Source organism: Phoxinus phoxinus (assembly GCF_949152265.1).
Source record: "Phoxinus phoxinus genome assembly, chromosome: 1".
NCBI classification, from domain to species: Eukaryota; Metazoa; Chordata; class Actinopteri; order Cypriniformes; family Leuciscidae; genus Phoxinus; species Phoxinus phoxinus.
This window is the reverse complement of record NC_136876.1, coordinates 22,116,319-22,378,688: the sequence shown is the minus strand read 5'-3', so window position 1 is coordinate 22,378,688 and position 262,370 is coordinate 22,116,319. Positions and strand designations below refer to the sequence as shown.

The window sequence follows — 262,370 nt, the reverse complement described above, 5'->3', positions numbered from 1 at the left end:
AAAGCCTGGGCCTATGTATTGGTACACTATTATTACAAAAAGGTAATACCCTTATACGTATGCTCTCGCTAAATTGCTCCCAAATGTAAGATTGTTGTATCATAATAGTAGAATAAAAAGCCCTTAGTTCTAAAATTTACAGAATAAATAATTTGGGTAACACTTTGTTTTACAGTGTTCTTGATACACGTTACATGTAGTAACTGTAGTAATAACTATAAATTATACATAATTACACGCAACTAACCTAAAACCAGATCCTAATCGTAACCTAGTAAGTACATGTAGTTAATTATTAATACTCAGTACTCAAATACATGATTGCACTGTAACAGACACTTTAAAATAAAGTGTGACCATAATTTGTAAATTTTCCTGGTTGTTACCCCTTTATTCACAAACTTTACATATTATTTCCTTATACTTATACATACTTTATAGGTACACTATAAATACCGAAAGTTCTCAAACCCCCAATGCTTTGTATCCTGACTTCTAGGGTTTTTCATATGAATATGAATCACATACACTCTGACCAAAATGGACACGCAACAGACTGACCGCTTGTTTGATGTGAGCAGTAAAATCCCACTTGGTCAAGACCACACAAATACACTCAAACACACAATCCATTAACATGCATCCATTTGTGGCCCCAGGTCTTTTCCTCGTGCCTGTGTTCCCATCGTTCCTTTCTCCCTAACAGATGTACTGATTCATAGCATAGCATCACCAGAAGTACCCCCCACCTCTCCCATGTCTTTCCCTCCACACTGAACACCAGCACTGGGCTGAGACTACAGCTACACATCATCAATTAATCTCCACAGAGGACGTGTCCAAGACCAGATGGTCCTGTCTTGCTTATGTGCGAGTGTGTGCGGGTGTACGCGTACATGTTTTATTGCATTATTAACAGCTTTCCTATGACCTTGCTGCACTTTGCTATTTTTTCCCCCACCCCGTCTTCTCTATCTGATAGACTCGTGTATGTCTGTAAATCCTCTTGTGGGTGAGCTCCGTGTTCGCTTCTTGATGCTTGTGTTGAGTGACCTGAAATCACCAGGGTCAAAAAGCATCCTCCTTCGTTTTCTCTCTATTTCTTGCTCTTGCTCATTCGCTCTCTTGATTTCTGAACCACGCAATGTTTGGAACGGAATAATGTAGAGCTAAAGTTTAAAAAATAGGAGAATGTGCTATTCACGAATCACTCCGATTTGGGCACTGTGCTACAGCAAGAAATAAAAAGAACAAGAATCTAGGGATAGTTCACTCAAAAACAATATTTTTCATCATTTATATACCCTCATGTTGTTCCAAACGTGTATGACTTTCTTTCGCTTTCTGTGTAATACAAAATAAGATATTTTGTAAAGTGTCTACGTGTTTTTTGTCCATACAGTAAAAGTCAAGGGGGTCCAATGTTGTGTGGACCTCATTGACTTTCATTAAATGGACAAAAACAGATGAAACATACTTCAAAATATCTTATTTTGTGTTCTGCATAAGAAAAAAGGCACATGGGTTTGGAACGACATGGGGGTGAGTAAATTAGAATAAATCCTTTATGCTAGTCAAATAAAGACATGAACATAACAGAAAGAGACTTGGTGCTCTGGTGTAAAGGATAACAGGTTACAGGAGAAGGTGATTTCAGAAAGCCCACTCTTTCTCTCTCCCCGTTTCCTTTTCTGACACATGGCACGGAGTGCCACAATTCCTAAAATCAATGACCCAATATGTTCAGGCACAGATAACAGATGATCAGAAGATAGGCATAATGGTCCCCACGCAATCGGTGAATGTCCATCACCAGCGTGAATATTAGATGTGAATCAGATGGGGAAGGTGAGCAGGCTGAGAAGGAATCTCGTGGGAATGTCAATTGCCGTTAAAGTAACGACAATGTGGAAGACAAATGAAGGCAATATCTGGAAATGGAATTAAACTTGTATAAAATGTGGATATGGGAGAATTTGAACATTTGTCACTACTATTGCGCCAGATGCGCCAAAGTTCTTATTGGAGAACACGAGGATAAAACTCCTAAAAACGGCACGCCTTGGATTAATTTTAGGGATAACTTCCTGATCGGAGGGCAAACCCATTCAACACCTTTTTTATTATAAGGTGCAATATTCCTTGAAATCTATGGGGCTACAAAAGAACTTAAATAATAATTTTAAAAAATATTAATATATAGTACACAAGATAGAGCAAAAAAGAAGAGAAAGACACATATCCCAGAAACACACACAAACACACACACACACACAGTCATCAAAGAGCTCAGGGAACTGTATGATTTTAAAATAAGATCCTAAATCTTGTTTTCCGCTGATGTTTAAATGGAATCTCGCCTTGTTCGCCCCTGCGCTTGAGATGAATGATGAGGGATTCCTTCTAGCCACTAGAAAAGCTTGAAATAGCTTAGAACGGCTATTGATATTCAGACCACAACGTTTCACTACAAACCCTGAGTGGAAAGTCAGAGGTTCTGTGGTAATCGCCTCGGTTACTGGGCCAGGGCCATTTCCAGGCTCTGATTGTGAGTTTAGTTCCTGTTCTCACAGGTATCTCCTATCCCATTACAAGCTGTCGAGGTGGAAAATGAACATTTTTCCCCCAACGATACTTTTTCCCACCTGCGACACTTTCTAAACCTATCTTTCAGCACAAAAAATCCTTTACCTCAAATAATACAACAGCCTAAACCATTTACGTCTTCATTCCATTTCTGTGTTTTACACATTTGGGAAGAAATCCATCTACCTGACCACATTTTCAAATGGCTACGAAACATGACTGGCATCATTAAACAATGTGGTAAGTGTAATGTTCACTTCTATTGAAAGTTTGATCTTGTCTCTAATCTTTTTAAAGATTAAGACCACATTAATGTGTCTGGTCCGTCACTATCTTTATAAGTGATTTGCAAGGGATCTCTCATAAATCCATCATTAACATTATTTTATTGCTTTAACATAAGTAGCACATGCTTTTTTTGCATTGCGGAGACAAGCAAGCAAAAGGCAAACCCTCAAACTCTGTATTCCCCTGGCGCCCACCCAGCATGCACCTGGACTCAGATGTCTTGGAAAATGTTATGTATAAACACAGTGAGCCTGTTATTCCATTTCGAAAGCGTGGGTAATTGCCAAGACTATCTAATATTTATCTTAACACGTATCCTCACCTCGGTGACAGAAAAACAGGAAAGAGAGAATTGCTATGTTTTAATATGACACGATCGGGGGAGCTTTTAAAATGCTTGTTATTACCGCCTCAAAACTTGGGCCTAATGACTTGTCTGCTCCAATGCTAAGGTTTCACGTAATTGTCTCTTATACACAAATATGAACAGTGTCGTCTCATTATATCCGGCTGGTGTTCTTAAGTTTCAGGCCTGAATGAATTATTCCTCGCCTCTCATCGTGACCGTCTTTCTGCACACCCCACACCGATAAGAAATGAGTACAAGCTACATTTCTTGTTTTTTGTTTTCTTAATGGAACAATATTTTTATTTGTTAAAAACGCTGAAGATCAGGGATAGTAAGTAAAAAATGCACAATAAAATGTATAACAATAAACGATATAGTTACTAAATTAAAATAGACAATTTCAAAATAGCTTTACAAATGGAATATTACCCTCTGAAAATTAGTTATACACTACACACCCGGATTGTTGTCATAAAATATGCCTTAATATATAAACAATGTATATGTTCAGTAATAAAAGTTGCTGCCTTATTTTTTTAAGTACAATCAACTTGGATGTTTAAGTCATTTAAACTTAAATTTTAAATAAACTGACAAAAATGTATTTAATCTTGTATAATCTTTTTTTTTGTATTGCTGATTTGCATAAAAACATGTCATAACTTATTGATCATAATTTTTTTTACTTTTGTTTGAACTACAGTCTCAATTGTCAAGTTCTTGGAATCATCCTTTCAATGCAACCCTGTTTAAAATGAGGAGAGACACTTGAAGATTTAAGATTATCTGCAATACCCTTATCTAGAAACATGGTTTTGCCTTGACCGCCATACAGACCATATTTCTACATGGAAATGAAGCAGTCAAGCCTCTGATGACTGTTTGCAACACAGAAGCAAGATTGTAATGGATAATTGGCAACACAAAGACTAATCAAGCACGGGTGATTGCCTGTTTTTTAAAATTCTCGTCCAGTCCTTGTATCAATTTACAACTAAATGGAAAAGGCCTGTTCATTGGAATCAGTAATGTGGGCTTTCTCTCCTTCTGCCTCTCTCTATCCCTCTCTCTCTCTCTTTCTGTCTTTCTCTATGGGTCAGTGCAATCGCAGGTCCAGGGCTGGTTCCAGCGTGGAGACTGAGGGGGTGGTAGTGTATAAAAATATAAAAGGCCTTGTGCTTTGATTCCTGCGAGGACCAGTCAAGAATAACAATGCATTACACCCCACAACCTCGCAAAAGACGCTGGAAGTAGCCGCATGTCTCAATGTCCCATTGGAGGCCTTGAAGACTCCCTGCTCAGTGTAACAGCGCCCTCTATGGGTTTTAATGTTAAATACAATCAAATGGGAAACAAACAATCCCATGGACTCTGACACCACAAAAACAGTGGAACAGGTGATGGCGGCGATATCCACACTCATTAAACAGACCTGAAGGACTGATGGAGTTGCAGAAAGAGATAAAGAAAGTTTGTCCACAGCATCAGCACAGGTGTTTGGTGTCACGGCAGCTGGTGGGGTGGGTCCACCTGTCTTCCACCCGTCCCGCAAACCCCCACCCTCTCCGCTGTCTCCATGGTGACAGATGGAGTCCCGAGGTTCTGATGTATTCTCACCGCTCCTCCCCGCGGTCTGTCCCTGCGGGCCATTCTGGCCTGCTCATTTGGACCCTTCACAGTAGCACAGGTTAACTGCTTACAGAGAGGGTCAAGACCGAATGAATGACAACAGAGATCCTCCCGTGAGCAATTAAGAAGTGTAAAATTGATTTGTAGTCACAAAGAGCACAAGGAAGCGAAATCCTAAAAATTGAAAGGTCTTAAAATGGAAAAGACGAACCCCAGAGGCAGCCAATAAAAATCATGGATAAAGGGATTATTTTAAGGAATAGTTCACATGACTTTCTTTCTGGTGTGGAACACAAAAGGAGATGAGAAAGTAAATGATGTCTGAGGCTTTCATCTCCTTTTGTGTTACATGGCAGAATAGTAAGTTGTTCAGGTTTGAAAAACATGATGGCAAAAGTTTCAACTATCCATTTAATATTTAAATGGCTCTTTCTAGATATTAAATGGAGAGTAAATGCTTCTCCTGAGGAAAATGCACATTTGTCTCCTTCACAATGTCTTAAACTGGGCTCAGATTTCTCAAGATACCAAAGTCAATCAAAAGTCAGATTTTAATATAAACTCAAATATTTCTCATCAAATTTTAGGTCACCCAAATTGTTAACTGAGAACTTTTTTCATTTTTTTTCATTGTTTTTTATACATTCAAAAGTTTGTTAAGCAAGATTATCTAATGCTCATCAAGCCTGTATTTATTTGAATGATAATATAATAAAGACAGTAATATTGTGAAAAATTATCTATTTAAGATATATTTCTATTTAAATATATTTTCAAATGTAATTTATTCCTGTGATGTCAAACCTGTATTTTCAGCATCATTTCTCCAGTCTTCATTGTCACATGATCCTTCAGAAATCATTCTAATATGATGATTTGATGCTCAAGAAACATTTCTTATTATCAATGTTGAAAACAGTATTGCTGCTTAAAATATTTGTGGAAACCATGATAAAAAAAACTGGATTTTTTTGATGAATAGAAAGTTCAAAATAACATGTATTTAAAAACGTGAGATCATTTGTTAACATTACAAATGTCTTTACTGACACTTTTGAACAATTTAATGCATCCTCTCTTATAAAAAGTATTAATTTCTTTAAAAAAAAATCTTTATATAAAACTTTTTATAAAAGATTTACATTCACATAGCCTACATTACCTATGTTTTTACAAATTCTTGGTATTCTGGTATGTGAAACTCTAGCTGGGTTTCAATCTAAACGTGAAGCGAATCTTTTAAAAATTTGCAAAAAAAAGGAAAATAGGTGCTTTTCTATCAAGTTGTTCGAGCGTATTACGGTGGTATTGGCAACCTTGAAACCAACAGTAAATAAAACACCATCAGCGGAAACAGCCAATTAGTCACACGGGTTTAATGTTCGCTATATGTCAGAATTTATTCAGCAAATGCGTTTCCCATTATCTCCCAGAATCGCCCATTATTGGCAGTGGGCTCAACTCTTTTTCGTTTTTCTTTTTCATTCTTTTTTTTTTTGCCTTTTTCCATCACTTGTTTCTGCGATACTTCAAAATGCGCATAAAAACAGGGTGATGGAAACAGCTAATGAGTAAGACAATTAAAAAAGAACAACCAATGAGCAATATTCAAATTGGACAAGCAAGAAAACAAATGTAAATTTCTCTGTGTTAGTATATTTTAAAAAAGCAGCCCAGACAGCAACATTATGGCGCTTTTCCACTACACAGTACCAGCTCGCCTCGGCTCACTGTGTAAAAGTTGTACCGGTACCTGCTTCCAGGTACGTTTTTTCGTATCACCTTCAGCGAGGTTCTAAGCGAGCTGAGGCGATACGAAAATATGACGTGAAACACGGCAGACTGCTGATTGGTCAGAGAGAATCGTCACTATTCACTGCGTCATCATTGCACGCGCCAGACGGAGTATTCTGAATAACCCCGACATTTTTAAATAGTTTTGCCAGAGATTCCGTGATATACCCATTACTAATATTATGTAAAACAGCATACACTGGATTTCCTCCATTGTCCTGTGTGTGTGGGTAGTGGGGGTGTGTCGCGTCGCTATGACGACCAGGTACTATTGTGGAGGTACTATCTGCAATGGAAAACGGAAGCCGAGCCGAGCTGGTACTGGTAATGGAAAAGCGCCAATAGTGTCGGCCCAGATCCGGCCCACATCTGGTAATCGTGGAATCCACGTGTACCAGATTTGGGCCGGATCTAGGGCGATCTATGTTGCTGTCTGGGAGCCATCATACTGCTCAATGTATCTAAGCTCACTGTTTGTGTTTTGCACTGCAGTACTTTCTACAACAACCACTACACTACACAAGTTAATTAGATAGTTCCTGTATTGCTCATCATGTGGGTGACTGGTCCAATTCCAGTAAATGACTCTAATCCATAAGAATGGATCTGTCCTAGAGGACCTAATGATGTTAATTTGTTGAACTTACTGCACACCAAACCGCATGTTGATTTTCACCGGTCGCGTTCATGTCGACTAATACCGCACATGTGAGGAAAGGCGTTCAACAGCAGCCAAATGAACATCAATGACTGCTGCCTCTATGGGGACAAAACAAGCACCCACACAGGAGGCAATATAAAGCCCTTAATAAACACGAAAATAAATAAATAAATAACTAGGCAGCTCTAAAGGGTCCATGAGACCTACATCTGTCTCATTTCCTGTCAGGGAGTCTCTCAGTTCAGAACTGTTCCAGTTTTGTTTTATCACACGTGTTCGTAAGCACGCGCTCGTTACCAGTATGTCTGAGTTATGACTAAAGGTCGATCTTCTGCAACAGCCACGAAACTGCATCGTTTCGCCTCACGTCCGTCAACATGGCTCCCGCCGGATCCACAATGGCACATTAAGCAATCCTCACCCGTCCCATAAAATAGACAGACTGCAGTTCTGGCTGCAACAGTAGACACTTTCTTTATAAGCGCTGTGGGTTTGCAGCCAAGAGCAGAATACCCTCAACCCCTTTATGACGATAAAACCAGATAGTCAGCCATTTTGGATAAAATGGACTCACGATTCTCGAGCATGGACTGATTCAGCCAGCTCGAAGTCTCCCGCTGCGTGGAATGACAGCCTGCGAGACTCAGATTGACCACTGGCTTCGGCAGTAGGGCCATATCACCATGACAACAGTCAAAAGAATTGCAAGGCATGATGGGAGGTCAGCACCAGACTTCTTCCCAGGGGTCCAGAGAAACAGTTGGAGACCAGGCTTTCACGTACCACAGTGCAAAATTAATCCTGTAAAAATCTTGATTTAAAACTGCATTTTCAGGGGGTTCTTTTGTTTTCAATTCCCTACGTAATATATTGATTTGAACAATGTAATGAACACTTACACCATAAGGCCAAAAGTATAGACACATGAACATCCATTTGTGCTCGCTGAACATTTAATGTCAAAATCTTTTTCTTTTTTTATTATTATAATGTTAGTATTGTTATGGTTTTTATAATGAATAATTTTATGCATATTTTAGTTATTTATTTTGGTTTAAAGGATTAATGTGGAGGAGAAATGTATTAGGCTTTTTGTCATGCTTTGGAAAATAGCGTTTTCATTTATTTTTTAAAATCAAAATCGTGACGTTTCTCACCAACCCTTAAATGCCATTCTCCTCATTTACCTTCAAATGTCAAACAGATCAGTCATCCTATTGACACACCGTTCCCACAAAAAATACCACACCAACCTATCTGATTTAGAAAGAGAAAATGATGCCATAATTACAAAGCATGCAAAGACATCTCTCTTTTTTCCTTCTTTCCTCTCTGTGGAATGAGTCGGGGGACTCTCCATCATCAGTGAGTGTGTAATGAATCCATAGAGACACGTTTGGGCAAATAATTGAACCGTTATCATTCACGACTTAATTACACGCTCAGGGAGTAACTATGAAGTGAGCGTGAACGCCAGCCAGCACGGAGAGTAGAGGGACGCAGAAAGAACAGGAAAAGCAATATAGGCTCTTCAAGTTAAGGGATAAGTTCAGCCAATAAATTTAAATTCAGTCATCATTTACTCACACTCACATTCTAAACCTGTATGACTTTTTTTCTGTAAAACACAAAAAGTGCATTTTTTTTAGAATATTCTGGTCGCTGTTTTCTAAGTAAATAAGGGGTAAATGTGGTCCAAAAGAGTCCCATAAGAGGCCATTCATGCTTCGTAGAACAACACAGGAAAAGCAACGAAAAATTAAATGGAAGAACGACGTTGAACCACTCTTAAATGTATCATAAAATGCCTCGTATACTACATTCCAGGACTAGTAGCTTTGTGTCATTTTGTGCTCAGTTTAGCTTTAGTTTGCTTGTCTTCAGTTACCTGTTTCCTTTCTTTTAGTTTCCCGCCACTAATCAGTTGTCATGGACATTCATTTAACGAGCCCACCTGTCTATATTCAGTTCATTATCTCTGTATATTTAAGATCCTCTTTAGTTCACATTCATAGGCTGCATCCGAAAACTAAAAAATGCTGCCTTCAGACTCAGAAGACACATTCCAAGATCGGAAGGCATCAAGGCACGTCCAAATCCAATGTTAGCTTCACTTCCTGTCTCCTGAGATACCTTCATTGATATAATTTTGAAGGCAGCATAGATGTATCCTTCGCTTCCTTGGATATCCCACAATTCTTTGCGTTCCATTCGGTGACAGTTAAGCTAGATAAAGAAAGATTGAAAGTTGTGGTTTCTGGTCAGTTTATGTGTAAATGTACGTTTTGAACCAACATTTTCCACTTCTGATGTAATTTCTAGCGAGAAATTACTACTGTAGTAATTAAATATTTGTTTCTCACCAAAGCTCGTTCTATTTTGCTGTAGATCATTAAACTGTTACGCTGCCTCATAAGTCTGTCTGAAATCAGTTTTTATGAGGTTTCTTCGTGCAAAAAACGCTGCCTGCAGAGCCATTGCCTATTGCAGAGAGGCAACAGGTCAGCTGCCTAAGTTTTCGGATGCAGCCATTGTCCGGTATTGTTCATGTGTTTGTGCTTGCACGCGGTCTTGCATCATTGTGGATTATCTGAGTTGATTTGATATCAACAAAGTAATTAACTTGGTCTATTCGAATCTTCTTCATCATCTTTGGACTGTAAATGTAACACTTTGAACAAAGAGGAGCAGAAAATTACGAATTTATGTAGTAGGCTACCAAATATCTTGATATATGTAAAGAAAGACAGAGACGAATGATTCGTACAAGAATCAAATTGATTAATTTCCCAAATCAATGACTCAATGATAGTAAGCTAGAGTGAGACAATGGTCATGGTCAATAAATATAGCGTATGACACATGTTCACCATGTTAACATCACAAATATTCTGCAATATCTATCTGAGATGAGCTGTGAGTTTGTTAGCATGCACCGAGTTCAGGTGAGCAGTGGTGGTGTGGGCCTGCTATAGCATGACGCTAATCAGCTGCTGGCAGCACTGGCCAAACGGGTGGTCCGGGTCTGGCACGGCGATACCACGGCTCGGTTTGAAGTTTAATGATGCCAGCTGCCGGCTCTGCCAGCCTGGAGGCACTAACGATCTGGCGCTGCCAGCACAGAGGCACCTGGACGCTCGGCACGCCGCAGCACGGACGGGGAGGTGGGGCTGCCACGAGCCCATGGTGGGGCCGTGTGCCGCGGAGGGGCTCGAGCTCTCTTTGAAGAGTAACCCCCCCATTTCCATATTTCATTACACACAGCTGAGCGACAGAGCCCCAGCCAGATGTTCTATTTTGAGCTATTTAAATTTTGACCTGCTTTTTCCTGCTTCTGTCTGTGAAGACGGAGAAAAAGATGGAGGGGTTTCAATCAACAAAAACAGCACAGATGCCAACTTAGTTGGAAGGATGCTGGTGTGGATTATTGTACCCTTTGTCCACACAGTTAGTTGATTTTAATCTGGGAACAGACTGACAAAATGCAGAGAAATTTAACCCTGTTTAACTTGTCAGTCTGTCCAGATGTCTGTGGAGAGGTGTTTCCACACGCATACAAGCATCTTATTCCACAGAGCTATTCACAGAAATTGTTTGATAAATGTGTTTGTTCACTCATGCCCTATTATTTTAATTAGTTTATTGTGTTTTGTTTATTCATATTCAATTTTAAACCTGTTTAGTTTGTTGCTTGCCCACACCTTCATGGATCATTGAACAGCATATTTCTTCAGTAATTAACATTATTTGCCCAGTAGTATTGCTCAGGGTTTGCTCTTTCATAACTCCAGAGACTTAATAGAGCTCTAAATTAGGCATCAATTGTGTCTCAAATGTTTCTACTAAAATCCCTTAGGAGAAATAAGAATAAATATACAGTTGTTGACAAATAAAGTAAGAGGTAGGAGTTATAAAATGAATGCGGATAGGGTAGCTCAGATCATTTGGAGAGTTTAATGAGAAATGTAATGTTTGAGGTCATATTGAAATCTAACATTTGCAGAATCTTGATGAATCTTAGCAAAGTGTGAGACATCTCTTCTGAAGCTCTAGACAAAGACACATGAGAGGTCACTGCCTGGGCTCTGATGCAACATGCTGTCAAGGAGAAATAATTGTAATATAATAAATATATCTAATTTGTGACCTTCAGTGGAACACAGGTATTAATTATCAAATTAAACATTTTAGTGTTAAACATTAAAGGGATACTTCAGGATTTAGCATTAAGCTTTGTATCAGTATGAAACCTGTAGTATTTTAAAATTACTGTGCTTCTCTCCCTCATATCCCCCTGAGACAAGAGATTTATGCATTTTTTGTCTGTAAAAAATTTTGGCCAGAGGCAAAAAACTACAGCCAGTAGAAGGCGCTAGATCCGAATGTTTTCATAGAGGGTGGGATCTCACTCACAGAATCTACAAATAGTGTCAGTCATCTTTTATTTGGAAGCTAAGCTAACAGGTTCTTTTTCTGTGGAGAAAGCTGAGTAGTAGGGGTTACCATCCTCTTTTTCCCGGACATGTCCGGCCATCGAAAATGTCCGGGATTCGGCTTTTGCTTTCTGCAGTCGCCATTCATTGTTTACATGCACACCTTTTGTTTCAATCTAACTGAATTCCTTCCGATTGGTGAATCTGAATGTAGTGTTTACATGAACGCTAAACAAGTGATGGGTTAATGTGCGTTTTAAGATTGCTAAGAAAATTCCCGCTCCTCCATGAGAGATACGAGACAAGACCGGTGCGTCTCTCTGGTGCCGCTCATCAGTAATCACGCCACCGGCCTCGCGTCTTTCTCCCGCGGCCGTCAGTCTCGTCCTGCTCGCCACAGTAAACATAATGAATGGTGACTGTAGAACGTAAAAGCCGAATCCCGGACAACAATGACAACGGTATATATATTAGGGCTGACTTCTAATAGTCGAGGATTCGACGATTCGATTCGGAGGTCTGATTCGACTATGAACCTCATGGTCGAATAGTAGGGAAGTGTTATCAGAGCCGCCATTTTGGTGCCCTAAGCATAATTGCATAATTTATTTATGATGCCCCCTACCCCGAGAAACTTCGTCTTCATGACGCGCGCGGACTTGCTCTCTCTCTCCCTCTCTGCCGAGCACGCGCTACGCGGTTTGGAGCACGGTCTCAGTCTCGCGGGCGCGCTCTCTCTAGATTCCGGAGATTTCAACTAATTCGCGGGCATCAGTGAGCCGCTATCAATATGCGGGAGACTCCCGGAACTTCCTTTGAGATGTCTGTATTTCTATACTGAAATAATATCAGCATTATAATTATTGATTTTTCATTAGGCTATTTTTTTGGTGCCCCCTCACCTCAGCTCTTGGTGCGCACAGCGCGTGATGCGCGTGGTGGGAGCGGCGGCGCTGAGTGTTATGTAACCAATGAGCAGCAGCACACTACATGCCTAACGTCCGGACCGCATTTGTTAGCATTTACGGATTTATTGGCTCACAATGGCTTCTAAAAAATCATCAAAAGTGTGGGAGTATTTCGAGAAGGTTAAAGATAACCCAAATAAAGTTAAGTGCAAACTGAAGGCTGCGCGCGAAGCGTCTCAGCAACGAAGACATCCTTTCCTTTTTCTTTTTTTGCTAAATGTGCACTTTCTGAAGCCCATTCGATTATGACTTATATTAGGCCTATGTTTATTTTCGTTGTTGTGTAATCGTTTTTATTTATTCAGGCAGGCTTATTGTATTTTGAAAAATGTTTATGACATTTTGGACTAGTGCCGGCTGTTGCGCTAAGTTTAATTTTATTTATTTATTTTATCCCGATTCCCGAGTGTGAACTGTGAATTAAAAGCCAAGAAATAGGTTCCTAAGTAAGAGATAAAGGCATGTTTTGGCACGTTGTTGTTTTTGAAGCCAATGTGTTCCTATTGTATGTGAACTTTTCTGATGTTTGATGTGTGATATGTTTTGTTCATCTGGCTTTAAATGAACAAAAGGTATTTGTTACACACCATGTTTTTCTTTTAGTTTTTTTTAAGCTCTTTTGTTTGAAATGGAAAAAATCTAGCTGCTATCTAAAAAAAAAAAAAAGTTTGACTATCAGTCGACTACGGCAAAATCTAACGAATCAGATTCGACTATGAAAATCCTTAGTCGAAAACAGCCCTAATATATATATATATATATATATATATATATACTGTATAGTTTTAACCGATAAACTGCATGCACAGAACCATCTCCTCACTCTCGACTGCGTCCTATCCCAGCCAGGGATACAGGGGAAAACTATATGTCAGTGCTTTTGGGGCTGAAAGCAAAGTTCTTGGGGAAATCCAATACTTTTGTGTGAGAGCATAGTATTGTGATCAAATGCAAAGTTTCTCAAAAAAATTTAGAAGTTTGGGAGCGAATGCAAAATCATCAAAATATAATTTCTCCTTCAATTTCATGTTTTCGCCCCACACTACTTAATCAGTTATTGGTTCTTAAATATCAGGTCAACCGATAAACTCCTGGTGGGTCTCTAAAAAATACCAATCTGGGGCGTGTTTACCAAAAGCATTGTTTGCCAACTATGGTCGCAAGTTACATCGTTACCAGCATAGTTCAATGATTCAGTGTTTCCCGAAACCATAGTTCCAACAATCTGAAAACTACAATGAACTACAGCTCTTGATGTGTGGTTAGAAGCATATTTTCTTGTTAGCATGACGTGGACAAGACTTGACTTGAGAAAAACAAGCAAGCAACATGCAGTACATTGGCTCGCCCCGGTCGGCTTGACGGGGACGCTACAGCGGTGAAAAGTATGAAATCGCTCATAAATCCTAAACCGTTAGGCGTAGGCTCAAGTGAAAAAAAAACATGAAAATGACTTTAACCACCCAACTGTTAGTCCGACTGACTTGAAAATTGGCATGCAATGTCTTTGTCCAAGGTGCCATGATTGTATATTAGGACACTGACGTATCTAAAAAAACATGGCTGCCATCGGCCAATGAAGTTTGAGCACCTATTAGACAAGGTTAATGGATGCCAATTGGTACGAAACTCGGTGGGCATGTTCGACTCATGGCCCTAGAGGTCTGTAAGAAGTTTAAAAGAAATCAGCCACTAGGTGGTGCTAATAAGTTTTACTCCTCTGTAATAATCACGTGGTGTTCCACATATCCACACAATATAAATATAATTTGATAGATCTTCTCATACTGAACAACTTTGCCGCAATAACCACTGCTATCAATCAAATCGTTCATTAAATATTTGCGGTTATCTAAAAACCTACTTTTGCAAACTAGTCCTAGGTTTTTTCGCTCAACCTCGATAAAACCACTGCAGTGCAATTCTCTGGACTCTCTAGGTCAATTATTAATTTAAAAAACAATGTTGAACTTTACCCTTTGGGTAGCTATAACAGGGTCGTTTAGAAAATGGGCGTTGCCAAATGCATACAAAAGCCTACAACTCCTAAACAAAAACTCGGAACTTCACGAAAATAGGTGAGCACAATCGACATATGATTCTAACCCGATAATTGCTGTTCGCGGCTATATTTTAATCTGTTTTTCCCTGTTTTTCATTACATTTATTAATGCTTGAGATGTTACAGAAATGCTTGACATGTGGCATTAAATAAACAATAATGATTATTATTAAATGTGTATTATAATGTTTTTCATTATAGTTCAATCATTATTTAGTTATCATTGAGTCAGAAAAACTCAGTTATTAGACTCATTAAACAAATCTGTTAACAAAAATAATATTGTTCAATCTCTAGTTACAAAAACTCAGAATCTGTTTTGCGGTGGCCTTTTTAAGTTCAGCTCACTCACAGTGCCTTTACACACACACACACGCACACACACACATACACACACACACACACACACACACACACAGCTCTGATGTCATTCTCAGGCTAATGTCTGCAGGCTAATGTACTGCACCACCTCACAGCTATTAATATGGATTTGATCCTGAGATCACGCAGCACCCAATACATCTCTAAACTGCAGGGACACGGATGACCTTTGTAGGAGTGTATGTGAAAAATGGAGGGAGGGGGACAAAGAGAATCTCATTTCCATGAAATACTGTTGTCCACGATCATCAAAGAAGTACTGTCCTTCAAAATATCACATCAGACATGCCATCTCCTCATTTCCTCATATGTCTGCCATCTGACGTTCTTTTCTACATGGTATCTAGACATGCACATAGGCAGAATACTATGTGCCTGAAACAGAGATAGGTGCTGTCAACATTTTGAGGCCATCCATCACTGTAACACAATCAACTTTAAGTGCTCGCTTTAATCCAATAAGTCACAAGCACACTCGGCTCATAATCCAATCAGAACAGGACCATTCCCAGATGACAATCTACTCCACCTGTCAGCACCACTGAGCATGTGTCAGGCAGGCAAGGTATCCGATTGGCCTTAGTAGTATAAGGCTATTGGACAGCAGGTTAGGTCATGAAAGGTCATGTCAAAAGCAATGGCATAAAATTTAATTCAGACTCACAGTGACAAACTACAACAAGGGGAAAAGCATACACATTATTTTAACCAGCATGTGGCTAACTATTATGTAAAAATACTGGCAATATTCTTTGGTATCTATACAAATCCTGTATTTGAATGTATGTCTGGAGAAATAGATCTTTAAAGAAATATTTCAGGATTCCCATACCTATTGACCTACAAATTTCCATGACTTGTCATTTGTGATTACTGGAGAAGAAGAAAAAATGTGCACAAAAAGGAAGTTCTTCTAACTTACCGTAGTAATATTTTTAATATTTTTAACCTTATTAAATATTTTGAATTTAAATTACTTATTTTTTTCAAAACTATTCTTACTTTTATTGATTTCTATAAAGGCCTTAAAATCCTTCTTTTTTTTTTTAATCCCCTGATATTTCCATGTCTTCCATGATGAAAGGTAGCCTGGCTAACGCCAGACCCAATTCTCGTTGAGACTTGGGTCTGGGAACCACATGTGCATTTTCTCGTATTTGAGGCGTGGTTTACGAATGCGCCGGCGCCGTTTATTGGGTGCTAAGAATGTCTATCAAATGCGCCTGTACGTAGCTCATAGCCAATCGTTTCCATTATACCAGATGACGTATGTAGAGAAATGGTTTAACACCAAACGCTGCTCTTTTTTCTAAATAAAATTGCGATCTAAACTACTTAGAACAATATCTAAGGCTGCATCAAAAGGTAGCTTCGCGTCTGCTGCCATGTTGACTCCATAGATATAAACAAACTGCTTAGTTGTGTCGCAAAGATGTCGTCATCGTCTTGCTGCTCCCTCCCCGTTCTGTGATTGGTTCCCTAAACGAGGCGAAAATCAGGTCCATGGTTTCCAGACTGCCTTTCAGCGAGAATAAAATCGTGCTGCGCAAAGGCAGTCTGGGGAAACCCAGGCTAGATGAAAGGCTGATATTTTGCAAATGGTTCATGCGATAGTTTTTCTCTTGAAACACTGATGTGATGAGTGTATAAATAAATCAGTTTTGTTCTTGCTAATTATAAAATATACTGCCAATCATCAGAACGTTGGAGAGGAACTTGCCCCAAGACTCTTTCGTGATAAAATGACAAAACCCAATAAAATGTCTCTTTCAGGAACAGATGTTTTAACATCCTTTAACTAAAGGGAAATTGTGTTGATTATAACTTGGGTTTGGTTTTGTCACATAAACAATTTTTTCAAATATTTTTAACGCTGTGAGGAATAAATAGTTGAATGTTGGACTCATCCAGCACAAGTATGCCTTAATTAAATGCACATCGCGAATGGATAAGAGATAATATCATCATTTCACAACTAATTATGGGTAGTAAACATAGTTGATGCTGATGTTTGTTTAATGAACTGCGCCTTGCAAGCTTGAGACCATTTGGTGGATACAAAGACTATTAAACTTGTCATTTGATCAATCAGATCTAAAAAAAATATTAATAGCAACTTGCTACACTTATAGCTGATATTTGTTCTAAGATGACGATAATAAAAGTTATCTTGTGAGCTGAGAAAGCGAAACCAATTACACCACGTTCTCTGAGACACAATATTTACCCATCAATCCTCTCTTCTCTCATCAAGACAATCAGAATCAACTCACCCTAAGCTCAATAAATATACAAGTACAGACTAAAATAAAAAGTTAAGGAAGACAATGGCATAATACTTCCAGGGAAAATGGTAAGCAAACATTTAATGAGACTGATGTGTTCCTTCTAAAAATGACACAGTGTGCACAGTGTGCAGCTGATCACTGAATTTAATTGCTGTGGGCTTATTATGAGAGTACCATTCGAAATGACTCAATATAAAAGGCACCACTTTCTTAAATGCTAATGTTGACATTTATAGATTATTAAAATGTGATTTAAATTCTAAAGGTAAAGTCTTCAACTTTTACATAGGTAAATACTCTACCATATTCATCAATGACTAACATTTTATGATATCACTGGTCAAAACTGTCTGTCTAAGCAATAAATAATAATTTGATTTTTACACTCTCTGAAGAAAATGTGAAGAATGCTTACCTGTGCAAAATGTGACGCATTAATACTAGGGTGGTTGCCAGGGCGATGGTTTCCAGTTGCTAGGGTATTGTGTAAGGTTGTTAGGTAGCCAGGTCAAAAGAGCTATATTATATGTGATATGTAATATTCTGGATTGTAGGTTCCTTCCTCAGAGCAAGTGATGTTTCCCCCCCCCCCCCCCCCCACCTGATTCATCATCTGCAAAACAAAAATGATAAGCCTGATTGCTTAGAATCATATACCAGACTTCACAAAGTATTTTGCAATGGTAAAAAATAAAATAGATATTAGCTTATATATATATATAACAGTTTGTTTTTTGTTTTTTTGCTAACTAAATGGATTGTCTCCCATTTAAGTTAAAGTATGGAAGTATACTGTGAAACACCTTGGTTCCTCTAAATGTCTTCCATTTTCAGATATTGCAAATTGCAGACAGCACTTCTGTTGATAGAGGCCAGTGTGTGTGGCACCATGAAAGTCATTTAAGAGAAGTTTTGACAGAGAGCTAATATTTCTCTCTCATTGTGTGTGACTGTTTCTGTTGCAGACCACGCTGATCCCTCGTCTGACCTGCAGTAGATCTTCTTCAGCACTCGGACACTTTCTCCCCTCACACACTCATTATATTCTACCTGCAGTTCGATCTGACACAAAGGCCCACATCCACGGGGAGGTCAGAGGTCAGGAAGATGGATGGCTGATTTGTGAGACTGACCCCTGGGGTGACGGACAGCCTGATCCACCAAACATCAGTCTGTTTTATAGTCATCGCTCCTGAATACAGCACTGCTGTCACTCAAACGTGACCAATCATGTCTCTGCAGGAAACACAGGAATAGTAGCCTATGGAGAGAAGCTTCAATGATTTAAAATACTTTTGCAGACTGACATCTTTTTCTCAAAATAGAGTTTAAATCACTGTTAATTCTGTTACATTCAAGAGGGGTCACAATTAAATTAAATAAAAATTTACAAGTTAGGCTACTCTAATGAACGTCTGATTTGCCGAAACTTCTAATGTTGCATCTCAACTAATCATTAAAACAATTCACAATACTGGACAAAATGTGTCAAACCTTTTGCACGATTGGGTCCGGTGGATGTTAGAAAAACAGCTGGACTGGCTTGGTGAATGTAATTTTACCAAGTATCACCAAGATCAACATCTTTGTTGCTCCTGGAACAACATTCCAATCAGATCTGAGGACGTACAAGTTTACAGTTTATTTAGGGCTTCAGTGTTATACCTTCCTTCTGATTTAAGGCATAAGTTCAAGTTGTGGGCAGGGTTAGGTTTAGAGATAGGGTTAAGACTACATTTTTAGACAAGTATAGGCTTATGTTGTTCCAGGAACAACAAAATATGTTGATCCGGGAACATGTCTCTTACTTGGCAAAATCACGGTGACCGAAATGGTTTCAGCTCTTTTAACTTTTCTGATTTTCAGCTCGTCTTTGAAATCACTAGGTGGGAACACTCTCACATCTCAACAGCCATCGTAACAATTCTTTCATTATCAGCGAAAATGTGAAATAACCTTTGCAAAGGCGGGTGAAGTTTTAAAGCCGCTGGCACGCGAAGGTCTCCTTGACATTTTGCCGCTCATCTTCTCCAACGCTTCCTCCTGTCTGAGGGAAGAGATGTGCGCGCGCCCCAGTGACATTTACCAAAGTCATCAAGCACGAAAAAATCATATTAGCGAGAAAGAAACAGCTAAAAGCAGCGTGTTCCGTTCCGTTCAGGGTGCCGGTGTCGTGCCAATGTACTTACCCCTGAAAGAAAGTGTATCCCCGGTCGCGGGAGCGCGCACGCATTCAGCAGTGAAGGTGGGCCGTTTGTTTGACCAAGGTAAATTAAACTATAACACGTAAATTATTTAAGTTATCGTTTTACTATTGTTGTTTTTTCAATGAGGTTTAGCAAAGACAGCTATCACGTGGCACATCTATCAAAATAATTGCTTTTATTCTATAGGCTAACGATCGGACTAAATTTGCAATGAATTGACAATGTCTGTGAATACACAAAGCGAGTGTAGCTAACGTTACAGATGATGGCCTATCATCAAGTGTTTTATTTTGTGAATAATTCACATAATGTCTAATAACAGCAGTGAATATGGACAAGTTTATTGTTTCCTGACAAAAGTTATAACGTTAGTGGGATACAGATTTTTTCAGACCGTATTTTCGACCTGACAAAATATGTATCCCCCCCCAAAAAAAATCTACAGATGATGGCCTATCATCAAGTGTTTTATTTTGTGAATAATTCACATAATGTCTAATAACAGCAGTGAATATGGACAAGTTTATTGTTTCCTGACAAAAGTTATAGTGGGATACAGTTCTCTTACGAGAGGTTCTCTCGTACTGCGTACTGAAAGTACGCACCGGGTAAAGTCTCTTTGCTCGAGATATTGAAGCCAAAATTTATCCTTAAATTTCCATATCTTGTAAACGCAGTGCAGCAGCAGTCAGACCTAGAGCGGGCAATCTAGCGCGCTCATTGGCTGCTCCGCGGCAACTGCTGCAGCCTACCACTGAGCCCCTGGCGTGACGTCACGCCCAATGAGGACGCTTCGCGCCCTCACGCGGCCAAGCCCGCCAAAATGGGAGTGGCTTAGCGTATATAAGGGGCAGTTCAGGCTGCTAACACTCGATTTTAATCTCTTCAGCGACGCTCTACGCTTCGCTGACCTCCGAGAGAAGCCGCCGCCGTTGAATCCAGCGACCAGCCAGCTTAGGACAGCGCCTGAGGAAGCCGGCCGTCTTCGCCACCTTCAGCCGTCCGTGCCAGCTACGCTATCCGGCGACAAAGTATCCTTTTTCCAAAACCTCTCCGTGAGCTCGCCGCCGCGACTCACGTCCTAAAAGAGCAAAGGCGTTTGTACAAAAATGCCTCGTCTTTCCTGCGGTTCGTGCCGAACCGCGCTCAGCGACGGAGACCGCCACGTGATCTGCGCTCTCTGCCTGGGCCGAGACCACGCAGCCATCGCTCTCTCGACGGGTGGCTGCATCGAGTGCGACGAGATGGCGATTTCGACCCTGCGGGCTCGACTCGCCCTCTTCAACGTCGAAGCTGTCGCTCCGCCTCTCTCCAGTGGCCCGCGGAAGAAGAAGCGCCGTGCCCAGAGACTCCCGGAGCCCGTCGCTCGCGAACGCTCGCCGGAACCTTCCCCTCGAGCTTCGCGTTCCCCTTCACCGCCCCCCCTTCCCGACGCGCAGATGACGGCTTCGGCCCTCACTGCCGTCGACACAGGGGACGAGGCGGGGGACGACGCCATCGACAGCTGTTCTCTCCTGGCGTCGGACAGTGAAGAGTGGTCTGGATCTACACACTCCACCTCCTCTTCGACGCAGGAACCTGGCAAGGCCCGGTCTAATGTGGACGCCGAACTCATCCGCCTCCTCACCATGGCCGTCGACCAACTGGGCCTGGACTGGTCTCCACCGGAGGCGCCCGCGCCCAACAGGCTCGATGGGTGCTTTTTACCTAGCCGCCGCCTAGCGCCTGCCTCTAGGTCAGCACCCTTCCTGCCGGAGCTCCACAGCGAGCTCTCTAAATCGTGGAATGCTCCATTCTCCGCGAGACTCCGCTCCCCTGCTTCCTCGACTCTCTCCCAAGTGGACGGAGCCGTCGAAAAAGGCTACAGCCGGATTCCCCCAGTGGAAGAGGCGGTCGCAGTGCATCTTTGCCCGCCATCACCAAAATGGCGCTCAAAGTCTGCCCTCCCGTCGAAAGCCTGCAGGACCACTTCAGCCCTTGTCGGCCGCGCTTTCGCCGCCGCCGGACAAGCCGCTTCCGCCCTGCATTCTATGGCTGTCCTCCAGATCCTCCAGGCTGAACTCCTCCGCCGTTTGGACGAGAAACGCCCGGTTCAGGACATCGTGACGGATCTGCGCAGCGCGACGGATCTTTCCCTCCGCGCCACGAAATCCGCAGCACAGGCGATGGGACGATGCATGGCTTCACTCACGGTAACGGAGAGGCACCTTTGGCTGACGCTCGCCGAGATGAGTGAGTCTGAGCGCGCCGTGTTCCTCAACGCCCCGCTCTCCCCCGCCGGCCTCTTCGGCCCCGCGGTGACCGGGATCGTGGAAAGGTTTTCTGAGGTACAGAAAACGTCTCAAGCCATGAAGCTGTTCCTCCCACGACGCGTTAGCTCCGCTGCAGGCCGCTCCCAGCAGCCTCCTGCACGAAGCTCATCGCAACAACGCCCATCGCAGCCTCCATCAGCTTCGCAGCAGCGACAGGGCGGCCGCCCTCGATCGCGCTCAAACAGCCGTCACAGACCGCCTCCCCCCCGGGGACCGCGACAGAAGATCGTGCTGAAGCCTGAAGCCGCGAAATCCTCCTAGCCACCGCGAAGAGGAAAAGATGCGCGAGTCCCGCCGCCGCCGCCGGACCGCCATCAAAGTTAGCCGCTCTGTCAGTCCCCTTAAACAAGGCTACTGCAGTTGTGTATTTAGCAGCCAACGAGCCACTCACAGTACACGCTCGCCTGCACACAAACGCCGTTTTCACGGCGACCCAGATAAATCACAAAAAGAGTGTAATGTCTGTATATACGGCTCACGCCGATTGTGTTCTATGTGTAGAAAATGTGCCCACTCCAATGTGTTCACCCCTACACACAAGCACGCCCCCCAGGTTTGTCACAGAGCCCACTCATATAAAGCGGGCACGCGCCGCTCGAGTGTTAAATGTAGGATTTGTGCCCACGTCCCAGTGCCCACACCTACAAAATGTCCGCTCTGCTGTACAGTTATCACGGGGGGCGAAACTAATAAAGCCAATAGGCCGTGTTTCAGATATAAGCGCCGCACGTGCTCACGAGCACGCGCGCTCACTGACGAACACTGTTCCCCCCATATCGCTCACAAGCACCGCTGTTCGCGCCACAGACTATTCTCCGTCCCTAGCGACCGAGTTACTGAATGCGAAACGGCAGGCTGCTGTAACCAGCGAGCAGCATTACTCAGCAAACGAGGGCGCGCGCGCCGCGCTGATACCTCCGTTTCAGTTCCTCGAGCCCGCGCAGTGCGGCGCTCAGGACGCGGAGACCATTCTGCCCCTAGCTATGCGTGCGAAAGCATGGGAAGCTATCCCGGGCGTGTCAGAATGGGTGCTGAAGGTTGTAAGACAAGGCTATACACTGCAGTTCGCTCGCCGTCCCCCGCGCTTCCGAGCCCGTACAGTGACGAGCGTGAACCCAGAAGTAGCACACCTACTTCGCGCAGAAATAGCAAAACTGTTATGCAAGGGGGCGATAGAGCCGGTACGTCCTTCTATGAGCGAGTCAGGCTTTTACAGCCGTTATTTTCTCGTGCCCAAGAAGGACGGAGCGCTCAGACCTATATTAGATCTGAGACATTTGAACAAAGCTCTTATGAAAAGACCGTTCAAAATGATCACGACCAGACAAATCCTCGCGCAAATTCGCCCGAGGGACTGGTTCATTTCTCTCGATCTGAAAGACGCGTACTTTCAGATTCAGATCATACCCCGTCACAGGCCATTCTTGAGATTCGCCTTCGACGGTCAGGTATATCAGTACACCGTCCTGCCGTTCGGCCTGTCTTTAGCACCCCGTACATTTACGAAGTGCATGGACGCGGCGCTCGCTCCCCTGAGGCGTCAGGGGATGCGAATATTGAACTATCTGGACGATTGGCTGATTTTAGCACAATCAGAGGCGGAACTTGTGTCTCACAGAGCTGTGCTACTCAGTCATCTGGAAAACCTGGGTCTCACGGTCAATTGGACCAAGAGCTCACTGCTGCCCCGTCAGTCAGCTTCCTTTCTGGGAATACAGCTCGACTCAGTGGCAATGACGGCTCGCTTGTCAACACAGCGCGCGCGCCGTGTTCAGCGTTTGGCCGCATCTTTCCAGAAAGACAAAGTGTTTCCCCTGAAAACGTTTCAGAGATTGCTGGGCTTTATGGCCTCAGCCGCAGCAGTGCTCCGGCTAGGTCTATTGCGTATGCGCCCCCTGCAACGATGGCTCAACGCTCGTGTACACCACCGAGCGTGGGCTTCCGGCGGTTACCGAATCAGAGTGACTCAGAGCTGTGTTTCAGCTCTGCAGCCCTGGCTTGTGACCGACTGGTATCAGCAGGGAGTTATGATGGGAACTGTCTCGTACCGAAAAGTTATCTCGACGGACGCTTCCAACCTCGGTTGGGGCGGGATATTCGAGGGCAGACCGGTCTTTGGCCTATGGTCAGACACGGAGAAGCTCCTCCATATAAACTGTCTGGAGATGATAGCGGTCGAGTACACTGTGAAACACTTCCTCCCTTTTCTGCGGGGCCACCACGTACTGGTTCGAACGGACAACATGTCTGTGGTATCGTACGTGAACCGCCAGGGCGGTGTCAGATCCAGGGCACTCTGCGATCTGGCGGAACGCCTCCTCGTCTGGGCTCAGCACCACGTGCGCTCGCTCAGAGCCACGCATGTGCCAGGACGCCTGAACGACGGACCGGACAGACTGTCCAGGAACAACGTTCCCCTCGGGGAATGGTCCCTGCACCCTCAGTCAGTCCAGTTATTGTGGCACCGCTTCGGCAAGGCGGAAGTCGACCTATTCGCGTCGACAGACAACGCCCATTGCCTAAGGTTCTTTTCGAAGAACGAGGACGCTCTGGCCCAGACTTGGCCCAGATGCCCGTTATACGCGTTCCCTCCGGTCTCATTGTTACCACAAGTAATCAAGAGAATCAGGGAAATGCGTCACTCGGTGCTCCTCATAGCCCCCCGATGGGAGAACCAGATATGGTTCTCGGAGTTGGTGCGGCTGTCAGACTCAGCCCCATGGCCGATCCCGGTGAGGAAAGACCTCCTTTCCCAAGCCGGCGGATCGATTTGGCATCCTCATCCAGAGCTATGGTCTCTGCATGCATGGATAATCAATGGGTACCCGTTGTTTTGCCAGAAGGGGTCGTGAACACGATCACGCAATCTAGAGCTCCCTCTACCAGGCGGCTTTATGCGTCTAAATGGTCGGTGTTTACTAAATGGTGCACGGACAAGGGCTTACAGCCTCAAACGTGCGGAGTCTCGTGGGTGCTTTGCTTCCTTCAAGAGATGTTGGAAAGGGGCAGGTCCCCTTCCACGCTCAAAGTATATGTCGCGGCCATCGCAGCGTTCGCCGAGTCGACGCTCGGCCAGGCGATAGGAAGGAATGAGCTCATCATCCGCTTCCTTAGAGGAGCCAGGAGGATGAATCCCCCACGGCCCCCCTCGGTTCCTTTCTGGGATCTTTCCCTGGTCCTAGAGGCCCTGAAAGCACATCCCTTCGAACCGCTTCACTCTGTGGATTTGAAGTACCTCGCGCTCAAAACCGTGTTTCTGATCGCTCTTGCATCAGTTAAACGTGTGGGTGACTTGCACGCGCTCTCTGTGAGTGCTACGTGCCTCGAGTTTGGACCTAATGACTCTAAAGTCATCCTTAAACCGAGACATGGTTATGTCCCCAAAGCGATCGGTACCCCGTTCAGAGCACAGATCATTTCGCTCTCAGCTTTGCCGGCATCAGACAACGAGGTCGATACGAACCTCCTTTGTCCTGTCAGAGCACTGAGAATTTACGTCACGCGCTCCGCCGCCTTCAGGCGCTCGGAGCAGCTTTTTGTTTCGTTCGGTGGGCGCACCAAAGGTCTCGCCGCCTCGAAACACAGCCTATCCAGATGGATAGTGGACGCTATTGCTGCGGCTTACGCGTCAAAAGACCTGCAATGCCCCTTGGGCGTTAGGGCTCATTCCACCAGAGGCATGGCCTCGTCGTGGGCTTGGTCCAGCGGGATTTCTATTCATGACATTTGTACGGCGGCAGGCTGGGCCTCCCCGTCTACATTTGTTAGGTTCTACAACCTAGAAGTCCCCGCCTTGCAGGCTAGACTCCTTTCAGTCTGAAAAAAAAAAAAAAAAAAAGAGTCCTAGCGACTCACTTGTGAACTGCGCTACAAGGGTAGATGTGTTCAAATATAAGACCGGCAGTGCCGCTCTGTATGTATATCCCCTCATATAGTGCTTATGTACAGGTGCGAGCCCACTCTGTTGGCCACCTAATTTCACTTATCCATGTCCCCCGGGGCGTTCCCCCCTGGGATTCATATAGTGACTGCTTAAGCGCACACGGCGTTTACAAGGGGTTCCCGGTGCGTACTTTCAGTACGCAGTACGAGAGAACCTCTCGTAAGAGAACGTACTCGGTTACTTACGTAACCTCGGTTCTCTCTAGAAGAGGGAACGAGTACTGCGTTCCCTGCCGTGTCGCGCTTCGAGCTCATTTCGCTTCAGCGATCAAAATCGAGTGTTAGCAGCCTGAACTGCCCCTTATATACGCTAAGCCACTCCCATTTTGGCGGGCTTGGCCGCGTGAGGGCGCGAAGCGTCCTCATTGGGCGTGACGTCACGCCAGGGGCTCAGTGGTAGGCTGCAGCAGTTGCCGCGGAGCAGCCAATGAGCGCGCTAGATTGCCCGCTCTAGGTCTGACTGCTGCTGCACTGCGTTTACAAGATATGGAAATTTAAGGATAAATTTTGGCTTCAATATCTCGAGCAAAGAGACTTTACCCGGTGCGTACTTTCAGTACGCAGTACTCGTTCCCTCTTCTAGAGAGAACCGAGGTTACGTAAGTAACCGAGTACGATTTTTTCAGACCGTATTTTCGACCTGACAAAATATGTATCCCCCCCAAAAAAATCTACAGATGATGGCCTATCATCAAGTGTTTTATTTTGTGAATAATTCACATAATGTCTAATAACAGCAGTGAATATGGACAAGTTTATTGTTTCCTGACAAAAGTTATAGTGGGATACAGATTTTTTCAGACCGTATTTTCGACCTGACAAAATATGTATCCCCCCCCAAAAAAAATCTACAGATGATGGCCTATCATCAAGTGTTTTATTTTGTGAATAATTCACATAATGTCTAATAACAGCAGTGAATATGGACAAGTTTATTGTTTCCTGACAAAAGTTATAGTGGGATACAGATTTTTTCAGACCGTATTTTCGACCTGACAAAATATGTATCCCCCCCAAAAAAATCTACAGATGATGGCCTATCCTCAAGTGTTTAATTTTGTGAATAATTCACATCATGATTAATAACAGCAGTGAATATGGACACGTTTATTGTTTCCTGACAAAAGTTATAGTGGGATACAGATTTTTTCAGACCGTATTTTCGACCTGACAAAATATGTATCCCCCCCAAAAAAATCTACAGATGATGGCCTATCATCAAGTGTTTTATTTTGTGAATAATTCACATAATGTCTAATAACAGCAGTGAATATGGACAAGTTTATTGTTTCCTGACAAAAGTTATAGTGGGATACAGATTTTTTCAGACCGTATTTTCGACCTGACAAAATATGTATCCCCCCCAAAAAAATCTACAGATGATGGCCTATCCTCAAGTGTTTAATTTTGTGAATAATTCACATCATGATTAATAACAGCAGTGAATATGGACACGTTTATTGTTTCCTGACAAAAGTTATAGTGGGATACAGATTTTTTCAGACCGTATTTTCGACCTGACAAAATATGTATCTCCCCCCAAAAAAATCTACAGATGATGGCCTATCATCAAGTGTTTTATTTTGTGAATAATTCACATAATGTCTAATAACAGCAGTGAATATGGACAAGTTTATTGTTTCCTGACAAAAGTTATAGTGGGATACAGATTTTTTCAGACCGTATTTTCGACCTGACAAAATATGTATCCCCCCCAAAAAAATCTACAGATGATGGCCTATCATCAAGTGTTTTATTTTGTGAATAATTCACATACTGTCTAATAACAGCAGTGAATATGGACACGTTTATTGTTTCCTGACAAAAGTTATAGTGGGATACAGATTTTTTCAGACTGTTTTTAAACATGTTATAAAAAGTATCTCCTCTCCATAATGCACAGATGATGGCCTATCAACGTCTCGACTTCCTGTGGCGCCTGAAGAAAGCAAGGAAAGTACCCCCCCACCCCACCACACCACATAGAGAGTGTTTCATTCAGCTGCATCACTTTCTGGCGTTGGAATTGTCGGGCCTTCAGTCCACAGCGGATAGTGAAGACAGCTAGTAAGATCATAGGAACTGCACTCCCACCAATTTATGACATTTACAATGCTCAGTGTATTTGGAGGACCATCCGCATCATGAAGGACTCCACACACCCACTTCACCCTTCTACCCAGAGCATCCGCGCTGCCACCACCAGACTACGAAACAGTTTCAGTTTTTCCTCACCACTCTAAACACCAAAGCTCCTGCAAAATGAACATCAAACACTTCCACACACCAGAACACTTATACCCCCCTTTTGCATCTAGGAATTCTTAAAGCTTAGGCCCTAACTTGAAGTGAGTCTCCAGTACACTTTCAGTTTTAATATATAATAGGATACAGTAGATCCTGTATCCACTTTCTTCATCGCTTGAATGTACAAAATATACAGTAAGACAATAACTTTGGAAACTGTTTTTGACATGTTGTTTACATAAAAAAGTATTAGTTTATTAATCAATCAAAAGAAAGTTAGGGCCAATCCCAATTCTACCCCTTACCCCTTCACTTTCCCCTTCCCCTCTGTTTTGCGCGTGCACGTGGAGGGGTAGGGCTGTCTCGATTCTCTTTTGGTTGGAGGGGGAGGGCTAGGGGGAAGGGCCAGATAGCCCTTCAAACAAAGATTTTTCAGGACCACACTTCAAACGAAGGGGTATGAGAAGTGTCACTGCATACACCGGCTACAGACGCAAAATGGCTGCCCAAGCAAAAAATTAGACCATAAATGTAAGAATTGTTGGCTTTAATAAGTATTTTAACGACAAATAATGATTTGCTTTGTTACATTCAATCTTGTGTTCATATTTACGGTCAGTTCCTTCAAAGAAACGTTTGTAAAAAAAATCTCCTCTCCCCCGAACAAAGCACACAAGCTATTGGTGCGTTCAAGTCATCTCGTAAAGATCGTATTTATGAGTTGAACGCACATGAACGCCACACAATGTCGTATTTCACACAGTTTCACACAGTAAATAAATAAATAGGACAAACATAGGTCTGTACCTCCAACGTGTTAATACAACACCACAGAAAACAAGTCCTGTGTACAAGTCCTGTGCATCTTGGAAGTTTGTGATAAACATCGGCGCATCTCCTGTGACGTAGGCGACGACGTATAATGACGTGTAACGGTGTAGTAGTGGTGTCCCATTTCCTAGGGGAATATTTTCATCCCTACGCCTTCCCACTCTGTTTCAAGGGTCAAGGGGAAGGCGAAGGGTTAGGGGTAGACGAAGGGGAAAGGGGTAGAATTGGGATTGGGTTAAGGCAATTGTGCAATTAATTTATTAATCAATATATTGTAAGCCATTTTTCAAGCAAAATAAAGAATTTTATTTAAGATAAGAAGACACAAACCTGGAAGGTGTAATGTAATACTATGTGTATTGTACTGGTCCTCCAGAACAACAATGTACAGAAAACTAAGGAGTACAAGCAGTACACAGGAAGGCCTCCTCTGTTGGTGGGCCTTGAACGTACATATGGTGGAACTACCGTAAACAAATGTCACACTGAATCTGGAAAACAAATTATTTGGATTTCTGGGTAAGAGGCTGCAAATTTTCATTCTTGACTTCTTGTTGTGGCAAAAACAATATTTTACAAATCACAGCATTCCCAGGCAAAAGAGACGTCAAGATCCAAATTGTATTTAAAAGAAAAAGATATATTTATTCTTGCAAGAATAGTTCCCATTCTAGCCACACAGGCCAGCTGCGGGCTGGGGTGAAACCCCAGCCTTCACAGGTAAGGTATAACTTCCAAGGCACGGAAACAAACGGGAGGGTAACACGGAAACACGTAACATGAATAACGAACCAGCACAGGGCAGCAAACACAGGAAGACTAAATAGGGAGGCAAACAAGGAGGGTAACGAGCAGGACAGGTGGGACAACTAAACCAATAATCAGATAACAAGGGGGAGGGACGGGAGGGACAGACCAGGGCGGGACGGGAGGGACAGACCAGGGCGGGACGGGAGGGACGGGAGGGACAGACCAGGGCGGGACGGGAGGGACAGGCGAAGCGGACAGTTCATCAGGCGGCCAGGGCGAAGCGGACAGTTCATCAGGCGGCCAGGGCGGTGAAGACCCCTCGGGCGGCCAGGGCGGTGAAGACCCCTCGGGCGGCCAGGGCGGTGAAGACCCCTCGGGCGGCCAGGGCGGTGAAGACCCCTCGGGCGGCCAGGGCGGAGACGACAGTCCATCTGGCGGCCAGGGCGGAGACGACAGTCCATCTGGCGGCCAGGGCGGAGACGACAGTCCATCTGGCGGCCAGGGCGGAGACGACAGTCCATCTGGCGGCCAGGGCGGAGACGACAGTCCATCTGGCGGCCAGGGCGGAGACGACAGTCCATCGGGCGGCCAGGGCGGAGACGACCCCTCGGGCGGCCAGGGGGGAGACGACCCCTCGGGCGGCCAGGGCGGAGACGACCCCTCGGGCGGCCAGGGCGGAGACGACCCCACCGGCTCAGGAACTGGAACAGACACCACCGGCTCAGGAACTGGAACAGACACCACCGGCTCAGGCACTGGAACAGACACCACCGGCTCAGGAACAACAACAGCAACCGGGGCGGCAGGGATGGCAGTTACCTCCGGGCTGGTCTCTGGGTTAGAAACCACCAGACGACCCGATGAAGAGGCTCTTCTCCTTCTCCTCCTCCGTCTCCGGACCACCGAAATCGGAACCACCAGACCCGACTCAGGAACAGCAGACACGGGCTCCGACTCAGGAACAGCAGACACGGGCTCCGACTCAGGAACAGCAGACACGGGCTCCGACTCAGGAACAGCAGACACGGGCTCCGACTCAGGAACAGCAGACACGGGCTCCGACTCAGGAACAGCAGACACGGGCTCCGACTCAGGAACAGCAGACACGGGCTCCGACTCAGGAACAGCAGACACGGGCTCCGACTCAGGAACAGCAGACACGGGCTCCGACTCAGGAACAGCAGACACGGGCTCCGACTCAGGAACAGCAGACACGGGCTCCGACTCAGGAACAGCAGACACGGGCTCCGACTCAGGAACAGCAGACACGGGCTCCGACTCAGGAACAGCAGACACGGGCTCCGACTCAGGAACAGCAGACACGGGCTCCGACTCAGGAACAGCAGACACTGGCATGTCTAGGATTCCGAGCCAGACGCTCCAAATAGTCCATCATTGCCTGGGCGGCCCCACAAATGGTCATCTCTAAATCTGTCTCACACTGGGCAGACGGGACGTGCACGGTCTCTGACTGGGCAGACGGGACACGAACGGTCTCTGACTGGGCAGACGGGACGTGCACGGTCTCTGACTGGGCAGACGGGACACGAACGGTCTCTGACTGGGCAGACGGAACGTGCACGGTCTCTGACTGGGCAGACGGGACGTGAACGGTCTCTGGCTGGGCAGGCGGAACGCGAACTGTCTCTGACTGGGCAGACTGGACGCACACGGTCTCTGACTGGGCAGACGGAACACGAACGGTCTCTGACTGGGCAGACGGGACGTGCACGGTCTCTGACTGGGCAGACGGGACACGAACGGTCTCTGACTGGGCAGACGGAACGTGCACGGTCTCTGACTGGGCAGACGGGACGTGAACGGTCTCTGGCTGGGCAGGCGGAACGCGAACTGTCTCTGACTGGGCAGACGGGACGCACACGGTCTCTGACTGGGCAGACGGAACACGAACGGTCTCTGACTGGGCAGACGGGACGTGCACGGTCTCTGACTGGGCAGACGGGACACGAACGGTCTCTGACTGGGCAGACGGAACGTGCACGGCCTCTGACTGGGCAGACGGGACACGAACGGTCTCTGACTGGGCAGACGGGACGCGAGTGGTCTCTGACTGGTCAGACGGGACGCGCACGCTCTCTGACTGGGCAGATGGAACGTGCCCGGTCTCTGATTGGGCAGACGGGACACGAACGGTCTCTGACTGGGCAGACGGAACGTGCACGGTCTCTGACTGGGCCGACGGGACGCGAGTGGTCTCTGACTGGTCAGACGGGACGTGCACGGTCTCTGACTGGGCCGGCGCAGATCTCCTCCTCCTCCTCCGTCCTCCCCGACGGACGCCTGAAAACTCGAGGCTGGCCGAAACCACCGATGACATCCCAACGCTGGACGGATCCATTGACGAGGAATTACTCTCCAAATTCCTTTGGGCACACATAGATAAATATCTGAATAGGGTCAGTCAGGTCATCTTCGAAACAAAACAAAAAATGCAGAGCATGCATCTATAATTCTTCATTTTTCACACTAATACTTTTTAGGTAAGTATGGAATAATTCTGATAGCTGCATAAGATGTTTTACAGCAATTATAAGGACAATTATTTGGATTGCCAAAACATCCCCTAAATTACTTTACCAGTCTCTAGGAGAAGAGTGACAGCGATTTGCAGCCTGTGTTTTATGATAGCCTCTTTCGTAGCAGGAAAATCTACAGTATCGTTTTTCAAAACTTCTTCTGAAAACTGAAAAAGACATTTTATGATTACATTAAAAAAAACATGTTACAGAGACATAAATCTGCTGTCAGTGAATAACTTCATAATTTAAGGGTAATAGTCTTAACTGAACAATTCATATTAGGTTGAGCACTATCCGCTGTGATCGGAGGCCCGACAATTCCCACGCCAGAAAGTGATGCAGCTGAATGAAACACTCTCTATGTGGTGTGGTGGGGTGGGGGGGTACTTTCCTTGCTTTCTTCAGGCGCCACAGGAAGTCGAGACGTTGATAGGCCATCATCTGTGCATTATGGAGAGGAGATACTTTTTATAACATGTTTAAAAACAGTCTGAAAAAATCTGTATCCCACTATAACTTTTGTCAGGAAACAATAACCGTGTCCATATTCACTGCTGTTATTAGACAGTATGTGAATTATTCACAAAATAAAACACTTGATGATAGGCCATCATCTGTAGATTTTTTTGGGGGGAATACATATTTTGTCAGGTCGAAAATACGGTCTGAAAAAATCTGTATCCCACTATAACTTTTGTCAGGAAACAATAAACTTGTCCATATTCACTGCTGTTATTAGACATTATGTGAATTATTCACAAAATAAAACACTTGATGATAGGCCATCATCTGTAGATTTTTTTTGGGGGGATACATATTTTGTCAGGTCGAAAATACGGTCTGAAAAAATCTGTATCCCACTATAACTTTTGTCAGGAAACAATAAACTTGTCCATATTCACTGCTGTTATTAGACATTATGTGAATTATTCACAAAATAAAACACTTGATGATAGGCCATCATCTGTAGATTTTTTTTGGGGGGGGGGGGTACATATTTTGTCAGGTCGAAAATACGGTCTGAAAAAATCTGTATCCCACTATAACTTTTGTCAGGAAACAATAAACGTGTCCATATTCACTGCTGTTATTAATCATGATGTGAATTATTCACAAAATTAAACACTTGATGATAGGCCATCATCTGTAGATTTTTTTTGGGGGGGATACATATTTTGTCAGGTCGAAAATACGGTCTGAAAAAATCTGTATCCCACTATAACTTTTGTCAGGAAACAATAAACTTGTCCATATTCACTGCTGTTATTAGACATTATGTGAATTATTCACAAAATAAAACACTTGATGATAGGCCATCATCTGTAGATTTTTTTGGGGGGGATACATATTTTGTCAGGTCGAAAATACGGTCTGAAAAAATCTGTATCCCACTATAACTTTTGTCAGGAAACAATAAACTTGTCCATATTCACTGCTGTTATTAGACATTATGTGAATTATTCACAAAATAAAACACTTGATGATAGGCCATCATCTGTAGATTTTTTTTGGGGGGGGATACATATTTTGTCAGGTCGAAAATACGGTCTGAAAAAATCTGTATCCCACTAACGTTATAACTTTTGTCAGGAAACAATAAACTTGTCCATATTCACTGCTGTTATTAGACATTATGTGAATTATTCACAAAATAAAACACTTGATGATAGGCCATCATCTGTAACGTTAGCTACACTCGCTTTGTGTATTCACAGACATTGTCAATTCATTGCAAATTTAGTCCGATCGTTAGCCTATAGAATAAAAGCAATTATTTTGATAGATGTGCCACGTGATAGCTGTCTTTGCTAAACCTCATTGAAAAAACAACAATAGTAAAACGATAACTTAAATAATTTACGTGTTATAGTTTAATTTACCTTGGTCAAACAAACGGCCCACCTTCACTGCTGAATGCGTGCGCGCTCCCGCGACCGGGGATACACTTTCTTTCAGGGGTAAGTACATTGGCACGACACCGGATTCATAAGAACAAACTGTACGCAACTGAACAGCAAAGCTTGCATTTGAAACTAAAGGCTACATCGGATGAGGTACAGGCTATGTGATGGAAAGAATACTCTCTCTCATCATAGGCAATATAGCTATAGAGTGAAATTAAAATATACCCCAAAAGGACACAACTCCACTGGTTTCTTTATAAAACGAAAGAGTTTGTAAATATAGCCTTCTAAGACACATTTCCTGACATGAACGAATATGACGATCTCAAAACTATAGGCCTAGCCTACATAGGCTATGTTAAAATAACAATGTGAATTTAAAATGTAGGCTATAGTATTGTTAAACATGTTTTCCAGATATTCAGCAAATAAATGCAAGAGGGGAAATCAGATAATTTAGGGCTAACCTACAGAATTTTAAATTAGGCCACATTTGTTATGAATTTGCATCTTTCGCTTGTCGGGTCAGTCCATAAACATTAGGTTGAAGGTAGTGGCCCTGTATGCAGCTGTATAGGCTGCACAATCCACCTATATTGAGGTTTTCCCACTCGCATAACTTCCTCCTCGCATGGAGGAAAACATGGGTAGCAAAATCATAGATCTCATCAGAGACTTTCTCTTACATGTCCTCCACCTCTGACGGGAAAATCCTTTTCAATCCTAAGACATTTAGCAGTTGTCGTCTTCCTTTAATCTGCTAGAGGGCGCTACCGTGCAGCTGCGATGTTTTGCCATCAGCCAGGAAACCAGAGGAGTGTTGTTGTTGATTACTCACCATCGTTCAAGCGTAGTGAGGAGAGAAGCAAGTCTTGATTTTCACTTTACTCTCTCAATTAGCTGTTGCAGAATCACACAGGACCTCCGAGTTTAATTCTGGATGAGTTTAATGGCATTCTGTTCTGGAAATTTGATTGTGGAATCACACTTTTATGTTTTATGTGGAAGAGTCTCAGAAACAGTGATAGCCTACAAACACCAACATAATAATGATGACACAAAGCAGTTAATTCATGCAGGAAATCAGTAGTGAGACGACTACTTTTTAAAGACATCATGAAATCAAAATAGACTATTCTTATTTTTGTATGGAATATTGCATTTCAGTGTTTATTAGGCTATAAATAATTTATGATATAGGCCTACCCTCATCTTTAATCAAAATAATTTTCATTTCATGCCTACATTAAAAAAAAAAGACTTTCCAGTCTTGCTTTAAGGGGGCTTAAACAACTGTCACCAATATAAACCATATAGCATACAACTGAAATTATTAGGTGAAGCACACTGTAATGACACTGATCAAACAGGCAGCAAAAATATCTGGCTCAAATCAGTTTCATCATCTTAGCACTGATGTATGCGCCTCATGAGGTTATAGTAACACGACCTGATAACACGATGGACAAGGACAAAGGCAACATTTCTTCATGTTAACATCTCACTACTCTCAGTTGTTGAAGAAAACATCTTGTGCGCTACTAGAGCAAACATATAGTAGTGGCTCCCTTGAAAGGTTGCTGAGGTGCCTTAGTGGGCCCCGGACCCCTGGATGAGAACCACTGTGCTACATTGCTCTAAGAAGTGTTGATTTTATTTACATTTATAGAATTATTGTTAATATATGACCCTGGACCACAAAACCAGTCATAAGGGTCAATTTATATATATGTAGTTTATATATAATCTGAAAGCTGAATACATAAGATTTCCATTGATGTATGGTTTGTTAGGATATGACAATATTTGGCCGAGATACAAGATTTGAATATCTGGAATCTGAGGGTGCAAAAATCACCTTTAAGTTGTCCGGTAGGAAATTTACAAAATATTTTCATGGAACATGATTTTTTGCTTAAAAGAAAAATCTATCGTTTTGACCCATACACTGTATTGTTGGCTATTCCCACTAATGTACCCGTATGACTTATGACTAGTTTTGTAGTCCAGGGTCACATATGGAAATAATCCAACTTGATTCAAATGCTTTAAAAAAAAAAAAAAATTGTCCCCTCAATAATTATTACATATATTGAACAGCACAGTACTGAAACCTTCTGGAATCACAAAATCAATCATGGTTACAGTTTGCATGAAATGAAAATTCACCTAATTTCTTGCATTCATCTGCCACTAATTTTAAGTGCAACGGCCCACCTCAAAATCCAATCACCATCTGATGTATAGAACCAAGTCCCCGCCCTACATTTGATATTTTTCAGTGATCCGTTACACTCACAAAAATGTAAGAAAAAGCTGTTGCTATAATCTGATATAGTGGATATTGACTACACTGACTGAACAAACAGACCATATCTCTTGCAAAATAGAAATATGGACAGCGAATCAAAGATCATATGCGAAAGTTAAATCAGTTTTGTGTGCAGTGTGAACATAACCTTCTGGTGTGGTCACATTAGTGAAATTTCATGTGCAAAAGAAGGTCCATTACCCATTATCAACAGCGTAGAAATGTATGGAGCACAGCTCGAACAGTATTGACTTCAAACCAACCAGCTTTCTGTTGGTCAGCACGGAAAAGCTTGTTCTAAATTACATACAAACACCAACATAATCATGACTCATCAACTGGTTTTTCAATGTATGTGGGAGAAAGCCCTTTATTAATCATTTCTTTCTACAAAGAACGGGAAGAAAATACAAGAGACATCATAGACGTTAAAAATGGAACCAGATAAGGAAAAACAACATTTGTGCAATTTAGTCTCTGTATAAATTAATTTAGGATCAAGGGCCGTTGAGGAAAAGAGTGCAGACGACTTCTTGTTCTTTCATTTGATTTTAAGCCTTTGGTCCAGCACTTGACATGTTTAGAAGTCAGGACGGTCCTTCTTCAGCTTGCTGTAGTCCATGTTCACCGTGTAGAACTTGAAATGGGAAAACAGAAAAGTGAGAATACAAAATAGGCAGGTTAACATTATGCACTCCGCAAAATCCATTAACTCAGCAGCCTGTGTATGTATTGAACTTGAACTCTACTCCACATCAAATACACATTAAGACACAAGCTTGATTAGATTTGTACTAACTAACAGCACACATAAAATGAGCTTATGAAGCGCTTAATGAATTAAACTCATTAAGATCTTAGATTAGGTCCTGATACGGTCCTTCAGTCACATCTTTTAATAGGATCCCCTTAGGCGCTCCAACAACAATGGCGTGTTTAAGTGTTTTACTAATACCACATATGCTGGTCAGTTAGATTTCAAACTCAAAATTACGGTCGCTTACTGGATGCTAAACATCTCGAAAAGTGCTTTATCATCACATTAAATAGAATGTTCTGAATCAAAACAAGAAGCTTTACCAATTACCACAGATTACAACTTAAGACTCGTCCCCTCAGCTCATTAAAACCAAGCCAAAATCGTGTTCAAGGTAATGCGGTTACAATGCAAGTCTATTCCAGAAGCTCTAAATGTAGAAATGCACAGTTCAATGTTTTTAAAACAATTATAATAATTCTTCAGTACAAAAATGTGCTGTAAAGCTCCAAAACATATTTAGAAGGTTCACCCTTTAGCAGGTAAACTTGTGTCATGTTAACATGGTTGAGTTTCTAATGTTTATCCTAATATAATGCAGGGCTCTACAGTGTGACAAAATTACATGTACGACTGTGAAAACAATATTTAGATGCAACGATGTGACCTGATCGAAGCTCATGAATAGTTGTATACAGGCTCCAAAATAAACACTTGGTAAGAACCAAATCCAAATAAAAATAGCAAAGGCTGCAATTTGATGTAATGTACTTTATAATGTATATTTATTTTTTATATTATTATTGCATAGTCATATTGAATGGATTTTCCTAAAAACAGTCGTGGCTCGCACTAGGTTCCTGAATTGTCTTTATTGATTTCAGTTTTCTCATGCCTAGTTGTGAATGTTATATTGTGGCATATAAACATTACGGCCACTTTAAAAAAATGTATAAGTTGAGCCCTGCAGTGGCTCATTTCATAGGCTTCCATTTAAAGTGCTTTACTGTGAATGCAAATCATTTTCTTATTTTCTGTGGTATTCAAGAGAACTCCACATATGCTGTCGAAAGAAACACATGGGGAGTGTGGACGACAGAGCATCCTGACAATTGAGGTTAAATGATCATGGCGCATGCATCTCACCTTGTACTGATCAGTGGGCGCCATTTTATTCCAGGGCTCTGGGTTGTTCTTTCTGTCCCAGCTGTGGATATGAAGCAAATGAGTGCACAAATAAACAAGGCATGCATGATAAAACTAAACAGAAGAGTTGACATGAACATCTGAACAGCACTGTTCTCTCACAATTGATTTGGGTCAATGTATGAAAAATCACAAGTTACTGTCGCATTGCGCAGCATCAGCTTAAGGCTGTCTTCACTTGATGCGACAAAGCAACTGTTGCAAATCCATTTGCTCTTTGTGTCAGAAGTAGCGCGAGGGCTTGAGGTACGTCAGAGATAGATTGGGGCATCTGCTTATTGTCGAGAATCTGTCGTGACGCATCGAGTGTAGACGGAATCACTGATTATAATGGGTTCTATTTATGGCTGGGCGATATGTCCTAAAAAAAAAAAAATCTCTGATTTTTTCACAAATTCGATTTACGATTTAAATCGATTTATCGCCCAGCCTTAATTATACGCTATACTGAAGAGGGGGAGAAAAAAAATCTAAAAAAAATAGAAAATATGAATCGATTTGACCTACCAACTCGATTTTTAAATCAAATCGATTTTTTCCCCAGCCCTAGTTCTATTTGCTTTTGTTGTGTTGCGCCACTCACGTCTGGTGTAGACATGGTGTTAGATCTTAAAAGCAATTGTTCTATAATTAAAAAAAGGAATGAGGCCTTTCAGTTATGTTTTTGTATCCGTTGTGAGAGACAGGTGATTAAGGGACTTGTATCTTCTGTAGAACAACAGATGCTTACCAGACATCTGGGTTACGCAAGGCCAGGCGAGCCAGATATGACAGAGACATGGTGCATCCTCCGCCAATGAAAATAAACAGTGGGATCAGCTATGGTGAGAGATGAACAAAAAACAAAACAAAAAATATATAAAGCAACTGTGACTTTAAGTCAAATGACTTGAAAGTGATGCATTAAACTTTGAAATTATGGATGATGACCATCTAATGTCTGGTGGTTCGCAACTGGGTTTGGCTTCAGGATGCCAATTTTACATCATATATCAGTTAACAACCCTACAATTCACTTATTGTACAAAACTAAAATGTACAAAGCCATATTATAGACCTCCAGGTGAGAACCACAGATCTAGATTAGGCTATACAGTAATGACTGACATTACTGTAAAATTGTTCACAAATGTTGCTTCATGGCAACACAAAAGCCTAAATAACAATGTATTGTTAAATATTATATTTATATTCAGAGTTTCTCTGCTTCAAAACTTTACAAGAAAATGTCTTCATTCTTCAGAAACTGTAAGAGTGGTTAGGATATTGTTCCTGGTAAAAAAAAAAAAAAGCCAAGTATACTTGTAGCCAGACTAATTATCAGTATACTTCAAGTGTGTTAATGATTAGGTAACTTGAAGTGTGCCATTTTGAACTAAGTATTTTTTACTAAATTTTAGTTATTCAATTGTAGTAAAGCATAGCTTTAAGTGTATTTTTGTGTACTAAATTGGAACAACTTTAAGTATATTTAGTATATATATTTAATAAGTGCAATTATTTTAAAGTGTGTTAAAAGTTGTATTGTGAAAATAGGTTAAAGCATGATGCTAATATACTTTTAATATATTTAAAGATGGTAACATTTTTGTTAGTATGTTTGCAATCAACTATTAAAAAAGGGAATATATTTCAAATACAATAAAGTATAGATTACTTACAGCCAAGATTTAAAAACATCAGTCATTAAAATATAGGGTCGACTGACAAAAAATAATACTAAGTAAATGGCTCTAATAGTTTAAAAGTGAAAGTATTTTTAGGCCCCACTTGTCAGTCTGTCCTCAGTTTAACACGCTCGTCCTTGAGCTCCGGATAGCAAGTGCGGTCATGTGACACGCAGGCCTCCCGTGACACATACAACTAAACTCGCTTCAATGGCATTTAATTTCAAGCTAGTTTAAGGTTCATCTAATTATTCACATAAAGATTCGCAATAAACATGCGTCTAGTCCATTACAATGGGAAAATGTGTTGTTTACTTGTGACGGTCTTGACTTAGTTTGTTTTACACGTTAGTTGTTGGAACTCAACATGAACATTTTGTGAGCATTTTACAATATATTTATTTGATGTATATTTTATACCCGATTAAAAACTTATTCTGGACTTAATGTTATTAATTTAATATACACTCCAATATTTGAAATAGTACGAAAGTACATGTATAAGTTAATATTAATTAAATAAAATATAACCTCATTGACCTTTTTTATTACCACAATTCCTGACAGTCGTTTTCATTAATTTATTTTATTTAGACTGCACCTAAAAACGAAAGACGTTATATCCGATCAAATATTTTATAACTGACATTTCCCTGAATTTTTATTGTTCTAATAATTTCCATTCCTTTTCCAGACCTGGGGACCACAATTTTAAAATTCCTGGTATTTCCAGGATTTGCCGTGTATTATAAAAACACATTTAAGGATTAATTTGTGTTTATTCAGCGGTGTAAATATCTAAACTAGTGGCAAGTCTAGCATTCCGTAGCAGGGACGCTAACAGGCTAGCGACAACATATCCACAACTCGCTCTTGCCATCGTCTATTACAGAATAACTCGTCCTGAAATTATAATTCACTTACGGCAGGGTGGCTTCTGAGTTGCCGGCTGACCGTGCTCAGCATTATGATTGATGAGATGATTTCACTTCTCCCAAATGTACACAAATAAAGGAATTGAACGTGGCCCGTTCGAAAGCTCTGGCAGGATCGCTTCAGCACTGAGATAGGATACGGTCCGCGGGGGTCTTATTGAGTTTGCCTGATTTGTTATTTTATTTTTAGATAAACGTTGCCATCTCATTTAATTTAGTAAATACGTATTACAGTGTAATCATTAAAATGTTAACCAAATAATGATAATAAAAATGATAAATAAATGATAATATGATTATATGCTGAGGAATTTTGTAAAGGCGATGCTGTGGATACCCATTCGAAGGCGCGGTACTGGGTTCTTACTGGTCGCTGAATCTGATCTGATCTGGGGTCAGTTTGCGAGTTCGCACGAACACTGTTGATTTTAGATATCTGATCCCACGTCAGAAAGAACATTTAAGGACTTGAGACTAGAAGGTCGTTCTAGGTCGTAATTGTGTTTTATATTATTACTAATGAGAAATATAATTTTAAATGGGCAAATATCACGCATACATTTTTCTCTTTGTCATACAATAGATATTATCAGAACAGTTTTAATATCTATAGTTTTTAAACTTGTTCTCTCCCCTACTGCACTTTTAACCGAGTTGCTAATTTAAGACAATAAATTAGTTGTGTTGTTATGTCAAATTTTACCTCAAAGTTGAAAGATAATTTAAAAAAATGAAGGTTAGGCTACTGATGAAACGAGGTTAAATAAAATGTTTTGTTTTTTTTAAATAAAGCTTTATAGCCTATTTGCGTTGTGGAATTATTATTTTCATGACAATTAAGCACATTTCCCTATTTAAATATACACAGACAACAGACTGTAGCCTACTGATTGCAAATGATAGGCATTTACGAAATTGATTTGAACAGAAATATAGATTTGTAAACATTAATCCTCATCAATATATGAAAAAAATGTATGCTAAGTTATGGTAAGTTTTTAATTTGAAATCATTTTACGTTTATGTATTGCATAAACCGAAATAGGTTTGTGTATTGCAATATAATACAATCTTTCATTGCATAAAGCTATTTTAATTGCAATTCTAAAGTCAACGATAGATGTTGACCTTCCAAAATACTCCATAATATAATTAGGCCTACATGATGATACGTTTATATCACATCCATGGACTGACTGGTAATAGACACTTTTCCTGAAAAGGCAGCACTGTCACATATTTCTGTACCTTCCTCTGAACTGGCACAACTTTCAGAACCATCATCCAGATTTCGCTTCTTTATATTCACGGCATGCGTTAACAAAACCACCTTTAAAATTCCCATTTAACATAGCCTAAAAGTGCTCATCTAAAACGAGCATGATATTAAAATAACAGAGAGAAAGAGAAAAAGGAGAAAAGCACTTCATCATCGTTTTAGCCAGGACAGCCTCAGGGCAGCTTGTTCAAACGGTGAGTGTGGAAATGTAGTTTTGCTGCGCTGCCAGTTCTCTTCTGTGGGCTCTTTTAATCAGATTGCCTTCCTGACATCCGGCCGTGTTTGTTTCCCTCCAATTTCATTTTCTGCTTTGAATTGCACATTAACCTTTCCTCGGAGTTCCTGCTAAGCAAACGGCGACTGTTCTCCATTGCGATCACGATTATGAGAGGTTCTCGTCAGGTGCATTTCATCCAGTTTAACTGCATCTTCAGCGCCATTCAAGTCAATGCGTTCTCGACGCCACTGATGTGTTTTGTAACTATCAACCGCAACAAGACGTGCACTTTAAAAGGTGCGATTGAAAACACAAACCCCTTCATGTCCAGGGTGTGTGTTTAATGTCATTTGGTTGTTTTTCTCTCCCCAAACAGAGCAAGAACATGATGCTGGCAGACACGAGCAGCGTTTTTGGCAGACGTTCCCCGATGACAGCTGGTCAACAGCATCTTCTTTGCAACCTGATTGAGTTTCCCTTTTATTTAAACACCCGTTATTATTACAAACAGATCCCTTGGCACTAGAGATGCTGAGTAGAATGAATCTATAAAATTCCATTTTTATTCGGACACACGGATGCATTATAATGCAGATGATTCTTTTGTAAAAAAAAAAGTCAACTTTCTAAACATTTGCTTTGCTGACTTCAAAACAAGACATGAGACGCATTAATATAAATATGACATCTGGTATGAAAAAGCCATGTTTTGACAAATAATTCATCTATACAGCTGTTTGTGCAGAACATACACAACTTAAACACCACGCACACACACACACACACACACACACGCACGCACGCACGCACGCACGCACATCCTGGGGAATGCAATGACAATAATCAGTCGTTTAACAGAATTCAGCACCTAAATTAAGGCAGAACCCACATTTCTGAAATGACTTGGAGATATATATATATATATAAATGTGTCAAAAGTAGGAATTCTAGTAAGAAGTAAGAAAAGATTCTGTGGTTGCCCCGCTGGAGGGAGTCTTCCAGGAAGTAGGCTACAATCAGCGTGTGCATTTTTTTAGACTACAGTTTTAAATATGATCTTTCCCTTTATCCAACCTTTCTCTTTTTGATTTCGCCTTATGAGCGTGACATATAATGATTAGGTACAGATATTTGCACTGTCCCTCTGTTACCATTGATTCCATTTTGAGAAGATGATGGGTTAAATATATCCAATTATTTAATGTTCAGAACATCAACAATATTTTGAGGGCTAAAAACATCATCTCTGAAGTACACCAATGATGGAATTAGTGTTGTAAAGTGTTTAGAGAATAAATGTCTATGTCTCAAGTGTTCAAATGCAGGCATACATGTACGCACGCACACACACTCACTCACTCTCACACACTCTCTCACACACACAGGGTTTCAGTCTTCAGTGTGTCGTCTTCTTAGGAGACTTTCCAAATTTGGCATCCAGTCCAAGGCCTGAAAGACAGAGCAGAGTCATGGTTGAGCTTATTATATATCTGCTCATTGTGGCCATCCAGCTCTGGACTGATTATTAGTACCGGTACTGTTAAACACAGAACTCAACTTTAACAAGCTTAGATCTACCTGACCAGTAAAAAAATCTAGGCGATGGTGTTTGATCAAAAACGTTATGCTTAATTTTTTCAAATTCATTTTGTAAACAAATATAAAAATGTACCCATGTTTGAACTTAATTTTATAAAAAAAACATTTTTTAAATCAACTAAAATACATATTTAATATTTATTAATTATATACACTACCGTTCAAAAGTTTGAGGTCAGTAAGATTAAAAATAAATAAATACTTTTGTTCAGCAAGGAAGCATTAAACTGATCAAACTTTTGATAAAAGACTGTTACGTTGTTACAAAAGATTTCGGTTTAAAACAAACGCTGTTCTTTAGAACTTTCTATTCATCAAAAAATCCTGAAATTTTTTATCTCTGTTTCCACAAAAATATTAAGCAGCCCAACTGATTCCAACATTGATAATAAAAATGTTTCTTAAAGCTGCAGTCCGTCGTTTTTCCTCTTTGTCGCCATCTCTGTTAGAAATCTGCAATTGCAGTTATTCGCGGAATTATTAACTGTGCGTGGGTAGTAAATCGGCATGAAACAGCGCGGATGAACACAATGTATTGAGGCTGCCGCGTCGCTGTGGATACTGTAACGTTACTGTCATCAGCAATCTCGGAGTATACTTTTTGAAAGTGTCAACATTACAATTTTCATCGAAAAATGTCATCTGAACAAGTAAGTAACATTCACTTTTGTTCTGACCAAATTCGGGGGGTGGGGGGAAGCATTGCAGTACGTTAGCTATATCATTCTGATTAATTCTAACGATTGCTTATATCACATCAAAACGTGAAAAATATATTTTTTCTGTAGCCAATCTGAAGTCCGAAGTCTTTGGGTTTTACAACTGGTGAATCTCCAGTTGTCACTGGTGATTGTCGCTTTAAACTTTCGGGATCCGCCATACCAAGTGCTAAGCTAAATCTCCACCTCCATCATCCACACACACGCTAGCCGGGGACTCCTTCTCTATGTGTACAGAAGTGACGTAATGACGCAAAGACATGCTCGAAATTCCCGCGGAAATCCACCAGTACCACTGGAATTAAAATCATTATTACATGCTTACCGTTTTGAATCGAGGTAAGGCAAGCAGATCGTTTTGAACACTGGCTGGTTAAGTTTTTTTTTTTAAATGTCTTTTTTGATATTTTTAAACCCAAAAAAGTGCCGGACTGCAGCTTTTCTTAAGCATCAAATCAGAATGATTTCTGAAGGGTCATGTGACACTGAAGACTGGAGCAATGATGCTGGAGTAAAAATGCAGCTTTACCATCACATGAATAAATTACATTTTAAAATGTATTACAATATTTAAAAAATTCACAATATTACTGTTTTTACTTTATTTTTGATCAAATAAATGCAGTTAGAGCCGCACAATTCTGGATAAACTGAGAATCACCATTTATTTGTTTTCAAATAGAGATTGATTGTGATTCTAAACAAATTAACATGTAGGATAATTTACTAGAGGTTGAAAAAAATGTTAATTGCTGCAGTCTATTTAAAAATGATTAATTGATCTTTTAACAATTAATCCCAGCCAGTGAGCATTAGAGACTTCTTTCAAAAACAAACTTTTAAACGGTAGTGTATTATTAATCATTTTATATAGTTTTATGGAAATAATCAATATAAGACAAATAAGAGTTTCACTCACCAAGGAAGACGAGGATGGTGCCAAACCACTGCAAAGTGCTGATGACGTTCCCAAAGAGCAGCACTGATCCCAGGATGGTGAAGAACTTCCGTGTCGTAGTGATGATGGAACATGTGAGCGGCCCAAAGTACACCACAGTCATGAAGATGAATGTCTAGGGTAAGAAAGAGGAGAACAAATGTTTAAACCCTGGATTATCAACTATTATTTACTATTTCTATTTTGGTGTGTGAATGAATAAATGATGGTGCTGTTCTTTTGTATGTAAACCCACCTGTCCAAGAGCGCTAGTGATACCGAACAGGAGGATATTATAGATGATGGCAGGATGGCGGTCAGTAAATGTCAAAAACTCCCACACCTCCCCGCTCCACAGCACAGCTATGCAGAAAGAAAGAGTGAGCATGAGATGTATTTTTAGTAGATTGTATGCATATATGTATGAGTGTATATATATATATAAGATATAGCCATAATGAGGTTGGCAAATAACTTTACTCTCCAAAGCCCATTTTTACTTGCATTTGGACTTGATGAGTGTTAATTCTGGACTCTGTATCATTTTGCATTTGCCTAGTTAAAAGAGAAACTTGACAAAAACTATTCATTATTTCTGATAACTTCAGAGAGCACCACAGGACAGCTCTGGTTTCATAATGAGTGGTTTGTTAGGAAGGAAGTTTGCTGCATGTGTGATGAGATTAAAGATTAAAAGTGAGGAACAGATGCCTTTCAGAGCTGAGGCAGACCGACTGAACAGCTGCTGGAGATCAGCAGGGTTGCTTCTGTCAACCCTGAAATAATGACAACACTAGGACTAATAGAGCCAGAGCTCCCCCTGCTGGAGGAAGATGTACTGACAATGAGCTCTGGTCTGATGGAAATACTAGTGTATGATTTATAAACCATGAAGACATCCACTTAATACAAAAAACTAGGAAGGGTATTAAAATCATTTGCTCTGAAAGGGTTTAAAAAGGTGTATGAGGCAACAAAATTTCAACCAAACTATCATTGTTGCCAACTTATTCGATTCTAAATGTTTAAGCCAAGACATAAAATAAAGTGAAAAAAAAGAACACACACCGAAAAACAATGATATTTAATCTGTCTAATTTATAAGAACCAACATGACAAAATGTTTTTTGTTGTTGTCTTTTTTAGTCACCAAAGCTGCATTTGTTTGATCAGAAATGCAGTAATATTGCATATAGTAATAAAAGAGTAATATTGTTATTACAATTTAAAGTAACTATTTTCAATTCATATATTTTAAAATGTCATTTATTCCTGTGATGTCAAATTATTACTCCAGTCTTCAGTGTCACATGATCCTCCAGAATCATTCAAATGTGTTGATTTGCTGCTCAAGGAACTTTTCTTATTATTTATGTTGAAAATGGTTGTGCTGCTTAGTATTTTCCCCAAGATTATTTGATAACAAACAGGTCAAAAGAACATAATTTATTAGAAAAGATTTTGTAACATTATAAATGTCTTTATTGTCATTTTGACCAATTGAATGCAATTAATACAACTATTAGTTTCATATGAAATTCTTACTGATCCCAAACTTCCATAAACAATTTTGAGCGTTGACACAAATTAATAAATAAAATCCATTCTTTTTTTATTGATTCATTTGAATCATGAAATCTAATTTAGATGTTTAAACCTCATTATCAAAAATGACTTACAGTATGTCTTAATCTGACACAAACAAATTATGTAACAAGGATAAATTCATCTGACACAGTAAACCTAATGGCCAAAAACGATTTTACTCTCATTAAAATCAGAGTAATATTCGTCTTTTATTGCCCAGATATATCACCCAGACCGAGGGGTCAGTATTAATAACATGTTCCTATAAATCCAAGTAACAAATATTTCTTCTATTGTCTTTTATCTTTAATAACTAGTACCTTCACAAGCAAAGTACCAATGTTCCTATAATTGATCAGGACCCTCTTTTTAACAACTCACCTACTCCCAGGACCAGTGTGGACCACATGTTAACATTCAGCATCATGTGATTGGCTCCCGTCTGGAAGCGCGCCCTCATGTGGTCCTGAGATACACCTGTCAGCCCATCCAGAGTCAGAGAGAGCAGCTACGACCAAAGAAACACACATCAGATCATCTTCACACAGAGGACTAGAATGCTATACAGAGCCGATTAAAACAGAGCCCAACCAGCAGCATCTCTCCAAAGCCAAATGTGTGATCATCTGATGCGCTGGAGCCTTTGTTGGGTTTGTAGAGGAAGAGGGCGACCCCAGCGACGATTAGAAACACACACAGATACTTCGCCATGGGATATTTCTTCCTCAGGATTGTGACACCCAGAATCATCACTGTGGAACCAGAAGGATACACGCACAATGAGTGACCAATGCCATCAATCTGCAGAGGTTTCTATTGTGTGGCTAAGAAAAATGTGCATGAAACAAAGAGAATATAAGCCAAAAAATATGGCCATATGGGAATATACGCGCTTTCTTTTAACATTTTAAATTGTGCACTCTAAAAAAAAAAATACATCCAGATGAGATGAAAATGACAGCTACCTTAGCCCAAAAAGTTTTTGGACACTGAAGTCTCTTACCTGGAATTGGTTTACAGGATTTTCCCAACACCTAGAAGGAAGAAAGACTCATGAGCATGATGTTGTGAGGGAGAGAAAGAGCGATATGAGAGTAAAGAGCTGCTACCTGTGTGGGGTAGTTGACATACTGCAGGGCAGAGTTACTGGACACCATGGCGCCCAGGTAAGACAGAGAACACAAGCCATAGAGCCAGCTTCTCGTGTGGTCCTGCTTTGAGCGTTCAAAAACCTGAATTACTACAAACATAACAGAGAGAATGCAGAATTACTTCCAAGTGTAATTCAAACCCATGCAGCAACACATACAGGCAAAAAGTGGTGCCATAATGTGACAACCTATTTATTACGTAAAGCACCGTCACAACATATGATCTCCAAAACATTCTATCAGAACATGCAAACAAAGGTTTGACTCACAGAGTCTGGCGAAAGCAGCGTTGATGATGCACTGGATGAAGACTAGAGTGGTGGCGTAACGAAACTTCTCCTTCTTCCCCGCGTGAGTGTAGTCCCCTCGCGTGCTGGACGAAAAAGAAGACAGAGGTATTGTGGGATTGAAGGGAACAGCTGTTTGGAATACTTAAAGATCACTGGCGGTATAAATAACCAACAGTGGCTGGGGAAGAAACTGTTGTTTACCTCAGTGACTAATTTTAGCGCTTGATAAAACTTTTTTTTTTTTTAAGTCTTCATGACATTGAGAGGTCAACTCATCTGAGAGGTTTTGAAATGTACTGTGTAGATGTAAAATGGTTAAAAGCATAGCAAAATAATTTGAAAAGAAATCCACCACTTATTTACATAATTACTTATTTACATATTTTACATTATTGACAAACTAGATCACCCCAGGAATCAAAAGGAAAAGTTCTCACCCCCGGTTTCACAGACAAGGTTTAAGTCTAGTCCCAGACTAAAATGCATGTTTGAGCTGTTTTAACTGGAAGCAACTTGCACTGACAGATCTTAATATGTCAGTGTCATTGTTGTGTTTCAAGATTCACACCAGTGATGTTTTGATTTCTAAGGCATGTTTATAAAAGCTACGGATTTGAGGAGTTTTGTGGTTTCAATTTTTTTTAAAAAAGTAACAAATCCTTCCCTCACAGGTCAATTTGACCCCACACATAGAAACAAAAACAAAAAATGCCCAAATTCAAACTAAAAATGCTATAACTTTACCAAATAAATATTTTATAATGTCTACATGTGTATCTGAATGCATACTGAACCTAACTGACTTTAGGACCCAGCAGAACAGCTCATTTGCTCCATATAGAGCTATAAGCATATATAGTATAAAAGATGGACACAGTGACCCCATAGACTTCAACGGAGAAAAGTGAAGTCAATTAGAAGCACTCCCTTCCTGATGGCTGGGCGTAGTGCGCAGGCTCAAACTGAGCTTGACGACGTAGATGTGATGTGAGCAACCTGTCTTTAAGTAGCTGTGCCGAGAGAAATCTGAATCATTCCCTTCCGAATCTCGCAGAGACGGAAAGCGTGAGTATTAGCTGTCCATGAGCTAGCAGCAGATCAACTTTATCACTCTCTATGGGCTTCTCCCTTGACTTTATGCCTCCACGTCCACCTGAGCTTCTCCGCCTGTCTATACGGTAATTTCTCGACTGTGCGACAGAGTTGAGTGGTTATGATGCAATCGTTAGGCCATTTTTACTAAAACGGCTTCTACGGGGCCATAACGTAAGATACAAGGTAATGGAGCCTTTTATACATTGTCGTGTTTCTTTAGAAATAAATAATGGACAAATGGAGTCTTTAAACGCCTCAGATGTAAAGTTATTCGCTGTCAAAGTGACGCAAAAATGAATGGGAGTCAATGGAATGCTAACAGCAGATGATGTTCTGCTACAATGGCGGCGCCGGGGGAGGCTTCAGTTTCCGGCGGATGGATTACCCCCTTGCTATAAGGCCATCTAGTGGCAAGAGTCATAACATCTCATGTTATATTATTTTTTCCACAAGAGGTCGGCAAAGACACCCAATGTAAGATATTTTGAGCTGAATTAAAAGGGTTATGCATGAAATTGTGAATTGAATTTAAGTTGAAAGAATGTGAGGAATGTGCTTAAATTTAGGGATAGACTGATACCAGTATCCATATCTGGCCTGATACTGAGCTCATGTACTCGTACTCATAAAAATACTCCGATACCAACAACCGATACCAGGCAGCGTGTGTACAGTGATTGTGTCCAGACAAAGAAACACTTACAACAGAGAGTATAATTATGGGGATAAAAAAATAAGGCTGTTGAACTGTTACCTGATTTATGTATAACGAGTGGTTACAGGATGTTTGCAGGCCAAGAAGATTCATGAACGCAAACATCCAAAGCGCACGCCCTGAAAACCAGCGTCTCAGACAGCGCGCGAATACTGAATTGAATTGCCTTTACACGTCTTGCGCGGACGAATTCACACAAAATTATGTAAAAACGCGTGTCTTGGCGAGTATCCTAGTAAACAAAGTCGGTTATATCTCAAGTGAACGTAGACAGTACCGGTATATTCAAATGGGATCTGTGCGTTCAGTCTTAAAGGGACAGCAGTTTAATAAATCTGCTGCTGTGTTTTAATGTTAATCAAACAAAGGACTGCTCTCTTGACTAAATAGTAGCCTTTTGTAACTTTACAAAAAGATCCATCTATATTTAATTTATACAGTAATGAACATGCAGTGTTTTTTCACATTTGATTACTTTATTCAAATTTCTGTACCTGTTAGATCTACCTGAAAAACTGTAAAAACACAGTTTATTTAATTTGTAGTCTTTCTTTTTTCTATTGTATTTATTTGTGCTTTTTGTAATTCGATTATTTGTTCTTATAATAGTACTGACTGCTTACTTGTCTTTAATAATGTTTTAAATTCACATTAATTAGCCTGTTAGGTTTTTGTTGTAGTACGTAGATATAATATATCAATGTTATTATATATTCCTATCAAAATTAGAATAAAGAATAGGCCCTATGCACAGCTGCACTACTTCCTGAACTTAAGCAGGGTTCTTTGTTTCCTGTCTGCCAGGATTGGCCAAACTGATTAATCCAGGTGTGTCTGATTATTGTTGTTGGTCAGACACACCTGGTTTAATCAGTTTGGCCAATCCTGGCAGACAGAAAAAACAAAGAACCCTGCTTAAGTTCAGGAAGTAGTGCAGCTGTGCATAGGGCCTATTGATATTTCACTGGTGTCTAAACATTTGCACCACTGACCGAATCCTCAGCACTGGGCCCTGCTGGAGTGTGCTGTACTACTAAATGAAAGATTAAATATGATAGCAATAAAATGACAGTGAAAGTAACAGAATCTCTTACAATGCATTTTAGCAGGCTTAATTAAGCATGAAAATAACTGAAGGAAATATATAGCCTATTTCTCTACAACTTTAAAACTAATGTGATTAAAAAAAAATTTGGTTTCTCTACCAATACATTTAAAAATGACAAATGCAGTGAAAATATAGGTATCGGCGAGTACCAAAAATGAAAGTACCGGTATCAAACTCGTTCTGGAAAAAGGTGGTATCGGTGCATCCCTACTTAAATTACTATTATTCATTATTATTGATAAAATCTAGTAATTTAAAGGTAAAAAAAAAAAAAAAAAAAATCTCCACAAAAAAAAGAGTTTATTTGCTTTAATTACAACAGATGGGCCAGAAGCACATCAGCTTAGATTAGAAGAGCCTTCATATATTGTCTTGGACAAAGGTGAGCCTTGGAGTCAAAAAGGTTGAGAGCCACTGGTTTAAAAAAAATCCATTTTAAAAGAGCTTGCCACATATATATAGTGACCAATAAAACAACTGTCTGCGATAAATCATAGCTCTTTCTCTGAAAGAGGCTGACAAGAGAGCTGTCACCAGGCTTTACCATAGTATACTATTCTGTCATATACTGTAAGAATACAGAGAGGGACAACAAGCAAGGTGAAATAGCTAAAGGGTCATTTCCACTCTCTACCTGTACTTGCAACCACATGGTCAAAGACTAGGCCTACTTGCAGTGCAATAATAGCGACTAATGATTAAACGGTGTATCCTATTTGATAGTAGGCTCTTCAAATGCAATGCTGTTTCTTACTCACATTGTCTCCTGCAGTATTCCATAGTAAAAGTAGCACACGAACACCCCGCAGAAGCAGACGATGAACCGGATCCGTTCGTTCTGCCAGAGAGACGGTTTGCTCGTTGCCTTCCCGGCGGCCATGCTATCGTCCAGGAGTCTCGGTATGGACACGGACACAGCTCCGCTCCCCGTACCCCGTGCCCCTGCGTCCCGATCCACTCTACCGTCAATCGGTAGCCCGACTCTAGATCCCCCTCTTCTCTTTACTGATGATGAGGCTTTCCTTCCTCTGATATTGCATCTAACGTTACAGTCTTAAAGCCTCTTACAATAACAACGATATAACACTACCAGTCGTGATGCTAGGTTTCAGTTTATTTACAGATCAGTAACTAACGTTAACTGTTAATGTCTGTAGCGCGCTAGCTGTGACCAAACAACCGCATCCTGAAAATGAGTGAGTGAATGCGGTTAAAAATGCGGTTTTTGTTTCTAGATATTGCCCCAAAAGCTTAACTAATGTTGTATTTGAGGCGTTAAGTTATTGGTCTGTTATTGACATGTAGTGATAATTATTGCTGGGGCAGTCTCTAATAAATGTTTTCATTTGACGCGTCAAATGACTCTGCAGGAGAAGGACCCGAGGAAATTCGTGGAATCTGCTGATTCGCCTGTAATTATAAAGATTTAAAATAGCGTTTTAAGCCAAGTACATGACGTTATTTACTCAACCGCGGTGACTTCCCTCCCATCATGGGGCTTTCCGCTCAATCTTTGTTTTTGTTCATAATTGTACAAAAAGTTGACTGCTACTTTAATTTAGGCATTATAGACAACTCCCTATAAAAAAAAATCTGTGGGGCCTTTCTTGAAAATAAGCAGTTAGGATTTTACGTAGTGGGATGTGTATTACTTCAATTGGTCCAAATAAGCAAAAGCTGACGACATGCAGCGAATCACAGTGCTGGAATCTTTAAGAGGGCGGGGCACAGATATCGTCTACAAGCATTACGTGTACGTCTCATTCATGAAAATATTAGATTAACTACACATTTTATTCTATAATCAACTGGTATTACATTTTAATGCAAACACATAAATGTATATTAAAATTTAATAATTGTAAAAATGTATGCTCAAGAATGCATAAAGTTTTTATACAAAACAGTACACACTTATTTCTTTGAGTTCGTTTCTCATTTATGGCAGCCAAAACTGAGTAACATAAATGTACAATATATGCGACAAAAAGATTTGTGGTACTGTACTCAACAAAATAACAATAACAGTAACAATCTGAGAACAATATTATTAAAACAGCACCCTTAAAGAACAAGGTAACGAGCGATAACTTAAACTGAATGGATGATGCCAATACTGAGACACACAATCCATGTAAAAAAAAAAAAAAAAAAAACTTAAAAAAAAAGGGATAATAACAGTGCAGTGTCAGCAAACAATAATTTGCTGGAAGTTTCGTTCCTTATGATGTGCACAGATTGAACCTGAATGCGGCAAATTTGCTTGTGTCCTGTGTAAAGTGTTTGTATAACCAGCTTGGTGCTCAATGAACTGTACAATATGACCACTGTGGTAAGAATAGTAGTCAAGTCTGAAGTGAAATTCAGTAAAACATATAGCATACTAATCAAGTGTGTAGCCAAATAAACCCTTAATGGGGTCCTGTCGGTATTCTTGTCTGAATTTACATGTGAACTGCCCACTATTCATGAAGACCTCGGATTAAACAACAGAATAATGGCCTCTGCCTTCTTTCCCTTATTAAATTACAACTGTAAACACAGTTAAACAGGTTCTGTGAATCTCAAAGAATCCATAAAGAAAATATCCCTATCATATTTCAATCCAAACAAAAAAATTAAAATAATATTATTAATAATAATTAAAGTATATTTTAGGACCTATTTTATATGTACATTTGTTTAATTTTTATTTTTACTTTAATACAGTAACAAATGCAATTATCCTTAAAAAATATGACACAATGCAAAAAAAAAAAAAAAAAAAAAAAAATTATTTCTTTTTGGAGGTAGTAACATATGACCGGGACATTTTCTTGAGAAGCTTTGTAAGATTCACCCTTTTACTCTCTCTGAACATTTGTTGACATTCATTGAACGCTTACAGTTCAGAGCTCATCTTAATGATGTCTAAATGCATACATTCTTAACTACTAAATAGACATGTTAGAGCATATTTAAAACAAACAAAACACCTGAAACATCAGTTGTCAAGATGAAATGCCACTACAATGAACAGCTGATGAGAGACTCTCTTAGTGTCTCTTTCGTGTTATCTGTAAATGCTGTATTACGAAACTCATCCACAGCTCTGTAAAATCATCATGGAGAGGGTCAGGCTTGAAACACATATGTTTGATAGTCTGTACGATAGACAAAATATTATAATGAATGTTCAAAATGACCATTTTCTATTCTGACAGAGCTAAAAAATATATTCTTATACATATGATGAATAGTCATCAATATAGTTTTATAGAAATTAGAGGAAACATACCAATAGGTAATTGCTATAATAACGTTAAACAAAATGATCACAAGTGCCAAGTGGAGTGTCCTCAGGTCAAAAGGTCGCCGGCAAATCACATTGGAGAGAGTCCACTATAGTGGACGAAAAGTTGTCCATTTCATTCTTCCATCATGATTTTTTTAATCTCTGTGCCGATCAAAACAAATCATTTACCGGGTGGATGGCATGAGCTGCTTCTAGAAAAGCTACTTCTCTCTGAGACGCTTTAATGTCCCAAGTCTCTGATGCTAGGAACAAAGGCGCAGCATTCTTTTGTTTTTCTTTCTTTTTGCAGTGTATGTCCCCCATTCACAGAGAGGTGGCGGTAGGGTCTGGGAGGGCGCCGCTCAAATAACCACCCACACCATGTCCCGGTGTCTGGCAGGGGGCGGCACTTTGAGCCGAACAGCCAGTGACGGGGGAAACAGACAGGCCACGGAATAACAGGTCCATTGAAGGGAGGAGGGGCTTCAGGAGACTGACAGGGCAGAAGGCGGAGCCACCGTGAGGCGTGAAATTCACCTTGTTGGGGTCAGGGCAGGAAGGCTGAAGAGGGGCATTTCCATGACAGGCAAGGCTGAAAAGAATTGACGTCAAATGATTGGTTTAATGAAATTAACTGCATGATATGCAGATTGATTAACAGAGTATCTTCAGGGTTTTTAAAATCCAATTTAAGGCTTTAAGACTTTTTTTTTTTTACTATGCACAAATAAACTTAATACCGTATGAACTGGGTACAGCTATAATAACATCCAAACCATAACATGATTTAAACAACTACAGTTACAGGTTATAAAACAAAAAGTGTTATAAAATGATAGAACTCACATTTCAGCCTTTAAACATTTTTTTTTTTTAATGAGTCAAATTATAAATCATTATATTTTAAATTATTAAAATATAACTTATCGTAATTGTTTAGATTTTTGGAATCAGTACATTAGCTTCTTTTCGATCATCCACAGGCTGTATGGCATTGCAATTTCCCTCTCTGACAGTAGGTGGAGCTCATGGAACAGCAGAAATATAATATGCAGCTGCTTCAGAAATGTGACGAATTTGCAGGTATGATAAAACCAGAAGGTAAACCACGTTAATTCATCAACAGTAGATCAATAAGCAATCGCTTGTCATAAATGCGCGATATTCACTGATTGTGAACTGCTCAGAAAGCACGAGCCAGTAGAACGCGCAACAGTGCCGCATTTTAAAAGATTAACACATTAAGCCATATCGCGATTCATGTTTTCGGTCTCCAAATTTAAGAACTCTTGAAATTATTACTTTTCTTTTACAGTTTAAGGTATTTATGACTTCTTATGCCATTAAATTTGATACAACTGAATTTAAGACTTTAAGCACCCGCAAGGACCCTGATTTAATAAATGTTAATTTAATATTCTACCCAGATAAGGGGTTGAACAGACTAGTCGCTGATCATTCATGGCCTATAGAGGGCACAACAGGATAAGAAATCTTTAAAGTCCACTTTTACGCTCTGTTTGTGTCATTGTAAAATGACAAATAAATAGAGAGCCCTCCACAAGATGTTTGATTGATTATGCCATCTGGATGCTCAAAATTGATCACGTGAATGCACGTTTTACACAGTTTATTGTACAGGTAAGTTAATCGTTGTTCTAAACTGCTCTATTACGTACACACACAGACAGTAGTGTTAGGATTATCACTAACACTATATTAATGTGCTCAATTGATATGCCTAGTTCATGTTTTTGAACACATGCAGAAGTGTGTGTTTGCGCTGAACTTACATGGCCTCTTCGGACACACGTACTCTCTCGCAGCCCTCTGGAGGTTCTCTCTGAAACACGTACGTCTTGTTGGGACGAGGAGATGAGGACGGCGGCTCAGACATACAAGGAGGAGAGGAATGCGGACAGAGCGGCCCGCACACAATCATATCTAAACAACACATAGACAGAGAAACATGTAACATATTACAATTTTACACAGACTTACTGTCATGTGTTGATAAAATATGAATGGCATCACTAAAACAGGTTTAGTTTGTACTATTTTTTAATTGTTAGTCTATGAACGCATACATCCTTCATAGAGGGGATGTATAGGGATGTATGCGTTCCGTCTTCAATTTCAAATGGAACATTAAAATGGCAAAAATAGACCTATTTATATTGGATATAACATTTACTACTGGACACGTCGCTTGTTGAATCAACCAATGAGAGTGACTGACCGGCATCTGTGATGGTGCAGGGAGAGTTTGATGGGGACAGCTGGGCAGGAGAAGGGTCACTCTGTGAAGCGCTGCTGTACCTCTGAGCTGGGACGGGGGCTCTGTGACCATCTGGTACATCGAGGATCTAAAAACACACAGTGGTTACAGATGATTTTGAGCTGAAATTGTAGTTTAGAAATACAAGTACATACAAACACACACTGACTTTGTGCTGTTCCTTTGCGGTTTCAGACACAAAGACTCCCTCCAGCTCCAGGTTCAGTCCTTCCACACTGCGTCTCAGTCTGGGGGCCAACCGGCTCAGTGGAATGAGAGGCATCGTCTGTACACACACACACACACACACACACACGACAATCAGAGAGACCTATAAACCAAAATGTCTACAAGTGACAAAGTTTACAAAAATAAAATAAAAATGTTACATGTGTTGGGGTTCTGGTGTGAAAGAAAAATGTCTGGTCTTATTTCAACCTAAAATTAAGAATTGTGCGATTCATTCGTTAATTTTTCTTAACCAATTGACCACATACATACACATATATATGTGTTCAGGTTACGCTTAACCACAAACAAAACCAAAATTATATATATATATATACACATACACACAGTATATATATATATTATTTTGGTTTTGTGGTTAAACCAAAATAATATATATATATATATATATATATATATATATATATATATATATATATATATATATATATATATATATATATATATATATACATATACATATACATATATATATAGTATATATATTATTTTGGTTTTGTGGTTAAGCGTAACCTGAACACATTAGATTAACCTGTATGTACGTGTAATATAATAAACATACATGCAAACAGATGTGTGCATATTGTCACCTCTATTTAAACATTCTACTGTACAAAGAGAGCCACTGCTACATAACATAACCAGCTGTGTGTGTGTGTGTGTGTGTGTGTGTGTGTGTGTGTGTGTGTGTGTGTGTGTGTGTGTGTGTGTGTGTGTGTGTGTGTGTGTGTGTGTGTGTGATATCAATGGCTGCAGCTCACTGACACCATCTAAGTAAAGCTGCTCTGTTTTTAAATCTCTGTTGCTAGTGAGATGTGGGCCTATTTGAGAGGCTTAGCTCATAATCACAGCTCATAAACAAGCACAACCTTTATAAATGCCCTTAACTGTTCCGTTGATGTCACTACTGTGAACGAGCTGTACCGGTACTAGATATACATTCTGAAATTGTTCAGGTTTGTGTGTACATTCATGTTTACCTGTGTACTTCCAGGTGTGTGTGTTTGGCTGTTGTGTATGTGTTGTTGAGTGTGGTCACAGTCCATGGCAGGAGGTGCATGTCTGGAGCGTTTTTGTAAGGACTGTCGAAGTTTAGCAACCTGAGAGTAGAGAAACATGATGTATCAGATGTAAACTTATAACGTACAGAAGAGAGGTGAAAGCTAACTTCTATGACTACTGCTAAAAAGAAATAAATGCAGCCTTGGTGAGCATAAGAGACTTCTTTCAAAAACATTTTACAAAAATCTTACTTACCAAGTGTGTATTTCACTTTTTCACTAGTTCATTTTAAACTGTTTATATATTATTTTATCATGACATATTGACAATATTTGGATACAAATAAAATGGTACTTCATCTCTTTTAATTATTTTTTTTTTTTTTTTTTTTTTACTGTATAAGGACTTATTAAAATAATTTTATAGAGACTGGAAGGGCAAATTTAACAGAATATCGCAGCTACCAATGAATGCAGGCCAACGGACAGTTCTTCTTTCTTTTTGTCTCAAACAGCAAAAAACATTTTCCACCCAACATCAAGTACTTACCTCTCGAAGGTGTTCAGCGCTACCCCATGATGCCGAGCGCTTGTGACCACCGCCCCCTCTCCGCCCCCGTGTCTCCTCTATCCAGGAACTGGGAGTCTAAGAAAAGAGAGAAAGCAAGCGTTCATTTGACTTTCAAAGTGTTTTAATTTTAAAGTTACTGATTTTCAAATACTCACGCCAACAATGGTTTCTCATCGAGACATAAAAAAAAAGCTTCAGCTCATTCAGGATAATCAAAAGTGAACCTCCCTTCCCTGAATACCAACAATCCTAAACACCCTGAGTCTTTGCATAAAGTATTCCAGACCTTTCCACTGAACACAAGACAGCTTATAACACACCCTCTTTTATAACGGAGACAAACACAATGCAAAGCGATTCTGTTCTTTCATGCACCAGTTCGAGCGAAAGCATCCGTTCCTCAGAGTGGTGCACACCATTCACCAAGTGTTGACATGTTTTTCTGTATTTCACAAATGGAACTGAAAGCTGCTTCCGCGCCTCACTAAGTGTATTTGAATACGGGACAGAATATGTGACACACCTGGAACAAACACATACGCCCAACACACAGCTGTGCGGAGACGTGCATGATAGAAACCACGACTCCGCTGCACCACATTTCATAGATGTGGAAGAAAAAAACAAACGTGTTTGTACTCAAGTGCACTCATACAGACAGACACGTGCATACCGTCATGATATCCTGCTGACTCTGGGAAGAAGAGCCCACCTAGTGCACACTATATCGCCGAACACTGATCGATTTTTCTCCAAGTGACCCAATCACTTAGCTCCATCTCAGAGCCTAACGTAACCCAAAAAAAGTGTCCTCCTCCTATGTCAGGTCCCTCTCTTCCTGTGTCTGTCAGAGGTCACCAATATATTGTGCGGTTGGGATGCTAATGTCACAACACGCAGTTGGAGTAACCCATACATATTAAAACATGTCATCACCTCCGGCCCCCAGGGTCCGAGATCAGAACTAAGCACGTCCGCTCAGTGGCTGGAGGTTTCACATGGCTGAGCGGGGGCAGGGATGCGAGTCGATTTAAATTTAAATTCAGCCCTGATTCCTTTCTGCCTGGACACCCGCTTGTCTGCCCGCCCACACCAGGCTGCCGTGGGATTACGCCTATAAACGGACATTAAGTTTGAGGGTCTGTATGCACAGCACGCTAGATGCTGGCTAAAGTTTCAGAAGTCCCCGTCTGCACTCAAGTGGGCGTTCGGATCGGGGGTTGGGCAGAGTCGAGTGTGTCTTAAGGCTGTACCATTGTTAACTGTTGCAAGTACACTAAAAAGTGAGCTGCATTTGTTCGTCAATGAAACAAAGTGAATATATGAAAATAGGGTGTGCATCTGCTTGTGCATTGTGTGTGTGTGTGTGTGTGTGTGTGTGTGTGTGTGTGTGTGTGTGTGTGTGTGTGTGTGTGTGTGTGTGTGTGTGTGTGTGTGTGTGTGTGTGTGTGTGTGTGTGTGTGTGTGTGTGTGTGTGTGTGTGTGGCAGGGGTTGAGGGGGACGGTCACTATGAAGGTCATGTTAAACAAAACCTTTTTTTGGGTGACCGGTTATCAGTGCAAGCCTAGCAGATCACCTGCTGAGAGAGACAGCCAGACTGGACGCAGCATCTATGAAGGAAGCGACGACCATCCAAACGGACTTTCAGAAAGCAGCAAAGCAATGCGGTGGTCTTACGCAAAGTGTTAGAAATATCTCTAGTTTTAGAAATACAAGTACGTTTCTAAATCTTTGTAGGATGGTTGCCAGGGTGTTGCTATGCAGTTTCAAAAACAAATGACTCCTAGAGATGGTTTTTATTTTAAATAGTCCAAAAAGATGAGTTATCTGTCCAAATAAGTCTTCACTGTAGGGATGCATGATACATCGTTTTAATCATGATCGCGATTAATGCTTCTCACGATTAATTAATCATAATCGTTAAGATATTTGCTCACTGGTTGTTCATCCTGAAAGTTTTTTTTTTCATACCACAAATGTCAAATCTTGCATTGATAAGCCTCCACAAGCTTTCATGCTTGGTGTTGCCAGGTGTCAAGAGTTTAAATAACCCAATCTGAGCTTTTCTCTTAGGTAAATAGATAATTTTTTTGGCCAGTGTTTTACTTAATCTTCCCAAACTGGCAACCATGTGTACGTGCTCTCTCTCTCTCTCTATTGAGACAACATGCTGATGATCTGAAAACACCGGCAAACATGTATGTTGGTGTATGATCACCGTTGCAATGTTCTGCTCAAACGAAAGTGTCAAACAGCCAATTTGAGTTTGTTTACAAGGACGCTTGTGCTGCTTGCTGTGACTAACTCTGCGAATAAACATTCTCAGTGAGGAACTGTATTGGAAGTAATATAGGGGTTGAGGAAAGGTGAATATATATTTTTTTTAAATATCTATTGATAGAGGCTTCTTGTTTTACAAGTTTTTATAATGTAGAGATTGTGTGAATTTGTATGGTTTATATATAATTTGACTAAAAATAATAAATCAGGAAACTAGAAGAGGTCAAATAAACCATGAATCTCTTAAATTTGTGCTTAGATGAAAGTGCAATAATTCTGATTAACTGTAAAAATAAATAACAATCATGATTACTAATTGTGATTACCGGTATACATTGAGAAAAATAATCTGTATTATCAGTTTAACCATTAATGTAGCCCTATTTCACTATATAATTTGCAGAATTTAGAAAGACAGAATTTCTTTATTTTATATGTAAGCAAAATGGATATTATAACTAAAATACACTAACATTAAAAGAGCTCTCATATGCATTTATTTGAACAAAAACAGTAATCTGTAAAAAAAAAAGAAGAAGTAATATTGTGAAACATTATTTCAATTTAAAATAATTGTTTTCTATATGAATATATTTTAAAATGTAATTTATTCCTAATGGTGGTATTTTTCAGCATCATTACTGTCACACAATCCTTCAGAAATCATTCTAATATCCTGAATTGATGCTCAAGAAACATTAGTTACATTTATTATTTAGTTGTGTTGCTCTCAAGATTCAATGATGAATAGGAAGTTAAAATAAACAGCTCTTAAAGTAACATAATAAAAGTTGTTACTGTCAATTTTGATGTCAATGCTGAATAAAGGTATTCATTTTTAGGGCCCAAGCCTTGAAAAGGCGAAGGCCCTATTGTTTTCCATGGGATTATTATTTATTCTTCTTCTTTATTATTATTATATTACTACCTTTTGGGCACTTTTGGGGGCCTTAACGTGCTCAAAAACTCTTGAAACTTTGCACAAATGTCAGAACCCGCGGCCATTAGGGCCCGACTGAAGCTGGGACCCGGGCGTGGCAGGGGGGCTCGCCAGCGCCCCCTGGAATGGGATTCAAAAACATGTCCATATCTCAAACACGCTTGCATGTAATAATATGAAACTCGGTACACGTATAGATCTCATCGGGCCGAACAACTTTCGTGCTCTAAGTTTTACGCCAGTCCAACAGGAAGTCGGCTATTATGGGCTGTATGGAAACGCATGTTCTGGCATTTGAAACACTTGTCCTAGAGAATTCATCGGATGACCACGAAACTCGGTGTGCATGAAGTCAAGACATGGAGGATGCTAAATTGCGAGGGGATTTTTGATATCTCGAACGGTTTGGCCGTGGCGAGGAAACGAATTTATGGCGAATATTGGAAACAGGAAGTGTGTTATAACATCCTCATACATTAATTGATCTTGATGAAACTTCAGCAGTGTGTTCGTTGTAAGAGGCCGATCACATGGATGTGACTATTGTGAGTCAAAGTTATAGCGCCACCAACTGGCAGCAGGAAGTGTGTCACTTTCAAAATGCTTTGAATTCACCCTCTTATTTTTACCCGATTTGCTTCAAACTTCATCTGTATAACGTAAACACACGACAGATGTAGACCTGTGAAAGGATTATTGTCATCTTTAATACTGTCGCCATGGCAACGCTTTAAACTTTTATATTCTTTTTGGATGCATTTGAGGCTCTTAACATGCTTCAAATTGCATGAAACTCAACATGCATTTGACATTTATTGTGTAATAGACATGTGCGAAGTTTCAGAAACGGGCGTGGTAAGGGGCTCAGTAGCGCCACCTTTAGTCAAAAATGGGGTATTAGTTTTACCTACAGTAACCAAACTCGGTACGTATATTCTTCTCTTCGATCCGGACAACTTTCTAATTTACAGTCATTAGCTCCGACCAACAAGAAGTCAGATATTTTGGTTTGAATGTGAGTTTTGGTATATTTTAGACTCCGAGTTTTTAGCGGTGGTTTATTTTATTCACACCAAACTTTTTCAACATGATGAAAATACATTAAAGATGCTAAATTGTGAACGGATATTAAATATCTCAAACGGTTTTGCTATGGCGAGGGATTAAAGTAATGTCCAAAAAAGGAAACACTAAAAGCCTCATATCTTCTAAAAAAATTATTATACACCATTTATTTCTATATAAAAGTATACAAATATCAGAACTAAACCCATTTTGTTCTTTTATTTCAATTTAAGAATTATGTATAAGTTAAAAAACAGCCAGAATGCACTTTTTAAGTCAAAAAATAAGTCATACATAGGGCAATACTGCCCTCTTGTGGTCAAAATCGGGTAGGCCCATTGTATATTGTATCTATATAAATAGTGACTGTTAGAATATTTTCCTACCGGTTAATCGATGTGCAATTAAAGCGGGGGCTTTGAAATCGCTAACTTAAAAGCCAAAGTAGTACTGGACGTCCAGTAGGAATGAACTAAAAACATTCACTCTGTTCTGCTCGTTCCTCGCCGTGAACGCGTTATTGCCCGTGCAGCCATGAGCATTTAGTTTAATTTTAAACATAGCGCCATTTCGGGGATGGGATTGCTTGAATTGCGTGTTCAATAGCCTATTATTCTTAATCTTTTCAGTCAGCTTTTCACCCATGATTAATGAAATTGGACTCCTTGTGCTGATGTTTGCTGCGACTCATTCAGCTCACGATTTATTAAGCGGACACATTCAGGTTTTAATAGGCTAGTGCCCACTATATTTGAATATCTGTATATTGTAATATCTACACCTAGTCACACCCTACTCTTATTAAATGTATGCTTCATAGTTCATTTTTAATTTCTAAATTTGATCAATAAATTAAATTATTTAGAATAATAAGACACTATAGGACTGTTAGCCTACCCTGTGGCTGATCAAATTAAATATTTTACACTGAAAAATAACAATGCAATTAAATAATGTTTTAAGATTGTTTTAAATATAAGTTAATTAACGATCGTTGCAAAGAATGAAAGGCTACTTTTAAACATAACACTAAACCTCCTATAGGTGTCGCCAGGCGACCGTCTTAATGAGCGAGTCATTGATTCATTCGTTCAAACGAGTCGTTCGAACGACTGAGTCATTCATGAATGACACAGATCTTTATGGATTGATCATTGAATCTTTGAGTCAAGCGATTCTTTCAGAATGCGGAATCATTCACTAATGAAAAAACACGACCGTCTTAATGAGCGAGTCATTGATTCATTCGTTCGAACGACTGAATCATTCATGAATGACACAGATCTTTATGGATTGATCATTGAATCTTTGAGTCAAGCGATTCTTTCAAAATGCGGAATCATTCACTAATGAAAAAACACTGTGAGATGCGCGATGGTTCTGCTGTGATCTTTGTTTAACTATTTTCGCTGCTGAAACAGAACAAAAATAGTCAACATTGTTGTGTGTGTGTGTGTGATTTTGGTTGGGTGACATTTGTATGTTACAGTTTGACAAGAGTTTATAGTTTAAAGGTCCCATGACATGAAATTTTCACTTTTTGAGGTTTTTTAACATTAATATGAGTTCCCCTAGCCTTTATATGGTCCCCAAATTTCTAGAAATTTCAATCGGTGTAAATCAAGCTTTTGCTCTCTTTCTCTGCCTTTGAAAAAGTGGAAGCTCAATCGGGCTGATCTTGAATCTCCTCCGTATGACGTCATACGGAGGAAATGTTACCTCCCCTTTCTCTGCTTTGCCCGCCCAGAGAATATTTCCAGTCCATGAGAAAATGAGCTAGGAAGTAGGAACGCGTGCGCGATTTTAGTTTGTCCACGGGAGATATCATGGCTTTTGAGCGAGCGAAGCATAATAATGGCTCAATAATTGGATGTACAAATGAACACCGAAGCCTTTTTTTAGTTCCTTCATCCAAGCAAGAACCAGTGGATTCATTTCATTTTCTCTGGAAATGCGCCGACACAACTCCCCAAAGTTTTGCATGTCTGCGGCAAACATTTCACCGACGACTGTTTCCTCAACTTGGGCCAATAATACAGAGCTGGCCTCGACGAACGTCTGCAAATAAATCGATCGAGCTAACGTTACCAATGATGTGTAATTGTTCAAGTTCAGACAAATCGTTCAATACTGCTGTTTATGCCTCAGTAAGTCAAGCCAGTGACTAAAATATCAACTTCACATCGTTTCTTTTAGTAGGATGAAAATAATCGTATTTAAATTGTGAATAAATTAACTTATAAACATAAAGCGATCGAGGAACAATGTTTGTAGGAATCGCGCGCACGCGTTTCTACTTCCTAGCTCATTTTCTCATGGACACAGCGCGATGGAGTTTATCTGGACACTTGCCAAACTCGTTATGAAATCAATGACGCACGTTACACTGCACATGAAGCTCTTACTGTATTTACATCATCGTGTTTGCATTGGTGAAAGCATTAGAGAGAGTGCAGAAACTGCGTTGCAATGATAAGATCTTCATTCTCGCGATCAACAACAGACTGTCATCTGCTTGCGCAATGCTCATCACGGCAACATTTTATGTGATGGGAATAGATCTAAATACTTTAAAAACTTCTGACGATTTGTTAATCTCGATAGCTGTAATAGTAAAAACGTATAATAACTGTAGTAAAAGTATTCGAGAGAGTTTCACATGTAATAAGTAGCTATTTCATATGCAAGCATGTCAGCCAATCACAGCAGTGGCCGGTTACACCGAAGTCTCACACAGACACGCCCCTTCAAACAGAGCGTTCAAATCAGAGGCTAAAACTGGGCTAGGAAAAATGCCTTTTATTTCTAAATTATGACTATTTTTGATTTAAAAAACATACTAACATTATAAGGGCAACCCAGGAAACATGATAAAATAATATAATAACCCCATGTCATGGGACCTTTAACAAAAGCACAATGTTGTGTTTTATTGCAAGTGCACACAAATATAAGGAAACACTTTGCAGTTTGAATGATGTCCTGTATGAACAAAATGACGGAGTATGTTTTTCGATCGATCCTCGTATACACACACACACACACACACACACACACACTGCAATCTTGACATCGCAGCCACACACACAGACAGCCCCTCCTGTGTTTGTCTGTGTGGGGAGGGGGGCAGAAAGACTATTAAAAATAGGTATATTGTGCCATCTAGTGTTTTATACTATGTATAAATGTGTTTTTTCTTTTAAACAAGTGTTTTAAAGTACACTAATTTCAATTAATTCAATGCTGCATTTTTATGTATATTTAAACATTATCAAAGACTACTTTCTGTCAAAGTTAGGATGTTATTTTTTTAGTAAAATATTTTCAATAGTTATCTGTCTCTGTCGGTCATTCCCCTCCCCTATTCCTGTTTTTCATTGCACGCTTTTAAATGTAAAAAAATCTTTCTGTTTTGATATATTTAAACTTTTTTAAAAATCTAGCAAAAAATGCGCCTTTTTGCACAACCCATTTTTATTTTTTTTATTTTTTCACTGTTCTAATCAGGTCAGGCAAGTCAAATGATCTGTCTTGTCCCTTAAAAAAATTAATATATACCACACTTCATATGAATTTTTGGTCTTGTGTACTTACAATGGCTGCTGATTTCATGTGTCCGTTAAGTCCATGAAACTGTAGGGTGTCTAATTTTTCATTTTAGTTTTCAGAACGGTGCTCACGCCCTCGATGCGCACTTTTGCAGAACCCACACTGATGCAAGCTCTAAAGCGGAGATACGTTATTGCCCGTTGTGCACAAGAACCCTAAAGGCACCGGGGTGGCGGTTTTTTATATATATATATATATATATATATATATATATATATATATATATATATATAAATAAATATAGCTGCAAGCAGCGATGGAGGGCCCAAGCCGGTGGCACCTCCACCCTGGTGCCTTTAGTGCAACTAAAGGCACCGGGGTGGCGGTGCCACCGGCTTGGGCCCGTAATCGCTGCTTGCAGCTATATTTTTTTTTTTTTTTTACTGACCCCAAACTTTTGATCATTAGAGTATGTTCATATGAATCAAAATCTAAACAACTGAAATTGAATCGAATTAGAATCAAACCGTAACCAAATAAAATCAAAATGAACAGCCCCAGCAGAGAGACGTTCAACTTTTGTGTCTGACTGAATATGGCCGACCCCAGCAGGCATGTTGGAGCAGTGCTCCAGGAACCCATATGGAAACCATTTGGAAAAAAACAATATGGCTGCCGTTCCCAGTTGGGTTTTCCTAAACTCCTTCCACTACCAGCCAAACTCTTTCTCCCCAAAGCCAAGATCTTTCACTAGCAACCGTGTGACTTCAGCTTTCTTATACAAACACGCCATGCCACGGCCATTTAAGAAATACTTTGCAAACAACAAAAGTGTTACACATACAGAACTATGTACAGTTGTTTTATCACATAGCGCAGATCTAACCAACGGTTTGTTTTACTCCCCACTGAGTAGTAAAGACTTCACTGCACATGGTCAGACAGGACCTTCTTTGTTTGCTATTAATATCACTGGGTTAAAGGAATAGTCCTCCCAAACCAGAGGTTCTCACCTGTGTGGCCTTGTCATTGACGCAGGTAACGGGCTGACACTCTGGTTCCCTAGGCCAGCTGCCCTGCAGGTACGGTCCCACCAAAGTGTCCAGAGACAATGTCCGTCGCAAGGTTGGCTTCGGCGGGCGGCCCTTCGTCTTGCACTCGGCTACACAGACAGGACAGGGGACACAGAGCGAGAGAATGAAAACAGTGAGATGCGTTTCTTTTTATATATATATATATATATAAAAAGAAACGCATATATATATAATTCAACAATTTTAAAAAAAGCACATTGCATGGAATACGGTCTCCCACAATGCAACTTATTGAGACCGACCTTTTGTAATGTGAACAATAAGCTAGAAGCAAACTTCTTTTGGATTAATTTAATTGCACTGTCAAAAGGTACAACATTTCAACATAAAACAGAATTTAACATTTTATTTTAAATGTATAAAATAAAATATACTAGATAGATATACTATCTTTGCATTACGGTAATGAGAAATGAAAGCAAAAAGTCTGAAAATGTCACAAAAACAGTATCACAACATCATTTTAATGTCACAACATCATTTTAAAATCAGTTGACTGACAAAAGGTAAATTTTAACGGAAAAACTGATTCACTAAAGCCTGAATTTCCATAAATAGCCAGAAAGGAGGAGAATGAGATCAGCCAGCAGCTGTGCCACAGCTCTGACATTAAATGTGTTTCTGATGATGTTTGTTTGCGTTTAATAATAATCCTTTCACATTTTTCCCATGAGCTGGCATTTCAGCCACTTGTAAATCACACTGAGACACATTCCCAGCATGAAAGACTCATTATAAATAGACGCTGTTGTCGTAACGGATGCTGAACATCCTGGTGCTTGCTTCACCAACACACTGTAGACAAGGTTGTTATTAGGCTCCTGCCCGAAATACTCCAGAGGATCATTTTCACATGTACACCAGATCGTTTTCTTCTGTGCATTGATCATGTCATAGAAACTAATAATGGTACACCTGATCTCCGACCTTGTCAGGTCCTTCCTTAATCCATTCACCTCTCCCAGCCCCTGGGGTCTTTGCAGTGGCTTCGGGAGACTTCAGAAGGTGGAAGTTTACTCATGGGTGTTAAACAAGGCATAGGCTACTTGTCTTTTACAGAGTGCATTTTGTCACGAAGTTTGAGGGTGTGGAATAAAGCAGGTTGGGTGACTGCAGAAGATTGTGACATTGTAAGGTTTGAGGTCTATGTATGGTTTGTCTGATATTGTGCAAGAATATATGTGTAAGTGAATCTCACGACACAAGAACATACATTTGCATAAATAAAATGAAACCTCTTTTTTGGCAAATAAAGTAATGTAATACCTATATATATATGTTTGATACATATACGTGTGTGTGTGTGTGTGTGTGTGTGTGTGTGTGTGTGTGTGTGTGTGTGTGTGTGTGTGTGTGTGTGTTACTTGACAATAAGGTCTCATTTGTGAACATTAGTTATTCTTTTATTAACTAACATGAACTAACAATGAGCAATACATTTGTTACAGTACTTGTTCATCTTTGATAATGTTAATAAAAATACAGCTGCACATTGTTTGTTCATGTAAGTTCACAGTGCATTAGATTTTAATAATGTATTAGTAAATGTTGAAATTAACATTACCTAAGATTAATACATGTTGTATTGTTCATTCTTAGTTCACTAAAGTAGTTAACTAATGTTAAGTCATAAAACCTTATTGTAAAGTGTCACATATATACATACAATGTGACTTGTTTTCATTACAAAAAATTATTCGAATTACCATAATCCACCTGGATTTAAGGCATACAATTTTAAACCAACAAATTAAAGGCAGTCCAGAAAAATTCTACCGTAATGTATAAATATTTCAAATATAAATCTATATATTTGGGGTTTGGGTTTAAACATGACTTGGACATGTTCTTGACAGGTTACATGCGTTTGTGTTTTCTCGATGAGGCTGCACATGGATGAACGCGGCCAATGAGCCGCATAGCTTAAAATCATACCCTTCAAGCATAGTGGGCAGGATACAAAAATACACATACTGGCATATGGACAAAATTTACGCCGAACATCCTAACACTATGAACACAACCTCTGCCCAACGCTTATGCTCCTTTGTGCACCCAAAGCATATAAACACATGCCATGATGTTGTGCTAAATTCAGTGATGGTTAAAGAAGCTTAAGAACATATTTACTTTAATAAACAGATTACACATGAACAGACCAAGAAGAAAACAATCTGACTTTATTCACCCCGCTTATTCAGCACAGATTTTCTGGGGAAAACTTCTGAATTTTGCACAAAGGAATTCAAGCTGAGAAAATTTTACTTCCATTGGTAGCTAAAAGAATTGCTAAACATTTAATGAACACACAAGCTATGAGGAGGGAGTGTGTAGAACTTCTTGAATGACTGGTGTTCCAGTTCTGCGGAAATCTGTGGAGCTTTTTGCCTCGTACTGTGTTGGCTAGCGCACATGGCTCAATAAGCAAGAGCACGAGTGCTAAGAGACGAGAGGGATTTGTTGTTTACCGCCTTGGTAACAATAAAAAAAGAAGTTATTTTGGTCATTCTATCTCGGTCTGTAGATTGTTGTGTGTAAGGCCTACTCCTCTCCGCAAGCCTTGTGCATTGTGAAGATATTGTTGCACTCAGAATCAAAGACCCTTTGTGATTCACACATTGTCCTAAAACTAAAGACAAGCCTTTCAAAGTATTCTCACCTAGTTGATGAAATGTTGATGTAAAATACCTGAGACAGCCTGACACCTACGAAAAATGTCACACTAAGACCAAAGTTTACTAAAAACATAGACCTTTTGTTCAATATAGCATGCAATCATATAAGACCCAGATCTTCAACATTGGTCTAACAATTGTTGCTGAACTACTTAAACTAATTTTGGTGAGAAAAAAAAGTTAATTCAACCAATCCAATAGGTTAAAAAACTATTTATTACATTAAAATCTAAAATCTACTTTAAATTGAAAAAAAAAAAAAGTATACACCTCTGTCAATTAAATTATTTTAAAAGTAACCATCATAAACCATGTAAATGCATTAATATTGTACAGAATGCGTGTTATTATAGGCCAGGTTTAATATGCAACACTCAATTTTACACAAAATGTAACTGGGAGTCCTTGCTCCTTTAGTTTTCTCTATCCACCAAGAGGGCCTGAAAAAGTTTGAAGACACTGATATATGATACTAAAGCTACAATTCAACTGCATTTAGTCAAATGCTTGAGCAACACAAAACAAAGCAAGAATCGTTTCCAAATTTGACATCCAGGTGTGTAACAGCAGATCACAGGAATGTGACAGTTGTAATTTGTTTTTCCTGATGCTGACTGCAGATATTTAAGGTGAAGAAAAACAGACCTCCTGAGAACTGGACACACACACTGTTTATGCGCCGAACATGCCAAAACAGTGATCAGAGTTTATAAAATATTGCAGGCAAACAATAACATCCAAAATAGACATCAAAAGTGTCTTTATACGACAGACCTGCTTTGTTTATTCAAGCCCATGCCATAGGCTTTGTGACCATCTTGGCTAAAAAACATGTAGGGAATAAGGTGGGGGGTCGTTCAGTGCACTGAGAAACTTCTTGAACACTGTTGCACTGAAGCCAAGAAAGAGCAACTAAACCACAAGACCTCTGCAGATTATCCATTCACGTTATTATTGTTATCGTTACTTTTATAGGCTACTTACCTACCAAAGGAGCAGAGTTAGAGAGGATAGGACACTAGGGAATATAACTAAATAAACAGGGTAGATTTATAAAGTGTGTTCGAGTGTATTTTTACCTGTTTTGGTGTCTTTGCAGCCGCGCGGTGCTGTTCGGTTCTGCAGCTGAAACGGGACCGTGGCTCGGAGGGGCTGCAGTCCTTGATTACCCACCCGGGCCACTCCACTCCGACACGACATTCCCACAGGCGCTTTGGTGCTTTAAAAAGTATTTCAAGAGTTCACGAATCTCGCAAACCTCCGCGTTTACCCAAAGCTGATACTCCAGCAAAGGTTTTCGTCCAACTTAGCCGTCAAAAAAGAAAGTTTTTATGGAAATATTTTAATTTAGCACCCTCGCTAGCTAGTCAGCTACTTTCTTTTGTGATGATAGTGAAGTTTTTCTAAACTAATTACTTACACAAAATCCGTTATTTTTCTGTGTGAAAAAACATAAACTTTTATGCACCGTCCTAAACGGTTTATCCCACTTGGCCTAGTAAACGTATAGTTGAGGAGCAGAACTACATTGTATGGGCTGCTGCCAATTCTTCTTCAGTGCAAAATCTGACAACAGCCAACCTACACGCTCGTGTGGGGTTTAGAGCACTGCACAGCGTCTAAACACATGTTTCCACTCTGATTGGCTGCTGAGAAATACTACTCACACCTTATTGGTCGTTGGAAGCATCGATCTATTAGGGGTGTGTCTCTAAGTCGACTCTCCCCGCCCACTTCATTAGGATTAATATTTTTCAGAGTTCTACCTCCAGCAGTGAGAGAGGAGAGGCTACTCACTGCAGAACCAATGGGTGGAGCTTGACGTCAAGTTCCCCTCGCTGGACGTAGTGGGTGGAGCTAGACGGTTAAACCACACCCCAATCCTACCATAACCCTATCGCTAAACACAACTCCACCCATTAGGTCCACGGAGTTGGAGCTGGGTTAGGTCTAACTCGAAGCCTTTACGTCAAGAGAGGGGGAGCTAGACGTAATTTGGGCTCTGCAGTGAGAAGCAATTCAGAAATTCAATGTGTAAATAAATGTCTTATATTATTGGTAAAATAAATAAATAAAAAAACAAAGACAACTTGAGGTAGGTTAACAGATCTCCTTGCTAACTGAAAGAAAATAGGTTTATTGAAGCAAAAAGGATTTTTGATTAGACATAACTTAAGCCCCCGCCAAGCTGCCCATATCTGCTGGTCTAGGATAATTTATTCCCATAATAATAGCATATGGCGCTCTGGAGAACATCATCGGTTTCTTTTTACAACTTGTGTTGCCGTGTTGAGCAATGTAGCCAATCACAAACATATCAGTTGATTTCTTGAACGCAATGGCCAATCAGAGGTGTAAGTTAGCACTGAACAAAAGTGGATCGATACAAGATGAGTTAAAACTTTACCAATTATGAAGGGAGCGCTCTTTGCACGCTTTCTGCCATGCCAAATCCCGCATACAGTAGGTAGGCTTGTTTGTCTTTTAACATCAACAGTGGCTAAAGTATACTTTAATTGCAAATAATTTTATTCGGAGCATTTATGCTGGGATAGCTTGTGCGGTGACACGTAACCTGAAGTCCAGGCCCGGCTCCAGATATTAAAGGTGGGCCAAAGTGATATTCCAGGTGGGCCGGCCGGATTTGAGAGGGGGCGGTGTGGTCTCGCATGCCTATTTATATAGTTTAATAACATAAATTTAAGGCAATTTTTGGGTTGTTTGTTTGTGTTTTCTTCATTTTCATAATATTTAATTGTTAATATTTTTATGTTTAGTTATTAACATGTTTTTTAAATTCTCTCTTTTTACATTTGTAATATATATTTTTTTACCCATTAACATATCGTGTTAAGTAACTTTAGATTTGATAAACTATTTACATCACTATACCATTTACAACATCAGCTTTTTGTTTAGCTCTTACAAACTAAAAATGGTAATTTTATCTGAAATGCTGTTTTTCTTAAGAATTATTCTCACGTCTGTTAATATATAACATTACAGATTTTTTGGCCATTGTTATTTTTTACATTTTTGTTTTTACATTCTTATGTATATTTAGAATCTTTTTCTTTTTTTAAGCTTTTTTTTTTACATTTTTAATATTTTATTTTTTACCTCACAACAGATCTTGTATCAGTTTAGTAACTTTAGATTTGAGGAAAACAGGGCAGGTCTTGAAAAAGATCTCATTATATCACTATATTATCATATTAATATTTACAGCATTAGCTTTCTACTCATTTTAGAGAATTCTGTTACAAACTCATCCATGTTCAGTTCATGTGTTATTGCTTTTTCATGAGCTAAAAGCACAAGGTTTTTTCTTCCTCTCATGAAGCATTGTTCGGCGGAATGGTGTCAAAATTGTGATTGGCTGTTATGTGGTGCGGGGCCAAGGCACCACATAAGGGCCCCCCCACCCCCCACCCCCCACGGAGCCGGGCCTGAGTCTATTTAAATGTTTGTTTGTTTTTTAAAGGGGAGATACATCTACTGAGTAGATGTTCCATGAGTTTGTATACAGCTTTGCAAAGCCATTACAAGCAATATCCACTAGATGTCGAGTTCTCCTGGGAAGTACTGATATTGTTGTGCTGTTTGCCCTGAAGCATTCTGGGATAAGAATTTGAGATGTATGTGCTTTTAACATAGGAATAATTTATTACAATTCAAAACCGCAGAGTGCTGCCACCACCGCATAACAAAATAGGCAATTATATATACAGAAACTAGGAAGAAAAAAACACACCAAGATAAATATGACAAAATATTAGAATTTAGCTGACAACACTTGAAATGCTTGCTGTCACATTATATAACTGTCAAAGGCACAAATACAATGAGTAAGCCAAAGCATTTACAGCCTCAATAAAGCGCATTTCACATGCAGATAGGGGCAGCAGATTCTGCCTTCTCCCTCCATTGATCTCTCTTTTATTTCCTCATATCTTTTGTTCTAACTTGATAAGCATAGGAAGGAGTTAATATGCCTAAATCAGAGATTTCACTGTGGTTAACATATGACCAGATGTGTTCATGTTAATTTGAAATGCATTTATGTATAATAGAATAACTGCCAAGACTTGAGTTTTGTGTATTACTTTGATTTGTTTATGCCTTTGGTGCTGGGACGCTGCTGTGCCCTTGGGCTCTAATATCTGGCTCAGGGAACGTTACAGACATTGGAACATTCTGATGAAGACTTTACTGAAGGGTGGAAGATAAGAGTGAATAATAAATTGGAAAGTAAAGGTAGGAAAGTAAGAGGGTGTAGGAGGGTTCATCATTCATGGATTTTTAAGATTGGATCATCACTTCACAAATACCAAATTCAGATTAAACACCTCCTTCACCCATAAAAAACAATCAATCCACACTGTTTTGTTTCAGATCCTTGGGAACGTTGGAGGATGTTGGTTGCACAATTGTGATGTCTCTTGGGTAAAGTACAGTTGAGACAAATATTGTTTTGTTGGTTTGACTTTGGCGCCCCCTAGCTGGGAGACAGGGTAGGACTTGGCTCTCTGCTGATGTTGACCAAATACTCGCTGGATTTGAGACTTGCCAGAGACTTGCAGCTGGGTAGAGAAGCCAAAGAACCACAAAGACCGAGCATAGAGGGAGTGTTGTCTTTAGCTGAAGAGAAGAGAAGAGAAGAGAAGAGAAGAGAAGAGAAGAGAAGAGAAGAGAAGAGAAGAGAAGAGAAGAGAAGAGAAAAGAGAAAACAAGATTAATTAGTAATCAGTACTCAGACAGGCTTGTAATATTATGTTAATCTGTGTGGTTTTTACCTGCTGACCAGGCGTTGTCTCCATTCTGATTGCCGTCTTCCTTCTGAGAGTCAGAGTTCAAACTCACATCAGCTGAGAGGTCCAAACTGTGAAAACTTCTCCTAAACCCAAACACACGAATGCATGACTAGATTGACTAGGCTGAGTGGTGCTCTCCTGTGCATAACTTGATGCTACAGGTGACTTCCAGGATATTGCTATGCAGTTGCTGAGGTGTTCTGTGTGGTGATGGTCTTCAAATTTTGACTCAGTGCTTACCGACGGAACAGCTTTACATTTCCTTGGTTGTTGGCGGCTTGTGCAGTTGTCCATTGGTTAATGAGTGGTATAGATAAGCCTTTTACTAAATGTGAGGACTCACAAGGAATGATGCCAGTTCTGCAAAACATACCAGAATAAAGCTAAAAAGACTTGTTGGCACAAATGCAGAATATGTAATTGTGTATGTGTGTGTGTGTGTGTGTGTGTGTGTGTGTGTGTGTGTGTGTGTGTGTGTGTGTGTGTGTGTGTGTGTGTGTGTGTGTGTGTGTGTGTGTGTGTGTGTGTGTGTGTGCATACAGTTGTGCTTGTAGTTCCAGGATAATGGCCTCCAGTTCTTTCTTCTCTTGTTGACTCTGGACCTGTAGATCCTCTAATTTAGCATCTAGCCTCTTGTTCTCCGTTTCAACATTTTTCAGCTGGGACTCCCTCAAGCGCACCAATTCCTCTAAATAACCCTAAAATTACACATATTCTTGGATTAGGATATGAATGCACTATTTCTATATGAATGCACTATTACTGTTAACACAAATGAAACCTTATTGTAACGAGTTATCATTTCTTTTTTAATCCACTGCTGACAGCTGTGTTTTGGAACATGGCAGCTGTTTATTTTTTTCAGTAATTTCTACAGCTAAAAACTTAATTTGAACAAGGTCAACCATATCACCCAGTGCCTGGAACTAAAAACTTCATGTACCTTTTGGGCATTGACAATCTTGAATCTTTGCTCCATCTTTCTGCACTTGTTGCTCCAGGTCTCTTCGTCCGTGACCAGAGGAATGTAAGGATGCTCAGCTACACTCTCATCACTGGCACTGCTGTCCACACTGCGGCGGTCTTCTTCATCACTCAAGTAGTCATAGCTGCAGGGCCACATCAATAGCAGTAATGACATATTAAGGGGTACTATAAAGTTTAGGCTTTGGTGTTTGGTCAGCAAATAAAATGTATTAAAACCTCCTACCTCTGGGTGAACTTAAGGTAAGGTGTGTAGTCGATCACTGCAGGTGTCTTTCCATCCAAAACCTCTCCTTTCAGGCAGAAACTAATAGTAGCAAAAAAAGAAAGACAGTCAGTATTATCATATCACTCGTTGGTGCCAAAGAAATTTCAAAGAAAGTTGTTTTTACCTAAAGTCAATGGCACTGAGTCCAATTAGCATACCCGTCAGAACAGTAGCCTCCTCCCTTAGCATAATGGCGCCATCATCATAAAATCTCCTGCAGTGCAAATATACATTTACAAATGCATTCAATCACTTTGAAATGATGAAGACAGCTGTAAAACACATTGTATAGACAAGTGCAGAGTTGTGACCTGGTAGTCCGAGTGTCTCTTAACGCAGTGGCTACATATTCAGACAAACGCTTCTCCATCAACGCTACACGAATCCAGGCTCGCCCCTGTATGACAACAAGAAAATTAACAGTTAAAGAAAAAGCTTTGCAACCTAACTAGCCTATATTCCCGCTTATTTGCAGGGTCCGCTTCACACACACATTTGATTTGGCACAGGTTTTACGCCGAATGCCCTTCCTGACACAACTGAGAGTGCTGGGACACATTCACACTCACAATTTGGAATGTCCAATCCACTTTTGACTGTGGGGAAACCTGGAGCACCTGGAGGAAACCCATGCTGACTATGCAAACTCCACACAGAAAGGACTCTGCGAGCCGTGAGTTAATGCACCAAACCTTCATTAACCGACAGCAGCTTTTATATCTTTGTGATGAGAGGAGCATTTGAGTCGTGTGTTGAACACAAAACTGTGGGCTCTAACTGGGGACCTTCTTGCTGTGAGGCGACAGAGCTACCCACTGAGCCACCGTGCCAGCCTAACCACTGCGGCAGTGATATCATAGTAATATCATAGATGGCAAAGTCCAATCGAGCCACGAAAGAATACATCAAACCTTTATTATCCGACAGCAACTTTTATATCTTTGTGATGAGAGGAGCATTTGAGTCAGGTGTTGAACACAAAACAAAAGAACACAGGTGTTTCTCCAGTGGAAAACAGTGACTGGATCTAAAACCTTCAGATGACACACTGCACATCTCTCCGTCACTGTAAGTTACCGAAAGCGAAACAACATAGGAAAACCCACAACACACGGTACACATCCATTTGTGATACACTGCTCTCTCGCACTGTATGTGACAGTTAGATTAGTTGTCCAGTCCGGTTCTGTTCACACAGTGAGGTTTTCCGGTTGTGAGACCTGAAAATTTACAGTTGTGAATTCGGTTATAGAATATGGTTGTGACTCCCGTAAATAACTGAACTGTGTGTGAACGTAACCATATTAAAGACTCAAATACAGGACTGACAACCAATTAGCCAATCATCTCACAGGGTAAAGATAGAGTGCTTGAAGCTGAAAGGTTGAAAGTATCTTGCCTTTGCTCGTGATGTGCTAATGTTCTCAATGCTCTCAATGCTACTGATGCAGTTGTTGTGGACTTTACTGCAGGCCAGACGGATATAGTCCCAAAAACTCCTCTGGCCATCTGAACTGAACCAACCACCTGGACCTGATAAAAAAACAAAGATTATTCATGAATACTGACACACAATGGGCATTGACAGAAAAAGTTGTGTAAATCTATACCTTTGAAACGGTGACTGAGGATGTGCTCCAAAATTGCTGCAAAGTTGATGAACTCCTCCGATGAGTCATCAATAGGCTCAGCAGTGTACTTTTCCAACAACGTCTTCACAGAAAACCTGAGAGAGAGAGAAAGAGTAACAGAGAGAAATGCAGTAAATTTGAGTTACGCTAGATATGCTACGTAACAGATCCAATTTGGAAACTCCAAATTCATCAAAAACACAGAGCTACACAGTGATGAAACACCACACTTCGCTAACAGTATGATCAGCATCTCACAGATACAAAAACTAGCATTGGTGCAGGCCCCACTCAATGCTGCCATTCTGACTGATGTAAAGACGGGCGGTTTCGGGAGCGGTGCCACAGTGGACTGCTGAGGTCAATCCCAATTGTCCTGTGTGCAAGACAATGCCCTTTTCATGCCATGTTCACGTTATCACTCCTGCCATCACAATTGGAGTCATTGTGCCCTGGCCAACAGCGTTATGCTACTTGTCGGCGTGGCGACTTTTGTCCTTTCGCCTGAGTTCCATTCAAACCTCTGCGGCTTTTTTTTTTTTAAAGGAACACTATAGTGAGCGAATCTCCTTCGTATCCTAACACACTCATTTTCTCCACCCACCCGCTTGCTGTAATGGTGGTGTGATCTATTTAGGGCTGTCCCGATACTGTGTACAGTTTTCTTCTAGCACAGTCAAACCTGCAAGGCGCTGGTATGCTAAGGCTCTAGCCCACTCAAAGGGAAGAGGAAACAGAGAGAGAACTGAGAGTTTGAAGACCTGATGACCTACATGCCTTCATGGGGAACACCAGTATTTCAGAAGGGAAGACTGCCCTGTCTGTAGGCGGCTCTTCAATAGCCCGGGGCAAGACTTCCATCACCATGGGCAAGTCCAACATCACCCGTGGGGTCACCACTACCTCTATGGGAGAATCTACCATAACCAGAGGCAAGACCACCATATCCATGGGCACAGCCAGCTTCAGCCGAGGCAAAACTACAACCTCCTTCCGCAAGGCCCTCATGCCCAAGCGCCGGACCAAGTAGATGGAAAGACGATCCGCAAACGCTGAAACAAAGACCAAGACTTCAACAGCAAGAAAGAGCACTGAGAAGGACCAGACAACAGATATACAACAAGAGGACAATTTAAAAGCCTCAAAAGGAAAGGCTTTTCTTTTATTGAGAAAGACCTGCTTTACAAAAGGTAAAATCAAACTCATGAAAAGCAAGAAGGCCATGTCATGGGGGAAGACCGTTCTTTCGAGGAGCAAGACCAAACTGAGGAAGGGAGAGACTGCGTTTGTGGTGGGTACAACTACAATCACTCATGGAGAGACTACTAGTTCTTTGAGCAAGGCCACTTTAAGTCAAGGGGAGAAGTCTGTCACTGTAGTTAAGACTTCCCTCAAAAGAGGCAAGGAAACGCAATGGAATCTCTACTGGGATTTTCATCTGTGACATAAAGACACAAATATAACTGCAAACAGATTATGTACAGTATATGTGTATGTTACCAAAAAGACTGACTTTGAAGTAGAGCGTTTAAGCAGGTTGGATGTCTTGTAAGATGCAAGTGTTTGCCAGCTCGCTCTAGAATTGCACACAAATGCATTCTAGAGGCAAAATGAAGTGCAAGTGTACCTTAAATTAGCTTGGAACTGAGCATGACGTCTTTGTCCCTGAAAGAGAATAGAGATGATTTTAAGATAAAGATTTGTCTGAGAGAACATGTCAAGAGATCAGGCGCAAATCTGGTTTCCATGAAGAGAACATGCATGCATGCACGAGTGAGGGTGTGACTACAACTGGAATGGCTTTTATTGTTGTTCACATGGAGAAGGGTCTAAGTTGGATTATGATCAGGAATCCAGATCTGAGATTGTTTTGCAAGTGGAATTGTATCAGTTAATTGGTACTAACCAAGTCAGAGTAAAAAGTTTGAACTTCAACCATAGCCTCACAAATAAAATGTGCATTGTTAATTCTTCGACTTCTTAATCTTACATTAATGTAGCATAAATCAACAATATTATAATGGATTAAAACAGAATTGTCAATAAATAGACCTTTAAAATGGTTAAAACATTGTTTTAATGTGTCTGTCTTTAAAATGGGTTTATTTTAATTTACCTTAAGTTAGGCACAGACTGTTGCTTGTCAGACTATACAATGTGATCACAATCATATCTTAGGTAAAATCCACTTTTCTTTTGTCAGACTGAACAGTTGTATTCAAGACTTTGGTCCCACTCGTCCCATTGACAGCTAGTAGCAAATGTTTTACACTGCCATAACTTTGTTAGTTGCTAAGATTTATTTTAGAAAAGAGGCCAAAACTACAGTGTGAATCATTAAAGTAGACCACCCCCCATGAGTCTCAAAGTCTTGGGCTCAGTCAACACGACACCTTTTTCAGAAACCATGTACAGTATAAGTCAAGACATTTCTAGCAGTTCTAGGGAGGCACAATGCCACGGAACTGAGTGATGTCACCCCCGATTGTGTTGCCCAACAATGTGTTCTTCAGTGCCTTGCTTTAGCGACGGTACAATGTGGTCTACTGTCCGCTCTGCCCCCATATAGAACTAAGGCCTCCTACGGCAGCCTCTGTCCATTCACGGCACACAGGGGAGGTATGTGGCCTTGCGAAGCCCACGTTATGCTGCTCAACAAGTGCTTTATGTTGCTGCATGGGGGTTGCTCTCACCACGCTTAGCATTCTTGTTCCATCCCGACACTAGCTGTTTGGACTGTCACACCCAGCCAGGCACTGTCTGTGTGCGTTGGGATGCGTTGCTGCCAGGACACGCGATGAGCCATCGTAACCTCATCCTGTAGAACCAGGAGAGCAGAAGATTCCCAAGGGAAAGTATAGAAAATTTAACCGTGAACGTGCTCCAGGTGAGATCGTCTAGGCTGGCTGCTGGAGGAGACTTCCTGGAGCTTCTCCACCACCAGCTGCAGTTCCACCATGGGTAACACCAGTATCACAGAGGGCAAGACGGCCCTCAACCTGGGGAGCACATCAATCAAGAGAGACAAGACCAAGATATTGATGGGAAACTCTTCTATCTCCCGCGGGAAGAGCACAACATCCCTGGGCTCCTCCACCATCACCAGTGGCAAGACAAAGATCTCCATGGGTGCCGCCTCTTTCAGCCGAGGCACCAAATCTACGTCCTTCCGAAAAGTTTTCATGCCCAAGAGGAAAACTCTTTAATGGCGAGTAAGTCAAAATCTATGGGGAGGGTGCAGGGTGCTGGGAGTGGTATGGGGGGACAGTTTCAGCACGCTGGAAACAAAGAAAACATAAGCAAATATCACCAACAGCTGAGGAAACATCATCATCACAGCGTACCTTCTGTGGAGATCATTAATTGCATCTTGCAAAAAATGTTGCCGTTCAAAACAAAATCCCTTTTGGACCAAGTCTCTTTTTTGTTTTCATTTCTCTGGAATACATCCCAGATTCAGGTTAGTAACTAATAAATCCAGCTCCAAAGGATGATGGTTATGCCATGGACAATTATTTTGCAGCAATAATAGATTTACTTTTTCAACACTGCGATTTCTTAAATGATGATAATTAATACCTCTCATTATGTAATATTGATATTTCAAGGTTCTACAAGGATCACTGATCTTGCCAGCATGGATTTCAGTTTAGTCACCTGTATTTGTTTGATCGTCGCTGTTTCATTGCTTCATTATTTGACCTGAGCAAAATTTGTCCCTCTGTAATGACAGCTCAGCTAGATATGAATGCCTTAAACATCATAAACATTCTTTAGTCTAGATTTTCTCCTTGGCTCTATGTCTCACCCAAAGTGGTGTTCCACAGAGGTGGTCCACAAGGGCAGGTAAATCCCACACTCCGAGAACAATACTAATCATTGCAGTAGGACAACTCTCAACACCAGCAAACCAAATAATTGGATTGCACACTATGCCTGGTCACATATGAAGATATGCAGGTCTTTGAAGGTTCTCAGGGTGAGGGCTGAAATGCTAATAGAGAAATGTGTCAGAAAGACTGTCTTGGTACGATTTGACACTGAAAAACAAACGTGCAACCACTTAACAAATGGCTTTTGTATTCTTGGTCATGCCCACTTTGGTAACAGGCCAAAAACCAGACCCTTCTAAAAATATTACTTCATAGCACTCGCTCTTAAGATTTTTGTTATTTTTTTCAAGGTACATTTGACTACACACGGAATTACCTCTGAATTAACTCTAATTCTATCAGGGTTCTGGATTGTTCTCAGCTTTTAAAGCTTACAGGCCACTGATTATAAGTCTAGATTGTATTTGTACCTCCTACTTTCTTGTTATGCTTTGGTCCCTCTCTCCCATACCCTTTCTATCAATCATCTCTATTTCCATGTTCTGGCCCTCCTCTCCCAAGCTTGGCCTGTCATTCTTTTGCTATGTCTCCCTCCCACTCTCAGTTTTGAACTTTTTAATATAAAAAGTTATATATATCTTCACCCCCCTTCCCTCACCCTTCTTGTAGGCAGTAACAGCATTGTCTGCTAATTCTCGATATGCAATCCCCTGCTTGAGAATAAAAACTTTCATCAAATTCAAATGAAATTTAATCACACATCTTACAGATACCAAAACAAATTGCTTCCTAGAACTGGAGGATATGATAGTTAAATGGGTTAGGTATGTGTAGACTGAGAAGCTAAGCAAGTGATAACGATTGATTGTGTAATTGTGCATTGAGCCTGATTGCTCTGAGTTAGAAGTTTAAGTTTATCATGAAAGAACCAGTCAGAGGTCACTGAGCTGGTGCCAAGACATGTTTGGAAACAAATGTGATTTTCACACGTTCCCAAGAAATTAGATGGTCAGGGAACTGCATTTCAAGGATGAAGATAGAACTGAAAGTATGCCAATTGATACCCAATTCCCTCCATTTTAAAAACATCTCTGCATAATATTGATCTCCAAAACCTGTAAGGGAAATTTTTAAAAAACATTTAAGTAGAAAATGAACACCATCAACAACCTCCAAAATATTATCAAGAGAACTATGTCCCATACGATACTATATACCCATTACACATGACTTTTTGTATATAATTCAGATGACAATTAATACACAAAACTAAAGTTGTTGATTGTACTGATACAAAGACTGACACTGAATTCAACTGCTCATCCTTGCAGAGTTCTTGAATCATCGGAGTCCACAGCTTTACATTACTAGCTTCAGCTGTCTGGAAAACTTTTTCAAGGAGAAAAGCAAAATGGGCCATTCCATTTTATTGGAAACTCAAGACATGGGGACATCAACAAGAGCCATTCTTTGACCGCTGGAACTCTTACCTTTGGACTTTGACCTGGGAGGCAGTCATCATGCCCTATTTTACACTTCATAAACTTCATAAAACCCTCACAATGGTGAGGGTTACTGCCATACACTGTTACAAATCTTATGGTCTGAAGTACTGAGCTATTGCCTTGTCTATGGCAACAATGTTTGGAAGGAACTTTTGTCCAAAACAACTTACAGTGCATTCAATGTATTTTATTAGTAAAAAACCAACCAACAACCAAGTAAACGTATCATGAGTGCTCTTATAATGAAACCTTTATTTAGCCCCTCTGAAACTGACATTTGTTTAGTGTGAGTGTAAAAAATTGAACAAGTAGAAAACTGAAACTGTGTTACTGTCTATAGTTGTGTCAGTAATCCAGACTGTATATGTGAAACCATTGTAAAATAGGCAGCAGATATGCAACATCACTAATGCTTTTGATCTTAGCGCAGAAGGAGCTCAGCTTTGAGATAAGTGGGTGTGTTATGGGGAGTGAAACTAATCATGTGTCTGTTGGTGAAAACTCTTCTCCACATTGTCAACAGCTCTCAGTTTCAGCAAAGATGCTTCAGATTAATAAATTGGTTAGATTTGACCCTGATTTCCAGCTTAGATCATTTACCATGAAGACTAGTGATTTAGGGGTCAAAAGCAAACATTTCCCTGACCATTGAGAATTTCAACCTGGTATAAAGTTAGCTAAAGACAAAGCAACAAATTTCATAAATGGGCATCGCATTGTCGGACTGAGAGACATGACAATGGGGGTAAGGGTTTGATGATTGAGAGTGAAGGAAATGAAATGTCTCCTGATCTCAATGTACCAGAGAAATACAACACTCATGTTAGAGACACGGGAGGTTTTAGCTACGTGTCTCTAAGAGAATCAAGTAATCTGAGCTAATCACGATTCAATTTAATTTAAGCACTGTTTGAGATTTTTTTGCTAGCAGCCATTAATTAAGATTTTAAAATCTTTTTTTTTTTCTTGTCAAGTTCTTTGTCCTGTGTGTCTTGTTGTTCAATGTTACAAACAACTCTAGAGTGGCCATACGAGGGATGTGGGTAGTAGAGAAAGGCCTCTGCCCTTTTCAACAAAAGCGTCTTTGTGTTTATAATAATCTGTGAGGTCTGAAGTCCATTTTTGTAATTCTTTTTTGTTCGTTTTTTTCCCTGTGCATTAGCATTGCATGTGTTTCGTGTGTTTAACAGTTCCTACATTATGCCATCCAGATGGTAGAACCTTGGAAAGTTTGGTTCTAACCACAGTGCTGTATGCTTAATAAATATGAGCTGACATTAATGAAGATTGTTTTTCTTGTTAGATCTATTTTAGACTTAGGACTAGAACCCATGTTCGTATTTTCTGCAGGCAAACAGATGAACATCATCCCGATGATGTCACAACAGCTTGCTACATCACAATCATCTCTTTGACTGCATTTACATTATGACAACACAATGGTGCTGCTGTCCCAACAGGAGTGACAGTGTTCTGTGTCCATTCAGCAACTGTACATGGCCTATGCCTGGGGCGCCCCCAAACATGAATTATTTAACATCCACTTAATGTGCTGTTCCAAGCGACCGGTAAAGTGCAGCTCTGGTGCAGTCCCACACAGCCCTGCAGAACAGAATGCAGTGGTGGAATTCTATGTGCCTTATAAGCTTCGGTCATGACTCACCAATGCACAGTGTGCTGGGACAAAATGTGCACATATAGGGCTGAGACTCTTCGATCTATTGATGCAATCATGATGTGCCATTAAAGTCAAGACCTTTATGATGCGAGTCTTCCGATGATGGCTAAAACAGAATAACTTTTAATACCTGATTTGATCAAACATCTGCAAATGACTACTAATAACTGAGATTCAGACAGCAATATTCATTTAGTAAACTGACTTATTCACTGGCATGATGAAGGAATGATGCAATCAAAACAAAGTTGACATTACATTAATTCTAGAGAGATTTGGTGATCAATCAGATAATAGAGAAAAATGTATATACCAATGTGAGATGATTTTGACATATTCATATTCATAAACGTAAATGTTAGGAAATAAATGTAATATCTATTAGGCTAACATTAACAGGCACCATCTGTTAGTGCCTAACACAAACAGGCACTAAGTTACATCCGCAGAAAGTTGTTTCAGATAAAGAGATAAAGTTATTCGATTTTGATTATAGAATATGAATAACATTATATGCACCAATTGTTCACAAAAAGACAAGGAACGTGCATTAAGAAATTACATAAGATCATTGATTTCATGTTGACTCTGATAGAAATATAGTATAATTCACTGCTAACTTATATTTTTATTTATTTTTTGTAGCCTTTATTTAAGAAGCTAAATCAACAATACAACCAAATTCATCTCTTTTACCAAATTCATTCTTGAAAAAATATCACAAAATCATGTGAAGCATCATTGTGAAAAGGCTCTGTTGGGGTGAAGGTCATAGTGTGGTTTAAGCATGTCGCGTCCACGGCATGAAAATCGTCGGATGGATGTAATGACGTCATGGATGCTGGAATGAAATAAGGAACCGACGTCCTTAAGGGCGGCCTCATCTTCAATATTAAGCGTTTACGCAAGAATGTAAATCAGAAAAGATGCAATATCATATGACGTAGTATGTCCAAGTAGTTAATCAAATATATAGCCTAATAATAATAAAGGCTAGGTAACGAGAGATAAATGAAAACACGATTGGTGTCGTGAAGAGCAGTTCGATGTGTCATGCAATAAACGAGCTACCTGCAGACGGTGATGAGATTCTTGCGCTCCACCCCGACGTTTCTAGAAGACGATTTTTTCGACGTTAGACCCATAGCCATTGCGGTCTGGAGACAGCCTGACTTCATGAATCGGCGGAGGCTGCATCGAGCCTCAGTTTCCCGGCTACGAGGCTCAAACCCCTCCCTTCTTCCGCCGAGCTGCTGCTGGATGGAGAGGTATGCCCACTCCAGGGCAAAAAAAAAAAAAAAAATACAACATCTTGCACTTTTAAACTTTTAGTTTTCCATAAAAATGAGGGAAACAGATTATAAATATATTGAAAATATATAAATGTTAGCTAATAGAGATTGTGTCAATATTTATAAGATATGGAAGCCTGATTAATTAGCTATTGTGCCTGGCTCACACCATGAATTAAAAGAGTGGCAGTGGGTCAATTAGGAATTCATAGAATATCTGAACGTATTATATCATTTTCGATGGCTGATAATTTGCTAAAAAAATAACTTCAGTGCCCAACGGTCATGAATGTGGAGAGCAAAATACATCAGATAACTTCCTACAATAGAATGTTGTGCAACTGTTCAAATTAAGCACATAAACAAATCATACCTATTTATAATACAAAGTACAACCCCATTGCCAGAAAAGTTGGGACATTTTGTAAAATGCTATAAAATCAAGAATCTGTGATTTGTTCATTCTGTTTAACGTTTATTTAACTGACAAAAGTACAAAGAAAAGATTTTCTGTGTTCCTACTGACCAAATTAGGCTAATTGTATTTTAATTGTAAATATAAACTCATTTTGATGGCCGCAACACACTCCAAAAAGTTGGGACAGAGGCACGTTTATCACTGTGTCACATCACCTTGTGTTTTGTGAGTGGATTTTTTGCCCAATCTCATCTGATACAAGACAGATGCTCAACAGTCCATGTCGTCATCATCTGATTCTCTTTGATGGGCCATACATTTTCAATAAGAGGCAGATCTGGGTTCTCCAAAACTTTAGGATCCTTACTAAAAATATACGTGCGCTCGAAAGCCAACAAATATTCAGACTTATAAAACCATGTGTACACCAGAACCTGTGCAAAATTCCCTTTATAAATCCCAGTCAGCGGGATTTTGTGTGCACATGTGCACAACGGAATTTTTCATTTCCTCCCCGAAATAACCATATATGAGCTTACAATGCCTATAGTTTTACTATGCATAACCTCATCTGCATATAATGTGCATATACATTCATTCACGTGATACCATGTTCAACATAGACATTAACAAAATAAGTTCAGGATTACACTGTCTGTTTGCACATGTGGATCAAGTGTCTGGTACATGTAAACAGTGACGGTGCGGATTCACTTGTCCATGCGAGACTTCTGTCGCGCCGCACTCCACTTTATTCCTATGGGTGACGTCAAGCGATTTTAACGCGCCCGCAAAGCATCCCGGGAAGGCGGCGCTACATTTGGAAAAATGTACACATCAAAAAAGCTGGCCGATGCCCACCTTTATGCAAATTAATCCGTTGAACGTGACGCAACTATCCAATAGAAGTAGAGCACATAGGGACAGGGGGAAGTCGATCGCAGGTCTTTTGTTCTAGACTGGCCGCTGGCTCAAAACCACGACCATAGCGGTAAACTAGAGGAACGCCTATCAACGTTCAAATGAAAGGAGGCGTCGCAACACCATGCTTCAGTCGTGTCGCAAAAGTGGAAACGTTAACTATTGTGCGCACTGTTCTTGGGGATATGCGCTGCATTTTGTTTAAAAAACACTGTCTATATTGTGTAAGGTCCCGAGGCAGGCGCATATTTCCGTGACGGGTCCCAAGGCAGGCGCGCATAACGGTAACAGGTCCAGTGGCAGCTGTCCATAGCGGTGACGGGTTGAGTGACAGGTCGAGTGGCAGCTGCCCATAGCGGTGACGGGTTGAGTGACAGGTCGAGTGGCAGCTGTCCATAGCGGTGACGGGTTGAGTGACAGGTCGAGTGGCAGCTGCCCATAGCGGTGACGGGTTGAGTGACAGGTCGAGTGGCAGCTGCCCATAGCGGTGACGGGTTGAGTGACAGGTCGAGTGGCAGCTGTCCATAGCGGTGACGGGTTGAGTGACAGGTCGAGTGGCAGCTGCCCATAGCGGTGACGGGTTGAGTGACAGGTCGAGTGGCAGCTGCCCATAGCGGTGACGGGTTGAGTGACAGGTCGAGTGGCAGCTGCCCATAGCGGTGACGGGTTGAGTGACAGGTCGAGTGGCAGCTGTCCCTGCCACAGATAGTATTTGCCACTACTGGAATCCAACAAATTAAATCAATAAGAAGATCCCGATCACAGAAACACATAGGTGTTACGAACTGCTCCGAGACACGAATGTTGAGATCCAAATGCAGGTTTAATTAAGGGGCAATCCAGACACGTAATTCTAGGGATGGCTGACGCGAAACTGACGTCCCGAAGCTTTTCGAGATCCCGAAGCGTAGATGTTTCAAAACACTGATCCGAAGCGTGATTTAAAACACCTATGTCACATGAGTACGGCTAAATGAAGCTTCGGAGTGTTTCACAAGTGTTTCGACAGGCGGCATGGTCCGCCGAATCAGCGTTTGATTGACAGTGTTGGGAACAGACCACACAATCGCACATCTTCAACTGTTTCATTGTTTCACGAAGCCTCGATCTGCCCACCACTACGTAATCCAATATACAGGCAATAGGTCAAAACAGGTAGGCAGTCCAAACAAACAAAACAGGCAAGGGTCAGAGGCAAAAGAGTAATACACGGAACAGGCAAGAAATCCAAAAACCAAGAAACTTGAAACCAGGGAAAACGCTCAGAAATGCAGTGCAACAACATGTGAGTGAATGAGTGAATGTGGTATAAATAGGCTGAGACTAACAGGGTAATGAGATACAGGTGAATGCAATCAGTGATGATGAGTCCGGGCAATGAGTTATGGGAAAAGTAGTTTGTGAGGGAGTGATAATAGTCTGATGTGGAGTGCCCTCTGGTGGCTCTCAATGGCACTCCAGCTGGTGACTGTTACAATCGCAGAGTTAGGTAGAATCGTATATTGCAGTTTTTCTTGTTTGCGAACACATTATAACTGATTCAGTTGGCCCAATTTCCCAAACCATTCAGTTCTCAAAACAAAGACATTTCTCAAAGTGTTTAACAATGAGTAAACACAACGTAGCTGAAAGAATGACAGCTGAAAGAATAATCTGCAGGGTTTTATATACACATACAGCAATTACAGAACACGGTAGGCTACCAGTTCTTTAGTTTTTTGTTGCACTGTTGTGAATTGACCACACTAGTTTTCACTGTGTAGTCTGTGTATTTGTGTCACCTGAGGCCAAAGTTTGATTTTGACAGAAGAGAACGTTTTTGAGTAGAATTTTAGTTTGATCTGGGATTTTGAGGTTTGTGCAAGTTTGGTGTATAGTTTTGAGATTGTGTTTATAGTTGTGAGAAAACTGTGAATTGTTTAATGAATTGTGTGTTAATACACTGTAAAAAAAAAAAGGTGTCTGGAGGAGCCTTTTGGGGTTCTTCACTTTGCCACACCGGCAGAACCGTCTGTTCCTCTAACACCCTTTAAAAAGGGGCGGTTCTCTGAGGAACCACACAGGTCTCCTGAGGAACTATTTATATTAGGCACTGTGTGGAATAGGTTTGGGTGCCTCCAGTAATCAATTTTTTTGATTAAATTTTGTTACTATGGTTACTATTAACTTCTATTATAATAAACAAACTGAGCCAAATACAAAATAAGAATTGTTTATGACATATTTTAGATCCATTTTAATACATACACTTCCATGCACTTGGGGAAAAAAGCTAGTTATAGATTAATATCAATGAATACACACAAAAATAGTATAATACATAAGCAACATGAATAATCAACCATGTATATACAATAGGCTATATAAGAAAAGACATCTCAACAAAATGCCAAGCCAAAATGCCAGATGCCAAAAACAAACAACAAATGGTGCTAATATACAGCCATTGTGTTATAATATTCCTGAAAATTATGATCCTATAACTTTTATCTCTATAACGAAATCTCAGATTCAGCTATTTTGAATCTTAAATATTGAAGTCTGGGATGCCGTGAGACTGAAGACTGTTATGTACACTATGGCTTTTGAAAATCTTAAATGTGTGACTTGAATCAACAGTGAATAGTCAATAGGAAAATTCAACTGCAGTAGCCACCGTTCAACCTGAAGAGGGCAGCACTCAGACGTATTTACCCCATATAGCCTATTGTAGCCTACAATTAAAACACTTTATGCCCAAATGTCAACTAACTTACTTGAATCAATGAACAGCATTAATAAAGCCCCAGTCTTACAGATCATTAACTAAAAAAAGTTGTTTTAGGGTTTAGTTACCCTTTAAAAAATGCAAAAAAAAGTGTGTTGCTCTTTAAATTGCTCCAAAACATGTTATTCATCCAAGCAGCCTATGTAATATGAATAAAACAGCTCGCCTTCTTTAGTGATACAAGCTCAGAAACATTTAGAATCTGTTGATGTTTTTCCAATAGACTGTTGACTTGGTGGCATTATGGATATTGAAATTTTGTAATTTATTTTTTATTTGAAACAATATAGGCTAGAGGATTACTTTGTGGTGTAAGCCCGTCTAGATCGGCCCAAATGCTGTTTCAGATAACGGGTGAAGGTCTCTGCACATTACTGTCTTTCCTTTTAGACAACACAACAAGATTAAATTAACTACAATTTCTCATTACCTTGTTATTTCATCTGACTCCATAAAGGTTTTAATTATATTAGAGCATCATTAAATGTGAGCGAATGTTTGATTATTCTTTTTAACTCTTTACTTATATTTTACCTGTTCATATGCCAACCGCCGTAAAAAACATCAAGAAGCCATATCGTCACTTACTGATTCAGGATCAGTAATACTTAGCAGTTGTATTTCCGATATGAGCTTGAACTTTAGAAATGCTTGGGAAAATGTAGCTTGTGTGTAGTGCTGGACGCTACCGCACTAGCCTACTTGATCAAAAAAAGAGCTTCGCTACTGAAAAACAGAAAACAGCTGTTGTGTAATCACATGAAAATAAATGAGAGCACACCGAGTAGCGAACAGGTCTCTTTACTTTTCTTTTTCCCATCCTTTTTTACAACCCACTCTTCCTCTTCACCTTCCTACTTTCATATCTAGAACAATATCTCCATCTAGTCGACATTTATCAATTAGCAACGTGATAAGAGAACACAACAACAGCGATGCTACCACCACGCTACTGAGAAATGTAGTTAAACTAGTAGCGTCACTAGGGCTATACTTGTAGCGACGCTACTGCCCAACACTGCTGAGATTTCTCTGGATTCCCTGAAATATTTCACAATATTATGTAGGCCTATGGTTGATTCTGAAAGACCTAAAATCTTGTCAATCTTGCATTGACAAATGTGATTTGTGACGAATTGTTTGAAAAGTTCTCTCATGAATCGGGCACACCCCCTTACGAAAAATAAGTAGGCCTATACTTCAAGTTAATTTTATGAAGTAGGCTATAGCCTACTTAAGTAATGTTCAAGTATATTTTTTACGTTTACGTGTACTATAAGTGTAATAGTAGTAAACTTTAAGTAGCCTACACAACAAGGTTTCTCCTTTGTAATGCATCTGTACTACATGTGAACTTATAAGTATACCAGTAGTTTACTATTTTAATACAAGTATGCTACATTTTTTTTAGTTTATGAAAGTACGCACTGAAGTATACTCTCAGTAAACTACTAGTTTAGTAGTTTATACTGCAAGTATACTTGTAAGTTTTCTTTAAGTGAACATAACATTATACTTATAGTTTATTATACTTATACTTGCAGTATATGTTCAGATATTATTTTTTATACTTGAAAAATCGTCCCCTTGGAATTATAAGGTTCTATCTGACATGTTTGTCAAAATTGAGTTATTCACATATTCTTATTCTGTGACAACTTATTTACATTATGTGATGTTTTTTAAGTTGTGTACATTTTGGAACTTTTTATTTAGAAAATAAAAAGGTTCTTTCTACACAGTCGAATGGAATGCAAAAACTTTAAAGCTCAATATCTCAAAACCAGTCAGAATGCAGATAGAACCTTATAATTCCAAGGGGACAAAATGCCTTTAACTGTACTTTTTAAAACATTTATTAGCTTCATGCAGCCTTTTTATCAACTCTTGAATGTCAGGTAAGTTTCATAAAGAAAGGCAACATTTTAAACAAAAAAGTTGAGAAAATCACATTTTTGTCAAAGACAATGCCTTGATCAGATTCAGAACGATGATCAAAACACAGATGGAGTAGATCGAGTCCAACAACCCCAAAGCTTCACATTCGTTTTCTCTAACATTAAGTTTGCTGTGTCACCCGAGGCCAAAGTTTGATTTTGACAGAAGATAATATTTTTGACTAGAATATTTTATTGTGACCTGGAAATTTGAGGTTTGTGCAAGTTGGTGTATTATGAGATTGTGTTTATAGTTGTGAGAAAATGGTGAATTGTTTAATGAATTGTGCGTTAATAGCAATCTAAAAAACTGTAATATTGAAAAGTTTGAAAGACAAATTTATACTGGCTTGTCTTAATTAAAGCCAACTTAGTCTTGTTTAAAAAGTGTAAATAGTTTGGTCAGTTAGGCCAGAAAAGATAGATGTTCTAGGTGGTTGCTAGGATATTCTGGGTGGTTGCTAGGCTCTTGCTATGCAGTTGTTGGGGTGTTGCTAGAGTATGTGGTTGATAGGATGTTCTGGGTGACCACACACAGACATTCCCATCTCTGTTAATAACAGAAACTCAAACACTGTTTTCAAAACTGATCCAGTCTCAGTGCTTTGATATAATTGTATTTCTTTCTAATGTTAAAAAATTAAAAAAATTGTGTTGCTCTTTAACTTAAACCAAAACATGTTATTTATACCATCCAAGCAGCCTATGTAATATTAAATACAGCTCGTCTTCTTTAGTTATACAAGCTCAGAAACATTTAGAATCTGTTGATGTTTTTCATATAAACTAAATTGACTTTGTGCCATTATGAATATTGAAATGTTATTTTTTTTTAAATGTAAGGAATATAGATGATTACTTTGTAGTAATGCAATATTTGTAAACACAATTGTGTATGTCAGGCCATAAATCTCCAAAAACTATGCATGGGCGCTTGCTTTAGTGTTGCCACCCCTCATAGAACTTTGCCACCCATAAATAATTTTCTAGATCTGCCCCTGGAAGTGACACACTTTGGAAAAAAATCACTTGCACAATCACTTGTTGGTTGTCCATTCCATTACCTCTCATGACATCAACATCATCTCCCATGGCTGAAGGGAACGGTTTTCAAGAAACATTCATGTTTGTCCTAAAACCGGTAAAACTATAACATATGAGCAAGCAGTCACTATTTATTTTAGTAAATGATATGAAAATGTAACAGAAATAGTAATAATAACAATAAAAGTACTCATTTTACACAACGTTGATATAAAAGGCTATATATATATAAAACCCCAGAAGATTTAGACAGAAGATTTAAATAAATGTCTTTATATATTTTTGTACTGTTTGCAGCTGTTATCGTTCATACATCCTCTTTCCCCCTAATAAACTCACTATATAGCAAAACTTTGTGGTAATGCAATATTTGTAAACACAATTGTGTATGTCAGGCCATACATCTCCAAAAACTATGCATGGGCGTAGTTCAGGACAAACATTCATGTTTGTCCTAAAACCGGTAAAACTAGATAACAAATGAGCAAGCAGTCACTATTTATTTTAGTAAATGATATGAAAATGTAACATAAATAGTAATAATAACAATAAAAGTACTCATTTTACACAGCGTTGATGGAGTAAGTCAGTAGGCTATATATATAAAAAACCCAGAAGATTTAGACAGAAGATTTAAATAATTGTCTTTAAATATTTTTGTACTGTTTGCAGCTGTTATCGTTCATACATCCTCTTTCCCCCTAATAAACTCACTATATAGCAAAACTTTCATATTTGAAACACAATATAAGTATGTTCTTTATGGCTAAAGGGATAGTTCACCCAAAAATGAATATTAGCCCATGATTTACTCAACCTCAAACCATCCTAGGAGTATATGACATTCTTCTTTCAGACGAACACAATCAGAGTTATATAAAAAAAATGTCCTGGCTCTTCCAAGCTTTATAATGGCAGTGAATGGCCGTTTCTGTTTTGAAGTCCATCAAAGTGCATCTATCCATGATAAAAGTGCTCCACAGGGCTCTGGGGGTCAATAAAGGCCTTCTGTAGCAATGCGTTTGTGTAAGAAAAATATCCATACTTTAAAGGGCACCTATTATGGAATTTTGAAATGTACCTTTCATGTAGTGTGTAACATAGATCTAAGTGAACAAAAACATCCTGCAAAGTTTGAAATATGAAAGTGCACCGTATATAAAGTTATTGTCTTTCAAAAGTAAGAGTCGACTCGGAGTCATTTTTATGAATCGTTAGAAGACCGAAGCTTTTTCTCTGACTAGATGACGTCAACTTGTCAAGTTATTTGAATACGATACGCCCACTTATTGCACTCCAAGGCCAGGGAAAACATCATGGCGACGAGACGCTGTGTTCTGAAGTGCGACTCAAGAGCAACTTTTTTCATCTGCCCAAGGAGGAGCATTTGAAGACTAAGTGGCTACAATTCATATATACAACTATACCACAGAAGTATAGTCCGAGCCTTGTGCTTTGCTCGCGCCATTTTGAAGACGATTGCTTTTTAAATGCAATCAAACTTGGATTCGCGAGCCGGCTGATATTGAAGGAAGGTTCAGTTCCAAGTGTATTTGCATCAGCTTCATCCTCCGTATCACAACCTGTAAGTGTTATTAATAATTGTTGCTTTTATGTAGCATGCTTAATAATTATTTTGTTTGTTGTGTAAGCACTGTTTAGCTTCTAGGTCTTCAATGACAATTGTATTGAGATATGTGAAGTGTTTGTCGTTGTTTTCGGAGTTGTCTTAAAGAATAGAATAATACCTCGTAGTAACGTAACTGCATTTATTTATTTATTTTAAATGTTATGTTTATGCATCGGGCTAACGCAAACAAAGACTGATTGTGCTTTTACAATATGAACTCTGGGCTATGCTCGCTAACATAACATTAAATTCTTTATCTTATTTTTATTTTTTTACTACAAACTACGCAGTGGACTATAATCATTATTATAACACAATTTAATTGATAAAAGCATCATTGTACTCCATGTTAAACAATAAGTATTATCTCTGTAAACACTGCTGGGTCATCTGACCAATCACCGCAGATTAGCGTCGCGCAAAGGAGGGGTTTGGAAAAATGAGTCGTTGAACGAATCATTTGGGAGTCGGTGAGCAAATCAGGTAAAAATAAATGCATATTATACGACAACAAAAGTGTTTTTTGTCATTGCATGCATGTAAAACTGTTGTTGGGGACTCCCTAAACAACATTAGGAACATTTTAAATGTCATAATAGGTGCCCTTTAAATATACACTAGCCTACTGTTCAATTGTGAATTAAAGGAATAGTTCACTTCAAAATTAAAATTCTGTCATCATTTACTCACCCTAAAGTTGTTTCAAACCTGTATTCATTTCTTTCTTCTGTTGAACACAAAAGAAGTTTAATGATAAGTAAGACGGAAGCAATAGCAATTGATGATTTATTGAACAGCAGTTCAGGAAAACTCAGAACAGGCAGATGAACGCTCGATGACGAACGTCAGACCAGGAACACAGACAGCAGGAGAGTGGTGACGCAGGGACTGAGCTGGGCGATCCAGAGGTGAGTAAAACAGAGATGATAAACCAGAGGTGAGAACGGGAGTGAAGCAATCCGGTATCCAGTGAGACAGGAAACACGAGGAATACAGGAAACAGACACGAACACTTGAAGCTTCAACAACGATCCGACAAACACAAGACGAAAGACAGGGCATTAAGTAAGCTGGCTAGATGGTCTGCAGCTGCAGCTGATGATGATAATAAGCGGATAACGCCCACATGAAACAATCAGCGCAAACGAGACACACAAACACACAAGACCAGGGGCCTGTTTCAAAAAGGAGGTTAAGTGAAAACTCTGATTATGGTAACCCTGAAGGGGAAACTCTGGGTTTTCCTTTTCAGAATGGGAGGTATATCAAACCCGAGAAAGCAGAGTAAGTCAAGCCCGTTTATGAAAGAGAGGTAACTTAAACTTAGAGTCAGTTACCATGGTAACTTACTCTGTGAACCTAACCTGGTCGGGAGCAGGTTTTCTTCAGTAAACCCAGAGTTTATTTTGGTCTCCTCCCCTTTTTTAAAAAGGAAGCGGTGTTTAAACACCTCATTCATTCTTCCTGTAAATGTAATCATTGCTGTTTTTACCGCTGTTTTTACCCCCAATTTTTTTAATAAGATGAAGTCTATATAACTCATCAACTGGCAACTGAAAATACAGTAGATTAGAGTTACATCATGTAGTTCTAAACAAATTTTACAGAATTAAACTGTGGCATTTAATGAAAATCTCTGAAGTGTGTTCATCTGTGCACCAGAAGTTGATGGACCGTCCTCCTGCTGTTCTTCCACACTCTGGGGGGAAATTAAGAATGTCTGTTTATACTTGGATATAAACTTAGATTCTAGGCTACTCCACATAAAAATGTGAATGTGTAGATTGACTGATCTATTCAGTCACAAACTATTAACATCACCTATAGGCCTCTCTATGGCAGCAGAAACTGTTTCTTCATCCCCATCATCCTGTGAAGATGAGCATTTGGTTGAGTAAACTGTATAATAGGCCCATTTGTCATAATTTCTGGTGTATTGAGTAGGCTACTTACAACTGCCTGTGGTTCTGTTGGGACAGGAGGCTCCAAAAGACAGATATTACCCTCAGAATCTGTTGGGACCAACGAAAAAACCAACCCTAAGTAAAATAAATGGAAATATGAAAAATACCCTATATATAAAATAACACATATGTAGACCTCTTACATTTTATGAAGGCCCTTGGATCTTCGGGAGTGACTGGCTCTGATGAAGTCCCTCCAGGAATTCCCTCAGCCAAAAATGTTGCTAGACACTGGATGCTATTTAGTTATTTAATTTTTCAAATCAAATGTTTGTAAAGTCAGGTAGCCTACACCCATGATATGCTCAAGCCTTACCTTTTATTTTCAGCTGCTGCCACATTCTTTTAATGCCTGCAGGATTGCACCTGCCTACATGAAAATTTAAATTAGGTTGAATTAGGTTCTTCCAGTTTCACCTGATATTATAACAGTTAAGTTACTCTAAAATAGTTAGTAATTACTAACTACAAATGACATCTTCAATAGTGTAATTAGGTGAATACACTATTTATAATATTGATTTATAATAATAATTACTATCTTTAGAAAGTATTGGTCTACGTATTACTAATGACTAAATCCCATATCAACCTCAACCAAGGAGAGACAAGAAACTCCACTTTTAATGCTCTCAAATTAACAATATAAAATTCCATGAATTATGCTTAAATTGACCAAACTGTGTAGAGCGAGAAGGTTACATTAAAAATATACCTTTTAAAAATTTATGTTAAATCCACTATTGTTTTATACAGAATTGTTCTATAGTCTATCTATGCAGTAGCCTATTTAATGTAATTACATCAGATTTTATTTTAAATTACAGAAGAATTAAGAGTAATCCATTTAATTAAATTACAATATTTTGATTACTTGGTAATTAATTCAACACATTCCTCTTTTTGTCTGCAGCTGTTGCCATGGTTACTCATAATATCTGGGCTCCATTGATAATGGCTTTCTATAGTTGTGGTGCACGCGCTTAACTCCGAGTCAGTCAACTTAGAGTTGATTGAACTAACTAATTTCAGCTGATCTGTAACCGAAAACTCAGAGTTTCCCATCTCAGGGTAAGTCAACTCAGAGTTCAAGTTTTAACTCAGAGTTGGTTGAACCTCCTGTTTGAAACAGGCCCCAGAATGAGACAGCGGATCTACCAACCGTGACAGGAAGATATTGTGAAGAATGTGTGTAACCAAACAGTTGATGGACCCCATTGACTTCCATAGTATTTTTTTTCCTACTATGGAAGTCAATGGGGTCCATCAACTGTTTGGTTACACACATTCTTCACAATATCTGCCTTTGTGTTCAACAGAAGAAAGAAATTCATACAGGTTCATACAGATACAAAACATTGAAATACTAAATTGATCAAAGGTGTATAAAGACATTTATAATTCAAAAAATTCAGCTTTGCATCACAGAAATAAATTACATTTTAAAAGATATTAAAGAGTTATTTTAAATAGTAATATTTCACAATATTACTGTATATTTTTGATACAATAAATTCTGCCTTGGTGAAGAAACCTTTTGAATGATAGCGTAAATAAATATGTAGCCTATGTCTTTCTGACTGATACCAGCACGGAGTTTAACATGCATGCAGTTGATTGTACATTTCATAACCTCTCACACACATTTAATGACATGACATCATCATCATCATCATCTCAAATGGCAAAGGATTAGTTCACTTTTAAAATGAAAATTCTGTCATCATATACTCACCCTTAAGTTGTTTCAAACCTGTATGAATTTATTTCCTCTGCTGAACACAAAGGAAGATATTTAGAAGAATGTCAGTAACCAGACAGTTTCTGGTTCCCATTGACTTCCATAGTATATTTTTTTCCTACTAGTATATGATGACAGAATTTTCATTTTAAAAGTGAACTAATCCTTTAAGGAGCGCTTTCCAAGAAACGTTCATGTTTGTCCTAAAACCGGTAAAACTAGATAACCAACAAAGATAACTAACAATAAAAGTACTCATTGTACACAGCATATATGGATTAAGTCAGTATATATAATATATATATATATATATATATATATATATATATATATATATATATATATATATATAAACTGACATTTTTAGACCCCCGATTTGGTTAACACTTTACTTGAAGGGGTGTGCATAAGACCGACATGACACCTTCATAATCATGACATGACACATGTCATGAATATGAAGGAGGATGTATATCATGTATGTATATCACTATCATTCGCTCAATTAAGACATTTTTATGCAAATATGACATTGCCTGAGATGTCTTTGTTATGACAACTTGACATAAACAGAATAACAGATACAGATACAGATACAGATAGCTTTATTAATCCCCAAAGGGCAATTCAGTTTCTACAGTACACCATCTAGACATACAACCATTCACACAGCCATAGCATGTAGTGTATAACAAGGGTAACATGATAGGGTCCGGGTCCAAGGACAGTTTATAAATAAAAAACATAAAAAAGTTCAGAATCCGTAGCTCCTAAAGTGCATAGTGCCAAGAACAGATCAGTCCATAATTATTTCCTCAGCTCAATATTTAACAGACTGATTCCTGAGGGAATAAATGATCTTCCATAGCGGTTAGTCTTTCTAGGGGGCTGCAAGTAACGCCGACCTGATGGCATAATAACAAATTCATCCCCCAGAATATGATGTTGATTCATCAGGCTTTTTACTTTTTGAAGAACACGTTTCTCCCAAAGAGAATTTAGGTCGCACATTTGAATTCTAATAATTTTGGAGCAGACTTTCACAATATCATTTAAACAGTTTCGATCCTTCACTGAAATGTTACCAAACCAACAAATGAAAGAAAAAGTAAGAAGGCTCTCAATATACGACAAATACACAGTGCACAGTATAGGTTTAGAAACCCCGAATAAATTTATCCTACGCAATAAATGTACTCTCTGCTGGGCCCGTTTGACCACTGATTCAGAGTTCCTTTCGAACTTCAGTTGAGAATCGGAAATCGTACCCAGATATTTATAATGATTTACGATCTCTACATCCTCACCATGGATCCTGCATACTGAGGTATTTGTCCCTTTTTTCCTAAAATCGATAATGAGTTCCTTAGTTTTAGAAACATTAAGGTCCAAAAGGCTATCATCACACCACTTAACGAAATCAGGAAGTGCACGACCGTGATCTGACTCTGTGCCAAAGAGAAGTGACAACAGAGCAGTATCATCCGAAAATTTGACAAGAAAACGATCCTCTTTAAAAGACCTACAACTATCCGTATATAAAATGAACAGTAGCGGGGAAAGTACACAGCCTTGTGGGGAACCTGTGTTGGAGACTTGGGTTTTTGAAGTAACCATTTACTAAAACCCTCTGTGTCCTGTCAGTCAGAAATTTTAAGAATAAGGCTAAAAGCTGGTCGGACATATTAAAATAAGAAGCAAGCCTCTCAATCAAAATGAGAGGCTGCATTTTGTTAAAAGCTGATGAAAAGTCAGCAAATAAGAGCCTGGCATGAGATTGGGGTTTCTCCAGATGCTTATAAAGTGTGTCCAAAATAAAAAGCTTGGCATCATCTACACCTTTATTCCTCTGATAGGCAAATTTAAAAGAATCAAGTTTGCCCTCGACCACTGTGAGAACCTCTTCTTTTAGAATTTTCTCTAGATTTTTTACTACAAGAGAAGTAAGCGCCATAGGTCTGAAATCTTGTAATTCCCTAGCTCTATTGATTTTGGGGATAGGAATGACAATGGAAGATTTCCAAATATTTGGGAGCTTGCAGTTATCAACACACATTTGAAAAAGATGGGAAAAGACACCACTGAGTTGTCCAGCACAGTGGTGTAATGTGTGACCACAAATAAGGTCAGGGCCTGAGGCTTTCCTCTTTTTTGTTTTCTTAAATAAAACCTCAACTTGTTCTTGAGATATTTTAATATCACTACATGGTGTCAAGGAGTTTTTCAGCCTGGAGACATCATGCATAAAATCGGACATTTCAAATCGTTAAAAAAAAGTATTAAAAGCATCAGGCAAACAGTCATCCTGAACACTGTTAAGGCTAATATGCTGCTTGCGTTCATTACCATACTGATTAAATGGAGCGCAACTGGAAGAAAACAAAACTAGAGGTGTTTCGGATTTCATGGAAGGATAGCTCGATTGCTTACAGAGAAGCTTTAAAAGCTGCTAGATCTGCTTATTTTTCAACCCTGTTACGAACCCATCAAATGAACTATGGATCAGCATAACATATAAAAGACCACAGAGATTCGATGACAGTGTTGATAAATAATTTTAATTAAATAATACGTCTTGACGTAGGCAGAGCATGGTGGCAAAATAAGCAAAACATAAACAAAAGAAAACCCTGGCCCACACTATTCTTCAAAGCAGATGAAACTTGCCTCTCTCCCGTTCAAAACAAAAGACAGAGTTTGTGTGAGTCTTCCGGGTCCTCTTTCTCCTGCTCTCCACTAATCTCCACTAAATAATATGCAAAAACCCATCACCAGTTACCACCAGCTCTAAATAAATATAATAAAGTAAAAGTAACAAACATAAATCCCATATCGGGATCGTGCTTGTGAAACCAACATTAAATCAAAAGGAAGAAACAGGCCGAGCACGCATCGAAGCTAAAGTGCTCCGTCTGCCACCATGAGCGGATGGGAAGTGAGAGAGAGAGCCACAGTCTCCAGACTGGGCGTCTTTAAAGCAGTTGGCCCGCCCACAATCACAGCCTGCGGGAACCTCACGTGACCTGTATAGGAAATTAAAAACAGGTAGAAATAATCGCACTCAGCAGCAGTTAACCGTGACCACTTAGCAACGTAACAAACCCTATTAGAAGAAAATAAACATAATACTAGGTATTTAATTGAAACAGTGGCTAAACTAACGAAAAAGAAAGCTTCAAGCCCAGAAGTTTCCAAGCCCAGAAGTTTCCAAGCAACAAAGCAGTAATGACTTTATGAACTTCTTCACTTATAAGATCGATAATATCAGGGACAAAATTATAACTATGCAACCGTCTAATACAGTATCGCATCAGGAAGTGCATTGTAGTCTCCCTGAGGGAAAATTTGATTCATTCATTGCTATAGGAGAGGAAGAATTTTGCAAACTCGTCAAATCATCTAAATCGACAACGTGTATGTTAGACCCTATACCGACTAAGCTGCTGAAAGAGATGCTTCCAGATGTCATAGATCCTCTTCTTAATATCATTAATTCATCTTTGTCTCTACGTACCAAAAACCTTTAAGATAGCTATGATTAAACCGCTTGTTAAAAAAACGCAACTTGATCCTACAAAACTAGTCAATTACAGGCCGATCTCTAATCTGCCTTTTTTGTCAAAGATATTAGAAAAAGCAGTATCCTCACAACTGTGTTCTTTTCTTGAAAGAAATGATATCTGCGAGGATTTTGAGTCCGGATTTAGACCGTACCATAGTACCGAGACAGCTCTCGTTAGAGTCACAATGATTTGCTCATCATCCGATCGTGGTTGTATCTCTCTATTAGTATTACTTGATCTTTGTGCTGCATTTGACACCATTGACCACAACATCCTTTTAAATAGAATCGAACATTATGTTGGCATTAGTGGAATTGCACTAGCATGGTTTAAATCATACTTATCTGACCGTTATCAGTTTGTAGCAGTAAATGAAGAGATGTCTTATCAATCACAAGTTCAGTATGGCGTACCACAAGGCTCAGTACTAGGACCGCTGCTGTTCACTCTGTACATGCTACCATTAGGAGATATCATTAGGAAACATGGAATTAGCTTTCACTGTTATGCCGACGATACTCAGCTGTATATTTCTTCAAAACCTAACGAAACCTACCAATTCACAAAATTTACGGAATGCATAGCTAATATAAAAAAATTGGATGACTAGTAATTTCCTACTACTAAATTCAGAAAAAACAGTGATTCTAATTATTGGACAAAAAACTTCCACACGTAATAACCTAGAGTGCTGTCTAACACTTGATGGCTGCTCTGTTAAGTCTTCGTTGTCGGTTAGGAACCTGGGTGTGCTCTTTGATACCAATCTTTCATTTGAAAGTCATGTGTCTAGTATCTGTAAAACCGATTTCTTCCATCTTAAAAATATATCTAAATTATGTCATATGCTCTCAATGAATAATGCAGAACAATTAGTTCATGCGTTTATGACCTCAAGGCTAGATTATTGTAATGCTCTACTGGGTGGTTGCCCTGCACGCTTAATAAACAAACTACAGCTGGGCCAAAACGCAGCAGCTCGAGTTCTTATCAGAACCAGGAAGTATGACCCTATTAGCCCCGTTCTGTCAACACTGCATTGGCTGCCTATTAAACATCGTATACATTTTAAAATATTGCTGATCACTTACAAAGCACTAAATGGTTTAGCTCCGCAGTACTTGAGCGAGCTCTTAACGCATTATAGTCCTTCACGTCTACTGCGATCTCAAAATTCCGGCCAGTTAATAATACCTGGAATATCAAAATCGACTGCTGGCGGTAGATCCTTTTCCTATTTAGCACCAAAACTTTGGAACAATCTTCCTAACATTGTCCGGGAAGCAGACACACTCTGTCAGTTCAAATCTAGACTAAAAACACATCTCTTCGGCCTAGCATACACATAAGTTATAACACATTATAGACTTCTATAATTCAATGTTAGGCTGCATAGTTTAGAACAGCCGGGACCGGGAACACTTCCCGTAAATCATGATGTACTTGGTAGGATGGCGTCTACGCTAATATTAGTCTCTCTGTCCGAGGTTTACCGCTGTCCACCGGAACCAGGCCGTATCCAGATCTGATGAAGGACCAGCGCCAGGACACGACAACAATGCAGTCCTGAAGTGTCAACCAGTCCCTCCTCCTCTCCACTCCGACTTCAACCAACCGGAACTGGACAAATACTCTGATTCATTCTGAAATTCTGACCTGTAATGCTCCTGAATCATAATCATACACTGTTCACTCATTGGCCAGAGGAGAACTGGCCCCCGACTGAGCCTGGGTTCTCCCAAGGTTTTTTTCTCCAATCTGTCACCTGATGGAGTTTTGGTTCCTTGCTGCTGTTGCCTTACCTTCTGGCATGCTTAGTTGGGGACATTTAATATTCAACATTATAGATCTGCCTTAAAGGTGGACGATGATGAAATTGTTTTTTGTATTAATTTCATGTTATCACTGTGAAGCTGCTTTGATACAATCTGTATTGTAAAAAGCGCTATATAAATAAAGGTGACTTGACTTGACTTGACTAGCTATAGTTTTAATCCCACGCCATGCTGACCTAAGGTTGCCATTTACAAATAGTTTTTCTATATTTTCCCTGTAGTTACTTTTGGCTTTTACTATTTCAGCCCTAACCTCCCTAGATACAGACTTTCTCTCCAATGCGTCACCAGTACAAAATATATATTTTTTCCTATTAATCACTGTTTTTAAATCTTTGGTGATCCATGGTTTATTATTGGGGAAGGTGATGACGGTTTTGACTGGAATAACAGTATCCACACAAAAGGTGACATAGGACGAAACAGTGTCCGAAAGTTCATCAATATTATCCCCACAACCATCGAAAAAACATTCCCAGTCCGTACACTCAAAACAGGTCTGGAGGGAGGATACACTGTCCTCTGTCCAGAGTTTAACAGTTTTTATTTCCCCCTCCCGACGTCTAATACAAGGTTCATACGTTGGCACAAGGAAGATGCTGTTGTGGTATGAAGCCCCCAACCCTGGCATGGGAAGAGACTTATATCCTTCCTTTACATTTCCAAAACACAGGTCTAGTGTGGTATTTCTTTGCGTGGTTATACAAGTCACATATTGGTCATATGTCCGCAAGACCTTATCCAAACGAACATGGTTCATATCCCCCATGAAAAATTTGGGAGGCTCACTGCAAATAGTATCCAACCGCTGAGATAAATCAGCCAAAACCAGTGAGCGCCAACTTGTTATCCAGGTCGCTCTCATTTAGCCAAGTCTCAGTGATCCCCATCAGGCAGCACTCTTTGATCTCTGGTCTTACTTTTACCAGGCTCTCCAGCTCGTCGATGTTGCGCCTCAAGGACTGCGCGTTAGATAAAAAGACAGAGGGCAGAGAAGGCAGCCGGCGTCGGTCATCAAGACAGAGCTTTTTTACTCTACGCTTGATACCTCCCCTCCTACCTCTTTTCCTCCGCGGTGGCCGCCTTGGGGGATTCCGGTCAATATGGAGAGGCACAAAAATCTCTGCCGGTATTGTGATCGGTATCTCACCCTCCGTTAAAGAACGTAGTGACAGGAGAAGCTCTCTGGCAAACACAAGACAATATCCATGCTGCTGAACAGCCATCGCCCCTCGACAGATGCAGCAAACCAGCGTAGTGATAAAAACAAGTGAAAAGAATTGCGAAGACGACCCCAGATTCCACATCTCTGCACTCCGTCGTTATACACACATGCACACAGCGTTCAAAAATCGCTTAAAACATAAACATAAAACCTAGAGACCACATAAAACAACCAAAAGACGGTGCTAGCTGTAGTGGGTCGCACGCAAGGGAGCGCCCCGGAAGTTTTGCCTTTATGATCTCCATAAAGGCAACCAATACATCATAACCTGTCAGTGTCTTTGTCATGACAACTTGACAGTACTAAGACAACATAAATTGTCATAAACATGACATAGCAGACATAGCAAACTTAAGAAACCACTTAGCTTTATGGGTTAACATTACATTAAACTGTCATGTGGTTGGTTTTGACATTGGCTGTCATGAGGCCATTACCAGCACAAATTATTTTTAAAATGATGAATAAAACAATAAAAGGGGAGGAGATGAAGATTCTTAGACTCTCTGGTTATGTTTATTGTTTATTTAATGTGTCAGGAAGAGGAAGCGGAAAAGGAAGAGGCAGACAGGGAGGTTTAATAGAGAAATAAGATCAACTAGCAAAGAAAATGGAAGACTTTTGTGAATTCATGACATTGTAGGTCTACTCCATCCCGTTGCTGTTATTTGGTCCTAAATTGGAAGCGACATCACGGAAATAAAAGTCGAGACACCTGAAATGACAGGTGACTGGGGCGTGTGCTGTAAAAACTGAGAATAAAGGCATATGCAAAAAGATGAGTCATGTATGGTGGTGGGGGCTGAGAACTAGATAAACACAGCACCTGATTTACATCTCATTAGAGAGCTGAGAGCTCAGAAAACAGCAGTCACAACACACAACAGAGCATGAAGTTTAACACAGCTTTGAGTGTTGTTGGAACCATACTTCTCAACATAGCAGGTAAGATCTTAAAGTCTAAGTGTAAGTTTAATAATGTTTAAATGGTTTAATAATGACAAGCCAATTGAATTCTGTTGCTAAGGACCTTTGTAACTCTCCCACCCCGATACCTGAAATGGCTGTACTAGAAACATCACTTGTAACATTACACGCTACCGTTCAAAAGTTTGTGGTCAGTAAGAAATGTTGTTTTTGGAAAGAAATTAAAGAAATTAACAAACGCTAAATGCGGTTCTTTTGAACTTTCTATTCATTAAAGAATTCTGAAAAATTACCACAACTGTTTTCAACATTGATAATAATGATATTTATTTGGGCATATTAGCATATTGGACTGATGTCTGAAGGATCAAATAAATGCAGCCGTGGTGAGCAGAAGAGACTACTTTTAAAAACATTAAAAATCTTACCAATCTAAAGCATTGGGTTTTTCAGGGGCATAGCCATCATTTCAGAAGTGAGGGAGACAGAAATGTCAAATGTAATAAGCCAATCAGTTTTTTTTCTGATATTTTTCTGACAGGTTTAATTTTTTCTTATCTGGCAAAGAAATCAAACACACTGCTGAATGATAACAAATCATTTTCACTCTATATATTATTATTTTTTATCACAGAATCAGAAAAAAATATATTTTATAGTTTCTTGTATACTGTAATAAAGGCTTAATTGAGGCTGTGTTAATTAGCACTGCATTATTTATATATACTTTATTGTCATGAAAATACCCAGAGATGGCTTGAAAAATATATTTTCGCAATCGTGTGTTTATTGTCTTCACGTTTCATCAGTCAAAACATTTCAGCTTTTTATTCAGCTACAGCGATGGCTGGATGCTTTTGTCCATATAAGGGATTTCCTGGAACGTCATAAGTTGTTAAAGGGATAGTTCACTTTAAAATTAAAATTCTGTCATCATTTACTCACCCTCAAGTTGTTTCAAACCTGTATTAATTTATTTCTTCTGCTGAACACAAAGAAAGATATTTTGAAGAATGTCAGTAACCAAACAGTTGACTGTTCCCATTGACTTCCATAGTAGGGAAAAAAAATACTATGGAAGTCAATGGGTACAGACTACTGTTTGGTTACTGACATTCTTCAAAATATCTTTCTTTGTGTTCAGCAGAAGACATAAATTAATACAGGTTTGAAACAACTTGAGGGTGAGTAAATGATGACAGAATTTTAATTTTAAAGTGAACTATCCCTTTAAGTCCCTTTCTACAGGAGGGCGACCTATGGCTTCGAGAATGAATTAAACATATTACATCAAGACTATTTTTCATTCACTCTAATAAATAAAGGTTTCAAATGAGGTTTTTGCAGCAATGCCTTATAATAAATGTTTTTGGTTCCCCAAAAAAAAAAGTTCAGCGAACAGTTCTTGAATTAAACTTTTTTTTTCTAAATGTGAAGAACATTTTAATAATCTAAAGAACCATTTTCCACATTAAAGAATCTCTTTTGCAATGTAAAGTTTCCATGGATATAAATGCCATCAAAGAACCTTTCTCATTTTTGAGGGTGTAGCTTGATTGTTGAATTGATAAAGCGTAATTATTCAAAGGTTTAAAACCAATAATAGGCTACACAAAAACACTTTACTCATTTACATATCGAAACTTTAGTTCAGTTCTGTACGCTTTATTGTCCCCAAGGGGAAATTTGGTGCTCACATGCATGCACTGACCAATCATTTTAATCCCTCCAACCACACAATGTCATATTCAATGACTTTACATTCAACAGTCTCACACATACTTAACAACAACATACCTAAACCATATAACACAATTACAAATACAAGCATCATTTAAAAAAATCTTGTGACTGGTGTGGCTTGTCACAAAGACTTGTGACTGGTGTGGCGTGCAGGTGTTACTTTGAAAAAGAAACTCAGATATTTTGTTGTAAATTTAAAAATAATGTGTTACTTAAGTTACTTGAAAAAAAGTAATCTGATTACATGTAATGCGTTACACCCAACAATTTTCTAACAACATGGCTATAATTCAAGTGAAAGTATTATCTTGATTCAATGGTATGTGCCAACACATTTACTGTATGTAAAAGGTGAAACGATGAGGTTGCGGGAAACGCAAACCAGTTCATCAGCTTTGTGAGTGTTTATTTAAATATCTGGTTTCTGTCTCCCTCTTAGGTTCTCTCTGCCAGTTAGACGGTAAGTTGTCATAGTCTTAATGACCATAACACTCTTGTTCCACATATTTTGTATGCTTTTTGGCATTTTATTTGGGAATTCCCTCACTTTCTTTCCTATAATCAGTATGTGGTCAAGCTCCCCTCAACAACAAGATTGTTGGAGGACAGGCTGCGACGGCAGGGTCTTGGCCGTGGCAAGTCAGCATTCAAAGTGCCTACTATCGAGGCCATTTTTGTGGCGGGAGTCTAATCAATAAAGACTGGGTTTTGTCTGCAGCTCACTGCTTCCAAAGGTATGAATTTGAAGCTTAAATACAATACAACTCAAGACACAATTATACATTGATCACAGTGGAATTAAAACTGAGTTTGCCATTCACAGCTCCTCCTTGGGTACCATTGAGATCTACCTAGGACGTCGGAGCCAATCGGGCTCAAATGGGGAATACAGGACAGTGAGTCGATTCATTAACCATCCTAACTATAACAATCCTATCCATGACAACGATATAGCACTGCTCCAGCTCTCCTCTTCTGTGACGTTCTCTGATTATATCAGGCCAGTCTGTCTGGCTGCTGCTGGTAGTGTATTTGCTGCAGGTACAGAGAGCTGGGTCACTGGATGGGGCATGTTACAATCTGGAGGTGAGTGAATTTTTACTTGCAAATACTCTAAAGCTCAGCAATTTACTGTAAATGGCTTTTAAATGACATTAAAATTGTCCTCTCGTCTATGTCACAGGCATACAGATTCCTGACCTACTGCAGGAGGTGATGATACCAATTGTGAGCAACAGTGACTGTGATAATGCTTATGGAGGTGTCATCACAAGCAATATGATTTGTGCTGGATTAACTGAGGGAGGGAAAGATTCATGTCAGGTAAGACATCAGTCATTCATTTGAACCTTTTTTTATGTACAAAAATATTAACATTTAACTCCCCTGCACTGAACTGTACATTACCAACTATCAGGGTTGCCAGATCTTTGTAACAAAGTTAGCCCAATGATTCAGTCCAAACATCAAAACTCAAAATATGCCACTCTCACATCTGTCTCTTCTCTCAGTCACTGATATGCATTACACACAATTTAACCACTGAATATGCTAGTAGTATTCTTTGTTTTCATAAAGGAGCTCACACCCTTTGCATACCCTTTGTCAGCTTAAAGTTGGAATGAAACAGAAGTAGTGATCATCTTTTCTTCCCTGTTGTGACATACATCCGAGTCAAACGGTTTCTCAAATAGTAAAAAATTTAGAGCGGGACTTGATTTTGTCTACCGGTAATTGATTGGATCGCTATGTCTATTGCTGTGATTTCATATGAGTAACGGGTTGTCCCGCATCAGAGAAGATTTGTAGTTGCAAAGAGAAAGGGGAAGTTATTTTGATCTCGTGTGTGAGTTACAAATCCTTGAAATGACCCGAGGAATTACAATTACACTTCCTCATTTTTTGTGTGTGTGCAGAAAGCTTTTATCATTTCATTCTGATATTTTTTTATGTCATTTTTGCATATTTTTTGGTATCTATTATTTTATTTACCTCTATATTACTGGATTTTAACAATAATATAAGTAAGCACATTCTTCACATTCTCGTGCTTAAATACAAAATAACTGCAGTAACTGCAAAGACCAGTTATAACATCATAATATAATCCATTGGGCGTCTCTGTTGACCTCTTGTGGAAAAATAATATAACATGACATTTCGTGACTATTGCCACTAGTTAGCCTCAAAGGGATAGTTCAACAAACAATTAAAATTAGCCCATGATTGACTCACCCTCAAGCCATCGTGTAAATGACTTTCAAAAAGGCTGTTCAAAATGTCCTGGCTCTTCCAAGCTTTATAATGACAGTGAATGGGTGTTAATATTTTATCTGAAGCAAAGCGATGTGTTTATGTTCGAAAAATATCCATATTTAAAACTTTATGAACTAAAATAACTAGCTTCCGACAGACGGCCGTACGCATCGAATTATGGCGAAAGAGTAACCCGTCTACGTTATACGTAACCCTGTATTCCCTGAGAAGGGAACGAGATGCGTCACGCCAATTTCGACGCACGAAATTGCACTGGTTGCCGGTTGCCGCTCGCATCAAATTCAAGTCACTGACGGTTGCCTACAGAACAACCACTGGCACTGCTCCCCTGTACCTGAACTCATTACTTCAGACTTATGTGCCATCCAGAAACTTGCGCTCTGCAAGTGAGCGGCGTCTGGTGGTGCCATCTCAAAGAGGCACGAAATCTCTCTCTCGGACCTTTACCATTACTGTTCCCTGCTGGTGGAATGATCTGCCTAACTCAGCCAGAGCTGCTGAATCTGTAGCCATCTTTAAGAAACTGCTGAAGACGTATCTTTTTCGGCAGCACTTGAGCACTTGATCCAGTACTACTAACACTAACACTTTCTTATCTATTCTACAAAAAAAAAAAATGCGTTGGATTGTACTGTGAAGGGTTATAGCACTTACATACTGTTGTCCTACTGCTAGTTTAATTGCTTCTATTGTTTCTCATTTGTAAGTCGCTTTGGATAAAAGCGTCTGCTAAATGAATAAATGTAAATGTAAATGCCATACTTCGGGGACGCCTGCGCGTCTTCCTTTAGACAATATGAATCTGATCACGTGTACACCTTGTGACATCATCGCACTGTCTGTCAATAGCTTAGTTGCACACGTGCCTCAGACACCGTGTTCAGCGGAGACGCGTGCTCATAGCATAGCTCATAGCATCATCGACGCAGCGTCTCGTTCCCATCTCAGCGAACCGGGGTCACATACGTAACGGACAATTTGTATTTATGTTGAGGTGTCAGATTTGGCAGAAGTTCTGCACTTTAAATGCATTGCAAATCTAAGCTCTTCATATCTGTGTGTGGTCTGCAATGTAACTGTTTGGTTTTTATTTGAAATATATATATATATACATATACCTTAAATATAAACTCAAAAAATAAATAAATAAATTCCAATTTCAAGTGTTACAAAGCTCACAAGGTCTTGTGATCGCTCTGATGAACACTTTTTTTCTGACCCCAGTAGAGGATGAGGGCACATGACTAAAAAAAATAAGGAAGTACACCAATAAATAATTTATAATAAATACTGCATATATATATATATATATATATATATATATATATATAAATAAGTGTCAATTTTGATTTCATAGTGACTATATAACTGTATATTTTCAGATATAAATGTTAAGTGTTTATCAATGCAGGGAGACTCTGGAGGTCCAATGGTCAGTAAGAACGGCTCCCAGTGGATTCAGTCTGGCATTGTGAGTTTCGGTCAAGGATGTGCCGATCCCAACACTCCCGGTGTGTACACCCGAGTGTCTCGGTACCAGGATTGGATCAACTCTCACATAAGCACCAACCAGCCTGGATTTGTCGAATTCAATTCCAGGGGATTCAGAAGCTCACCTGACCTGCTTTTATTTTCCATTTCTCTCACATTCTCCATTATTCCTTTCATATGTTCTCTATATCCCTCTTCAGAGAAATTGTTTGAAAGATTATTCAGGGTTCTTTGATTAAGAGGACAATTGTGCTGCACAAGTTCTCAGAAACTCCCATAAAGAGATTTTGTCATTTATTCTTTACCTTTAAAACATTTATTATTGTTGGAAAGCTACACTTATTGTGTTGTTACATAAAAAGATCGGCAAACATGTGCCTGAATGTGTTTGAATAATGAGGGTGTGGTTTATGACATTTGGCCTAAATATGAGACATAGGCCTACATAATGCAATTATAATGCAAATCTAATTATTTACCTCACTTTGGGTCAGAACTGATATTTATAAGGAGCTATATGTAAGAATTGTCATGTATTAATTGTTTTTTTTTTATTGTGTGAACAGCTTGTAACGAAACGTAAAAAAAAAAAAAAAAATCCCAGACTTCCTAAGTTGTCTATGAAAGCCTAGACTGATTTTTATGTGAAGGACTCTGGCCGGGTTCGCCAGGAAAATCCAAAGTGATGCATATAAACTTGAATTATATTCCATTAAGTGTCAAATGAATACAATATTCAGGATAAAGAGTTGTTTTGTACTGTATTGTCAATGTCTTATTCTGCAAAGAGATTTTTGTTGTTTATTTTGTTGTTGAGAGCAGGGCCGAATTTACCTCATAGTGACATAAAAATAATGTTTTGGACCCCCCAGTCTGCTGTCGGTCAGAAACACCATATGACCAAAACTGCTACTTTTCAGGAACCAGAAAATACGTTTTTTTTTTTTTTAAAAATAGGCTAATTAAACACTGTGTTGATATACTTGCATCATGTGTCAGACTCATTATATTATTACCATTTTTCCAAAATGAAGCTTAATGGTTACCAGGTTTTTGACCTGTAAATTTCAGAGAATAACGGACACACTCAGTTTTGGATAATCTGAGATGAGCTCGGCCCCAGAAAACTCGCCAGCATCTCTGCATTGAACAGATGTATAGCTTTCTCTTTGCGGAACAGAGATTCCAGTTGCATTTCTTGATGCAGCGTCAGACTGTTAAGTGACAACGGTTTCCCAAAGTTCTCCCGAGCCCATGATGGTTTCTCAAGCAATGCCACCTGAGGGCTTAAAGGTGACACATTCAACAGAGGTTTCCTGCCTTATATACTGAGATTTCTCTGGATTCCCTGAAATATTTCACAATATTATGTATGGTAGATTCTGAAAGACCCAAAATCTTGTCAATCTTGCATTGACAAATGATTTTGAATTGTTTGACAATTCTCTAATGAAATTTGGCACATGGTCGTAAGCCATGCTTGCAAAAATAGAGCCTTTGGCTGATGCTCCATACCCAAACATGCACCCTCACCTATTACCAGTTTACCTGCTTATTGACTGTGTTTAACTTGGATGTTCTATAAATGTATCACTTTTATTTTACAAAATGTCTCAACTTTTCTGGAAATTGGATTGCAGTGGGTGTTACAAAATACACTTTATTTTCTCTTTGTTGCTCTATTCTTAAAACTAAAGCTTATCAACATTGTACATAGTTTGTTACACAAGAGATAGACCTGGGGAAAAACCTATGAATAATCAGTGTTGTATAAAATTACATGAACATTAGATGATTCAGCTACTATAAGATCAATCAGCTACTTTTATTACACTAGACTAGATTATAAAATGTCCACCAGGGTGCGCTATTTACCGTACTTCTCAGACCTCCACAGACGCTCCTATACCAATCCCCCTTTCACGACATGAGAAAGGCCAGCCTGCTGCAGCTGAACTACAGAGTGATTTAAAAATCAAACACAAATCTAGATTCCGTTTTAGCAGTAGTCGCCTATAATACAGGTCCATTAAGCCTAGTTGAGTATTAGGCCTACTTACTGGAAATATTATGGAATTTGTCATTATATGCTTACATTTAAATTATAGTCAAACATATTATTATTTCTCAGAGTTTTACTTTTTTTAAAGTATATTTTACAAAACTACTAACAAAACATAAGTAGTAAACTGAAAGTAGAGCAAACTTTTAGAGATGTAAACGCCGTTTTGCTCAAATGAAAGAAATTTCAATCAGTATGACGTCAGTGGATCCGAGCGAGCGAGAATACATATAGCTCTCCTAAAAAGAAAAAAGTTTGTTCTCCGATTTTGGTCGTGTAATTATACTTTTCAGCTCTGGAGAGATGGTAGTTTGTTTATCTCAAGATACAAGGTTTTTCGATGAATCCCAAATCTGTTATTTTTATTTATTTTGAAGCTGATCCAAATGCCTGATTTATAATCAACCTAATTCTCTTTCAATTTTATATTCATAAATGTAAATATTCGAATTGTAAACCTATCTTTTTGGTATTTTTACAAGAGATAAAAATGATTTGCTTAAAATTTCACTCTAGCATAACAAAAAAGCCCAGAAAATGTATTATTTGCACAGCCTACAAACTTAATACTGTATTAAATATGTAACTTTTATTATGTAATGCCCTGTTCTTTCCTTTCCTTTTATTAAGTTAGTGTTTGTTTCTGCTTTGAGCAATGGCATTGGTTGTTCATATTTTCTTTATTCTCTCTATTGGTGTTATTCTTAATTATTATGTTCTAATTTTGTTTTACCATATTGAAAACTAAATGTTCAAATATAGCATTAAAAAAAAAGATAGTTCTCCGATTGGCTACAGAGGAGCGGGCTGCTCCCCCCAACTCAAAGAAACCCTTTTCAGAAAAATGTGGGATTTGGTGGGATTTTTTTTACAGCACATTTACCATATATAACTAAAGAGAATTTTGGAATAAGTAAACCAAGAGTATCTCACTGGCCTGGTACAATATTTGGGCAATTTTCATTGAACCATCGAATGCAATGATCTCTTTCTCTCACACACAATTACACACACCAAGCAGGTGACACAGAGCCTTTGTTTCATCATAAAAGGAGGTCAAACAAAGCACCAGCACAGCAGGAGAGAGCAAGAGTATATTTCAGCTGAGAGAACCAGAATTACAGAACAGTCTTCAGGCAAACTAGATGAACAGAAGCCCACTCAAAAGAACATTTAGAAGTGTATTCATATGTACATTCAAACTTGGCCAAATAAATACATAAATAAGAATAAATTAACAATAAGTATAATTACATAAAAACAAAGTCAGAAAATACAGTCATTCCTAGCTCAAAAGATTTTAACCAGTTCCTAAACCTGTATACTTTGCTATAGTTGAGAATACCGGCCCAATTCATGCCCAGCACTTCACAGTCCCTTTGAGTTAGTGATGTGATGCAATCAAGTGAAAAACAATCCTGCAGTATTTTGTGTAAAGAGCATGCTAAAAGCATAATTTCTACGGCTACATTGATGCCTTTGAGCACACACACTAACTGTAAAGCAGAAAAACGAAAACCTTTCTAATGAGTAACAGAACATGACTAACCTATACGCTTTCAATTATAGTGGTTCAAAACTAAATCCAAAACTTTAATTTAAGAAGAGCCATAATCTGTGCAGTGCTTTTAAAAGTGTTAAAGTATCTCACAGACTATGTTTGTTTAACACCCCCTCCTTGTGATAATTAAGTGCAAGTTTCACTCCTTGAATCCAACTTGTGTTCCATCCTCTCACTTCCACCCCTAATAATACTGTTTAGCATCAAACTGGCAGTCCTGTTTGTGAGCATCGCAAAACAAGCAGGCCTAAGGGAGTCGTGTTACTACGTAGTTACACTGATGACACTTTTACCATAAAAGTGTGGACTAATAATTGGTGACACAACATGTCATCAGTGGAACTCCTAAATTTCCGGATAGAAACAAAAGGCTCACAGCTTGAGAAGTGGATAAACATCTTGTCGGAGTGGAGAAAGAACAGTTGTTACACATTTAATGTGCAGATTACAATCAGTGGTACTATAGACTTCATATTGTGGCGTGGATCTACTAAGAGGTTGGCGAAGGCCATTTTGCTGGCAGTCTAAACCCCTCATAAAAAAAGTCCAAATCGATTGGCTCAGGTTCGTCCGAGTGCCTTGCCAACTTCAGCCTGGTTTTCAAGTGCAGCCTTTTAATGGCCAGTTCGGTCCCTTCCCCCTCCGTCTGACATCTGGATCTTAAAAGGATTGGAGTACTGCAGCAGAGATACGCTAATGCATTAGCTCAGCCTCATCCAAATCCTTTAAATGACCCCCCTTCTTCTTTATAACTGCTGATCCACTAACTAACTGGATGCAGCCACTGCCATCTTGTTTTCAGCTGTAATGAGGAAAGGGGAAAACAGAGAGATGGATAACTGGCAGTGGGCTATGCTGCATCTGAGGGGTTGTTTAGAATCGAAAAACTTCGGTTTTCAGTCTTTTAGTAGTGAGCGGCTTTGCTTTAAACTCATCCGCTCTTAATGAGGAATAGAACTAAATAAATAATGAACAGATTCAACAAAAATCTAAAATAAATTCTAAATCTATTTGGAATTCAACGTAAATTATAAAACTGTATGTACAAATTGACAGAAATCTCAGTTTCCTTTTTTGTATCCTCTATGCAAATGTAACAAACAAAGAGACAGAGGTACTCAAGTGAGGAGAACGGGAGGTCTCTTTCAATCCTTCCATCCATCACTCATTTTAAATACTGTTGCTGCTTCGTCCACATCAGTCCCTTTTTCAGAAGCTTATGACCATGGTAATTTACAAATGATGCACTAACCCTGCAAAGCAGCAGATTACATTTCCCCAACCTAATGCTCCGACACAGAGCATGTTATAGAAAAAAATATTTTTCTTCTCAAAGAGAGGATTGTGGTGAATATAGAGGTTACACAGCTTCAGTTTCTTTGCCTGCTGACCAACGCTGATCCTCCCATTGAACTCAGTCAATCGGCCTTCTGTTTCCTATTTGGCCTAAACCTAACAACCCTGCAACTACATCTCTATTTCTACCCCTCTCTCAGTGCGAGTCAGCCTCTCTTGGGCTGTATCCATTGGCAGAGGGCAGGAGTGAGGTTTTCGGCTCAGAGTCAGTGCTGCTAACAGCCGCTTTGTGCCGTGAGGCTCTGGTGAAGAGGCGAAAGGCACCTCTGCAGATGAGGGAAAACCAGTAAACCTGCGGGGCCATGAGCAAAGCTGCACCTGCGTTATACTGCCAGGGCACAGACAGCGGCACCATGTAGAAGGGGATGGATGCGTACCTATGATATGAGCACAAACAAAAATAAGCATATAGTCAGCATACAGTGAATAACACAGACATATTTGGTCTACACTGGACACAAAAAAGCGACTGTTGCAAATCCATTAGTTCTTTGTGTCAGAAGTAGCGTACGTGCTTGAAGGACGTTAGAAATAGAGCATGGCATCCATTAATGTCGGGAACTTGTCGTGTTGCGCCACATCCAGTGTAGACCGCATCAATGATGGGTTTTCATAGTGATTCTTTCTGCTTTTGTCGCGCAGTGCCGCTCACGTCTGGTGCAGACACAGTATAAGGAATTATATGTATATTCAATCAATTCATGTTTGATCACTCTGTGTCGGCAGCCATATTGCAATGTCCCCGGGCAGCTACAGTGGTGCTTAAAAGTTTGTGAACCCCTTAAAGAATCTGTGGAAATGTGAATAATTTTAACAAAATAAGTGAGGGTCATCCAAAATGCATGTTATTTTTTATTTAGAACTGTCCTGAAAAATATATTTTACAGAAAATGTGTTCACATATACAGGTCCTTCTCAAAAAATTATCATATTGTGATAAAGTTCATTATTGTCCATAATGTAATGCTAAAAATTAAACTTTCTTATATTTTAGATTCATTGCACACCAACTGAAATATTTCAGGTCTTTTATTGTTTTAATACTGAAGATTTTGGCATACAGCTCATGAAAACCCAAAATTCCAATTCCTAAATCTCAAAAAATTTGCATATCATGAAAAGGTTCTCTAAACGAGCTATTAACCTAATCATCTGAATCAACTAATTAACTCTAAACACCTGCAAAAGATTCCTGAGGCTTTTAAAAACTCCCAGCCTGGTTCATTACTCAAAACCGCAATCAGGGGTAAGACTGCCGACCTGACTGCTGTCCAGAAGGCCATCATTGACACCCTCAAGCAAGAGGGCAATGATCAATTGCTCCTCGTGGTTCCACGATCTCGTTTGAAATGTAAAGGTGATCGAGCTTTCTCTGTTGCAGCTCCTAGGCTCTGGAATGACCTTCCTCTTTCTGTAAAATCTTCTCCTTCTTTGGGTGTTTTTCAGAGTGCGCTTAAAACATATTTGTTTTCTCAAGCATATGAAAATGCTTTGTAAACTGTGTATGTTTGCATTGTTTTTATTTATCTCTTTTATATTTTCTGTACAGCACTTTGGTTCCACTTGTGGTGTTGAAAGTGCTCTATAAATAAAGTTGAGTTGAGTTGAGGGTAAGACACAGAGAAATTTCTGAACGAATAGGCTGTTCCCAGAGTGCTGTATCAAGGCACCTCAGTGGAAAGTCTGTGGGAAGGAAAAAGTGTGGCAAAAAACGCTGCACAACGAGAAGAGGTGACCGGACCCTGAGGAAGATTGTGGAGAAGGACCGATTCCAGACCTTGGGGGACCTGCGGAAGCAGTGGACTGAGTCTGGAGTAGAAACATCCAGAGCCACCGTGCACAGGCGTGTGCAGGAAATGGGCTACAGGTGCCGCATTCCCCAGGTCAAGCTACTTTTGAACCAGAAACAGCGGCAGAAGCACCTGACCTGGGCTACAGAGAAGCAGCACTGGACTGTTGCTCAGTGGTCCAAAGTACTTTTTTCGGATGAAAGCAAATTTTGCATGTCATTCGGACATCAAGGTGCCAGAGTCTGGAGGAAGACTGGGGAGAAGGAAATGCCAAAATGCCTGAAGTCCAGTGTCAAGTACCCACAGTCAGTGATGGTCTGGGGTGCCATGTCAGCTGCTGGTGTTGGTCCACTGTGTTTTATCAAGGGCAGGGTCAATGCAGCTAGCTATCAGGAGATTTTGGAGCACTTCATGCTTCTATCTGCTGAAAAGCTTTATGGAGATGAAGATTTCATTTTTCAGCACAACCTGGCACCTGCTCACAGTGCCAAAAGCACTGGTAAATGGTTTACTGACCATGGTATTACTGTGCTCAATTGGCCTGCCAACTCTCCTGACCTGAACCCCATAGAGAATCTGTGGGATATTATGAAGAGAAAGTTGAGAGACGCAAGACCCAACACTCTGGATGAGCTTAAGGCCGCTATCGAAGCATCCTGGGCCTCCATAACACCTCAGCAGTGCCACAGGCTGGTTGCCTCCATGCCACGCCGCATTGAAGCAGTCATTTCTGCAAAAGGATTCCCGACCAAGTATTGAGTGCATAACTGAACATGATTATTTGAAGGTTGACATTTTTTTGTATGAAAAACACTTTTCTTTTATTGGTCGGATGAAATATGCTAATTTTTTGGATTTTTGGTTTTTCTTTACTTTTTTGCCAAAATCATCAATATTAAAACAATAAAAGGCTTGAACTACTTCAGTTGTGTGTAATGAATCTAAAATATATGAAAGTCTAATGTTTATCAGTACATTACAGAAAATAATGAACTTTATCACAATATGCTAATTTTTTGAGAAGGACCTGTAGTCCACAAGAATAGCTGAATAGCTGGAATTTATAGAAAAAAATAGCTGAACTTTAAAAATTACCCCGTTCAAATGTTTATGAGTGAAACTCGAAATTTTTTAATATGGAGCTAAAATTAATGTATTTCAGTAATTCAACTTAAAAGGTGAAACTAATATATTATATAGACTCATTACATGCAAAGTGAGATAATTCAAGCCTTTATTTGTTATAATTTTGATGATTATGGTGTACTACGAAAACCTTTTCACAATATTCAAATTTGGGGTTTTCATAAGCTGTAAGCCATAATCATCAAAATGATAACAAATAAAGGCTTGAAATATTTGCACTTTGCATGTTGATATTAATTTCACCTTTTAAGTTGAATTACTAAAATAAATGAACTTTTGCACCATATTCAAATTTTCCGAGTTTCATCTATATGTACCTTTGATTCTTAATACTGTGTGTCGTTACCTGGATGATATACGACTGTTTTTGTTTTGTTTTGTGGTGGTTGCTCTTTAGTCCCTTTTTTGTCCTGAACAGGGTTCACAAACTTTCAAGTACCGGTACCACTAAATTTCAGGCATGAAAGACCAACTCTACTTGAATGGGGAAATACCGAAATCTGAAAAAGAAGTGCATATTTCAGGTTGGTCCAGCCATTCCGCATGTGCAGTCCCAAGCATGCATCTCAGGCACTGACTGTTCCAGTGGGAACTGGAGTTTCCAACGGCAGCTGCAGTGATGCAAATGGCTCTTTTATTCCAGCGGCGGGACTTATTGTGCATTGCACTTTGTATTTGTAGTAATATGAGTGAATCAGCCTGGTATTTACACTATATACACTGTGTTTGGGATATTGCAAGTAACTAACATCAAACTATACAGAATCTGAACTTGATGTTTTGATCAAAGAAACTGGATGACTTTTCAGACTTGTCGGAAACCTCAAAAACTACTTTTTCGACTCGTCGTTTGATATGCAAAAATGATATGCAAAAACGATTTCTTACCAAGATAATTTCCATGCTTTGTTCATACTTTTGGAAATTACTAGGGATGCACCGATATGAAAATTTTGGCTGATGCCGATAACCGATAATTCTCTATATTTGAAAGCCGATAACCGATATATTGGCCGATAACTATAAATCCAAATTTTATATCATTTTTGAGAGCCTGATTATAAAAACAAAAGTCTTACCATTAAATCCATCTGCCAAGCACACAATTATGTTCTCATTTTATGTAGCCTATATGACAGACTTGCGCTGCACATGTCACACTTAAATGCAGCACAATCGAAAACATAAATGGACAACTTTAATGGCGGTTTTCATGCATTCTCAGATTACAGATTTTCAAATAAGTTGTATCTTGGCCAAATATTGTCCTATCCTAACAAACCATACATCAATCTAAAGTTTATTAATTCAGATGATGTATAAATCTCAATTTCAAAAAATTTACCCATGTGACTGGTTTTTGGTCCAGGGTCACATATCGGTTGATACCGATATGGTGGCCGATATATCGTGCATCCCTAGAAATTACATTTAAAATAATTATCTTATATTTCTAGGTTTTCCATGGAAGCCCTGCTGCAAGCAAATTCAACTTCTTAGCCGTTTGTTTGCCAGTAAAGACCGCACTCATAAATGTAACTATTTCTAAGATGCTCAAGTTTTATGAATAATACATCAGTGCTGCAATTTTAAAACTAGAACATGTCATCCAGATTGATAATGATTGTCCTGGTATTACGGTCAATTCTAAACAGCACATGATCTTTGGTGGTTATTACAATCGTTTAGGAGGAATGTGTAAATGTCTCATGTTCGAAGCAAATCCTGGATTGAGACAGATTATGATGCATATTTATTCTGACCAAAAAAAAACCCTCCAGATTTAAGATTTCATGTTAATATTAGAGGCACTGTGACTTAGTGGAGAAAGAGAGGATAAAAGAAAGAAGGAATAGATGAGGAATATAAATATAAGACCTAGTAAAAGACTGAATGATTGAGAGTGTTAAAAGGTGATCATACCTGCCGTAGGCGTAGTAGAGGTAGGGGAACAGAACAACTCTGCAGATGAAGAAAGTGACCAGCATAAGAGCTCCATTGACTTTATGTAGGAGAGTGTGCTGTTGCTTGTACTGAGGCAAAGAAACAAAGAAGAGCAGGAAGTAGAGAAAGAGAGAGTGTTTAACAGATAGAAAATATTAATAGGTAGAGCAATGAACCCAGACAACCGTGATTCAATATTCCCCACTTGTCATTTAACACTCAAGGAGTGAAGGAGACATGTACAAGAGAGTTGTAAACACGTCTGTGAAAGATCACTGTCATTCAATCAGATGTTGTAAGATTAGTATGTCTGGTAGAAATCACCCATACACTATAAAGAAATATGAAAATCTGCTCGTCTAGGTCTTTATAAAGAAAGACATAAGAAAAGAAAGTCAGAAAGAGATGGTGAATGAGTGATTGTGTTTAGTACCTGGATGAGTATTTTTCCCAGACAGACAGACGGGGTGCTGAGTTCTGCCAGGAACATCACACCCTGGAAATAATCCCCTTTGCCCTGTCTCCAGAACTAGAAAGAGGAAAAGAAAAGAAAATAGGTAAAGGAAAGGGAAGGATGAGAAAATGAAGGGGAAGGAAATTACAGGGGAGGGGGAAAAGGACAGGAAGAAAGGGAAGGGGGAGAATGAAAAGTGAAGGGAAAGGGAGAGGAAAAGAAAAGGACATTAGGGAAGAAAAGAAAAAAGAATGGAAGGGAATGGAATGGGAAATGGAAGGGGAGGAGGAAAGGGAAATGAGTTGAGAGGAAAGGAAGGAATGGAGATTATTACAGAAAATAAAATTCAAAAGGAAGGGAAAGAAAACAGAAAAGAAAAAAGCAAATAAAAGAAAGTGGGAAACGGAAAGAAAGGAAAACAAAAAGGACAGGAAAAGAAAAGGTAATGGAAAAGGAAAAGAAAGATAAAGGGAAAAGAATGGAAAAGGTAATGGGATGAGGATACAGAAATGGAAGGTAAAGGGAAAGGAGAGAAAGGGAAGGAAGAAGAGGAGGAGAAGGAAGAAAGGATAAAGGAAAAGAAGGGAAGGGGATACAAAAAAAAAACAGAAAGAAAAAGAAGAGATAGTCAGACTTAGTGTGCTTATATCAGAGGGAAGTGTTGTAGAGGTTCTCCTGTCTTATCAGTCCACAACACTTATTGCCATTTAAGCACAGCTAATGCCAGGGTGCGGGCTGCTGCGCTGCTGCCGACAGCAATAGTCTCCATGGATACAGATGGAGAGTGATGGAGAGCATAATCACAGGGTGAAAGTACACATGCCCATTCAGGACAAGTTAGACTCAGCCACACTTCAAGCCACCCACATAGCATGACCCCATCAAATCACTCTTCAAACAGCCATGAAGCCTGTTACTACACTCCAAACATATGGCTCTGATGGACCTCCATAATCATATTCCAAAAAAGATGTACTTTAAATGTTTATGAAAAAACAATGTCAATGACACACGACCCTCATTCCACTCACCACAGAGACAGGGAAACAGACAGTAACCATGACGACATGGTGCAAGACCATAAGGAACTCTCTGCGCAGATAGCCGCTGATGGCTGACCTCATCGGTTTGGCCTCGCTATCCTCCTCGTGATCTTTGACCTGAAGCTTGTACCAGTGGCACAAGAACATGGCATAGATGTCATAGATGAAGTAGGGGACCGCAAAAAGGATATAGCTGCTGGTAAGCCAATGCCTGGACAGAGGGAGCAGAGAGAAAGAGATACAGGATGAAGGAACAAGAGAGAGAAACACCCATATGTGCTTTAGGGTTACTTTGTGGCAACCATCAGTTATATACATACAAGGGGTGTAACGGTACACAGAAGTCACGGTTAAGTACGTACCTCTGTGGTGGGGTCATTGTTTGATATAAGTTCTTTACAAAAGCAAAAGGCAACAAATCCCCCAATGCTATTTTCTTTTCTATTTCTTTTCATTTATTTTGATTCCAATTATTTTAGATTATTTTATTCCACCTAGCGGTATTTAGTCCCCCCTTGAAGTAGTTGAGGCACTAAGCAGTGAACAGAATGCATATTTTTTTGTAGGGCTGATAAAAAAATAAAAAAAAATAATTTTTGGTTACAATCAGCTACAAAACTGAAAAGCACCTCTTGTGTTATAAAAGTACAAAATAAATGGAATAATGAAAAATACAACTTGTGCAGAGATTAGATTTCTTTGCGCGTGAGAGGCGTGTAAAAAATTAACAAAAAATTAAAATTCAGAAAGCTTGACTTCGCCAGCACTAGCAGAAACACAAAGTTAAATCTTACACTTTTTCAAGAAATCACGGAAAGATGAGCGGGAGAAAAAGAGCTCACTTCACATTTCCATGAGGAGAGAAGCACCTGAGGCTTCCCATTTCCAGGACAATCATATTTCATCACTGTACTGTAGTAGTGAGACTTCCACGACACAGATCGGCACGATGTCAAATGATTTAGTCATTATAACAGCGGAAACAACTTAAAATACTGTAAAGGGTCACAAAAATTAATCGAAACTCAGCGTACAGGCTACTAACAAGCTCTTGCGTGCCATCTGAACTCATCAGTGGCGACTCGCCAATCTTGTTTTGGGTTCTGGAATTTATTGTCTTTTCTTCTTCTTTTTCCTGTTGTGGCAGTTAGCAAACAGCATTGCTACTGGATTGGAGTGTGTATCGCCTGTGACTGACTGAAATCGACTGACTGTGACCGTAAACGTGAAGGTTCGGGACAAATACATGTACCGTAACACCCCTTGTATATCCACATACATGTTATATTATATATATATGCACACATCACTTTTCCATGATATTACTTTTTTTCCAGTCGTCCTTTGGGAAGAATGGCCAAATAAATATTTCAAACCTGTACAGAATAAATTAGCCTAACTTTCCATGACTAGTTCCCAGATATTTCTATGAACATGTGCAAGGTGCTCAGTACTGCACCTGGAGGTTACAGGCAGGTAAGTTGGGCTTGAAAATACAACACCGTACATAAAAAGAGCTCCGCTAGGATTCTGGTAAATTTCTTCTTTTGTGTTGCATGTAAGAGAAACATTCACACAGCTTTAAAACAACAAAATGAGACATTTTCATTTTGGGGTGAAGTGTTCCCATAAAATTTGACTAGCAAATTAAGCATCAGTCAGATTGTAGAGGCAGTAAAACTATTTTCTGTCTTCCCAAGATAAATGCAGACACAAGAGTAAACAATTGTCCTGAGTAAAATTTTATGCAAAATTGTGAGGATAAATGTACTGTATGTCTAATTCTGTTGTTCTTTTGAGCTTTCTATTTATCAAAGAATCCACAAAAATACAGTAGTCGACATATGAAGTGGATTAAAACCTTTCATCAAAGTTATCCATTCCTTTCGAACAATACCCATTCTTGTCTTAGGACAACTTTGATTAACTTATTTGATCCACTTCACATGTTGACTGTTATTAACATTAATAAGAAATGTTTCTTGAGCACCAAATCTGCATATTAGAATTTTTTCAGAAGGATCATGCGACACTTAAGACTTGAGAAATTATGCTGAATGATGTACTCAATGGGTATCATTCATTAATAATTGCATGGATTATTTTGTATTTGTATGCACAGGAGAACTTCTCAAAAAAAATCTCCCAATTCACACGTTCGTACACACATAAATGTGTTCTTGAATTTGAGGTTTTTCCTTGTTGAACCTTTGTTCTTGCACAAGGTTAGTCATTTGCATAAAACACGCCCAAACCATCTCCATATAAGGGCTTTCCGCACACACATTCCTTACAGCCTTTCGTCACACTCGTCAAACTTGACAATGTTTGCAGACGCGCTCTCGCCCGATCCTCGAGCAATGCCAAGTGTCACTCACACCAGTTCTCAGCCAGCTGTACATACAAGTACTGCATTATTCAGGGCCCATGGCTCTCGGCCCCTGTCCTGCTTGCCACACCTCCACACGCAACAACATAGAATACTGTCTAACACTTGATGGCTGGACAATCTTTCATTTGAAAGTCACATTTCTAGCATCTGCAAAACCGCATTTGTCCATTTTAAAAAATATATTTAAATAAAGACTCTAATTGAGAAAATATTCTCAATTAGAAATGCAGAAAAGTTAGTTCATAACTTCAGGGCTAGGTTATTGTAATGCTCTACTAGGTGGATGCCCTGCACGCTTAATAAACTCCAGCTGGTCCAAAATGCAGCAGCTAGAGTTCTTACTAAAACCAGGATGTATGACCATATTAGCTCCGGTTCCCTCAACACTACACTGCAATGGCCCCCTATTAAATATTGCATACATTTTAAAATCTTGCAAATTACTTACTAAGCACTAAACAAGAGCTCTCTCACGTACTGAGGAGCTAAACTAACACATTATAATCCATGACGTCTATTATGATCTCAAAATTCAGTCCAGTTGATAACGCCTAGAATATCAAAATCACCAGCAGGCGGTAGATGCTTTTCCTATTTAGCACCCGAACAGTTTTAACCTGGCATACACAACACATTATCATTTATATTTCTATAATTCACATCCATTAAAGGATTGTTAGGCTGCATAAATTAGGTCAACCGGAACTGGGAACAACTCCAATAACACCCGATGTACTGGAAAATGGCAGTTTTTAAAAAAAATGATTAGACTCTGTTTATCCCGAGGCTACCATACACAGCCATATCCGGTCCGTATCCAGATCAGATGGTGGACCTGCACCTAGACACGACCACAACGCAGCCCTGAATGTCAGCAGAGTTCCTGTCAACGAGACAATCCCCTGTGAAGGCCTCTTCAGCATGATAGCCGTCAGCACAGATTTAGCAAAAACCACAAGAACCAGACAAGTCCTCTGCAAAGACCTATGATCAGCTTGGTCTCGGAGTGATGAATGCAATCTTCAAACAAAAGGAACTGAATTAAATATTTGAATGCTACCGATCAACAATTTGATTTCTGACTGAATCATAATCACACTGTGAAGAGAACTGGACCCCCGACTGAGCCTGGTTTCTCCCAAGTTTATTTTCCCTCCATTCTGCCACCTGATGGAGTTTGGGTTCCTTGCCACTGTTGCCTCTAGCTTGCGTAGTTGGGGACACTTCATATTCAACAATTTTATTGATTTGACAGCACCGACACTATAGAATGAGAAGTGAACTGAGATGGACGTCGACATCACCGTTTTTCTGCAGAACTGCTTTTTAGATTAAATTAACTAATTTAATAATTGATGATCTTTCCAATGGAACTGTATCAACACTGAACTGACTTCAGCTGAACAATGACACTATTTTCTTTTAGAGCTGCTGTACAGCCGAAATGAACCGTTTGCATCATTGAATAATTGTTCTGTTATCACTGTGAAGCTGCTTTGAAACAAACTGTGTTGTATAAAGCGCTATATAAATAACAGTAACTTGACTTGATAAAAATGCAGCTGCTCATCAAATCTTAAAATATATCAAAATAGAAAACACTGTAATTATATTTCACAATATTGTCATAATATGTCAAGTAGATTTGAAGTGTGGATGCGTGCACACTCTAATGGCTAATATTGCCCACAAACCATTGGTTGAGAGCTACAAACACGAATAAAAAGTGTTGAAAAAACTAAAAACATGGTAGATATGCGCAACCTGCGGTTAAGTAGAGAGGTTTAGATAAAGGGGTTTGAGTGACTGATAATCAATATTTAACCTGATTAAAAAAACATTTATGTAATGTTATCTGTATTATATTTCATCTGCAAAAACAATGTGAACTTTTATAAAGATCCATTTGGCCATTCACGTTTAAAGCCATCATTATGCAAAAATATGAGGAGAGTTCTACTTATGAAAGACCCTCATCTGGAAGATCAACATGCTACTTCTTATCTCTCTGATACAGCAGGAAATGAAATGAAATGTGGAGGACGTTAACTGTGACAAGATGATTGACAGCGTAACTATGCGACAAAGCGTCTGTTAAAGATGCAATTTTATGACATGATAGTATGTCTCAAAGCTGGTCTACTCTCCTGCTACACACTCAAAAGTGTGTTCTTTTTCTCCACAAAAAGAGAACATACTTTTAGGGCGTAGTATAAGTAATTGGGACACAGCATTAGTCTAATTCCCAGGCTTCCTGCTCCCATGATGTTGCATTTACAACACAAACCCCGAGTAATTGAGTTTACCTGGCTTAAATCATTTATAAAACATGATTGCTCTGACCCATTTGAGCTGCCATTCTTAATTAACTTGTGGGCCTTCGGGTTAAGGCACAAAATAAACAGATAAACAGTTCAAAATAATTCGATTAGGGGAGGAAAACCAAATTAGAGCAAACCGTTTTCGACAAACCATCAGCGTGAACACATCGCATGGGTTTCCCAGTGTTAAAATGCAGCTTTAAATCATCAACTGAAACCGCTGACTAAAGCCGTCATTAAAAAAGTATTTTGCCCATCTACTCTCTCTTGCTCCCTTTCCCCTGGCTTGGTGTGACACAGTGGATTTACAGATAGAAACTAATTAGGTTAAGAGCCTAATTAGATTATTCTGACATAAGGTGTGCATTGGAGGAATAGCACATTCTTAGAAACACTCAGAGTGAAGGGAATACTTTTGCACTCCTACACGTCTGGGAACAATTCCATAGAAACGAGAGAATTCTCAGCTGTATACACAAATAAAACACAAATTAAATAAGACGAGAGAGACACATGCACATGGGAAAACAAACAAACACTAAAGTAAAGCAGTGTTGTGTGTAGTAAAACAGTCCTCCTACTTACAAAATCAACCGGAATTACCAAACAAATATTTTCTCTTTTATATATCTAGCTACAATGCACATCTTCAGCTGATACTCACTGGTCCTCGATGATGTCTTTACAAGAACAGGCGATGATGTATCCGGCAGAGGACGCCATAATGGCTTGAACGGAGGACACCAGCCTGAGAAAGAGTGAGAAAAAAAAAAGTCACATGCATGAAAGAAAGCCAAAACAGAGAGCAAAACAGACTGCAAACATCCTTAGATCAGAGATATTGGAAACCATTAATAACAGATTCTGATGACACAAGTAAGGGGAAGGGTCATTTAAGCAGCATAGTGCACAGTAACTTTCCTAGCTAAGCAGAAAAGCTCATCAATGCATCAGACAGTGCACTGCAACCAAACATAACCTTACATGCAACGTCTTTACTCAGCAGATCTTAATCTGACACATTTCTTGCAAAAAGGCCTTCAAAACAGGATAATAATCTCTGCCATATACTTACAGCGACACATTTTGTGATAGACCAGCAAACCATACCAATATTTGGTTCATATAAAATTATCTACCCCTTAGTTTCAGCCAACCATTTTTGGTTTTCAAATATTTTTTGTGACTTCTACAAATAATTTAGTTGATCTCAGCAAGTGTACATTTTATTAATGCGGTTTTATACACATACTCAGTCCCTTTATTAGGTAGACCTTGCAAGTACCGGGATGGACTGCCTTTTGCCTTCATAACTGAATTACTTGTTTGTGGCATGAATTCAACAAAGTTTTGGAAACATCCCTTAGAGATTTTGGTCCATTTAAACATGATAGCATCATGGGATGGGAATCAGCGGGAATCAGCCGACTGCTGATTCGTCGGCTGCACATCCATGATGTGAATCTCTCATTCCACTACGTCCCAAAGGTGCTCTATTAGATTGAGATCTGGTGACTGTGGAAGCCATTTACAAAAAACAAACACACACACAATGTGCGTAGATCTCAGAGTGACATAACATGCTGCTTGGTGAAACAATGCTGGAAGATCATCACTCATCAACCAGGATCTTATTACTTGTTTATTATATGTACTGTTGCAGCAGAAATTGAGACTCATCAAACAAGGCAACATTTTTCCAATCTTCTATTGTTACATTTTGGTGAACTTATGTGAATTGTAGCCTTAGTTTCCTGTTCTTAGCTGACAGGAGTGGCACCCGGTGTGATCTTCTGCTGCTGTAACCCTTCTGCTTCAAGGTTTGACGGTTGTGCGTTCAGAGATGCTTTTCTGTAGACCTCGGTTGTAACAAGTGGTTATTTGAGTTATTGTTGCCTTAAGTTTCTATCAGCTAGAACTAGTCAGGCCATTCTCCTCTGGCATCAACAAGGCATTTTCACCCACAGAACTACCATTCACTGGAAATGTTCTCTTTTTCAGACCGTTCTCTGTAAATCCTAGAGATGGTTTTGTGTGAAAATACCAGTAGATCAGCAGTTTCTGAAATACTCAGACCAGCCTGAACCAACAACCATGCCATGGTCAAAATCACTAAAAATCACTGTTCTTCCCCATTCTGATGCTCAATTTGTACATCAGCAGATTGTCTTCTTGGCCATGTCTACATGGTTAAATGCATTGAGTTGCTGCCATGTGATCGGCTGATTTGATATTTCCATTAACAAGAAGTTAAACAGGTGTACCCAATAAAGAGGCCGGTAAGTGTATATAAATCTCATTCATTAGTCACATTCACTGATGCAGATATTTATCCTTTATCAATTTATAATTTTTTTACTGAATCTTAATAACCACACACAAAAAAAATACAATTATGAAGCCAATGCCATGACTTTCATGTTTATAAACAAAAAGAGGATATAATATGTTATTTACTGGCATACATATTCTGAGAAGAACCACAGGTAAATGAAAGCAGGTAGTTTGAGCCTGACAGGACCTCTCAACACATCTCATTTTCTCTTCCGCTTTTTTACCTGGACGAGACAATGACAGCATCCTTCTCGCTCCATTTGAGGCCAGGACCATGTTTCAGGATTCGCTTAGACAGCAGGAAAAGGCCGGGGAAGAATATGGAGCCAGCTGCAAGGATGCTCAGCATAATCTCGGGAAATGTTGCTCAACGTCACTGTCTGTCTATAGAGGATAAAAATCACATATTTTAGGGGGGATTTTAATAAGCATCATAAAATATCCATATTTATTTATATAACAGAATGTACATAAGAACAACCTTGAAACTTGTGAAAAAAAGTTTTTTTTTTTATGTCTGTTTAGTTAGTGACAGACATTTTGCTTCATCATTTCGAAGATTAGCATACGAGTTCAAACTCAGCATTATAACTTGATTCTCACCAAAAATCTGTTCACTGAAAGAAAGGAATGAGAAGGGCAAGGCAAAGACAGAAGGATGAAACAAATGGGGAGAGTAAAGAAGGAAAATTAGACCACACAAATCCACGTTAGAACTTAGAAGTCAAAACAACAAAACACAAATACCTTCGTAAATGCAACGTACATAAAATGTACTGTGCCAATTACACAAACATTAACTTTAACTACCACTAAACTCAACAGTCATGTCCAGACTACAAAAGGTATACATTGCAATGGCACGACACGGATAGATTCCCCAGATATCTTCAGGAGAATTCCAATGCAACTGCATCCCTTCACTAGTCTCATTATTGCATTGTAAGGAGTCCTTAAATTATTCCGGACGACTGCCATATATATATTGAAGCAGAAGAAGCTGGGATGGTGGGGGTGTCCGTACTAAAATAGGCGTGGAAAGGATTAGCAGGCCAGAGATTTAAAAAGATTACTGCAGGGAGAGGGAGGGGAGCGAGACGAGGGGAGGCCAGGAAGAAAGAAAAAGGGTATGTGGGAGGGTGGAGGTCGTAATTCTGTGGTACAGTGAGGGAAACCTTGTGGGAGAAAGGGAGTGTATTATTCCTGTTATTGCTACATTGGGACTGTGGGTGCATGTCTGCAAATCACAAAATCTAAAAAGACCTCACAGAAATCAAAATATATAGCAGCCAAATTAAGAAGTGCGTTACAGACATGACAGCGAATGTGTCTTAGTTTATTATTCTAAAGCTTGTACTAACCAATCTGTTCATGCAACACGCAAATAATTCAAGAGAGTGAACAGCACGCACAAATTCTAATGAAAACACATAACCCCGCAACACATGATGCTTTTGCATTTTAAAAAAACTGTATTATAAAACCCTCCGCCGTTCCCTACATCATCTGGGTCACGCTCTGATTTTCTCCATTCATGTAAACAACAGCAAAGCAGCACGAGCAGCTCGCAGATTCACAATGCTACCTTCTGAGCTAGCAGGCTAGCAGCATCCATCCTATTGTGTCATCGCCAGCAGGACACGAGGCAGGGGGAGTCTCGTCGAGACCTCTAGCTAACAGGTTGTAGCCGACAGGCCCACTGGCTGTGTGCGTGCTTACGGCAGCCAGTAATGAATCATTTTCCTCCCCACATGGTTGATGAAAAAAAAAAAAAAAAGATTGCTAAGACGGGGATGTGCCCCCAGAGCCTCAGATACGATATGATTATTGTACAACAGTGTTCAATCAGTGCCATGCAACTCTTTTGCTGTAACCAATTCAGACCCAGAGACTAAAACAACACCAGCATGTCTTATGTATACACTAAATTAGCCATACATTATAATAATCAATTACAAGATTATTTATGACTTTAAAAAATATATATTTCTGACATAATTTTTTTAATATATATATATATATTTCAATGTATTAAATAATATTATATGCTACTGATTTTGTATATATACACATATATAAATACTTTGTTTTAGTGTTTTGTTAAGCGTTATATGTAATTACTATAGTAATAACAGTAAATTATGCATAATTACAACTACTAAAAAAAAAAGAAATGAATGTATTAATTTTGAATTTCATTGTCGGAAGAATACCAGTTCAAAATATAACAACACATAACAAGCTTAAACAAAGAAACACCTCATATAATGTTATTGGTGGAACAAGTAGCCTATGTACCCCTATGAATTGCCTATGAATTATTTCTCTGTGAGGCTCAAACCTGCAACCTTTCAATGACCAGCTCAGGTATTTTCTTATATTACTATGCCACATCACCCACAGCTTTGTCAAATCACCTTAGAGACAACATGTCATTACGTGCATTGGTCAGATATCTATTGCTGTTGCAGGCATATGGTCAGAGCAAATTATTAATTCTACAACTGTGGTTAGGCATGGTCTTTTTGGTCAAGATGACACAAAATTTGTAGGAATTATTACCGTAACCATATCAAGCAGTATTATGCATAAAACCAACAGAGAAAAGTAATACAAGTTAGAATGTACATGGAGTCTGAATGAGTTAAAACATTCATAAGTGATGCTGTAGAAAAGCAGCAGGAGGACAGGAACGTATTGGACAAGAGCAAGAGAAGCAGACCAAAAAAGAAAAAAGATAGAAGATTACTTTAAGGTTGAGCAGCGTCAGTTATGGGGCAGGACAATCCTGTCACAGTCTTGCAGAAACCGGATCACAAGGTCCATGAGGCATCTGTGAGACGGTCGACATGGTGTTGTCGAATGTATCCAAAGCTCTTGATCGCAGAAAGTTTCACAGTTTTAGTTTAACAGCACCTGCTGGGAAAATACACGTGTTAATATATAACAATGATGAGAAAGACACAATAATAGTGTTTAAGGACGAACGGAATTGATGCAAAGTTTGTCTGAGCTGTCTGCCCTCATCCGTCTGTCCAGGAGGCGAGTGCATCCCTACATATACGAGAGCAGATCCGCGTCAATCTGGTCTTCACAAAGCTCTTAACTCAAGCGGAGTCAGCACATCAAAAGCTGCAGTGGTCAGACATGACCACACTCAAACATTAGCCTTGCAAATTATTAATTTAAATGAAAATGTAAGCTATCCGTGGCAGAGAGCGGATACCTGCGCCAGATGGATGAGAGAAAAGCACGTCTCCAGGCAACCACTTTGGTCCCCGGTTCTCTCTCTCTCTCTCTCTGACCACCTCACTAGGATTAGACAAAACAAGTGTGCACCGGGGAAGGTAGGGAGGGTGGAATGGCTCATATTTGACTACAAAACATGTGCAAATTCTGAACCAAATGCCGAAGGTTATCTAAATAATGGCGTTATTCTAATTCCCTTGTATGTAAAGTAGAGGAAGAGCCACGCTAGCTTTCATGCTAGCGCTGGGCTAACATGACTCAGACGAGCCTCGCTGAGTGGATAATTACAGCCCTGGTCTCCGGTGTCTTTTTACACAACCTTTAACTAATACCACCGGAGAAGTCAGTACATATTACACGAACACGGAAAAAAGTCGGTTTAACTTACTGTGCATCGCTCCCGGTTCAGAAATCACGTCTTTTCGGCTGGCCCCAGTCCTAAATGTGTTGACAAGAGATTAATTTTACTTTTAAATCTGCACCGCGACTCTTAGTAACTAACCGCTGATTGGCTAAACGAGACGAACGCTACAGATTTTCCCTTCATTTATTGGTTTAAGGTTTGATTGACAGTAAATCTGACCAATGGCCAGTAAAAACAAAGTGACCTGATAGTGCACGACCGCATTAACTATTTATGGTCAGATTTTCATTGTTTCAGCAGTCCGAAATACAGAATTGTCAATATTTTGCTCACATAAAAAAATATTATTTGCCCAGTACACGCGGACAGAGTGTAAGTTTGTTTATCGATTTTTATAAAACGGGGGTGATATGAATAGTTGCCTATGAGTTTATAGGGATTCACACAAAAATGAAAATGTCATTATTTACCCTCAAGTTGATCCAAACCTGTATGAGTGTCTTTCTTCTGTTGAACACTAAAAATATATAGTTTGAAGAACCAGATAGTTGACGGCACCGATTGACTTCCATAGATGGACAAAAAATAAAAAGATTTGGTCAAAAACATTCTTCAAAATATCTTCTTTTGTTTTTTATATGATAACACCAAACATCTCTGTATTTGCTTACTGGCCTAACTTCAGACCTTATATTGATAGGGGAATTAGGATTTAATCACATTCCTATTCATTTCAATTCCAAGATATCCTCAGATTTGGGCTTGGAGATACTACAGAAATATACTCAGTAAATTTTAATGTATAAGATTGCTGCTTTTCTTGCAACGAGGTAGGCTACATGCTTATTTGCCTTTTCCTTGTTTGCATGTTGCTACTGCTCTCTAAGAAAATATTAATAGATCTGCTTTTGCCATTTTTTTCCTGCAAAGAAGAACTAGCTTAACTAAAAACGGGGAACTGCTGTGGTAAAATAAAAACTGAGAAAATTGAAATCCAGGGGCCGCTTAAAGAATTGATTAGAAAATGGAATGAATTTGCAAGAGGAGCAAATTGCTCAAATTCAACTGTGGTCAAAATTCACAAAAAGACAGTTTGCTGATTGTGGGACGTTAAGTGTGTCAATTTTAGAGGAGACGAGACGTCTTCTTAAAAATTTGCCTTAAAAAAAAAACGGAGACGGATTGACTGGACTCTCTTCAAAAGATGGGAACAGGAGGCTGAGACACGCTACAAGAAGCAGAGAGAAGGTGAGGAGGCTGCAGATGCTTTCCTTGCTTTGCCGACAAAAAAGGAGGAAGTAGGAATTGGAGGATATGCAGGCAACTATCGGAAAGCCTCGTCCCTACAGCACGGTTGCTGCTGCTGCTGCTGCTGTGAAAGGGGAAGTTGAGCATACGCCAGCAGCTGGAAGCTCTGCAGGGCCGCTCCATTAGAAAGAGGAAGTGGAAACAGAGGGAGAGAGCTCAGACAACAATGAGAGTGACTCAGGCAAAGTCTACAGAGAGGTGAGCAAGCTGTTAGATGAAGAAACCACTTTATCAAAAATAAATAAATTGCCACTTTTAATCAGACTTGTACAACTTATATCAGGGTTAGTCCCCTGAATTTATTAGGCAGAGATTTAATGTCTAAATTAGAAATGACAATTTCTGTATCATTGTGAGGAATAGCATTGATACCAAAGGGTGGAAAAATGCTACCAAATTGGCATTATAACTAGGCTATAACTCCTTCATTTGTACTTACATTGTACTTCATGGTGTGTGGGCCATGAAAGAAACAGTATGAAGAGAAGTGGTTCAATGAAATGAAATCTCGAATATCTATTAATATCACAGCATTTCTCTGCATAAGTTAACACTCTCAATCTACTTTCTTCCAACAGATGCAAGTCCAGCCTCATGTCTCTGTGGGGAAGAGAGGAGGCTCCTGGGAGGAAATGGTGGAGTCAGGGGGATGGATTTGCCATGATGATGGGTATTATGCAAATGATGCAGGGGTAAGAGCATACCCAATCATGCAGACAGTGACAGTTCACAGGTTGTGCACTGAGGAGAGAAAAATAGTTCCTGATACTTCAATTGAAAACAATTTTAATTTATCATCAGGAATTCCAGAAAGGCCTTTGGGCTAAAGATAAATTTGATATTGGACGGATTAAGAATCCAGTGCCTCTTCCTATCACATCTATGACTCAACATATACACAGTAAAATCCCCAGAGTTAAATGAACTCTGCTCAGAGAACATTTGGTCCCACTCTAAAGAGTATTAAAGTAACTCTGAATCAGAGTTAAGGTTAATTATATAATTAGGCCTAAGTGATTCATTAAGTCATGATTGAGCATTAGTGATGAACACCTGCTGGTAGCAGAATCACTGAAGGAAAGAGAAACACAAGAACGACAACTGACTGCCAGCCACAGCCTTAGATGAAATCAACTGAAGATAAAAGAAGACATTAAATCTCTCAAGATCTCAGCAGAGGAGTATTAAACAACATCATTACCCGCTTCGCGTATTATATTACTACCCAGATTTACTTTATTTCTGTCATGCGGCTATAGAAGTTCTTATTGAGAATTAAGAGTGATCAGTGTTTCCTTTAGTTGGGCAGTTTGACTCTTGCCATTTGATGGGAGTTTGTGGTCTTTGTAACAGTGTTTACCAAAACACATAATTTGTTGCAAAGAAAGCCAGAAACAAAGATGATCAGGTGATATAGTTTTCAGCAATGTTAGGTAGAATAATGCACTAATATTTTTCCTGACCAAAAGTGGTTATTTGTTAATAGATTTTATTCACCAACAATATTTTCTTGTAACATATCCGACATTCTCTTTTAAATACATTATGGGGACAAAATCTTCAGACACACACACAGACATCAAGAATCAGCATTTGAATCTCAACAATGGTGATGTGCTTCATGCCGCAATGCATGCTGGGAGTCACCATAGTATGAAACTCATGGCTCCCAGCATGCATTGCAGCATGTCACCATTGTTGAGATTTATATGCTGATTCTTGATGTCTGTGGGTGTCTTAAAATAAATCCTACATTGTATATAAAAATCTAATTTCAGAATGTCTGATCTGTGGCAAGAAAGTATGGATGGTGAATATAATCTATTAATTACAAATAACCACTTTTGGTCAGGGATAAGATTAGTGACTTATTCTACTTTATGATGCTGAAAACTATATCACCTGATCATCTTTGTTTCCAGCAAATAATGTGAAAAAGGAAAGGTGATGTGAAAGTGGTAAACATGCCTCTGTCCCAACTTTTTTGGTGTGTTGCAGTCATCAAAATTAATATTTGTAAATACAATTAAGTTGGTCAGTGAAAACATTGGAAATATTTTCTTTGTACATCTGTAATGTAAATAAAGGTTCAAGATAATTAACAAATCACAGATTCTTGATTTGATTGCATTTAAAAAAAATGTCCCCAATGTTCTGGAAATGGGGTTGTACTTTTGTTAAAATATATAGTTTCTGACATGACAGAATGTTGGTATGCAGCAAAAATTAATATCAGCTGAATGGGCAGTGTGTTTTGCATCATAGCTGTAATTGTATTTCTACTTATATTCCTGATGGGGAAGATGGTACCTGATAGTGCCAAGTTCTCACCAGTTATGTGCATACGCCACGTGTATTATTTTATAAATAGTGTGCAAATGGAAAATGTCCTTCTATTTCCACCAGGCCCCTGGAGCCCAAAAGTTACATTTGCCAAAAAATAATGTTCTGCTTTTAGAAAATGTAGCTTATATAGCTTTTTATATTTGTAAAAGTTCCTTAAGTGATCCACAGAATTTTGCGAGTAAGACGGTGCGCAAAATGGGCACCTTTTTTTCTTCTTCAAAATTGCTATTTGGTCTATATTCACAATACATTATCTGATAACTTAGTATCTAATCCAATTTTACATCTCAGTTCATTTTTTTCTTCTATTCTTAACAATAGTTTTACTGGGTGAAAAACATGGCTGATTTTAGGGCAATCTCTCTTATATGTGCTGGAGACTCTTTTGTCTGGAAGGCAATATGCATATGGAAATTATATGGAGATATAGTCACAACAAAGTATCCTTGAGAACATGTGAAATAAAGTTTGCGTATGTACTATCAAGTTAACCAGGTGCAGATTCTGACATGCATACGGTTTTACAAATCTAAAAACTTGTGTGCATGTATACATTTAGGATGAAACATACACAAAGCCTTTAATACATGAGGCCCTTGCTCATAAAGATTTTATTTATTGTAAGAGTCTGCTAACTTGTGACCAGTTTCTGATTTTAAATTTAATTGTCATGTGAATCTATTCTAGAAAGTCTTCCTTGAACAAACATATATTGAGAAATAACAGTTAATGTGTCATGATCAAGATTTCAACTCAAGATTGAAAGATTTTTTTAGAAGAACTTTTAAATCACTTAATCTTCAAGTCACAATGAAACGGACAGATCTTTTCATATTGTGACGTAAACTTTTTTTTTTTTTTGGTTTAAACATTACTAGGTAAAAAAAAACAAAAAACATGCACAAATGAATCATTTACAATAAATCCTATAATATGCAATTAGAAAATAGCTTATGGAGAATTTTCATTTCATGCCAAAATAGTCGCAAAACCACATGAACATTAAAACCTCTTCAAAATCTTTGTCATTGAAAAATCATAATTCTGTCCTTAAACTGGAATGTAATTGTAATGACAAGCCAATAAGATGCAGAGGCAAGGTTTCCAGTGTCTGTCTCTTTAATGTCTATTTTATCCTAATCCACGTATCCTTTTTTTTTTTTTTCTTAAAAACTTCAAGTATTTGTTGGGAACACAAAAAGTCCAAAAACATATTTTCTTATAATATGCAAAGCCAAAAAAAGAAGAAGAAAGAAAACCTAATAAAACATAAGAAATAATAACCATCTTAAAACAACTATTCAATCATATTATCAAAGCCATAATAGTCATTAACACGAATACCAAGTTTTCAGTTTCATCTTAAAAATGTCTAACATCTATTATCTTACGACTAAAGGAAATTCACCATTTACTTAAAAAGCTCACTTTCTGCTTGGCAGTCAGTAAGACGAAAACGACTAAACCAACCCACTGATCTTCATTCCGGTCACTATTTTGCTAGTTTTTCTACCAACACAATAGCAAAAGTGGTCATAAAAACATCAACTTAAACAAAAAAAAAAAGAAAAGAAAAAAAGATTAAAACCAAAAACCTAAAATAATTGGTCACAATACATGAAAACAAAACCTAAAAAGAACATGTTCCTATAATAAAATTAAATAGCAACAGCACATTTAAAAAGAATAAAACAACTAATGCACTGCAATTTGCAAATCCAAGTGAAGTCCATACACGCATGCATTGAGAGACATTATTGATGAAGAACAGCCTTGATGCATCCAATCGGTGCCCTGCGCTTTTGTTGCCACCTGCTGGTAGGAGGCAAACATTTACAGTACTGGGCATTTGAGAATTCAGCCTTCTGCAATAAACCCAGAGAGCACCAACAACTGCTTGTATTCAGTAACTCTGCCTGGATCCACATCTACAGTGTCTACAGTCTAGTCCATATAGTATAATATGAAACCTGAGCTCTAGACGTGTTACTTTTACAAAAGGAGTCAGGGAGGTATTACACAAACAGCAGCATTTCTCCAACAAGTATCCAAGACTCACCCATCAGCCACCATCCCACCAATCCCTCACTCTGAAGGAAAAAGAAAAGCAGATCGATTCAGAAACAATTCAGGGAGAGATTGCTGCCCAGTGAAGGCGCTCCACACACACACACACACACACACACACACACTTGACGTCAATCGGCTGCATTACAGTACATTTTTGATAAACGATTGGGTTCAGTCTATACACACAAGCCCAGTGAACTGAGGGCTGGTTGAGGTAATGAAATATTCAAAAAAGTACAACACTGCACATTCCCTAAACTCCCCGAAACCGCGGTTTTTCAAAAACACGCACGGACCACATGACTTTCTAATGCTGCCATGAAACCCACGCACCTGGTCCGCCTAACACAAACACAGAAAAAGCTTGACAAGACAATAAATAAAAAATAGAAAATAAATAACATTCGATCTATCTTCTCTGCCTACAGAGCCTCGCCCAATCAGAAAGCAGGATACTGATATCAATCTCGTTTTGGTCCTAGGAGGAGGGGCCGGGGCTTTGGGAAGACGCTTCAGGCAGGAACACCACAGTACCTACGTTCCTCAAATAAACACAAGACGCCATCACCCATATACAGCATTCTAACACAACTCTAAAACTAATGCATTTGCTCAAGGATCGCTTCATTGGAAATGTAGAGAGTTTAGAAAGAAATCTGCACAATAAACTCCCCCAACAAACTGAATAGAATGAAAATAATAACAGAAAGGAAAAAATATTTTAGAGAAAGTGTGAGTGGTATTGAACCGAAAGCATTCAGTTCAATGAGGAAACCGTAACCAAGAAAGAAGACTTTTGGAACTTTTGGTTACCAGAATTTTAAGAATAAAACCTAAGAACCCAGAAAAGGAACACAGTGATAGAAGTCTATAGACAGAATTTGGAGATACACCACAGTTAAAGACGGCCACGGGGGTGATGCTATGGACTTGTGGGCACTGTCATCTCATCTGTTAGTGAAATCAGGGTCAGCGCAGTCTCATCGTTTGCATTATTCCAGGTATCTGTATTGCACAACATTGACGTTGGCTCATTTAGTCAAAATGCAACAATTTTCAACAAACAAGATTTTCTTTTCTTTTTTTTTTTGTGTGGAAAACTCTATTTGCCATAATCTTCAAGCACATAGTCAGTATAAAACTGTTCTCAGCAGCATCAGAAGCATTATTCATCAGTGTTGTGAAAGTGGAACTGGAAAAATGTTTTTTTTTCTGATAAATCCCCATGTTGACTTGGAAAGAGTGCTGAGAATGCGTTCAAAAGCATGTGATCCTTCAGTCATCTCCAATGCAAGCTTGCTCCTATGATCCACATTTCCCAGTATACACCTCATCCCTCTTCTTTCCTTGATACTTTTGACGAATGCCAGGCTGTGGATCTGATACAGAAAGTAAGAAAAACAATGATTTAATGACAGAATTGTCATTTTTGCTGTCTTATTTACTTATTTTACCCTCATGTTGTTCCAAACCTGTAAGACTTTCGTCCATTTTCGAAACACAAATGAAGATATTTTAAATGAAATCTGAGAACCAATGAGGTTGAGGTTCATTCTCGTGAGTTGTGCAGCTCGTTCGAGCTTCTGCGAGAACCAATGAGGTTCATTCTTGTACATCCAGCAGGATCGGTTTAGCTTGTGTTTATGTTTGCTCATCAATGTTTATATATGAATAAAAGTCTAAATTCAATTTGTTCATCAAATAAAGTGAACTTTTTGAAGCGTCAAAATGGTAGTTGCGTAGCTGCCAATGGAGGGACAGCTCTTAGATTTCTTTTAAAAGATGGTTAGTAAATGACAATACAAATTTTTTGGGTGGACTAACCCTTTAAAATGGAAGTTTGGTGGACAAAAAAAGGCCACATGCATTCTATTTTGTTTTATATTTATACTGGTTTATATAATATAACTAATACTACTACCTAATTTCATCATTATATAGATTTATTAAAATATTTATTTGTATTTATTTTACTGCTTTATTTATATTTAATGGTATCAACAACAGGCAACAACAATAAATTATTAATATATTATTATTATTATTATATACACATTTATACATACATCAAATATAAATGAATAACTATATAAAATACATTTAAAATAATATTTTGTATAGAGACCACCCTGCTCTAGATATCGGTATAAACACAAGGCATTTAAAAATTCAACAATAAATCTTATAGATATGTAGCTTTAGCAATGAGTAAATTGCTATTTGCAAATTTTTTTTGGAAAATATTACATCTCTATCATTGTTCATTTTGAGTGCATGTATTTGAAAAAGGCTTGTCAAAAAAAAAAAAAAAACTTGTTCTTGTACTGACCTAATGAAAGTTTTGAAGGCTGCACTCTGGGGATTGATGCACAAAGGCACTCGTTTGCCTTGCTGGTGCTCTGTTATAAAACGATGGATGAGCTCTGAGATGAAGAGAGAAAACGAGTCATCAAAATAGGTCCTTCATGTCAAAAGAAGATGAAGTTTAATATTGTAACAAAGAGCCAGAGTGATAAAAAGAGAGTCACCTTTGCCCTGCCAGACAGAGTGCATGCTCTGCTCATAGTTGTGGCTGAAAGGTCGATCTGCAGGCGGCTCAAAGTCTCGGGTGTACACCCTCCCGCTGGGCACTGAGTAACAGCACTTACACATGCATGTGTGGTACCTCAGACGACCCTCATCCAAATACGGATGAGACAGAGCATCACTTCCCGTGATGCGCTTGGCCTATGGATGGAGACACACAGAATAATAATTATAACAACAACAACATTCTACAAAATAATATATAAAAATAACTATCATTTTATATAAAAGAACATGAAGCTTACACTACCATTCAAAAGTTTGAGGTTTTAATCATTTAAAACTTTTATTCAGCAGGGACACATTAAATTGATCAAAAGTGACAGTAAAGACATTTATAAAGATTTCAGTTTCAAATAAATGCTGTTCTTTTGAACTTTCTATTCATCAAAAAATATTCTGAAAAATATGCATCATTTCCTCAAAAATAGTAAGTAGCACGACTGTTTTCATCTATAAGAAATGTTTCTTTACAACCAAACCAGCATATTAAAATTCAGCTTTGCCATCACAGAAATAAACCTCATTTTAAAATATATTACAATGTACAGTATATATTTGTTACCATTAATTGTATTAATCATATTTTACAATATTACTGTTTTTACTGTATTTTATCAATCAAACGCAACTGATGTGAGCATGAGAAACTTCTTAAAAAAAAAAAAAAATTGTAACGACCCTAAATATTTGGATGAGTGTATTTTCAGACTATTGTTTTTTTTTTTTTACATTGAATGGAAATATACTTATTGGTCTTGAAAATATTGTCAAATTCTCAGTACGTAAACACATCCAGACATGTCACTTTTGAGATAATTTTACATTAAGTAAATGACGATGATCTAGATTTTAATTACTCCAATTATTTTATTTATATATTTAGTATTACAATAAAAAAACTAAAAAAATTATCTTAATGAAGCACTTCATCTGCACACCTTACACACCATACAACAAATGCTACAATTACATATATTTATTTTAATATTTAAAGAAGACATTGAAAATTAAACCGTGTACTTCCTGCAGTTTTGTGAGAGTCAACCATTTATGGAAGAATGTGGAAGAATGTTATGACGCATTTACTGACTAAAATGAACTATTATTGTTTTAAGTGTAGGCTATCAAAAATGACCACAAAAAGATATGAAAAAAATGTATACATCATACTCACTGGATCAAAAACTAGCATGCGGCACAAAAGATGAACAGCTTCATGTGTTGCCCCATCCGACAACATGTACAGAACAGACAGTGACGGCTAAGGGAGAGAAAGCACAAATTGAACTTAGAATATTGTATTTAACTTGAGGATATTTTTGAGCATTAAATATTTAAAGACTAATAAATCATTGAAAGACAGGGTACAGAACTGGTTTGTGGGGTCCTCTAAGAATGTGCGCTCGAGCTCCTTCACACGCAGATGCCATGGCAGAAAGAGGAGGAGTCCCGAGAAGATCAGTGATCAGATCCAACTGAGAGAAAAAGAGAAGAGAAACTGAGTGAGTAAAGAAACACTTTCATTCATACCATTTCAAAATAAAATTAATAAAATGATTTCATTTTAGCAAGATTTTAAATGAATGTATTAAAGATGGTTCTTTATAATACACTAACATTTCTTATTGCTTACCAAGGCTGCACTTATTTGATGAACAATTCAGTAAACCTGTAATATTGTGAAATAATTACAATTTAAAATAAAAGTCTACTATTTGAATGTATTTTCAAATGTTTATCTCTGTGATGCAAAGCTGAATTTTCAGCATCATTACTTCAGTCTTCAGTGTCACATGATCCTTCACAAACCATTCTAATATGGTTTGCTGCTCAATAAACATTTCTTATAATCAATTTTGAAACCAGTTACGCTGTTTGATATTTTTGTCTAAACGTCATACTTCTTTTTTAGTTTTAGAATTTTTTGATAAGGTTTAAAATAACAGCATTTATTTGAAACCGAAATCTTAGGTGGAAGTCACTTTTGATCAATTTAACGCATCCTTTCAGATTAAAAGTATTTTTTATTTTTTTATGTTACGTGCCCCAAACTTTTGAATGGTAGCGTATGCCATTACCTGTTGTATGGGGCTCTGAGCCTGGAAAAGAATACGCCGGCCCAGCAACTCAGCGAAGATGCACCCTACGGACCAGACATCTATAGCTGAAGTGTAATGCTGGCATCCCATCAGAACCTCTGGAGCACGGTAATACTGCGTCACCACCTCCTGGGTCATGTGACGAGAAGGATCTGGCTCCTCCACTCGTGCCAGGCCAAAGTCACAAATCTAAATTTGTGAAAAGTGACATTTCTCATTTTGCCATTATTATTTGATTGAGTACATTTGAGCACATGTGCAGTGTGGTACCTTGAGCAGACAGTTGCTGTTGACCAGCAGGTTCCCTGGTTTGATGTCTCTGTGCAGAATGCCCGCAGAGTGCAGGTACTTCAGCCCTGAGAAAGAGAGAGGACACCTCATAAAGGACATCAACAGGAGGAACAATACTAACATATCACACAACATAAACACTACTACTAACTAGGAAATCAAGACTTCCTGCACTTGCCAATACAAACACCCATGTTATTAAAGGTGCCGTGTATCCACTAGTTTGGTTGCACAAAAAAAAAAAAAAAATGGTGTCATGGTTAAAGTTGGAAGGCAGGCATGGAAAAAAAAATCCCCCTAAAAGGGAAAAAAGTTGAAGCGTTCTCTCTCTCCCGCCCACAGGACGACGTACTTAGGAGTTGTATGGGACTCGGTCACCATGCTGGCACGACTGTCAACCGCACGCACGTATCGGGAGTCGGGACCATGCTAAACACCCTAAGCAACATCAGGCCAGGTCAGGACGTTACTGTTCGTCAGTATCAGAGAATATTAGTTCTCACGGTAGCTGCATCCACAGTGATGCCTACGGGCCTTTTGCAGACCAACTGACCACTTCAGTTGTTGTTCAAAGCCAGGGGGTTTCATCCAAGGGCATATAAGGGACTTTTCCTACTCTTGCTATACTTCATACATTAGTGCAATAAATGAAAATAATTGTTGACATTACCGAATAATAATAATAATAGTACAAGAAGATTAATTTGACTCTCCCAGCAACGAGAGTCAAAATTGCCCCAAATAAGATTAACAGTTCAGTAGGATTTTTTGTTGACAAATTTTATTCTCAGAACATAAGATTAAAGTTTTCCAGGCCGATTACAAGTTCAAAGATAATCCCATTCTGCAACGCAGGCACAAAACACACCAAACTCTCATCCGTTCTGATTAAATACTCCTGATCCCCGAAAAAAAAAATAAACAAATTTATAATCCCAAAGTAACATATGCCCATGTGAACTCACCCCTGAGTATCTGGTAGAGGAACACCTTGATGTGATCGGTGGTGAGAGGCTGAGGGGAAACGATGACTTTATGTAGGTCACTCTGCATGAGCTCAGTGATCACGTATCTACACCACAGACTCGGTTAAGGACACAACTGACCCGCAAAACATCTATAATAACAACTTCTACCATGAGAACACAAGAGGGAAACTAGCAATGGGTAAAATTAACCAAAAAAAGAAAATACAAGTACATTAAGAGTATTTTTATATCATCATTACCATGTGAATTAAAAAAAAAAAGTTAAATATGTTAAAGTTCCTAATACATTTCCAACTGGCAAATAACAGTGTTTTATTTCCTTGCCAAAGCTAATTTTCACTTGCATTTGGCACTTGCCATGGTGTTCATTTTGGATGCAAACCAGGATATTCATAAATGAATACGTGCAAAAACACCTTCACATAATGCTACATAAGTTTAAAATACTAGACAGTAAAATTTCTATTAGAAGGCCAGGGCCTGACGCCTACTTTTTTTACCCTCGGAGCGCACGTGTTCGTAAGCTGAAAAATTTAGAAGCCCATTAGAAAAAACTAAAGGGGAACAATGCAAATTTTTCAAATAATGCATTTTAGCTTAATAAGAGGACCTGAGGAGACATTATAAGAGGAATACAAAAATTACAGAAGGTTTTTAAATATTTTCGTAATATATTGAAGCTTTTATCATGGTATAAGGTATTATCACGTATTAAATTAGTTTATAATAAAGTGCTGCCCTCCTAACAGGTTTAATAACTTTTTTCTAACAATAAAAATAACTCTGAACATTTAAATACAATAAAGAAATACACAAAAAACATCAAAACAAAAGTTTTCAGACAGATTAAAGTTAAGTAGACCGCAAAAGAACTATAAATAACTATACACTTTACAATAAGGTCCTGTTAGTTAACATTAATTCATCTAAAGTGTTACCGCACAATAATAAAGAATCAGACATTTTCCGTCAATATCCAGGGCGTGTTTTAAGTTTTAATTCTGAAAATAGTAAATTTGCCTAATAAGTCTTTAAATATTTAAGTATGTGTTGTAATGAACACCATAGTGAAAAATCTGAATGGCTGTTCTGGTCAGAAACAAAAAGTAGCTGCTTTGTTTACAGGGGTAATGGTAAATGGATTTTAGAGTTCACACACACCTCTATTTTTGTAGGTGTCTCTAGGTCTCTAGGTGTGCCTCAGGGCGCAGTGCTTGGACCACTTCTCTTCTCCATCTATATGACATCACTAGGATCTGTGATTCAGAAACATGGCTTTTCCTATCACTGGGCTGGGCATCGTTCAAAATCTTTCGATCCGGTGCCAATTTCGATACCTCAGTTTCGATACCGGTTCCTAACGATACTTTTTTCGATACCAATTTTATGAAATCTATTTTAACAAGATTACATAACATATTACCTCAGAAAAACTTTTATTTTTTATTTATTTAGTTTTATTTTTTCAGTTTGACTCATGCTCCTTAGCCAGTGCACAAAGGAATAAAAAATGTTTTATAAAGCGCTCATGCTCACCAAAGCTGAATTTTTGAATAAAAAAATACAGTAAAACTTTAGTAATATTGTGAAATAGTATTACAATTTAAAATCGTATCTAATATATTTCAAAATGTAATTTATTCCTGTGATGTCAAAGCTGAATGTTCAAAATCATTACTTCAGTGTCACATGACCCTTCAGAATATGAAAACAGTTTGCTGCTTAATATTTTGGAAACTATGATAATTTTTTTCATGATTCTTTTATGAATAAAAAAATCAAAAGAAAAGCATTTATTTAAAAACGAAATATTTTGTAACATTACACATGTTTTAATGTCACCTTTGATAACTTTAATGCATCCTTACTGAAAAAAAATTCTGACTAGCCATTAACCAACACATTTTTGAACGGCAGTGTACATTCAGTAGGTTATTATTTATTGCAATACAAACACTGTCCGAGTGATCAACAAGATATCTCTTCATTTACCAGTCGAAGACGGAGCAACTTTCTGCTCTTAAGTTTACTCCGTGCACTGTCAAGGTCTTCATCGTGTTTGTCGTGGTACCGGTCTTTGCAGCAATTATTTTACCGCAAATACAGCATCGAGCGCGGTTGGCATCGAGCCTGGAGAAATGTACCCACACTTTTGATCGATTTTTCCACATCTTTAACTTTAAGGTATTATGTGTGTGTGCTCGCGTCTCATATGAATATGTGCGCGGAGAGTTTGTGTGTGTGTGTGTGTGTGTGTGCTCGCGGCTCAGTATGCGTGTCGAGAGTTTGTGCGTGCGCGCGCGTCTCATATGAGTGTGCGCGGAGAGTTCCGCGTGTTTCGTGTGAATAGAGTTTGTGTGTATGTGTGCGTGAGCGACTTTATGTGTGTCGTTGTGCATTTCATATGCATTTGTTTGAGCACTGACGTTGACGAGTTAACTCCTTAGGTATCGAAATCTGGAACCGAACAACATGTCATTTTTCGATACTCGATAGTATCGAGGCAATTCGGTCGGTACCTAAAAAGTATCGAGACTCGGTGCCCAGCCCTACTGATGACACACAACTCTACCTCTCATTCCAGCCGGATGATCCGACGGTAGCCGCTCGCATCTCAGCCTGCCTGACAGACATTTCTGGCTGGATGAAGGACCACCACCTTCAACTAAACCTTGCGAAGACAGAGCTACTTGTAATCCCGGCTAACCCAGCACTTCATCACAACTTCACCAATCAGCTAGGCTCGTCATCCATAACTCCATCAAGATCAGCCAGGAACCTTGGAGTTGTAATTGATGACCAATTGATCTTCACAGACCACATTGCTAGCACTGCCCGGTCATGCAGATTTGCCTTATACAACATCAGAAGGATCAGGCCTTTCCTATCAGAGCATGCTACACAACTCCTTGTTTAGGCGCTTGTTCTATCCAGACTGGACTATTGTAATGCTCTCCTGGCTGGTCTCCCAGCTTGCACTGTCAAACCTCTGCAACTGATCCAGAATGCTGCAGCTACAGTAGAGTGGTCTTCAACGAGCCGAAGAAGGCACACGTCACTCCTCTCCTCACAAAATTGCACTGGTTGCCGGTTGCCGCTCGCATCAAATTCAAGTCACTGACGGTTGCCTACAGAACAACCACTGGCACTGCTCCCTTGTACCTTAACTCATTACTTCAGACTTATGTGCCATCCAGAAACTTATGCTCTGCAAGCGAGCGGCGTCTTGTGGTGCCATCTCAAAGAGGCACAAAATCTCTTTCTCGGACCTTTACCATGACTGTTCCCTGCTGGTGGAATGATCTGCCTAACTCAACCAGAGCTGCTGAGTCTGTAGCCATCTTTAAGAAATTGCTGAAGACGTACCTTTTTCGGCAGCACTTGATCAAGCTATACTAACACTTTCTCCTTTATTCTATCTAAAGCACTTACATACTGTTGTCCTACTGCTAGTTTAATTGCTTCTATTGTTTTCATTTGTAAGTCACTTTGGATAAAAGCGTCTGCTAAATGAAAAAATGTAAATGTAAAATGGTCGAGCCCTGTTATAAGACTACAATTTCCAACTCACAGATATACAAGTTGCACTCTATATTAATACAGCAAGTAACTCTTTACACTGTATGTTCTGGTCTGCTATTACTCCATGTCTATGTTGCTTATTGTTACCAATGTGAAAGTCTTTCTTTCCATACACCTATTTTTATGCGCATTTTGGGATATCGCATGAAAAAAAAAAACTGGATGGAAATGCCAAGATGCGCATAAATCCTAAAAATAAAGAATTCTGTAAAATTCTTTAAAAAATAAACTTATGCACTCAATTAAGGCGCATAATTGTTGTATCCGGTAAGCCATGCACTTAAAATACAATGGAAAGTCATTTACCCAATAAATCCTTCAATGCACAACAAAGACTCACATGGTCTTGCCTCAACAGTGGATGTGGTTGCATAACTGGACTAACCAGTGGACCAATTTCATTGCACAGTATCTCAAATGTTGGTTTGATCATTCTGAAATGCCTGAGCCAAAAGTCTGTCATCAAAATGATTTGGCATAATGACCTTCATGAAGCCTCGCATGATTGCATTCCCAAACACCAGGCATCCAAACGTAAGATAACGAGAGCGTTTATTGCATTTTGTCTGTGCGCACTGAGGTGCAAGTCATTTATGATGTAGGAAAAAATAGCCACAGTGGCTTCCCCGATTTCAGCAACTTCCATTTTAACTACAGATAATTTGCGCCAATTTCCAAGGAAGTGACTGTTCTGTTCTCTTGAACACAATGTTTTATGCAATATTCCAATTTTGCGCGCAAGTTCAATTTGCAACTTTGGATGGAAACATAGCTAGTGATAGAATGCAAACACATATACTGTGGTATAAGATTATACAAGTAGGAACATAGTGTCACCCACTACTAACAGAAACAAATCTAATACCCTTATTACATAGGCATGAATAGAATGAATAATACAGAGAAAATAAAAGTTTCAGAGGGGAACAGATTTAGGTAAAATGTGGGTATGAAGGATACATCTCCTCAAAGCAGTCGATTTGTGGAGGTTGGAGAATGTCAAGGGCAGACAGCACCTGCCAAAGCAAATTCCCATCATTACAAAAAAACATGCAATCAAATTCTAAAACTCTGCAAAAACACACACCCACTCAGCAATCAATCAATGCATGCATGATTCCCTTTTCAGCCCGCAAAACTTACGTTGTCATGTTTAAAGAAACACAGCATCCGGAGTTCCCTGAACACACGTTTGCAGGAGACCAGGTTCTGGAAGACATTCGGCATTTTCTTCAGAGCCACCTTACGGCCATCCCGAGGGTCCGTCACAGACCTACCAAACCAATGCAACAGGGTAACCAGATGTTAACATCATTGAAGAAAATGTGATTGTGTAATATATAAAACCACTGTTCAAAAGTTTGGGGTCAAACATTTTAAAATGTATTAAAATATACAAGAAACTTCTTTCAAAAACGGTAGAGAGCCTACATGGACAGAAAGTCATCAGACATTAATGTGTTGGGATGACCGCAGGACTTACCAGACCACCCCAAATGCACCATAACCTATAGGTCGATCAGGCTCCATTTCAGCAGGACTTGGAACCTCACTTGCTGGGTTACTGTGAGGTTGCGGGATGGCCGCCCCTCCGCCAGCGCTGCCCCCGAGAGACGCCGGGTGTCTGGGAGTCCCAGCTGGTGCGTTGGGTCCAGTGGGATTTGATGTTGCACTGAGGCCAGTTGAGGTAGTGCCGGTCGTGGCGTTGACACAAAAATACTTGTGGCCTAAGTCTGATCCAGGGAACAAGTTACCACACACTGTCGGCCGAGTGGATCCATGGAACGCCATTCTACATTAGAACAAACACGGGTGAGAAAGTCATTAAAGTGATGGCCCACCAATTTTTTTTTTATTCTGTCATCATTTACTCACCCTCGCATTGTTCCAAAACTGTATGAATTTCTTTCTTCTGTTGAACACAAAAGATGATATTTTGAAGAATGTTAAGCAGTTTTGGTTCCCAGTGACTTTTTTTTTTTGTCTATACAACAGAAGTCAACGGAAACAGAAACAGTTTGGGTTACCAACGTTCTTCAAAATGTTTTATTTTGTTCTCCAGAGAAAAGTCAGTCATACAGTTTTACATAAACACGAGGGTGAGAGTCAATTAAATTTTTGGGTGAACTATTGCTTTAAATTGATTAAGTACACTCCCAGTGGGTTAATAAAATTACACATTTCTAAATTACTCTGAATTTCTAAGTGACATATTACTAACAACAAAAAATGTGTTATTTACTCATACTCAAACACAAAATAGGCATTATTCACTAAAAATCTTCACATCCACTGGAGCTCATGAATCTTATTGATATCAAATATGTTGCCATTCAACACATTGCTAAATCGGTTCTCATGTTTATGTTTATGTGGGGTAGAAAATTACATTCAAAATGCAGGGGGAGTTTCTCCCCATTGAATTATGCTTTATAATTTATCTTGTTCTTCACACAAGATAGCAGATTCCTTCGGAAGACTTGGAATATTGCGTATGAGTTGTATGGACCACTTTTATGGTGTGTTTTTTTGTTTGTTTTGGGGCTTGACATTAGTTGCATACAACTTCATAATGGCATGATGCGTGTAAATAATGATTGATTTTTTTTTTTTTGGAAATATTAAGCTTAAGTGTAAGTATTATACAAATGTAACTCTTTCTTTTAACATAATTGTTTGAACGGTCTTGATGGCAATACGGTGGTATGTTGTTAGTACATTAAGGTAAAGACTTCCTCAACAATTAACCAGCCCAAAATTAATTAGGTTACAATTAACAATAAATAAAACATTAAATATAAACAAATTGGCAAATATTAGGCAATAAAAACAAGTTATCTAGAGCCAGCGTTCAGTTACAGTGCCGCCGCATTGCAACAGCGCAGGTCACTCAGAAACATTACTAACGTTAGACCAAATGCATGCCAAAGGTTGGTGTACTTTAATCATGTGCTCGGTCAGTGGCCTGACAGCACCATTATCGGCTATATCAGTTTAAATAGCCTGCAAAAATAAATAAATAAGAAAACGTGGTTGCAACACGTCTTGAAAGTTAACATCAGTTTGATTCCTTATCTTTGTTCGCAAGGTGTTTTTTCTCTATATATCCAAAGCTAACAAGCTTGCTACACTGCAATCACACAACTCGTTACAAGGTTAATATTTAAGCTGCTATAAGCCTTTCCACACACCACAGTAGTCTGCCAACATACATCTCAACCTTCTAACGTTATTTGTTTAGTTTAGTTTAATGTCATTTCCAAGCTAGTTAACTCTAATAATAATGTAGCTAACACGACCTCACCAGCTGTTACCTCTGGCTAGCTGGCTAATTAATCTGCTCCGTGACCTATATCTGATGTTTATATGCACAAATTATGCATTCAGAGCGAAAATAATAACTTAAAGTGAATACAACCCCTCGTAATGCATAAAGAAAGGGAAACGCGAACTGTAACTCGTGATGAAGGCTGGTGATGTAGGTTTATTGGCTACAGTTGTTTGTAAAGTTAGCTTTAGCACAGCGGCTAACCTCTCGGAGCTGATGGCAGCGGCGGCGGAGCTCAAATCTTCATGACGGATGTTGCGGATCGCAGCGCTCGCCCTGCATTTCTACTCGCTTTAAATCCCTTTGCTGCTGCTGATCTCAAACCTCAACTGTCTCGCCGTGTTCCTCTCTCTCTGGTCTGGAAATCAGCTGTTGGAAATAGCGGTAGTACTAGTGAGGGAGAAGGAGGAGTTGAGAGGGGGGGATGGAGTGAAAGAAAGGAGGGATGAGTGTATGGGGGAAGGGAGGACCACCACCGGTGTAAACAATGCGAGACGCAGTTTAACCGTTCACTCTTGTGTCTTGTGTTAATAATACACTCACTCAAAGAAAAAACGAAAGAAAAAAATTAAGCTTTTCCTTTTAAGATTGGTGATAGCAGGTGCTTAACCTTCAGAACATTGTCAGAGGTTTTACCAGGATTTGAGACTGTCTACTAAATAATACAGTTTAATATTTGTGTGATGCTATATATATGTTTTTTTTTTGCAATAATTTGCAATAATATTTGCATCTTTTCTTGCCATGCTATAATGCCCCAATATCATTAAAGTATTACAAAATATTAATATTTTTCTATATTTATTACATGCAATTGATTAATTTCCTATTATGTTAATATTTAATAATATATTTAATATTTAATAAAATAATATTTTAATTTACTTAAAATAATAATCCCCCAGTTTCACAGTCAAGGTTTAAGTCTAGTCCCAGACTAAATGTTTTTAGGGCTGTCAAAAGATTAATCGTGATTAATCGCATCCAAAATAAAAGTTTGTGTTTGCATAATATATGTGTGTGTGCTGTGTATAATTATTTATATATATAAAAACACACACAATCATGTATATATTTAAGAAAAATTGGTTATATTTATATATAAATTATATAAATGTATACAGTATATAAATGCAAATATTTCTTAAATATATACATGAATGTGTGTGTATTTATACATAATAATTATACACAGTACACACATATATTATGCAAACACAAACTTTTATTTTGGATGCGATTAATCACGATTAATCTTTTGACAGCCCTTTTATAAGGCACGTTTAGAAAAGCTATATCAAATGTCCTAATTGAACTAAGGACTGGTTTAATCTAAGGCCTGTGTGTGAAACAGGGCCTATTGATATCTGTCAATTAGACAGTTTTTTCTTAAATTATGTTGATTTTCATTTCACACCTTTTATATTGTATTTTACATAGCAATGCTGTAAAGGATTTGGCAATATGAATATTTGCCATACCAATAAAGCACCTTAGAACTAAAAATTGAAGCTAAATAAATAAAATATTATGACTAATGATATTAATTGTTGTATAGTTTTAAAGGTCGAGACCTCTGAGGTGGGACAGGCATTTGATGTTTTCAAAACTATGTTTTGTGCTATATTTATTTTATATTAGATCGCTTTTTTATAACATATCTAATAGTTCATGTTACAAAAAAATGGTATTATGTTCTGTACCGTATTAGAAAAAAATTATCCTTTTCTTTCAAAAGAATAATCCCCCCCCCCATCTTTTTTATCACTATAGCAACCGTGATTCATAATAGATAAATGCATACACATGATATCTCAATAAAGCCAGCGAGACAGCAATAGTTAAATTCAGTATAATTAGGTGCATGTTCATTATACATAGATTATTTAGGATAGGAGCACATCGACACCAACACATATTGGCGTTAAACAAGCATCAACACAAACAGAATTGAAACCATAGGTTACAGATCTTATTCAATATAATCAACATTGTTACATTTGTTTAACGTCTTGAGCCAAAAATAATAATAATATCGATATCAATGAGAAAAATATCAAAGGAGGCAATGACCAATAGACACATTTTTAGTATTCACGTATACTATGTACATTGCAAATATAAATATTTTGTCCTTGTGACCACGTTTAAATGAGAGGAAATGGCACTATATTTGATCCCCTTAATTGTTGTCATTCGTGTCAAGATCATTTATGGTGGAATAATCTCTTAAATTCATTTATAAAATGCATCTCTTCCTGAACTTTAAGATCATGTAGATATGAGCCATTATAATATAAGGAAATGGTTGGGATGCATAATGTGTCGATTCCTCTCAGTGCTCTACATTCCTCAACAGTGGATTTTTTTTTAATATATATATATAATGAACTGGGACAGCACTTAATAACAGCCTACATTTAAAACCAGTGATCTCTCCAATGGGACTTTGAAGGAAATGTAGCGACACCCAAACCAGATGTCTATCAGATCTTCGCAGGCTCTTCTTCAAAACACCTTTAGACTGTTCATCAGACCAGATCAAAGAATACGCAATCCAGTGAGACTTGCTGCTCGGTCTGCACATAAAAGCGAATCTGAAGCAGGTTCGTGTTTCTTGAGTCCATTCAAAAGTCACGCTTGTTTTGAGGAGAGTCGTCCATGTCTAGCACAGCCAGATTTGAGGTGGATGCGAGGGGCAGGTTTCCATGGCAATCCTTGTGGAGTGAGAAAACAGGTGAGGTTTGATTGGTAAATAATGCTGATTTGCATACAATCACATTCCTCTATTAATAAACAAATTACATAAACAATTAATGTTTTGTGTAAAAAATGTAAAAGTGAAAAAACTTCATCACTTAACATGAGTACTGAGTGATATAGCTAAAAAAAGAGAAAGATATCTATATTTATTCATTTTCTCTGCAGTGGCTAGAAATGTGGGGGGCTTTATCTTTTTTAAAAGATGTTTTTTGGACCATCATTTTGGAGCAGTTAAGGCATTTAAATGTTATTAAGATTTCTATTTCCACAAAAATATTAAGCAGCAGAACTGTTTTCAACATTGATGAAGATGATAAATGTTTATTGCTCATCAAATCAGCATATTAGAATGATTTCTGAAGGATCATGTGACACTGAAGACTGGAGTAATGATGCTGGAAATTCAGCTTTACCAACACAGGAATTACATTTATAATAGATTCAAATAGAAATTATTTTAAATTCTAATCATATTTCACAATATTACAGTTTTTACTGAATTATTTATCAAATTAATGCAGACTTTAACCAAATTATCAAATTGTTGATTAAATTAAATTAGGGATGCACGAAATATCGACTACCATATCGGTATCGGTCGATATATGTCCATTTTTAATGTCATCGTTATCGGCCCTTTTTTACATTTATTAAACTTCAGATGCACACTGTTCGCCCTGATAATTTTGAATTGAAATATGACAGTTAAATGCAAAATGTGCTGCGCAAGTCTGTCATATAGAACATTACTATTGTGTTTTTTGGGACATGGATTTTAATGGTTAAACTTTTGTTTTTGTAATCAGGATCTCAAAAATTACATCGAAATTTGGATTTAGATTTATCGGCCAATATATCGGTTATCTGGTTTCAAATAAAAATAATTATCGGTATCGGCCAAAATGTCGATATCGGTGCATCCCTAATTTTGCATCCACTCACAGAAATAAAAATTTGATATATTTAAGGCAGGAAATGTACAAAATATTTTTATGGATCATGATCTTTACTTAATATCCTAATGCTTTTTGTCATAAAAGAAAAAATCTATAATTTTGACCCATACAGTGTTTTGTTGGCTATTGCCACAAATATACCCGTGCGACTTATGACTGGTTTTGTGGTCCAGGGTCACATATATTGTGAAAATCTGATATATCAATCTAGTTCCTTTGCTCACCTGTCCAGCTTAGGCCCATCGTCTTGCACATTTTTCTCCCCTCCCACCCATTAATCCCGCTTCATCCACCCCGCCCTCCCTCCCCGTGGTGTGCTGTGGGCTAGCTGTGGCTCTGAGGAGCAATGCTGGAGCAGTCAGTCACCAGCAGCCCAACTGTGACTGGAGTGCTGGCCACTGGAGTGGCTGTGCCCACTGTCTGCACTGAACTGCTGCTGCTGCTGATGGGGCAAGGAACGTTGGGGTCCGTTTGGTTGGCGTGCGTGGCCATGTGACCCTGCAGCTGCGTGGGCGTCTTACAGTGTACCCCACACAGCTGGCATAACAGCACACCGCCTGGGCCTGAGCCACGGCCGACCCCACTCTCCTTCCACTCTTGCCCGTGGTGCTTCTGAGCGTGGACGCGCAGGTACGTCAGTGTGGTGAAACCTAGGGGGAAACAAGGATGTTGAATTGTTGTCTCTTGTCACCTTCTCAGTGCTGTAAATTATACAGGGAAGTCCTAACTTGGTACATTATAAAATAATTCATTTTAAAAATGAACAACAGTGCCCAAACTATGCAGTTGAATTTATTACATTTTTAAAGTCTTTTTAAATAATTAATTAAAAGGGTCAGCTCATAAGAGTCCTTAGAGACAAAAAGTAGCCGAATGATTCAGTTTACAGAGCCATAGTAAAATATTATGTATTAAATTGTTAATTAACAAAAGTTAAAGTCTGAATTAATTTTGATGAGATAGAAAGCCTGAAACAATACAAAGACAATAAATAGTCAGCATGTCTTGCTTTTAAGATGTCACTGGTTACCTGCAGAAACATACAGCCAGCATAGTCCAATTCAAGAGTTGTTTTTAATAAAAAGACACTCACTAAAATGATCAGGTTAAATCAAACTAATTTAAAATAAATGATTTGGTGAAACCAGTTACTGAATTTATTTCTGACTTGTCATGATCTTGATGTTTACACTACCATTTAAAAGTTTGAGGACAGTAAGATTTATATTTCAAATAAATGCTGTTTTTTTAACCTTCTATTAATCAAATATCAGTTTCCACATAAATATTAAGCAGCGCAACTGTTTTCAATATTGATAATAATAATTAAAGTTTCTTGAGCAGCAAAACATCATATTAGAATGATTTCTGAAGGATCATGTGACACTGAAGACTGGAGTAATTAAAAATGCAGCTTTGCATCACAGGAATAAATTACATTTGAACATATATTAAAATAGAAAACTGTTCATTCTAAATTGCAATATTTCACAATATTACTGTTTTATATACTATAAAATATGACTAAATTTATGATCAAATAAATGCAGAGAATAAGAGACTTCTTTCAAAAACATTTAAAAAAAAAATACTGACCCCAAATGTTTGAACAGCAGTGTGTGTATTACATCATGTCATATTTAAAGATACACTTTCACAAAAGTTTTAAATAAACAGGTAATAATATCATAATAAAAGGTAACCACAAATGAAATAATGAATGACTCACTGCGGTTGCAGAGGTGGCAGATGTGATGCTGTGATTGGTTGTGGACCCTCATGTGATCTGTGATGTAAGCAGGGGAGAGAAGTTTGCCACAGATGTGGCAGGGAACCTTGTCCTCGTGTCTGATCATATGAGCTCGTAACCGGTCTTTAGTAGCGAACGCGGATTCGCAGGTCTGCACAAACAAACAACACGATTCATCAAACACATCTTCATATGGTATTCCAGCTCTATCCCTATTCGTCTTCATCACGCACATCATGACTCATCATCGACACACACACACACACACACACACACACACTGCCAGACACATATGGCTGCAGCCCACACACACGTCTTCACACATATGAGCAGACAAGCACATGCAAGAGCTCTGCAATACTGTAAGAAAATGGCCTGAAGTTTGATAAAGAGACTAAAAAAACAAGGCAGGATGATTTAAAAGAATATTATGGTCCAAGGCTTAAAACGGCTACATTTATTTGATAGAAAATACAAAACAGTGATATTGTGAAATATTTTTACAATTAAAAAACAAAAAAAATCTATTTGAATATATTTTAAAATGTAATTTATTCCTGTTATGCAAAGGTGAATTTTCAGCATCATTGCTCCAGTCCTCAGTGTCACATGACCCTTCCAAAATCATTCTAAGATTTGGTGCTAAAGAACCATTTAAAAAAAAAAAAAAAATCAATGTTGAAAACACTTGTGCTGCTTAATATTTTTCTGGAAAATGTGATATTTTTTTCAGGATTTTTTACAAGTAAAAAAACATGTATTAAAAAATATTTTGTAAAAAATACCTTTTCTGTTACTTCTGATCAATTTAATGTTGAATACAAATATTATAATATATTTCTTTCCTAAAAAAAAATGTTAGTTAAGGTTATTTTAAATTGTAGTATTATTTAATATTGTTTACAATAATACTGTTTTTACTGTATACCTGGTCAAATAAATGCAGCCTTGGTGAAAATAAGAGACTTCTTTAAAAACATAAAAAAATTTAACTGACCTCAAACTTTTGAACAGTAGTTTTAGATTACAGATACACATTCACAAAAGTGTTTTGTTTAATAAATATATTCTAATAATAAAAGATAATAGGAGATCAAAGTAATTGATTATTTTTTCACGATTATTTGATAATAGAAAGTAAAAGAAATAAAGTCTGAGGAAGAATAGAGGTAATCAAAGGCACATCCAATCACATAGAGCATGCAAGAGGAAGTTAAAGACATGATAAGAGTAGAGCTGTATATTACCGGACATTTGAAGGGTCTTTCTGTAGAGTGCACCTGTCGCACATGACTGTTGAGATGGTCAGGCCTGGAGGAGACAGAGAGAGGGCTCAACCAAAGAATACAATACACACAAAACCACAGTAAGCAGCAGAGACCCTTGTGCATGTGTGTGTGTGTGTGTGCATGCTGCACTTCATCTCTAAATGAACTAGAGGAGGGTCAGCAGAGATCTGTCTGTAGCATCAGGGCTCCTTTAAAACAGCAGGATGGCATGGGTTGCAGTTGTTTTCGATAATTATATACATATTTTCATGTAGCAGATGCTTTTACCCAAACCATCTTGCGTTCAAAAGTAAATCTTTTTTTGATCAGCATTTGCATGGGAATCAAACCTGTGACCTCAAAATTACAAGCGCTGTTTTATCAGATGAGCTGCTGGAACTATAGTTATACATCAAAATAATATAATATAATGAATTATATATTTCTTCTATAATGAAGAAATATGTATATTTTAAATTTGGAGTTGGTAAGATTTTTTTTTATGTTTTCGAAAGAAGTCTCTCATGCTCACCAATGCTGAATTAATTTTTATTTTTATTTATTAAATAACTCTTTTCTATTTTTATATATTATAAAATGTAATGTATTACTGTGATGGCAAAGCTGAATTTTCAGCACCATTGCTCCAGTTTTCAGCGTCACATGATCCTTCAGAAATAATTAAAACAATTTTCCAGGACTCTAAATCCATTTCTAGAACCAGAAATGTTTTGTAAAATTATATTTTAATCATTCTAATATACTGATTTTACACTTGGTTATTGTCAATGTTGAACACAGTTGTGCTGCTTAATATATACACAGATGAAACCTAATAATCATCAAAATTATAACAAATAAAGGCTTGAAATGTCTCACTTTGCATGCAATGAGTCTATATATCAGTTTAACCCTTTAAGTTGAATTACTGAAATACATTAACTTTTGCACAATATTGTAATTTTTGGAGTTTCACCCGTATATATATATATTTTTATACATTTTTATTTTTAGATATATTTTCAGGATTTATTGATGAATAAAAAGTTTAAAAAAGAACAGAATTGATTTAAAATATTTATATTTATATCATATTAGAATGATTTCTGAAGGATCATGTGACACTGAAGACTGGAGAAAATCATTATTTTAAATTGTAATAATATTTCACAATATTACTTTTTTTCTGTATATTTGATCACATAAATGCAGGCTTGATGAGAGACTTCTTTCATAAACATAAACAAATAGTAATGTTACTTTATAGGCCTAAGGTTGTCACGGGTGGTTGCAGGAAGGCAAAATAAAGATGATGAATAAAGTTTCAAAACAACGTTTAATAAGGATTATACAAATACAACACAGACAGGCAGGGCAACACACACCAAATAACATTAAGACTGAACAACAATGAGAGGGATGAATTTATAAAGCAGACACAAGCGAGGATAATTAAAGATGAACTAAGAATGATGGTAACCAAGGAGACAGCTGAGTGAGGAGAATCTGAACAAAGACATGTGACAAATGACAACCAAGGTCCATGAAAATGTTCAACACAATGCGAGTATGTGACAAAGGTCAAGTGAAAATGACACCTTTTTTTTGGCTATTGGCTCGACTTATTGTGGTGCTCTGCATATGGATGTAGATGTGTGTTGAAATATATGAGACAGATTGATAAATACAGACAGGTAATTTTTTTCATCATCACTAACCTATTTTCAGTCTCAAATGAGTAATTAGGTCATTTCTCCATAGCTTTCAGTTAAACACAGTCAGAAGTGCAGTATAATGCTCACTGTTGAAACCTGCTGTGGATTGGCCTGATAAACAGCGTGTCTTCATAATCTCAGCTCACTGAATGATGAAGTATGTTTACGCAACTAGTGTGCGGATGAGCAAAGCTTTTACTCTTACCGTGAGAAGCCCTTAGCGCAGTGCGGACACACGTAGGGTTTCTCCACTCCTCCCTGGTGTGACCGAACGTGATAACTCATTCGATCCTTTCTCTTAAACCGCTGTTGGCAGATTGGACAGGAGTACGGCTTCTCATCCGAATGGGACAACCGATGCCGGTTAAGATGGTACACGTCCCTGAACGCCTTCCCACATGCCTCACAGGCATGGTTCTTCCTGACTGGATTGGGGTTAGGGTTGGGGTTGAGATTGGGAGATGGATTGATGGGTAACGGGTTTGTTATTGGGATAGATATTTGAATCGGGGTGGGATTACTTAGGTTATCATTGATGTTGCAATTTGGTGCAGCCTGAAAAACAGTAAAACAGAATTTCAGATTTTATGGCACTGACGTTTTTGTGTTTAGAGCCACAGCAAATCTTTCAGTGTCTTCTGGGTACAACAAGCACAATGTTTGCTGACCTACTAACCAACTGACTGTAAGTGTTCAACAAATGAGGTGAGAGAAGGTATGAGACCATGTTACACAACTGCTGACGCCTTAGCCTGATTTTTGCAGAGTCTTGGGAATTGGGAAAAACCAACTATCTTAGTTCATTACGGGAGAGAGAAAAATGATGAAATAATGTTAAATGGCACTTTCCATTAATAGTATACAAATTAGTGTCCTATTTACTATTTGAGAGTCATAAATGTCCTGTTTTTGTATCATGAGCCATGATAGCCCTAAAGGCTGGAATAACTGAAACTGGTTGCAATAATGTCAAACCTCATATAAAATGAATTGAAAAATAAAACCGCTCATAGAAAATGTAGGTTGTCCCACTGTGTTTGACGATAAACAAGCACCTTGTTTCGCTAACCATTCGTTTCGATTTTATTTATTTTTTCAAAACCCTATTTTTTAATTTATGACAAGTGCCTAAATAGCTAAGAGTTAAAAATGAGAGACAATGGCATGAGGGGAAAAGTGAAAGCAAGAACAAGGAAAGTGCAGCAAAGGTATGCAAAGTATTAACCAAAGACACAAATCAACCCAACCTGCACCATTGTCCCAGTAACCACCACTGCAGTAGGGAGGGGCTGGTTCACTGTCATGGCAACCGTTGCCGGGGCGATAGACACAGCAACTGTTTCTAACTGCTGATTGCAGATTTGGGAAGGATGGACCATGGGGTCGACTGCCGTGGGTATGGAGGGTATAGACAGCTGGAGGAGAGAAAGGGGGATGGTCTGCCTCTCCAATCGTGCTCCAGCCTTCCCTCCGTCTATTTTCTCTCTAGCGGCTCTGTCCTTCATCTTCACTCCAGTGTGGACAGACTGGTGACGCCGCAGGTTGTAGCTGTTCTTAAATTGTTTATTACATATGGAGCAGATGTGTGCAGGCCGGGCTGGTCGCGTGACTGGCTTCACTGGGAAAGAGAAGGTTAAAGGACACTTTCAGTATGCCATGCATACACAGGTGTAGTCTATTTGTTGCAAACAAACACCTAGGATTAGGAAGGCACTCAAAAACACACTATGCTTGAATTAGCTTTGCTTGGGTGTTCTGACCCTATATCGGCATTAAAGATCCCATGACATGAAATTTTCACTCTCTGAGGGTTTTTAACATTAATATAAGTTCCCCTAGCCTGTATATGGTCCCCCAGTGGCTAGACATTGAAATAGGTGTAAACCGAGCTTTGGTTATCTTTCTCTGCCTTTGAGAAAATGAAATCTCAGATGGGCTGATCTTGAATCTCCCCCGTATGACGTCATACAGGGGAAAGGTTACCTCCCCTTTCTCTGCTTTGCCCGTCCAGAGAATTTGGCCCGCCGCCCATGAGAAAATAAGCTACGCGAGCGCGATATTGGTTTTTCTTAGAGACACATCATGGCTTGCAAACGAGCGAAGCATGGCAGTTGCTCAGGGTTTGGATGTACAAATGAACACAAAAGTATTTTTTAGTTCCTTCATCCGAGCCTCTGAAGAAACAATGGGTTCATTTTATTTTCTCTGGAAATGCACCGACACAACTTCCCAAAGTTTTGTATGGTCCAAACATTTCACCGTCAACTGTTTCCTCAACTTGGGCCAATACAGAGCTGGCCTCAAAGAACGTCTGAAAATAAATTGATCGAGCTACCAAGCAACACTTTCTGATGTGTAATTGTTCAAGTTCAGACAGGTAATCTTTCTCTCAAAATCGTTCAATACTGTTTATGCCTCAGTAAGTCAAGCCAGTGACTAATATATCAACTTCACATCGTTTCTTTTAATAGGATGAAAATAATCGTATTTAAATTGTGAATAAATTATATACAGAAATCGATCAAAGAACAATCTTTCCACACAGCGCGAGTTTATCTGGACACTTGCCAAACTCATTATGAAATCAATGACGCACGTTACACTGCACAACGAAGCTCTTACTGTATTTACATCATCGTGTTTGCATTGGTGAAAGCATTAGAGTGCAGAAACTGCGTTGCAATGATAAGATCTTCAGTACATCTTCATACGTTGCTAGTTCATATGCAATCAGCATGTCAGCCAATCACAGCAGTGGCCGGTTACACTGAATCTCACACAGACACGCCCCTTCAAACAGAGCGTTCAAATCAGAGGCTAAAATCAGGCTAAGAAAAATGCCTTTTATTTCTAAATTATGACTATTTTTGATCTAAAAAACATACTAACTTTATAAGGTCAAGCCAGGAAACATTATAAAATAATCCCATGTCATGGGACCTTTAACACATTCTCAGCAACTGTCTTTTATGTTTGTTATGGTGGTGGAGTGGAAGTCCGCCTTACCACCCAGCTTTCATAAATGGCTGGCTGGAATGGTTGCTGCCCTAACCCTCAAAAGGATTCTTTTTTCTAAGGTAGAAGCTTCTAAAAAATGTGAAAAAAAATTTTTAAGAGCTGAAATTTGCTTTGGCACCTATGTAATATGGATAACTCTTTTATTTGTATTCCTTCACTCACATTTTGTTCAGCTATAGAGTGTAACAGAGCCCGCTCCCATTTGGTTCAAGAATTATTCTTTCTTGTCATTTTTCCCATTGGGATTTTAAAATTGTCTTTTTTAAATAGTTATAAGCTATGAACCAAACCAATCAGCTACAAGGTGAATCACAACACTACAAACTTTGATTCGAAGCATTTCTTTTGAAAGCTTTTGAAAACGAGACAAAGGTACAAGACTGTGTACTTAACGGCTTTACTGAGGGAAAGAACTACAATCCCATGAAGCATTGCGAACACCATAATCAAAATAAAATTGATGGAGAAATATAAAACTATTCATTTACAAATGTTGATTATATCTATAAAAACAATATATTATAAGTTTATTGCAAAATATGCATACAAGACTCGATTACGTCATCCGCAGTGCTTAGTGGAGTGGGTGAAGCTAAAGAGCTTTTTTGAAGTTTTTCAACTCTCTGATTGGTGTCATTTTTTCACCAGAAATTCCACTGTTAAACACTATTATTTTAAAATAAAAAATAAGCATAATGCGGGCTGGCGGCTTCAGCAGAAGCAAATATGGATTCTGGATGGATTTTGATGGTCTTAAAAGGTTTATAAGTTATTGTTCAAAATCAATTTCCTTATGGATAAATGTATTTACTGCAGGAACCCAAATGTAGCACACTCTATAGGAGAGAGAAATAAATAATCCTAAATAATAGTCCAACCTTATGCAAATAAATGGATCCATCATCATTCTCACCCATTTACATTATTCTCCGATCTCCGGCAGCCACTAAAGTCACAACTACAAACAGTCTAACCTCGTTTTCTCCCTTCCCACCGTCCTCTTTTGCCCCTCCCTCACCCGGTACAGGCTCCTCATTCAGCGCCGCTGTGTCCACCGTGGATGGGGGCGGGGCTATGTGCTCAGGGGGCGGGTCCTGAGCGGGATCCGTGAGCTCCGGGAGAAGATCTGATTGGAGGGTCGCGTCAGATTGGGACTGTGAAGGCGGAGTTGTCTGTGAGAAGGGGCAAAATCACAGATTTTAAACATTCTTATGCCTTAACTTGTGAATGAAAGTACACCGGTGCCATCATGGACAAATGCTAACTATTATGACATGAATTCTAATTAAATAACAAAATAGCTTTTAACATGATTATATGACATATAATCTTTGTCTTTCTTACCTGAAAGAGGAAATTGCTCCAAGCTGCATCCATCATGACGTGTAGAACAGGACAGATGCCGTTTGAAATCAACTAGTCGATTTTTCCCCCACAATGAACGACTTCTTCCACTATTTTATTATATGTATGCTTTGTATTCAAAATGTAAAACTGCCATGTTATTGAAATTTAAAAAGTGAAAGAATGCAAATTACTCTGACAATCATAAATTAATATCCATTTTACATTTCAATATACGAAAAAAACATTAAGAAATGACAGCTGTCAATCACCGTCCCTGTTATTAACACATCATTGCCACAGAACAGTGGCCAATCATGCTTAAAATGTAATATAAAATGAATTTCTGCATTTTATGTTTTCTTGTTAATTAGACAGATGTGCAATAATTCATGCAAAGATAATACAATTACAATGGCAGTTTAATGTTTCATTTGCTCTCAGCGGTAGCATGGCGTTGGTAAAAATATTTCCATCATTTTTTTTTATTATAAGATTCTCCATCCAGGCCCCGAGCGGCATCTGCGCGAGCCTCGGCGTTGCGTTAAATCTCATTCGTGTCTGGCGAGCGGTTCACCGGTCGTCGTCCATGGCTCCGCCTCGGCATTTCAATCGAGAGGATGACATTTTTTCCTTTTTTTCCCCTGCAATACTCTCACCCTCCCACCCTCGCTCTTTCTTCCTTTTCTTTTTTTATCCCGTCTTCTCTGCCCCGCTATCTCTCCCCCACCGCCGTGTCCCCCTTGTTTTAAAGGGATAGTATATTTTGAGTGAACACCCCCTCTTGTGTCTTCGTTCCCTCCTCCACGCGATGCTCTCGAGCGCGGTGTCGTCCTCTCGCGCCCCTTCGGCGTTTGTGTTCGGCCGACGCAAATTACACCATAATCATCGAGATCAGTTAAAAGAAACCATCAGCGCATTCTTCTCTAAAACCTAAGTCTACAACACAAAGATTATCTGTGGTAGACAACTGGATGTTCGTATGGGGGGAAAATGTCGCAGGTCCTTAAAGGCAAAGACGCACGCAGACGCAGCTGCTGTAAATAATAAGCGGCTCTAGATCACTGCCGATAATAATTGTACGCGCCCAAAGGGATAAAACACATATATCAGACTCACTCCCAACCAAAGTTTTTTTGGTTCCCATTTCAATATATATATTTTTTTCTGTCAGAACATTGCTTTTTTTAGAAGCATTTCTGACTGGAAATATTTAGGTTGTGCGCGTCATGGTTCAGAGAACGTTCCTTCAACGTTCACGGAACATTTCACCAGCAGCATATAAAGACTCGTTTTCCATACATTATTATAGTCATAGAAATAAACCAAAAACATCATCACACATATTATGTAGGATTAAATGCTCTTGAAAAGGTTCTGTGTTTGCTGGGCTGACAGGAATATCAGCAGAATATCATTTAAATAAATAAAAGAAATAACAGCTGCATCTTGTCAGGATAACTTTATTGTCAAATCACCTGTTACAGTAAAAAAAACTTTTCTCCACAATCATATAACTCTCATAATTCTGATCATTTATACAACAACAGCACTAAAACAGTATGTCTACCCCTCTACCACAACCCAATAATACATTCAGAAGGTTTTGGACAAAATGAATGGCAGAGCCAATTGTATATAGTAATGGCTTCACACTCTTCAAACTAATATTCAAACAGATAAATGTTCTTTGACAGACCTGCAACGAAAACATAAAAGTCTAATAAAAAGCAGGATCGTTTACAGATAGTTCAGTTCATAATTAAATACCACACAACCAATGATAAAACAAACACCAAATAGTGACTCGAGTGACTCTCAGTTAAAGTCTGGAATGTGCCTGTCTTTTATGTGTTGTATGTTTGGAAATGTTGCTTTTAAACACCAGAGGTATTCTAAATGCCATTAAAATTATGCATGATTATTCAATTAACAAATAAAAACCAAAACAATAAATAGAAATAATATGATGACACCCCAAATATGACATAAATGTGGTACACTCTTAGTGCAACTAGTTCCATCAACAGCAATGGGAAACTATTACAACTACAGGAATATGGATGAAACTCTTAAGGTATTTCCCCTGGTATCATACCATTGATAATCTATTTTCAAATAAATATAAATGCTCAGTGAGGCTTTGCAAGGTCCCATGATTGATTTCCATGATCTCATCCTCATCTATTATACTTGCCGAGGTTCTCATAACACTTTTTTCTGCTCATCATCTTCGCTCTGACTTCGTCTGTTTTCTTGGTTTGTGTATGCTCTCATCTATCATTGTGCTTTGCTCCGCTCTCTCTCACGGTCAGCCACGTCGATAGCAGCCATGTTGCGGGAGGCGGTGATGAGGTGGAGGAGACTAATGCCAGACTTCAGCAGAGAGATCACGGCACAAACTCCCAGCAGCCATTGCAGCCACACTGGACGGAAAGAGAGAAGTCATTCAAAAATGGTTGGGTTAGTCAAATGTAATCGGTGTCCTTTAACATTGTTGTAGTGTACATATGAATTCAATACCACTTCAATGAATAAAACTGGCAAAAGGAAAGAGGGACAATAGTGAAATAATAAAGCAAGATAGTCAGAAAAAGCCAGCAGATTCTCACCCTGGGGTTCCTCGATGTAGTACATTACGTAAAGCAGACAGAAGAATAGTTCATTCCCCATACACATAAAAAACAGCACCGGCTGTGGAAAAAAACACTGATGTCAGAACAGCCAGAACATGGGAACTTCTTCACTAGATATGCATACTTTAAGAACAACCCATTAAGCTTTTGATGGGAGTTCCTGACTGTGTGAATGAATGAGCGTGAGTAAGGATGTTACCCTGGATGTGTAGTAGAGTCGTAAGATGGGGTTTCCAGAGAGGTCAATGGTTTTGTGACTAGTTGCTCCCTTCATCATGGAACTGGAAGAAAAGAACCAGAAAAAACACACACCCATATTATTAAAACGATTTATGTAGGTCACAGAGGTACTTCAATTAAATACAATATATTTAAATAATCTATTATAAAATTGGATTCTAGAATCTGTGGAGATCAATACATTTTTGTTTATATATATTTCTGCCTATTTGTATCTACATTCATATTCTAATGTTCTGAAATGCATTACATAATCTATTAGTGTTGGTAATTGATTTTGATAACTAAAAATAAATAAATAAAAATAAATAAGGATCATTAAAATGCATTTGCAAAATAGATCAAGTTTCCATTTCATGCCAACTTTAACAATTATTTATGCATAGGTACATTTACTATAAAATGCATGAATAAATTAAATAATAAAACTGAATTCTAGGGGTGAGCGGAGATCCATTTTGTACTCTAAGAGAAGATATATAAAATAATCTCTGATTATTTGAAATGAACATTAACCAATATTCTGATATGCATCTAATAAATTACTGATTTGAATAAGGATTAATATAAATTGTTACAATGTAAATCTAAATATTTTTAATAACGGGGGGTATTAGAGGTATAATAAATTCCAATAAATGTGAGAGATTGTGCTTTCAAATATAGCTCAAGACTTTTAAAATAAAAATGCAATTGTTTGTCAGCAGTATTATATCGGTAATGTAGGCACATTACATTTGGCAATTTCACTGGAATGAAAGCAGACAGCAAATTAGCAATTAGACAAGTGTAGCGTGCATCAGAGAGCTATGTGCGGGGGTTGCTGTGGCGTCCCATGTTGCACAAGTGAACAGTGCCAGTCTAGACAAAATGACTACGTAGCCTATGCCTGTGTGTACCAGCTTGGGGTGAGATCATCTGTAAAGATAAAGAGAGATTACTAAGCCTCTACAGTCTTGAATCTGCTTTATGAATGCACATATCAGCTGGTGCTTATAGGCCGTGTACACACTGTGAAGTTTCAGGAGTGAATAGCTTAAATACAGGAGTTAATCCCCTAAATTATTGTTTTGTGTGTGTACGGAACACAACTCACTCCCAAAATAGCATTGCTTGACTCATCGGTAACCATAGCAATGTTCTGGCCTCTCACGCATTTGGTACTACCGTATTTTTGACCAAGATAACATTACGGCTATAAAAGACTTAATTTTCACCGAACCACCGTTGACAGAGGCGTCGTGGTTTGTTTATGCTCGAAAGGCTGCTTCGCAGAGCACTCTCTTGAAGTGTTGCCATGTCCTCTTATTATAAGAGCTTTTGGGCTTGTTGTTTAGGCCTGGCTCATAAAGCAATACGGTTTATAATGGAATGAATAAAGGGGGCAACTGTGGACCACAATATCTTACTTCTAATATAAAGCATTTGGATCTATTTATGTTTATTATTATGTTCTTCCTGCTCTTCAATACAAATGAGTCAAGGCTTGTACCTCTTTCCCTGTGGTATACTTGCATCGCATACAAAAGAAAGACACATCTCCGATGCACGTGTAAACGCCATTAAAAAATTGTTGTTCAGTTTGGTTCAGTACATGTGTAGAATTCTGTAAATGCAGTTGTCACTCCATTAAATGACTGAACTGTGTGTGTGCACAGAACAGAATTAAGCACTACAAGGTGAATTGACAACCGAATTTAGCTGAGTGTGTATGTGGCCATAGAGTTATGCAGGAATGATGTCATTTTGTAGGTCAATCCGGAAGTCATTGTGATAATTGCAAAAAATAAGCTCTGTGACCAACATAAGTTCATGACATTTTGTTCATCATGATAATCTTTACAAATTAACCCAACTTTTATGAATTTCGAAGCCTTAATAAAATCGGCAGAAGTGATAAACAAGCTATATAAACACACTACAACACAGTGGTATAACTTCATTGTCACCACTAAGTGTCCGAAAACTCTTTCAGTTTTTATTTAAAATCTACAAGCTGGAAAGTTTGAGTTAAAAAAGTTAGCAAGAACGTGATTATTACCATATAAACACAACGAGGCTGTAAAAGCAGACTATTGAGCAGATGTGTTTTCCCGTTCAGCATGATGCCATTTAATGTCCCCAAGAACCTCTGTAGCCCCATTTAGCCACTTGTCAGCAACTGCCTTCTTCAAAACACGTAAAAGCTTTAAAAAAAAAAATCTATGTGTGGTGTATTACTTATGTATACTTCTGTGTTTTAGGTTATCTTGAGCTTATGTCAAACACAGACCTTATTTCAAGCTTTTCACCAAAAACAAAACACATTGACCTTGGGACAATGGAGCCAGAAGTTCAAAAATGCATCGTTTTTTAGGACTAATTCCTTTATTGGATAAAATATTGGATAAGATATTGGACACACCTGTGAAGGTGCAGCCAGTGGCTGGCCACGTCCAAACACATGCTGAGCTGAAACAGGAAAGTGTAGGACGGATACAGCAGTGCCAGATTCACCAGCAAACACATGGTGGCACAACGGTCAGTCAACATGTCCAGCATGGCACCAAACTTTGTACCTAAGGAAAAGGCAGGGATGGGTACAAAGAGTGAGCAAAGCACAAAAAGAGGAATAATGTACAACACAGAGCTTCAGATCACTACCTTGATTAAGAGCACGGGCTGCATGTCCATCGAAGGCATCCAACAGGGCACTCAGTAGGTAACAAAACACAGCCGGACCCGGGCAGCAGGGCATCAAGAAGAAGGATACCAGAGCCAGTACAATACGGGCATATCCTATTGAAAGTGTGGAAAAGATTCAAAGAACGCATATGAAAAGGAAGTGTACATGCATACACGGGTACTACGAATTGGACGTAGTACTTTTCTTCCCTATCGTGATGTAGCCTATATCTGAGTGATACGGCTTCTTGAACAAGAAAAAATGTAGGGTGGGAATTAATTGGATCGTTGTGGTTTGCCATTTTTGTGATATAATGTAAGTGACAGGTTGTCCGGCTCTCGTGTCAAAAAACTTCACCAGAGAAGAGATGTCTGCAAGAGGGAAAGGAAGTAATATTTATTGTTGTTTTTGAGATGTGTGCATTGCACTCAAAAGTGGAGGTAGATAGAAGTGAATTAAGGTTGATTGGGACACTTTTTCCCCATTTTGAAAAAGCGTCCCATTCAACCTGTATTTGCCCTATATGCAGAATTTAAAGTGCCCCAATTATGTGCCACTACAAAACCACTTTAACCATAATATACATTGCAGCATCACATCTTTTTGCAGTGTCTGAAACAGTTCGGACACTCTGACTGGTCAGATGGTGATATGGGAAAAGGCATAATGGGGCAACTTTAAGCAGACTAAATAATTGGAGAAGTCCTGCAAATGTCACCAGAGAGAAGTCTCTCGTTTTCACTGAGAGGTCCAGGAGTGACATTTAAAATATGGCTAAAGAAAGAAACATGAAATAAAAAAGAAACATGCACACGGATTAAATTGTTAACTAACAACATGCATGTATGTATGTATGTATGTATGTATGTATGTATGTATGTATGTATGTATGTATGTATGCATGCATGTATGTATAAAATAGGGTGAATTTGTGTTTCATGTCGACTTTAAATCTTTTATACTACAATGGCAGTACTATTGGTGGATGAATGTGCCGTATTAAATGAGCTTCAATCACAGTCTAATGTTAGTGCATTACAGTGACAGCCTTGCATCATGTCAAACATCCGCAGGAAGTCAAAACAACCGCTGTAAAACACAACGATCATGCAGACTAGACGCTAGTCGTACAGACTGTAACGTTACGCATATTTAAACAAAACGTCCGTGACCTTTAAGTTATAGCAGCTACATATGTTTTTAACGAAATAACTATCAGTCAGGCAGCAGCGGTTAAACATGCGCCGAACTCGGTCGCGCGCTCACGATCCGCGCTCGTTAACTCGTTCGATTGACTCACCGATCAAATTCGGGACGAACAGGAAGATATTTTCTTCGGTCATGGTAACGAGCGCTTTTATTTGGACGGATCCCTGAAATTTCTCTTCTAGGTTTCTATTTCCCTGTAGTTGAGCGTGGCGCGTGACGTCATGATGTCCATACGCGCGCACGCCGTCAAAGGAATCCTCCCCTTTAATTGGAACGCGCTCTATCCTTAAAAAGCATCACGTGCCACGGCTGACCCCAAATCAGCTGTGTGCACTCACTGACAGAACTGAACAGTGGGATAACGGCAATGAAAACATAATTAGCAAAACATTAGGTTTTTCCAGCATATTATACATTTGCACCGTCGTACTGTCTTACGTCATTTTTATCTATCTATCTATCTATCTATCTATCTATCTATCTATCTATCTATCTATCTATCTATCTATCTATCTATCTATCTATCTATCTATCTATCTCCCTCCAATACAAATCCGTTAAATTTTACATTTTAGGTTTTACAGTTAGCTTTTCACCGAAGCATTTTTAGTCTTTTACCGTAACTTTTTTTTTTTTTTAGTGTGGCTACAGTCGGTCATTATAACTAAATAAATCCGCTTATGGGGCACTTAGCTATTTTGTAAAAAAGGATCCGTTTTTGCTAAAATGTGCATTATCCCACTTTTATAAAAATGATGTGACCATATAAACGAGTCAAGTCTACATTAATCCAATGTATTTTTACTAATGTCAATGTCAGCCGTACTGTTTAACGTTACAAAATAGGCTGTAGGCTATATGCTTAAGAACAATTTAACATTTAAACAGACACAACTGTTTTCACATCCAGCAAAGTTATGTGAAGGTCAGTTACTAAACAAACCTAAACATAACAAGTAGAGAACATTGTGTATAAGTTTTATATATTAAATAAGGTTAATCACCAAAAAACAAAATATCCCTGCAAAAAAAGGAGTAACTAACATTCTTACAAGGAACATTTCCAAAATCATACGCCACACATTGACTAGAATTATAATTATCAGGTTGGAAATTATTCTATCTTGTACCAACTGTATCTGTTGTTCAGCCGTTTTAACCTCAATGCCATTTAAACAAGAACAGAAAAATAGAACATTTAAAACAGTACATTACTGCAAAATATCATATACATGGGAGTAGTTTGCTGACTACTAAAAATAGCTCTGCACCAGAACAAACATGTGTCTTTTTTTTGCAAGCAACCAGTAATTTCCACTTATGGCCTCGGTCTCTATGGAAACTGTCTTTCCTCTACCTTCAACATCACCAGGGTGTCTGTGCATGGCAGATGCACATTCTCACCATTCACAAAACAGGCTAAAAGTGCTGAAAACAAAGTGTGCATTAGTCCAGACAGATCACACAGGAAAGGTCATTTTGTTTTTATCCTTTTTTAATGACTTGTTAATCATTTTCTGTACAAGTTCTATAACCCATGTGTTAAAAGAGTTCTCCTGTAATCATTTCACCTGAATGTAATTTGGCCTTTTTTCTGAGCTCCCTGAACAACCATGCTCTCCATCAGCCTTTCACACATCACAATTTTGCAATACATTTCAGCGCAGGCTACACACACTTTTCCACACATCTGCAACAGCATTTGCCTTTGCACCCTTATAGCTCTAGTCCTTTAAACACTGCAGGATGATGAAAGTATTTTCATATATTTACCTCAAGTTTCTACCACCAGATATTGAAACACCCCCTAAAAGAGGATACACTAATAAGAATCCAGCGTGTGTTGCTGTAAACACATTATATGATAGCCCAGAGTTACAGATGGGCTGAGGATTTTTGTCTCCTCTTCTGTCCATAGATGTTAGTAACCAAGCAAGAAAGGACATAAGGGAATGTGGTGATGGGCGGGGAGGCGCTGTGAAGTAAAGTGAACACTGAAAACGGTTGGCCAGGCACAGGGAAGTGAGGTACTGCACGTCTCCTTGGTTCAGGAGGCCGAGGGAGAGTCCGAGTGAACGCTGGTGTCTAAACAGAGCTGGCAGTGTGGGAGCACAAAAGATTTCGGGTTTTTTCCAAAGGAAAAATTTTTTACATTATACTGGCAAAATCTAGCTTCATCTTTCACCACGTTCTTAAGGGTATGCTGGAGATTTTGGTTGTCAATGTAAACAGCTTGTGTTGCCTTGTGTCCATTTTACACATACAAATTTTGTAAGCAAAAACAAAAGTAATGCATTCCAGAAAATAAGATGGAGGGGGAAAGCCTGCTGGATCAAAGGGGTGGGGTGGGGGGGGGGGGGGGGGGGGGGGGGGGTGTTTGAGACACTTTACAGTTGTCTAGAAATGTTCTATACAGCTAAAATCTCTTAAAATGTTCTGTACAAGTTTAATACTGGCTCTAAAATACTACTCTCCTGACAACGCACTGCACAAAAGACTCCTACCCTGAGATGTAACAAGGAATGCTGGGATAGGTAGTCCTTTTTATTATTTTTATAATCTAAAACGAGACTCAAAATTCTTACTGTGACACTGCCAACATTTCCCACCTAGTGGTAAGCATTGATAAAAACAACAACAACTGTCTTTAAAAAAAAAGAGAAAAAGAAATTGTAAAAAGAAAAATTAGTGTACAACACAAATATTGCAGCGGCAGTAGTAGGTGTAATAATAATGACAGTATCTATTTTTTATGTCCCACTTTCCAATTCACATAGCAAAATTATTATTACCCTAAATAAGAGTTAGTGCTTGTATATACACGTTGTATAAGTACAATATAGATCAAAAGTGTTGAACAGAAAACAATCTGATGACTTTCCCCGTCAACCCTTCCACAGGAGATGTATTATACACATATTTATATACTCAAAGTCATATAAACGTCTGTTGCGTATGTTTGTATACAAATGGTCTCTGTACATCACTCTCATGCACAGAAACCTGTAACCCAACTCTCTTATGGACATGTACATCATATTTACAGTGTGCATTTATAGTCAAGGAGACGGCTTACACACCTAGCCAGGTTCAATCTCTTTTTAAAAGTAATCTTATCACATCTATGCTAAAAACAGACAATGAATGAAAGCCCAGTTTAAACCTAAACCAAACAACTTAAATGGCAGCTTGCCCTTATAAGGACAGTGGGCGGAGTTGCTTTAGGTCAGTTGAGCCTCTAGATGGCAGTATGACATGTGGCATTGTTTAAAAAAACGAAACAAAAGAATACAGAATAAGAAAATCATTTCAAAATAAAAAACTGCCTCCCTTCCTTGACTCAAATACAAATGTACAGTTTAAAACCCATCACTGATTGATGTTCTTTTAGTATTGTTTTAGTACTATCTACATAATTACACAAAAATCACCCTTTTAGTTCCTCAGTTTACACCTCTTCCTTCCACAAGTTTCTGCACATGCTACAGCTCCTTCTATTGCATCCGACTCGCTCGCTAGCAGTCAAATTGAAAAGGACTCATCCTCTGGCTCAAACTCAAGAGACGCTCAGAGTCAATGAATAATTCTGCCATTTTTCACGCACCCTCATGTCGTTTTAAACCTGCATTTTGTTATTTACCTGCAAAACACATAGATATTAGAAAGAGCTTAAAGATGAAAATTCTGCCATGACTTACTTTCTGCAGCAAAACGAGAATGTTTAAAGAACGCTCTCAAAATATCTTCTAATATGTTCCACAGAAGAAAGTAAGTCATACGGGTTTGGGGGCGACATGCAGGCGAGTAAATGACGACAGATTTTAAATTTTTGGGGTAAATTTTCCCTTTAAACCAGCTCTTTTTCAAATAACACAGGTTCATAGCTCTAAAAAAGACAAAGCGAACTACATTTGGTTCTGACGCATGAAAATCCAAGCAATTTGTGGATGCATGAATATGTACTATTATTTTTTTTAGACCCAAATTTTGATCTGCTCAAACAAAGCATTCAAATGGCTTCAGAAAACTCTGAAGTCCCAAGAACTCTTGTTGCATATAAAAGTGCTGCTTAAAAGATCCTCCAAAAACTCTCCTTTTGTGTTCTATGAAAAAAAAAATAACAACAGTATGTAGAGCTTGCAACAACATGAGAGAGTAAACAATGACAGATTTTTCATTTTTGGCAAACTATTCTTTTAAAAATGAAACCCTTGAATTGCACTAAATGAATTCAGCTTAACATGAACCAGGATTAAGCATAAAATAATATATGTAAAAAGTTCAAATCTTAAACCTTTAGACGTGCAAGAAAATACCTGGACATGAAAGAGCAGAATTCAATGGGTCTGTCTGACCGTTTAAAATAAAATAAAACTAAAATGGACCAGTTAAGGATGAGCCCAATCTACAGCATTGGCACCACCTGTGTTATTTTCATCCTTTCCCTCCCACACACTCAACAGTATAGCTTTCTGCTCCTGTAACAGTACATCTCGTCTTTTCTGTTCCCGATCTAAACCCTGAGCCCTCCCGAATCACTATCCCTCGGAAACCCTGAGATCTATCTTCTTGTAAGTAAAGGTCTGACCATCTAAATACGGTTTCTCCTCCTCGCCTCCGTTTAACTCCTAAACGAGCTACGTCCAGGGCTTTTCTCCCCTGCTAAAGCCCGCAAAATGTTCTGAACTTCCTGTCTGACTTCCTACGAGTAGGAGAGGTGGGATCCGTTGGAGATGTGCGACGTCACTGATGTACTCCGACTCAAACCTCCGTCCCCGCCCGACCCACCGGCACCTCCGCCCGAGGCGGTTCTCCGAAGGGGTCCTGGACTGTTTCTCAGAGCCATCAGGCTGGGGCCCCTCACAGCCAGGCTCTCGCCCCTTCCACCATAGCCACTCTGAGAGGAGGAAGAGGAGGAGGAGGACTGGGGAGAAGATGTGGAAAGTGAGATGGGTGGAGGAGGAGGTGGAGGAGGGAGGAGAGCAAGGGATTGGGAAGAGCCATGGGAAGAAATGTGATGCGAGTGGCCATGAGAGGAGGATGAAGAGGAGTGGTGACCACCTCCACCTCCTCCTCCTCCACCACCACTACCACCACCTCCCCACTCCCTCTCTCGGTTGTCGCGGTAAAGGTGTGGCGTACTCTGGTGGTGGTAATGCTGCGGTATGTAGCGGAGGTGATGATGCGAAGATGACGACGACGACGCAGACGAGGCAGAGGAGCGAGAGCTCGGAAAGCCACGGGCACCCATTCCCTCTAAATCTCTCTCTCGATCTCTCTCCCGGCTGGAGATTTGCTCCGCTCGGCTGAACCCGGCTGTACTGTTCTGACTTCGCCAGGAGGGCGGCGCCACTGAGTTTTGGACGCCATGGCTCCACTGACTGCCTGAACGAGGCACAGGACGGGACGGCCAGCCCCCAGGGCCGGAGGAAGGAGGGTTGGGGTAGCCCTGATTGTAAGCCTCAGCAGGGATTCCACTCAAAGCCATGTTACTGAAGCCCAGACGCATGCTCTCCGAGTCGAACGACTCGATTTCTCGAGCTTGGTGCTCGAGCAGAGCCCGGATTCGCTCAGAACGCTCATTCTGCAAAGACAACATCTCCTCCTCAATCTGAAAAACAAACAAAACAAAAGGGAACAGAAAGAGAACAAATTAGAAGCATGTCTTAGAATTGCATGTCTTTTGATTCTCATTATAGTATCAGTGTCAGCTTACTGAAATTAATTGTGAGTTTCTGGTGTCTTTGTACTATTTGAATAAGGAGTTGTTGCCCATGTAAAGCATTTCAAATCAGTCACTTAAAAGGTCAATTTTCAATTAGGATTCTGCTTTAGACATCAATATGATACAAATGTTTTTGCAATAAGTCTAATACTTACTCTATTTTAATGTTTTAAAATGTAATGTATTCCTGTGACGGCAAAACTGCATTTTCAGCATCATTGATCCAGTCTTCAGTGTCACATGATCCTTCAGAAATCATTCTAATTGGCTGATTTAGTGCTCAATAAATCTCATTATAGTCTTATTATATTGAAAAGGGTTGTGCTGCTTAATATTTTTTTGGAAACCTTGATACTTTTTCTATGCCATTTAACATATTTACTGTCACTTTTGATCTAAATATAATAAGTATAATTTTTTTTTTATCTAACAGATCCCCTAACTTTTGAAATGTAGTGTAAATATTACAGCAGCTCATTAGGTTTTAGAACAGAGCCATCATAAAACATTCATCACTAATATTCACTCAATTTCTCTCTCACCCTCTGCTCAAGAAGAGCTCTCCGTATAGACACCCTCTGCTCCAGGTCTTTGGCCTCTCTCTCGTGTTGTGTGTCTGTGTGCATCTTTATTTTGCTCTGATAGGCATTTAGCAGCTCCAATTCCTGCTGCAGCTGCATGCGCAGTGCTCGGTACTCGTCCTCCTGGGTCTCATCCAATCGCAACTGATGGGAAAACAAAAAGGTCCGATATCAGTAGAGAAGCAGCCAATAAAGAGATTTAGGACTTGGAGGTTTCAGGATCTGTTGATTAACCATAAGTAGGCAAACCTCCCAAAACCAGTCAAAAACATTCCCCATCATATTTCACCTTAAAATTAAAAGAAGAAATACTGAATTTATTTAAGGACCACAAGATTTTTCTTTTCATTTTCACATTATTGTAATTAATTTACTTAATTTTTATTAAATAGCATTTGTTAACAGCTTTTATTTTATGCAGATTAAAAAACATAAGAATATCCCACTGAAAATAAAAAAATATTATTTTGATTTTGGGGTGAAACGTTTGGACATGTTCTGGTCCAGTTTTGTTGAGATTGACCCATGCATGTAAATGTATGCATTCATTATTATGTAACTGCACATCAGTTAGAGAGTATACACCAGTAAAAAAAAAAAAAAAAAAGCATTAAAGATGGTCTCTCCTTGCCTTACTCACAGCCTGTGTGGACAGCATGTCTCTGATGGAATGGTCGTACTGTTCGGCCAAGATGGCCAGTTTACGCGTTTGCTCCTCTTTGAGTCTCTTCAGAACGGTTTTATGCTCTGATTTGGGCGTGGTCTCCAGGAGATGGTTACGCAGGGCTTTGTATTGCCGTGTCTGAATCTTACAGGTGTCTTGGAACTGACGTTTGATCTGGAGCTCTTTCGTCTGAGAGAACAAAAAACATATTTGAGCACTCAAGTCGCTGCAAGTCGACATCAAAAAAACTTCGGATAGTTTGTTTACTAGATTTTGTCGTCAAAACAGGAAAACTAAAAAAAAAAACATTGATCACATATTCAACCTTTCTCTTGAACATAAATAAACCAATCTTGTCATTTTTTCATATTTTTGTTTTGTTTTCATCACACTTTGTTTTAATTCACCAAATGGAAACACAATAAAATCAAAATGGATAAACCGCTTGAATATTGGAACTCTACATGGCAGGCGATGAAACGCACTTTTCCACTAATTGGTCAACTAAACTTTAAACCGTGCCATCAACCGTTCAACTCAACAGAATAAGTGTCATCCGCTGCTACATTTGTACGGATTCTTAAAGCGTTTATTGCAACCGAATTTAACCTCTTTCTCATCAAACAAGCAGACTAATAAATGGCTTGACAAAAACTGTACCGGGGCAGAGCCTAGACAATAATTTCTTCTGTGTAGACATAAATTCACCAATGAGTGCCATGAAATGAGTTCATCTCTAAATATTCATACTCATTAACATCGCATCTGCACATGCACATCCACAGCCTACATGCAGCCCTAGCCTACATATTTGGTACACTACCTGTTTTATTTAGTTGAACTTATATACAAATCTGTGTGGCAAAGCTGCGCGATACACTGGACAGCGCAGAGCAAATGCATTTAGGCTATATTGATGTGAAGCGCAGACCAGTATTGATTCAAGTGTACACTTTGAAATAACACTTTGAACAATAAAGCCAGAGATGAGTATTTTTACATTTATTGCCATCACTAGCTGCGTTTACATGGCTCAATCCGAATTAAATCAATCCGATTAAAGAATCCGAACAAGGTGTTTACATGGACGACAAATAAAGTAATCGGGTTGATGTGCGCGTTTACATGTCACAAGCTTTACATCTGATTTGATCGTTTTAGACATGCGCAGTTACGCACAATCAGTGCACTAGACGATTCCCGCCGCCGTTCCGAGATGCGCATAACAGCCAGCCTCTTACCATTGCTTATTTTTTTTGTTTTAAAAATCAGATTTAACATTTACGTACTTCAGCTGCTAATTAGGAGACGACGAGCACGTGATGTTCTGTGCCGTGCTGCTTGTATTTATCAAGCAATTTAAATGCCTCTGCCAGAGCCCAGAACAAGGCGTTTGTGGATGAAAGTGAAAGTGAAACAAAGTGGTCTCTGCTACAGACCAATTTTGCTTACCGCACGCCATCTTCCCTTCAAAAACAACAGTGCGTCATACGTCATTACGTCATTTCTACGTCATTGCACATGCGCATTCCTTTCAGATTTGGTTTTCAGTCCGATTAAGTGTTTACATGTTCGCTTGATCGGATTACAAAAGGAATAAACCACCCCTTTCAATCCGATCGAAATTTCAATCGGATCGAGCTCAATCGGATCAATTAAGGTGTTTACATGAAGGTTTTTCAATCCGATTGAGCCTTCAATCCGATTATAAGGGTCCATGTAAACGCAGCTACTGTCAGAAATTAACTTTCCCTATAAGGGAAAATATTTGCCCTTCAAATAGATTTACATTGGTATTTTTACCAAGGATTTTTTTTTCTAACCTTATTAAATAATGTATGTAATCTTAAATTATTAAATTGAGTCTATTCAATTAGAATCATATGACACTATAGGCTGTCACCAATAAAATCTGTATCAGCAAGTCATCTTTGCACTGAAGAAGTGTAGATGTATTTACATCGCTTGTAGATGCATTTACACAGCAATTGCATAATGTAATGAGAATAATGTCAGAACGCAGATTTATTTAGGAATAAAAATCAAGTGGCTGTCAAGTCATTGAATCACTCACTCAACAGATTTGTTCAAAGACTCGGACTCATTCAGGAATGAAACACCAGCCTGTGCGTCTACGCTCGCACAACAGTTCTGTGATGTTTCTTTGGAAGTTACATCAATTCATACTTGGCATTAATTAAATAATCTCAGTGTATTGCCTAAAACAAAAGTTATGACTGCTGCATTGACACTAAAAAATATACTGGTCATGCTTCACTACAATCTAAATACATTTGCTCCGCGCTGTTCAGTGCATTGTCAAGCTTTGTCTCACAGATTTTAAGAGTTGGCCAGCTAAAATAAAACAGGCAGTGTGCTGAATAAGTAGACTAATGGGTTATGTGGGAGCAGATGAGAGGTACATTTATATTTCTGAAATAAACGCTTATAACAGCACCTATAATTTCTCTGGCACACATAGTTAGCACAGAAGCTACACAGAAGAAAGCCCTGGTCAATCGTTTGATGAGATAGAGTTGAAATGTAGACGCTTTAAGAATCTGTACAACTTTAGCAGCGGATGACTATTATTCTGTTGTGAGGAACTGATAAACAACTGATGACGGCACAGTTTGATGTTTATTTGACCAATCAGTGGAAAGGGGCGTTTCATTTCGGCCCATGTAGAGATCAAATACTCAAGTGGTTTATCCATTTTGGATTTATAATGATTCCATTTGTTAAATTAGAACGAAGTATGAAAATATGAAGGGAGAAAAAACAGATTACTTTTTGTTCATGAGAAGGGTCAAATGTGATAAATGGTGTGTTTTTACATCACTGGAATGTTTCATGAGGTGTAGGCCCATGAACTGAATTCAAAATGCCCTTTTGCCCAATTCAATTTGAATTTGAATTTATGTAACAAATATAATGCACTATTATTCTCATCATTTGAAGAAAATAAAATCAAAAAGGGACAAAAACACCCCACCAAGCAAGTAAAAAAGCTATCCCCACCTTTAAGCTTTTAGGTTGCTGGCGGACCTCCACAGCGTGTTTCTGACGGAGTTCCTGCTCACGCCGCTTATTATACTCCATCTGATTGGCCAGTTCGCTCTGGTGCTGCGTTCGGATCAGGTCGGCCCGAGTACGCTGAACCAGTGCTAGCTGCCTGAACTCCAGCTCCTGAGTGGACTCATGATGTCTCAACAGCATAGCGCACTCCAGATCCTTCTGGGTTTGACGCTTATTCAGGTCCTACAGGGACAAATGAAAACAAAAAAGGATGGATTATGCATAGAAAGAGATTCATAGATAAAAGGGCAAAGAAAGTGATTTAGAAAGCAAAAAAAGAAAGGGATAAGCACACAATAACTCATGTTCGTCTCACCTCCCTAAGCAGGTCCTGCTCCAGATTGTGTCTCGCGAGCAGCATTTTCCTTTTATACTGTCTGCACTGCAGCTCGTAATACTGCCTTTGTCGCCGTAATAAAGAAGCCTCTTCTTCAGCCTGGATCTGCTGCATACACTCCTTCTGCCTCACCAGCCATTCCTGCTTCTCTCGCTTCGGTGTGGACTGGTTCTCATTCAGCTCCTGTTGCCATGGGGAAGGATTTTAGGGTGGCAAAAGAAAGTGTTACATGTGTGGACGCATTTGTAATACGGGTGCGATTTGGGGAGAATGATACTACATATTTGGCGTGTTATGCGTTGCGTACTTGCTCTCTTCTTTCTCTCTCCCTTTCGCAGGCTGGTTTTTGGGTTTCACTCTTTTCCGTGATCTAGAATTGTGATATTTTAATGCAGTGGTTCCCAAACTTTTTAGACTGGCGTATACCCCGAGGCATTTAACATGAGTGAGTCAGAGTCATTCAGATGCCATGTATTTACTGCGTTTTGCCTGTTATAGATACATGCTTGGTTTTAATGTTATTTTAAGGTGGGGTAGAATTAATTGAACGGCACAAATTATTTAGTTTGCGTACCCTGTCACCTCACATACACCCTGGTGAACGCGTACCCCAGTTTGGGAACCACTGTTTTAATGAATTTTCTCATGTAAACATGTACAACTGACAGCGGTCCGAACTTTGCGTAACTGTAAGAGAGCGTGCGAACGCTGAGCGTGTTTTTACTCTTAATTTATGTACATATTTTGTTTGAATTTGTAATCCGTAGGGAATTTTGCTTTATGTTAGATAGGGAGCAAGGTAAGGGGCCGTTCACACAGAACGTGTTTTTCCATTCCAATGCTCTACTTTTATTATTTTTCTCTGTAAACACAACTAGAGGGACGAGCATGACCGTTGCTTTCACGTCTTTTGCAGCATCTAGCATAACATAGCACAGCGCTCTAAAAATGTGGCGCTCAAGTTAAAATCAGTTAAACTTTTAAAAAACGCGCCATTTTTCTCAACTTTACTATTTTCGTTCCACTGACCTGCGTCAATTTTGTTGCTTTTCTGGAACGGGATGACTGCATGATGAATCGAATTTTAATCACGACCACGGCTTCCCACGATCAAATTCGCGTGATCGTGTGATATTTAAAATGCGTCATTCCGTTCATAGAATGATCCGTATTCATTTTGTATTTTTTTTTGCAAAGCCAATCTAGCGGTCCGTAAACCACTGTCTGATCACGTGACTCCAAGAGCCAATAATCAGTTATTCCCCGAACCGCGCAGCTTAGTTTCTAGATGTAGACTGAGGTGCCGGACTGGACAAAAGCAAAGCGAACTGGGCGAGAGAGACTGAGTGTGTCTACGCGCGAGCGATAGTGCGTGAGAGACTTCAAATAACAATGACTCTGAATTTTAATCATCGCCATCGGAATGTTGTCAGTGAAGTCATGGTGCCATGAGAGCTGTGGAGAGGATAATGGCATCTGTGAGGAAGATGGTTATGTCTGCAAAGACTGCATTTGAAGAAAATGCAGCAAAATATCTAACTAGGCTGTCTAGGCGATGTGACGGTATAGCTACAGGAAATGTTAAAGTGTTTTTGTGGGGGTTTTTTTTGTCAAAGATGTTATAATCTTTAACATAATGTTTGACATTATGTGACAAGCATACACGCATACATGCACACAAAAGACAAGTCTCGTGCAGTCGGATAATAGGTAATAATAATTATAACAGAAGATAATATCTCTAGTCTATCCTAATATTAATTATAAATACAATGTATATAAAATATAAATACAATATAAAATAATAAATTATTATTTGTATTTATTCTTTAAGGAGATGCACTGAATTTTGGTGAATAAGAGGACCGATTTTATTTTGATGTACATATTTGTACATTAGCAGGAAATGTAGCGCAATATGGATGTGAATTATTAGTTATAATTAGCCTATGTGACAATGAAATTTGTTTTGGTTAAAATCAACAAATAATCTTTATCTCTAATTAAATAATTAATCGTGATCTCAATATTGATCAAAATAATCATGATTATCATTTTGCCCATAATCGTGCAGCCCTAGAAGTGACCATCAGTTTTTTCCCCCATTATATTTATCATTATTATTTATTTTAATTTACAAAAATTCTTACATCCTCTCCTGCTCCTAGACAAACAGGGAGGTATGTGACATGAGTTAAAGATAGGTAATGGGGTTGATGAATATTGTGCAAATCAAGTTACTCTGAAATGCATAAACATGAAGAGTGGACTCTTTGAGGGTGTACCTCCTTTAGCTGCTCCTTGCGTTGCCTGTACTGCCGTTTCTGGGAATCCAGCAGGCCGTTGAGTTCCTTCTTCTGCTGGTTCAAAATGTGCTGCTGAAATTTCTTCTCTTCCGTCTGCGCAGCTTTAATCTGAACACACCAGATAAATATGTATAAGAAACACTAAAAATACATACACAAATGTTCAAAGGTTTGGGGTCAGTGTGGTTAAAAAAAAGAAAAGAAATTAATACTTTTATTCAACACGGTTGCATTAAAAATTATCAGAAGGGACAGTAAAGACAATGTCACAAAAACTCAAAGAACCCTGAAAAAAATAGATCACTGTTTCCACCAAAATATGACAAAATAAATGTTACTTGAACAAAAACAGCATATTAGAATAATTTCTGAAAGATCATCATCATGTAACAGTGAAGACTGAAGTAATGGATTTTGAAAATTCAGCTTTGCCATTACAGAAAGAAAAAATATTTGAATAGAAAAGTTAATAATAATAATACATTTTATTAACTGTCACAACACTATCGTTTTACTGTATTTTTGATCAAATAAATGCAGCCTTGTTGGAAATAAGAGACTTCTTTAATAAAAAAAATAAAAAATATATTTTGTACTTTATAAAAAAAAGCACTTTTACTTAACTCTACTCCCTTTCTGGTAGTGAAATTTAAATCAGAGATTATATTTAAATATATTTTACCTAAAAGTCCCATTCTTGCACATCACAAGACTAATATGATCATTGTCATTTTTCTTAAACCCCTCACCTCTTTTTCCAGGATGGCCTGATGTTTCTTACTCAGCTTGTCTGCTTCACTTCCAAAGTTGTTTCTCTGGGTCTCCAGCTCTTTGTCCAGCCTGAGCTGATGTTCATCCATCTCAGACTTGAGTTTGTTCTCCAGAGCCAGCAGCTGTTTCTGGTGCTGCCTTCTCATGCGCTTGTACCCAGACATCTGCTCCCTCAGAGCTGAGCCCTGCTCATGCTCCTGAATCTGACGGGTCACCTGGAAAGAAAAGGAGAGACAATGTTGTCTATCCTAACTTCAGATCTGTAAAATAAAATAAAAAGGACTCTGAGCTGCAGGTCAGTCAGATGCTCACCAGTGAGGCTGTGCGGATGGTGGCAAAATGGTCTCGGTTTCTGTGCACCCTCCTCCGAGCGGCCGACGCCGGCTGCTGCTGCGACTCCATCTCCGGCTGATAAGGATCGTCATAAATATTATCACGCGTCTGATGAACAAAAACAAATTAGTTAAGTTAAGAAAAGGACAATTAGATAAGATTGTGTGTGTTCTAACGCTGTGAATACGTACAGTGGGGCGGTGTATGATAGAGCTGTTAGAGGTGACAGTCTGTTCTCCCTCCTGCATCATGGCCATCTCAGCACTGTCGTCTGAGCCATCGGCCAGGCTGTTGACTGAGGAACTCTGGGAGCTGGCGCTGATGGACATGGAGGGCACAGACTGCGAGCTCTCCATACTGTTGACCGTGCCTGTCTGCAGGAGGTACTGCTCTGTTTCCTACACACACACACACACGAAAACATGTCATGATCTTTTCCTATTTTCTGTAGTGTACAACAATATAACAAAAGAGCAGAAAATGGGCTGAAGTAGATAGAAGGATCAAAGAAGAGAAAGACAAAGGTTGACAAGCCTTTGGATGTACCTCTTCTTCCTCTCCTCCTTCCTGTGTGGGGCCATTTAGGGTTTCCTGAAACAGGATCTTCTTCATCTTCCTGTACTGCAGGTTGTCCAGCTCTCGCACAGCGTCTTTGGTGCGCGTGATCAGATCCATCACTACAGAATGAGGGCGCTCTCGACATAGGAAATGGTGCTGCGAAGGGAAACCCAGTGTGAATCACAAAGCTGTATAGGTGAGCTTTTATGACCCAATCTCAGCACGTGTAAACGTGGAGGAGCTAGAGTTACGCGGAATAACCGGTTACAATTGTCATACGAATAATTGCTATTAATGATTTAATTGCCCATTTTGTCACCTGCAGTATAAGCTTAATAATACACATACTGTACTACAGCTTAAAATGTGATTCATTAGGAATCCAGTGTGAGCTATTAATAGCACTGGAAGTGTTTAAAGGGATAGTTCACCCAAAAATGAAAATTACCCCATGATTTACTGACCCTCAAGCCATCCTGGGTGTATATGACATTCTTCTTTCAGACATTTACAATCGGAGATATATAAAAAAAAATGTCCTGGCTCTTCCAAGCTTTATAATGGCAGTGAATGGCCATTTCTGTTTTGAAGTCCATCAAAGTGCATCCATCCATGATAAAAGTGCTCCACAGGGCTCTGGGGGGTTAATAAAGGCCTTCTGGAGTGAAGCGTTTGTATAAGAAAAATATCCTCATTTAAAACTTTATCGACTAAAATAACTAGGGCTGAACGATTAATCACAATTTCCATGTAATGGCACTTAAACTGATTTGGCTTATCGCGATATTAAAATTGCAATGGCTGCAATTATTTTTTATGCGCATCTTGTCATTGATGTACGGCTCTGTAAACGCTCCTCCATCTGAAAGCAAAGCACTGTGAGTTTGAGTCACTTATAACGTGCATTTGAAAAAGCAACACGCGTCAAACATCTTTCCAGACATGAGAAGTATTTATGAACCTCTTGTACAACAAAAGACAACATTTAATAACATGCTTTTACTCCAAACTCACTTCATAACGACAGTTGAGCATCCTTCTGTGAGATGATATGGCTTCTTATATAGAATAAGGCAGTCGTGTGTTTATAAGTCATGTTTAATTAAAGCATTTTTAATCTTCTGTTTATTCAGCTACAGCGATAGGGATTTCTTGGAATGATGTGCGTTATGGTAGTTATGCGGCGGGGGATATTTGGTGTCTGCGCGAGAGCGCCCTCTGGTGTTCAGATGGAGCAGCATTTACAACCGATCAGGCGCACTGCACTGACAAGCTGTGCAGGAAATAAATCGCAGCCTTTGCCAAATCACGTGGGGTTTCATTGCAATTAATTGTGCAGCCCTAAAAATAACTAGCTTCTGACAGACGGCAATACGCATCAATTTACGGTGAAAGAGTTGACGCACAACGCACACCCTTGACGCACAACGTAACGACGAACGTGGAAGCGCAGAGGATAGAGCAAAACAAAACACAAGTCACGAATTAGAAGTCTAAAACGAGAATTAAAAAAAAAAAAATGTCGGAGGACCTTGAAGTTTGTTGCCCAGGTCTGTTTGTTTGAGCCGTGAGACGTCAAAGCTTACGTTACTCCTACATCATATTGTCAAATGTTACTCTTTTGGCACAAGTCGACTTGCGTAGGCCATCTGCCAGAAGCTAATTATTTTAGTCTATAAAGTTTTAAATATTAATATTTTTTCTACACAAACGCATCACTTCACTTCACTTCAGAAGGCCTTTAGCTGTGTGGAGAACTTTTATCATGGATGGATGCACTTTTATGGACTTGAACAACCATTCACTGTCATTATAAAGCTTGGAAGAGGCAGGACATTTTTATATAAAACTCCGATTGTAAACGTCTGAAAGAAGAATGTCATATACACCCAGGATGGCTTGAGGGCGAGTAAATCATGGGGTAATTTTCATTTTTGAACGCCTAAAAAAAATGAATTTGAACGGCTTAAGAAAATGCTGATCAAATCTTATTGATAGATAAAACGGTTCACATAACACTAACATCACTGCTTTTTTATACTTTTTACCCCAGTGGTAAAAACCAAACTTAGCATGTATGTTCTAGGATGAATGGTTGCTTAGCAGCTAGTGGTTGAATTGATTTTAAACACTAAAACCATGCAACAAAAATAAATAAACCATTTGTGATAAAGGCTCATGGTGAAATCTTTTTCAATTTTTTACATTCCAACAGAAGCCATTTATTGACTTAGCGATTATGTAATGACAGGCCTAGCTAGAACAAGGGATGAGAGGGGGAGAGAACATGTGAATGAAGAGTCAGAGAGTGTGTGTTCAAGGCTCACATTGAGCAGCACATCTGAGGTAGGCCTGTCCTGAGGGATCTTTTGAAGACAAGAGTCCACAAAGTTACGGAAGTAGTCCGACCTGCATTTAAAACAGGGAGAGAGAAAAGTAAAGTTAACCACACACACAGAAAACATAAAAAGACAAACATACTGAAAAACATGACTGCGATAGTAAAAGCAGTCATTTCAAGCTTATTTTAATAGACCAATGTAAAAAAAAAAAGAGTCAATGGACAATGGCCATTTCAAAAATCTTCAACAAATTCAACAAAAGTAATTGATTATGGTGCTTTATTTTTCACACACAGACAGACAGACAGACAGACAGACAGACAGACAGACAGACAGACAGACAGACAGACTTCATCTAAACATGACACATTATCTTCTCACTTCTCAGAATCAGAGAACATTCCCTCTTTCCTAACAAGTACATAGTCCATGTGATTTATTATTTCATTACTTAATAAATTACTATATATCGATTCATATTATGCTGCTGTTGTTGTGTAACTACTAAATTCTAGTTTTATACTTGAAGTTATTTACCTAACAGCTAATAAAATGTCAGTTTACCCACACACTGAAAAACAAATAAATTGATTGCAAATGCAAGAGAACAATGCAAAACCAAATAGAGATGAAAAGCAAAACAAAACAGTTAAGATAAGACAAAGACAGAACAGGAGAAAAAAAAAAAAGTAGAACAATGTTCTCACCAGTGGTTTGACGCCAGGACAGGGCTTTCGTTTTGCGCAATGTGGTATAAGGCACTCATAGCATTCATATTGAACAAGGGCGGCTTCCTTTCAGCTAGACAAAGAGACAAACAGAAATTTAAAAACAGAGCAAGCACACACAAAAAAGATAATTAAGTCGGAATAAAAGGATGAGACCAGAATTAGAGCTACAATGAAATAAACAGAAACTAAGAGGTATGATTGAATAAATGAAAAAGGCTAGGAGTTTAAGGGAGACGCACGGTGGGTGAGAACAAGAGAAAGAGGAGTAGAAGTTAGCTTACAACCCAAAGCAGCTTAGACACTAAAACCCAAATCCTTTCCCAAGCAAAAGACGGCGACAAAACACAGACTCGCAAGCACAGAAACACGCTGGCCTAAATAAACCCTCTTAATACTCGAGATGGCCTGAAGTTTCAGGTCAGTGGGAGGTGGAAAGTCATGGATGAGTTTCAACATCACAAACCTAGTTCGATGCAGGTGATGCCGAGAGACCAGACGTCCACTTTCCCGTCGTACTGCCCCTCGTCCATGGCTAGGATCACCTCTGGGGCCATCCTAAACACGAGAGGGGGCAGATCATGGTAAACTACTTTCTTTGCTCCCTTGGAAGAAATAAAAGCACAATCTACTGCACAAACACATTAATATTCACAATGCAGGTTCCTCTCAGTTCACGTAGACCATTTATGGGCCGATATATATGGCCGACATAGTGAATGTTGCAATCATTTTAATATGCTTTTAATTTGGCAAATATGTTTTCTAAAGGTTGTGTTATTAGACTTGTTTTGCAATCCCTGTCATGACTTGAAAGTATGAGTGTTAAAACACTTTAGCAGAAAAAATGCTGTTAGAAGTGGAAGGGTTAATTCATCTATGCAAACTAATGTAACCTAAATAGTTCAGTGGTTCAGTCCAAAACTCTGATTTTAAGATTTATTACTGTTGTCACTCAAAAAGTTAAAGGACAATTCCGGCGCAAAATGAACCTAGGGGTTAATAACACGTGGGTCAACCGTTCTCTGGGATGTTTATGATAATCGAATGGACCCAGTTTTATCTCTAAAAACTGATTACCGGTAGCTTATAACGCTAGTATATGGGACATAGAATAAGTAAAAAGAAATCGCTAGTTAATACCACTAACAAGGCTCAAAATAGCCTCACACTAACACAGTAGCATAATGAGGGTCCCTACATGCAAACCGAAGCATTGAGAACTTTGTAAGTGTAAAGAGTTTAATAAAAAGATAATTTATAAAGACAGTACATTTCGCGTATACAGGCAGGAGCCATCTTTGGAAAACAGTCTCGACCAGTCAAACCACGAACGCCGTGCTAAGTGAGCTGGTCGTTCATTTTGCGCCGGAATTGTCCTTTAATGGAAGTCTCTGCGGTGTTCATCTCTTATTAAAATGTCTTTGTAAACACATTAGGTAAATATAACTATTACTACATTTGTATGTTAACTACCTTTCAAAAGTTTGGAGTGACCAAATTAAAATACAGTAAAAAACATAATATTAGGGAATATAATTTAAAATAGACATTCAAACCAAGAATAACTATAAAGTTTTAATAATCCTTTTAATTCTATGAGAATATGGTAATCCACACCACAACAATAATCACACAATATCATTGGAATCACTTTCAGAATTTTTTTTTTTTCTCCAGCTGAGTGATTTAAAAAAATCAGAATCCAACCCGCCTAAAACAAGTTAGGTAGACAACGTTAGACAACTGTGTGTCCGCTGGTGTGTGAACACTAATATAGTTATCGTTCTAGTCTGTATTACTTTAAGATTCTTTATTGAATTAAACATTTACAAAACAGCATTTATTTGGAATAGATTTTTTTTTGTAAAAGTGTTTGCTTCCAAGGAGTTGTGTCCTTTGCTGAATAAAAAAGTAGTAATTTCTAAATATAAAATAAAACATCAAAGATGCTTTAATATATTATGTGTTTTATAGACAGGTGATCAACTGTTAGGATACCTTTATCGACAAACTAATCATTTTTATATAGCTCAACACGGTTAGTCTTATTGTTTGAATCTCTTGTTTTCTTGATTTACTGCGAGTAACATTTTTGTACCTTAGAGACAATACTAAGTAGCTAACATAGCATAATGAGAAAGAGCTTTTTATGTAGTAACAGTAATACAGCATTTTCTCCACCATACAATATATTTTAAATAGAATTGCATGCCATTTAGCAATTTAGAGTCATTCAGCTTTTATTTGTGTGCAACAATTTGAGTAATAACATAACTTTCAACACACTCAAATGTATTTTTAGTAGAATTGTTTTGAGCAATTAAAACAGCGCTGCGTTAGCCCACAGTTTTAATTCGGCAAATAAAGTGACTTGTATGAGTAGTAATTTAATTTCATTATGATGAAATAAAATAATATGATTTTTAAGTGATCAAACGTAACAAGTTCAGGGAAGAAGGAGGCGGACGTTAAACGTAACTTTAATCGTAAAATGTACACAAACAACAAAACAAAAGCAGCGGCAGTGGCCGACTGTGGCATATAAGCTCAATAAAAGCTCCAGAGCTCCTCCATGGGACTCGAGACTGGTGTGTTGTGCAGGGATCTGTCTCTCATTAGCATTCACTCCATCGGCCTCGTTCCGCTCCCACGGCTCTCGGCCCCACTCAGCTCAGTTACTTTAATACATTAGCTCATCCATGAGCATGATTTCTCCCAGTCCCATCAAATTATTTTTCATCGGCTGTGGAGGTCAAGACGTCAACTCCCATGATTCCACACTCATTCACGGCATCATCAAGCTACGCCATTGTTATTGTTTTGAACAAGAGACCTCTAGCGGCGAAACTTACATACTGTGCCTTTAACCAAATAATCAATTGTATTAACAACTCACCAGTAAGGTGTACCCACAAAAGAGTTGGCGGGAGAAACGATTGAGGCAGAGCCAAAATCTCCAAGCTTCACCTGACCGGGCTCAGTTAGCAGAATATTACCTGCCTTCACATCTCTGGGAAAAAGAAAAGAAATGAGGATCTGTGCATCTTTCAGCTCTGAAAATAAATATATATTGACAATGGAGTAAAACACTTAGATGGAACTACAAAAGAACAGCCGAATAAAAATCTCAAAGCAAGCAGGAGTAAAGATAAGAGCAGAAATTCAAGGAAAGGGTCAGCGGTCTCACCTATGTATCATGTTATGCGAGTGAAGGTAGGCGAGGCCCTGAAGTGCACCGTGGGTAATAGCAGCTATTTCGAACTCCTGCAGAGGCTTTTTATGCACTGTGGGATAAAAAGAAAATGCTTCACTGTGGGAAAATATCACAGTCCAGAAATATGACGATTACAATATTTACACCTGCATGTTTCCCTATGAACTGATGATGGTACAAATACAGCACAGTGAAAACAAATGGACACCTCTAATGTCAGACAGGGCGGCTGAGGGAGAGCACAACAGCTTTATTTGGTAAGAAGGGAGGATGTGAGGAAGGGTACACATGAACTACTCACCCTCTAAAAGATCAGAGGCTGATCCTAGACAGTATTCCATCACCAGCTAACAGGAGAGACAGACAACATTAGCACACGTCAGACAAACACGTCGCTCACACGCATATGCACATGCACTTACCCATGCTGTGTGCTCTCTGAGGTAGCACCCTTTGTATTCGATGGTATTGGGGTGTCTGAGCTTCTGCAAGAACTTCACCTCCTTTATGATGTCCTGCCATTTCTGTGAGCCAAGAGAGAGAACATGCCAAACAGTAGCAAAAATGTGGTTAGTTTTCGTGAATGAGTTTGAACCGTCTGATTCAATACTATTGAGATACAAGTTGTATTTTGATTCTGACCTCATTGGACTGCTTGCCACTGAACGACATCTTCTTGATGGCCACGACTTCATTGGAACGCACATCATGAGCCTGAGAGAAAAAATACGGTCACATAGAGAGCCTTATGACAGACACATACAAGCACATCCATTGCTAAATATTGGCATGGGTTGCTCACAAAGTACACAGCTCCGAAGCTGCCATGACCGATTTCCCGCAGATCAGTGAAGAGCTTCTCAGGATCATCTCTGTAGAAGAGCTCGGACACCTCTGAATCCTTCAGGGTCCCAGTACGCACACTGGCAGGCATGACTGGCTCCTGAGACAGAGAAAAATAAAGAGAGAGAATTGGTAACTATGCATGAATGCTAAATAAGCAATCCTGTTGTATTTTGTTCATCTGCAACATCACAAAAACAAGACATTGAGTCAAGGAACTTCTCAACAGGCGATCTATTCAATGAGACATCAGTCTGGACTTCTATTTTAATCAGGGCTTAAAAACGAAAAAAGTAGAATCAGTGTTTTAACGTTTCTGTCCTTACTTTCCTTATTAAACATTACAGTTCTGAAAAAGGTTTAAATAGAAAAGATATAGACGGTTAATAAAGTCATTTTAATTTAGAATATACTTTATAAAATGTTATAGTCAGACTTGCTCAATTTTTCACTAACAATTAAGAATCTTAAGATAATTAAGATTTTAAGGTCCCATGGCATGAAAATGTCACTTTATGACTTTAGTCCTTTAGACAGCGCGGTGTCTTTAGTCTTTTGCGCTTGAACGGTTTAAAAGCATTCACATTCACAAGAGCGTCAAACTTTCTTTCTTTCTTTTTTTTTCTTGGTGCCGCGGTGAGCAAGTGATGAAACCGGTGTTGTGACTGAACACCGTATAACACCGGTAACACCAACTATCATAGCAAGCCTAGTTACCTCCCCTTTCTCTGCTTTGCCCGCAAAGAGAATTTGTCCCGCTGCCCATGAGAAAATGAGCAACACGAGCACGATATTGTTTTTTCCTCGAGAGACATCAGGCTTGCAAACGAGCGAAGCATGGCAGTTGCTCAGTGTTTGGATGTACAAATTAACACAAAAGTATTTTTTTTAGTTCCTTCATCCGAGCCTCTGAAGAAACAGTGGGTAATGTGAATTTCTGATAACAGACCGCTGCTAAGTATAACACCATCGTTGCCATGAAAAACAGAGCGTTGCCAAGGACACGGTGTTCTTTAACGGAACCAATAGTCGTTTTTAAATCAATAAACTCCTTTTTAAATCAATATTTTGTGTGAAATTATTGATTTATTTGGTAGGTAGCCATGTAATAAGCGGGATAATGTATAGCGAGGTGGTTGTTATAGTGAATACAACTCCTTCAGGCGGATTCAAGACCCATCCACTTCGGGCTCCCAATCAGCCTGTCGGTGTTGTATTCACTATAACAACCGCCTCGCTATACATTATTATCCCTTACATAAAATAATCCATGCCATGGGATCTTTAATATTTAATGCACCTTCAATTTTGCAGACCGACTTATCAGACGACTTGACCGGAGAAGTACTGACTGACAAGTTTTTCTTAGTGCTACTCTACAAAAGTAATTGGGAATGGTGAGCTTATATAGGCCCAGGCGTTCTATTACAATTACGCTCTAATAATTAGCTGGCTCACATTAACTACAGAAGTGCTTTACTTCATGTCACTAAACACATTTCTAAACAGGTTTAACTTTAGGCTAAACATTCATTCTGTACCTAATTTTTTGGATGCTTCTTTGTGGTTATTTAAGATATAGCCTAGCCTATAGCTTGTTGTGGCGGTGACAATTGAAATTTGTCTGTAACAGAGTGGGCATTTCACTCATATTGGATACCAACATCACATTTGCATATGCAGCTGTACTATTTGTAGCCTACTCATGATTGGTTTTCTGCCAAATTTAAATATAAAACAGAACGATAAAACTACGTTCTTGACTACTAAGAGTTTCTGTTTAAAACATTTAAACTATTTCATTTTTGTTTTTGTTTGTTTCTGTTAAATTTGAGTTTTTTCCTTTCAATTCCTTGAACCAGTTCAGACAGAGCCATGATTTAAATAAAACAAATCTCAGAACCAGTAAAAATGGCTTTAGGGGAGTAAATAGTCATAATGAAAAAGAGAGATAGCTGAAGTCAACAGATTTTACTAATGGACCAACCAATCTCTGTGTTAAAATAAAAGAATGATTCTGCCATCTTTCTTAAGTCATTTTTATACCCCTGTAATGACCCTTAAAGCAACCACCCTGTAATAGATAGGCTAAACACAGCAAGACATGTATGAAAGTTTGCCAACCTAAATTTACCTAGCAATAAAAATACCTGCATACAAAACCATTCAAAAGTCTGGGTCTTTAAGGATTTTAAATCTGCCTGATTGGCTGTCTTTTATTGAGCAAGGACACATTAAAATAATCAAGTTACATTAAAGACATTTAGGGCCCTATCTTGCACCCAGCGCAATTGACTTTGTACACTGACGCATGTCTCATTCCTATTTTGCACCCGCGCACAGCGGACTTTTCCCTCCACAGACGCACGTCGGTAAATTAGGGAATGAACTTGCGCACGCGGGGGCGGTTCAGCGCAAAGAGGAGGCGTGTTCCGGCGCAAAACTGCCCTGGTGCTATTTTTTTCAGTTTTAGAAAGCAATTGCGCCACTGACCAGGAAAAACCCAGTCTAAAGACAGTGGCGCGTTGCGCGTTAGTGATATGGTATTTTAAGGGCGCGTGCTTGGCCATAATGTTGCGTGTTAACGTGCATCCACTTTGATTCTCTAATAATTATAAACAGACGCAGCAAATTTCATTTTTGCAAATCATACATTATTACAAGGAAAAATATTAACACACGAGGGAAATCATTGTTGTGTCCGTGAAGATGTGAAAAAGATCTATCTAGATTTAAATAAAAAAATCTAGATTAGGCTACACATTTACCCAAATTATACGCCTGTTTAACCGAAGCTGATTTGGGTGGGTTTCTCCCATCATCCCCAATGTCACTTCTCTGTGTTTTACGGCCCTGACGAGAACGCCGGTCTCCTCGGATGTGAACCGCTCCTGGCGTGCGCCGGCAAATCCGCCGTTATAATAGCAATCCGCCGTGGAACAAGCGCGTCTGCTCTTAAAGGGAATGTGAGAGGACGCTCTGATTGGTTTATTTCACGTTACGCCCAAACCACACCTATGAATAATGAAGCTACTTCAGACCAACCCCTTTTAGATTTGCGTCGGGCGCAAGAGTCGTTTATCCCGCCGGGAAAATAGCAACAGCGCCGGGATCCGCCCACAAAGTTACTTGCGCTTTGACACTTGCGTTTCAGATCGTTAAAATAGGGCCCCTATAGTGTTACAAAAGATTTAAAAATTTTAAATAAATGCTGTTCTTTTGGACGTTATACTCAGTCTCCTAAAAAAAATACAAAAAAAAATACTGTGTATATATATATATAATATATATATATATTAATTATTTTCTCAGGAGACTTTGAGCTGCATGCATATATATATATATATATACATACATGTATATTAAGCAGCACAACGGTTTTCAACATTGATAATAAAAAATGTTTGTTCTAATAAGATAATAAAAAATATCCAAATTAGCATATCAGAATGATTTCTGAAGGATCATGTGATACAGGAGTAGGCTAATGACTCCTGTAGGGCTGTCAATTTAAAATTGGAATTTCAAATATTTGTTGAATTAAAAAATAAAATCCACATTCAAATGTAAAAAACGGTGCATTCGTAGTGAGTCGTAGCATTTCAATGTTTTTGTTATATCCAGTTTAACTCAATAGATGCGGTGCTGCTGCGTTGCTCAAAACATTGCAGAAATAGAAAAGATCAATGCAGAGAATATTTAGGTTACGTGAAAACCACAACCAAGCTGCAGCCAATCCTGCATTAAACACAGAACGCTCTTTCTGCGCTGCTTTTCCATTGGGCACTAGACGGACATCTTTAACCGCAGAGGTGTCAAGTAACGAAGTACAAATACTTCGTTACATTACTTAAGTTAAAGTAGAAATTTTGGGTATCTATACTTTACTTGAGTAATTATTTTTCAGCCGACTTTTTACTTCTACTCCTTACATTTTCACGCAATTATCTGTACTTTCTACTCCTTACTTTTTAAAAATAGCCTCGTTACTCCTATTTCATTTCTGCTTGTTTTCATTCCGGCTTGTCGTCGTTCAAAAAATGGGCAATTATACAATAGATCTGAGTCCCGCCTCCTGAACACACATCGCTAAACTGATTGGCTTTGTGTTTTCTTTCTAACTTGTGAGAGGCTGTCCGCGCGGCGCGCTGTAGTTACATTTTGTTGTGCGAAGCGGCACAACTCCTCCGAAGGAAACCTACTGTAGATGCGGTAAGCGAGGGAGAAATTAATCAACAGTTTTGTGCTCAAGAATACGGGGCAAATCGCGTCAAATATTGCTTTGGGGACAGCCGTTTTTACAATATTGCCTACTGTACGATAATCGCGGGATAAGTGGCAAACATAATCATTAGTGTGTGTGTGTGCGTGCGTGCGTGCGTGCGTGCGTGCGCGCGTGTGTGTGTGAGAGAGAGAAGAGAGAGAGTGTGTGCGTGTGTGTGAGAGGGAGACTGAGTGTGCGTGTGTGTGTGTGTGTGTGTGTGAGTGAGAGAGAGAGAGTGTGTGCGTGTGTGTGAGAGGGAGACTGAGTGTGCGTGTGTGTGTGTGAGTGAGAGAGAGAGAGATAGTGTGTGTGTGTGAGAGAGAGAGAGAGGAGAGAGAGTGTGTGTGTGAGAGAGAAGAGAGAGAGTGTGGAGAGAGAGAAGAGAGAGTGTGTGTGTGTGTGTGTGTGTGTGTGTGTGTGTGTGTGTGTGTGTGTGTGTGTGTGTGTGTGTGTGTGTGTGTGTGTGAGAGAGAGAGAGAGTGAGAGAGTGCGTGCGTGTGTGTGTGTGTGTGAGAGAGAGAGAGAGTGTGTGCGCAACCATTATAGTGTCAAAATATCCCCACAAAGATGGCAATATCCGAAATCCTTAAATGCGGCTGAAACAGGTAGCCTAGTGCCTCACAAGTTTTTCAACATTTACATTTTAATATATATAACATTATAGTCATTTTGGCCTTAGAATTTTTTTTGGGGGATGCACTATAGGCCCCTTTGGCGCGGTCTAAGCTTTTGTCCTTAATGGCATTTTTTGCCTTGCATTACTTTTACTTTTATACTTTAAGTAGTTTTAAAATCCAGTACTTTTACACTTTTACTTGAGTAAAAAGCTTGAGTTGATACTTCAACTTCTACAGAAGTCATTTTAAACCCTAGTATCTGTACTTCTACTTGAGTAATGAATGTGAATACTTTTGACACCTCTGTTTAACCGTTTCATTTGCATCTCGCATTAGAGAGACACATTTTTAGAAAGCCATGTAAAGTTAAAAAACATGTCTTGAGACTCAGAGGCGTTTTTTTTACCATTCCATTGCATCTCATGTTTTTAAATAAAAAATTACTCTGTGTGATCTGCGCTTCTGCTCTTTGTATTAAACAATGCATAAATAGTGATGCTTTTTTGTTCATAAGTATGCAATTTACAAAATGTTTGATTTATAAACAGTTTAAATGTCATTAACTTTTTTTTACAGCCAGCCATACTATGTTATACGCATTAGCTAATATTTTAATCATTGCGCCCTCAGGAGACAAGCCAATAGCTTTTTTCCTCTAAAGCCCCTTTCACACAGCGCGTTGATCCCAGGAAATTGCCAGAGTGTGTGAACGCAAACACGTCCCGGGATTGATGCCGGGATCGATCCCGGGTTGGGGACCTAGTATCATTGCCGGGATCAGTCCCGGAACGTGCACTCACAGATCCCGGAAATTCACTGGCAGTGTGAATGAACCAAAATCAAATGATCCCGGGACACATTATCCGTTTATTTTCTGAAATCTCTGTGTGAAAGGGCTTAAGTGAAGTGAAACCTTTTAAATTCGAATAGAATTCAAATATTAGGCTAGTAATATTTCAGAATAAACTTCAAATTTAGTTTTCAGCCATTTTGAAATTCAGCAGTGTCATCACAGGAATATATTACATTTAAAAGTAGCCTATAGGCTATTAAATTAGAAGACAACAGTAATAATATACAAATGGAAGACAATGGTAATATAAAATGTATAATATTCTTACACTATTACTGTTTTGCTGTATTTTTGATCACCAAATTGGGAGCAAAAGGTATAAAAAAAAAAAAAAAAGGTTTGTTTGTTTGTTTGTGGTGAAAGTGGTTTTCAAGAATTTAACCAAGTGCAAAAATGCCACTCAAAACTTGTAAACTCCTCTCATCTCTTCTCTGGCTTGGCTTATATGCCACTATCTGGCATCTGCAACACATTATAAAAGACTCAGTAAAGTCTGTGACCCAGTTACAAGTTGTGACTCTGTGCAGCGCATTAATAAAGAAGACGCTGTAATCTGCCCTGGTTGGATGATGGAGTTTCAAAACCAGATGTTTCATTCTTTCCTTTTTTCATCTTCTTCATGCTAATGATCCAAAAACTTTTTGAATTCCAACTATTGTAAAGAAAAACCGGCCATCACTTTAACATCCAAACACATAAATCCATAACGTACACACTCTGACAAAATGTAAAAAGAACATATAATTTGCATATGCATAAAAAAAAAAAAATCACAAATCTCACACAGTGGAAATGTAAATATGTATTTAAGCTTCAGGTGGTTTAGTAAAAGGTTTGTGAGGGAGTGAAAAACTACATTAGGTTAAACTGTGCAGCAATTAACTATTTTGATTAGGCCTATGGATGCATCTGTTGGTTTGAAGTTCTTTGATTAGGCCTAATTAATAAAAAGTCACAATTCAAAATCTTGAGAAATGTTCCAATAAACAATTTGCAAATTTAAGGCAAACAAAAAAAAAGGCCAGGAAAGTAGAAGCAACAAGTTACAGTAACCTTCTCTTCCTGTAAATGTAAGTAACATTTTTAAATGCTCTTAAATATTTCTATAAAAATGCTTAGGCTATATGTGCATTCAGAAATGAATAGCACTGAATGGACCACTTGCACTGAGCTTTGGCGCACCTAAAGTGAGTGTACGCAAGTGTTCTGATTCTTAGAATAATCTGAATTTTCCAAACTCAACAGAACCTGAAGTATCCAACACAATAGTCCAGGCGTTTTAGGAAAAAAGGGTGAACAAATTGCAACAGAATCAAACTCAACTGATTTTGTATCCTCCATATGTCATGAGTAAGGAAAAAAGAGCCCCAAAGAATCCCATTAGGGGAAAGTTCTGAAAAAGACCCAAATATATCCTATTCATATGCCTATTCATTAATTTTCTCACATGCATAGGGTAAAAAAATTAACCTTTAGATATCACCATGAAAATTACTGAGTTGATTACTGAGTTGATCAAGACAAACAAAACATGTATTACAAGTTTTTTTTAATTGTTTGTTAACATGGACAAACGGTGCACAATCTAATTACAGATGTGCTAATTTGCATAAATACCACAACAGATCTAAACATTAGATGGTAATTAGATGGTCTAAACAAGACTACCACCCTTTACTCAAACACTACAAATTCTTTTTTTCTTTTTTTTTTACAAATTAAATACAGGTAGGCTACTTCAGCACTTAAAGCTACCAACAGGTTTAAAGTTAAAACAATTTAAACGGCTGCAATCAGCATTGTAAACCAATAAATACAAAACTCACAGTGCAGCTATGTGCAAATCACAGTAGTAATAACAAAAAGGCACTGAAAGACATAAATAAATAGGCTATGTAAAACATTCCAAATAAATAACATAACATAGGCATTGACACTAGCACACACACGCAAGGTCTCTCGCTCCCTCTCTTTGCCGTGCACGCGCTATGCATGCGCACTCTTGCTCACTCACTCTAGATTCCGGGAGATTTTAACTAATTTATAAGCTAGATTTTCCCATGGTTTGTGCTGGATAGGTGTATTGGAGCATATATATTTTTTCTCCCCTCCGATCTAGCGTTCTGGGCCAGTATCGGCACGATACCGATGACATGGATCGGATCAGGACATCCCTAATAAAGTCCAAATTAAAAGCAGTTTGTAATCCATTTTACTACCATAAATCGATGAGTTTCTGAATGAAATACGATATTATATGGGGAAAAAGTGGTTGGGACTTGATTTGATCCATTGGGAAATGACAATGGAGTCAGATTGTTGGAGGGGAGGGGTCAAAAATGTAGGGATTTTTAGGGACATCAGCAGAAAAAGGAAAGTTTCCTTATAAAAAATACCACCAAGACAACATTGTTTGTAAAAGGAATAACATGCATTATAAGAAAAAAAAAAAACAAATCTTCGATTTTACATTTTCTTTACAGTCATGATGAAAAACAACAAATATTTTCTTCAGTATAGTGATGTAGGCTACCATTTGATTTGAGTGTAAATGATTATTTAAAAAAAGAAAAGAAATGAAGGGCGGGTAAAGTTAGTTCCATGCATCAGTTGTTGATTGGAATTTAAGATGTGGGTGTTGCAAGTAAAGGCAGATAAACAAGCTTGCAGTGGAGTTTAAATTGACTAAATTACTAGAGAAATCCTGCATATGTCACAAGAGAGAAGTCTGTCATTTTCGCTGGAAGAGGAACCAGTTAAGATGATGCATTACAAGGTCAATACATTTTTTTTTTTTAAAGAGTGACGATCGTGAATTGTTCACACTATGATAAATTACAAGGATTTAGAAAACAGGCCGCATGGATTTTCAGTTCATCCCAGAAACTTAAAATACAGTATTTTGACATGGACAACGCAATGATAGACACGGCAGTTCCCGGCAAACATGTGTTGGGATCCGGGACAGTCACCTCAAAAAACAACTCTGGAAGAGATGCTCAGATTAAAATATAATACTTCAATCAGACACAGACAGACATCCCTGCACAATAAAACAGACGGTGACTCAATCGCACCACAGGAGACAAGCAACTGTGCTTCACCCGAGTGTCAAAGCTTTTAGCAGCACAGAAATCTTTCTGGTTGCTGTAATGAAGGAAACGCATATGTCATCTGAGCTGTGTGGATGACCACCAGTGCTTCCAGCAGCATGATTTCAGGGTGGTGGGGGTCTATGGGATGGAGACGTCTATTTCACATTTCCTGTTTAAAGAAAGGAGGTTCACGCAAGATCTAAGGGAAATCCACAGCTGCTAACCACCCATAAACTAACTTTTTACAACAGTAGTCTCAATCCTGATCATACTGCACATTTTGGATGTCTCCCCCAAATTAATTAGTTAGTTAGTTCCCCCATTAATGAAAATTCTGTCTAATTCCTAAACCTCGTGTTGTTCCAATCCAAACCCATAAGACTTTCATTTTCTCTGAATCACAAATGAAGATATTTTTTATGAAATCGGAGATTTCTGTCTCTCCAATGAAAATCCACACAACCAAACCTTTGATGACTCAAGAAGTACATAAAACCATTGATCAATTTGCATAGATGAATCAATTCTACAGAAGACTTGGATTAAACTGCTTGATTAATATGGATCATTACATAATGTTTTATGATCTTTTGAATCATTAAAGTTTCGTTTTAATGGACTTTCAAAGAAAGGACAAAAAGGTTCCATTAAAAATATTTTTTTTATTTGTGTTTCACAGACAAACGTTTTATGGGTTCGAAACAGCATGAGGGCGAGTAAATGATGGCAGAATTTAAACACCCTCTTTTTTTGGGTGTACTAACCCCACCCCACTTGATATCTTCAGCTTACAAGTAGATGCTCAAAGACTTGATCTGGGTGTGTGACCAGGATTGAGAACTACAGTCGTGGCCTAATGGTTAGAGACACTCTCAATGTGGCAAGAAATTACTGAGGTGCCCTTGAGCAAGTCACTGAACCCCAAATTTGCTCCCAGGGCACCACAGCAAAATGGATGCCTACTGCTCCAGGTGTGTGTTCACTAACTTGTATGGTTCAAATGCAGATGACAAATTCAGAATATGGGTTACCAATATATTTGGCCTGCACACGTCACTTTCACTTTTTACAGCATTGATGAGGTCCTCCTCTTAACTGTCTACTAACATTGCATTATAAATATCAAGTATCGATTACACATGCCCTAATGTGCTATTACTGTACTTAAATGGTACCCAGTAATGTTATTCCTTCCTTCCACTCACTGAGTGCACTTAAGTCTATAATGTGTTTGTGCAGTTGAAACGCACCTTTCACACCACTAAAACCTTTCCTGTGGACTTTGTGTAGTGTGGATCAGTTTGGTTGGCCTCGGGACTGAATGAACAGTCAAGTGTGTGGTTAAAATATATAAAGAGTTGCATACTATTGTATAAATGCTAATTATGGATGGGGGCACAGTCAGTTTCCGGTGTTCCTTCTGCTGGAAAGGGGGAAACTAAACAATAGAAACAACCCGGCTGTGTCTCAAATCCCCTGTGAAAATGCATTTTTGGGAAATAAAGGCAAAAAATGGTTCCTGATGCTTCTTGGATGGGCAGCTCACTGGGTTGAGACAAATGCATCGACTAGAGTAATGATCGTAGAACAAACCCTTGCTTAACGTTATATTGTTATGACTGAAGATGTCCGGCTAGTTCTTGACAGGCTCAAGATGAGCGTCTGTCAACAACAGAAAGTCCGAGTTTACGCGTCTTATCCAGCAAAATGTCTCACAATCACCATTGGGTTTAAAGCGCCAAAGTGCTTAAAAACAATATATCTTACCGTGGCGTGCTGCGATGCTCCTCTTTATTCCCTGTGAATAAACAGTTATCCGGCTTCCTCCGCAAATAACCGTGGCGTTTGCTGTTTTTTGCCCGCTGCGACGTTTCAAATCAACACACGGTCCATTTTTTTTATACCAACGTCCGCCTTCTTGCGTGCAGAAGAGTATAATTTTATATGCGTGAATGTCCTAAAAAGTGTATATGAAGTCTTTATCTCACTCTCTCGCTAACGGCTCGTTAGCCAGCTAGCCAACTGTTTCCACTTTGAATACGGGCCGCGGCTGGTGTACCTGCTCGCCCGCTCCCGCGCCTATCATATTGCACAGTTACATCCGCGCTTTTGATTCTCGATATGATTTGAAGACTAAATGTATTCTGTTTCTGATTGTCTTTCTATCTTGCCCCCTTTTTTTGTCCAGGAAACGCAAAATGGCTACGTGGGGCGGGAGCCAACCCGGAAGGAAGGTCAAAATGCTGTGTCGTGAGTTTCCGGTAAAGAGTGGCTTTGGGAATCTACCATCTTGATAAGGGTAACGTTAATGACATATTGTAAATAATAACAACTGATGGATACATTATACAACGTTAAGGGTTGGCATAAATTGTTACAATGCTACATTAAAAATAGTACCCTTTTAATGGAAGATATGTATTCCTACATTTCATGGTAGCCTACATGTCCGCTTGTTGAGAGTCATACTTTAAAAAAAAATTAATCATCTAAAACATAATTTTGGCTGTCATTTTTGCTTTATGCAAATGAAAATCCCAAGCAAAATACAAAAATGTTATATTGTCATCACTATGGGAACAGCCAGTGTTACAGTCTATTGTAATTATTATTAAATGCATGTATTAAAATGGATAATACTTTAGAGTAGCAAGAATTGCTGAGTATATAAGAGATTCTGGCTCAGGATTACAGCAAGAAGTCAAGTCAATTCTCATTCATTTATATAGCGCTTTATACAGTACAGATCATGTCAAAGTGGCTTTACATAAATAAATAGAGAAATTAATAACAGGGCTAATGTTGTTAAATTCATAAATTAACAAACTAAATTCTGCTGTAAAGTACAGAGTGTCATTATTCAGCTCAACTCAATTCAATGTTGATTCATTGCAGTTCAGTAACAGTGTTAATGATATGTCATTAGCTTAATTCAGTTCAATTTTGTTCTCATCCAATAGTGTCAGTGCAGTTAAAATGATAATAATACCTAAAGGAAGTGTGAGATATCCTCCATAAATTTATTAAAGTCCCCCTGGGGTGAAAATCAAGTTGTTTAATGTTGTTTGTGGTGTTTACAATAGGCTTTAAGACAAACCATGTGTAAATTCATAAGTCAACACCATGCAGCGAACCAAAGACAGTCTCAAAAACGGGGTTTGAAATCGCTGGTGTTTTCACCTTTAAGAAAGGCATTGCATGGGTAATATCCATACAACCTTTAAGAGCAAAGGTATTTTGGTAGGATGCAATCCGTTCATGGCAAATAAACTGAAGCCAGTGGAATGACTAATGTTAGGCTACACTGATATGTTACACTAATATACCACTGAACTCAGCATTGAGGGTGTCAACGTTAAGTTAATTTTTTACCATCTTTTCAATTGATTAGTTACTAGTAATGAGTATGATTTCCATCTTTATAACTTTAGAGTTATAGCCTAGCCTATATTTTATCCCAAAATAAATATTGGGGACATAAAAATGCACTGCACTGAGGCCTGGTTCATAAATATGATGTAATCAATTAACAAATTTTCATTACCACCGAGGTAAAAAAAAAAAAAAATTCATATGTCATAATACATAACAGTGCCACTGAATGATGTCTTTGTTATGACTATTTCAGAATTTAACAAAGAGGATCTTTTCAGAAACAGACTGTTGGAATAAACAACACAATTCATACAAACGAGAGAGCAGTATATGACATTAAATGATCATATTTCCATTGTTGTCTTTTCACTGTACAATGGTGTAGTGTTTATTCCAGAATATAGAAGCTTGTTTCTGCCTCATAAAAAAAAAATCGTAACTGCCACCTTTTATCTGCATTTTTTTCTTCTTTTTCTTTCTTTCTCAGAATTAAGTGAATGTTTTCCTTTGAAAGAAACAGTTTGTCCACTGTAGACAGTAAACCTGTAAAACCCTCACTGACGAGCAAGGAGTCACCATCGATAACATTTTAGTAAAATATATGAAAATGCCACTCAAACAGGCACAGCAATAGTAATAATAATAACAATAAAAGTACACTCTTAAAGTTCTATTTAGAACCATATTATCCTGAAGAACACTTTATGCTGAACTGGTTATTTGCGTTAAAGTTTACAGTTCTGTATTATTCCTGCATTTTTGTTTTTCAAATATGTCACTCTCAAATCCTCATTACTGATTTTCTGGAGCTCAGCTGTACAACTACACAGACTGTCAACACACTCTCAACAGATAAATTATTTATTTCCGATGTCTATAAATGTTAATTTTAAAAATTGTAACTAGTTTATAATGTCTTTTTATTTTTTTAGTTTAACAGAACATGTAAGTGTGAACAGCTCTGTTCAGTTAAGGATACTCGTCTTCTCTTCTAAGTAAGTAGCCTAACATTGTTTTTATGATATTGTTAGATTTTTTTTTAATTATTACTTTATGCCTAAACATACCCAGTCACAAAAAAATAACACATTAAAGCTATCCCATGACTTATAGTATTATTTTTTTTCACATGGTAAATGGCTCACATATATTTGCCCGTTTTTGCTCATTTTGGCCTCCATAAACATAATGTTTTTTAGCCTACATAATCAAATGGAAGAGACACTGTAACTAAACTCAAATTTGTAGGCTATTCCAGATGCATTTTCTTCACATAGTCTATATTGTTCTACTGTTCATGACTCTTATTTCTCTCATTCTTCTTTCATAGTTCATACAGTGGGGAGAACAAGTATTTGATAAACTGCCGATTTTGCAGGTTTTCCTGTAATTTCCTGTAATAATGTCCACTGTAATTTTTATCATAGTGAACTCTTCAACTGTGAGTGACGAAATCTAAAACAAAAATCCAGAAAATCACATTGTATGATTTTTAAGTAATTAATTTGCATTTTATTGCATGACATAAGTATTTGATACATCAGAAAAGCAGAACGTAATATTTAGTACAGAAACCTTTGTTGCAATTACAGAGATCATATGTTTCCTGTAGTTCTTGACCAGGTTTGCACACACTGCAGCAGGGATTTTGGCCCACTCCTCCATAAAGACCTTCTCAAGATCCTTCAGGTTTCGGGGCTGTCGCTGGGCAATATGGACTCTCAGCTCCCTCCAAATATTTTCTATTGGGTTCAGGGCTGGAGACTGGCTAGGCCACTCCAGGACCTTGAGATGCTTCTTACGGAGCCACTCCTTAATTGCCCTGGCTGTGTGTTTCGGGTCAGTGTCATGCTGGAAGACCACGACCCATCTTCAATGCTCTTACTGAGGGAAGGAGGTTGTTGGCCAAGATCTCGCGATACATGGCCCCATCCATCCTCCCCTCAATACGGTGCAGTCGTCCTGTCCCCTTTGCAGATAAACATCCCCAAAGAATGATGTTTCCACCTCCATGCCCCACGTTGGGATGGTGTTTTTTGGGTTGTACTCTTCTTCCTCCAAACACTGGAGATTAGACCAAAAAGCTCTATTTTTGTCTCATCAGACCACATGACCTTCTCCCATTTCTCCTCTGGATCATCCAGATGGTCATTGGCAAACTTCAGACGGGCCTGGACATGTGCTGGCTTGAGCAGGGGGACCTTGCGCTGCAGGATTTTAATCCATGACGGCGTAGTGTGTTACTAATGATTTTCTTTGAGACTGTGGTCCCAGCTCTCTTCAGGTCATTGACCAGGTCCTGCCGTGTAGTTCTGGCTGATCCCTCACCTTCCTCATGATCATTGATGCCCCACGAGGTGAGATCTTGCATGGTGCCCCAGACCGAGGGAGATTGACCATCATCTTGAACTTCTTCCATTTTCTGATAATTGCGCCAACAGTTGTTGCCTTCTCACCAAGCTGCTTGCCTATTGTCCTGTAGCCCATCCCAGCCTTGTGCAGGTCTACAATTTTATCCCTGATGTCCTTACACAGCTCTCTGGTCTTGGCCATTGTGGAGAGGTTGTTTGATTGATTGTGTGGACAGGTGTCTTTTATACAGGTATCGAGTTCAAACAGGTGCAGTTAATACAGGTAATGAGTTTCACATTATAGGTCCCCCTCCATGGGTCCCCCTCCAAGCTCAAAGTATATGTCGCGGCCATCGCAGCGTTCGCTGAGTCGACGCGCGGCCAGGCGATAGGAAGGAACAAGCTCATCATCCGCTTCCTTAGAGGAGCCAGGAGGATGAATCCCCCACGGCCCCCATCGGTTCCTATTTGGGATCTTTCCTTGGTCCTAGAGGCCCTGAAAGCACAACCCTTTGAACCGTTACACTGTGGATCTGAAGTACCTCGCGCTCAAAACCGTGTTTCTGATCGCTCTCGCATCAGTTAAACGTGTGGTTGACTTGCACGCGTTATCTGTTAACACTTTGCCGACATCCGGCAGCGAGGTCGACGCAAAACCTCCTTTGCCCTGTCAGAACGCTGAGAATTTACATCACGCGCTCCACCGCCTTCAGGCGCTCGGAGCAGCTTTTTGTTTCGTTTGGTGGGCGCCCCAAGGGTCTCGCCGCCTCGAAACCTAGCCTATCCAGATGGATAGTGGACGCTATTGCTGCGGCTTATGCGTCAAAAGACCTGCAATGCCCTCTAGGCGCCAGGGCTCACTCTACCAGAGGGATGGCCTCTTCGTGGGCTTGGTCCAGCGGGATTTCTATTCATGACATTTGTACGGCGGCAGGCTGGGCCTCCCCCTCTACATTTGTTAGGTTTTATAACCTGGAAGTTCCCGCCCTGCAGGCTAGACTTCTTTCAGTCTAAAAAGTCTCTACGACTGCCCTGGTTGAGCTGCGCTACAAGGTTAGATGAGTTCAGTATAGACCGGCGGTGCCGTTCTGTATGTATATCCCCTTCGATGTGCTTATGTACATGTGCGAGCCCACTCTGTTGGCCGCCTGTTTCTCACTTATCTGTGTCCCCCGGGGCGTTCCCCCCTGGGATTCATGTAGTGAATGCTTAGCGCAAACGGCGTTGACAAGGGGTTCCCGGTGCATAATTTTACATTATGCAGTACGAGAGAACCTCTCGTAAGAGAACGTACTCAGTTACCTAATATAACCTCGGTTCTCTCTAGAAGAGGGAACGAGTTCTGCTTTCCCTGCCATGTAAAACGCTTTGCAACAGCATACAGCCTTAGGTGGAACAGCTTGCGCGCCTATTGGCTGCTCTGCAGCAAAAGCAGCAGCCTATGCGAGGCCTCTCATGACGCTTGACCCAATGAGGGCGCTGCAGTGCCGCGCCGTAAAAGCGCTGTGCTCAACGGAACCCGGAACTTCCCTCCACCACGAGGTGCTCGCTGGCGCCGGCGCCAGCTTCTCCACCCGCTTCGCTGGACTCTCTGACTGACGGACAATGGCCGCTGTCTGCCGCCGCGTCCGTTATGGACGATGAAGGGGAAGCCGCGTCTGTGGAGGCCATTGTGAGCCTCGGCCTCGAGTGGTCGGCGCCCGGGGAGCCTGCGCTTAACCGGCTGGATGGTTGCTTTCTGCAGGGGACCGTACTTTGCCGTCCTCACGACTCGCGCCTTTTCTTCCTGAGCTTCACGAAGAAGTCGCGAAGTCCTGGAAAGCCCCTTTTTCAGCCAGGGTGCTTCTCCGCTGGACAAGCTGCGTCGTTATTGCAAACACGATGGCGGTGTTACAGATCTTCCAGGCTAACCTTCTTCGTAAGCTCGATGAGGAAGGCCCGGAAGCGATCTGCGTGCCGGATTTACGGAGCGCCACAGACCTCGCTCTCCGCGTCACTAAATACGCTGCACATGCCATCGGGCGAAATATGGTGAGACCGTGCTCTCGCTCAACTGGACGCCGCCCTCCACCGCGTGGGCCTCGGCCAAAGATTGCGATCAAGCCCGGGGCCTCCACGCCTTCCTAGCCCGCCTAGGAAAGCGACGGTGTTCAAGTCCCGCTGCGGCCGGATTTTCACCAAAACTTTTCGCTCGCACTGTTCCAACACACGCGACCGTGCCAGTGTATTCTGCAGTCAACAAACCCGCAACGCGGCCCGTTTGCCTGCACACAAACGCCGTTTTTACAGCGTCCCAGGTAAATCTGAAAAGAATGTATTTTCTGGTGTCCCGGCCACGGTCGATGGTCTTATGTGTGTAACTGTAATGCCCACAACTCAGTGCCCATTCGTACACACAAGCACAGCCCTACACAATACAGGGCTTGCACACTTAAAATCGACTCATGTCGATTGTGCATCACATGTAGTGAACGTGCCCGCTATTCAGTGCCCACAATCACTACACACTGCATGTCTCACGGTTTCTGTAAAAACGAAACCAATGCACGGTCAGTCAGTTCTAATAGATAGTACTCCCAGTGCTATAAATGTGCCCGCTATCACGCACCCACATTTTTTCCCAGACATGACCAGCCCTACGGGGCTCACCCCGCGCTCTCTCTCAGGCGTATCAGTATTCAGTCCTCCCGTTCGGCCTGTCTCTAGCACCTCGTACATTTTCAGTGTGCATGGACGCGGCGCTGGCACCCCTGAGACTCCAAGGCGTACGAATTCTGAATTACTTGGACGATTGGCTGATTCTAGCCCAATCGCGATCAGAGCTTGTACAGCACAGGACCATATTATTTGAACACCTCGAGGTTTTAGGTCTCAGAGTCAACTGGGCGAAAAGTTCACTGTCTCCCAGTCAGAAAATATCTTCAGTATCATCATCAGTACTGCAGCTGGGCCTGCTGCGCATGCGCCCGCTGCAGTTCTGGCTAAAAACGAGAGCCGCGCCGATCATTGGGTTTCCGGTCTCTGTCGCCTCAAGTTCGATCAGGAATGCTTGTCAGCTCTGAAACCATGGAGTGCGACAGACTGGTACCAGTCAGGTGTAAGCCTGGGGACTTCCTCGAGCGTCAAGATGGTGTCTATGGACGCATCCACCTCAGGCTGGGGAGCGTTGCTCGAGGGCAGACCGTTCTTCGGCCAGTGGTCCGAACGGGAAAGGCTCCCACGCATAAACTGCCAGGTAATGTTGGCAGTGGACTACACGCTGAGGCGTTTTTTGTCCCCGGATAAAAGGACATCACGTCCTGGTCCGTTCGGACAACATGTCAGTGGTGACCTACATAAATCGCCAGGGCGGTGTCAGATCCAGAAACCTTTACAGGTTAACGGAACGCCTCCTGGTTTGGGCCCAGCACAATCTGTGCTCACTGAGAGCAGCACACGTGCCAGGGCACCTGAATGTCGGCCCAGACAGACTCTCACGGAACAATGTTCCTACGGGAGAGTGGTCTCTACACCCACAGACAGTACAACTGCTGTGGAGGACATTTGGCAGAGCAAAAATAGACCTGTTTGCATCTCAGGAAAAACGCTCATTGTCCGAAATTTTTCTCCAAGAGCAAGGACGCGCTGGCCCATGTCTGGCCCGCTGCCGCTCTATGCTTTTCCTCCTGTCTCGCTTCTATCTCAGGTATTAGAGCGAATCAGGAAAAACGGATGCTCAGTGCTACTTGTGGCTCCGTTCTGGACAAACCAAGCTTGGTTTCCAGTATTGATGCAGCTGACAGGCACTGCTCCATGGCCGATACCAGTGAGGAGCGACCTCCTCTCTCAGGCCAGGGGCTCGATTTTGCATCCTCGCCCGGAGCTCTGGTCCCTACATGTGTGAGCCATCAACGGGTACCCGCTAACCTCCCAAAAGGAGTATTAGACACGATCGAGCAGGCTAGAGCACCGTCTACTAGACGGCTCTACTCCTCTAAATGGTCTGTGTTCTCTAGCTGGTGCTCAACCCAGGGCGTATCACCCCTGCAGTGCGGAGAAACGGAGATTCTCTTCTTCTTACAAGAGCTGCTGGATTAGGGTAGGACCCCATCCACGCTCAAAGTCTACGTGGCGGCTATAGCAGCGTTCGTCAATCCGACGATCCTCGTCACTTGGGAGGAACGACCTGGTCGTTCATTTCCTTAAAGGAGCTAGGAGATTAAACCCTCCCAGACCTCCTTCAGTCCCCGTCTGGGACCTTTCTACGGTATTGGATGCCATGAAGGGTGCCCCGTTTGAGCCTGTGCACTCAGTTGACATAAGGTACTTGTCTTTCAAGACAGTGTTTATTCTGGCTCTCGCTTCAGTGAAGCGTGTGGGGGATTTACAAGCGCTCTCGGTGAGAGCGTCGTGTATGGAGTTCGGGCCTAATGACTCTAAAGTCGTACTAAAGCCGAAACAAGGATATGTGCCTAAGTCCCTTAACACACCGTTCAGGGCTCAGGTTATCTCCCTGTCGGCTCTGCCGGCCTCCGAGGAAAAGACGACGCTAGCTCCCTTTGCCTTGTTAGGGTGTTAAGAGCTTATGTGTCCCACTCCGCTGTTTTTAGACAGACGGAGCAGCTCTTTGTTTCGCTCATTCTACGAGGGGCATGGCCTCCTCGTGGGCTTGGTCTAGTGGAATCTCGTTGCAAGATATCTGTATGGCGACAGGGTCGAATGGGATTATCTCTTTTCGACCCTGTCAAAGTTTGGATTTGGCCCGAAAATTATATCTTTGATAAAGTTATTATATGCCCAACCCCAAGCTTCAGTGCGGACTAACAATGTGCATTCAAGTTATTTCCCTCTCGGCCGCTCGACTAGGCAGGGCTGCCCGCTCTCGCCATTACTTTTTGCAATAGCCATTGAACCTCTGGCTCTTTTATTACGGGCAACGGAGGAGTTCATTGGGATTAAAAGGGGAAAAACGGAACATAAAGTGTCTTTGTACGCGGACGATCTGTTACTATATATTTCAAACCCTGTTAAATCTGTTCCTGTGATAATGGAAATTTTGAAGGAATTTGGAGCAGTATCAGGTTACAAATTGAACTTATCAAAAAGTACCTTATTTCCAATTAATTCTAAAGCCCGTATGAATACTAATGTGTTTAATATCTTTCCCTTTTCAATCTCAAATGAATTTAAATATCTTGGGATAAATATTACGCAGGAATATAACGGCCTCTTTAAACACAACTATTTGAAATGATATGATCAAACGAAAAAGGATATAGAGACATGGAAGAATCTACCACTCTCATTAGCAGGTCGAATAAATATTATTAGAATGAATGTTCTGCCTAAGTTTCTGTTCTTGTTCCAATGTATTCCTATTTGGATAGCCAAGGCATTTTTTAATAAACTAGATTCCCTCATGTCATATTTTATATGGAATGGAAAAACTCCAAGAATCAAGAAAATGTTCTTGCAAAGACCAACTTGTCTGGGAGGAATGGGGTTACCCTGTTTCCGACGTTATTACTGGTCATGTAATATCCGCTCAATGTCATTTTGGTTGTCCACTCAGGGGGCTGATTGGAGTAAGATGGAGAATGAAAGCTGTCATCCCTCCTCGTTAACAGCATTACTTTATTCAGCTTTGCCTATTTCAAAACAAAAACTTGAGAACCCAGTAGTTTCTCATTCAGTTAAAATCTGGTCCCAGATTAGAATGCATTACGGATGGAAGGGCGTGTCAGTTTTAAGTCCATTGGTAAATAATCACGCATTTCCTCCATCAGTCTTAAATATAACATTTCTCCAGTGGGAACATAAAGGTATTAGATGTATAAAAGATTTATTTATTGAAAATATATTTCCCACATTTAAACAATTACAGAGCAAATACAAATTGGAAAGTAAAGATTTCTTCAAATACCTACAAATCCGTAGTTTTGTTAAGGGCTTATTTTCGTCTTTTCCTAATCAGCCCCCAAACTCCACAATGGAAACAGTGTTTTTGTCTAACCCATTTCAAAGAGGGCTAATTGCTAAAATCCACAATGTGCTATCACAGGAAGAAACTACACCTACATTGGACCATTTGAAAAGAGCCTGGCAGGAGGACCTGGGGGTGTCTATTACAGACAATCAATGGTCAAAAGCCCAAAGAAATGTTCATTCTACCTCTGTATGTATTAGACATGGTTGAACTGGGTGCGCCAGACAGTGTAATGTGTTAACGTGTAAAGTGACTTTGAACTAAAAGGCGGTCAATAAGTAATCCATAAAAAAGTTGTAGAGGTGTAACAGGGCGTGTATACAGAATAAAGGCATCTGAAAAACGACGAGTCAGAGACTCATGGGGGTTGAGAACTCTTGATGAACACGGCAGCATCTGATTTACTGTACATCGATTAGAGATCTGAGATTAGAGCAAACTGCAGTGAGAACACAGAACAGAGCAAGTATGAAGTTTAACACAGCTTTGAGTGTTGTTGGAACCATACTTCTCAACATAGCAGGTAAGATCTTACTAAGGTCTAGACTCTAAGTGTAAGTTTAATAATGTTTAAATGGTTTAATAATGACAAGCCAATTGAATTCTGTTGCTAAGGTCCTTTACACTACCCACTTGACTGCATTTAGGGGAGTAGCCTAACGGAATACATGTTACGGGGGAAAACCGTTCTCATGTCTGGAAATTGCACAGTTATTTTGTTTTCAAAGAGGAAAAAGGAAACAACATAGTTGTAGTAGGCCTAGTGCAAACCATGCATCTCAGGTATGCCTATGAAGACGCTTTCTTTATCAAAATACTTAACATCCAACTTAAACATTCACAGGTACGACTAGCATGGACATCGTAGCTCAAATTTAGTGTTTGTTAGTGATTTAAAATCCCATAGTTTATTTCTGATCGCAGTTGTCTGTAAGTTTCTAGCGGAAAATGAAAAGAAAAACACCCAAAGGGAAACTCCCACTACTAATGGGCAGGGTCAGTCAGTGAAATTAAGAAAGATCACAGCCTTGATCAACATGTATTTTAAAGTAGACTAATATGTAGATGGTGTAGACTTTTTAAACATTGTGTATAAACTAGGCCTATATATATTTTTCCATGTACATGTTAAAGAAATACAAATAAAACCATCTAATACCGTACCACTCTGTAGCCTTTAATATATACTGTATATATATAGCCTATATATAATCTATATATATATATATATATATATATATACGGGGCTGTGTAATCTAGTTGGTGAAACAGGACATGATTGCAGAGTTTTAATGGTTTTTATTTTACATTTATAGTTAAATAAAATTACTTTGATTGTTTTTTACCTTAGCCACGTGCACAGGTAGGGCTCAACCTTGACCAAGCCTCAACCAAACATGCCCTTTTTGCCTTACACTCTGAAGTGCCCTTTTTTGGTGTTTTTTTTTTTCTTCTCCTCCGTTCAAAACCGGGATATTAGCAATAAACCCGGTCGCGCACGGCCATGTAAACACCGGCAAAAACCCGGATATGCTCATATCCCGGTTTTTAAAAACCCGGATATTATACCTGGGGTACCCCTTTTCTAACCCGAATATTTGGTCTTGTAAACGCGTTTCGGCATATCCCCATCAAAATGTGTGTTCTGCGCATGTTCTATTCGCAAGGAATCTTGGTCTTTTGAGTAGAGACAGCGCATAAAAAAACCCCGCGTGCAGTATAGCGGAAGTAAACAACTCGAGGTTAACATGGCGAGACGCAGCACAGCACCACACTTTTGGAGCGAGGAGGAGACCAATTTCTTTATTAGTGTGGTGAAAACCAAGAATATAATGTCTTTTATTGACGGCAGAAAGTACCGAGATAGTGAGATTTACAAGAAGGTGACCGAAGCAGGGTTTTTACGGACGCCAGACTCCAGCTACATTTCCCATCTCATTTCCAATCTCTTGCTCAATTTCTCTCCTTCTATTAATAAAGACCATGAGGCACAGTAGTGTCAAGTGCTGCTGGTGGATCAGAACAAAGACTATCGCTATCTGCCCCAAACTATTCATTATCCGCCTGCTGCTGCTGTTGTTGTCTTTGGATACAGGAAGAATGCGTCAACTCCACGCCGTAGCTACGTCACTCCTACGGCGTCGTGGCCGTTTTATGGTTCTGCGTCGGGTTGTGTTGCATCGCGGTGCATTTCACCGCGAGAACGCTAGGGGGGCGGTATCACAGCCCTTGTGGTCTGCGTCGCCTCGACGCGTAGTTACAATTTTTTGGAGGTGCACGTCGAGCTACGGCGGAGGGGGCGGAGAGGGGTTCGCGTCGACGCAGAAGGGTCTGCGGGCGTACGCCGTCGATTCGACGCAGAAGCATTGTCCGTACGTCCAGACGCTAACCGTGCGTCGCCGTTTACATCGGGATATTGGCGACTGATTACACATTCCATGTATACAGGAGTCTCTCTGCCCACGCATGTAAACGGGTTATCCCGAATGTTTCAGAAACCCGAATAGTGACCTTAACCCGACCATAACCCACATTTTAACAGCTTGTAAACGATTGGTCACCCTTTACGTTTTAATATTTAGCCAATGAAAGTTCTTAAAAAGAGCTCGTGTAAATCTTGTTCGATCCTCAAACTGTCAGTCAGTAAACATGATAACTCCGCGAGTCCGCCCCCTCTATCGTGATTCGTGACTATCGAAGTTCCGCAGCAGCCGCACAGCAGACAAGTTTTGCAAGGGTAAACAAAGATATTGTTGTTTGAATAAGTACTAATTCTAAACACTATGTCTGTAAGGCTCATATTTTATTTATTTATTGTCTAACTGAGACGGGACATGAGAGAGAGGTCCAGAATTTGCCAGTCCAATAGCCTACACTTATAGCCTGTGCATACAGTATAAATAGGCTATATTATTTTATAAAATTAGATTTTAGCCAAATGTATTTTACAACAGGAAAAACTGAGCGACCATATAGCTACAACAAACTTTGTAACCTGTTGATGAAAATGGAATGCGATGCTGCCGGCGCCGTTTTAATGACGGACAAAATGCACAATTGCACAGCACACATTCGCTGGTCAAAAACCCCGTAACTGCATTTTAGTTTGACTTTTGTAAAATGTTAACAATAGGCCTATATTGATAAGTGATATATATATATATATATATATATATATATATATATATATACAGGGGTTCATAATATTATTATTATTATTATGGTTGTTATTAAAAGTGAATAAATCTAAAGCTTTTGAGAATATTATTTTGTGTTATTGAATTTGTCATGAAGATGTGACCATTTCTTCCTTTTATATAGGCTTACTAAATTATTTTAATATAAAAAAGGGAGGGGGTGCCCTTTTTCATTTTCAACACATGCCCCCCAAAAGGTCTGTGCATGGCCCTTTATTTGACCTTAAAGGAATCCAAAAGTAATCAGATTACATTACTTTCATAATGTGGTGCTTGGATTACCTTACTGAATACCTTATACTTGGTATCGGTAATGGAATACATTTTAAAAGTAACCCTCCCGAGTCCCAACAATGTTGAGATGTTTGTGGAAATAAAATATACATTGTGCTTTTTATATGAATTTCTTTACAAATGTAACATTTATTTATAGGCTATAGCCTACTATTTTAATTGAGTTTAATGAATATGTAAACTCAATTAACCTCTTTTTTTTTGTTGAGCATCTCAGGATGAAGTTGAGTAGCCTAAATGTTCTGCGTGTATATAACTGGAATGTATGGCTACTCTGAATAAGCTAAAAGTGGAAAGCAGATATGATAATAAATAATACGTTTGTCCAAACATCGTTTTATACTAGTAGGCTTACCCATTTAGTTAAATAAACCATTTAACTACATTCATTCAAAGTAGTTATTTAGGCCTATATAACTAGCAAATTTATAGTAGCCTAGGCCTATATAGCTACAAAGCTCCATTTACGTGCCCGAGAAACAGCGCTGGGATAAACATAATATGTTCAATATTCATAAAAAATATATAGTATTGGTCCAGTAAAAACTGATAAAATTAGGGGTTTGTTAATCTATTGCAACTATAAAGCTTGCGTTTAGCTTTAACGCACTTTTATAGAAACTGCAGAAAATGTGCTGATTGCCCCATAGCCCATAAGAATGGCATGGGTTATGTTATGTAAAAGGTATATTTATGTAGAACAGTGAGGCTGCATGCAGGTAACGCAAACCAGTTCATCGGCTCTGTTTGTCTAAATAACTGGTTTCTGTCTCCCTCATAGGCTCTCTCTGCCAGTTAGACGGTAAGTTGTCATAGTCTTAATGACTATAGCACTCTTGTTCCACATATTTTGTATGCTTTTGGGCATTTTATTTGAGAATTCCCTCACTTTCTTTCCTATAATCAGTATGTGGTCAAGCTCCCCTCAACAACAAGATTGTTGGAGGACAGGCTGCGACGGCAGGGTCTTGGCCGTGGCAAGTCAGCATTCAAAGTGTCTACTATGGAGGCCATTTTTGTGGCGGGAGTCTAATCAATAAAGACTGGGTTTTGTCTGCAGCTCACTGCTTCCAAAGGTATGAATTTGAAGCTTAAAGTTCACCCAAAAATTTAAATTCTGTCATCAATTACTCACTCTTGTGTTGACCCATAATACATATTTTAAAGTCAGTTTAATGTAATTTAAGTTGAAATAAACATCCAAGTTAAACTTGAAAATTGAACACAGCAAATTTTGCGAAGACTTGAATTAAACCACTCATTCATATGGATTTGTTTACAATCTCTTTATGAATGTTTTGAAGCTTCAGAGTTTTGGGGGGAATAGGCTTTCAAAGGAGGGACAGAAATCTCTCAATTTCATTCAAAATATCTTCATTTGTGTTTCGAAGATGAATGAAAGTGTTGTAACAGATTACAATTTTCATTGTTGGGTGAACTAACCCTTTACAACTCAAGACACAATTATACATTGATCACAGTGGAATTAAAACTGAGTTTGCCTATTCACAGCTCCTTGGGTAACGTTGAGATCTACCTAGGACGTCGGAGCCAATCGGGCTCAAACCCTTATGAGGAATACAGGACAGTGCGTCGATTCATTAACCATCCTAACTATAACAATCCTCTCCAGGACAACGATATAGCACTGCTCCAGCTCTCCTCTTCTGTGACGTTCTCTGATTATATCAGGCCAGTCTGTCTGGCTGCTGCTGGTAGTGTATTTGCTGCAGGTACAGAGAGCTGGGTCACTGGATGGGGCATGTTACAAGCTGGAGGTGAGTGAATATTTACTTGCAAATACTCTAAAGCTCAGCAATTTACTGTAAATGGCTTTTAAATGACATTAAAATTGTCCTCTCGTCTATGTCACAGGCATACAGATTCCTGACCTACTGCAGGAGGTGATGATACCAATTGTGAGCAACAGAAACTGTGATAATGCTTATGGAGGTGGCATCACAAGCAATATGATGTGCGCTGGATTGCTAAATCAGGGAGGGAAAGATTCATGTCAGGTAAGACATCATCCATTTGAACCTTTTTTAATTGACAAATTACAAAAAAATGACCCAAGCCCAAACATTGAAACTCAAAATATGTCACTCTCATATTGAAATATATTTTACAGTCACTTAAATGAATGCAATTAGGACATAGGCTACTGCATCCTACCAGTGACAGTTGCATTGCTTCACTGCTATTCAAAACACCTATCACGTGGCTTTATGTGATAGTTGTAACGAAGAGGCAGAGTCGTGCGGATCCATTTGCAGTGAGTTTTATTAAACAGAAAAGCACACAGAGAGGAAACAGTGAAGAACAGGTTTAAGGGGCAAATCCAAACTCAGCAACGATACCAGGCTAGGGTCGGGGCAGGCAGCAGCAGACACACTGAGACCAGGAGGGAAGGCAAGCATCGATAAACCAGGGAAATCCAGAGAACGTAGAATCCACAGTAGCGTTTGAACGTGGCAGATGCAAGACCTCGCGCCGAGCACAGAGAGAGAGCAGCTTACATAGAGGGGAGAAGTGGCTGCACCTGTACAGGTGATTAGGAGAGAGGCTCCGACAGACAATAGGACAGATGGGAGATGTAGTTCAATATTCAGGAGAGGGAGTTCTTTGACGACCAGAGCGAGACACTGATGATGAGCGATCTATGACAATAGTTGATGACTTTTCGTCTACTGTTTGTCGAGTACTCTAAATGCAGACATACTCTAGAGTTCTCAACGGCCCTGAAAATTACAACCCGACCCGGCCCGTGGCTTTTAAAGCCCGGACCCGATCTAACCCGACACATCAACATTAATTATCTGCCCGAACCCGGCCCGCGGCCCGACGGCCGTGTATTTTTTTTCTCATAAACGTATAATCATGACCAGCAGACAGGAATTCAAATCAACCTTTAATGTTCACGCCTTTTAACAATACAAACAACTGAAACAATAAACTTTAAATATATAAATAGGCTATATAAATATGCCTTAAATAAAAATATTCACACAATAATAGGCTAAATAAAAAGAACTGAAACATGTAGCCTACACAGCCAGCGGGCGGGCTGTACATAACCTGTAAGTTTCCATCAGAATCCAGCCCAGTCCAAACACTTTCCAGACCTCTGATTTCCCACTCCTGTAGTAGCGACGGTGAATTCACCTGCGGCAAGTTTACTTTTCACCAACTCCATCTTCTTCTCCAGGCTAAAGGCGTGCACGCAGCGGCGTCAGGTCTGCCCCCACCCCTCTCCATGATGCACGCCACGTTACACGCAGGAGCCAGACTTTCTTTACGGTGAACAGCAGCGATGATTAATAAATGTTTTTTTTTTTTCACCCGCGGGTCCCGTCGGGTTTGTCGGGCCGACCCGACCCGTTGAGAACTCTAACATACTCCTCTTTTGCAGTAGCATTTTTCACATTCTATATATGGAAGTATATATTCTGACTCAGCTGTCTCATCTTAGTTTTATCATTAGAATATAAAATGTGTAATAATTTTCAATACAAGCATTTCAGTCAAATATAACTAATGCAATATGTCTAACCTTTAACCCCACAGGGGAAAAAACCCTGCGGCAACAACTTTTAAATTACTGCAACCAAATTTGCCTTGATCGTTTGGTATATAAGAGGTCTTTGTACCATTAAACCGTCCTGCAAGTTTCATAGCTTAAGACTTCCTCCCCATTATAAACGAATCATTTATTTAATCAAGCTCTAAATACAGCTCGTTCTGGATCCATGGTAAGAAGTGACGTCACGGTACGAAGTGACGTACCAGCGTTTGCATATAGACCGCCTCCAGCACAAGACAACTATGCTTAAAGCGCAAGGCAACTTCGCTCATTTCGTATCGTTGTCGCGCCCGCGCGCTGCGCGCCTCACAAGTGTTCAGTCGACGGACAGCGAGTGGGTCTGTGTACAGGGAAATTACGAAGCCACGCAGATGTGCTGTTCCTGGCTGTGGACAAACAACATCTTTGAATACGCTGCGAAAGATCCAGTCGTCAGGGAAAAATGGATGCACTTTATTTTTTGCGGACGTCTCAGTCACGGCAGTGTTAGTTTAAGCGTTTGTTCTATACATTTGAAGGATGACTGTTTTGAGAACAAATCCCAAAATGATGCTGGCTTTGCCAGAAAACTGTTGCTCAAAGATAAGTCCGTGCCGACTATTCTGGGCTCAACAACGACGACGCAAACTGTAAGTAATGTATTTAAAACTTTAAACTACTTTTTAAATACGCTGAATCCGCAAATGTTCTGGCTGGGGGCGTTAATAATTGATGCATAGGCACTGACGTTAGCCAATCATAGCAGTGGGCGTTAACACTGAACTCTTAAAGGGGAAACACCCCCAAAACAGACTGTTTGAATCAGAGGATGAGAAACAGGGTGGGAAAAGATCATAAATCACTACATTTTAAAAGTTTTTTGTAAAAAAAACTATAGTAATACTATAATTGCACCTAAGGGAACATAATAATAAAATAAAAAAAAACATGTCATGACCCCTTTAATTTGATTTTGTCCATCGGGAAGTGATCAGATGGTTGTGGTTTCTGGTTTGCTATTGCTGTGATGTCATGTGAGTGAAACGCCACGCAAGTAAAGACGTCATTAGAGAAGAGATGTCGCCACAAGCGGGAGGGGAGGTTATTTTGAGGGCACATGATTTAAAAAAAAAAATATCATAGTGATTATAATAAACACTGCAATAATCCATCTCAAATAAGAATTGTTTATTGTAAATTTTTCATGGTGACTTTAACAGTTAACTGTATATTTTCAGATATAAATGTTAAGTGTTTATCAATGCAGGGAGACTCTGGAGGTCCAATGGTCAGTAGGAACGGCTCCCAGTGGATTCAGTCTGGCATTGTGAGTTTTGGTCAAGGATGTGCTGATCCCAAATATCCCGGTGTGTACGCCCGAGTGTCTCGGTACCAGGATTGGATCAACTCTCACATAAGCACCAACCAGCCTGGATTTGTTGAATTCGATTCCAGTGGATTCAGAAGCTCACCTGACCTGCTTTTATTTTCCATTTCTCTCACATTGTCCATTATTCCTTTCATATGTTCTCTATATCCCTCTTCAGAGATTGTTTGAATGAACATTCTTAGGGTTCTTTGATTAAGAGGACAATGTGCTGTACAATTTCTCAAAAGAGAGCGGGTATATTGTTATATTGTCATTTATTATTTTTCTTTTTTTTAAATATGCTATTATTGGAAAGATATTCCTATTATTGAGTTTTGAAGTTCAACAAACATGTGCCCTCAGAATGTTTGAATAATGAGGGTACACTTTGCCATTTGCAATTTCACTCTCTGAAAAGTATGAAATGGTCTTAGGGTTTCAAAACAAACATTAAAAAGCATTATTAACATTCCATTTCATCTTGCGTACTATATTTAATTTGAAACTCGTGGAAATGTGAAAAACACAAAATATAGATGCAATTTTACTGCCTGGAAAGTTGTGAAAGCCTGTTTAATTACAGTTGTTTTCCAACTGCTTACACACAAGATCTTTTCTTGTCACACGATTTTTTGAAACCTCTCACTCAAAGTGCAAAACTACACAGCAAATCTCCAAAACCATAAGCTATTTCTCAGCCTTTGGCTCAGTTTTCAATTGCATAAAACACTTTTTTCAAAACACTACACAGAATTCTCGACCTAAAACACAAAAATCTAACAGGAACTAACTTGCTTTCCTTTTCCAAACACAACCAATCAAAATGCTACACTTATTCACCAGGTCACACACACACACACACACACACACACACACACACACACACACACACACTCGTCACATTTACAAACACTAATTGCTTTACTGATCTCTAACCAATCACTGCTTTGGTGTAGTATAGGCGTATAAATAGGTCAAAGGTCAGATGACCTGTTTTGAACAATGGATGTCACCAATAGAAAGAGACCCCAAACACAAAATTGTGTTCTTTACTGTATTCTAAAGAATATACTTTTGGTTTACATGTATGGTTTTGTTGTATGCTACTGTATACAACAGTAATGTTTGGCCTAATAAATATTTTCTGTTTCTACATTGCATTGGTGTTTACAGTGTACTTGTTACCCCTCTTAGCAGATTACTTTCACTGTAGAACATTATATTGTAGTGTCTGGACCAATCAGACACGCACTAACAATTCATTATATTTAATGAATAATCCAGCAAACTCACTCTCCCAACAAAGGTCTATGAAACTCCCCCCAAAACTAACATCACAAATGAAGCTTACCCACTGGCAGAACCTGGTGTCATGTTACAGGACACATTAAGACTGATAACAAGTTTTTCGACCCCAAAAGGAATTTCCAGAGGGCTGTGACACTCACTTAATTCTGACTGAGAAGGAGAAATATACCCTGTTAATCCTATATATTCTCTCTCTCTATATATATAACCACTTGAGAAATGTATAAACATGCATCTAATTTTCCCATCACATGATTTTCCTTTTATGTGGTTTGGTTTATGTTTTATTGTAAACTCTAATGGGTTAATGTTTCAAACTTTGCAAACTATAGTTAACCAGAATCATGCGTGGCACGTTTGGTCTCTATAAACTCCAAACTTCGTCCCCCATTTGTTACAGTTTTTTACAATCGCTATGACAGTTTTTTCAATACATTTAACAAGTTTCCTAAACTCTTAACACGGTTAGCATAACATCAGTCTTTGTAGGCTATACAATTAACACATTTATTGTTGCTTTGACACAAAATGCATACAGTTAACTCAAATTTAAAATACTTGAACTTCTTTTACACACAATCTCAACCAATACCAAAACAATGTAATTTTACTGCCAAATTTACAAATGCTTTCACACTGTATGTCAGAACAGATAACATCTTGTTCTAAACATAACTTATAGGCTAAAGTCAAAGTGAACAGCTGTTCATATTGTGAATTGAAACACAAATATATTCCCTGTATTTTATTCCATTGCTACTGAGAAACAGCTTATTGAAGTTTTGCAAATATATAAATTACAGCTGATATCCAAGGAATTACACTCAGGTGTTGAGTTTACGTAATGTAAAAGAGGACTCTTTGGACTGATCTTGTGTGGAAGAGGAACAATATCAACAGAAAGAAAGAAAGAAAGAAAGAAAGAAAGAAAGAAAGAAAGAAAGAAAGAAAGAAAGAAAGAAAGAAAGAAAGAAAGAAAATGCCTACACGGGGGGAGAGGAAGATGAGTACCAGGACAAGGGAGAGGAGTGGGGCAAGGACCAGGACAAGGGAGAGGAGTGGGGCAAGGACCAGGACAAGGGAGAGGAGTGGGGCAAGGACCAGGACAAGGGAGAGGAGTGGGGCAAGGACCAGGACAAGGGAGAGGAGTGGTGCAAGGACCAGGACAAGGGAGAGGAGTGGTGCAAGGACCAGGACAAGGGAGAGGAGTGGGGCAAGGACCAGGACAAGGGAGAGGAGTGGGGCAATGACCAGGACAAGGGAGAGGAGTGGTGCAAGGACCAGGACAAGGGAGAGGAGTGGGGCAATGACCAGGACAAGGGAGAGGAGTGGTGCAAGGACCAGGACAAGGGAGAGGAGTGGGGCAAGGACCAGGACAAGGGAGAGGAGTGGTGCAAGGACCAGGACAAGGGAGAGGAGTGGGGCAAGGACCAGGACAAGGGAGAGGAGTGGGGCAAGGACCAGGACAAGGGAGAGGAGTGGGGCAAGGACCAGGACAAGGGAGAGGTATATCTTGCAGTAATGTTCTTTGGCAAATAAAGTCTTTACTTCAGACAATTCTGTGTCTGTCTTTTTTTTTTTTTTCATAAACTGTACATAAAGCTACTCTGAGATGGTCATAATTTTTTTGTATTGAATTTCTGCAGAAAAAGAAAAGAAATGTATGCATTTACTAAACTCAACAAAACAAAAATGTAGAGAAAATTGTATATTCAATACAATATACTGTCTATTGTGTAAGCGCAGACCTGACACATAACATAATGCAGTTTCTGTCATTTCAGCTGATGTTAGTGTTTTTTTGTCATTGTGTTATGATTGACTAAATGTTCCTGTTGGAAGAGAACATGTGTTAGTGTTTTGAATAATTATTTGATTTTGAAACATGTTTGCAGTGTTTTGTTAGATATAGTGTATTGTGTTAGTGTATTATTGTATTTTGAAAATTAGTTTTGGAGTTTAGTTTACAATGTGTGATTTTGAGCATGAAATTAACCGTTTTGCCAATTGTGTGTTTTAGGTGTGTTGGTGCGTTAAGAGTTTAGGAAAATTGTTAAATGTATTGAAAAAACTGTCATAGCGATCGTAAAAAACTGTAATTTACATTACATTTTGCTAACTTTGTGACGCATTAGTATTATAAGAATCTTGAAGATTCTTCTCTTAAACACCCAATGAAATTACATATTCAAATGCCTCCTAGAACACAATGGGTCGTAAAATTTTCCCTCCAAAGGAAACACTTCTTATTGGCTCACAGACCCCCAGAGGCTGTGACATCTTCACGCTATAAAATCACTGATCACAAGATCCACCTTTCTCTTACACCCTCTCTCAAGATTCTCTTAGTCCTCTCTTACTCTTACGCTCTCTTACTCTCGTGGTCCTTCCTGAGAAGTCCTAATGTGAAGATGATGCTGAACTATAAGTCCCCCAAGGACCCACAAGCTTTTGCCAGGCTGCGGCCTTGTCTTTCCATTCACCAAAGAGACTCTGACTCACACTGGTTCTCTCTCATCAAGACAACATCAACCAAGATCAACTGGAGCCCCAAAAAATTGCATCAGGACAGTTTACAGTAATCAATTAATAACCAATATTGAGGGTTCACATGATGAACTGAGTAATTGGTTGTAATGTTAATGTAGCTACATCAAGTTAATCCGATTATCTGATCCAAATATTCATAATCAATTATAACAAGTTATGATTGGTTATTAATATTTCATATAGAGCTAATTTGCTACAGTATTGAAATGTAGATATAAGCCTATGAAAGACCAAAGAGCTTTAGATTTAGAACAACAATGTATACCCGGTATATCCAAAAATTTACCATTATGAAAGAAGTGTTTGCCATTTGATGCAAATGCTTCATTCTGACATGCGTTTATGCCATTTTGAACGCAGTGTTACATTTTGAAGGAGATGTGAGGCATTTTGTATTGTGTGTGTGCAGTTTTGGGAATTGTGTGTACAGTTTTGAAAAAAGGTGACATAGTTTTGAAAATGTGTGTAAGCAGTTGGAAAAAAATTAAGCTCTAGCGCAAGTTCTGCCGGGAAGACTCAATTGTTACATAACTTATTACCTTCTCATCTATCCAATCATATCCTAATACTTTTGGTATAAAAGGTTGGTACTTACACACGTCTGAGTTCGCAGATGCTGTCGCTCACAGCATTCACCTCCACCCTCCCCACCACCTCCAAGATGGGACCTTCCCTTCATTTTCCTTAACACCACCAAGATGGGTCCTTCCCTCCATCCTCCACATAACACCAAGATGTCTTTCTCCTCCATCCACCCCACCACCACCAGATGGGCCCCTTCCCTTACTTTGCAGGGGGTCGGCTGCGCCCACTGCCTTCGTCTTCAGGCAGGATATGCAGAGTCCGAACCCTAGGATTGCAAGCTACGCCAAAGAACTTGATTGCTTGCTGGGCTCTTAGTAAATGTTAATTGTCACAATATTTATTCTCCCGAGTCTTTCTGTTTAGTCAAAATAATTTTTGGAGCATTTGCTTGTCAGTGTCGTGAGGCCAAGGTGTGTGTGTTTGTTCTGGGAGAGGTAGGGATTTTGATTGCATAGTTTTGTTGGTGTGGGGTGGGGTTGGTTTTAGGAAGGGGGGACAATTAAGCACATGATAGCCTAGTTTTAATTGTAAATTAAGTGTTACTGTGGTTGTAAAATGTTATACTTTAATGTGTTACTGACCTGCCAAGGGACTAAGGGCGGAAAATAGCACTTGTGCTACAACCTGGCACAATGCATCTCTCCTTGTTTTTATACAAGGTTAATGTTAACTTGTGCATTGTAAATAAAATGAATCTGGAAGGCAGTGGCTTCTTTCCTGACCTCTGGTTGTATGGATCACATTTTCCAAACTGGAATAGGATAATATACCCAAATGCCTGACTTCAACAGCAATCTATGATGTATATTCTTCCTCTCTGCCATTACTATCACTGCTTCCTGGTCCGTCCAAGCACGAGACCCAGGTAGTGTGGTCACACCGGTTGCACCGCCTTAAGGACATCCCTGACTGCTTTTTTCCTCCCTGATGTTCAACTTCTTTCTTTCATATTACGACCATATTTTCTGATGCACTGCCATCATAATCATTACTTTCTGGAAAAGGTACAGCTTTTCTCTGTCTTCTATAAAACATACTAACATCAACCTAAAACACAGACAAAAAGGCTTATACTGCTGGCCAGTACTGAACAATAGTGCTAGATACACAGAAAATATGTATCCCCAAAAGGATCATTTATGCATAACACACAGATTTTCGGTCTTTGAGTTATTGATTTTACAAAATGTGCATTACAAAATTACCAAAAACTTTTTGAAAACTCATTTGAATGAACAAATGATTGCAATGAATGAACAGATGAAATGGGGGTTGCAATGATTTCCTGCATGAGACTGGTGCCATCTAGTGGCAACATAATATCCAAACCGCTCGCATAGTTATGGAAGCTTGTTTCCGCCACGGAATAAAAAAGAAAAAAAAGAAAAAGGTAATTCGTGATAAAGGTCTTTTTTTATCTCACAATTTAGAGAAAAGAAGTAAACAAGCTTCCTTAAACTTTCATTAGGCCTATATCTGGCCACCAATAGGCTATTACTGACTGGAGTCAAAAAAGTGACAACTAGCCAACTATTTCACCAATAAGTGTTAAGTAATAACATGCGATTTCCATACAAGTTTATAAAATTAGTAAGTAGCTAAGGGAAGTATATGTCAAAATGGCATTTTGCAACTTAGTATCATCTCCAATTAGAAGCATTACAGTAGTATGCAGGTGAGAGGGGTGTGTACAAAAACACTGGCTAGAATTGAAACCAAGGTGTGTCAGAGGTAAATAAACGTAGGGGCCCATTGAATGTGGCAGCACTTGTTTTACGTGTCATTACACTCTCAAAGAAACAGACAAGAACATGAGGATGACATTGTGTCAAGCTGTGTGTGTTTCAGTAGCCATACTTCTCAACATAGCAGGTAAGATCTAAAATAATAAATAACAAGCCAGATCTTAAAATAACCTTGTTTAATTGTAAATTTGTTTGAATTATGTAGGCCTATTATACGTCACAAGATAGAACACATTGATTATTTTCTTTGTAACACCGAAAATTAATAGCCTACCAAATAAATTTTCTCTTTGTTAAAAACTATAGAGCAATAACATGACAATATTAAAAGTAAATGGAATTATATAAACAGTTAGAATTATTTTATCAGTCTTAGCATGACTGATGAATTGATTTAATGTCTAAATGTATTCAACATCATAAAACAAGCATTATTATTTCTGATGACATCTTAAAAAGAGATTAGCTGTAATTTTTAAAAGTGCTGAACTGCCAAACTAAAATGCAACAAACGGTGTATCAATTGCTACATTTAATAGAATGAAAGCAGTCTATAATTTATGTAAGTTTTAACAGTTTTCATGTTAAAGACACTTTTTATGTTGTAAAAACTTTGCTACTCAAGCTAAATATGTCACTCACTGAAAAAAAATATTGTTGGTTAACTTAAGTAACCCGGTTGCCCTAAAATCTTGAGTTCAGTGTTTTCTTTTGTAAAATTTCTTTACCAAACAAGAATGACACTCTCTACTGGTGATGATTCACTCCAATTCATCCATGTTTGCATTACAGTACAAAATTATGAATACGTTTCCCCCTTTAGAATGGAAATGAAACTAATATTGTAATGAAATAGTATTAGAAATAATAAATAATATGGCATTACTGTAGAAATGTTGCAAATTTCTGTCTTCATTTTTGTGTTGTGCTAGGTTTTGAACTTAAGTTTAACATTTTAACAAATTAAGAACAAATCATTTTTTGAGGATCTTTTAAAAACATCACTTTTTTTAGTTCACAAAATTGGTCAGAGTAATCTGCAAATGACTCAAAATATTTGTTCCACAGACGGAAGTCTGTCATACAGTTTGGAATTCTTTGACAATGTTGAAAGAAAAGAAAATACTCGAACAACCAGTTTTCAGTTTGGTCACCATATCTGCATAATCTCTGTGCAAACCAGTTCAGACTGAAATACATGCAGTAACAAAATTAACATGTCTCAAAAGTCTCAAACCTGTTTAGGAACTCTAAATATTTGTTATTTTTTTGTTTTTTCTTATTATAGGCTCACTTTGCCAGTTAGACGGTAAGATTCTACACACTTAATGACCAAACAAACCCTGCATGTTTAATTAATTGGATCATGATTTGTTGATCTCAGGTGATTTAACTCCAACAATCTTCTTTTCTCTCTTTAGTGTGTGGTCAAGCCCCCCGCAACACCAAGATTGTTGGGGGAGAAAATGCAGGTGTGGGGTCTTGGCCCTGGCAGGCAAGCCTCCATAAAATTTCATTTCCAGGCCATTTCTGTGGCGGGAGTCTAATCAATAAAGACTGGGTTTTGTCTGCAGCTCACTGCTTCCAAACGTATGGTGTATTATATTACGCTTTATATGTAGATAGATAGAGGAATTAAAAGTGATACATGTTTTCTATTACCAGCATCAGCGGATTTAATGTAAAAATCTACCTGGGACGCCAGCTCCAATCGGGCTCAAACCCTAATGAGGTCTCCAGGACGGTGACTCAGCTCATCACTCATCCCAACTATAGCTCAACTACCCAAAACAACGATATAGCACTGCTCCAGCTCTCCTCTCCTGTGACGTTCTCTGATTATATCAGGCCAGTTTGTCTGGCTGCTGCTGGTAGTGCATTTGGTGGAGGTACTGCGAGTTGGATCACTGGATGGGGCAAACTCCAATTTGCAGGTGAGTTCAATCAAACACGCCAATGATTCAAAACTTTGAATAATGTTTCACAAGAAAATTTCCACTGGTTTATGTTATAGACACCTCTCTTCCAAACACACTGCAAGAGGTGCAGGTACCAATTGTGAACAACAGTGTTTGTAATAAAGCCTATGGAGGCAAGATAACAAGCAACATGATGTGCGCTGGAGTAAATAAGGGTGGCAAAGATTCATGTCAGGTATATCAGTTTCACACCAGATATCACTCACTGTCTGTATATACTGTCAAGAGATATTAACATTAAGTGTTTATCAATGTAGGGAGACTCTGGAGGTCCAATGGTCAGTAAGAACGACTCCCTGTGGATTCAGTCTGGGATTGTGAGTTTCGGTGAAGGCTGTGCACTAGCCAAGTTTCCTGGCGTGTACGCCAGAGTGTCTCAATACCAGTCTTGGATCAGCTCTCAGATAGGCAGCGACCTGCCTGGATTTGTCTCATTCAATTCCCTTGAATCCAGCTCGGGCTCACTCCTCTTATTTTCCCTTTCCCTCACATCGTACATCATTCCTCTTATTTTCTCCTTCTATCTGTTTTCTTAAAGACAGAGGCATAATTCATAGGTTTTTCTGATTACAAGATTTTGGTTACGATTAAAAGTTTAAACTATATAAACAGTACAGTTCAAAAGTTTGGGGTTAGTAAAATTTCTTTCTATTCATTGATGAATCATGAAAAAAAGTATCTTGTTTTCCACAAAAATATTAAGCATATTTCACATTGCATATTCTGAAAAAAAGCATATTCTGTTTCACATTGATAATAATCAGAAATGTTTCTTGAGCAGCAAATCATTAGAATGATTTCTGAAGGAGCATGTGACACTGAAGACTGATCAGTTTTGATGCTGAAAATTCAGCTTCACAGGAATAAATTACATTTTACAATTTATTAAAATAGAAAACAGTTATTTTAAATAGTAATAATATATCACAATAGAACATATTTTGACTGAGTTTTTGATCAAAGAAATGCAGCCTTGATCAGAGACTTCTTTAAAAACATAAAGAACAAAAATCTTACTGACCCCAAGCTTTTCAACGGCTGTGTATAAGCCACACTTTACTTATATTGTGAGTGACTAGAATCTTAATTAAATGCGACTTCTGTATTTAAATAAAGTTTTGAAGAACTATAACCTAATGTGTCTGTCCTTAATTTTGAAAGCTCAAAACAACCAAACTGTGTTTTGACATGAACAGGGAAAGGGAGTAACACACACACACACACACACACACACACACACACACACACACACACACACACACACACACACACACACACACACACACACACACACACACACACACACACACACACACATGCGCACACACACACAAACACACACACACACACACACACACACACACACACACACACACACACACACACACACACACACACACACACACACACACACACACACACACACACACACACACACACACACACACACACACACACGGCAGTGATTAGCAGTGGACGACTAAATCCAGATCATCACATAATAGCCTATACCGTTTTTTTACAGAGACTATTTCTCAATACTTCAAAACTCTTCACACAGTGAGCACAACATGGAAGTATATGTGGGCTAAACTGTGGATAATTTATCTTTGCTTTTGCACAAAATGCATTCGATGACTACTAGCGGCACCCTCTTTTTTTTTTAGACATGAAAATGCACATTCCGAACTTAAATGGTTGTGATTCAAGAATGCTTTGAAATATAGATGTAAGATTGGTCTTGTTTTAGAAAAGATATTTGGCAGATTTTTGTAGAATTGAAATAAATTAAGAAAGTTAAACAGAAAAAAAGTTATAGAAGTATGAAAATGTACTTTGATTTATGAAAATGTACAATGTTAAAAATGTAATTATTCATATTTGATATAAAATATATATTTTCAAAACCTGGAGGACTCTAAAAATGCAAAAAAGTCAAAGCCAAAGATCTGAACAAGTTGAGTTTCAAATTTTAGGTTGATATCTCAAAAAAAAAGCTTTCAGTGAGATTTTGTTTGGGTGCAGTACCAAACTTTTTCACTAGTTGACATTACTGCCCATATAAGGGCGCCTCCATTTCCATATGTTGTTTGAGTGATCTGAACCATTATTTAAAAAAATGTCATACAATTTATGAAGTAGACATCCTATTCAGAAGTAGTATTGGAAGTTTGGCAGATTTTGAAATGAATTCAACCTCTTAGAAACACAAAAAGTACAAGTATGTGCATTATAGCTCGCTGCCATATCACAAATGGTGAATCTATTATGTTTTTCTTTATATTTAAAACATTTTCAGACCTTTTTTTCTAAAACAATTGAATGGATGCTATCTTTTGAACTCTTGGCATGAAAACAAACTGAGGTTTCTATTCTTTCATGATTTGTCATGTTCATCACTATTTCAAAATAAAGGTCTGAACACGCCTTAGGAGTATGAAAATATTCAAATTGATAAATTACGGCTCCTCTGTAATTTATTTTGAAAATCAGTCACCAAAGATGTAAAGAGATTGTAAGCTTTCAAATGATATATAGTTTGTCAAGATTAGTTTAGGTTTAGTATAGGACATTACTGTTTTAAATAATGGCTATGCCAATATAAGGGGTTAACTCTTTTATCACTTCACAGTAACCGCCAAAACTCTATGTACCTACAGGCCAGTTTGCACATGCTTACTTATGGTTTTCAAAACTGTTAAACTTAAGTTCAAAACAATAACATAATACAAACTGAATAAGACAGCAATTTGCTACATTTCAGTAAAATTGTAATGAAATATATTTCGAATCAAAAACTAAATGCTATAAAAACAATTGGACAATTGGACCAACCACAGCTGATTGTACCTGCAGTTTCGGTGGATACAAATTCTTGTATTTTGGAATTATTCAGTGCAGACACAAAATATATTGAAGCATATTCATATTCAAGCTGATTCATTCCAGGAACATCTATTGCAGTGAATTCTAAACAGTAGAGAGGTCTCATTGTTTTACAGAGTAAAACATTGTATAAAGTTACCTGTTGTTAGTGTTTTTTAGGTCATTGTTTTGTGGGTGACAAAGTGTGTTTGTTGGCTGTCAACCTTAGTGTTATGGAAGAATGTGTTGATTTGAGACATTTGGTAGTTTTAGTGCATTTTGAATGTGAAATTAACTGCTGTGCCGAGCTGAAAGTTGGTTAGGAGACCTGTGTAAAGAGTTTTGAAAAAGTGACCTAAGTATTAAGAAATGTGTCGTGACTGTAAAAAAACTGTAATAACCAGTTCACTCTGAAGAACACATAATGATAATACTGCATGAAAACACATGACAAATGAAAACGTACTCGGTTACTAACGTAACCTCGGTTCTCTCTAGGAGAGGGAACGAGTACTGCGTCGATATAGCGACGCTACGGGAAAGATATTTCTTTTTCGAGATTGAAGCATAAAAATTAATCCTTAATTTTGTAAAATATGTAAAACGCTTTTCTGTAGCATACAACCTTAGGCAGAGCAATACCGCACGCCCATTGGCTGCTCTGCCAGAAAAGCACAGCCTATGCGAGGCCAGAGACGCTGACCAATGAGGGCGCTTCGCGCCCTTCTGCGTCATCTCCCGCCGAAACAGGCGTGGCCTAGGTCTATAAATACCAAGCATAGCTGCCTCCACTCCGATTTTCGTCACAGAAGCGACACAGCGTGGGCACGCACGGCATGAGACGCAGTACTCGTTCCCTCTCCTAGAGAGAACCGAGGTTACGTTAGTAACCGAGTACGTTCTCTTACGTAGAGTTCTCTCCTACTGCGTCGATATAGCGACGCTACGGGAACCCCTGTAAGACGCCGTGCGTGTTCTTGGACCGACACAGACACCCAAGGGCGCGCGCGCGCGCCCCGGCATACAAGCGCCTACACCAAGAGTATATAGGGAGAGCGGCTAGAATTAGCATCATCCCTTTATAATAGCGCCCCTAAGGGCATAATAACATATATATGTAAATATTAGATATATATGGGGGGTAATAGCATGCTCATAGGACACATTGTCAGTGAGTGATGCTTAAAACATTTTAGTGACCTGGGCCGCCGTGCGGGGCAGGAACACCATACCTGGTCTTAGACCGAGAGCAGTTTAGCCTGCAACGCAGGAACCTCTAGGTTATAGAACCTTATAAATGTAGACGGGGAGGCCCAGCCTGCCGCCATACAAATATCTTGTAACGAGATTCCGCTATACCAAGCCCACGAAGAGGCCATGCCTCTCGTAGAATGTGCCCTGATGCCCAGAGGGCATTCCACACCTCCCGATGCGTAGGCTAGCGCAATGGCGTCCACCACCCATCGGGACAAACTCTGTTTCGTCGCAGCACGCCCTTTAGAGCGCCCACTGAACGAAACAAAGAGCTGCTCCGACTGTCGAAAAACAGCGGAGCGGGACACGTAAGCTCTTAATGCCCTGACCGGGCAAAGGAAGCTATTTCCGTCCTCAGAGGCCGGCAGAGCCGACAGGGAGATAACCTGAGCCCTGAACGGTGTGTTGAGGGACTTAGGTACATACCCATGCCTCGGTTTCAACACGACTATAGAGTCGTTGGGCCCGAACTCCATACAAGAGGCTCTCACTGAGAGCGCTTGCAAATCCCCCACACGCTTCACTGAAGCGAGAGCCAAAAGAAACACGGTCTTGAAAGACAGGTGCTTCATATCAACAGGTCCTACGATGCGTGTAGCTTCGTGAAGGATAGAAAATCGGAGTGGAGGCAGCTATGCTTGGTATTTATAGACCTAGGCCACGCCTGTTTCGGCGGGAGATGACGCAGAAGGGCGCAAAGCGCCCTCATTGGTCAGCGTCTCTGGCCTCGCATAGGCTGTGCTTTTCTGGCAGAGCAGCCAATGGGCGTGCGGTATTGCTCTGCCTAAGGTTGTATGCTACAGAAAAGCGTTTTACATATTTTACAAAATTAAGGATTAATTTTTATGCTTCAATCTCGAAAAAGAAATATCTTTCCCGTAGCGTCACTATATCGACGCAGTAGGAGAGAACTCTACGTAAGAGAACAAAGCTTTATTTAGACCTTTTGCATTCTCTTATTTTCCATTCTGAATAAGTAGGCCTATGACAGGAATGGTCTACATTACAGATCAACAATGACAGAAAAGCAGATCTGATTACTGATTACAGTGCAAGCACAGAAAATCTGCAAGCATGCAGGGAACTTTTTCTGCCCTTATCTTCATACTTTCTTTTCATGTCTTTTACAGTAATTTCCTTTCATACTCTTCCCCCATTTCTTTTCGTTCTCTCTCCTCCTGTTCTTGTCTGGCTTTATCTTCTCTCTTTTTCTGTGCCTGATACATTTGTGTTTCAGCAACCTGTCTGTCAAACAGATTTGGTGTGATGATCACAGATACATTTACATTTAGTCATTTAGCAGACGCTTTTATCCAAAGCGACTTACAACTGAGGACTACAGCAAGCGAGTCATCGTGAAGAGGCAAAAATAACGCAAGAAGTGCTTTATAACAGATATGTTATAACAGATAACAGATATGTGATATGTGACATAACAGATATGTGACATGATAACAGATAACAGACATAACAGATATGTGTTGAGTCTCACTGCGTCCTCGGGCTCTCTCAGGACATGTGAACTAATTGTGCTGAAGGCTGTAGAATGCACTGATTGCTATTACGGTTCTAAATCACCTTAGAGTATTATTACACAATTAATGTCCAGTAACTAGGAGAAGACTGAAGAAGCCAGAGACAAAGATCAAATTCACTCACTGTATTGATTGATACATTCTTTTACAATGTCAACAAAATATAAATGTCACAATAAAACAGCGTAGGCCTACGCAAAAATAACAAACCATAAAAACATAGTCAAAAGATACAATTATATTAAGAGAGAGGGCAATGGAGTGATGGTAATAAGTAAGTGTACTCAGTTTTAGTCCCAAGTATTCCAGAGGAAGTCCGATTAATGGACGAAGGGTGCAGATGTCATCAGAAGCCGATCCTCAGACGAAAGGGTTAATAGCTGCGATGTTCAGTATGTGTGTGTGTCACCAGGTCCGCTGGACAAAATGTAGATGAACGTGTATGTGTGGTTCTATAATAAACAAACAAACTCAATTAGCTTCTGTTACAACTCTTACAATAGAAATGCTGCGTCATTATCACTTTACGTGATTGAACGTGAGAGGTAACACAAACTTGTGATACAGGTATAATATAACAGCTGTTCTTTTATAACTGAATAAATATCTTATTGATGCATTAAACAGAATATAAAACAATGATTATTAGACAAAATAAATGTAAGATAATCACTTACAGTCTGCAATGACGCACACGCGAGTATTCACCACAGAAATCCAACAACCACAGGAGCGATCACACAAAATCAGCCGCCCATCACATATGAAATACCAAACTGCTCACCAGCTATATTATCGATCTATAACTTTATGGCCTTCTGATGCACCTTAACTCGTCTCGTTTATTCACAATAATAACTCGCGCCACATCTCTTCAATCTTTCTCCATTGCCGCGAATATGCGATCTCTCGCCCTTTCTTACAAAACTCGCGAGACTTCTGATTCAAACCTCGCCCACTAGGCACACTCAACACTTGAATCGGTCAATGTAAAACTATAATAACAACATAAACATAAAATGGCCATGCCCTTTTGCACACTAATGATACCACTGGAGGCGAGCTTGACAATTCCAAGTGCAGTATTTGACAAAAACTATACTTACCAAACAGTGTTTACACAGTTAACATGGCAAACATGAGGGCTTACATACACAATAGGCTTGTTTGAGATGCGCCTTGCCTCGCCTGAATTGTATGCGAGAGTAGCCGGCTGCAGTGAGGGGAGGAGTGAAAAAAGCGCAGGCAAGCCGGACTAGACCCCGAAGCCATTTGTTTTGAGAATAATGGCTGGCTGATGAAGTTATTGGCTGGCTAGCCGGCTCAGCCAAAACCTAAATGGCTGCTGCAGCCGCCAAACTTTTCATAGCTGCAAATGGCTGAAGCTGCCACTTCGTGTCTACAGATGTCTATATGTTACTGATTTACTAGATCTCAATATTTCCAAGCAATGCATGGCTTACACTATATTTATACAAAATGCAATACAATGTAATAAAGAAAACACCAGATCGCGGAGAAGTATGTTGATTAAGAATGCAAACTTTTGTTGAATTTATGAGAAATCTACAGACGCAAACAGACAAAGTGCAGTAAAATAAAGACCTAAATGTGTATTTCGCACTTTTTTTCACCACAAGTCTGAAAGAAGACATGTTATTGAAGACAAATATCCAAAAATCTAAAAATTGACCAGTAAAAAAAAAACGATGTTTTTGCCTGCCGTGTCTCGCCTTAATATAAACACACACTGTTATCAGTATTATTTTGGACAAAGTTTTGCACATTTCACTTCAATGTACACTGAAGCATGCGTCGTGAATTAGCAATGTGGAAACGGTGGTTTGTTACTGCAGTAATATCACGTTCAGTACTATAAATCTCTCCGTTCCAGAATATTTGGTTCATAACATCAATCTTTGTTTCAGGTGTTTGTGCAACCGTACCCTGAAGATTTAACAAAAGTCTGGGTAGGCCTAAGTTTAAAAAAAAGTAAGTAGGAATCAGGAAAGTATGTGAGAAGGGAGATCAAAATTACCTTGCTTGCTTCTTTCCGCAATTTCACCTCAGTGCGAGAAAAAAATGCACTGTTTCTTCTGTACGGAAAACGAGCAATTTTAATTGGTCGTCAATTCACTGTGAGTCTGTGTATCGTAGCAACGAGCACAAGACTGTGCTGATGAATCCAGTGGGGAAATAGATATCGTGTATTGTTTTTATATTTCGTGTGTGTATGTCTCTATGTGATAGATTTATTATTTGATGCAAATAATACCGGCTCAGCCAAACTTTATCAGATGGCGGCTCAATTTGGCTTACGAAATTATTGGCTGGCGGCGGCTGAAATTCTAAATGGCGCAAATGGCGGCGCCTGGCGGCGGCTTCGGGGTCTAAGCCGGACAGTTCTCTCTTCTCACAGTGGATCTTGACCATGGATGACAGCTGTGAGATCAAAGATGGATATCGCGGGATTCACGGAATTCACGCTCGTGCACACAGTGTTGCTAATCAACTGGATGTAATTTAAGTTCTGTTGCTTTTATATGAAAATAAATATAATGAACAAGACACCCAAAGCACTTATTCAATCCCACTCCAAATAGGCTACGTGTTTATCAATCATTTGTTTCTTTACTACAGACGTGTTTTTATATATGGCCTATATATATATATATATATATATATATATATATATATATATATTTATATATATAAAAATGACATAATCACATAATCCATAGAGATCGCACTGTCAGAAAGTTTGGGAATACTCACACATAATTTATACACATAAAAACACGAAATCAGAGTTTTAAATTCAAACATTTAAAAAAAGAACAATACATCACGGTTGTTTAAACCAATGAGCATTAAGCTGTGTCGTCAGCAAGTCGTTTCCCATCATGCTTTTGAACCGCGCAGTCGGTGGAGAGCAACTGCGCTCGACTGCAGAATCCGACAGGTGTGCCTTGCGCTCGCGAGAGATTTTTGACATACGTCAGCATGGCTGCGTTCGAAACCGCATACTCAATGAGTAGGTACTTAATTTCAATAAGTACTTACTTAACGAGCGCTAAAAGAGTAGGTACTTTATAGCCAAATCTCGTTAAGTATGAATGCGAACCGGACATCTGCCATGTTGACGTTATCATGTGACCTACGCCGCGTTATCACAAGTGCAACAACTTAAAAGATTTGAACGACACGTTTAATTCATCTATCTGTAAATATCTTGATATTGATTAAACTTGCTAATTTTATGGTATTTTTAAAGAAACTGCTGCCCATTTATTTTGAGAATACATTTATAGGGTTGATTTAAGTTCTTATATTTAACCCTACTTATGTGACCCACCGTTTTATCCTTAACGATATTATTTATTTTTATAACGAAATCCCCAAATTGTCATCTTTTGAATATGTTGTTCATTTCTATTTCTATCTAATATGTTGTTTCATTTTATTTCCAAACATTTTCATCCACAAGCAAAAGTGGCTTACTGCTGTTTTCCTCTTTTTCTGTCGTTTCATCCCTCAGGCCTATAAATATCAAAAAATGCATTTTTTAAATGTATTATAATTACTTATTTAAGAAAATATATATTAAGATATTCATCCTTTTTCCTGTGTATACAATCTCATATTATGAATGCAAACATAATATATATATATGATATATATATATATATATATATACACCTCATGACTACATTTTCAGTCAAACAATTAATTAAAGCATTAATTAATTAAATAATTATATTTGATTTACTGACAACCAGTGTTGGGTATAGTTACTTTGGAAAGTAGTTAATTAGGTTACAACGTTACCATCAATTAAAAGTAATCAGTTACGTTACTGCGTTATCTATTCATAAAAGTAACGCGTTAGAGTACTCATGCGTTACCAAAAATTAAAAGCCGTTTGCAGCGCCTCACACATGCTGCAGCTTGATTGACAGACACGGCCCCCTTTAAATGCACCTAGAAGTCGTGACTCCTGGCAATGAATAACGTCAGTCATCCGACTAAATTAACACTGCAGGATAACAATAACAGGAAAGACAGTCATAGGCTATTCCACATAGCGTTTTATTTATTTATTATCACAGAACATATTAATCAAAATTCACACCTTCCCAGCCCGGGTATAGAGATGCGCGGATGGGCTATTATTTCAATAAAAAAATCAATAATTATAATGCCGATATTATTTCAGTATAGAAATGCAGACATCCCAAGTCTATCGGAAGTTCCGGGACTCTCCCGCATATTGATAGCGACTCACTGATGCCCGCGAATTAGTTAAAATCTCCCGGAATCTAGAGCGAGCGCGCCCGCGAGACAGAGACTGTGCTCCAAACCGCGCAGCGCTTGCATGGCAGAGCGGGAGAGAGAGAGAGCAAGAGACCGCGCGCGTGTGCCTTAATGAAGCTGGAGGGTGGTGGTGGGGTATTGAAGCGCAGAAACACTGTCTTGATCCTGGGGAAATTTTTTAATTCGGGATTTTCCTTTCCTTAAAATAACGGATTACTTTTTTTAAAAAATAACGAAGTTACTGATTACTTAACGCACAAAACTAACGCGTTAAGTTACACATTTCACGAAAAAGGTAATTAGAGTACTCTAACGCGTTACTTTATAACGCGTTACCCACAACACTGCTGACAACAATGATAAATATTAATAAATGAGTAAATTAATGAATGAAAGTCACCACACAATAAACAAATGCATATACAAGTCAACACATGAAACAAAGCTTTATTCAAACTACAATCATGTAGACTACAGGCGCTGAACCACATCTACTGCCATCTCAACACAGCGGTTCCCATTCTGCGGCTTTATTCTGATGAACCAGCCGACCACCAGAGGTGAGCCGTGCCGGAGGTTGTTGCGTGATGTGTTGTGCTTCACGATCTGAGGCAATAAGGGCCGGTGGAGAGATGGAGGGTCTCGTCCATGGCACGATCTTCAGCTCTGTGCTCCTCATCCTCAGTGCTCACACCAGTCTGCTGAGATCCTACAAAAATGCACAAACATAACACAAAAGCAGTCATTTTAACAGCACAATGTAATTTGATTTCAGTATTATTTAGAAGACAAGAACGCTTTTTTTCACAAATGCCGCCATCATCTTTCCTTGCAGGCCCTGCTCCACCACAACAGCTGTGCAGCAAATGCACAGAAATAGAGTATCAGAAAAGTGCTTTAATAGTTCTGTTTGAAATTACAATAAATAAAATAAACTACAACTTAATATTTAAATAGTTGTTGTTATTAATTTCTGTAGTATACTCACTCAAAGCCTTTGATGCAGCATCAGCTTCATGAGCCTCTCTCCACCGGATAAACCCACATCTGTTCATCTGTGCCTGTAACATCCAGACAAGACTCCCATAACCTCTGTGATTTATGAGCTCAACACTACATTTACATGTTGAGGTTGTTTTAACTTTTTATCCAACATAGATGTTCCTCAATTTATCAACAGTACTAATGGACAAATAAAATAGATAACTTATGTTTAGTTAATTTATAGATTTGTTCTACATAATAGCACACATACCACTCAGATGTATATTTCATGTTGTGCAATACTGCACTACTTATAAAAGATGTTCCTGTCAGATGTAAATAGACGTTTAAAATAAGCGTCTTTAAGATGTTTATGTAAATCCCCTTTAGAGACGTAACTTACGTGTCCTTACTGGAGCTCCCTTGTCAGCTAGAGCTATAATAAAACGTGGTTTTACAGCAAAATCACAACTATACTATACTGTCTCCTTTACACCTTCAACAGTTAAAACGTTTACTCTATAGTAGTTTAACACATGCAATTTTAACACAAGGAACCGTGTTTACTCACATTTGAAACCCCGCGCGTCGCTGATCTCCGTGATGTTTGATAATGACGTATCCTCTCGCGTGGCCTCCTGGGATAGAAGAGTATTCATCGGACTGCACTCGAAAATCTGTCTGGAAGCAGTAAGCCATCCGGGAACTCCTCGCCTACTCTTTTATGAATACTGATGTTTCGAACGTACTTCTTCCTTCACGTACTGTTTTCGCCTATATAGTAGGAAAGTAGGCATATTCGAACGCACTTAAGTCCGAATCTCGCGGTAATTAGTACGTCACCCAGGTAATTCTCGCCTACTCTTTTATGATTCGTACATACTTTTTCGCTCGCCTACTCTTTTCCCCTACTATATAGTAGGGAAGTATGCGGTTTCGAACGCAGCCCATGACATCAGAGCCAGGCGGAACGCAGTCGGACACATTTCTAACCGGCATGCATCTCGCGGTGATCACCGGTGATCGGTTCTGCGCAGATTTTGCTCATCTCAAACAAGCCTATTGACTAAAGACACACATGATCAAATTCAAGACAATGAACCAATGACAACATAGGACACATGACAACGGGAGCACATGGCAGGATCACATGACAAACGGGAGCACATGACAAAACCAGGAACATGACAATGTGAAAATACCAAGACAAAAGACAAGAAACAGGAAAATGAAGCAAAACTATATGGGGTTCCATTTGTGCCAAAAATAAGTCGACTGCTTTGTGCTTTGTACTACACATTTGTCCTTGTCAACAGTCATTGTCTAGTTGTTCGAAAAAATTAGTATATGTTGATGTGTGTGTTCTCTGTTTATGTCGATCTGTTATGTCGTCCTTACTGTATTGATCCTCCTTTTTCAGAAAAAATGTTTATGTTGATGTGTATGTTCTTTGTTTATGTCGATTTGTTCTGTTGTCCTGTCATCTTGTTCTGTCTTCCGTCCTGTTCAGTCGTCTTAAAGGAGAACTCCGGTCAATTTTAACATTGAGCTCAATTTTTAGTAAATTTGAAGTGCTGTCAATACAGAGAACAACGACAAAAATCGGTGTTGCCTACACAGTGTTATCCTCTTTTTAAAATTTACACCCTATTGACTTGAATGGGGCAAGTTTTAAACCTGCTTTTATCCTCTTAACATCTTTGATGTGTCATTACAAGTGCCCAGCCATGTTGAGTGATTCCTTAAGAGCATACCTGTCAAGTTTTGGATTTGAAAATAAGGGAAATTTTCCGGCGCCCACCGCGAGCAGTCCCACCACCCCAACCAAGCTCCAGTAACCTATCCCTTACATTTTAAGACAGGTGTTATAGCCAAAAAAGGGATATATATGAAGAGCATTTATTTAAAGGCTCATTTGCATATTTTCTGTTCATTTAACATTGCTTGTCTTTATGACAAATGGAAACATTTTATTTTCATTCCACACATTCTTTTCATTTCATATTGCTTTTCTTTTACAGTTTTTCTTTTCACATAACTTTTCTTTACTCTTAGTGAGTTATTGTACAAATTTGTTGCGGACTTTGCATTCTTTAAGACTGTTTTGGAAGGAGTGTTTGTGGGCTGGACCAGAGTGGTTAATTTTTACATGAGAGTAGAGCGCAAACAGTTCTGTTGTCTAACGTCATCCTATTCTCTGTAACAAAACTTACAAAACGCGTGACTGTCCCCCACCCTGCTCCTCTTCAGAAAATTAAATTCGCTGTCCCATTGATAGCGGTATTTACATGAGGGTTTTGTTTTTTTTGGCAGGAGTGCCTTCCGTGTCTGTCGTAGCGTCCATCATCCGTCTCAGTTTTTTTCCCGCGTTGTCACTCATCATCCTACCTCACACACTAGCCTCGCGACAACTGCCACCTACAGTAGGCTACCTGTAGTAGGCTACTGCAGGTGACAGTTATTACGACTAGTGACAGAGCTCAGATTGGGAATGTTTTTTGTTTTGTTTTTACTCCGCCCCGTTATAAAAAAAAATTTTTTTATAACGCGGGTTAAAATACGGGAGATTTACGGGAAAATACTAATACGGGAGGACGGCGGGAAAGAAGGGTAAAATACGGGACTTTCCCGGCCAAAACGGGATACTTGACAGGTATGCTTAAGAGTGAACACGAGTGAATCTGACTGCAGTAGATGTGAAAGATATGAATAAAAATGATGTTATATCAGCCAGCGCACATACCTGTATTTAGTTCCTGTTTTCGGTCGAAGTCCAAAGTAGTCGATTGTCGAGTTCACAGGCATAGGTTTAGTTACTATGATCACGCGCGTGAACTCGACAATCGACTACTTTGGACTTCCACCGAAAACAGGAACTAAATACAGGTATTTGCGCTGGCTGAATTAACATCATTTTTATTCATATCTTTCACATCTACTGCAGTCAGATTCACTCGTGTTCACTCTGAAGGAATCACTCACATGGCTGGGCACTTGTAATGACACATCAAAGTATGGGGTTCCATTTGTGCCAAAAATAAGTCGACTGTTTTGTGCTTTGTACTACACATTTGTCCTTGTCAACAGTCATTGTCTAGTTGTTCGAAAAAATTTGTATATGTTGATGTGTGTGTTCTCTGTTTATGTCGATCTGTTCTGTCGTCCTTACTGTATTGATCCTCCTTTTTCAGAAAAAATGTTTTTGTTGATGTGTATGTTCTTTGTTTATGTCGATTTGTTCTGTTGTCCTGTCATCTTGTTCTGTCTTCCGTACTGTAGTCAGCCATCCTGTTCAGTCGTCTTAACTGTCTTCTTATTTAGTAATCCTAAATGTCGTCTTGTTCAGTCATCTTAAATGTTGTCCTGTTCAGTCCTCTTAAATGTAGTCCTGTTCAGTCATCTTAACTGTCGTCCTGTTCAGTCATCTTAACTGTCGTCCTGTTCAGTCATCTTAACTGTCGTCCTGTTCAGTCGTCTTAACTGTCGTCCTGTTCAGTCATCTTAACTGTCGTCCTGTTCAGTCATCTTAACTGTCGTCCTGTTCAGTCATCTTAACTGTCGTCCTGTTCAGTCATCTTAACTGTCGTCCTGTTCAGTCATCATAACTGTCGTCCTGTTCAGTCGTCTTAAGCCTGTTGTATGCTTCTGCGTCAACTCCACACCGTAGCTACGCAGTCACTCCTACGGCGTCGTGGCCGTTTTATGGTTCTGCGTCGGGTTGTGTTGCATCGCGGTGCATTTCACCGCGAGTACGCTAGGGGGGCGGTATCACAGCGCTTGTGGTCTGCGTCGCCTCGACGCGTAGTTACAATTTTTTGGAGGTGCACGTCGAGCTACGGCGGAGGGGGCGGACAGGGGTTCGCGTCGACGCAGAAGGGTCTGCGGGGGTACGCCGTCGATTCGACGCAGAAGCATAAAACAGGCTTTAACTGTCGTCCTGTTCAGTCGTCTTAACTGTCGTCCTGTTCAGTCGTCTTAACTGTCGTCCTGTTCAGTCGTCTTAACTGTCGTCCTGTTCAGTCGTCTTAACTGTCGTCCTGTTCAGTCATCTTAAATGTTGTCTTGTTCAGTCGTCTTAAATGTCGTCCTGTTCAGTCATCTTAACTGTCTTCTTATTTAGTAATCCTAACTGTCGTCCTGTTCAGTCATATTAACTGTCTTCTTATTTAGTAATCCTAACTGTCGTCCTGTTAAATGTTGTCCTGTTCAGTCGTCTTAACTGATCGTCCTGTTCAGTCATCTTAACTGTCGTCCTGTTCAGTCGTCTTAAATGTCGTCCTGGTCAGTCATCATAACTGTCGTCCTGTATAGTCATCTTAAATGTCGTCCTGTTCAGTCATCATAACTGTCGTCCTGTATAGTCGTCTTAAATGTCGTCCTAAATGTCGTCCTGTTCAGTCATCTTAAATGTCGTCCTGTTCAATCGTCTTAAATGCCGTCCTGTATAGTCGTCTTACGAGGCTGAATCCAGCTTCTTATTCGCAGCTTCTTATTGACGCAATCCGTTCCAACTTAAATGACGCGAACTTTCGCGTTTGCTGGCTTCTTATTGACGCTCAACTTAGGGACCGTGCGGTTTTTATCTTTTTCGCGTTTTTTAACGGAATTGTGTTACTTTTGTGTCTATTTTCAGAATAAAAGAATAATATATATTTTTAATGCAAATAACACTGATATATCAGCGAAAAATTACTGTAAAAATACAGTATTCTTTAATAATTGTACATGTCATCAGCTCAATTTAGGGACCATGTGGTTTTTCTCTTATTTACACTTTTTAGGGACCCTGTTTATATTGTAGGCCTATCTATTTTCAGAAAATAATAATACATTATTTTGAAAAGTAAATAACAAATAATAATAACATAAAATGACTGTAAAAAATATAATGAGGCCTATACATCAATATTTAATTATTGCAAATAACATAATTTTAATTTATTTAAAAATAAATATATTGAATAGGCCTACTTTTTTTATTTTTTTTAAATTATTATTACAAATGAAAATGTGACCAGAGACTTTACAGACACATTTGAAGAGATGAAACCTACTCCTGCAAGGACTCCAGAACATCAAACATGGATGATTATAAATAAATTATCATTTTATCATTGCTTTAAACTGCACATTAATGTTGCTTAAAATGCATACGTTTGTAAATAGTAATTTGTTCTATCTAATAACTGTTCTGATATCTCATTAAATCCTACTGTGGTTTTGTAACAGAAATCTACATTTATCCTGCATCTGTGCTTGAATATAATCATGCACAATTTCAGATATTTATACTGTAGAATTTTGAAATTATGGACCCATGAAATGGGCCAAAATTACACATTACCCATTGGGGGGATCTATCTCAGCTGCCTTTGAGGGTGCGTTAAAAGTTGCACTGGGGCCTTACGGTCCCTACACACCGGACGCGAATAGCGCGTCAGGCGCTAGTGATTTCAATGTTAAGTCAATGCAAAGACGCGTTACACGCGTTTTACGCGCGTAACGCGTCTTTGCATTGACTTAACATTGAAATCACTCGCGCCTGACGCGCTATTCGCGTCCGGTGTGAACGCACCATTACCCATTGTGCTTGACGGTCACATAAACAAATTTAGACATTTTGACTGTAGCATTGTGAAGTTAGTAGAGCTACTACTCTAACGAAATCCAAATGTTAAGCATTTTTTACTGTATAATTATTATTGTATGAATTTTTAAACACATTTCACAATGTAAAATAATCCGCCTATTGCATTTTCTGCACAATTCGCGACGCTGTTTCTCGGCAACCTCATAGGGTGCGTTAAACTGGACATTATCCCATTATAGTAGTGCTACTACTATAACGAAATCCAAATTTACAGCTGTTTTTACTTTAGAATTATTTTTGTATAAATTTTTAAACTTGGCACTTTACACAATGTACAATAATCCGCCTAATGTATTTTCTGCCCATTTGGCGGCGCTGTTTCTCAGCTGCCTCAGAGGGTGCGTTAAATTGGACATGATCCCATTATAGAAGAGCTACTACACTAACGAAACCCACATTTTAAGCAGTTTTTACTGTGGAATAAATTTTTTATGAAGCTTTAAACTTAGCACTTTACACAGTGCACATTGAGCCTAATGTATTTTCTGCCCATTTCGCGGCGCTGGTTCTCAGCCGCCTCAGAGGGTGCGTTAAATTGGACACTGTCCTATTATAGTAGTGCTACGACTCTAACGAAATCCAAATTTTAAGAAGTTTTTACTGTGGAATTATTTTTTTATGAAGCTTTAAACTTGCCACTTTACACAATGTACAATAATCCACCTATTGCATTTTCTGCCCATTTCACGGCGCTGTTTCTCAGCCGCCTCAGAGGGTGCGTTAAATTGGACATGATCCCATTATAGTAGTACTACTACTCTAACTAAACCCAAATTTTAAGCAGTTTTTACTTTATAATTATTTTTGTATGAATTTTCTTTACTTGACACATTACACAATGTACAATCAGCCTATTGCATTTTCTGCACAATTCGCGGCGCTGTTTCTCGGCAACCTCAGAGGGTGCGTTAAATTGGACACCGTCCCATTATAGTAGAGCTAATACTCTAACGAAATCCAAATTTTAAGCAGTTTTTACTGTGGAATAATTTTTTTATGAAGCTTTAAACTTGGCCCTTTACACAATGTACAATAATCCGCCTATTGCATTTTCTGCACAATTGAATCATTGAATGATGACTGAACAGGACGACATTTCAGACGACTGAACAGGACGACAGTTATGATGACTGAACAGGACGACAGTTATGATGACTGAACAGGACGACATTTAAGACGACTGAACAGGACGACATTTCAGACGACTGAACAGGACGACATTTCAGACGACTGAACAGGACGACAGTTATGATGACTGAACAGGACGACAGTTAAGACGACTGAACAGGACGACATTTAAGATGACTGAACAGGACGACAGTTATGATGACTGAACAGGACGACAGTTATGATGACTGAACAGGACGACAGTTAAGATGACTGAACAGGACGACAGTTATGATGACTGAACAGGACGACAGTTAAGATGACTGAACAGGACGACAGTTAAGATGACTGAACAGGACGACAGTTAAGACGACTGAACAGGACGACAGTTAAGACGACTGAACAGGACGACAGTTAAGATGACTGAACAGGACGACAGTTAAGATGACTGAACAGGACGACAGTTAAGATGACTGAACAGGACGACAGTTAAGACGACTGAACAGGACGACATTTAAGAGGACTGAACAGGACAACATTTAAGAGGACTGAACAAGACGACATTTAGGATTACTAAATAAGAAGACAGTTAAGACGACTGAACAGGACGGCTGACTACAGTACGGAAGACAGAACAAGATGACAGGACAACAGAACAAATCGACATAAACAAAGAACATACACATCAACATAAACATTTTTTCTGAAAAAGGAGGATCAATACAGTAAGGACGACAGAACAGATCGACATAAACAGAGAACACACACATCAACATATACTAATTTTTTCGAACAACTAGACAATGACTGTTGACAAGGACAAATGTGTAGTACAAAGCACAAAGCAGTCGACTTATTTTTGGCACAAATGGAACCCCATATCAAAGATGTTAAGAGGATAAAAGCAGGTTTAAAACTTGCCCCATTCAAGTCAATAGGGTGCAAATTTTAAAAATAGGATAACACGGTGTAGGCAACACCGATTTTTGTCGTTGTTCTCTGTATTGACAGCACTCCAAATTTACTAAAAATTGAGCTCAATGTTAAAATTGACCGGAGTTCTCCTTTAACTGTCGTCCTGTTCAGTCATCTTAACTGTCGTCCTGTTCAGTCGTCTTAACTGTCGTCCTGTTCAGTCATCTTAACTGTCGTCCTGTTCAGTCGTCTTAACTGTCGTCCTGTTCAGTCATCTTAAAAGTCGTCCTGTTCAGTCGTCTTAACTGTCGTCCTGTTCAGTCGTCTTAACTGTCGTCCTGTTCAGTCGTCTTAACTGTCGTCCTGTTCAGTCATCTTAACTGTCGTCCTGTTCAGTCGTCTTAACTGTCGTCCTGTTCAGTCGTCTTAACTGTCGTCCTGTTCAGTCATCTTAACTGCCGTCCTGTTCAGTCGTCTTAACTGTCGTCCTGTTCAGTCATCTTAACTGTCGTCCTGTTCAGTCGTCTTAACTGTCGTCCTGTTCAGTCATCTTAAAAGTCGTCCTGTTCAGTCGTCTTAACTGTCGTCCTGTTCAGTCGTCTTAACTGTCGTCCTGTTCAGTCGTCTTAACTGTCGTCCTGTTCAGTCGTCTTAACTGTCGTCCTGTTCAGTCATCATAACTGTCGTCCTGTTCAGTCATCTTAACTGTCGTCCTGTTCAGTCATCATAACTGTCGTCCTGTTCAGTCATCATAACTGTCGTCCTGTTCAGTCATCATAACTGTCGTCCTGTTCAGTCGTCTTAACTGTCGTCCTGTTCAGTCACCATAACTGTCGTCCTGTTCAGTCATCTAAACTGTCGTCCTGTTAAGTCATCATAACTGTCGTCCTGTTCAGTCGTCTTAACTGTCGTCCTGTTCAGTCATCATAACTGTCGTCCTGTTCAGTCGTCTGAAATGTCGTCCTGTTCAGTCATCATAACTGTCGTCCTGTTCAGTCGTCTGAAATGTCGTCCTGTTCAGTCATCATTCAATGATTCAATTGTGCAGAAAATGCAATAGGCGGATTATTATTGTGTAAAGGGCCAAGTTTAAAGCTTCATAAAAAAAGTATTCCACAGTAAAAACTGCTCAAAATTTGGATTTCGTTAGAGTAATAGCTCTACTATAATGGGATCTTGTCCAATTTAATGCACCCTCCAAGGCGGCTGAGAACCAGCGCCGCGAAATGGGCAGATAATACATCAAAACGGCTCATTCTGCACTGTGTAAAGTGCCAAGTTTAAAGCTTAATTAAAAAAATAATTTTACAGTAAAATCTGCTGAAAATTTGTATTTCGTTAAAGTAGTATAATGGGACGGTGTCCAATTTAACGCACCCTCTGAGGTTGCCGAGAAACAGCGCATTCGCAGCCGCGAATTGCGCAGAAAATGCAATAGGCGGATTGTACATTGTGTAATGTGTCAAGTAAAGAAAATTCATACAAAAATATTTATACAGTAAAAACTGCCTAAAATTTGGATTTCGTTAGAGTAGTAGCTCTGCTATAATGGGATAATGTCCAATTTAACGCACCCAATGAGGTTGCCGAGAAACAGTGCCGCGAATTGCGCAGAAAATGCAATAAGCGGATTATTGTACATTGTGTAAAGGGCCAAGTTTAAAGCTTCATAAAAAAAATAATTCCACAGTAAAAACTTCTTAAAATTTGGATTTCGTTAGAGTCGTAGCACTACTATAATGGGACAGTGTCCAATTTAACGCACCCTCTGAGGCGGCTGAGAACCAGCGCCGCGAAATGGGCAGAAAATACATTAGGCTCAATGTGCACTGTAAAGTGCCAAGTTTAAAGCTTCATAAAAAAATTATTCCACAGTAAAAACTGCTTAAAATTTGGGTTTCGTTAGAGTAGTAGTTCTTTTATAAAGGGATCATGTCCGAGAAACAGCGCCGCGAAATGGGCAGAAAATACATTAAGCGGATTATTGTACATTGTGTAAAGTGCCAAGTTTAAAAATTCATACAAAAATAATTCTAAAGTAAAAAATGCTTAACATTTGGATTTTGTTAGAGTAGTAGCTCTACTAACTTCACAATGCTACAGTCAAAATGTCTAAATTTGTTTATGTGACAGTCAAGCACAATGGGTATAAGGCCCCAGTGCAACTTTTAACGCACCCTCAAAGGCAGCTGAGATATAGATCCCCCCAATGGGTAATGGGTAATTTTGGCCCATTTCATGGGTCCATAATTTCAAAATTCTACAGTATAAATATCTGAAATTGTGCATGATTATATTCAAGCACAGATGCAGGATAAATGCAGATTTCTGTTACAAAACCACAGTAGGATTTAATGAGATATCAGAACAGTTATTAGATAGAACAAATTACTATTTACAAACGTATGCATTTTAAGCAACATTAATGTGCAGTTTAAAGCAATGATAAAATGATAATTTATTTATAATCATCCATGTTTGATGTTCTGGAGTCCTTGCAGGAGTAGGTTTCATCTCTTCAAATGTGTCTGTAAAGTCTTCATAAGGGGCTGGATCCAAGCTGGAGCATAATCTCTGGTCACATTTTCATTTGTAATAAAAAAAAAAAAAAAAAAAAAGTAGGCCTATTCAATATATTTATTTTTAAATACATTCAAATTATGTTATTTGCAATAATTAAATATTGATGTATAGGCCTCATTATATTTTTTACAGTCATTTTATGTTATTATTATTTGTTATTTACTTTTCAAAATAATGTATTATTATTTTCTGAAAATAGATAGGCCTACAATATAAACAGGGTCCCTAAAAAGTGTAAATAAGAGAAAAACCACATGGTCCCTAAATTGAGCTGATGACATTATTAAAGAATACTGTAGCCTAATTATTTGCCTTTATATTTTTACAGTCATTTTTCGCTGATATATCAGTGTTATTTGCATTAAACCGCATGGTCCCTAAGTTGAGCGTCAATGAAGCCAGCAAACGCGGAAGTTCGCGTCATTTAAGGTGGAACGGATTGCGTCAATAAGAAGCTGCGAATAAGAAGCTGGATTCAGCCTCGTAAAACGACTATACAGGACGACATTTAAGACGACTATACAGGACGACATTTAAGATGACTGAACAGGACGACAGTTAAGACGACTGAACAGGACGACAGTTAAGACGACTGAACAGGACGACAGTTAAGACGACTGAACAGGACGACAGTTAAGATGATTGAACAGGACGACAGTTAAGACGACTGAACAGGACGACAGTTAAGACGACTGAACAGGACGACAGTTAAGACGACTGAACAGGACGACATTTAAGACGACTGAACAGGACGACATTTAAGACGACTGAACAGGACGACATTTAGGACGACATTTAAGACGACTATACAGGACGACATTTAAGATGACTGAACAGGACGACAGTTAAGATGATTGAACAGGACGACAGTTAAGACGACTGAACAGGACGACAGTTAAGATGACTGAACAGGACGACAGTTAAGACGACTGAACAGGACGGCTGACTACAGTACGGAAGACAGAACAAGATGACAGGACAACAGAACAAATCGACATAAACAAAGAACATACACATCAACATAAACATTTTTTCTGAAAAAGGAGGATCAATACAGTAAGGACGACATAACAGATCGACATAAACAGAGAACACACACATCAACATATACTAATTTTTTCGAACAACTAGACAATGACTGTTGACAAGGACAAATGTGTAGTACAAAGCACAAAGCAGTCGACTTATTTTTGGCACAAATGGAACCCCATAATACTAGACTAACAGGACACTTCAGAAGGGAGGGAACATATTTTGTCAAATGCCTTTCAGGAGAAGATTTCCCTCTGAGCATATAGTTCTCCCCCAACATCCAAATTCTTAATTCGGACACTAATTAAAGTAATATCAAATCAATGTGTCAAGGCAGACCTTATGTTTATCACCATTGGCAAGATTAACCCTCTAGTGCTCCTCACACTAAAATGACAGATTTTTTTTAAATGTATTTCAATTAAATGTATTATATTTTAGTTTGATAATGTTTATTTATTTATTCGTATGTTACTAAATTATATTTATGCAGTAGTTATAATCCAGGAATTACATGTTTTTGAGCATAGACCTGAAAATTAATTTTCCAACTTAAACTGTCAAAAATCTTGAATGCTTTGGAGCGTTTGGTCTCTTTTAAGACACTTGGCAGATTATTACAGATTAAAAAGGTAAAAAAAGTGAACTTAAAAAGCTATAGAAGTTTAAGTATATTGTTATGAAAATGCACAAAAATACAATTTTCAATAGAAGAGAAAAATCTAAGTCATAAATCTAAACAAGCTATGAATTTGTGTGTGTGTGTGTGTGTGTGTGTGTGTGTGTGTGTGTGTGTGTGTGTGTGTGTGTGTGTGTGTGTGTGTTCACATAACAAGAGCCAAAATTCTTTACAAAGTTTCGTACCATTACAATGAAGTAAACAATTCTAAAAATCCAAAACCTTGGCACATTGCAGTTGAAGCAAAGAATAAAAAACAGGATCTATGTGCATCAGTCTTATTTATTAACAAAATAACAAAAAAGTTTACTGTCAGAACAACCAGTAGGCCTAATATAGATAATAAAAGACAAAGAACAACTAAAACTGCGGGCAATAAATACACAGAAGGTGTTTCTCAATGTCAAGGATACTTCCTTGGCAGGACGCGTCCTTCCAAGTCATTTCCTTCAGAGGCTAGGCGAGGATCCTCTTTAGGATTCGAGAGAACACGTAAATGGAACATTCTAGCAAGTGCACGTCATTGCGTCCGTCAGTGAAACCCCGCGAACCCCACGCAAAGCGGAGGGGTCTTGAATAAACCTAAAAGGGTTGTATTCGCTGTAAAAACTGGCTCGCTATAACATTATCCCGCTTATTACATGGCATGCCTACCTAACAAAATAAATCAATAATAATAAATAAATAATTTGAGACAAAATATTGATTTAAAAAGGAGTTTATTGATTTAAAAATGATTGTATTGCCTGAGTGAACAGAACTGCGTCCATAGCAACATTCTAGCTGTTAAAACACATGCAATGGTAAAATGTGTGAAATGCCGGTGACGGCAAACAAGCTAACAATTGTTAAAATGACAGGTTAGCCATAACGTAATTTGTAATATCAATACGGTAGTAATTTGTACTGGCATTTAAACGTTAAACTTTACTTATATTAAAACAAATGTATGTTATAACAAATGTATGTTATAACAAATGTATGGTAACGTAAATATACTTAGGCCACATTTAAAAGCATATTGCCCCGTTATTGCTCCGACTCCGCTAACGTCCAACATTTTGTATTTTTTTTTAAACAAGATGGCAAAGCTGCGCGCATAGGATTGTGGGCGATTTGAGAGCGCGAAGTGCGCAAAGTCTACACATATGCACACTTTCCTGTGTATGGGATATTTTCCGAACGAAGGACTCCGCCCTTGGTTGAAGTTCTGAGGATCCTCGACATTGGAACAGTCCTTCGACGGATGTCGATGACGTAGCATCCTCGAAATTCCGGCTTCCGAGGATCCTTCCTTGACATTGAGAAACGGCTACAGATACAATTGGCGGCCCGGAAGCAACCTCCAAATGGCCCAGCCCGTGGTCCCGCCAAAAACGCACATCCCTACGTAAATTCATTCAGTAGTACAGACCACGTAGCCTAGCAGCACGCAAACAATGCAGAGCGTGCAGGTAGTAGCCTAGATTACTATCAATATGTCTTTCTCAACACTGAAACGTAAAATTGCCAATGAAAACCGTCAGTTTAACCCTGCCTGGACTGACAAATACTTGTTTATTTTACCGCCACATCCAAACGGCAAACCGATGTGTTTACTTTGTAATGAGTGCGTTGCAGTACTTAAAGATTACAATGTGCGGAGGCACCACGTTGAGAAACACCGGACTTTCCGCACCAATTTTCCCGAGGGATCTCAAGAGAGGGCAGCAAAAGTGCAGGGTTTGATTGCATCTTACAACCAGAGCAGTACTACCATGGTGCGGTCATTCACAGCCCAAGAGAGAGCTACCGCAGCATCCCTTCGTGTTTCCTGGATATTGGTAAAAAAGAAAAGGCCATGCATTCACCGACTCTGAAACCGTGAAGTAGTGATGGGAAGTTCGGCTCTTTTCAGAGAGCCGGCTCTTTTGGCTCAGCTCCCAAAGAAGAGCCGGCTCTTTCGACTCCTGAACGGCTCTTAATTTAGGATTTTTTTTGTAGGCCTTTATTTTACCCCAACTTAAAAAAAAAAAAAATGGTTTGTGTGTTGAAAACCCTTTCATGTGCAGTGTTTTTATGCATTTATTTTGTTACAAAAGCATTCTTTTGTTTTTAATCATTTTAATCAAACATTTTATTGCACAAATTAACAAAAAAAAAAAAAAAAACTCTTAAAGTAATTTTCATCTTGCAGTGAACAACATCTTGAACTGCTTTGTTGTTTCCATTGTCTTTAAACTGGAGCCAGATGCTGCTTCTCTTTCGGGTGTCACTCATAGTTACGACTCACACACTCTCCTCACCGCTATCTGACAGACAGTGTCGTTATTAGTTGTTACGACTCATTAACTTGCAGTGGAGTGCCGCTTCACTTCACCCCCTCTCTGTTTTTACATAATGGTATGATCCCATATCCTCACATCTGATTGGCCGCGATGCGATTGCTGACCAATCAAAACAAAGTTCTGCCTGTAAGCAGCGAAAGGAAAAAAACTGGGAGCCGGCTCTCACTCGATTCGAGCCGGCTCTTCTGATTCACTACAAAGCATCGGCTCTCAGAGCCGCATCTTTTGCGCATGACACACATCACTACCGTGAAGGAATGTATGCTGGCCGTCGTGGATGAGGTGATAAATGACGATAAAATTAAAATCGTGGCATCTGCTATAAAAAACGTACCCCTGTCAGATACTTCCAACATTCGTAGGGTTGAAATTCTTGCTGCAGATGTGTATGAAACGCTGTTAGGAGACCTGAGGAAAGCTGATACTATGTCTATAGCAGATTAGCAGTAACGTTAGATGAGTCCACAGACAAAACTGATACTGCGCAGTTGTGCATATATGTCCGTTTTTTTGACAGCAAATGCTTCAGAGAGGAGCTACTCGGCCTACTGCCGGTAGAAGGACACACAACGGGCGATATAGTCTTTGGGAAAATTTCCGCTTTTTTTTTAAAGACAATGGTCTGGATATGACGCGTGTGTGTATGCTTGTGACAGATGGGGCTCCATCCATGACAGGGAAAGTGAATGGTTTGGCAGCACGTTGGTCCGCTGTTGCACCTCAGTTGATCTCCTTACGGTCCCTATACACACCGGACGCGAATAGCGCGTCAGGCGCGAGTGATTTCAATGTTAAGTCAATGCAAAGTTTTGCATGTCAATGCGCAATGTTTTACGCGCGTAACGCGTCTTTGCATTGACTTAACATTGAAATCACTCGCGCCTGACGCGCTATTCGCGTCCGGTGTGAACGCACCATTACACTGCATTGTGCATCAGGCGGTGTTGTGCGCAAAACTGAGCGGGGCGCTGAAAACGACAATGGACAAAGTGATGGCTACAATTAATTTTATTCGCTCCACATCAAGCCTCCAACACCGCTTGTTCCGCATGCTGCTGTCAGAAATGTCTGCTGAGCACCACGACCTGCTTTTGCATAATGATGTGAGGTGGCTGTCCAAAGGCAAAGCACTGGAGCGTTTCTGTGGTCTCCGAGAGGAGATCATAACTTTTATTGCGAGGTTGAAAATGAACTTTGCTGGTCGATTGGATGGACTTGTTCTGCCCACAGAGGTTCACTGTTGCAATAGAAGAGGACTTATCCGCCAGAGCAAAGCAAGTGGTTCCTTCCATTGAGGAGGGGAAATTCGGACTCGAACTTGTTGATATGCAGTCATCTGTAAACATGGCACAGGAGCTTAGGGTTGCCACCCGTCCCTTAAAATACGGAATCGTCCCGTATTTACAAGTAAGATGATGCGTCCCGTATCAAATCAATAAGGGACGCGATTTGTCCCGTATTTTACATTAGGCCCACATATAGTTGAATAAAAACATAAGGATTTTGCAGTATGGATAATACTAATAGCAAATATAAAGAAATCAATTTCTTAGTAGAGAAGCTCACTGCGTGATTGCATTTTAGCGTCTTTGTTTCTATAGCGACTGAGTCTCGTGAACATGCGCTGTAAACCTGCACGTTTTTTAACCCCTTGTAGCGCGCTGTTCGGGTCTTTTCGGCCCCAAATGACGTTTGCTGAAATAAATAAAACATTACATTTGTCCAAATGATGTGAGACTTTGCACGGTTGACAACACTTTCTACATCTACAAAAATGTTTGAATAATATCTTTTTTTATGTTAGTGTGGGGGAAAAAAGTCACACTTGTGTTCAACAAAATGTCATTTTGAAACATAATAGTTTTTTTTTTTTAGGATTTATAGTTTTAGGAGGATTTATTATATTTTTTTTACTAGGCTATATAAATAAATATTTTTTTAAACAAAAACAGTAAAAAAAAAAAAGTTAAATTCACTTTATAAAAGACCCACATTTCTAACGTTCATGGATATAGATGATTTGACATGGTTTAGTGTAAGATTTTTGCCCATCTTTTGGAAAATGCTGTTTTAAAAGTAAAGAAATTATCACTTTAGTAGATGGCTGCAGAGCTACACCATTTGCTATTTGACTAAAATACATATTTTCAATAGCTTTTAGTTGGATTCATATCTACATATTATGAAATCACAATTATAACAATAAAAATGACTTTGTCAAAGTTGAGCATTTTTTTTGGGGGGGGGGGGGGGGGGGGGGGTGAATGGGTGTCCCTTATTTTGCCACACTGAAGGTGGCAACCCTAGCACTAACGGTCCTACAATGTTTTGGACTGATGTCAACGTACATCAGTTCCCAAACATTAAGAAAGTAGCGATCGTCATGCTCAGTATGTTTGGATCAACATACACATGTGAGTCAAGTTTTTCACACATGAACTCCATAAAAAGTAACTCTCGTTGCTCCCTGACTGACCGTACTCTCCACCAATGCCTTAGGATCGCATTGACAACTTACGAGCCAAAAGTCACAGCTCTTGTTAAAAACAAAAAATGTCACTTCTCCCACTAAATCAGCTGGGTAACTGTAGCCTACAACAATATAATGTTGGATATGTAACAAAGGTCCTAATCACAAATGTGGTGATTTAAAATGTTCCCTCAGTTTGTGCAATATGTGCAGTAGTCCAGCTTGTATTCATGTGTTAGTTATAGCCTAGTTGTGAATACTGTGCACTTTTCATTTTATGCACTTTGAGATGTTTATTTTGTTTCAAAAGGAAATGTTATTGCTTATCTACTACTGTGCACTATTTTGTTTTATGCACTTTGTAATCAGATAGGTCAGATATGTAGCCTAGGTAGGCATAGGAAAGAGTTTTTTTTTTTTTTTTTTTGTAAGTGGAAAAAGTAGAGGCTACCTCAGATCATAGCCTCAGATTCTGTTCAGTTAGCTCTTTTATTGTATTTTTATGCACCCTTTGATGTGCAAACTGACCAAAGTTAAAAGAGAAATAAATAATAATAATAATACATTTTACGTATTCAATAAATGTGTTTGTGTTGCTTTGCCACTAAAATAACTGGCCCAGCTAACCTTCTTGGTTTGAAAATCTGGCCCAACTGAATTTGTAATTGAATAGCCCTGCTATAGGGACTCAACGAGATGTACACTTTAAAATATGCTGCGTTGTTTCAATCCAATTTTGGGTAAAATATGGACAAACCCAGCCGTTGGGTTAAATTTTTACATTACATTTTTAACCCAACGTTTGGGTTTGTCCATATTTTACCCCAAATTGGGTTGAAACAACCCAGCATTTTTTAGAGTGTAACAGACGTAACAAGAACAGACGTAACAACGTAGGCTAATTATTTTTTTTGAACAAAAATGAACTAAGTGAACGAAGAATATGATAGCAAAAATCCCTATATCCCAGTCAACAATTTGATCTCACAGTGATCTCACCATGAGCTCCCAGGATATTCATACTATGGTCACAATGTGAGGTCATTGTGATATCATTGCGTTAAACTCTCATTCTGTTTAGTGTGAGTTCATTGTGATCTAAAATGTTTCTAATATTGGTCAGTTATATCACAAAGTTCATGTTTTATTTCCATGAACAAAGTGTTTAAAAAAGTCAGTTTCATTGTTTTTGTGTGTATTCTGTTCAGCCTGGTGTTGACACTTGACACAAATATTTCTATTTGACGGAGGCATTCAGATTCTGCTGATTCCATAAAAGTACAGACTCCCTTTATTGTTTTGATTCAGCAAACAATCCAGTTCTGTTTTGAAATGCACAATTATTTACAACTAATCTATAACTGTCAGTTAGAGACTGCAAAACACATTGATAAAGGACTAGCTGATTAAAGGAGAAATTATTGGGGCTGCGCTGTGTATCTAAATACTGGCACACGTATTACACAATGTGACCAGTTTAAAGAGGTTGCTGTGCAATACAAGACCAGCTGCTGCATGTGAAGAAATACCTACTTTTACCACCAGAGGGTGTGTGTATGTGTTATTATCTCTCAAATCCAAAAGGTGCTTTGTTGTTGGTGAATATGATTTCAACATCAACATCCAGGAACAACATTTCAATCAACCGATAACATTTGAGGTAGGCCTACAAGTTTACAGTTTATGTCATGTTTCAGATTTGAGGGATAACTAATGGCAAAATCACAGTGACTGGGGTTTAAACTGCCAGTTGTGTGTTATTAGTCTTGAGTTAGAAGAATGTGTGTTTTGTAATGTGGTCTTTTGCCCTTTACTTACATAAATTGTGCACTGCCATCACTTGTGCACTGCATACACACACTCTCTTAACCTTATGTTGCGCATTGGTGTGGATTACAGGCTGTGTGTGTCTGTACAGCCTGTTGCAGTGATGACTGATGCATCTCTATCAGATTTGCCCTCTTATGCAATATAATTCTTCCACAGCACACAATTAAGCACACAGTCTCCTAGTTGTGCACGGGGAACATTTATTTAAAGGAACAGAAGTCACGTTGTTTGTTATGATCTCACAAAACACTCGAAAAGAAAGGAACATACGTTTTAAATACATGTGCACTCAAGATTGTTCAAATGCATTTTCCTCGGGGATCCTGAAAGCTTCGTAACAGCACTCACTCTCTAAACAAGTGTTTATCTCTCTGAGTGTGTTGCCATGACTCACAACACAAATTGGTTATGCGGGTTATCTGAGAGCTCAAGCACATTAATGATACTGGCACATAATGGTGAAGACACTTCATACCAATAAGCTTTCCAGGAGACAGACAGGGGTCGAAATAAGATCAGCTGACAACCCACCTCCCCAAAACAGCACATGGACAGACATGCTCTTCAAGCTGGTGATTAGATAGGATGAACAGTGATGCTCCAATCAAATCTGTGTCTCATAGAATCATGAGATAAAGACTTATATTGACTTGGGCAAACTAATGTTGATAATTTAGTTTATTATAGAGCTTGAAAGGCGTTCATGGACGGATTATGGCTGTACGGGGCCCCGGAGCATCAGCCTCTCTCCAGCAAGCAGCTAAAAAAAGTAAGTAAAGGTAAAAAAGTAAAAAAGCAACTTTTTATTCCTAAAACAAAAAAAGAAGATCATCTTTCAGAATTTCGCATCTTGTAATTCCAGTTTACAAGTATATTTTCGGTTCCATGTTGGTGGAATGACCTCCCCACCCTCATCCGGAATGACAACATTCTCTTCCATTAGCACTTAACATAAAAAAAATCTTACCTTTTCCTTTAATCCTTGTCTGGCTTATGCTACTCTGAGCAATGCCTGACCTTTGTATTTTGAGCACTTCTTGCATTGTTTTTGCCTCTTCACGGTGACTCGCTTGCTTTAGTCCAGTTATAAGTCGCTTTGGATAAAAGCGTCTGCTAAATGACTAAATATAAATATACATATTTTGCTTACATTTTAAATTAGTGTAGGTCTACAATATCATATCATACTATCATACAAAACCATCTCACAATCATTGTAAGATCCAAATAATCAGACATAAACTTTAAAGCTGAGTTTCCAAAGCTGGAATGGGGGGAAGAGTGTGGTGACATTTGCAGCAGCTGAAAAAACGGACAAGAGAAAGAACGAGAACAAGCAGGATTAAAGGATCAGTGAAGGGGTGCAGAAGCCCCCCGTCTCCACCACCAGCACCTCTCCTCCCTCTCATTCTGTTTGTCTCTCATCCTTTGGCTCTTTTTGTTTAACTAAAAATATCTCACAGTCGCCAGTGTGACAAAAGCGCAGGTGGAGACAAATTATCACGATTATGAAAGGATATATTTTAATTATATAATTTAATCAGAGTGAGGTAGAGAAATCAGAAAGAGAATAGCGATAGATGGAAATAAACAGAGAGATAGATGCATTGGAACAAGACAGTGTCCTCTTGGCGATGACATTCTTGGCACTAATGCACTGAAGGCATTCTGGGAGATGAACCAGACAGCATGTACCACAGTCACAGCAACACTTCACCCTTCTGTTCTTTCTGAAGCACTCTGTGCAGAGCTCAGTTACTAATAAATGCTTATAATGTAATTCCATATACTAGATTTGATGTACATCCATAAAACAATCTTATTTATTGCAGAATTAAATT

The 262,370-nt window shown here is 39.1% G+C and overlaps 11 protein-coding genes and 1 long non-coding RNA gene across 18 annotated transcripts; 2 read left to right on the top strand and 10 right to left on the bottom strand.

The window, feature by feature from the left end:
- Positions 1–36,822: 36,822 nt before the first annotated feature.
- On the bottom strand, positions 36,823–41,439 carry ndufa4a (NDUFA4 mitochondrial complex associated a). Its single transcript, XM_079609403.1, has 4 exons — positions 41,038–41,439; positions 39,177–39,265; positions 38,387–38,447; positions 36,823–37,120 (listed from the first exon to the last, which is right to left on the bottom strand). Exons 1-4 carry the CDS (start codon positions 41,077–41,079, stop codon positions 37,064–37,066), a joined length of 249 nt encoding a protein of 82 aa, XP_079465529.1. The 5' UTR covers positions 41,080–41,439; the 3' UTR covers positions 36,823–37,063.
- Positions 41,440–43,085: 1,646 nt separating this feature from the next.
- On the bottom strand, positions 43,086–53,383 carry slc35b1 (solute carrier family 35 member B1). Its single transcript, XM_079609390.1, has 9 exons — positions 52,504–53,383; positions 48,807–48,910; positions 48,496–48,626; positions 48,390–48,420; positions 47,978–48,138; positions 47,768–47,894; positions 46,056–46,162; positions 45,782–45,935; positions 43,086–43,993 (listed from the first exon to the last, which is right to left on the bottom strand). The coding sequence occupies exons 1-9, from the start codon at positions 52,623–52,625 to the stop codon at positions 43,941–43,943; spliced, it is 990 nt and encodes a 329-aa protein (XP_079465516.1). The 5' UTR covers positions 52,626–53,383; the 3' UTR covers positions 43,086–43,940.
- Positions 53,384–53,625: 242 nt separating this feature from the next.
- fam117aa (family with sequence similarity 117 member Aa) lies at positions 53,626–72,370 on the bottom strand. The gene is made up of 8 exons (XM_079620033.1): positions 71,802–72,370; positions 67,967–68,115; positions 59,098–59,193; positions 58,527–58,646; positions 57,467–57,583; positions 57,259–57,385; positions 56,813–56,963; positions 53,626–55,611 (listed from the first exon to the last, which is right to left on the bottom strand). Exons 1-8 carry the CDS (start codon positions 71,920–71,922, stop codon positions 55,344–55,346), a joined length of 1,149 nt encoding a protein of 382 aa, XP_079476159.1. The 5' UTR covers positions 71,923–72,370; the 3' UTR covers positions 53,626–55,343.
- Positions 72,371–74,257: 1,887 nt separating this feature from the next.
- Positions 74,258–86,719, bottom strand: rundc3aa (RUN domain containing 3Aa). 2 transcript variants are annotated; one of them, XM_079608274.1, is made up of 11 exons: positions 86,507–86,719; positions 78,399–78,514; positions 78,188–78,321; positions 77,100–77,185; positions 76,913–77,002; positions 76,747–76,827; positions 76,480–76,645; positions 76,077–76,234; positions 75,777–75,896; positions 75,519–75,619; positions 74,258–75,363 (listed from the first exon to the last, which is right to left on the bottom strand). In XM_079608274.1, the coding sequence occupies exons 1-11, from the start codon at positions 86,611–86,613 to the stop codon at positions 75,221–75,223; spliced, it is 1,302 nt and encodes a 433-aa protein (XP_079464400.1). In that variant the 5' UTR covers positions 86,614–86,719; the 3' UTR covers positions 74,258–75,220. The 2 variants fall into 2 exon arrangements, with proteins under 2 accessions (XP_079464400.1, XP_079464401.1); XM_079608275.1 differs by lacking the exon at positions 86,507–86,719 and adding an exon at positions 80,047–80,377 and having other exon boundaries at positions 74,372–75,363.
- Positions 86,720–106,578: 19,859 nt separating this feature from the next.
- Positions 106,579–113,876, top strand: LOC306996341 (trypsin-like). The gene is made up of 6 exons (XM_079608718.1): positions 106,579–106,717; positions 108,882–108,902; positions 109,008–109,176; positions 109,266–109,528; positions 109,626–109,765; positions 112,131–113,876. The coding sequence occupies exons 1-6, from the start codon at positions 106,663–106,665 to the stop codon at positions 112,443–112,445; spliced, it is 963 nt and encodes a 320-aa protein (XP_079464844.1). The 5' UTR covers positions 106,579–106,662; the 3' UTR covers positions 112,446–113,876.
- A 1,335-nt stretch (positions 113,877–115,211) lies between these two features.
- Positions 115,212–134,382, bottom strand: tlcd3ba (TLC domain containing 3Ba). 3 transcript variants are annotated; one of them, XM_079608733.1, is made up of 8 exons: positions 134,251–134,382; positions 133,363–133,532; positions 130,838–130,997; positions 128,944–129,027; positions 123,555–123,777; positions 122,503–122,598; positions 122,049–122,158; positions 115,212–117,566 (listed from the first exon to the last, which is right to left on the bottom strand). In XM_079608733.1, the coding sequence occupies exons 3-8, from the start codon at positions 130,960–130,962 to the stop codon at positions 117,326–117,328; spliced, it is 879 nt and encodes a 292-aa protein (XP_079464859.1). In that variant the 5' UTR covers positions 130,963–130,997; positions 133,363–133,532; positions 134,251–134,382; the 3' UTR covers positions 115,212–117,325. The 3 variants fall into 3 exon arrangements, with proteins under 3 accessions (XP_079464859.1, XP_079464860.1, XP_079464861.1); XM_079608734.1 differs by having other exon boundaries at positions 115,352–117,566; positions 133,363–133,529; positions 134,251–134,364; XM_079608735.1 differs by lacking the exons at positions 133,363–133,532; positions 134,251–134,382 and adding an exon at positions 132,199–132,356 and having other exon boundaries at positions 115,352–117,566.
- Positions 134,383–138,984: 4,602 nt separating this feature from the next.
- nlk1 (nemo-like kinase, type 1) lies at positions 138,985–153,369 on the bottom strand. Of its 2 annotated transcripts, XM_079608694.1 has the most exons (13): positions 153,033–153,369; positions 151,376–151,412; positions 150,984–151,292; positions 150,644–150,773; positions 150,461–150,516; positions 145,895–146,001; positions 144,909–144,994; positions 144,618–144,827; positions 143,913–144,014; positions 143,714–143,800; positions 142,479–142,677; positions 142,280–142,373; positions 138,985–141,329 (listed from the first exon to the last, which is right to left on the bottom strand). In XM_079608694.1, exons 2-13 carry the CDS (start codon positions 151,381–151,383, stop codon positions 141,281–141,283), a joined length of 1,437 nt encoding a protein of 478 aa, XP_079464820.1. In that variant the 5' UTR covers positions 151,384–151,412; positions 153,033–153,369; the 3' UTR covers positions 138,985–141,280. The 2 variants fall into 2 exon arrangements, with proteins under 2 accessions (XP_079464820.1, XP_079464821.1); XM_079608695.1 differs by lacking the exon at positions 151,376–151,412 and having other exon boundaries at positions 153,033–153,281.
- A 1,295-nt stretch (positions 153,370–154,664) lies between these two features.
- maza (MYC-associated zinc finger protein a (purine-binding transcription factor)) lies at positions 154,665–166,656 on the bottom strand. The gene is made up of 8 exons (XM_079608681.1): positions 165,643–166,656; positions 165,317–165,470; positions 162,528–162,898; positions 161,486–161,835; positions 159,545–159,608; positions 158,277–158,448; positions 156,772–157,197; positions 154,665–155,545 (listed from the first exon to the last, which is right to left on the bottom strand). Exons 1-7 carry the CDS (start codon positions 165,676–165,678, stop codon positions 156,872–156,874), a joined length of 1,473 nt encoding a protein of 490 aa, XP_079464807.1. The 5' UTR covers positions 165,679–166,656; the 3' UTR covers positions 154,665–155,545; positions 156,772–156,871.
- Positions 166,657–167,089: 433 nt separating this feature from the next.
- cdipt (CDP-diacylglycerol--inositol 3-phosphatidyltransferase (phosphatidylinositol synthase)) lies at positions 167,090–172,724 on the bottom strand. Of its 2 annotated transcripts, XR_013797053.1 has the most exons (7): positions 172,484–172,651; positions 171,162–171,296; positions 170,923–171,076; positions 168,478–168,559; positions 168,255–168,336; positions 167,840–168,068; positions 167,090–167,341 (listed from the first exon to the last, which is right to left on the bottom strand). XR_013797053.1 is itself a non-coding variant. In XM_079608764.1 (6 exons), exons 1-6 carry the CDS (start codon positions 172,524–172,526, stop codon positions 167,923–167,925), a joined length of 642 nt encoding a protein of 213 aa, XP_079464890.1. In that variant the 5' UTR covers positions 172,527–172,724; the 3' UTR covers positions 167,090–167,922. The 2 variants fall into 2 exon arrangements, 1 of the variants encoding a protein (XP_079464890.1); XM_079608764.1 differs by having other exon boundaries at positions 167,090–168,068; positions 172,484–172,724.
- A 2,188-nt stretch (positions 172,725–174,912) lies between these two features.
- Positions 174,913–204,972, bottom strand: taok2a (TAO kinase 2a). Of its 2 annotated transcripts, none has more exons than XM_079608663.1 (20): positions 204,472–204,972; positions 193,835–193,975; positions 193,675–193,746; positions 193,455–193,556; positions 193,334–193,379; positions 193,006–193,102; positions 192,715–192,828; positions 190,282–190,373; positions 189,795–189,888; positions 189,073–189,154; positions 186,734–186,901; positions 186,379–186,585; positions 186,167–186,295; positions 185,833–186,069; positions 185,063–185,191; positions 182,757–182,960; positions 182,384–182,623; positions 179,330–179,551; positions 178,660–178,842; positions 174,913–178,003 (listed from the first exon to the last, which is right to left on the bottom strand). In XM_079608663.1, the coding sequence occupies exons 2-20, from the start codon at positions 193,964–193,966 to the stop codon at positions 177,095–177,097; spliced, it is 3,459 nt and encodes a 1,152-aa protein (XP_079464789.1). In that variant the 5' UTR covers positions 193,967–193,975; positions 204,472–204,972; the 3' UTR covers positions 174,913–177,094. The 2 variants fall into 2 exon arrangements, with proteins under 2 accessions (XP_079464789.1, XP_079464790.1); XM_079608664.1 differs by having other exon boundaries at positions 179,339–179,551.
- A 9,891-nt stretch (positions 204,973–214,863) lies between these two features.
- LOC307010028 (transmembrane protease serine 9-like) lies at positions 214,864–232,114 on the top strand (the record flags this gene model as incomplete). The annotated part of the gene is made up of 12 exons (XM_079634359.1): positions 214,864–214,918; positions 218,668–218,688; positions 218,794–218,962; positions 219,399–219,664; positions 219,762–219,904; positions 222,716–223,000; positions 229,006–229,132; positions 230,294–230,314; positions 230,427–230,595; positions 230,671–230,939; positions 231,020–231,159; positions 231,242–232,114. The coding sequence occupies 12 exons, from the start codon at positions 214,864–214,866 to the stop codon at positions 231,518–231,520; spliced, it is 1,944 nt and encodes a 647-aa protein (XP_079490485.1). The 3' UTR covers positions 231,521–232,114.
- Positions 232,115–235,978: 3,864 nt separating this feature from the next.
- Positions 235,979–243,039, bottom strand: LOC306999445. The gene is made up of 3 exons (XR_013797855.1): positions 243,004–243,039; positions 237,316–237,800; positions 235,979–237,090 (listed from the first exon to the last, which is right to left on the bottom strand). It is a non-coding gene; the product is annotated as an uncharacterized lncRNA (long non-coding RNA).
- Positions 243,040–262,370: the final 19,331 nt, after the last annotated feature.

Bases quoted from the DNA above. Each gene is read 5' to 3' on its own strand.
- ndufa4a (XM_079609403.1), bottom strand. From the start codon at position 41,079: ATGCTGAGCACGGTCAGCCGGCAACTCAGAAGCCACCCTGCC. The intron at 39,266-41,037 runs GTAAGTGAATTA...CTCTCACCATAG, and splicing joins AACTCAGAAGCCACCCTGCC to CTGATCCCACTGTTTATTTT. The intron at 38,448-39,176 runs GTAAGCATCTGT...TCATATCCACAG, and splicing joins TTGCGTAACCCAGATGTCTG to CTGGGACAGAAAGAACAACC.
- slc35b1 (XM_079609390.1), bottom strand. From the start codon at position 52,625: ATGGCCGCCGGGAAGGCAACGAGCAAACCGTCTCTCTGGCAGAACGAA. The intron at 47,895-47,977 runs GTTGGGCTCTGT...CTTTGGTCGTAG, and splicing joins GCTTTGGAGAGATGCTGCTG to CTGCTCTCTCTGACTCTGGA. The intron at 43,994-45,781 runs GTGAGTGAAACT...TCTGTCTTTCAG, and splicing joins CACCATCCTCGTCTTCCTTG to GCCTTGGACTGGATGCCAAA.
- fam117aa (XM_079620033.1), bottom strand. From the start codon at position 71,922: ATGTCGTGTCGGAGTGGAGTGGCCCGGGTGGGTAATCAAGGACTGCAG. The intron at 68,116-71,801 runs GTAAAAATACAC...CTGTCTGTGTAG, and splicing joins CTGCAAAGACACCAAAACAG to CCGAGTGCAAGACGAAGGGC. The intron at 57,584-58,526 runs GTAAACATGAAT...GTGTGTGTACAG, and splicing joins ACACACCTGGAAGTACACAG to ACGATGCCTCTCATTCCACT.
- rundc3aa (XM_079608274.1), bottom strand. From the start codon at position 86,613: ATGAAGTCAGGCTGTCTCCAGACCGCAATGGCTATGGGTCTAACGTCG. The intron at 76,828-76,912 runs GTAAAAACAACT...TGCTACTATTAG, and splicing joins CTCAGTGCCATTGACTTTAG to TTTCTGCCTGAAAGGAGAGG. The intron at 76,646-76,746 runs GTAGGAGGTTTT...GTGGCCCTGCAG, and splicing joins TACCTTAAGTTCACCCAGAG to CTATGACTACTTGAGTGATG.
- LOC306996341 (XM_079608718.1), top strand. From the start codon at position 106,663: ATGAAGTTTAACACAGCTTTGAGTGTTGTTGGAACCATACTTCTCAAC. The intron at 109,529-109,625 runs GTGAGTGAATTT...TCTATGTCACAG, and splicing joins GGGCATGTTACAATCTGGAG to GCATACAGATTCCTGACCTA. The intron at 109,766-112,130 runs GTAAGACATCAG...TTATCAATGCAG, and splicing joins GAGGGAAAGATTCATGTCAG to GGAGACTCTGGAGGTCCAAT.
- tlcd3ba (XM_079608733.1), bottom strand. From the start codon at position 130,962: ATGCTGAGCATCCTTGCAGCTGGCTCCATATTCTTCCCCGGCCTTTTC. The intron at 123,778-128,943 runs GTGAGTATCAGC...CCCTCTGTCCAG, and splicing joins AAAGACATCATCGAGGACCA to GCATTGGCTTACCAGCAGCT. The intron at 117,567-122,048 runs GTATGATCACCT...CTCATATCATAG, and splicing joins CTCTACTACGCCTACGGCAG to GTACGCATCCATCCCCTTCT.
- nlk1 (XM_079608694.1), bottom strand. The intron at 142,678-143,713 runs GTGAGTATGATG...CTCCATCCATAG, and splicing joins GCATGCTAGTTTTTGATCCA to GCCAAGCGCATCACGGGAAG. The intron at 141,330-142,279 runs GTCAGTACAAGA...TTTCTGTATCAG, and splicing joins GCCTTCAAAACTTTCATTAG to ATCCACAGCCTGGCATTCGT.
- maza (XM_079608681.1), bottom strand. From the start codon at position 165,678: ATGATGGATGCAGCTTGGAGCAATTTCCTCTTTCAG. The intron at 165,471-165,642 runs GTAAGAAAGACA...CCCTTCTCACAG, and splicing joins GGAGCAATTTCCTCTTTCAG to ACAACTCCGCCTTCACAGTC. The intron at 161,836-162,527 runs GTTGGGTTGATT...ACTGTTTTTCAG, and splicing joins TTACTGGGACAATGGTGCAG to GCTGCACCAAATTGCAACAT.
- cdipt (XM_079608764.1), bottom strand. From the start codon at position 172,526: ATGACCGAAGAAAATATCTTCCTGTTCGTCCCGAATTTGATCG. The intron at 171,297-172,483 runs GTGAGTCAATCG...CACTTTCAATAG, and splicing joins GTTCGTCCCGAATTTGATCG to GATATGCCCGTATTGTACTG. The intron at 171,077-171,161 runs GTAGTGATCTGA...CCTTTTCCTTAG, and splicing joins AGCCCGTGCTCTTAATCAAG to GTACAAAGTTTGGTGCCATG.
- taok2a (XM_079608663.1), bottom strand. From the start codon at position 193,966: ATGCCTGCCAGTGTGCGTACTGGGACCCTGAAGGATTCAGAGGTGTCC. The intron at 186,070-186,166 runs GTGAGCATCTGA...TTTTCTTTCCAG, and splicing joins CCATCCGCACAGCCTCACTG to GTGACCCGTCAGATTCAGGA. The intron at 178,843-179,329 runs GCAAGGAGAGAC...TTTTCCCATCAG, and splicing joins CCACACAGGCTGTGAGTAAG to TTGCGATTGGATGAGACCCA.